This window comes from Mustela nivalis, assembly GCF_964662115.1.
Source record: "Mustela nivalis genome assembly, chromosome: 7".
Classification (NCBI taxonomy): domain Eukaryota; kingdom Metazoa; phylum Chordata; class Mammalia; order Carnivora; family Mustelidae; genus Mustela; species Mustela nivalis.
Window position 1 is genome coordinate 42,778,778 of NC_139026.1, and position 288,358 is coordinate 43,067,135.

The window sequence follows — 288,358 nt, forward strand, 5'->3', positions numbered from 1 at the left end:
TATGCAAAGTGAATTCTTTATTCAAATTATGCCTTTATTCCATGGTATGGTTCAGTGATTCTCAATTAATCCTTTCATTATGAGGTGCTTAGTTGAAGAAAGTCTTCATGCAATTTATGCAAAGGTATCTGAATATGATAATCACTAACCAATAACTGGTTTCTAGAACTCAGTCCCAGAGTAAACTAGACAGCGAAGCCACACTCTGTATGGACTGCTAAAGATACCAAGCAAATTCCTGTTGGTCATGTCATATGTTGCCTATATGTACATTAATGGCTTGATTATATGTTTTGTGATATCTCTGATAAACTTTGAAAACATGGATTATATGAAGAAGAGGTTCACAACTTCACAGCATTTACATTTACACTCTAATGGATTCTTATACTAGGTAATTGAGAATAACAATATTATTATCACTCAGGTGCATTAGAAACAGAGAGGTTTCCTGATATGCCAACAGTTTTCAGTCCCACTCACCATTTTAAAGGCAAAACTATTAGTATACATAATCCATTAATAAAGCTTTTGGAAGATGCTTTTTCTTGTGAAGAATACTGCACTCTAAACATAGTGGCATTAATGTTACTCGAGAACTTGAAGCTTCAATATGCTCTTGGGAGCAATTAGGATTCTGTCACATAAGTACTAGACTATATCTACTTAAACTAATTTTCTATATCATGGAAAGTAAGAAGATAATTATCAAAATGGATGTAAATGAAACATGCATTTTAGAAAATAGTTGAACCAATTACTCTCAAAGAATATATAAGGGCTGGCAAATCTTTCACCTCAGGGTGGATTTACTCATCCACTCAAACTTTATTTCCAAAAGTAAGCAGAGATCATCCCATAAATATTCATTTATTAGATTTATAAAATGTGGCCAGCCCAAGCTGCAGAAAACTGTTTGAGACAGAAATCATTTGACAACTAATCTAAGGCCATTTTTAAGTATTATTTCTGCCACAGAAGTAGACTTTGGAAAAAAAATCTCTAATGATATCTTATTAGATACTATCATAACAGCAGAGAGAGTTTTTTTCAGACAAAGAATACTCACTCTGTCACAGTGCAGGGCTGGGAAAAATAAACACAGTCTCCAGACTCTCTGGAGAAAGGCAACAATATGCAAGTCCTTATTCCCATTAAAATAAGAAAATTGCATGTGTAATTATCTAGGGGCCACACGAACATGATTATTTTATATTTGACACTTGATTACTCACTTAATAGCCTCCATTTGGAGAACTGTAACAAAACATTTTGGAGGTGTAATAGCAAACAACGATGGGTATTATATTTTCTTTCCCTTGGTTTTCTCCTCTTTCTCTTTTCCCTTTTATAATCACATTACTTGCTATCATCATCATATCACCATCAGCTAAAAAGCAAAATCTGAATAAATGTATGGCTGAATATTAAAATGATGGTAAAAAGTGAAAATGATAAAGCCATGCTGCTGTGCATTTTGTTTTCAATACATTTGAGTTTTTAAGAGAGGAGTTATCATATCCATTTCTATTTATAATATCCTTGTGAAGCAAGAAAACTTAAGATGAGAGATTAGGTAACCAGCCCACAGTTAGAGGTCAATGTAGCAGCATTTGAACATATGTATGGGCTTTGGTATCTAAGTGTCATCCACTGAAATCTCAGCTGCATTAATTACTTTCTTGGTGATAGTTAGTGGGTTGGTTAATTTCTATTGTTTGAAACGTTTTGTACCAGTTCAAGTGATTTAGAGTTAAATTCTCAACTTTTCACTGATGCAAAGGTTTTCCCTCAATTAAATACAATATATAAGAAGCTCTTAGGAAAAGAGACATAGGTGTTCATGTATGTATTGCAAACAAAGGAAAAAGTGGCAGCAGCCACTGTGTTCTTTTATACATGGCCCTAGGTTAAAATATTTTTACAGTCCAGAACATTCTTCCTCAAGTGATGGATATTTTATATCACAGGGGTAGTGTCAATGGCTCCTCATAAAGTATTATTGAGCTGTGCTGGCTGACATATAATATAGCAATTAACAGAGTGAGTGCTACAAGCAATCCTAAAATTTGTATGGAAGCACAAAAGATTCCAAATAACCAAAGCAATTTTAAGAAAGAAAAGCAAAACTTGGCATCACAATTCTGGACTTCAAGTTACATTAGAAAGCTGTAGTAATTAAAAAAAGTATGGTACTGGCACAAAAATAAACACATAGATCAACAGAACAGAATAGAAATTGCAGAAATAAACCCACAATTATATGGCTAATTAATTTTTGACAAAACAGGAAAGACTATTCAATGGGACAGAAAATTGTGTTGGGAAAATAAGACAACAATATATGAAAGAATGAAACTGGGCCACTTTTTTAAACCACACCCAAAAATAAATTCATGATGTATTAATGACCTAAATGTGAGACTTGAAACCGTAAAACTCCTTAGAAGATAACACAGACAGTAACTTCTTTGACATTTGTTGTAGCAACATTTTCGAGAGATGTCTCCTGAGTCAAGGGAAATCAAAGCAATAGTTTCTATTGGAACTACATCAAAATTAAAGCCTTCTACTGAGCAAAGGAAATCACCAAAAAAACCTAAAAAACCTACTGAGTGGGAGAAGGCAATTGCAAATGATATATCCAATAAAGGGCTAGTATCCAAAATATGTAACAGACTTAAAAAACTCAACACCTAAAAAAGAAATAACCCAATTTAAAAATGGGCTGAAGACATGAAGAGACCTTTTTTCCTAAAAAAGACACCCAGATGGCCAAGAGACACATGAAAGCATGCCAATTATCACTTACCATTAGGGAAATGCAAAGCAAAACTACAATGAGATGTCATGTCACACCTGTCAGAATGGCTAAAAACAAAACCATAGGAAACAATAAGAATTGGTGAGGAATGCGTGACTGGTGGGAAGGCAAACTGGTGCAGCCACTGTAGAAAACAGTGTGGAGGTTCTTGAAAAAGTTAAAAATATAAGTACTCTACAATCTAGCAATCACACTACTGGGTATTTCCCTGAAGAATATAAAAATACTGATTCAAAGGAATGCATGTGCCCTTATACTGTATAGACAATAAACATTATGACCAACCCAGCTATCTAACCTAGAGAGAACTGTTTACACCTTGGTTTATTCATCTGTAGAATGATGCTAATAATTGTACTTACATCCTAGACTCAGTGTGAGCATTATATTAGTAATTATATGAAAAGCTCAACACTCGTTGGCAGTAGTAAATTTGGTAGTAAATGCTATATGTTACTTATTTTCATTATTGCCAGATCTCTCTTCAAAAGGTGATGGGGAGATTATGTTACCCTAAAAGCATGATTCATCAAATAAAGCTGTGCAAGAACATGGCCAGATTTCAAATTTTGCAGTAATCCTTCTCCAATCCTTCTCATTGATTATAGCTCACTACAGCAGGCTTAGTAATGATATTAACTCAGAATTGTTTGGTAGTGGGTGCGATTGATTGTATTAGCATCCTAATGACTAGGCAGAAGAGTGGGAATCTAGACTCTAGTGGCTTAATCAATTTATCTTATTTTCCTTCCAGTGTGAATAAATGTCTGAAGCTCATTTTGTGTGTTTCCTATTCAAGATTGAGTAGGACTTGAATCTTTTGGTGGAAAACAGTATTTGTCTGGGCCCTAGTGGTAGTCACTGCTGGGCTGGTCACTGTTTATTATCTATATGGTATATGTTAATTGGTACAAATTATCATGAGTTTTATATTGTTAATTCCTAATATTTCCAACTCAACTTTAGCCCTGTGGGATATTTACTTAATCTTATTAATCTTACATCCGTTCCCCCATACTTCTGCATAGAAAATCCAAGTTCTCAACATAATTAATCACTTACACTATTTCAGAACATTCACAACATTTTCAAAATGGCATTAACAACCCTATCACTAACAAAAGACTACTATAAGCAGATAAAGGTTCCCCCCCCTTCAGTTCCTTCTGTCATTTGTGTATATCCCAGAGTGATTTATAGGAAATTCTTTTCATTTAAATGTTCCTTTACAGAGTTAAATATAAAAGCAAGGTATTCTCAAAGTAGTCTGTTGTCATTCTCATTTCCTCTCCATTTCTTCTTTTTACCTATAGGCACCTATTTTGCTTTGGTGCTATTGTTTGTTTTGATATATAATAGCATAGTTCAGGGTATAAGTTTTTCTCTGTCTTGCTTCATCACTTAACAAAGCATCTTGGAGATCACTTCATAAAAACATGGAGATATGTGTGCCATTCTTTTTTTAGCAGGATAGCACTCTATTGTATGAATGTTTGAATATAACCTAGTTTATTTAACCGCAGTAAGGGACATATGTACTTTCTGTTACTATTCCTCACAATGCTGTAATTACTGGATCATGTAAATTAATTAACGGACTTGTAAATTATAAATCCCCTTCTGGGGAGGTTTTTTTTTGTGTGGTTTTTTTTTTTGTTGTTGTTGTTGTTGTTGTTCTTTTCTTTTTTTTTTTTTTTTTTTTTTTTGTGGTTGTTAATGGTGGTGTTTTGGCCAGGATGCCTTTGGAAAATATTTCTAGAAGTGACCCTACTGGGCCAAAGGATAGATGCCTAGGCATATTTGCTAGAAACCATATTTCTTTTTTTTGTTTTTAATATTTTATTTATTTATTTATTTGACAGAGATCACATGTAGGCAGAAAGGCAGGCAGAGAGAGAAGAAGAAGCAGGCTCCCCACGGAGCAGAGAGCCCAATGCAGGGCTCAATCCCAGGACCCTAGGATCATGACCTGAGCTGAAGGCAGAGGCTTTAGCCCACTGAGTCACCCAGGCACCCCTAGATACCATATTACTTTCCAAAATTTGCACTCCTATTACTGATGCATGATGACTATGTTTCCACTGAGTGTCAACAGAGTATATTGTCAAAATTTTTAATATTTGCCAAACTAACAGGTGAGATGTAACGTCCTAGTGCAGTTTGGATTTATTTTTTTTTTAGTTTATTAATATACATAGTTTAATTATAGAGCATTGAGATTAAAATTTTAGCTGAATATACTCATAATTTTATTTTATTTATTTTGTATTATATTATGACATTTCTTTTATTATGAACCAGAGTAAGATTGAATAGCATTTCTTTTTGTGTGCAAGGTATGTTCACATATCTAGTCCACTCAGCAAAGTATGTTAAATACTCAGAACATTGCTAATATTTGATATATTTTAGGACACAGACTTCTTTCACTTTACTTCTGTTTCTATACATGCAGCTCCATGAGTGTCCTAAATAACCCTCCTGACAGCTTTCTACTTTCACATTCTTTTCCCAAGAGGTTAAATCATGACTTAACATAACTGGCAAATGAGGAAAGAGAAATTGGTCATGCACAGCTGGCTTCTGCCTTGTCCTCTTCCTCTGAACCTGCTGCAGAGCATGTGCTCTTGTGAAGTTCACTTTTATGTAAACGCAGGATTAAAGACTTTTGCATAGCCTGTAAGTAGGCACAGATATTTGCCCAATATTGGTATTTGGTATGTAGGAACTCAATTGTTGCCTATAAATACAAGGAGGATGTCTTTATTCCTGGGAGACCAATGCTATAATATTTAGGAATGAAGTCTATGAAGCTTGCAACATTTTTTTTTTGAAATGGTCTAACCCTAAAAAATCTCCACTATAATAATACTTATTATTATACTTGTATTAACTTTTATCAGGGATAGAAAATGAAGAAGGTAAAGTAATAATGATGTGTAAATTTAGGTGAAGAATATATGGAAGTTCATTGGGTTACTGTTTCAATTCTTTGTTAATATAAACAGTTTCCAAATTAGTAATTAAAAAAATAAATTGGCCATAAAATAAAAGGATAAAAATAGAAGAGAAAAATCAGTCACTGAGATACAAGAGAGGACAGATGATAAATAGGCTGCTAGATTGTAGTTATGAGAGCAGTACTGCCAATAAATGTCACTGAATAAATCCTAGAATAAAAAAAACATGATGTTTGTATTAGAAGGTTTAACAAATATCACAAAGGAAAACCATTTATTTCTTTTCTTCTAACTAATAAATAGAACTACTAACTATGCAGTGAGATTAATATTCAGAACTAATAGTCAGCAGCTAAAAGTATTAATTTTTTAAAACTCCCTTTTATATTCTACTGAAGATAATATTGATGTTTCTCAGTTCTCAACCTGTAAGATTCCTTTTATTTTGTTTCAAATTCATCCAAGATCCTTATTTCATAGTCAAGCTCTGTGGACACAAACTTATCTCTGCTTTCAAGGAAATGACATGATTTGACCCTATGACTTATAACTAAATGATTTTCACTTGGTGATATACAAATGTAAATTCTTTGTTTGCAAAACTGACAGCTGGCGGTCTCTATTATTTAATGGAAACATTAGAAAGTAATAAGTGTGCATAATTTGTTTCCTTTTTTATTGTATCTGGTATAAATTATCTTTTGGGATGAAGTGCAAAATGCCAGGTGGTATCAAGTCCTAGGAACATATTGCAGCTTATCAAACACAAAATTGTAAAATGTAAAGGAATAATGATTACATAACAAATGTCCACAAATCTTGGCCTAAAAACAGGTTCTTTTTAAGAGTCTTAGTATCTTCTATTTAGTAATATATTATCCAAAAACACTTAATTTTCCTTATTATTTTACTCTTTTTTTTTTAGATTTTAAAATAGTTTGGTATTACATTATAAAGTTTTCATAATCTAAACACATACATAATGCATGGAAGAACTGTATATTTTACTTTAGTGTGAAACATAAATTTCTTAAAAAGCTCTTGAAATCTATCACTATTCTACTTGTAAATGAATCTGAAATTATTAAGAATGTAATCTGTTGAGGCACCTGGGTAGCTTAGTTACTTAAGTGTCTGCCTTTGGCTCAGGTCAAAATCTCAGAGTCCTGGGATTAAGCTCTGTTGGGCTCCCTGTTCAGTGCAGAATCTGCTTCTTCTTCTCTTTCTGTCCCTCCTCACCCCTGCCTGGGCACTAGTGCATGCTCATTCTCTCTCAAATAAATAAAATCTTAACAAAGTTGAAATCTATTGTGCAACATTAAATTCCATAGCAGACCAAAAAGTGGAAGGCTCATTCTAGCTCCAGTATCTAAATTATTTTGTTTTCTAAACTTGTGTTTTGTGGGCAGTTGCTCTGGAGCAATCCCTGTTGAACTAATCCCAGGTTGGCACCCTTCCCAGATGCTGATTGGGTTTCTTCAGTGGAAATTCAGCACCTCCTAATATAATTCTCTTTACCCTGCACCCAAGCCAGCTCAGCTTGAACCACAGTGCTGGCCTCAGACTCCTCAGTGTGAGTCAGTGACAGGCCCTTGTGTCCCTCAGCCTGCAGGAGAGTTGTGCCTAGGTCTCTGAATGGTCTCTTGAAGCCCCTCTCACTCATCTACTATGAGGAGGTTGCACATTACTCTGGCAATTCACACCAAAGGAATCTTCTCTAGGTTTCTTCCACATCCCTTTTTACAGTCTAGTACAGAGGGTAAAGCTAAGAGCAGAATAAACCAGTTTTACATCCATTTCTTAGCATGCTTTTCAAAGGTGATACAGCTCCTCAGGCTATAGGTCTATGAGGCACCTTCTGTGCTATCCTTGTCCTTTGTATATAATGCCAAAAGTCTGTTCAGAATCCATTTTAACACAGTGATAGTTTTTTTCAACTAACCAAAGTCTGTCTCTATTGTTTATGGTTGAAAGAACCTTAATTAATATAAGCAACTTCAGTGAATATATCTTGCTATGCAGCCAAGAGGCGTCTATTGGGTGCACACACATGAGACATATCTCTCTCAGTGGCATGCATCTAAGAGAGAACAGCCTTGAATTTTGCTGAACGTAAAACATGGAGTTAAGAAAAGCAACAAAACAAAACTTAAAGGAACCCTAGGACTAAAGGCTAAAGAAATTTAGATAGAGATGTGTAAAATTCTGCTACAGTAACCTAAGTTGTGATATCAAATAATGAATACACATGACTGTGATTTGGGTGCCATACTTCAGGGAACTGAAGGTTTCCTGAATACCTAGACTAAAAGTCAGATGCTTGTTTTATCTATCTATTTACCTATCTGTCTATCATCTATTTATATTAACATATAATGTATTATTTGTATTAACAGATACTGTATTATTTATGAATCACAGGTCTATGATTCCTCAGTCTTACACAGTTTACAGCACTCACCATAGCACATACCTTCTTCAACGTCCATCACCCAGTCACTTCATCCCTCTCACTTCCCCCTTCCCTCCAGCAATCCTCAGTTTTTTTCCTGAGATTAAGAGTCTCTTATGGTTTGTCTCCCTCTCTGTTTTTATCTTCTTTCATTGTTCCTTCCCTTCTCCTATGATCCTCTGTCTTGTTTCTCAAATTCCTTATATCAGGGAGATCATATGATAATTATCTTTCTCTGGCTGACTTATTTTGCTTAGCATAATGCCGCTGGTTCCATCCACATCGTTGCAAATGGCAAGATTTTGTTTTGTTTTGTTTTTCATGGCTAAGATGCTTTTTTCTTTAAAGATTTATTTCTTTTATTTTGAGAGGGAATAAGAGAGAGGAAGGACAGAGGGAGAAGAAGAGAATCCCATATGGACACAACACAGATGTGGATCCTGAAGCAGGGCCAAATCCCATGACACTGAGATCATGACCTGAGCCAAAATCAAAAGTCATGTCACTTAATTGGCTGCATCACCCAGGAGCCCCTAAAAGTCAGATGCTTGTTGATTCTCAGTAACCAGTTATCTTACGAGGTCTGACGCTTCAGTTACAAAATGAGCAAGGGGGATGAGTGGCAACTATAATTACATTTGGTTGAAACATTCTAAACATTTTAGTATTTTGTGACTTATTTTAAGATGTATTCATATTGTAGTCTTGGGTTTAAGTGCCTAGTTTAACTAGATAACTGTTTATAATTTAATTAATTCATTCAGTAATATGATTTTGAACATTCAGTATGTGGCAGGCCTTTTTCTGGAAACTTGGGACACATTAGGTAGGTATATCAAATAGGTAATCTAGCCCTATCCAATAGACAATAAACAATAAATAGAATCAAAAATAAATTTCTAGTAAGCTAGAATGTGCTGAGGGCTATGCAAGACAACACAGAGTAGGATACAGGGGCTCAGGAGTGGAAGTAGGTTGGGAAGTTATGGTTTAAATAAGATTGTCAGAGTAATTTTCTTGAGAAAGTGACATTGCGGACAAAGCAGACTTGAAAATGAGCTGCTGAAATACGGTAAAAGGCAAAGGTTTTTCTGACATAACATTCCAAGTTCAAAGGCCTGAGGTGAGGTACTCTAGCCTATCCTTATAGGCTGAATTATAGGGCTGAATAATAAGGATACATGGCTAGAGCCTAGGAGAATGAGAACAGCAGATACCAAAGTCAGAGAGATAAAGGTGGGGATAGAAACAAGTGAGGGCTCAGTATAATCCACAGCTTTGTGGGCAGAAAGAGCAAAAGATACACAATTCTGAAAATGCCTCCAAGGCTTACTTTTGACCTTGTTCAGAGAGTTCTTTCAAGGAACAAGTACACTCATAAAATAACATGATATGCAGAGATCATGTGCCTGGTAATTGTTTCTGCTCAGCCCATATTTGTCCCACAGAAGCTAAAATGTAGAAGAAAGGTAAAGGATAAAATACTGGTAAAAAGTATTCATGCAAATGAAAATTTCCTTTAGTATCAAGAACATTTAGAAAATTGACTACCTATCTTTTTTTTTTGAAGTTATTGTCTCAGTTTTCTCTATTTTCTTTCATTTTTCTTTATTTTAGAGAAATTAATGTTCCCAAATCATATTTTTGATAAATTATCAGTTATTATAATTATAAAGTTGACAATTTTAATGAGCTTCAATGACAACCATTAAAATAAAAGAACCAAGACTGCCAGTATGACCTCTTCACCTGCTAACCTATCCAGGTGACAAAGTGATGCTCAAATCCTAATGGATCATTAGTTCTGATATACTACATAGCTAATTTTTTTAAAGGATTTCTAAAAATCTCAGGTAGGTTGTTTTTCAGAAGTTAGGCGATGGATATTTTATTTATAAGTTGCATCTTATTCCTTAGGATATAGTGCTATTGGAAAACAGCAGAGAAATTTGTGTTTCTCATTGCAGAGGATGTGAGAAGTGGGGATAAGAAGCATGTCTTGTTCCATTTAGGGAAAAAAGAGCAGTTAAACTAGCTTCTTATTCCTTACAAAGAGGATTCTTCCCATCTTTCTTTGAAGATAGAATTATTATGCTTTTCAGTAAGACAATAAATATAGAGCTCTTTGTTTAAAAATAATGTTTTGTTTCACTTTGGTGGAAACTAATAAACAAACACAATAAATGAAATAATGGAGTAATCATTATATGCAACATACTGGGCTCTGTTTTACAGATACAGAAAATGAAATAGAAATTTCAGAAATGGAAATTAATCTTCATTTATTGGTTGGTATGAAGTGGTTGTGGAATAGGGCTTTATACTAAGCATCTGAACCAAAGAGAATTTCTTTCCTTACTTTATCACAGTTAGCCTCTGATAATTTAAGATGATTTATTAATTATTTGTCTACAATGCACAACTGAAGATGTTTATTAGTCTTAGAATAATTTTGTGAAATGCAGATTTTTGTCAACTTTCAAAGGAAATTTTAAGAAAATATTATTAAAATTCATATAAACTTTTCAGTCTTATTAAATAGTAAAATGTCTAGAGCAAAAGTGTTACTTAAAATGTGATATACCTAAATTTGACATAATATTTTGACTTAGAAAAAAGAAATAAAACTTAATGAAAATCTGCTTTAATGCTTCAATTATTCTAGTTAAGTTTTTATTGCCTTTGCTGCAGAGGACACATATTTTCGTTAGAGGGAAACTATTTTCCATTTAAAAATTATCAATAAAAACTACAGCATGGCCATTGCTTTACTATATCCGTGTTACAGAATTTTAAATCTCTGAATTATCCAACCACATTTTTCTGGATTCTGAATGAGATTTTGTTAACTTCATAGCATGGTTCTAATACATGTGCAGATACCAGTCAATTAATAAACAGGGAACCAGAGGAAAAGGCTCCTGAATTTTGGGCAGCACTGTACTGCATAAGAACAAGGCATTTATCAAACTGCCTTATAGACATCCTGTTAATCTAAATGTGTCTGGGGAAAAAAAAAAAAAAAAAACTAATGATGTCCTATATGTTGGCTAATTGAACATAATAAAAATAAATAAATAAAAATAAATGTGTCTGGATTAAAGTACCAGCAATTTATTTCACCATTTCATCACTTGTGAAGTTTGCAGTTTATTTTAAATGCATAATTATTATCCTTGCTCCATGCTTTCTCACAGGACCTCTGAAGGACAGTAAAGTATTACAATCATGTTTTTGGTACCAATTTTTTTCTCCCAATCATTCCCACAGCTGAAAATATACCATATGCAGTATATGAGAGTGCATGCAAGAGGAGGAGATCAGTTCTGAGTATTTAGATTAAATGCTTCTGTTTTATTAATATTTGCAATTAACTTCATTGGAAGTTTTCCTTTCACCTCTTTTAGAATTTATACCATTTCTGGTTGTGTCTTGAAGCAACATTGAGCACCTCAAGGCATGTATATCAGTGCAAACTCTGCCCTTTTCTCCCAGTATAATCCATGTAACAACTTATAACATATAGGCAAAGATTAACCTTTTAGAACTGCTCTGTATTTTAAATGAGTACCTTGCTAAGTCATTAAATAATATTAAATATCGCTTTAGTTATATAGACAATATAGTAGTCCTTAAATACTTGTTTAATACACTTAAGAGAACAAACACATTGCCCACTTCTATGCTATCTTAAACATTCATTTTTTTTTAAACCTGGGGGCTAGTTATCTCTTACAATTACAACTATGAATGAAAAGGAAAAGATCACCACTAACACCAAGGAAATAAAAACAATCATCAGAAATTATTATCAACAGTTATATGCCAGTAAGTTAAGCAAACAGAGACAAAATGGATACATTCCTGGAAACCTATAAATTTCCAAAACTGAATCAGGAAGAAATTGACAACCTGAATAGACTAATATCTAGTAACGAGATTAAAGTAATGACCAAAAACCTCCCAAAAAAACAAGAGCCCAGGACCTGACAGATTCCCTGAAGAATTCTACCAAACATTCAAAGTAGAAATAATACCTATTCTCCTGAAGCTGTTTCAAAAAATAGACACAGAAGGAAAACTTCCAGACTCTTTTTATAAAGCCAACATTACCCTGATCCCCAAACCAGGAAAATACCTGCCAAAAAAAAGAATTTCAGACCAATATTTCTGATGAATATGGATGCCACGATTCTCAACAAGATCCTAGTTAATAGGATCCAACAGTACATTAAAAACATTATCCACCATGACCATGTGGGATTTATCCATGGGATGCAGGGGTGGTTCAACATTCACAAATCAATCAATGTGATAGAACAAATCAATAAGAGAAGAGAAGAATCACATGGTCCTCTCAATTGATGCAGAAAAAGCATCTGACAAGATACAACATCTGTTCCAATTAAAATGATTCAATGTATAGGGATAGAGGAAACATTCCTCAACTTCCTATCTATGAAAACCCACAACAAATATCATCCTCAATGGGAAAGCTAACAACCTTCCTTTTGAGATCAGGAACATGACAAGAATGTCCACTCTCTCCACTCTTGTTCAACATAGTACTGGAAGTCCTAGCAAAAGCAATCAGACAACAAAAAGAAATAAAAGGTATTCAAACTGGCAATGAAGAAGTCAAATTTCTCTCTTAACAGATAACATGATATTTTATAAGGAAAACACAAAGACTGCACCCCAAAACTACTGAAACTCATACAGCAATTCAGTAATGTGGCAGGATACAAAATCAATGTACAGAAATCAGTTGCTTTCTTATACACTAACAATGAAAATACAGGAAGGGAAATTAGAGAATCAAATCCATTTACTACAGCACCAAGAAGCATAAGATATCTGGGAATAAACCTAACCCAAGAGGTAAAGGATCTATACTCGAGGAACTACAGAACACTATGAAAGAAACTGAAGAAGGCACAAAAAGATGGAAGACCTTTCCATGCTCATAGACTGGAAGAATAAACACTGTTAAAATGTCAATACTGCCTAGAACAATCTATACTTTCAACGTCGTCCCAATCAAAATCCCACTGGCATTTTTCAAAGAGCTAGAACAAATAATCCTAAAACTTGTATGGAACCAGGAGAGATCCCGAATTGCTAGGGAGATGTTGAAAAAGAAAAGCAAAATTGGGGGCATCATGTTGCCTGATTTCCAGCTGAGATCACCAAGACAGCATGGTACTGGCACAAAAACTGACATATAGACCAGTGGAACAGAGTGGAGAACCCAGATATGGACCCTCAACTCTATGGTCAAATAATCTTTGACAATGCAGGAAAAAATATACAGTGGAAAAAAGACGGTCTCTTCAAAAAATGGTGCTGGGAAAATTGGACAGCTATTTGAAATCCTAGTTAAAAAAAAAATCCACTAAATTAAATTGATGCCTTGAATCAATTGGTTTCATCTTTATTTTTAAAAACATGTATGTATAAAATCCCTACTAACATCAGCAGATTAAAAACACTATAAAATAGCTCAGAAGGAACGACTTATTAGTTTTCTTGTGATATCTAACCTTATTTATATTTTCTGTCTCTATATTGCCTAAGATTTATAGTATATACTTTAGAATGTCCTTTTCACATTATTTGTCCCAGGTCAATGTTAAGAGAAGGTTTGTTTTAATTGTGGTTTATATCCCTTTAGGAAAATGCCATATTCTTATTTGCACAGGGAGGGAGAATTACAAAACCAACCAAATAACTTAGGTTAGTATAAAAGAAGCTTTTAACAAAAATTAAATTAGATGAGCTCTTGTGTGGGGTAAAAGGCATTGATTCATCTTTTGCTTTTTGCTTCCAAACTAAGAATGTCCCTCATAAGTAACCCACTTCTCAACATTCAATATCCCTAATATAGTCCCTTTGTATTCATAATGACTTGTCTAATATCAAAGGAAAGGGAGAAAATTAAAGATGTCTCTTTTATGTATCTGTATTATAAAAGTGTGTATTACTGAAGGTTGAAATGGAAAAAAAGGCAAAAAATGCAACTATCACATATCTGTTAGTATAAAATCTGTATTTCTGAAAATGTCTTATTGAGATATGACTTTATTTATTTATCCTTAGACAACATATGGATATATTGAGAAGCTATGGTATCAGGCATTGTTCTAGATTCTAGAAAGTAAAACTGATAAAGTTCCTGGCTCACAGAGTTTGCTTTTCAGTGGGGGCAGATGCTGTGATACACATGGTTCCATCCTCCAGGTGCTCACCTCCACTTCCATTCTGAAGGCACACATTCCCTAGTCCTCCATCAGTAGCTCTCTTCCCCCTACTTCACATTACATACTGACCAATCTCAATAGTAACTATGTTTAAAACATAGTTTTTAAACCTACAATTAACATCTGCACCACTCTGATATGCCTTATTTGATCATTTACTGAACAGTCGATTTGAATTTCCCATACGTATTGTAAGCACAAAGTACAAAATAAGAACTCAATATGTTTCTCCCCTACACCTTCTCCTCTCATGTTAACCTGACTTTGTCACTATCTTTAAAATACATGCACTTAATAAATCAACTGGTCTCTGAGTCTACCTACTCATCTTTTTTTCACCACCCTTGCTCTAGTTTTGGCCATGTCAACCAACAAAGCTAGTATAACATATAAAAAATAATAATATCATAATGTAAAAATAATATATGATACAATATAATACAATGCAATAAATGGGCTTAACTCTAATCTCACTATAGCCTCCCACACTAAAACTAGTCTCATCCTGATTACTGAAATAATTATCAATTGAAAATGTCTATACCATAATAGTACTTATCTGCTTAAATCTTCCCATGGCTTCTGGTAAAAAGCTATATTGTTTAGCATGGCATAAAAGGCACTTCATATCTATCATCTACTTGTGTCATATTCTGCCACCTTCCTGTTTCCCTAGAAGGATACCAACAGTTTAATTTTATAGCTCTTCCATTTTCCTCATCTCTCACCTTGTTTGTCTAGAATTTTATTTCTGCATTTCTCTGAACATATTTTGTGTGTGTGTGCATGTGTGTTTAGTTACTTGACTCTTTAAACAGCAATATGCTTTATAAAATTAATCATTTTTACTTTTCTTATTTTCTACAATATTTTCCTGATATATTTATTTTCTCATTCCTCCAAGAGTGTTGTTCTCAATGTGAGTGTATAATTTTCTGGGCTCTCATATACCTACCACTTAAATTAAATGCAGCTGAATATATAATTCTAGGTTCAAAGTTATTTTCCATCAACCACCTTAAAATTATTACTCATTTTTTTTTATATATCTGGTATTGCTATTGAGAATTCTGATGCCAGTCTGAGTCTTACTACCATGTAAGAGCTTTTCTGGAAGCTTTTATTTCATTTTGAGGTTATAAGGGTATATTAGTTTTTCTTTATGTAAAATGCATTGTACTCTATGAGTCATTTCCACCTGAGGTATTCAATCCTGCTTTAATTATCTGAAATTCATTGTCATTTTCTCAAATATCTCCTCCTATGAGTATGTATTTAAGCATATACCTGTGTCTGTATTTATTTTCTTTCTCTTCTTCAGTAACTTATGTTCTCTGTCTATTGCCCTCTACTTACTTTTTCTTCTATTATATATATCTCTTATGCTTTATTTTTATATCATATATTTTTTGCCTTCTTGGAGAGTAATCCACAATGATCATCCTGCTTGCTAATTTTTCTTCTATCACATCTTTTGTTATTTTTCAATCATTATAATGTATATAACTCACATTTTACTTGCATCTTTGAATGACTTCTTGTTCCTGTTTTGCTTTATGAGTATCCTCTCTTGTCATTTTGAGAATATTTATTATAGTAAATACATTTATCAACGTGTTCCAATAATTTTGCCTCATGCTTTATGTGTCATTCGGATAATTCTCTTTCTTTTAATGCATTTAAACTCTTATCCTGGGCCTTGCATCCTCAGATAAAAACTATTCTGGCGGCACCTGGATGGCTCAGTTGGTTAAGCATCCAACTCTTGGTCTCAGGGTCGTGAGTTTCAAGTCCTGAGTTGGGCTCCATGCCTGGTGTTAGGCTTACTGAAAAAACAGAACAAAAGAAAACAAAACAATTGTTCTTTATTTTATTTTATTTTATTTCTTTTCAGCGCTCCAGCATTCATTGTTTATACACTACACCCAGTGCTCCATGCAATATGTGCCTTCCAAAATAGTCACCATCAGGCTCACCCAACCTCCCATCCCTCTCCCCTCCAAAACCCTCAGTTTGTTTCGCAGAGTCCACAGTCTCTCATGGTTTGCCTCCCCCTCCAATTTCAATTGTTTTTCCTTATAAGGGGTTACTGGGGAGACTACTGGGAATGCAGTGGCAAAAGAGAGATCCTCTGCTTGTATGGAACTTAAATCGTTTCTTTAAAAAAACATTTTATTGAGGAATGATAAACATATAAAATGTATACACATTTAATGTATACAATTAAATGATGGAAGTAAATTTATATCTGTGATACCATCACCACAATCAATGCCATAAACATATAATTTGTCCTCAGAGAATGTAACCTTCAGAGAAAATTCAGAGTTTCATGCACTAGAAGTTCTGTGAGAAGGGAATGTACAAACCTAGAAGTAATATATGAAAATAATTTTCTAGTGAGATTATATGGTGGATGACACAAATGTTACTTAGTTGTAATAAATTATTTAAATTTTAGAGACACATTTTGCAGGTAAAAATAACTAGATTCAATTATAGGTAATGTTAGGTCGTGAACATTTAGGATATTTTTGTTAAATTTTTACAAATCATATTATTCATTTCCTGGGGATTTTCAATCTCTAGTCAGTGGGAAAAGTTTTTATATAATTTTAATATATTCAGTCTGCACAAAAACCTTAATAAGAGGAATTTAGTTTATTTATTTTTCACCCTGTGTAAAACTGGGATTTTGCATGAACCTGTTAGCTTGTCACCAGACATTATTTTGATTCTTTATGGAGACTGCTTTTGAAATGGTTTGCTATTTCTAGCTGAAAATCAAACAAGGTTTAAAATGCAAGACCGAGTTAGGCAAATCTTAATAACTTCTGATGAAAAAGGATTACACCAATCTGGTAGAAAACATGCTCCTCCGCTGCTCCAGTTATAGTGAGAATTTTACTAAAGGAGGTTGTAAATGTCCCTATGGGATAAAGCTGTGAGAATAACAACACCATTATTGTACAAAGCCTGCTTGGATTTTAGTCCCTTGAGAAGGTTTTGATTCTGTGTTGCAGAAGCAGGCATACAGAAAAAGATGTATCTGTCTTTTTAACAGGGAAGGCTAGGACATTGGAATACACAGGTCTCTCTCTTTCTCTCTCTCTCTCTCTCTCTCTCACACACACACACACACACACACACACACACACACACACAACTAGATGTGGTGGAAATTTTTGGGTGCTGTCCAGATCCTCCAGCTGCTAGAATGTAGGCATCCAAAGGCTTTTAGCTGAATCCCTTCCTGCAATTGGGAACAGCTTCGTCCAAGGTCATAACTCTTCTCTAGGAGTAGCCCACATACTATGATTGGTCCATGCTGGGGTATGAAATTGCCACCCCTTCTCTCTATTCATTACATTTCCACTGGGAACCCTTTCTGTTTCAGTGTACCCAAGGGATTGCGTGAGACTTCTGTCTCAGTTGTATCAGCGGTACAATTTCTCCATCTGCTCAATTCTTTTTCTTCTCTCCTTTCCAGGCGGTGTTCCTGAGAGCACATCCCTCCAAATTCCTGCATTCAGATTTGCATCTCATCAATTTATTTTGGAAAAACCTGACCTATATAGCACACTAAGTGATATTTCCCACTGGAATTGTGTTTCTGCCATTGGAAATCTTAGGCTTTCTTCTGTGGTTCAATATTTCTTAGCCCTCATATCCTTCTGCAGTACCAAAGGTTATTGAAATTTATCTAACAGACAATGAGAATTACCTTCTATTACAGGAGAAAGATTACCCAGATATGTGGAATAATTTTTTAGGACTCTCCTCTCTTGATGTTTGTATTTATTACTTATTGTTGTATATACTTTTCAATTTGTAACACAAATATTTCTTCTGGCTAGAGGGATCTGTTGAACAATAATTTCACTGATTATATGGAAATTTATAGATCAATGCTCTGATACTAAAAAAGGGTTTAAGAGGCCTCTGTGTGTGTGTGTGTGTGTATAAAGTGTAGTATTGCACATGTATGGTGAGATTGGTTCTTTCTCTTCATTCATTCATCTATTTTAGGACAGATTCCCTAGAAGTAGAATCAGACATGAGGAATTCTTGTACAAACAATTTATTTTGAGGGTGCTCTCTGGAAAAGGAAAGTAGGGAATCAGGTCAAAACAGGGAGAAATCTAAGCATGGTTGTAGCTGTCCTGGAGACTCACTTCAGTTTGATCCATGAGGGATATTCTATAGCACAAACTGCACCATAGAATTAATCTTACCTTGGGGCAATTATTGCATACCTGTCAATCACTGGCCAAAGTCTGAGATTTGAAGGGCGTAGAAACAAATCAACAATTCTCAAGAGAAAGGGTAGCTATGAAATGTTATCTGGGCCAACACTTTCAACAGTGTGAAATGGAAGCACTGTGGCATATCTTGTAAAGGAAGGCACAAAGGGCAATCACAACATCCATGGCATCATCAATCTATCATCTAGCATCCATTCATTTATCCATCCAAAAGATGTATTGAGTATATATCTTGCAAGGTTCTGGGAATAAAAAAATGGGCCCTCGATCTGAAAGAACACACAGTATAGTAGAGGAGATAGATTAAAAGGCAATTAAAACTCAGAAAAATATGTTCTTTTATAGAAGTCTAACCAGGAGCTCTGTGCAAATTTGTCACTCCTTCTAATTTTTCTTGTATAAATGGGGTTATTGAAAGTTTCCTAAAAGATGTGGTTGTTAATAGTAATGACAAAAGGAGTTCATTAGTTACTAATAAGGATGAAGGAAGGTATAATGATTGGCAGAACAGAAGTTAGGTTATTCCTGCTCATTCTTGACAGGGGGAAGCCTAATCAAATAAAGTCTTTCTTTGGGCCTATTTTGTTATTTGGTGAGGAAGGGAAGTGTATGGTATTTGTGAAGGAGTTGATTCTAGATCAGAGGGTCCTTTTGTGTTCTCTTGGCTTAGAATTACTTGGTTAGACTTAAAGCTATATCTTGAGGAAAAGGAGCATCAGAGTTTAAAGAGAGCTATTATGATGAGATTCTCTCCTTAGTCCCTTGACTTAGTGATGTTTAACAGGTTTCCTAATATTTTTCCTATTAAACCCCCCAAAGTCTTAGATTTGACATACCGATGTTGCATTGGAAATTAATAGTGATCACTGAAAATGATATTTAGGTTGATTAGCCAAGTAGGGGAAAAAAATAAACCCACATTTATTTGAAACCTAAATTCACTTTGTTAGACAAGACTTTGGGTGAAAATAATGTTGAGACTCTGTCATAAGAGGACTTACATGTCATTGTGTATGTTAAAAATAACACTGATATGATCTATCTCTCTTTTATTATAGCTCTGCATGAGGAGAGGATATAATAATATGAGGAGAGGATATTATTTAACTGTCCATTTCATTTCCATGACTAAACTCAAAATGATTCAGTTACCTTTCTATTTACAAATGGGGAGAGCAAAGTTGTTATTGCTCTGCCATCAATGGGTTTATTTATGGTTTTTTTTTTTTTTTTTTTCTGTAGTGGACTCAAGTTAGTTTTGTCTTTCTATATTCCCTTTTGCTGATTAAAAAAAAAAAAAAACACCACCCCCCCCCCCCCCCCAAAAAAAAACACCTCAATTCTTTTCTCTGGGTATTCACTACTCCTTCATTCTAAATTCATGTATTGATGGTTTGGCTTGCAGGTCTGGTCAATTAGATTAGATTCTCAGTAACTGATTCAGGGATGTATGTGTGATCTGTTCCAAGCCAAGAATAATTAGCCTCAGGAATTTTGCAAGGCACTATCAGAAAAGAAAGATGTTCTTTTTCTCTGAGTTTAACCAATCATAAAATGAAAGTCTTTATTTGATATTGACTATCTTTGATACTTTGTCAGGGACAGCCTTCTCAGATTCAAGCCAATATGGAAGGAAACAGATGATGGGGAGATGTTATTTCTTAAAGACTTAACTTTACAATCTCAATAGAGCCATGTCTAAAGTCTATCTAGTTATAGAGTTTCTAGTATATGAAAATTCCTTTTGGTAAATAAGCCAGACTGAGTTGTGTTTCAGTTTCTTGGACTCAAAAGAGCTCTGATCCATAAACTTACTTTCCAGTCAAAGCTCCAGACTGCCACACATGTCTGTCCACACTTCTCTCAGAACATCATTGGCTTCTCATCTCTTCATTAGTAATTTTTCTTGTTTGGATGTAGTAGTACTATTTTGGGTTGATTACTTCAGCCCAAATCTGGAACTATTCGTGAGAAGTTGCACCATACAAAGTTCCATCATACAAAGCTCCGATCTTACAAAGCCATTTGAGGAATTGTCCAATTGTCTTGCAAATTCCACATCCTTCTCCAAGCTTCATTCTTGTATGAAGATGCAAAATTAGAGGAAACTCACAGCAAGTTCGGTCATTAACTGATGAAGGCATGAACACAGATGATTTGAGAGTTCTTTAAGAGGCCACTGAATATTGGAAATTAAGGACAAGAGCAGAATTTATAATGACTTTGGCCTTCTTTGGTACTTAGGTAAATAACAGCGCCATTAGGAAAAAATCTTAGGGAAAGATAATATAATTCTGGATGTATGTCTTTTTGTCTCAACTATCAAAAAACCAGTTTAATTTACCTCTCCATGTTTTATTACAATAATCTCATTGCTGGTTTCCTCACATCTACTCTTGTTCCCTGCCATCTAAAGGGCAGGGTGAATTTTCAAAATCCAGGTCTGGATATATAATCTGTTTTGCTTAACATGCTTTAAAGACTTTCAACACTTTCAAGGAGAAGCAAAAAAGAATCCTTAACATGAACTTCAGTTTCTAGGGAAATGCTGTTAACACTGTTCTAAAGGCACTACAGAGTTCACCATCATCAAAGAAATAAATTTAGTGACATCAAGGAAATTATGTAAATAGCAACTACCAGCACAATCTGGCACCTTCTTGCCTGTCAGCATCGGTCAGCCTACACTTTCTTCCTCTCCTAACTCACTGCTCCCAGGCAATCCCAGGTCCTCAGCACACCCAACTCCCTCCATTCCTGGGCTTCTAAGCATGCCATCACTCTGCTGGAGAAACCCAGTCTCCCACATCTCATTTCCCAAGTTAATTTTACTTAGTTTCCTGACATCCCTCACTAGAGCAAATCCTCCTCTGAAACTGACTTTGTAATTTTTTACTAGATCTGCAGTTCTATGATGATTCATGTGATTATTTGATTATTAAATGCCTTTCTCACTGAACTGTGTGCTCCATGAAGGTAGAGACCATATAAGTTTTAGTTTGCCATTATATTCAGTGTCTTGTTAATGTCTGGCTCATTATAAATCCCTCTTGTGTATTTATTTCTTAAAGAAATGAGTATTTTTTGAGAGGATATATATTTCTGTTAAAAACTGTTCTTCTTGCTTGCCTTTGCATGTTTGAGTCCTTACAGCTCAACATTTAAAAAAATATATATTCTTCTCCCTCCTACAGCTCTGCCTTAGTTTCATTTTTATATATCACTGAGATGAATCCCTTCCTTTCTCCTTTGACAAGAAATGCTTATGCCAAATATTAGTTGGTAGGATTTTGAATCCTAAACATATTATGTAATGTTTATGTGTAGTTCCATAGATGACATTGCTCTCAATTTAGGCAAGATTATCGATAACATTCTTTTGATAAAGAATTAATTTTTCTCACTGCAATTTATTTACCCTGGAAATATCAGAAAACTCACTGTTCAGAGGTTTCTTAATCTCTTTCCATTTAAAACGACAATTTATGTGGTAGGAATGGTGGCACAAAGGAATGTCATTTATTTCTGCAAGGTTTATGTAATGGACAGAGTGCAGACAGCAGATAAAGCTGAATATTTGTGCCTGGGATAGAGAATATTTTAATTGCAAATTCACCAGTAGAGGAATTCTTGTCACTACCTTAGAGGAGAATAAATAGATGATCTCCCTCTTACTTCCACATGCATACTTATGAACTTTATCGGAGAAATCAGGCTAGACATGACTGTGCTCTGTTTAACTATTTCTATCCCTGTAAGTGTTTTAGCTAACTTATTAGCTACAAAATATCTACTTTGAGGAGATCTCTGTAGAATTTGCTATTGATGACAGCTTTGCTAAACCAGGTTGCCCAGTTTGCACTACTGGGAAGTGATTTGAACAGAGAAAATAAACAGTGCATAAGATTATAAACACAAGCATTTCTCATGTTTTTGCTAATTGGATTTACAGGTATTCATGTAAGATTTTTAATTTTCTAGATTATAGTGCTTATGACATTTTAGGTACTATTCCATACAAAATTAACTTAACAAATGGCCATGAATTATTAGACATTATCATAACCCCTCAGAAAATGAAACTGAGACATAGGAAAGAGAACTTGCTTAAGGTCCAACAGCTAGTGAGTGCTGGCACCAGGACTGGATCTCAGACATCTGGTGTCAGAGCCCAGGCCTTTCACCATCACCTAGCATTGCTTCTTGTTTATCATAGATTCATGTGTTTAGTTTTGCACTGATACCTAAAATTCATGTTGGCTTCAATTCAGATTGAGAACAAAAGCCTGAAGAAAAGTACAATCCAGTTAATGTTCATTTTATCTGCATACATTTACTTTAAAAAACTACTTGAAAGTGCACTGCTTATTTCCTCTCTCTTTCTTCGTAAATCAGGCAGAGTGTATCCTCTAAAATAGTTGTAACTTGCTCTCCTTTTTCATGCGTTCTTCATCCAATAGGATGTTGACAGTTTCTCCACGAGAATAAGTCTGATGTTGTCTCCCTTTGAGTCTGTGCTTTGGACATGTGCTTATAGTGAAAGCAACCAAAAAGAGGTCTTTAAAGATGATGTAACTTCTGCCTGTTATCCAGAGATGCCCGATCTTGGAGCCTTCACTATGTTGTGATAAAGCCCAGACCACAGGAAGAGGACGCATGCCATTGTTCTGGTCTTCAACATCAGATGAGATCTCAGTCAACAGATAGCATCAGCCACCAGACATGTAGGTGAATTCTACTACATAGGATTCCTGTCCCCAGTTTTTCAGTCTTTCCAGTTGAGACCTCAGCCATTGCTGGTCAGAAACAAATTATCCCTCTTGTTCTCTATCTGACTTCTTGACTTAATAGGTGTGGAGGATATTAAAGTTAATCATTTATGCCACTAATGTTTTAGGTTGGTTTGTTCCTCAACAATAAATAACTGGAATAATAAAATAGGGCTAATACCACTCACCTAATATAAGGCATATAACTAATTAATATTTGAATTAGTGTAATTAGAATTTTTCATTATAGTCAAATCCTAGATTAAGTAAAAATTGCTTTAGATCAAGAGCATCTAATTTTTTAAAAAAGTCAGAGTGAGAATTTAGATTTGACTTTTAGGGATAGGTTTTTTGCTTTAGCTGTATTGATTACTTGGTGTTTTTTGTATTAACTCTTCTTAAATGTTTTGTGTCTCATTATTTTTCTCTTTAAAATTCTTTGCTAAAGTCATGGTGTTTTTTATTATGATGATTACTCATAAACTTCTGCAAAGAACACTTGCTTGCATGGACAATCAAGTATATTTGAATGGTGAAGGCTTCACCCTATGCTCTGATATGGCTACCAAACTCTAGTATGAAGAGGTAGATTCAAGGTCACTGGGAGCTAAGATTGAAACTAATTTTATTTCAAATATTATCACTGGAAATAGCCCTTCAATGAAGTATTTTTTCCCAGCAATTTGGAGTATTCAATGGTAAATGTTCTGGGAATGTGGAAGAGCAATAGTGCCAAAAGCAATTATCTGAGAGATTTTCATCTAAAAAAATCATGACAATAATGTGTGTGTGTGTATGTGTGTTTTGAGAGTGAATCTTCTTAAACAGAGTATCTAAATCTAAGGTTGTCCATGATTTAAAAAAATGAAATAATTCAAGCTTACTTGAGCTAAGTTTTAGTGCAATTTGTAAGGTTTTACTTGATTTATGTTAAGTACCTGATTAAGATACATGAATATTTTATTTTGATATTCTTTAAGGATGTTAAAGTTTTTCAGTGTGTTGACAATTTATGTGTTATATTCATATGCATTAATCTCTTAAATATATAAATCTCTTGACATTTTTAAAAATGTGAGATTTAAAAAAGAAAACAATCACAATATATATTTAAATAACTGTAATAATTTTTCTTCAATTCATCACTACAAAGTGGCAGATATCAAATATTCTAAACAAAAGCTAGCAAGAGAAAGGAAAGTGGAAGTGAGAAATGGTAAAACAGTAGGAAAAAAAAAACTTCATTAGTGGATATGTTCAGGTAGATTTCAAAATAAATGGTATATTAATTAAAAACCAACAACAATATAAAACAAGTAGTAATAGTTTTAAGAGAAGTAGAAAATAGTATGTTTTCAGGACTTTGGTTAAACAAAGGGTACTAAATACTTACTTTGAAACAGTGATTGAGATAAACTTTGGGGACTCAAAGAGACCCTTGCCCTCAAAAAATTGAAGTTCTGGAGCACCTGGGTGGCTCAGAGGGTTAAGCCACTGCCTTCAGCTCAGGTCATGATCTCAGGGTCCTGGGACTGAGTCTCGCATGGGGCTCTCTGTTCAGCAGGGAGCCTGCTCCCCACCGCCCCCCACCTGCCTCTCTGCCTACTTATGATCCGTCTCTCTGTCAAATAAATAAATAAATAATCTTTAAAATAAATTTGAAATTCTGGAGAGGGATACATTTGACACAAATGTAAGAACAACAATGATAATGACATAATGATACAATGACAATGTAATGTGTAAGTTCACAGGTATTAACTACCATGGTGGGCACAAGTGTCCATAGACACAAAGATTCTCTGAATGGGGATCTCCCAAACAATTCTCGAGGAAGAAGATCCTTCATGAAAATATTGAAGGTTTAATTAGAAGAGGATGGAAAAAAGAACATTCCAGAAAGAAGAAGCAGCCATATGAAATATAGTACTGACAGAATTACTTATGGAGAGATTAGAAACAATTTAGTCTGTTTGGAGCATAAAATATGAATCAGGCTGCATTAAGTGATAGTTTTGAGCCATATCAAGGATGATCTTGTATACCATAAGGAGCTATGTCTTCTCAGACAGCATGGGGAATGAAGAGATGAGGAGAGTTCATGAGAAGGCAAGTGGTAGGATCAGATATTATTCAACAGTTCTAGGTAGGTCACTGAAGCTTTGTAGAAACTGATTATAAATGAGAGATTTCTTTCAGTAAGCAAAGGCAGAGACCAAGCATCTAACTAGAGCAAGGAAGGCCAGAGGAGATCACATGCTCAATAAATTTTGATTTGGTAAAGATATTATTGTTTGGTTAAAAACCTAGCAGATGGGGGATGAAATAGAAGTAAAGAATAGCTTTCTGTTGTAAAACTTACATAAATGAAGCACACAGCAGGCTTGACTGAATGATGAAACTGAAGCCATTTAAGACAAGGTCTCATGTACCATGTAAACTATAAAACTTAAATTGCTTTTCAATGATGGCACTCACTGAGGCAGAGAACTTAGGATGATCAATTTTGGTAAACAATTTTGTTGTTAGCAATGATAAATTAACAATTGTAAGATCAAATTTTGAGCCTCTTAGCAAGGCTCTTGTGTAAACAAAATGCAAAGTCAGAAATGCACCGAAGTTCAGGAAAGAAGAAATCAGGAATGGACATTCCAATATTTGGAAGAGTCAACATGAAAATTTTAGTAAAAGTCATTAGACTACTCATAGAAAGTGAATACAAAGAGAAAAGAAATTGTACAAATAGTAACTTTAGAGAATTCTAAAAGTTTAACTCACTGATGTACTGGTAAATGTTTAACAGACTCTCTTAAAAAATGTGTCTATAAGTATATAAGGTTATTCTAAAATTTACAAAAAAGGATGTGTAACAGAGCTTTTAAATAATGATAAGATACACATTACTCATTATTAAAAATTATAGTCAACTCATTCTCACAGAATGCTTTTGTTGATTTTTGCTGAACTCTTTGTATCCATAGCTAATTCTTTTTTTTTTTTTTTTTTTTTTTTAAGATTTTATTTATTTATTTGTCAGGGATAGAGGGAGAGAGAGTGAGCACAGGCAGACTATTCACAATGTGATGGCTATAGACACACACACTTTTAAATTTAATATTATTAACATTTTCTCTAACACTTTTGAGTGTCTAGAAAATAAGGGCGCCTGGGTGGCTCAGTGGGTTAAGCCACTGCCTTCGGCTCAGGTCATGATCTCAGGGTCCTGGGATCGAGTCCCGCATCGGGCTCTCTGCTTGGCAGGGAGCCTGCTTCCCTCTCTCTCTCTCTCTGCCTGCCTCTCCATCTACTTGTGATTTTTCTGTCAAATAAATAAATAAAATCTTAAAAAAAAAGTCTAGAAAATAAGCAAAGCAAATAATCAAGACTTAATTTATAGTGGTTGCTGATTTCCACAGTTTAAGTACTCATATCATGGCCAGTTTCAAGAATCCCAACATACTGCCAATTAATGCAGAGCTTGGGAAAGATATGCAGTAGCACATTTTAAACATACAGATAAAATGCATGTAAATAACGCATAGAGCAAAATGTAGTAAAATAATTAGGAAGTAATGAATTGTGAGAACTTACTACATTTGTTTTTAATGTTGAAACATCCAACTGAGAAGTTAGAGGAAAGAATTCACAGAAGTCCACCTTCACCTCTGACACTAATTTTAAGTTTGAGAGGTTGAATTATTTGCAAGAACGACTCACAGAACTCACTAAAGGCTGGTATGCTTGCAGTTAAGGTTTATGAGAGGGAACAGATACAGATTAAGTCAGCTAAGAGAAGAAATGCATAAGGCAGCATTTGGAAGAACAGCATATGTGGAACTTCCAGTTGTCCTCTTCTCATGGGAGTCAGGACAGCCTTCTCTCAGCATTGATGTATGAGAATACATGGGGAGTAGGGTCAAACACGAAATTTCTACTGAGCTTGGATATCCAGGGTCTTTGTAAGGGTTCTATCTAGAAGAAACAGTTAACTGCAGAAGAAACTGATCCTAATTTTCAGCCCCTCAAGGAGATCAAGATGGGTGATCCAAAGCACTCACTGTCATCACATTATTGGTGTGACTCAGAACATACAGGTTAAATCACATTGGTGTGACTCAGAGCCCCCACCCTAAGTCATACTGCCCCAAGGCAAACAAAGACATTCCCATCAGGCATGACATTCCAAGGGCTTAGTTACCTTCCAGAAGCAAAAGGCAAAGACCAGATCTTCTTGAATAAAGTTAAATTCTTTACTACTAAATAAATATAATTTATTTAATTGTAAGTTTATGTGACTTAATCTTTGATAATGACTATGTTTAACATTTGGTGTGCAAAGTTCCTGAAAATTTTACAACAGCTCTTGTGAACTGGTATAAAGTGCTTCCAGAATGGCACTAGTTAAAATGCAAACAGAAAAGAGATTCATGAAAGGAACAGAGATATAAAACAATACTAATGCAGGAAAAAAAAATATATTTGCAGGAAAAAAAAATTTAGAAGAGGAGATGTGATGCTTAAAAAGAACAAAATGGGTACCTGGGTGGCTCAGTCAGTTAAACATCTGGAACCAGATCATGATCCCAGGGTCCTGGAAACTAGCCCAGCATTGGGCTCTCTGCTCAGCAGAGAGCCTGCTTCTTCTCCCTCTTCCTGCCTCTCTGCCTACTTGTGCTCTCTTTCTCTGTCATATAAATAAATAAAATCTTTATAAAAAAAGAACAAAATGATCAATAATTAAGTCCAAAAAATAAGGTCTCAAAACTGTATTTTCTTCACAAATAATATGTTTTGTTGATCAAAGGACAAAATGTTCATGCAACATTGTTATGGTAAAGGAGTGGTAGGAATAAGCTGGACATAAATGTTGCCTGTTTTTGTTTAATTTTCATAGGAAAAGTTTAATAACTTGGGCATAAGATGTATAAGAAAATCTAATGTAAATCTGACAGATGAAATGTATTGAAATTATGATTTTAAGAACTGCCCCAATGTAACTTTATAAGGATCATAGGTTACCAAATGGAGATAGTCATATTTAACTCCTTACATAAAGACATATTAAGTGATAAACTATATAATTTAAGGGGCCCAAACAGGTGCCAATGCCAATATCTCTTGTCCTCCAAGGTGAGAAATTCTTCTCTTAGGTGTTTATTCTTCTAGCATGTTTTTCTTTTTAAAGTAAGTCCTTTTCATGGGACTAACACAAGCTTTATAATGCTGACCCACAGAAGTAGAAACTATAGAAAATGAATAAAAGGAATAAAAGGAAATAGTGCCCCTGAAGGAAAAGAGAGAAAGGGACACTAAAATCAAAGTGTACTAAATGTTCTGATAAAGGATGATGGAAGTCTTCATTTGCACACCATTTTGTATACATGAAATTATTATTTTCATCATACATAAAATCAATGTGTCATACATAAGACTTTTCCCTCCATTGATTCTTGTCAAAAACCAATTAAGTCATATGCTTTTCATGTTTTGGTCTTGCTTTTACTTCATATTTTTGAACAAAATGAGTTGTTAAATAATTTGACAATTAAAAGTGCCATTTGTATTATTTATTGACAGAAATATGACCTATGAAGCCATGGAGACTAGGGTTAACAAGAGATTAAGCTTGAACTGGTGAATTATTTGATTTTGGTTATTGGATACTTCAACATACAATGAAGATATTAGGATTTACATTATATCACTCAATATAATAATGCATATGAAAGCATTTTAACATTATTTTGATAGATACATGGCAGGTATGTGAATACATTAATGTAGAATATTATCTAGTTTTTCTATAATAATTCATTTTGTTTTCTCTGTTAGTGATTCTTCCTTCTTTGTTGATATGACAATTGAGGCACAGCTTTTTTCTATATAATTATCAAGGAATATCTGCATGTCTACAAGTACAAACTTAGCTAAAACCACATATGGTAGGATCAGTAAAACCTCCTTTTGTAGAGTGTAGTAGGGGGTCTTGTACATTTGGATATGTCCAAAGGTTTTCTTGGTAGCAATTCTTCAAATTATTTCTACTGTGAATTGATATTTAAGAGTGGAGTATGTTCATTGAAGATAATGACACTACTGTATATCCTATATACAGCCCCAGCATTGTCTAATATATATTTAAGCATTTGGTTATCAATTAATATTTGATTTATTAAGATTAGATAGTATTTTGTAATCAGAATTTGGGGGTAAAATATATTCTATTCTATTTCTAAATTGCATGGCATGTGGCATAATGATGAATGAGGCCTCAAGTCCAGCTTGTCCCTTTAGTAGCCATAGGACATGATCTACTTACTCAGACTCTCTGGGTCACTGTTTCCTTATCTTTAGAATAGCAATAATACCTATTTCATGCAGCTATAAAGACTTATAAGAAGTTGTACATAAAAAGCTTAGCACAACTCCTGACTTAAAGTTAGCTCTCAATAAATATTAATTCTCTCCTGGCCCATCATTCTTTAGAAGTTGAATTATATGCATTCACTATAAGCGAAGTAATTAATAGCTAGTGCTGCTAACATCTTAAAAGTGTTAGTTACAGGGACGTCTTATATTCTATAAATGCCAGAGGATAACAACAGCATCTTTAAGGCAAATATGCTCAAATAACTTGTGACAGCAATCTTACTACCAGCAAATAAATTATAATAGTAGTAATTTCCCTATGAAATTGGAAACCTTTTCATAAGAGAACAGTTCTTTTATCTTTAACTTCATAAATCACAGTATATAATGTGCTCTCAACTTGAAAATAAAGATGTACTTTTGTAGACGTTGAAATTTATAACATTGTTACTTGCAGCACTAGAAAAAAATTCCACTTTAAGGAAATATGACTGCAGTTTTTTCAGTGGGACTAACTACTTTTGCCTACATTAAAAAAATGTGAAAATTATGTTGTGAAATCTCTCTGGTATTTGGTTTTCAAGGAACTTTCTGACCTCAGCTGATCATGTTGATGCCAATAGTGTTTTACTGTCTGTACATGGCATGCTTCTAAATAATTGAATAGTCCTTATGCTGTTCTTTTCATACCATTATTTCAAATGACTAGATCCCATACATGTCATTGATGCCAGAAACTCTGTTCTGAGAATAAAATGTGCCATTGCATTCCACAGATTAAAAGGACTCTTTATTCTGGACAGGTCTCTGATAGACTGCTTATAATACTGGTCATGAATAGTGGTTTTTATTTTATTTTTTTAAAAGATTTTATTTATTCAAGAGAAGGAGAGAGAACAAGCAGGGAAGTGGCAGAGGGAGAGAGAGAGGGAATTCCAAGCAGACTCCGAGCTGAGCAGGGAGCCTGATGCAGGTCTTGATCTCCATACACCGAGATGGGGCGCCTGGGTGGCTCAGTTGGTTAAGCCACTGCCTTCAGCTCAGGTCATGATCCTGGAGTCCTGGGATTGAGTCTCGCATCAGACTCTTGCTCAGCAGGGAATCTGCTTCTCCCTCTGACCCTGCCCCCTCTTGTGCTTTCTTACTCTCTCTCTTTCATATAAGTAAATACATAAATCTGAAAAAAAAAATAAGACCCTGAGATAATGACTTAAGCCAAAGTCAGATACTTAATTAACTGAACCATCCAGGCACCCCATGAATAGGGATTTTTAAATGATGATTTTGGAAAATATATACAACTTGAATATATTTTGAATTTCATATTTTTTTCTATTTTACATTTTTTGGGATAACTTGAAAATGATGTTATTTGCTTGAAAGTATATTCATGAACATTTTTTTTAATTTGGTAGTAGTATCTTTCATATTTTAGATTATTCTATACAGTTTTGTGTCCTTATTATATATTTGTTTATAAAGTTGTCCCTATTAAAACATCTCTCTTCTTATTTAACAACTTTATAAGAGAATTAAGTTATTTATTTACAATGAATATTATAGAATCTAATTTTTTTTCTGATCTTAAATACAGGGCCTTTAGTCAGTGGTATACAAGTGCCCTCGTATATAATTTTTTTCTCAGAATAGACTTTTGTTGTACAACTGGGAAACTCTGAGCCATATATCAAATTCAATTTAATTCTATTTCTCCAAAAGAAAAGTATTTTCTGAATATACAAATAAAGGTGCAGCCATGGAAGTACATTGCTCAGATCTCCTGTAATGGAAACTGATGTAGTGAACTTGGGTGGAATGATAGTCAGCTTCTGCCCCTTTAGAACCACTACTGCATTTACACAGAAACCATGTTTCCCCAGGCTGCTCCTAGCCAATAACTGAGCATACTACCAGTGTTGAACGATTCTTAATGTAGTATCTCTCAAATGCGCAATTTTACTAGGAGTTCTGGCTGAGACTTTTGTTTTTTTAAGTATACTACAGTTTAAGGCTCTTCTTACCCATTTATTATTTCCCTCTTTATTTTTATATCTCTCAGATCTGAGTCATGGTATAAAGACTCTGACTACTCCACCTCCCAACTGTTTATTCTTCATAAGTCTTTGCCCCAGTAAATTTCTTGTATCTTAGCATCCATTTTTCAGAGGACCCAAATAGATACAGGCCAGGAGTGGTCCAAGGAAATAGGCACTAAGACAATTGTTCTTGGTTCAAGGTGGTAGCCCACCTATTGAAAATTTCACCAGTGGTAAACTTGTTAAATAATCTGTTAGAGAGATAAACCACCCTAAGGCAAAAGGAGTTCCCTGAAGTGCTGTGCCTCTCCTGGTTGCTAGGCCATTGGTAACATTAAACTTCAGCATATACCAGAGGGGGACCTCCTGGGACTAATGAGGAAATATAGAAATTATGCATCAAGATATGTGCAAGAATTATATAGCATATACCATCAGGAGCCAGAGGACTATTCCTGGGATTGGATTTTGAGGGTGCTTGGTCAGAACACAAGATTGGAAAAGTATAAATGTGTTCAATCACGAGAACTTTCTTAGAACACAGAATTTAACATTCCATCAAGGACTTCAGGGATTCAGGCAAACTATTGTTAAGATATAGCCTATGTTGAGTTAGTTGCACTGAGCAACTAAAAAGACAAAACAACTCAACCAGTTGACTTTAGCCAGTGTTCTTAATAGGCCACTCTGGATCTTGCATCATGAGCACATGAATGAAGTGGCCAATGATGGCTGATAAAGAGGTCACACAAAGATTCAATATAACAGACTCCCATTCACCAAAGTCAATCAAGGCATAAATGACTAAAGGTACAATTTGCTAGCAATGGAGGTTAATGCTGAAACCCCTGGGTACTTTTCCATGAGGCAATAAATGAACTCCTCTGTCACAATTCTGCCACTTCCATCATAGAATACCAGTGGTTTGTCCTGATAGAAATATATACCTAGTATGAATTTGACTTTTCCTGCCTACAGGGTCTTAGCCAGCATCACAGTCTGGGAGATTACAAAATACCTTATTTATAGACATGGAATGCCTCTGCCTATTATATTGTCTGGGGACTCATTTTACAGTGAAAGGATTGTTTAAGAGTGCAACCTATGACCTGTGATAATGGAGTATGTTGGTGCTATCACAAATCACACTATGCAGAAGCAGTCAATCTCATAGATTACTGGAACAACACAGCTGAAACATTATTGTGGAGGCAATATGAAGGGGTGCCAGACTTCAGGAGGTAGGACATGTACTAAATCATGAACCTTTGAATGTGTTGGTGGCCTTATTTAAAAGAATTTGTAGGTCCTGGAGTCAAAGGATGCACTATGGTCTAAATTTTTGTGTCTACCAACATTCATAAGTTGAAATCTTGAGCTTGTATCTTGTCTGTATCCCTACTGGACAAGGGGGTTCTAAGCTATCTGGTAATTAGTAATTGGCCTAACATAAAATCTAACATATATTATGTGAATAATACATGTTTGTTGAATAGAGTTTTATTAAATTTATGTTCTTCACATGGCATGTCTATGTGAAATTTAGCATTTACCATACTGTACAATTATTGATAAGCCTCTTTCCAATCACACTATTAAGCTGTTAGCCATTTAGAGTAAAGATAATTCTCATTCATCTTTGTATTTCCAGAATATAAAGCCACACAGCAGAAACTAAACACTTTAAAAAGATAATTTCACTTACTTTAAGTGATAATAGCCCAAATGAAATAATATAAAATAACAGCATAAATTAATAATAAAGTGAGTATTTTATAATACTTGGGTATATATTAAATATAAAAGCAAATAAAAAACCCAAAATAACCCAAATAACCCAACTTAAAAATGGGCAGAAGACAGGAACAGACATTTCTCCAAAGACATACAAATGGACAACAGACACATGAGAAGATGCTCAACATCATTCATCATCAGGGAAGTGCAAATCAAAACTATAATATCACCTCACAACATAAAATCAAAAGCACAAGAAATAATGGGTATTGGCAAGGATGTGGAGAAAATAAACCCTGGGAATGCAAACTGGTTCAGCCACTGTGGAAAACAGTATGAAGGGTCCCCAAGAAGTTACAAATAGAACTACCATATGATCCAAGAATCATGCTATTGAGTATGTAATTGGGTATTGGTAATTCAAAAGGATACATTCACCCCTGTTTTTACATTACATTATTTACATTATAATAATTACATTATTTACATTTATACTTACATTATTTACAATTGCCAAACTATGGAAGCAGCCCAAGTGTCCGTTGATACATGAATAGATAAAGAAGATGTGGTATATATAGATACACAATGAAATATTATTACTAAGCCATAAAAAAGAATGAAATTTTGCCATTTGCCAACAGAGATGGAGCTAGACAGTATAATGGTAAGCAAAACAAGTCAGTCAGAGAGATAAGTATCATATGATTTCACTCATATGTGGAGTTTATGAAACAAGAAATGAACAAAGGAAAAAGAGAGAGCGAGAAACAAACCAAGAAACAGATCCTTAAATGTAGAGAACAAACTGATGGTTACCAGAGGAGAGGTGGGTGGGGATGGGTTAAATAGGTGCTGGGGATTAAGAGTATACTTATTATCATGAGCACTGAGCAATGTATAGAATTGTTGAATCAATGTATTATACACCTGAAACTAATACAACACTGTATGTTAACTGTGCTGGAATTAAACTTAATTAAAAAACACAAGTTTTTAGAGCTTATTAAGTTGCATCTCCTGACATTTTAGGAAAAAGAAAATCGTGAGAAGATAAAAAACAAGAATCCTTAATTGACTGAAATAAGAATAAAAGAACCAAAAAAAAAACATGGTTCATAAAAAAAATGGTGGTTCTTAAAAGGTTACCTATGTTCACTGGATGCCCTTGAGGGATGCTTTAGGTAAAAGAAATCATTTCTTTCTTGATTTAATTCATTCATCATATCCATATTGAGTATCTCCTAAATGCTAACCACTAAATTAAACACCATAATATATTCTAACAGTAGAACATAATTATTTATAATGGGTCACATTTAAACATTTATTTCTTTATTGATACTTCTTAATTTATTATATATTATTATTGAGGCTTCTTTATCATTATTTATTAATATATAGACACATATTTTGAAAAGACAATCTTTAGATGTTAACTTTACATATTAATATTTATTTTCTCTCTTTCTCTATTGGTTTCTTTTCTCATACAAACACAAAAAGCAACAACAATAGAACAAAGAAACTAAAAAATAAAAAGGTCATAGCTCCTTTAAACAAGGACAAAGTATTTTCTTTGATTTCTTTCTAACAAATTAACACCTTATTGCTCTCCTTGCTGTCACAATTAAGCTTTTTTACCTTACTGGCCTTAACTTTTCATAACTCTTTATTGATAAACTATTAATCGGACAGCCATAATTCCACTGAAGTTGTTCTTTCAAAGATCAAAAACAGCTGCAGGGGGTAACTGGGTGGCTCAGTTGGTTAAAGGACTGCCTTCAGCTCAGGTCATGATCCTGGAGTCCCAGGATGGAGTCTGCATTGGGCTCCCTGCTCAGTGGGAACTCTGCTTCTCCCTCTGACCCTCCCCCACCCAACATACGCTTTCTCTCTTTTTTTCTGTCTCTCAAATAAATAAAATCTTAAAGCAAAAGCAAAAACAAAAACAGCTGCTGGTAATTCCCAAAGAGTGTTTAGAATTTCCCAACATGAGACTGTGACTCAGGAACATGTGATCTATGAAGTGGGAGGAGGGAATATAATTGACTAGAGAATGTCTCAAAAAGAAGTCAAACATGTGAGAATAAAATAGACCAGGTTAAAGAAGGTAGAAAGTGAAAAAATAAGCTAAAAATGATTAAATTAGAGGATGTGACAATAGAAGCTAAGCTCTAACATCAGTATGGTAAACCCAATCCAGCTCTTACTAGACATCAATTTGAATAAATAAATAAATAGAAAACATTTTTAAAAAGCGCCATCTTTGTGAGCAGAGTGTATTTAGCAGCAGTGTATAGAAACAACAAAAGTACCAGGTGTTATCCAAATACTACCTTTTCACTTCCTAGATTTGAAATGTCTCAGCTTTGTCTTTTGTCATTTTCATCACCCCTGATTAAATTCAATACCTTTTGTGGGACATAGTTTGTTACCTTCCTAACCAGCCTTTTTGCTTCCAGATTTTTCCTCATCTAATACATTTTCAACCATGTCATACAAGCTGACTTTCTAAATCTGATTATATTATTCCTCCTCTCAAAAATGTTCAAGTCAGTGTTTTGTTTTGTTTTTGTTTTTTTCCTTTGGGATAAAAATATCCAAATTCCTTAATACAGCTCTCAAGAATTGTATAATTCATTTTCAACCTGCATTTTCATCTTGACATCAGGTCATGTTTCTCAGAATTTTACATGCTGAGCTTGCTGTTTCTTTCCCAAATGCTCATTAATTCCTTCTCACTGTGGCTTAATCTATTCCATCTATCTGAACTCTCCTTCTTTTTCTTTGATTGTTTAGTGATCCATTACTTATCCTTCAACCACAGCAGTTCCTCTGTGAAGACTCTCCTTTTTCTTTGATTGTTTAGTGATCCATTACTTATCCTTCAACCACAGCAGTTCCTCTGTGAAGACTATCTAGATTGACAGTATAACAGTATAACTAACTGGACTCTTGTAACCCAAGTACTGGTGGATGTTCTCAGGACCCTCAGAAGATGGTTCAAACTTAGGCTAAATGGTTATGCTTGAATCCCTTTTCCTAGCTCAGTGTCTGACAGAATTAACAATCAATGAATACATATTAAATTTTATTGAATATGTAGGTCTTTGTCTCATGAGACTATCTGTGGTTATCAACATCTGAGTATAGATTAATAAAATGTATAGCTTTGATTTTGTGAAACTCAAGCTGAAGACTGGGTTAAGGGAATGGTTAGACCTACAAGAGAGGTCACACATTTCTGTGGGGTAGGCTAACATATAAATGAGGTCTCAGGGCTGAATCTAGTGGACAAGGAAGACCACGGTCACATTCTTTCTGGAAGGTTTTTGAGCAACTATGCTTTTATTTATACAAAGAAGTTGACCCAAACTTGCCACAAAGTGCCTACCGATATATACAGATTGGGAATGATAGAAACACAGATACCATGATTCTCATTAAGTTCAGAAAAAAAGGATCATCTCAAGAATCTTGGAGTCAATAAATGCATGGAATGGGATCCAGAAATAATGATTTTAGTCAGCAGTGAGGGTTGTAATAAAAAGAATGGTTTAATATAAGTATACAAAGGCTATTATCTCCTAAATCATATAGGATTTAGTCAGGGAAAAAAAAGTCTTAACTGCATCTGTCCTGTATTCTCTAGGGTTTTATGTGTCCATTTGTCCATTGGGATTACTTAAGGGACACATGACAAATTCTAATGAAACACACGTAACGAAAACTAAGAAAACATTATATATATTTGAAATAAGAGCTTTCTTCCTTTCTCCTGACCAGAAAAGTTAACCATTTCCAAAAACTTTAAATGATTAACATGATTTTTCTAAATGATTTTTATTTACTATTTATAAAAATAGTACAATCAACTTTTTCTTAAAGATAAAAGGTTAATGAACACAATATAAACTCATATAATTTTAGAGAACAGAGTAACTTTAGAAATGGTTAAGTTTAACCCTCTCATTTTATAGTTATGAAAATTTTGCTAACTAGGGAAGATATTTTCCCTGGGCAGCTAGTGTCAGAGATGGGTCTGGAACCCATGCCTTTTGTTCTCTTTCCATAACATAATTACATCAATTTTAATACCTTTTATTACTATCTAATGCAGGGGTTGGCAAGCTATAGACCATGAGCCAAATCTGGCTTGCTGCCTGATTTGGTAAAGTTTACTGGAACAAAGCTATGCTCATGTGTTTACATATTGTCTGTGGGTATTTCCATGTGATGACACAATTAAATGGTAACACAGAGACCATATCGCCCTGGGAACCTAAAATATTTATTTTCTGGCTCTTTACCGAGAAAATTTGCCAACCTCTGATCTAAACCATTAGCCCTTTTGTGAGAACCTTACCTACTTTCCTCATTCCTCTCCCAGTTTATTTTCCTTGCAACTACCCACTCTCCAGCAGCATCCGCACTCTGTTATGGGACATGCACATGGGAAGGAAAGAAAGACCTTTATACTCCAGCAAAGATTGCCCACTTTTTAACCCAAACTAAATTTTCCTAAAGGAGATCGTTTTCAATACCTTGTTAATATTATTAATAAACATGATATACATTCTAAGTTGGACAATGGGTAGACATTGTAGACATCATTGCTATTGGCCCTAGTAGACACAAGTGGTGGCAAGGATAATTGATAATTTGTGGTCTGCTGCAAGAACTGGCTTTAAAGATTTTGTTAAAGGTCTGCAAACTAATGCATACATATTTAAGATTAGATAATTTTTTTGAATAATTTTGTACGGATATCTTTTTGAATTATTTTTGGAATGACCATTTACAACCACAATTCTCTTGTGATGAGAATTCTGCTTCAGAGTCCTTTCTTGAAGATCCATTCACCATCTGAGTTGATAATGGTGAACACATTGGCTAAGACCAAAACAATGGCTTCACTGACCACCACCTTCCCCCAATCCCCCCCACCACCCAGAAATAATGCTTGAATAGTACTTTGAAAGAAGAGAGTAATACTTGGTAGTGAACATTCAACTGGATAAGGAATGGGAGACTAAAATGAAATATGATGTTCAGATAGCAAGAAATGGGGTAAGGAAGAAGGTAAGCTTCTTAAATTGTAGAGATAAAGATGATGGTAAGGAAAAGAGAAATAACATGGGAAAGACTAACCAGAATTATATGATAGCAGGAACTGAAAAAGATCATATTTATCTGAACCTCAAACCCTGTTGACAGTAGACAGAAAATGGTGAATTCAACCATAGCCCTGAGAGTGGGGAAAGCACTTGATGCTCACTAGTGCTCTCTACTGTTCACCTGTTATTGAGGATATTACTGGCAATTCATGCTGCGCTCTTTTTAAAGCTACTGAGATTGAGGAATAGAAGAATATCAAGGTGTATGTGCACCTACAAGGAAATTATTCCTGAGAGCCTGAACTTTGACCATAGTATAAGAGGCTCACAGGTGCTTCCTCTTAATATTTTTTCAATAAGTGATTCAGTAGAGCAGGACGAAAGATCATTCACAGGACTATGGTCAAGAAATGCCATTGGGCTCCTGGGTGGCTCAGTCAGTTAAGTATCTGCCTTTGGCTCAGGTCATGATCCCAAGGTCCTAGGATCAAGCCCTGCATTGGGCTCCCTGCTTAGTAAGAACCTGCTTCTCCCTCTTCCTCTGGCCCTCTGTTCATGCTCACACTCTCTCTCTCTCTCTCTCAAATAAATAAATAAAATCTTGAAAAAAAAAAAAAAAAGAAAGAAAGAAATGCCACAAAATTCTTTCAGCTGACAAAAGGCCAGTGATAGCAATACATTTTATCAAGAATATCCAAATTGTTGGAGCTGGGAATCTAGACAAGTTCCACCAAGTTACTGCTCAAAGTCAGTGAAAGGTTTCTCAGAATCAGCACTGTAAAAAAGGCCCAGGTGATTCTGACTGATCAGCCAAGGTCTGTGAATCACTGAACACAGAGTTTAGATCAGTGAAAAATTCCAGGTTTTAGAGCTCTTAAATAATCTACAACTTATTTGATATGTCCAAGAAATGGCTTTTTATATTTTATTTTATTTTATGTTAAAATTAACATGCTATTTGAATTCAGTTAGAAATAACATCTTATCTAGACCCTTATATACAATGTTCTGAAGCCTGGATTGGATCCAGCATGTCTCTGCATTAAGCTTCCCTTTTTTTATTCATACAGTGGGGACCGGCACATCTGGATCGCTTCATACTTTCAGAAAGCATTTCTTTTCTTTCACGAAAAGCTACAGATGTTTTCCTTGTTCCTCCTCATTTATTTCCTAAAATGATTTAAGAAGTTTCAACCCCTCTGTTCATGATCCTAACACAAGCTCACAAAGAGATTTTTGCAAGGTTACTGTCTCCTGGATTTATTTTTCTGCTTAGTTTCTATATTAATACAATTATCATTTTAAATTTAGATAAATGAGTTTATATCTAAGCACATTTGAGTAACTTATCAGTCTATATATAGTTTGGAACAAAGAAATTAAGGGTAAAATAAAATGATAAAGTGGAAACAGCAAGGAACTAATGCAGGAGTTCATCTTTTCTGAATGTTCCAAATAGGAAGGCACACTTGCTTTAAAAACTCTATTACATTGCCAATGGAAAGCGAATCTTATATCTGATTAATAATATACAATGTAAAAACAAAGAGCTTTAAGTTCTTAAAAAATATTATAGAAGCATTTAGTATTTAACCCCCTGCCTTTTAGTTATACAGTGAAGTGGTTTTCTATCAACTAAATTTAAGTTGTGAGTGCTTCTTTTGGAACTCAGGTTTTTGTGGCTATTGCAACATGTGGTGTAGTGAACCTCTAGCTCCATAAGGTGGCATCATCCTACCAGAGTGAGCAAGGACATCACAGATCATATTTCAGGTGACCTTGGACCTTCAGCTTGCATTTTTTCCTAAAGTTGTTTTATTCAAAGGAGAAATTCAAGATATTTTAAAAGGTTCCTTCTGATCTATTATCCATTGACTTACAAAAAGAAAATCTCAAATGAATCCAAATTTGTGTTCGTCTTAAGAGCCTAAAGTTCAAGTGTACAGTTGAAGCTTATCTCAATCTCCAGTCTTCCCCAACTGGCATACTTGGGCTTGAAATCCTCCAGGAACTCTCTGCTTCTGGGATTTCTGTCATTTCAACTTTTGGGTTATAGTCAAACATATAGTCACACGTACCATGTAGATGATTTTCTTAGTTATCTAATGCAGCAAGGAAATGTGGGATAGAGAAACATGTAAGATAGTTAGGATTTGATTTTTTTTTTTTTTTTTTTTGCTTTTTACGGATTGAACTAAATCGTATTTGAAAATAAAAATAAATGGTGTTCTTTGAATTGCTTCTGTAGCAGTATAAATGACTCAAAAATACAGAATTAAAATAATAAAAAAAATGCAATTGGAAAAATTAAAAAAAATGCAATTGGGCTGCATAATCCTCATGTGATAAAGGAGAGGATATAAACTAGCTTACTTATGATAAATGAAAGGGAGAAAGAAAAAAATACATTTGCTTCAACAATTGCTTATTAGTGAATGCTAATATTGTAATTTATTGTTGAACATTAACCAGCTCACATAACTAGAAAAACAAGTGATTATATTCCATATATCATTAAAATACCATGCACTACATTATGCCAATACAAATGCATTTACATACCCAGTTATTTCTAAAGGTCATTTTAGAGAACATTGTTAACAATTAAATATGAAGAAACCTGTTTACTTTTCAACTTCTAGTACCAGTTATCTCTGAAGAGGTTCTTATAATATGAAAAATAAGGACCTAATATTGCAATAAGGGCAAGCCCTAAGCAGTTTTCTCAACTCTGCTTTTTACCAGTTTGGTGACATATAAGTCATTTAATCTCCCTACATGTAGATTCAGAACTGACTCCCCGTTCTTACTTTACAGCAATGTTAGGAGGATTAATTGGATAATGAATCTAAAGGCTCTAGGCTCAGTAAAGGGAGACACAAATGCAATGTATTATTTGCCAGTGAAAGAAGACAATGAGGAAGCACTTTCCTTACTAATCAAAAGTATTCCTGAGAAGAGAGTGAAAGTTAGCAAGTAAATTAAGACTATTTTTGATAGAGTTTCTAGTCTTAGATATCCTAGGGCAGCAAGCAGGGAGAGCAAACATGGCTCTCAGATAATTTAAATATATTTCTTCTATTAAGAAAATGGGGCCACTTCAAAGACAATAGAAAAGATTTCATAAAGCCATCAAAGCACAAACTTTGTGATAGTTGGACTAGACCTAAATAAAAGCCATATGTTCAATAAATAAAAATAAACAGTAATTCAAATGAAGATGTTTTCTTGTATTATTTTCCTGCTGTCTTCTTAGAACAAAGACCACACCATGATGAATGATTTAAAAAATTAAGTAATAAAAATCAATCCTCTATGGTAGCAGCACAAAATATTATTCCCAGAATTCATGATAAATGTGAATACTGTTGAGTGTCTGTAAGAATTCAGATGTCAAGGAGTTGTTTAACTAGAACTGGATTGGGAATAAGATTACCAAGATTACCAAGATTACTGCCCTTTTTTGATGCTGTCTCCTTAGGATATTTTGCCCTTAAATTAAATTTTTGCAGTGAGAAGTCTGCATTATATCTAAGTTATTTTCCAGCTGAAAGATAAAGTAGTTACAAGTTTCATCTGTGTTTAAATCTCAGTAAGAGTTATTTTCCTGACTAATAAAAATAAAAGCAACTGATTTTGGTCCAGGTGTGGAATCTCCCAGCATGCCAGGTTTCCCTAAATTGAGAATGATGAGGATTAATAAATCCACCACTATATCAGAGTCATATCCCACTCAGACTTGGTTTGAATAGCCATCTTCAGGTATGAAAACAGATTTGTGGCAGTATTTCTGATATTTGTTCTATGAAACCAAAAACTTATCTGGACAATCTTTTCACAATAGTTTGCGAAAATGGCTAGTGCATACAGAGAAGAGTTCTTAATACCCAATGCTATCTAACATTATCTTCAAATAGATCACCTAGTTTATGAATTTGAAGTGTTAGCAATCGTTTGTCAACTTCCTTCCATCAGTATGATCGATGACATTGTGGTTACCCTGTGTTCTTGTTTTGTTATTGGATTGTAGCAATTATCTTGGTCTTTTAATTATAAGTCCCAATCAAAAGATCTCATTTCTTCTGAGGAAACTCAAAGCCTTTTCTTAGACCAGTAATTAATTTAGTTTTAGAACATACTAGATATACACTCAGAAAGCTGATGAACTGTGGTTATTAAGACAAAAAAAAAATGAACATACATATTGCAAATACTCTAATAAATTGTGTTATTTTCAACTAATAAATCTATATGAATAGTAATCAAATTAGCTAATAAACCAACCATGTATCATGTAGTTCATTATAATTGTGTATTAAAAAAAAAAAAACTAATGATGTACTATATGTTGGCTAATTGAACATAATAAAAAAAGGAAATGGAAAAAAAAATTAAAAAAATTAAAAAACTGATGGTGAACTGTAATTTGTCTTACAATACATGCAATTTCTTATTATATTAATAGTTGTTCAGCAGCTATATCTAATTTAAAGTTTTCAGAAAGTAACCAATGAAACAGAGAAAGGTTTTGAATTAATTTCATGATATCACATACATTTTTGGGGGATTGAGATAATACTTTCCTTATTTTTTCCCAAGTTTAAGGTGTCAACCTATTTGTGGAAATAATAGGAAAAAACGATTTATCATAAATGCTAATTTTAATTAAGATGATATTTTTTAGATCTCTACTGAACTCACTGCAAATTTATCTGTTTTTCATATGTAAATTATTATTCTTAAGAAGGTGGGAAACCCATTAATTCTTTGAAGACTGAATTTTGTTACTTTGAAAAAGCTACCACAAGGTGGCAAGCCAAGAGAAGTTTTAAAACTGTAATCTTGGAACATAACTTGTGGGGTGAGAGCTCCAAGTCAGGTTCATTTGAGGAGTCACCATACACCTGACATGTCAGTAGCCAAATCAGTACATAAAAGTTGAGGTACGCTCCAATTAAAAAAGCATGGTTATCCATAAAGGAAAGGCAGCAGGCTATGAAGCCAAATGCTCTGGCATTGAGCCAGAGATCTTAGCTCTATCTTGGCTCTAACAGTGTAAGGCCTGGCAATCACATTAACTCTTTGTGTCAAGAAATTTTATTTCTTCGTGCCAATCTAGCAGTGATTTTGTATATAGTAATGAAAAATAGCTGTCTGTAGCTTTTCAGCTCCAGCTACCTCCAGGAGTCTAGGGGAATAACCAGTGCTAAAAGGAGCTTTCAGTTTAAAGCAATTCAATTCAATTAACCTCACCTAAACTCCACTCTCAGAGATCAGCCTGATAAGAACGTTGTGCTGGATACACTGAGGTATACACAGATAAACAAAATGCACATCTTTGGTCTCACGGAAACAAACAAAAGCACAGAATGCAAGGGAAAGCAATTTACAGAAATTTCATCACTAATAAAATTGAAAATGTACACACATAAATACATAGAAATATCCAAATCTATTAGACTAGTTAATAAGTAACCTTTAACATTCATATATCTTGCATTTAATACAGACAAATTTAGTTTGGTAATAATTTATTAAAAAGTCCATAATATTGATATATTATCTATCATCTTTATTATAGCTTCCTCATTCAATGAAAACAGGACAGTATATATTTCTTTCTTTTACAGTTAGGGTTTTTTTTTTTTTTTTTTTAATACTAAAGCCAATCTCAAAATTTTTGCTTGGAAAGTAAATTAATCCAGAACTAAACTTTAGACTCTGGTCTTAAACATACTGAAGGACAATGGTTTATTTGAAAACAAAGGTCACTTCTTCCATGTATGTATGTATGTATGTATGTATGTATATATTTCCAGTGTCCTGGAAATAGTGGGGGCCTGCTCAATGTTGCTTTTTATGCTTATGTCCTCTAGAGGGATTTAGTAATATGGATCAATAACTGGACAACTAGAGCACAGCTTTATGAGTTATTTCTAGTACTTTAGGTGATTTCTGTTACTAATTTAGTAAGCCTCATTGCATTTTCTCAAGGAATAATTTAAAAAATATACATCTGAAATTCTCATTTGTAAGTTAAATGAAAGGCTGGAAGCAACAAATGCCAAATTTGTAATCAGATTAATAGCTAAGAACTTTGCTTGTTTTATGTGTGCTAGAAACTGCAGTAGGGGCGCCTGGGTGGCTTTGTTGGGTAAGTGTCTGCCTTAGGCTCAGGTCATGATCCCAGGATCCTGGCATTGAGTCCTGTGTCAAACTCCTTGCTCAGTGGGGAGCCTGCTTCTCCCTCTCCCTCTCCTTGCTACTCCGCCTGCTTGTGCTCTCTCTCTCTCTGTCAAATAAATAAAAATTCTTAAAAAAGAAAAAGAAACTGCAGTAAATGTATTTCAACATTTACTCAAACAACATCTCTTGTATCTGATAAATTCGTTTTTTTTTTTTTTGCATACTCAAGTTACCCTTTTGTTATCTCTTTATCTCCTTTCTCATTTATAATTTATAATTGATCAAATGGACCCTATTTTGAAATCAGTTTTTATAGTAATGCAGACTTTCTTAGCTGTGGTTTGGTGATGTTACCTTTAGAAATTCTTAAGCAGGGACAATTTTGCAATGCAGGAGACATTCAGCAATGTCTGGAGACATTTTTATTGTCATTGTAGGGGAGGGAATTGCTCCTAGCATTTAGTAAATAGAGGCTGGAATGCTACAAAAAAAAAAAAAAAAATCCTACAATACACTAGACAGCCCCACACAACAAAGAATGTCAACAGTATTGAAGTTGAGAGATCCTGTCATTTTAAACCTTACAGTCAAAGTTGATATATGTACATGTACTTGCACTCTTTAAATGAAGAAAATCTATGGCTTTCGTCTATTATTAGAAGGATTCCTGAGATCAAAAACTACATTGAAAAGTTACACATGATTTTACTATGCAATTTATATTCTATTCAGTTTAGTTTTAAAATTGGCATTTATTGAGTCTCTTTGCTTAGCAATTAATAAGTCAAAATTTTTGCACTGAGTTAATAAACAAGAAAAAATATAACAAAAATGGCACAATAAAGCAATATATTAATGATAATGGCAACTTTATACAAGAGGAGTGGGGGCATAAAGAGCTCTATATTTTCTGCTCATTTCTGTATATTGAAAACTGCTCTAAAAAAAGTCTACTAATTAAAAAAATGCAATGTGATATATGCAATAATAGGAATGAGACAAGCAAGGACAAAACAGGAGGTGACCCCTGAGCACTTGAGCAGGCACAATTTGAAAGAGAGGCACTTCCAGACAGAGAAAAAAGATCACAAACATGTTCTGTAATATAAATTATTCCTGTGAAATGGAACATTTTCTGGGGATTTTTCAACTGGTATAATTAATAGATACTAATTTTTAACAGATACTTAAATTTTTAAGTCTGAGGCTTCTGGGTACTCACACACCCTGTTTTCCTTTCCAATTTCTGCCGCTGGATGGATCTTACATTCCTTTTCCTATGCATATTTGTGGTTCCTATACTGCCTTACTAGATATCCTTTCCTTTGACAACAAACTCATCATTCTTTTTAAAAAATTTTTTGTTATTCTAACAAGACTTCCTACTTCTCTTGTTTCTTCCACCGCCAACTCCATTTATAAGTTGGTTTGGAATATTCTCATTCCAGGAGTGGATAAAGGAGAATTTCAAAGGACCTATAAAAATCCAGTTACATTCTTCTCTCACTTCAAGAAATTTTTTAAAAATATTGGAATCATTCTTTGAATGATCTTCTTACTTTATAATACTCAAGATAGGCCCAGAACAAGAAATTTAAATCTGGCTTTAGCTTCTAGCCATTGCTCTTGTAGACTTGTATATCTTCTTTTCATTGTTGTTGATGTATTTAGGATTAACTTTTTTCTATTAATGAAGTAAAAACATTTATGATTGTGGCTTTGGGTTTCCAGAAGAAAAGCAAGCAAAACAGGCTTTGGCCTGTATTTATTCTTATCAATTCACCCTTTTACTCTAGAAAAAAGTAGTCCTACTTATACCCAGGTTCACTCCATGGATTTTAACACTGGAGTTTGGGGAGAAGTCTCAGATAGGGATGCAAGCCATCCTTGCCTTGCATTTCCTCCTAAAGATATTGTTGGAAACATAGAATTAAAACAAAAACTCCCAAACCAGAAAAACTCTCCACAAAGGTAGAAGAGAAAAAAAAAATTACTGAATAGGAATTCAAGCAGATGCAATGCACATCACAGACAATCTGTTAAAGAAATTTGAAATACAGAAAGAAATCTTATTTTTTACATAGCCAAGCAAATACAATTCATTGAAACATATTTTCAAAATAATCAATAAACAAATAAACTAGTCTTCAAGTAAGGGAATTGACATCACCTTTTGTCATATGTAGTTCAACCTAAATTCATTTCTTAATTGGGGCAGCCTCCTCTGTTTCCGAATTGCCTATATTTAAAAAATCTTATATCCTTACCATCCCAGAGTTAAGTTACCAATTTGGAGCCAAGACCTGGCTGAAGTCAGGCCTCCACACCCTCTGAAAAGTGGGAGATAAGGGTGCTTCCTTCCTTGATTACATTTCAAAGAGATGGTTTCAATCCTCAGGAAATATTCCTGGTTTGCAAAACTGGCAAAAAGCTTATTAGCCTTTAAAAACATTTATATAGGAGCACCTAGGTGGCTCAAGGGTTAAAGCCTCTGCCTTTGGTTCAGGTCATAATCCCAGGGTCCTGGAATGGAGCCCCACATGGGGCTCTCTGCTCAGCAGGGAGCCTGCCTCCTTCCTCTCTCTCTGCCTGCCTCTCTGCCTACTTGTGATCTCTGTCAAATAAATAAATAAAATTAAAAAAAAAAAAAAGAAAATGGTGTATGCCTGTGTGTGTATGCGGGGGGTGGGGGGGGAGTGTGTGTGTCTCTTTTGCACCAAGGAAAATTAAACTTTTTCTATTTCGATTTGTACTTGCCTTACAGCCTATGAATCACCTCTGATTTGAAAGTATACAGTATTCTATTGTGGGATTAACAGCTGATTCAAATTTTATTTTAGTATACAAATATGTGCTCATACATTTATGTTTATTTGTAATTATTAATCATGTCCAAATTTGATAAGTCTTACACCTGTTTATAAAAATTTCTGTAAGTTTTGTTATGTTTCTTAACTTCACATACTATAAAGAACCATTACCTACATGTTTGTAATAAAATTTATGTTAAACTCTCCGGATAGAGGGGCACCTGGGTGGCTCAGTGGGTTAAGGCCTCTGCTTTCGGCTCAGGTCATGATCCCAGGGTCCTGGGATGGAGCCCCACATCGGGCTCTCTGCTCAGCATGGAGCCTGCTTCCCCCCCTCCCGCCTGTCTCTCTGCCTACTTGTGATCTCTCTCTGTCAAATAAATAAATAAAATCTTAAAAAACAAAAAAAAACCTCTCCAGATAGAAAAAACCCCCACTAAATTGTATTTCTTAAACTGAAAAATTAAAGAAGGGAAGAGTCAAAACAGATTTAAATGAAAAATTATATCTTGCTTCCATACATAAATTGTTTTAAATGTATTTTTTTTTTCTTGTGTTGGTATTGCCTGGAATACTGATGTTAGAATGAGAATCGCAGCATCTACTCCTAGTGTACTGATTCTAAATATAATTTTTAACAGGATTTCTACTTATACTTAAAAGTCCAAATCAAAAAGAAAAGAAAAAAGAAAGAAAAATCATGTCTGTTCCCTACATAATGTATTTAATCCCATGAAAATCCACCCTACAGCTATGTATGATGGAAATCCAGTACTGAGAGTCCCAAAGTATCATTAAATTGTTGTTTCAAATCTCTGGGTGATATTCATTTCTCTTATTTAATCATCTCATTTTCATATTCCATAATGTATAAATTACATTTTAATACTAATTACTAACTCCTTATATAAAACAGAAGGGATAAGTAAAGGAAGAAGATAGCTAATATTAAGTATGCACACAAGTATGTGTGCATACACAGGAAAGAATAAGAAAGAAAGGTAAGTATATAATATCCTCTTTTTTGAATTAATTAGAAGGCCGTGGGTCTTATTTATAATTTCCTTCCTTCAGTACTCCTTCCACGTTCACTTTATTCCCATTCAGCATCTCAGATGGATGCTATTCTTTTCTTGAAATGATTCAAATTTTAATTCCTGGAGATTCTAACCCGTTGGTGATCCTGATCTTAGCCACATTCTTTTTCTGTAGTGTTTCATTAAATTTACCACCAGATATAATAATACTCTGAAGTGCTCCAGAGGATCTTCTGGGACCCAGGGATACAGGGGAACATCTATCTGCCTCCACTATTTAACAGCAAACCTATTTCTCTTACCAGCTGGGATTATTTGCCACAATCATTTTGCTCTTGGTAAAGTAGCAATAAGAAGTCTTAAGTGATGAGATGGCAATGCAAATTCTTATTTAGTGAATAAAGACTAGGAGCATTCCTTTTTAAGAAATAAAGACTTCCACACCAGAAGAAACTAAAGAAATGGGACTTGGAAACTAGATTATTCTCAAGTAGGTCCCTTGTTTCCTAGACCCCTGTATCCCGGTTAGAAGAGAAACAACACTATAGGTTGGCCACTGTTCCAAAGATATATCATGTGCTATAAGGCAATATCCTAATGTCCTAAGGTATCATTTACAAGCTAGTGCTGTAACTAAATTCTCTTTGTTTTTCTAAATGCAAAAACTAAGTTTTCAATAAGCCATTATAAAATTGTGCCTAGGCTGAAGTGTACATCTCAAGCACAATGAATCCAACAAATCCTCATTTGTTTTTCTATAAAGTTCATTTTTTTGGACAAGATGTAATGTGTAAAATATAGGATGTTAAATTAAGCACGAGTAACTCCAAGAAATTCCAATTCTTAAAGAAGTATTATATTCAGGAAAGACAAATTTCAATCACTCTTTGAAATCACAACCCACTCCTTATTAGTAGGATGAGACTATTTTAATGAACTAAGCATCAGGTAACAAGAGCTAATCTTCATGATGGGCACTTTGGATACACAACAGTGACTACAGCCAGGTCTTCCCTGGAGAAGTAAAGTTTATCATTTCGAGACATTTGTTAATAATTTTCCCTATAAACACGGCTTTTTTCTCTGTGAGTCTCTTCCTTAATCTTAATATATGCCATGTCCAATTTCCTTTTGACTTCAGCTCTGCTCAAATAATGTTACTTCAAACTGATAATGGGGTGTTACTGCACATTGCTCAGCCTATGGCTGGAAAAATCAATAAATACCTGATTCATAAGTAGTTAAGATCTTGTAGTGACTGATGTCCCACTGAGCGGTGCCTCTGACCAAGACCCAGTAACAACCCTGGGTTTGCTGTTGAAAAGAAGAGTTCATTTTAATGGTGGATATGGAGGTACTCAAATTCTAGGGGCCTACTCTGTGATTCTCTGATTGCGTTATTATAGGCAAAAGAAAACTCAAAGTAAAGGGAAAGTCAGAATTTTTTTGATTCTAAAAATTAATGCTGAAGATATGTATACAAAGATAAATGCTCATGAGGACATATACCCTAAGACTTCCTTTGTGTTCATTACCCTCCCACCATCCTGTTTTTAACCACTACTAAATTATCTATCATGTCAGGATGTAATAATTTCTTATTTTTTTCCTGTATGTAGCACTATACTTGGAGGGCAAAGATTATATCTTTATCTTCTTAAACCATTAGTGTCCAGCTGAGTGGTTGACAAATAGCATGTAATGACTAAATGAATTAATGAGTCACTTCTCACTCTATACCCCTGAAGAAACTCCAGGAAAAAAAGGATTAAAAAAGAATTGAGGTGGTCCCTTGTAATCTTGGACAATTTTCTCAATCCTGGAGTTTATATCTGGAATTTAGTCTTCGATAGAAAACAATTCTTTGATGAATTTTACACACACTGTCTTCATACCTCACATGATTTTCCATCTTTCCATGTTTAAGTCATCTGAAATAGCAAACAAACAAAGAAAAAACAAACAAACAAAAACCCCAAAACCCAAACCTTCAGATTTGTGTGAATTTAGAGAATCCCAGGATGTAGCCACTTATCAAATTCTCTGGATGTCTGGAGATTTGGGTATCATTCTGACGACCAACTTTGTAAAGTTTTTTTTTTTTTTAGGTGCAAATGGTGTTTTTTTTTTAATTTTTTATTTTTTATAAACATATATTTTTATCCCCAGGGGTACAGGTCTGTGAATCACCAGGTTTACACACTTCACAGCACTCACCAAAGCACATACCCTCCCCAATGTTCATAATCCCACCCCCTTCTCCCAAACCCCCTCCCCCCAGCAACCCTCAGTTTGTTTTGTGAGATTAAGAGTCACTTATGGTTTGTCTCCCTCCCAATCCCATCTTGTTTCATTGATTCTTCTCCTACCCACTTAAGCCTCCATGTTGCATCACCACTTTTTCATATCAGGGAGATCATATGATAGTTGTCTTTCTCTGCTTGACTTATTTCGCTAAGCATGATACGCTCTAGTTCCATCCATGTTGTCGCAAATGGCAAGATTTCATTTCTTTTGATGGCTGCATAGTATTCCATTGTGTATATATACCACATCTTCTTGATCCATTCATCTGTTGATGGACATCTAGGTTCTTTCCATAGTTTGGCTATTGTGGACATTGCTGCTATAAACATTCGGGTGCATGTGCCCCTTTGGATCACTACATTTGTATCTTTAGGGTAAATACCCAATAGTGCAATTGCTGGGTCATAGGGCAGTTCTATTTTCAACATTTTGAGGAACCTCCATGCTGTTTTCCAGAGTGGCTGCACCAGCTTGCATTCCCACCAGCAGTGTAGGAGGGTTCCCCTTTCTCCACATCCTCGCCAGCATCTGTCATTTCCTGACTTGTTGATTTTAGCCATTCTGACTGGTGTGAGGTGATATCTCATTGTGGTTTTGATTTGTATTTCCCTGATGCCGAGTGATATGGAGCACTTTTTCATGTGTCTCCAACTTTGTAAAGTTTTGAGATTGTTTTTTTTTTCTAAAATCTCAAAAAAGGTGAGTGAGCTCATGAGATTATGAGCTTTTGTAATTGTCAAAGAATAAGAAGTATTTATTTTTTCCTGGTGATAAGAGGTAGTCCAGCTAAAATTTTTCATCTCAGATTCAAATGGGTATTTGAAAGCTTTATGTTTACATTTCTAGCAAACTCCTTGCATCACAATGTATGGTCTATTTAAAAAATACTCTTTTCAAATGTAGAAACAAATATTTCTCTTTTGCTGCTTTCATTTTTTTTTTTTTTCAAAAAAGTCTCAGGAAAGAAGTTTCAATAGGTTATAAAATTTCAGTCTCAACTAGGATCAAATTTGAGGCCATTATATTAGGATTCTACTTGACAAATGTTCAGGCGTCATCATGGTATGAAATGGATGACCATATTTTTTTGTTTGTTTATTTGTTTTTTTTAAAAGATTTTATTTATTTATTTGATACAGAGAGAGACATCATACGTAGGCAGAGAGGCAGGCAGAGAGAGATCGGGAAGCAGGCTCCCCGCTGAGCAGAGAGCCCGGTGCGGGGCTCGATCCCAGGATCCTGAGATCATGACCTGAGTCGAAGGCAGAGGCTTAACCCACTGAGCCACCCAGACACCCTGGATGACCATATTTGAACCATATTGGAGAAGCTGGTATTTTTGGACATCACTCCCTATAAGTAAATGTAAATTAAATCATTTGTTTCATATTAAATCAGTTAAAATACTTCACTGATGTAGGGAAAACTACATGAGTATATTTTTCATAAAATTTATAAATATAAATTTAGACTTCTGTTTAAGCAGGTTACCACTGTTTACTTGCCCAACTCTTAGATCTATGCACATTTGAAAGATTCTCTTTAGATTAAAAAATACTGTGCCTATTCCTATAAAACTTCATCATACAGATTAAGTGAAGGCTTCTTTTTAAAAGTTCACTATATAAAGTATAACCTGAACATCTATTATAGGGTATTAGGTCTACTATAAATTTTGGCATCAATTTAGATTTCAAAATTCAATCAAATCTAATAATTCAGAAATTCCATTTCTGTAGTGAGGTATGAAAATCCCTCATTACATACCACTTCTCTGTATGTGATAATTTGAGAAATTGGCCTCAACTTTTCACTGTTCCTTCTCATACTGTTTGCCATGTGACATTGTATTCCTTTCAGGAAGTGGGGCAGAATATATTTTCCTACTACTTTCCTTTGGGTTCTGACATATATTTCACATGGGCCAATATCAGGAAATAGAAGTGACAAGTACCAATTCCCTTAAGAGACCATGTGTATTTCCACTTGTTACCTTGCACTCCTGCCACCACCATAAGAGGAACTTCCCCGGTAGCTACTATTTCCTCTGGCTTGATCCTAGAATAAATAGATAGAAGAGACATGACACTAAATCTCAGTGAGGAGAGTAGCCATGCTCAAATAAACCCATAGCTTGAAGCAAAGCTATCCCCCAGTTAAATGCTACCAAGATCAGCTTGCTTCCAAAGCTGAGCTAATTAAATGCTTATTGTTGTATGCCACTGACATTGTATAGCAATTGTATATGCAATATTACTCCTCCATGTACAGTTGAATATGTTTTATGATCTGAAATTACATATATCTTCATCTATTTCAGACTGGAACTATATCATTTTATTTGTCAACAACTGAATCAGAAATTAGGACTCGTAGTCCATAAAACTGACATTGTCTCCTTTCTTCAAGCTGCACTGATACAAGATGACATGGGTTTTAATAGGAAGGGAGTCTTTTGATAATCAACATCAAAGGAGACTTGTACATAGTTCCTAGATGAGTGATGGCTTTATAGTTGAAGGTGTGAAGTAGTGGCAAATAAGTCACCTTTTACTAGAAAGAAAAAGTATGGTACCACCACAAGATCAGTGTTTATATTTTAATTCAGTACAACATTGTCTGTAAAATGTAATGTAAAACAAAGTTCAGAATGATTAAAAAATTCAAGTGATTTGTTTGTGTTTATGTGTGTGTACTGCTGAGGGGTAGGGAAGAAGATGAAAAAGTAGGAAATAGCTTCTTTGTAACCTCAAAATTCTATTCCTCTGGTACCACTTTCAGTGCCAGAATCTGTATTAGTCTGGTTTCTCTAGAGAAATAAAACTAATAGAATATATAAATAGATAGATTAAAAGAGATTATGATGGATTGGCTCACATGATTATGAAGACTAAGAAGTATGTGCTTTCTGTAACCTGGAGGCTCAGGGAAACCAGCAGTGTAATTCTAGTCCACACTCAAAGGCCTAAGAAGCCGGGAAGGCTTGAGGACATTAAAAGATGGATGTCCAGTTTAAGCAGAGAGAGTAAATTTGCCTTTCTACTGTCCTTTTTGTTCTCCCCATCCAAGGTTTACTGAGATATAATTGACCTATAATATTGTCTAAGATTAAAAAATCTAATGTGAGAACATTCAACATCTATTCTCTTAGCAACATTTAAGTATATAAAAAAGTATTGTTAACTATAGTCATCTTGCTGTATGTTAGATCCCTAGTCAGTGAACAGCTTTCCATTTTTTTCAGATCAGTCATTGGAGCTTTATAGTTTCCTTTGGTGATATACTTGTTTATTCATGATTCTTGTGGCCCTGCATTGGTTTCTGTGCCGTAGAAACTTTCTGAAGTTGTAGGCACATTTTCTAGACATTGTAGATTGGCTTTGGCAGGGGGAGCCCTTTAGCCATCAGCAGAAAGGGTTTACACGCACCCTGCCATTGACAACCACTCTCTAATCTGAATGGAAACATAGGTATAAAACAATGGGAAAAAATCATATTTAGAACTTACTTAAGATATTCAGTGGTAATTAAATTGAAAATGTCACATCTTGCACACTGAAAACAAAGATGATGGTGATTAGGTTGGCAAATAATCCAAAAGATAAGAAAAAAGCTAGTGCCAGGATATTCATGGGATTATCATGTTTCCTTTTTTTCTAAGAGAGAATTAAATTGATCAGGTGGGGAATTTTGTCTTTAGAAAAGTACAATGCTCTAAAATTATCATGTTGATTTCAGAAGAATAGTCTTGGAACTTTAAAAACTACATACTCTTCAGTAAATTCAATTGTTGTTGTTGTTGTTTTTTTAAGATTTTATTTATTTGACAGACAGAGCTCACAAGTAGACAGAGAGGCAGGCAGAGAGAGAGGAGGAAGCAGGCTCCCTTCGAAGCAGAGAGCCCGATGTGGGGCCCAATCCCAGGACCCTGGGATCATGACCTGAGCCGAAGGCAGAGGCTTAACCCACTGAGCCATTCAGGGGCCCCTAAATTCAATTGTTTTACTGGAAAAATAAGCTCTACTTTATATGTGCTAAGGCATGTAAATCTAAGACACCATAGTAAACATTCAGTAAATATTAATTGAGTAAAACTATTAGTATTAATTATGCCAATTCTAAAGAATATTACAGTGTGCAATATTGAGCATGTGTTTCCAAACTGTGCTAGAATTATTAAATGATAATATAATGTGTATAATTTTTAAGCTTTAAAAATAAAATTTTTCATGCAATTAGGAATTACATGGTTTCAACAGTTTTAGCTACAGGAGTGAAGAGGCTGTATCTTTCAAAGAGCATTTATTAGTAATAAAAGAAAAAGCTTGTAAGATTACATGAACAGCAAATTCTAATATTACAAGAATATCAATGTAATGGATGATTTTCCATATTTTTTAAATTTTATATTTAAAATAAAGACCCTTTTCACTTTCCTTTCTAAATGAAGAAGAATCTTAGGCCACCTCCCACTCTGGGCAACTCAAACACAATTTCCGAAGAAGGGACCAGTAATCCCTTAGTAACAAGATAGAAACTGAGTTGGGTATCCAGGGGGCTTGTGAAGTAGAGAAAATTAGCTAGCTTCAAACTGACTCTTTTGTGATAAATTTCTGGATAGGAGAGGGTATTGGGAATTGTGATACCATTTTGATAAGAGAAAATATGTTTACTGAGTTGAAAATATTTTTTCAAAAATTTATGTTTCTTACCCAGATTTGGTCAAGTTTAACCTTAAGAGTACAAAACTATTATGGGTTGAGGGAGATTTTATTAAAGATGGAGCAAAATAGTTATGTATGCAGTTATACTCTTAAAAATTATGTATTAAACTTCTGTAATTTTTGTTTTCATACATTTTAAACAGGCATAATAGGGCTAGGTAGGTTAGGAACTTTAATCAATAAACTAGATAGAAAACTGAGAATTAAAATTAAGTATAATTAGATATATTAGAATAAAAGGAGTTATTTACTGGTGGTGCTAATTTGAATGAGAAAAATATTTTTATCACTAAAATAATTACTGAGATTTAAATTTTGGAAATAATAGTATTTGCACTCAAATAGTAATGAAGGAATTTAAACAATATTATTAAAATGAAAAGATTGTTTTTATCTAATTATCTGTATTTTCTATGAAAATGTATATGATTTTGTTAAGGGTAACAGGATATTTATAGGAAAGCTATTGGTGAGTATCTGATATATTGAAATTTAACTGGACTATGTTTTCCTCATTCAATCAGTAAATAGGAGAATATAATATCTATATTTCTGATGTTCTTATATAATGGCTTTTTTAGCTTGACTTTAGCTATCATTTATGGTCTTTCAGGTTCAAGATAATATGTAGTCTGAAGGATATATGGACTTGAAGAGATTAAGCTTTAACTATTTGGGTAAGTAAAGTCCAACTGCAATTATCTTAATTCTTTCTTTTGAAATTTTAAATTACCTATATAAAAAATTAAATTCAGAGGTAAGACTTTAATGGAAATTTTATTAGAAATTTGCTAGGGACATTCTAAAACTCTATTACAGTTTTTATCTAGGCTACTTTATCATCTCACAAAAACAAGAACTTTGGTCTGAGGCTGTCAGGATTGAGGACATACTTTTTTATAGTTGAGAAAAACTGGGTAAACCTTTGGTATAGGGAAAGGACCACAGGGTAAAACAGTCACAGACAAATTCAGATACGAAAAAAGGATGTGAATGGGGCATGTTTAGAAGATGGTAGGATAAAGGGAAATGAGAAAGATGATAAATAGTGAGATTGCAAAGAAGTAGTGGAACATTTTGGCTGATGTGGAAAGAGAAGTGCTGGTACAGAATTTTCAATATTCTAAAACTATTATCTCTGGTTTCCTTTAAAAAAGTTGATCTATACCGAATACATGGGGGCTTCAAGATGTGATGATGCTGGGAGTTTCACATATGTGTTCCACAATAGCTTTTCTCCACATTAAAAAAAAAAAAGATGCACTTGCACTTGCTTTGTTAATTTGACTTTTGCTTTCTGGCTGTAAGTGTTTTTACATCTGTATAGCGTTATAAGTGGGATCACCAATCTTGAATATGATGCAATTAGTTTTTAAGTATTTGTGGCAGGGTTAAAAGAAAAAAAAGAATATAAAATCACCATTCTGTTCTAATGCTTATGAATACTGTATACTTTATTTTTAGATAATTGTGAATCATGTTAGCCTCCCCTGACACTATACTAGGTTGGTAAGAAATAATACAGGTTGGGGATTTTGGAGGTTTCAACATAAAAAACACCAGACTTATGAGAGAAAAGAAATATTTTTATATATGAAACCAAAATACTTAATCTCTTCATTTTGGCAGTTACCTAACTAACAAAAATGACTAAATGAGTTAATGAATAAAGAATGAGGAGTTGTTAAAGGAGATTGGAGGAATTGAAAGTGAATGAATCAAACATAAAACAACACAATGGATGACCACAAAACTCCAAGAAGAAAGGGCAAGTGGTAAGCTCCTCAGCATCAGTGTTGGCAATGGTTTTTAAATTTGACATCAAAAGCAAAGGTAAAAAAAGTGAAAATAAGCAAGTGGGACTACATCAAACTAAAAAGCTTCTGCATGGCAAAGGAAACCATCAACAAAATGAGAAAACAACCCATAGAATGGGAGAAAATATTTACAAAACATATATAAGGAGTTAATATCCAAAATATTTAAGAATTCATACAACCTGATAACAAACAAAGAGCCCCCACAACAATCTGAGGATTGTTGGGTAGAGGATCTGAATAGAAATTTTTCCAAAGAAGACATACAGATAGCTAATAGGTACACGAAAAATGCTTAACATCACTAATTACCAGGGAAATGCAAATCGAAACCACAATGACATATCACCTCACACCTGTTGATTGACTATTATCAAAGAGAAAGAACAAGTGTTGGTGACGATGTAGAGAAAAGGGAACCCTTGTTTACTGCTGGTGGAAATATAAAATGGCAGAGCTACTATGGAAAACAATATGAAGGTTTCTCAAAAAATTAAAAATAGAATTACCATATGATCCAGCAACTCTAATTCTGGTTATTTATGCAAAGAAATCAAAGGTACTAACTCAAAAAAATATATTCATCCCACTTTGTTGAAGTATTTACAATAGCCAAAATATGGGAACAACCTACCTGTCCAGTGAATGAATGAATGGATAAGGAAAATGTGCGAAATACATAATGGAATATTATTTAGCCATTAAAAAAGAATGAAGTCTTGTCATTTGCTACAACCTGGATGGACCCTGAGGGCATTATGCCAAATGAAATAGGGCCAGACAGAGAAAGACAAATACTGTATGAATTCACTTATATATAGAATCCATTAAAAAAAAAAAAAAAGCCAAAGCCACAGTTACAGAGAGAAATTGGTGGTTGGCAGAATGGGGGCAGTTGGGGTGGGTGTGGGGGGTAAAATGGGTGAAAGGAGTCAGAAGGTTCAAACTTTGAGTTATAAAATAAATAACAGAGTTGTAATGCATAGGATGGTAAGTATAGTTTATGATACTGTAATACATATTTGAAAGCTATTAGGAGAGTAAATCATAAAAATTCTCATAATAAGAAAAAATTCTGTAACTGTATGGTGACAGATGTTAACTAGACATGCTGTGGTGATCCTTTTGTTATATATACAAATATTGAATGTTGTATACCTGAAACTAATATGATTGTATGTCAATTATACCTCAGTTAAAAAAAGAGGACAATTTTAAAAAGTTTTTTTTTTTTTTTACTTTCTCCCATTTTTAGAAGAAGTAACTCCAATTTTCAGCTAAGAGCAAAATACCAAGTAATGAAATTGTTGAACTATAAATTTACTAAAATAATTCTAATTACATGGCTTGGTTCTAACTTTACATATGGTGTAAGATATTAAATAATGATATTATTAAATTATAAGTTTATAAAAAATATATCTAGATGATTTGGGTTTTTTACCTTCTTTTGTGAATTTCTAAAATGACTAAAACACCAGGACAAATACTGTCTACACATGTTGGTTATTGCTGTATTCATTTACAGTGAGACTGAACCAAGTAACTTGTTTAAGATAATATCTCAGGTAGGTGGATGGCTAAATTCAAGGATTATAGGACCCCAAACCACTGTTTTTTCCTATGCTACAATGGTATCCTAGAGTTCAGTCAGGGAGGAGAGCTATGCTTGAAACATGCACACTACATTTATTTTATTACTGAACAAGAGGATGGGAGTATAGAAGTGATATCGTTAGGTATTGTATTTGAGGGTGATTAGGGAGAGCCCTCTTGGATGAAGTAATGATGTAAGAGATCTAAGATAAATAAACCTTCCCTGAATATAAAGAGGGTAAAGAGGGGAACATTACCGCAGAAAGAAGAAATATAAATGTCTTAAAGTGGAGGCTTGCTTGGTATGCCCAACTACATGCAAGGAGGTCATTGTGGATGGATCTCAGTTATCAAGTATCCATGCCTGTATAAAACCAAGTGACAGTAGTTCAGGAAAAGGTTGGGCTGAGAAAATATTTTAAGGTATCAACATATCAATAATATTCAAAGGTATGGGAAAAGAGTAGATCACTAAAAAAGTAAGGTAGCTGACAAGTGAGGAGGTCCAAAGACTGTACTTTGGAGCACTCCAAAATTTAAAAGTACAAAATAAGAATAGGGTCTGGAAAAAGAGTCTGAAAGGGGAAAAGCATAAAAACAAAACAAAACAAAACAAAAAACAAAATGAAACAGCAGGAAGTGTGTTGTTCCAGAGGAAAAGAGAAAAATATTACAAAAAAGGAGTGATCAGTTCTGTCCAATGCTGGTATTATAAGATGTTGGATAATTATTGATCATTGAGTTCGGCAATATAGAGCTCTCAGTGATAGAATGAAATTTGAATACAGTAGTGGAGATTGAAAATCTGTTTAGAGTGGATTTAGAAGAAAAATGAGGCAGTAGTATTACAGAGCAACGGAAAATCATTTTAGGTGCTTTGCAGAAAAGGAGAGTAGAGGTAAAGGTTACAGTTGCAGGAGGAATGTGTTACTATGTTGCATGATATATATCATATGTATTTATATTTATGTGTGTGTGTGTGTGTGTGTGTGTGTGTGTGTGTGTGTGTTTAAGTCCACAAGAGAAAAATTCTGGTGAAGTAAAAGGGGGAAGTAAAGAATATTCTGAGCAAGCTCCTCAGTCAGGTGAGAGGGCTGCTATTCAGTGCACGTGTATAGTTCTTTTAATTTGCTTTCTCCTTAAAGGAGAGCAAAGACAAAAGTTGACTCTATATAGTTTATTTAGATGTTTCCTGTAAGCAAAAGTAAGTCAATAAACAGAACAGAATGGGAAAAAGGAAAAGCCAATAAAGGTTGCATTATTGCAGATTTCAGAGAGACCTCAGAGAAGAATACAGAATCCATGTAGAACTTCCTCTTCATTTTAGTCTACTATGTTCACAAATCCCACTCTAGAGGGTTATCCTCAGGGACATTCATGATGATGATGATAACGGTATTTTTATACATAGAGTTGGACACAGCCTAGACTTGTAACTGATGAATTAATTCAATCACTGATGTAAAATAAATTTTCCTTCCGAAAGTCCTATGCAATTACCATGACATTGGCAACTCCATCCAGTTGCTGAGAATATTGAGCAGGATAGAAGAAGAGACATTTTTGTTTGGATGGAGGTACCCATAGGGGCTCCATATATTTAGCAATTAAAAGAAACTTTTACTTCTGTGCACCTCTCTTGAAAATGACTTAAAATTAGGCTAGCCTGTCTCTGGATATACTTTACAAGAATGAAAAAGCCTACATATTTCTATATCTAATAGGAGTAATTTCAAATTGTTAGTGTATGAAGTATATTTATGGCCCTGTGTGTGGGCTCTTTAATAATGCCCATTATCTTTGGTAGAGGCACACAGATATTGACTCATTCTGAATTAGTTAGCACCATTAGTCATAGAATCCCACAGTATGTCTATAGATTTGCTTTTGTCCTCACTTTTACTGAAGTACAAGGAGGTTAAGTGACTTGCCAATGAGCATCAAACATGTTGGTAAAGAAGCCAAGAATAGAACCTTAAGATGCTGACTCCAAGTTATTTATGTCACTGTATTTATTGACTTTACCTTCTGCTTATCTTTTCTCTCATTTCTTGGGCACATTTACGATAAATATAATGAAAAGTGACATTCCAATGTTTTAAATAGAGGCTGTACTTTACACCCATGGCAGGATGGAAACAGAGTAAGTCTGTGAGACTTGTGCAGTGGGTTTTTTTTTTTCAAGTCTCATAATAACCCATTGGACCATCCATTTAATTTCCTAAGGCTGTAGTTTCCACAGTTTCCATATCTGTAATATTGATATAGTTCTTTCTTAAGTTCTTTTTAAGTCCCACATTCTATTTTTCTAGGAAATAATAATGGAGGATTTGGTCATTTTAACTTCATCTGTATGTTGAGTGACTTTACCATGTAAGATTCCTTAGTCTTCCTGATCTATTTTCAAGAATCCTTAAAGTACAATTCTTAGGGATTTTGCCATTACAAGACTCCACTGAGCAGTCCATAGTTAGCCATGTCTTTTTTTTTTTTAGGATGTTAGCGATTTTAATTTCTTTTTTTTAAATTTTTTTAAACATTTTAATTTATTTATTTGACAGACAGCACAAGCAGGCAGAGAGGCAGGCAGAGAGAGAGAGAGGAGGAATCAGGCTCCCTGCCAAGTAGACAGCCCGATGCGGGGCTCGATCCCAGGACTCTGGGATCATGACCTGAGCCGAAGGCAGAGGCTTTAACCCACTGAGCCACCCAGGCACCCCGCCAATTTTAATTTCTTAACATAGAATCAAAATAGTAGCTTCCCATTACTTCTGGAAAAAAAAAAAAAGGAAAGAAAACATATGCCTGCTAGTTGACATGTGTCTACATATCTATCACATGCTCTCTGAGAATTAAATCTCATAAAAATCCTATCTGTTTTGCTCCCTACTATATTTATCTATAGCTCCTGAGATAGTGTTTAGCACAAAGTAACTCAATAAAGACTTGTTTTAAAAATGAATTTATTAGGTAAGAAAAGCTAGAATTCTGCCTCACAAAGTCTTAGAAATACCACTGACATAATGCCCATGGTAAAATTATAAAGCAAATTAATAGTTATTAGGTGACAACAAATATTTCTCATTGTACTACTTTCACGTCAAGTCCCAATCTTCAGGGTTTTTTTTTTGTTGTTGTTATTTATTTATTTATTTTTTTAGTTCCTATGAATTTTACAATTCTAATTAAAATGCATTGACTTCTTATTTTTGATGTCAGTTTCTATGCTTTGAAAAATTGGAAAATTGGTTCACTTACACTAGTTTGTACAACTGTATACTTTTTAGTTTTTTATGACACTAAATTTTTAAATTTTTTTCTATGCTTATTTCCATTTATTCTTAAATTTTGATTTCTTGTTATTCCAAATTTAAATAGCTTTTTTTCCTTATCTTTGTTTCCTAAAATGAGGAAATTAATAACCTAATACTGCCCTTTGGCCCTTCTTGTTCTCTACACCCAGAGTTTTCTTAGCTATGTCATTCATTATAAAATATCCAGGTATGCAAGTTCTTTGTTGTGACTCAGCTCCACTTCTACACTCCTGAATATTTCTTTTATTAAAGTGAGATTCTAGTTATATTCTGCAATTGGAGGCAATTAATGGAAGGAGGAAGCAGTAAGATGTATTTTTCTACTTCTGGTAGTCTGCATGGTATATATTTTTTCAAAGTGAGCCTGATGTGAGGCTCAATCCCAGGACCCCAGAGTCATGACCTGAGCCGAAGACAGATGCTTAACAACTGAGCCACCCATGTGTCCCTTTTGTGGATATTTTCTTTTTCTACATCTTCATATATAGTGGACTTCTATTCTGTGCTACCTAATCTGATGTTGAGTCCATTCAGTGGATCTTTGCTTGAGATTCCGTAATTTCCATGTCTGGAATTCCATTTAGGTCTTTTTATAACTTCCATTTTTTACTCAGCTTGTTCATGTTTTCCTTTAAATAACTGTACTTAGTGATAAATCTTTTAATCCTTGGCTCTCAATTCTATCGTCCCTCTCCTTTCTAGGTCTGTTTTTTTGACAATTTTTTCTTTGTCACATTTTTCTCCTCCTTGTTATAGATAGCATTCTTTTAAATCATGTGCTAAAGATTATGACTCTGTGTCTGCACTTTGTTTTCTTTAAAGAATTTTGGACTTTAAACATGTAGGCAATTAAATTACTAGTGATTCCATTTGCTACTTTGAGACTTGTTTTTAAAGTAGTTAGTGGTAGTGGTATTAGTAGTAGTGGTGGACTTTTGGTAGCCTTTACTATGTAAACAATTTAGTCCCATTACTAAGGTGTGTTCTTTCTGTGGTCCCTACTGAATATCCCTAGTGGTCAATAAAGACTGTCCTCTCTGGTTGATTGGAATTTGAGTACTTCCATGTGTGGACTCTGGTTCAGCTCACAGTCCTTTGGTTGGTTCTTAACCTTGTGGAGTTTCACCCATGCATATGCACTTAAGTAGTTGTGATGGTTAAGCTAATGGTTAAGTTATTTATTTATTTACTCATTATTAATTTATTTATTTATGCAGCACTAATTTAAATTTTGCTGTGAAAGTATTTTGTAGATGCAGGTAATATCTACAATCAGTTGACTTTAAGTAAAAACAAAAACAAAAACAAAAACCTATAATTGATTACATAGGTGGGCCTCACCCAACTAAGTAGAGGCCTTAAGACCAAAGACCAAGTCTTCTGGAGAAGAAGAAATTCTGCCTCAGGACAATAGCATCAACTCCTGCTTTAGATTACAACCTACAGTCTACCTTACAGTTTTCAGATTTGCCAGCCCCCAGAATTATGTGAGCTCATTCTTGTAGTGTCTGTTTATCTTTATCTATCATCTATATATCTATATATCTATCATCTATTTATCTATCATCTATCTATCTATCATCTATCATCATCTATTTCCTATTGATTATGCCTCTCTGGAGACCCCTGACTAATAGAGTAAACAATAAAGACTCAAGGGGCTGGGGCATGGGAATTTCTGGAACTTTTTTCATATACAACTCTCTCATCTCTGGAATTCAGGCCTGAAATTTATAGCTTCCTCAGCACCCATGAAATCCAACCTCTGGATTTTCAATTAATTAAGATAGCATGTTCTGCTTGCATTCTCTCTGTTCCTCAGTGTGTCCAGACAGAATTCTGGGGCAATCATAAAGTTCACTTCATTTATTTCTCTTCTTCCAGTGATCATGGTCCTGCTCTACAAGTTGTCCAGTGACTGAAAAATGTTTCACACACTTTGTCCATTTTTCTGTTTGTTTCCAATAAGGAGGTTAAATCCAGTCTTTCTCATTCCATAGTGGCCAGAGCTTGTCCCTTGACCTTCTATATTAGTAAGGTAAGAATTCAATCAATTAGGAATTTCCATTTAAAAATTATATTGGAAGAAATTTATATTCATAAGGAAATATACATTCATTGTTCTGTTTTCAGTGAACTAGAAATACAGAAGTTTCATACATAGGCACTCTTCTTAGATGTTTGCATTGCAATTTATTTTCACACTGAGGTAGACTTCCATTTTGATCTCAGCAAGTGTATAATCAATCTTTTTCCTGTTTGAATACTGTTCTCATATGGAGTCTGAATAAATCATGGGTCCACTGAAAGGTCACAATAGGTTATTTGTTTAATATGTTATTTTATTTTTGTTTAGAATCATGATCTTTGGGAATTCTTGACAGATATAATAGACCTCTCTGCACTATGACTATGACTAGTCAGCTACCTCTTTTATAGATTTCTTTTATTGCTTTAGGGTATCAAGTTGCTATAAGAGTGAAAAAAAAATCCCATCTCTGAGCCTAGCAGTATAATTTCCATTCCCTCCTTTTCTTACCACTTTTCTGGGCTAATGAGTTTATTCAGAACTTTTCCTCCTGTGTTCACATACTGCTGCTTCTTTTCTTCCTTTATTGATTCATTTCAGGTCTGGTATAACTGGAAAATTACTCCTTTTACAGCATTAAATTTCTGTATTATTTTTTCCATTCCAGTAAAAATATGATGGATATAAGACTTAGTTTCCTTTCATATGTAATAATGATTGAGTTGCATATAACGGACAGATAGAAAATGTTTTATATAAAATGGCCTAATGGAAGCACTTTTCCTTGTTTAAAAAACACAGTATCTTCCATTTTTATGTCTATTTGAAGCTATTTCTCAACTCTCAATTTAGCTTTCCCTGGTGGGAGTCATCATTACTTGCTCTTGGCAAGCAGAAAGATTGCAACAAAGTCATTTAGTTTTTCCCATTTCCTTTATCCCATATTTTTTAAGTCGCCCCTGTAATGAGGTGGTTTTAAAGCTATTTTGTTTGCATTCTTTGAATATGTTTTTTTTCTTTTTCTGAAGTACTATCCTATGTACCTTATACTCCATTTGAATCCCAGGTTAAAACTCTGTGTGTGTGTGTGTATGTGTGTGTGTGTGTGTGTGTGTGTGTGTGTTAGCCTTATGTACTCTCTGTCAGTCATGACTAGCACAGTTATATTTTGACTAATATTTATGGATCTTGAAGAATGTGGTTATTGTGACCATAATTTTTGTGACATTAATAATTTTGATAATTATGTTAATATTCCTACAGCATAAATAAACTAATCCATGGGATTGGATGTCATTATTATCTAATGACATTATTATCTATTGTTTACTTTTTACTTTTAGTTTTGTGGTTATCTTATTAGACAACAGAAAATGTTTGTCCTTTTGTTCCTTTGTAGTATTAACAATCAGTATTAGCAATCAATGAGATCATTTAAAACATTTTTAATAGTACGTTGGAAATAGTTTGTTGTGATTTTAGCATACCATCATATTAACTAATAAATATTTTATAGTTAGAATTGTGCCATCCTCATTTTTTTCTCCTTTATAACCTATTTTACTTGGCTGACATTCTTTTTTTACACAAAATGTGGGACCATTTCTCTCTGAAACTTTTCAACAGTAAATCTAGGAGTTTTACATATATTGCCTAAAATAAATACCTCACTTTTATAGGTATGTTCATTTTAATATGTGAGTTTGATTTTGAATCTTTTTGGTTTAAATCTTGCAATGTTTGTATCATTTTAATAATATTTCAAATTATTTGGTAAAGAAATAATTGATTTTGATATTATTTACATAGCAGTATCTGAAATTACTGTTTAAACAGTTAAAATTCCCATTTTCTTCTTAATGCTGATTTTATAAGCATTTTTCTTCTGTGTTAAAAACTTCCTATAACCCTTTTCTGTTTTCCAAAGATGAAGAAAGCAAGGGCAGATAAGGAAGTGAGATCTGAAAAGATAAAATATCTAAAGAATGTCACCTTAGTCAAAGTTTTAAGAGAAATTTTCATATTATATTCTTCACCTTAAAAATATATTGAAATAGGGAGCCTCCATTAGCTTTTGATAAGCTATGATTATTCCACACCTGTTATCTCATCTCTCACTTCCATAATTTCATATAAATCATACTTACTAAAAATCAAGAACAAATGCAGATATCAGTGGACCTTTGGAATTAATAATAAAACCACAATCTGAAGTGCCATCTTTGACTCAATAGAATTAACTATTATGTATATCATATAAATGTAAATATTTGTAGCTGGGTTTGAAAAATTTCTGAAATCTGAAGAACAAAATGCAAATTAATACACTGCTTTCTGTTTATTTTTGAAACATTTATTATATCAGTGTAAATATTAATTTCTATGTTAGTTTGTACTGTCAATATATAAAAACACTGATATATATCACTGTTGTGAAATGCAAAAGTGGAAATGCCATTTACTTTACTTTGTTAATTCCCCTGGGCAAAATATTTCAAAACAAAACAGATTCAAGTGGAACATTTTGGCCATCTTCCCTACCTCATTTTACATTTTTTTGTCTTTCCTTATATGTTCCTATTGCTTATTTATCTTATGAATAACTGTTTATACTACTACTATTGCTACTGTTGCTAACAATACGTATCATTAAGCACTTACATCCCAGTGCATTTTTAAAGAAACTTTAGGAAGTGGGTCTTGGTGTACTATTATTAACCTTTTTTATATATGAGGGAAGTGAAAAACAGGGGAGATTATGTGATTTCACCAAGATCTTGCAGCCAGTAGAGGCAGCACTGGTTTATAAACAGTAATATGGTTGCAGAGCCCATGTTCTCTAGCATAATTTTGTAATTCTCAGACCACTATAACTCTAACTATACTATCATCTGTTCCAGTCTCACTTGTAGAATCAGTCCTAACAGAGCTTTAGCAATGACTGTGCTCTGTACAAAAGCAAGAGCACTTGACCTGGATTTCGACATATCTATGAGCAAAGTACAAATCCATCCTCCCCTCTGTGTCTTCAGGAGACCAGTGAGCTTGTCTGAGACTTACTCTCCCCATGTGACCAAAGGAAATAATAAAATCAAATCTATCTAGGCCACAGCCTTAACTCAAGAGAAGAATGAGATAATTAATATGTTTTTGTAAATCAGTATATAAATTTAAGCAAGTATAAGGTATCTCATCTGCAATAACATTTGCTGTTATAATGCAAAGGAAGAGCTGGGCTAAATACAAGCTGGAGACAATTTATAACCTTGTGACCACTGGTTATCTTCTCAATTTCAATTTCATCAGGTGTAAAATGGAAATAAAAATTACTAACTTAAAAAACTTCTAACTTTATAAGTTAAAGTATTTTAGGTATTATGAGAGGACATATGTATGGTGGGAGGCATATGTTAATTCTTCAATAAATGTGAATTCTCTCATGACTTTCTTAACTGCCCTAAGTAGAATTCAGTAACCCAAGACATGACTTTTGGCTGCTTTTTCCTGTTTATTTTTCCCAATTCTTTTCTTTTTTTTTTTTTTTAGGCCCTGGATCCTGGATCTTTTGGCCAAGTTACAGTTTCTCTTTACCAATTTTGGTATAAATAAACTGGACTGATTTTTTACATGGTTCTTACTACTTTGCTCTTCCTGATTACATAGCCCAGCTTTATCAGTTGTCTTTTGGGATATGATTCAACCCTGAATCTTTGCCCATTTCCTAGGGGCTCTGCATGCTCCTTTGCTTGCATGTATGTATGCCAATTTTAAATAGATGTTTATTTTTTTAGGACATGAATTTTACTTATTTTTAGCTTGCATGTAGTGCTGATCGAGTACATTTATGCCGTTGCTCTCCATTTACATAGTTTAAATATTCAGAGTACTACCAAATATCATTTTCCAAAATTGCCACTAACCTTGGCTTGTTTGCTTATTAAGCTCTTTCAACAATGGCTAGAAAGTGGTCGCTACCTTTTTCATTTATTCTTCCATCATTGCAATATTAGTTCCAGAAGAAACAAACTTGGGTGAAGATGAGCCATTTCCTGGGAGAGCATGGCATATTCGCCAATGCATGCCCTTTTCAATCTGGCATAGCTTTAGGGTATTGATGTTGCAGAGCTTCTCCAATTCTGCTGATGAAAACATTTTCTTTTTTAGGAATATGATTTGTCACCTACCTAATTACTTTATTGGAATGGCCAAGAATTTCTTTTGTCCTCTTTGTTGACCAAGACTTGAAGTTTCTCATATTCCTCTGTATACTTTGCTGTGAAGGCACAGGATTTCAGGCAAAGGTGATTTGTGACTCTCTGCATGTCTGTTTGTCTCTTCCATTTGGGGACAGCAGTTTGTCATGTTATCTGAATACTATCATGAAACTTGTTGATTTTCACCTTATTCAGCATTTTTTCTTATTGTGAGGATGGGCATGATAACTTCCAAGCCCCATGTACTCCAGAAAGACAGTTTATTCCATTTCACTGGTAACTAGAATTCTGTGGTATAGATATACCACATCCTATTCAGCCATTCACCAGTTGAATGACATCTGGGCTGTTTCTTGTTTGGGGCTATTATAAATAAACATGCTATAAATATTCATGCACAGGTTTTTGTGTGAATATAAGTTTTCATTTCTCTGGGACAAATGCCCAAGGAATGCAATTACTGGGTATTACTGTAGTTGCATATTTAATATTATAAACAAAAACAGCAAAAATTAAAAAAAAAATCCCTGCATACCATTTCTAAGAATAGTTGTGCTATTTTACATCTTTATCAGCAAAGTATGAGTGATTCAGTCTCTCCATATCCTCACCAATATTTTTTGTTTTCACTATATTTTTTTTTTAGCCATTCTGCAAGATGTTTAGGGATACTGTAGTGTGGCTTTGATTTGCATTTTTCTAATGGCTAATGATATTAACATATTTTAATGTATTGATCTTTCATCTGTATAATCTCTTCAATGAAATGTTCTTCATGTCTTTAGCCCATTTGGTCATTATATTGCTTGTTTTTACATTGTTTACTTTGAAAGTTCTTTATATACTGTAGATACTAGTTCTTTGTCAAATATATGTTTGCAAATCTCATTTGTATCTCTTTTATTTTTTAATTTTTTAAAATTTATTTGACACAGAGAAAGACAACAAGATCAGAAACATAAGCAGGGGGAATGGGAGAGGGAGAAACAGGCTTACCACCAAGCAGGGAGCATGATCTGGGGTTAGATCCCAGGACCCCGGGACCATGATCTGATCTGAAGGCAGACACTTAACTACTGAGACACCCAGGCTCCCTGTACCTTGTCTTTTCATCCTCTTGACAGGGTCTTTGCAGAGCAAAAGCTTTCAATTATGAGAAAGTCCAATTCATCAATTGTCTTCCATTGGATTGTGCTTTTATTGTCAGGTCTCTGAACACTTTGCCTAGACCAAACCTCCCAAATTTTCTATTTCTGAGTTCTCAGTTCTTATCTATTGACATGCATCTATCCCTCTGTTGTATTGTAGTGACTTGATTACTTAAGCTATATAGTAAGACTTGGTATCAGGTAGAGTGATTCTGTCTACTTTATTCTTCTTTTGTCAAGATTGCTTATAATCTTTTTTTCAGTTACAAAAGTCACATTATGAAGGCACACTTGTAAAATTTTTTAAATGACATGTGTTTCATGTGTTTCTCAAAAGTATATTTTGGTAACTTTTGGAGAAAAATCTCCCTTTTCAATCGCAGAGGTTATTGGTTTCCCAAATGTGCATTCTTCCTGATGGGCTTAAGACTAATGCTTCTAGCTATACATAATGGCTCAAAGGTCTAATGCTTTATGTCTTTTAGCAAAATATGGCCCTGGGTGAATTCTCACAATGTAGTGGTAGATATTGATAGGATCATGTTGCTTTGCTTTCATCACAGCAACTCAAGATGGCTGGAGGCCTAATCTTTTGTGTGGTATGACTAGAGAGAAGCTTGGAGCAATTTTGAAAAAGCAGCCTTGTATGCAATGTTATTCCCAGAGAGTTAGAGAGAGGATTAGCCTTATCCCCATATGCTTGGTTTCCCTGGTGTCAGAAAGGCTCATTTTAAGCTGATGTTGTCCACACAAATTTGGAGATAAAGTGATTAAGCAGAAATGTCTATGAGCTATTACTTCCAGAACTACATCAAATTATTCTACACAGGAAATTCCTGGTGCTAGGAAATAGGGCATCTGTCTCGAGCTGATTTCAAGCTGGAAGTATGTCTTACTGCCTAAAGGGGATTAAAATGACCCTCTTCTGGTTCATATTCAGAACGTTTTGGCAGGAGGATTGCTTTAAGAGGTCTTGCATCCTAGAGTAGGGATCATTTTGTATAGTGGATGTTGGAGGAAAGCAGTGCCTTCTATGATAGTAATTGGGCAGATTTTGTCAAAAAATACTGTTTTAGTAAAAATCCAAATATATTTTCTCTGTTACATCATTTGGCTTGACAAATAGCATATGGAAAGACAAGAAAATACCTATTAGAGTAGAAAGTGATGTAAAGGTAACATCAAAAGACTTAAATGTTAATTTTTTCTGCTATGTAATCTGTAGATAGAAAGAGGCTTGAGGAAGTTTGACTCCTGTTATCCAAAGTGGAATATTAGTGGAAAGATACCAATAGAATAGAATATAATTAACTTTATCATTTTGCTACCCTAAAATCCTTCTTTCACCACCCATTTCATTTAGGAGGATACTTCTCCCCTCATTCAAATCATGGAGTTCTGGTGAGGCTGATCACAATGCTCTTTCCCTTTATAGGTGCCATGTGATCCACTTAGGCCAACCACAGATTTTAAGCGCCTAGCCATAGCAATTGTTTCTATTATGGGCACATGTTCCAAACTAGTTTGATCAGATTTATTTTCTAGAATTTCTAGCTGACACTGATAGATGTCTGACAGGTAAGCATGAATACTTGGAGTCAGTATGTTAGGTTCTAAGGGAATGTAAGCTTGAAAAAATGGTGAACAGAAATGAGATTTTTTGGACCCATTTTCCCCTGAGTTCAGTCATAACTTGTTTTTTCTTCAGTTTGGTTAGTTGAGCTAATAAATGTTTACAAATATGCTTGTGTCTTTATCTTTTTTTTTTTTCATTCTTTAAAAGTTTTGAGTTTACAACAAAATTGAGAGGAAGCTACAAAGATTTCTCATATACTCCTTGGCCCCACACATTTCCCCCACTATCAACATTATTCACCAGAATGGTACATTTTCTCTAAGGATAAACTTACATTGACACATCTTAACAACCCAAAGTCCATAATTTACCTTAGGGTTCAATCCTGGTGTTGTATGTTCTAAGGGCTTGGGCAAACGTATAATGACATATATTAGTTATAATATTGCACTGAGTATTTTCACTGCCCTAATAATCCTCTGTGCTTTGCCTAATCATCCCCCTCCCATCCTGTAATGACTGATTTTTTTTTTTTTTTAATTATCTCCAGGTTTTGCGCTTTCTGGAATGTCAAATAGTTGGAATTAGCAATATGCATTTAAGTTTCCTCCATGTCTTCTCATAGCTCAATAGCTGATTTATTCTTAGTGCTGGAAAATATCCCCTTAGTTTTTTTGTACCACAGTGTATATAACCATTCACTTGCTGAAGAACATCTTGTTTGCTTCCAAGTTTTGGGAATTATACATAAAACAGCTATAACTAAGTATGTAAGTCTTTGTTTGCACTTAAGTTTTTAACTCTTATGGGTAAATACCAAGAAGTTTAGTTTTGTAAGAAATTGTCAAACTGTCTTCCAAAGTGGTTATAGAATTTTCTGTTCCCACCAGCAATGTATGAGTAGCTCTTGTTATTTCATGTCCTCACGAGGATTGGTGTTCTCAGTGTTCCAGATTTTGGACACCCTAGTAGGTGTGTAGTGGCATCTCATTGTTCTATTTCCCAGATGACATACAATATATAGCTCTTTTTCATGTTGCTATTTTCCATCTGTGTATATTCTTTGGTGCGGTGTCTGGAATCTTTCACCCAATTTTTCATGGATTGTATTTGTAAGGTTGAGTTTGAAGAGTTCTTTGGATATTTGGGGAATTCTGTTGTTAACCAGACATGTCTTTTGAAAATATTTTCTTCTAGTCTGAGTTTGTCCTCAAATTATTTTGAACATTGTTTTGCACAGAGAAGAAGTTTTTAATTTTAATGAATTCCAGCTTATCAATTATTTCTTTCATTCATCATGACTTTGGTGTTGTATCTAAAATGTCATCTAAGTTTTCTCTTATATTATTTTCTAGGAGTTTTATAGTTTTGCCTTTTGTACTTACATCTATTATCCATTTTGAGTTAATTTTGGTGAAGAGTATAAGGTCTGTGTCTAGATTAAGTTTTTGTGTGTGGATGTTTAGTTGTTCCAGCACCATTTTTTTGAAGAGACAATCTTTCCTCTGCTGCACTACATTTGCTCCTTTGTCAAAGATCAGTTGATTATATTTATGGGGGTATATTTCTTGGCTCCTTATTCTATTCTATTTATCTGTCTCTTCTTTCACCAATACCACAGTGTCTTAATTACTGTAGCCTTACAGTGAGTCTTGAAATCAGGTATTATCAGTCTTCTAAATTTGTTCTTCTTGAATACTGTTTGGTTATTCTGGCCTTTTGGCCCTTCATATGAATTTTAGAATCAGTTTATTGATATTCATATAATAAGTTACTGGAATTTTTATTGAGATTGTATCAAATTTGTAGATAAAGTTGAGAAGAACTGGCATCTTAACAATAGTGAGTCTTCCTCTCCATGAACATGGAATATATATTATTTAGTTCTCCTTTGATTTCATTCATCAAAGCTTTGTAGTTTTCTTCATATAGATCTTATAAATATTTTTATGAGATTTCTACCTAAATGTTTCTCTTTGGGGGTGCTAATGAAAATGGTACTGTATTTCTAATTTCAAATTCTCTTTGTTCACCATGGAAAGCAATGGACTTCTGTCTATTATCCAAGTAACCTTGTAACCTTGCTATAGTCACATATTAGTGACAGCAATTTTTTTTTTTTAATTCTTTGGATTTTCTACATAGATGATAAATCATGTGTGAACAAAGAAAGCTTTATGAATTTCTTTCCAATCTGTTTTTTAATTGCATTTTATTTCTTTTTTCTTTTTTCTTTTTTTTTTTTTGCTTTTATGCAGTAGCAAGGACTCCCCAGTATGATGTTGAAAAAGAGCAGTGAGAGAAGACACCCATGCATGTACACCATGATCTTAGTAGGAAAGTTTTGGGTTCCTCACTATTAAGTATGATGTTTTCTGCAGGTTTTTCTAAATAAATAGTCTTTATCAAGTTGAGATATTTCCCTCCTATTCCTAATTTTACTGATAGTTCTTAATCATGAATGGATGTTGGACTGTATCAAAAGTTTTTTTGTGTGTCAATTGATGTGACCTTTCATTTGGCATTTTATTTTAAATCTATTATAATAAATTACATTAGTTAATTTTCAAATGTAGAATCAGCCTTGCATACTGGGATAAATTTCATTTAATCATTGTGTATATTTCATTTTATACATTTTTGGATTTGGTTTGCTAATACTGTGTTGAGGATTTTAGCATCTATGTTCATAAAAGATATTAGTCTCTAGTTTTCTTATAATGTCTTTGTCTAGTTTTGGTATTAGGGTAATGTTGACCTCATATAATGAGATAGGAAGTATTCCCCTTACTAACTTCTTCTGAAAGAGATCATAAAGAATTGGTATAATTTCTTAAATGTTTGGTAGAAATCGCCATTGAATCAATCTGGGTCTGATGCTCTCTGTTTGGAAATTTATTAATTATTGATTCAACTTCTTTAGTAGATACCGACTTATTCAGACCATTTCTTCTACTACAAGTTCAGGCAGGTTGTCTTTCAAGGAATTGGTCCATTTCATTTAAGTTATCAAATTTGTAGGCATAGTATTTCCTACAAAGATCCTGTTTATTCATAGTATTTTCATATACACTGTTAATTTCTATGGCATCTGTAGTGATGCTTCTCTTTCATTTTTAGTGTTGGTAATTTGTGTCCACTCTCTTTTTTCTTAGTTAGCTGGCTAGAGATTCATAAATTTTATTGATCTTTCAAAGAGTCAGCTTTTGCTGATTTTCTGTATTTATTTTCTGATTTAATTTCATTGGTTTCTACTGTAATTCTTATTATTTCTCTTTTATATGCTTAATTGAACTTACTTTGCTGTTCCATTTCATTTCCTAAGGTGACTAGAGCAAACCAATTCATAGTACCTGACATATTTCTTGGACTAAGACAAGTTAAACATTGAAAGAGCAAGAAATTATTACAAATATAAAGGACAAAAGAAATGACATACCCATATGTGCATGTGTATGTACATACACATTTAGTGACTATTGAAAGATTTCCATTCCAAAATCGAAACTATTTTCTGTTCTCCTTTGAAATGAGAATGTAAGAAATTCATGGAAGTATTTTTTAAAAGGGGGGAATTACTGGCAAAAAAAACCAAAAAACAAAACAAAACAAAAAAGAGGTGGGGGTTGGTGGTGGGATTTCTGATTGCTCCCTTTAGTCCAGACATCCTTGTTTAAAATTTGTCTAACCATATCTATTCTCAACTTCTGGTTTTCTTCTAATAGACAGATGTTGGAATTTTCAAGTCTGTTAACCAAGTGCTACTTTTATCATTCTATTATTATTTAGCACACTACTTTGAAATAATGCCTACATTGGATTTCACAGCCATTTAACTCACTACTCAAAAGAGTAGTATACAAAATTCATTTAATCTATTAATATTTTTATTATGATTATTATTATTATTAATAGTTAATAGTTTTGTTTTATTTTTAGCTATCAAGCTTTACAATTCTATAAAGTTACCTTATTTATATACTCTTTCATATCTTTAAAAATATAAATTATGCTTATTCATTTTACTGACTTTTCCACATATTTTTGTCATTTCTTGTAGGTATGCTTGCATTGTTCACACCATTTCCGGTATTTGAAAGGACCAGTCTCCACAAAGTGTGTTCTCATAGACTTTTTTTTCCCCCATAAGCTTTTACTTAAAGATAAAAAATAAAGTAGAGTGAGTAAAAGAGAATGGCAGGTAGGTATCTGAGATCAAAGAGACATTCCATAAATCCCTTTTTTAATACATGCATGGACCATGCTGAGTTTCTGGCCTGAACTGCAAATTCTTGTTTTAAGGAGTGCTCCTCAAAAAACTCTCACAATCCCTTTAAATAATCAAGCCACACTTGTCAAACAGGTTGGGCTTGTTGCTAACTCCCTGTCAAGACTGATCCTGTGGGTCACCAGGGAATTTTCAGATTTAAACATCACATCATAAATCCCACTACTCTCAACTCTCCACAAGTCAAAAACCAGACATCCAGGAGTCCCAAGATATAAAGGCTGAACTTTCTCAGTCCAGCTGTTAATCAACTCTGGTTACACATCACTAATATTTTATTTTGAAAGGTTTTATCCAGTCTGTGCCTGTCATATCATTTTATGACAAACTATCTCTAGATCTTATAGAGAAAATGTGGAATGGACTACTGGACAGTGGATTTCAGTGTTAATTTTCTGGGTATAAGACTTCCAATTTGTTTTCTCTTCCTTGACATTTAGAGCACTGTTCAGCATCTTAAATCTAGTAATCCACCTATACTATTTTACGTGGAAGTAGACAATATTTGTCTGTGGTCAGTATTTGTCTCAAGAAGCAGGGAACCAGGCTAGAGATGACAGTGATTGACATTGGGACAAAGTTTATCTACCAAGCAGATATTAGTGTAACTTTACTGCCATGTTTTTTGCTCCTTATGCCAGCACATCAAGGTTCATAAACTTTATAACCTGAAATTTCCCAACTTTATATCAGCTCTTTCATGAACAGATCTTAAAATACATTTTCTTTCTCTGGATTTGTCTCTGTCTTCATTGTTCCTCAGAATCCTTGGTCCAACTTGGTAACATTTTTGTTTACCATTCTTTTTCCTACTTTGGGATTTTTTTTTCTTTTACAAATACATATTTGGAGTTCCAAAAGGTAAAAAATGAAGGGAGGAAAGACAGTAATTCAAGAATTTTCTATTTTCTAGGATGGATTTTTTTTAACGAAATATGATTGACATACAATGTTCTGTTAGTTTCAGATGTTCAACACAGTTAACAGTGCTATATATTACTCTATGCTCACCACAAGTGTAGTTACTATCTGTCACCATATAACATTATTACAGTATTATTCAGGATGTTCCATATGCTATGCTTTTGTATCCACATGACTTATTTGATAATTGAAAATTTGTATCTTGATCCTATTTTGCTCATCCCCCCATCTCTCCCCTCTGGCAACAACCAGTTTGTTCTCTGTATTTATGGTTTCGATAGTTTGCTGTTATTGTTTTTTAGATTCCACATATAAGTGAAATCATATTTGTCTTTCTATATCTAACTTATTTCATTTAGTATAATACTATGTCCATTCATGTTTTTGTGAATGGCAAAATCTTATTCTTTTTTATGGCCAAATAATATTCATATACATATATGTGTGTGTGTGTGTGTGTGTGTGTGTGTGTGTGTATGTAATATTCTTTACCCATTCATGTATTGATGGACACTTAAGTTGCTTCCATCCCTTTGCTATTGTAAATAATGCTGCAATAAACAGGGGTGCATATAGCTTTTTGAATTAGTTTTTTTTTTTTTTTCCATTTTCTCTGGGTAAATAGCCAGTAGTGGAACTACAGAATCATACAGTATTTTTATTTTTAATTTTTCTCCAAATTCTTTCCACTACCTCCTGTTTCTTTTCTTTTTTGATACTAGTCATTCTGATAAGTGTAAGGTGTAATATCTCATTGTGGTTTTGATTTGCTTTTCCTTGATGATTAGTGATGTTAAGTATTTTTCATGTGTCTGTGGCTGTTTGTATGTCTTTTTGGAATACCTATTTTGGAAAAATGTCTAGTCAAGGTCTTCTGCCCATTTTCAAATCAGATTATTTATTCTTCTCATGTTGAATTGTGCATTGTGTATAAGTTCTTCAAATATTTTGGATATTATCCCCTTACTAGATATACCATTTGCAAATATCCTGCCCATTCACAGGTTGCTTTTTCATTTTGCTGATCATTTCCTTTGTTGTGCAAAGGCTTTTTTATTTTGGTGTAGTCAATGCTTTGGGATTTTATATTTCTTATTATCTTTACCTTGGGTATGTCTTTTTAGATTTATCATTTTAACCTAGCTATGGCCTTATAGTTATTCACATCTTCCGGGGAAATCTTCCCTGATTCTTCACTCTGTGTTGGCTTACTTTTTTTTATTATCATATAGAACCTGAACTTAGCCTTCAAGAGTTAAAAAATTTCTTTCTCCTATAGAGGATTTGTAGAGGAATCCCTAATTCAATGTATTATATCTGGTTTGGAAAATTCTCCAGTTTACCTCAAATATAGCTTTTGTCCCTCTTTCAATTTGGAGAGATTCCAGTTACACATATATTTTCATATTTTTTTCAATTGCCTCTTGCATTCTTTTTCTTTATTTTGCCTCTCTTTTCCAATATGCACTTCAATATTAATATTTCATACTCAAATTTCCAATTATGTCTGTTTTTTTATTGTGTCCAATATGCCACTGTTCATTATCCCAGAGACTTACCTCTAGGATTGTGTGCATTTTTAAAAATTGTTTTATTACATTCTAGTACTGCAAAATGCTGTAGACTCATCTTGTATATTTCTTGTGCCTGTCCTACAAATGGCCACTCTGGTTAATGGTATTAGACACCAAAAATTGGGTGGGAGGTGTGCTTATTGCTATGGAGGTCATAGACATCAGGAAAGAGATTGTTGCTCCCAAAGGATATAAGTCTTAATGGAAAGGCCAATATGTTAACATTTCAGATATGTTGCATTATAAGGTATCAGTTGGGAAGTAATGTTTTAAAAACATGTAGTCAATCAATAGGGAAGAAAAAAATTAATTTGCTTTCTGGCTTCTTGATGAAATGATTCTAAGCGATGAGACATTGAAGGACATGTGGTATTTGGGCTTATGGGACCAATTACAGGAAATTTCCCCAATTGTTTACTTTTGTTGTGATCTGAAAGGAGCATCAGTTTTTGTTCCCATTTGGCTTTTCTACTTCTATAGATTCTCTAAATTATCCATGAATAGTTCTCAATCAGTTTGGGGCTACAGTGTGTTAATTTTGAATTGCCTGATCTGTGAAATCTGATAATTTTGAGGCAGCACAGACTCTCATTGGAGCGTTCTAGTTTTTGTGTTGAAACTGTACCTTAAAAACCTTGGAATATACAATCTTTTAAAGTTGAGTTTCACTTTACTTATTAAGAACAATAAAAAAGGTTATCTAACTTGTGATGTTGAAATTTAACAGAAGACTTATATAACATATTTCAGAAGGAAATTAATTGTTTTAGTTTTATCTTTTCAAAGAAATATATAAATGGAAAATCTAGAGATACCTGAATAGCTCAGTCAGTTAAGTATCTGCCTTCGGCTCAGGTCATGATCCCAGGGTCCTGAGATTGAGTCCCATGTTGGGCCCTCTGCTCAGCGGGGAGCCTGTTTCTCCCTCTCCCTCTGCTGTTTGCCCTGCTTGTGCATACGCTCCTTCTGGCAAATAAATAAATAATCTTAAAAAAAAGTAAATTAAAAAAAAAAGCAATCAAACAAAATCTGAACGCTTGGATACAAAGGATGGAGTGGTGGTTGCCAGAGGTAGGGGAAGGAAAAAAAGAAAGTGGGCAAAATGGGTGAAGTGAGTTAAAAAGCAAAAGCATCCAGTTATAAAATAAATAAGTTATAGAATGTTATGTACAACATGGTGACTATAGTTAGTAATACTGTATTGCATATTTGCAAGCTTCAGCACAAGAAAAAAATGTATGTAATTGTGTATGGTAATGGATGTTAACTAGAATTGTTGTGATCCTTCAAAAATACATATACATATCAAATAATATGCTGTGCTCTTGAAACTAATATAATGCCATGTCAATTACAGTTAAATTTTTGAAAATAGATAAAATAAAAATTAAAATGGGCTAAATCAAAGTTGATAGAACAAGGAGATATATTACTATATACTTACTTGTATATATACACAAATGTAACTATAGTCTTTTATTTGTAACCGTCTATGTATATTAATCAAAATGAGTTCTTACTAATGACTCTGACTCTTCAGTCATTACCACATGGATCATTCTTGCCTCCTTCCATTGCCTATGTAAACTCTCCAAACCAGTAGAAAGAATTCCAGCTATCAACATATGCAATAATTTACTTAATTGTTCAATTTCAGTGTTCAAACATCCTGGTTTCAGAATTTTTAACCATACCCCTGTGAAAAGTACTTTATCAACAACAGTACAGTGCTTATACAGTTTCTTTTGCTGCTATTCTTAACAAATTCCACTCAATTTCAGATTTAGTCAGCACCTTGTTTCCCATCCACTGAGAAATTTTCTTTCACGAATTTTTAGTGTGCTTAGATTCTTTATCACTTTCTGGATTTCATCCTGGGATCTTCTAAGCCCTAAATAATGTTTGATAAATTTTCACACGTTAAGTTAACCCTTTTTGCTGTAAGCATGAGTTCTGTGAAATGCTTAACATCTAATATTTAACATTACCATATCCTACAGAATAGTTTAACCTTCCTAAGAAGTCTCTGGTGTTTCAGGTACTCAGCATCACCCTCCCTGAACCCTTCCTTTGTTTTCTGTCTTTAAATAACTATGTTTTTTCTAGAATGTCATATAATTGCAATCATATAGAATGTAGTTATTTTTGACTGGCTTCTTTCAATTAACGATAGGCATTTAAGATTCATCTTTGTTGTTTTGTGGTTTGACGCAGCTCATCCTTTTTTGCTCACAAATACATTCCATCATATGGATATACTGCAGCTTATTTTATCCATTCTATTGATAAACAGAGACTATTGGAACAGTCTCATTGCTTCTAGTTTTGGGCAATTATGAATGAAGGTGCTATAAACATTCACATATGAATGATTTGTGTGGACATTTATTTTTAAATCAATTGGGCCAGTACATGATTGCTGGATCTAATGGCAAAATTATGTTTAGTTTTGGAATAAACTACCAAAGTGTCTTACAAAGTGGCTTTACCATTTTGAATTGCAACTAGCAATGGATTAAAGCTCCTGTTGTTCTGTACCTTTGTCAACAGTTGGTACTGTCATGATTTTTTCTTTGTTTGGCTTTGGTTTTGGTTTTTTAGTGGTTATATCGTGATATCTTATTGTGTGAATTTAAAATATTTTAATAACTCAAATGTTATTTGAGTTGAGCAAAGCCACCTGTACATCCTTTCTGGTGAAACATGTGTTCAGATATTTTGCCTCTTTTAAATTGATCACTTTGTTCTCTTATTGCTATTTTAAAAGTTCTTTGTATATTTGGAACATAAGAATCTCTTCATTAGATAATGTGTTCTGCAAACTTTTTTTCCCCCAAGTCTGTGGCTTATCTTCTCATATTCTTAGGAGTCTCTTTTGCAGAGCAGAAGTTTTAATAAAGTTAATAAATTTCAGTTAACTGGTTTTTTCTTTCCTGAACTGTGCTATCAGTGTTGTATTCAGAAACTCATCATAAACCCTCATCATATATTTTCTGTTTTCTTCAGAAGTTTTATAGTTCGTATTTCACATTTAGTCCTGTTGTCAGTTCTGACTCAATTTTATGAAAGGTACAAGGGTTGTGTTTAAGTTAATTTTTTGTATATAAGCATCCAATTGTTCTGGCAGCATTTGCTGTAAAGATTTCAATTTCTCTATTGAATTGCCTTTTCTCCTTTTTCAAAGATAAGTTGACTATACCGGTTTGTGTGTATTTCTAGGCTCTCTTCTGTTCTCTTGATCTGTGTGTGCATTCTTGCCCTCATAACACAACTGTTTTGATTACTGTAATCTTACAACAAGTTTTAAAGTTAGGTAGTATTAGTGCTCTAACTTTTCTTCTTTACTATTGCATTGTATATAGGTCTTTTGTCTTTTTATATCAACTTTAAAATTAGTTTGTTCATATCCACAAAATAACTTGCTGAAATTTTGATGGGGATTGCACTGAATCTATATGGGAAGAGTTCCTGTATTAACAATTTTGAGTTTTCTAATCTGTAGATACAGACTTTCCATTTACTTGGATCTTCTTTGATTTCTTTCATCATTGTAATATAGTTTTCTTTCATCAGTGTAATATAGTTTTGCTCTAGTAATCCCTCACGTTTTGTCAGATTTATATCTTTCTTTCCTTTTTTTCTCCTCCCCCCCTCCTTCCTTCCTTTCTTCCTGCTGCCTTCCTTCCTTCCCTTCTGCCTTCCTTGTTTGCATTGTTCATGGTATTGCTTTTCTGTATATTTCTAATTTCAGTTGTAAATCATTGGCATATAAAGAAACGACTGACTTTTATATGTTAACCTTGTGTCAGTGACTCTGCTATAATTGTTTACCAATTGTAGGATTTTGTTATTGAAATTCTCTACCATCATGTGATATGTGTATAGAGATAGTCTTATTCCTTCTCCTCTCAATTTATATATCTGTACTTAATATCCTTGTATTGTAGTAATTCAAGTAAAACATTGAATAGGATTGGTGAGAAAGACCATCCTTGCCTTGTTCCTGACTCAAGGGCAAAGACGTCTACTTCCTCATTATTAAGTATGATGTTTACTATTTTTTTTTCATGGTGTTTTCTGTCAAGATGAGGAAGTTTCTCTCTATACTTAGTTTCCTGAGTTTTCATCATCAACGAGGATTTGATTTTGTCAAATGCTTTTTCTGCATCTATTGATATGGTCACATAACCTTTCTTTAGCTTGTTGGAATAGTGGATTGCAATTATTAATTTTTCAAGCATTGAAAATGTAGTTTTCTCTTTCTGTAATATCTTTATCTGGTATTGATGTTAGGGTAATTCTGGTAATTCTAGTTAGGAAGTATTCTGTCTGTCTCTATTTTTTTTTTTAGATGAGATTGTGGAGAACTGTGGCCATTTCTTTCTTACATGTCTGCCACAGTTTACTAGTTAATTCATCTGAGCCTAGTAAGCTTTACTTAATGTTATTAATTACTCATTCAAATTCTTTAATATTTAAAAATCTTTTCTAATGATCTCTTTCTCCTTATTTGAGTTTTGACAGTTTGTTTCTTTTAAGGAATCAGTCAATTTCATCTAAATTATTTTATCATGGTACTTAGTGTTATTATTTCTTTAATGCCCATGGGATAAGCAGTGATGAGCCCTTCTTCAATTTTAACATTTGCAGTTTTTCTTTTCTTTCCTGTTACCATAGTTAGACTTGTAAAGTCTATTAATCTGTTGATCTTTTTAAAGAATCAGCATTTGTTTCATTGATTTTTCTCTATTGTTTTTCTGTTTTCAGTTCATTAACTTGTGATGTAATTTTTGTTATTTCCTTTGTTCTGCTTCTTTTAGGCTTAAATTGTTCCTCTTCCTATAGTTTCCTTAAGATATTGATTTTCATCCTTTTTTTGTTCTAATAGATGCATTTCATGTGTACATTTCTCTCAAAATACTGTTTTTGCTTTATTCCACAATTTTTGATAACGTGTTTTCGCTTCATTAAATACACAATGTTTTTTTACTTTGGAACTTCTTCGATTCTAATGGTATTTAGTGTTTGTTATTTTATTTCTAAAATTTATAGGTTTTCAGTTATCTTTTTGTTAGTTGTTTTCTAGCTTAATTCTGTTGTGATCTAAGAACATATTTTGTATGAGTTCTGTTCTAAATTTTGTGAGATATATTTTCTGGCCATAGTGCAGTCTGTCCTGGGGAACAATTTCAAGGAAGTTTGAGAAGAATGTTAATTCTGGTGTTGCTGGATAGAGTATTCTGAAAATGTCAATCAACCCAGTGATGGATAGTGTTGTTAAGGTCATCATATTCTTACTGAGTTTTCTCCTTACTTGATCTATCAACTACTAATGGAAGGGATTAAATGTTCAACCACAATAGTAGACTTGTCTATTTCTCTTCTGAGGTATATCAGTTTTTGCCTCATACATTTTGATGTGCAGTTGTTAAGGGCATACATATTTAGTTTTATTGTGTTTTATAGGAGAATTTTTACTTTACTAGTATATAGTGCCTCTACATCCCTGATAATTTTCATTTAAAAGTCAACTTTATTTAAGATTAATATAACTATTCACCCTTCTTTTGACTAGTGTTTATATGGCTTATCTTTACACATCCCTTTACTTTTAATCTATCTGTCGTTAAACATAAAATAAATTTCTTATAGACAACATATGTTATGGGACTTTTTAAAAATCTACTCTGACAATCTTTCTTTTATTTTGTGCATTTTGACCACTCACATGTAGTGATTATTGATTCAGTTCGATTAATATCTGCAATGTTTATAACTGTTTATCCTTTCAATTCATTCTTTGTAATTTTTAATCTTCTTCTTCTGCTGTTTATGGTTTTAACTGAGCATTTTATGATTCCATTTCCTCTCCTCTCTTAGCATGGCAATTGTACTTCTGTTTTAAAAATTTTAGTGGCTGTTCTAGAATTTGCAGTACACATTTATAACTTGTCTAAATGCACTTTCAAATAACACTGCACTGCTTCATACATAGCATAGTTACTGTATAGCAAAGTATTCCCTGTTTTTTCCTCTAATCTCTTATGAGTTGTCTGTCATTCATTTTACCTATCTATATATGCTGTAATAACCCAGTTCATACTAACTACTATTAAAGTTATCTTTTATATTAAAGAAGAGTAATAGCAATAAAATATTTTGTTTAACTTTCATTTATTCCTTCTCTGCTGCTCCTATTTAAAACAGATCCATATTCTGACCTATATAATTTTTTCTTCTTCCTTTAAAACTTTTGAAATTTCTTGCATGGTAGGTCTGCTGACAACAAATACCTTGAGTTATTGCTTGTCTGAAAAGGTCTTTATTTGTTCACTTTGGAAATAAACTTTGGTGGGTATTTAATCCAAGGTTGATGTTTATTTTTTCCTTTCAAACTTTATTTTACTCCACTCTCTTCCTACATGAATGATTTCTCACAAGAAGACTACTATAATTCTTACTCTAATTCCCCTATAGGTAAGATGGTTACTTCCTTGACTGCTTTCAAGATTTTGTCTTAATCTGTGTTTATACATGATATGCCTAGATATATTTTATTTTGTTCTATGTTGTTTGGATGTTTATCCTAACATTAGAGCCCTTAATCACAGTTTTAAATTCCTTGTTTAAATTCCTAGATTTGTGGCGTTTCAGTCTGCTTCTGATGTTTGCTTTATGTCTTCAGACTTTTTTGTTTTGTTTTGTTTTGCTTCACTTTGCCTTTTTGTACTTTTATGTCACTTTTTTGTTGTTGTTGCTGAAACCTGGACATTTGTCAGGTGACAAAGTTGAGGTAAATAGGCCTTGTGAGATTTTGTTAATGTGGCTCAGAGTTGGTCTGTGTTTAATATTTTCATAACTGCATTTGTGTGAGGTTTCAAATTACTTTAGTGTCCTTATTTGTGTATCCCCTTTGACTTTGGGTTTCTTTAAGTACTCCACCTAGGAAAAATTCTAAATCTTGTGAGTCTTTCAGCTGTAATCCACTATTAACCATAACTAAGCCCTGCTGGTATGGTAGAAAGGTGTGAGAAGGGGAAGTATTCTATAATCTTTTGATTAAATCTCTGTATTTTTGTGAGCTTGTGCCTCTGGGTTTTGACCTTCATAAGTGTTTCTCTAGTGTTATAGCTTTTTTATCTCCCTTCAATGAGATAGGCTACTTAGAGGAGAGTGGAGTCTGAGTAAGTCACTCCCAGCAGCTGGGATAAGGGTATGATAATATTTTTTTTCCTTTCCTTCTGAGAACAGGCAGTACTTATGAAGAAAATTCTGGAAGTATTTGACAATAATTACACTTCCCCTTTACCTTTAAGAGGCACAACAGGATCATTCTAAAATATTTATCCTGAAAACAGTGGACTTGAAAAACATGGGGCTCTTTCTAAGACTACAGTCACCAGGGTTTTCTTTTTGTCATGCTAGTCCACACTGAGCTTCCAGCAATTCATCAAAATCACCATATAAGTATTCTTACACATTTATGGTTCCTGTGGCTCCTGCTCCAAGCAAGCAGTTCTTGACGGTGACTCTCTTGATTTGCCTGTCTCTCTGAATTTCAGGGTGGCAATTTGCCCTGTAATCTCAGTTATCTGATGGATTCAATAAAAGCCATTGATTTTCTTTTTGTTCTGCTTTTCCTTGTTTTAAGGATAAGAGTGACAACTTTAAAGCTCTTCTATACATGTTTCAGCTGAAATCAGAAGTAGCAGCCATTGGGTTTTTAACACCTAGAATGTTAACCTGACTTCTTTTAAGAATTTGATGTTTATACTAATATTCTTCATTTTTTTCTATTCTTAGCAACACATTAACAATATTTATTTTAAAGTTACTATCTGATTACTGTAGTATCTAAATAATCTATTTTTTCTTGTTTTTTTTGGTCATTGTTTTTGTTAAAGCATGCCTTTTAATTTTTAAATTTAATGCTAGATATTGTGTATGAAAAGTAAGAGAAGCTCTGAATGATGTCTTCTTCCTCTAAGGTGATTAAATACTTTTTTTCTCAAGGGCAAATAGAGGATAGGGTGATTTCCTTGATTCCATGGGGAATTCATTTTAGTCTTTTTTTTTTTTTTCTTTCAAGCAGAACATGTTTGACTGTGGCTTTACTTCTAGATCATAGCCCTTATCTGTTGGCCGTGTTCCTCTGTGTTCTAACTATAACCTAGCAGTGTCTGCTAGTGTCCTTCATCTTGGCAGGTCTTGAACTCCCAATTCTGTCTCTAGTACTACACTGCTGATGAACTCTCTCAGCAGCTCTTTAGCTTCCCAGCTGCTAATTTCTGTATAAATCATTGCAGTAGCTCTCTGAGCATGTTCATCTGAGAAGCTCACAAATATCTTAAGGGAAATGGCATACTTGGGTTTACTTTTTGTGGTTCTCTCTTCCCTGAGATTTTTTTTTTTTTTAAGATTTTTATTTATTTATTTGACAGAGAGAGGGAGAGAGATCACAAGTAGGCAGAGAGGCAGGCAGAGAGAGAGAGGGGGAAGTAGGCTCCTTGCTGAGCAGAGAGCCTGAGGTGGGGCTTGATCCTAGGACCCTGGGATTACAACTGGAGCCAAAGGCAACCCACTGAGCCACCCAGGCAACCCTTCTCTGAGATTTTGTCCAACAAGTCCAATCACTTTGAAATTTACACAATCCAATCTCTGAATTATAAATATCAATTCCATTAACTAGAGTCCTAAATGTCTCCATTATTTTTCATTGTCCTGAACTATATCAGTATACATCTATATTTTGAAATATATTCAACCAAATTGAGTAATTTTGGGGGGGGGGGTTAAAAAACTTCATATCCAGGATGTTGAAAGTATAATTCAGTCTACACAAAAGTAAACAAGAGAAATATTTGTTTTCAAGTTTTATAATTTTTGAAGCATTTAAAATAAGAAATAAAGGATATCATCATTTATAAATAAATCCAACGACCTCATGCTCTGTATTAATTAGGATTTACTTCAATCTTATACTATTTTGAGGATTTAATTTTTTTTTAATTTTTTATTTGTTATAAACATATATTTTTATCCCCAGGGGTACAGGTCTGTGAATCACCAGGTTTAAACACTTCACAGCACTCACCAAAGCACATACCCTCCCCAATGTCCATAATCCCACCCCCTTCTCCCAAACCCCCTCCCCCCAGCAACACCCAGTTTGTTTTGTGAGATTAAGAGTCACTTATGGTTTGTCTCCCTCCCAATCCCATCTTGTTTCATTTATTCTTCTCCTACCCACTTAAGCCCCCATGTTGCATCACCACTTCCTCATATCAGGGAGATCATATGATAGTTGTCTTTCTCTGCTTGACTTATTTCGCTAAGCAAGATACGCTCTAGTTCCATCCATGTCGTCGCAAATGGCAAGATTTCATTTCATTTGATGGCTGCATAGTATTCCATTGTGTATATATACCACATCTTCATGATCCATTCATCTGTTGATGGACATCTAGGTTCTTTCCATAATTTGGCTATTGTGGACATTGCTGCTATAAACATTTGGGTGCATGTGCCCCTTTGGATCACTACGTTTGTATCTTTAGGGTAAATACCCAATAGTGCAATTGCTGGGTCATAGGGCAGTTCTATTTTGAGGAACCTCCATGCTGTTTTCCAGAGTGGCTGCACCAGCTTGCATTCCCACCAACAGTGTAGGAGGGTTCCCCTTTCTCCACATCCTCGCCAGCATCTGTCATTTCCTAACTTGTTGATTTTAGCCATTCTGACTGGTGTGAGGTGATATCTCATTGTGGTTTTGATTTGTATTTCCCTGATGGCGAGTGATATGGAGCATGTTTTCATGTGTCTGTTGGCCATCTGGATGTCTTCTGTTCAGAAATGTCTGTTCATGTCTTCTGCCCATTTCTTGATTGGATTATTTGTTCTTTGGGTGTTGAGTTTGCTAAGTTCTTTATAGATTCTGGACACTAGTCCTTTATCTGATATGTCGTTTACAAATATCTTCTCCCATTCTGTCAGTTGTCTTTTGATTTTGTTAACTATTTCCTTTGCTGTGCAAAAGCTTTTGATCTTGATGAAATCCCAATAGTTCATTTTTGCCCTTGCTTCCCTTGCCTTTGGCATAGTTCCTAGGAAGATGTTGCTGCAGCTGAGGTCGAAGAGGTTGCTGCCTGTGTTCTCCTCAAGGATTTTGATGGATTCCTTTCACACATTGAGGTCCTTCATCCATTTTGAGTCTATTTTTGTGTGTGGTGTAAGGAAATGGTCCAATTTCATTTTTCTGCATGTGGCTGTCCAATTTTCCCAGCACCATTTATTGAAGAGGCTGTCTTTTTTCCATTGGACATTCTTTCCTGCTTTGTCGAAGATCAGTTGACCATAGAGTTGAGGGTCTATTTCTGGGCTCTCTATTCTGTTCCATTGATCTCTGTGTCTGTTCTTGTGCCAGTACCATGCTGTCTTGATGATGACAGCTTTGTAATAGAGCTTGAAGTCCGGAATTGTGATGCCACCAACTTTGGCTTTCTTTTTCAATATCTCTTTGGCTATTCGAGGTCTTTTCTGGTTCCATATAAATTTTAGAATTATTTGTTCCACTTCTTTGAAAAAGATGGATGGTACTTTGATAGGAATTGCATTGAATGTGTAGATTGCTTTAGGTAGCATAGACATTTTCACAATATTTATCCTTCCAATCCAGGAGCATGGAACATTTTTCCATTTCTTTGTGTCTTCCTCAATTTCTTTCATGAGTACTTTATAGTTTTCTGAGTATAGATTCTGTGTCTCTTTGGTTAGGTTTATTCCTAGGTATCTTATGGTTTGGGGTGCAATTGTAAATGGGATTGACTCCTTAATTTCTCTTTCTTCTGTCTTGTTGTTGGTGTAGAGAAATGCAACTGATTTCTGTGCATTGATTTTATATCCTGACACTTTACTGAAGTCCTGTACAAGATCTAGCAGTTTTGGAGTGGAGACTTTTGGGTTTTCCACATATAGTATCATATCATCTGCGAAGAGTGATAATTTCACTTCTTCTTTGCCAATTTCGATCCCTTTAATTTCCTTTTGTTGTCTGATTGCTGAGGCTAGGACTTTTAGTACTATGTTGAATAGCAGTGGTGATAATGGACATCCCTGCCGTGTTCCTGACCTTAGCGGAAAAGCCTTCAGGTTTTCTCCATTGAGAATGATATTTGCGGTGGGTTTTTCATAGATGGCTTTGATGATATTGACGTATGTGCCCTCTATCCCTACACTTTGAAGAGTTTTGATCAGGAAGGGATCCTGTACTTTGTCAAATGCTTTTTCAGGATCTATTGAGAGGATCATATGGTTCTTGTTCTTTCTTTTATTGATGTGTTGTATCACACTGACTGATTTGCGGTTGTTGAACCAAACTTGCAGCCCTGGAATAAATCCCACTTGGTCGTGGTGAATAATCCTTTTAATGTACTGTTGAATCCTATTGGTTAGTATTTTGTTGAGTATTTTCGCATCTGTGTTCATCAATGCTATTGGTCTATAGCTCTCTTTTTTGATGGGATCCTTGTCTGGTTTTGGGATCAAGGTGATGCTGGCCTCACAAATTGAGTTTGGAAGTTTTCCTTCCATTTCTATTTTTTTGGAACAGTTTCAGGAGAATAGGAATTAGTTCTTCTTTAAATGTTTGGTAGAATTCCTCCGGGAAGCCGTCTGGCCCTGGGCTTTTGTTTGTTTGGAGATTTTTAATGACTGTTTCAATCTCCTTACTGGTTATGTGTCTGTTCAGGCTTTCTATTTCTTCCTGGTTCAGTTGTGGTAGTTTATATGCTTCTAGGATTGCATCCATTTCTTCCAGATTGTCAAATTTGTTGGCCTAGAGTTGCTCATAGTATATTCTTATAATAGTTTGTATTTCTTTGGTGTTATTTGTGATCTCTCCTCTTTCATTCATGATTACATTTATTTGGGTCCTTTCTCTTTTCTTTTTGATAAGTCCTGTCAGGGGTTTATCAATTTTATTAATTCTTTCAAAGAACCAGCTCCTAGTTTCATTGATTTGTTCTATTGTGTTTTTTTTGTTTGTTTGTTTCTATTTCATTGATTTCTGCTCTGATCTTTATGATTTCTCTTCTCCTGCTGGGCTTAGGGTTTCTTTCTTGTTCTTTCTCCAGCTCCTTTAGGTGTAGGGTTAGGTTGTGTACCTGAGACCTTTCTTGTTTCTTGAGAAAGGCTTGTACCGCTTTATATTTTCCTCTCAGGACTGCCTTTGTTGTGTCCCACAGATTTTGAACCATTGTATTTTCATTATCATTTGTTTCCGTGATTTTTTTCCATTCTTCTTTAATTTCCTGGTTGACCCATTCATTCTTTAGAAGGATGCTGTTTAGTCTCCATGTATTTGGGTTCTTTCCAAACTTCCTCTTGTGGTTGAGTTCTAGCTCTAGAGCATTATGGTCTGAAAATATGCTGGGAATGATCCCAATCTCTTGATACCGGTTGAGTCCTGATTTAGGACCGAGGATGTGATCTATTCTGGAGAATGTTCCATGTGCACTAGAGAAGAATGTGTATTCTGTTGCTTTGGGATGAAATGTTCTGAATATATCTGTGATGTCCATCTGGTCCAGTGTGTCGTTTAAGGCCTTTATTTCCTTGCTGATCTTTTGCTTGGATGATCTGTCCATTTCAGTGAGGGGAGTGTTAAAGTCCCCTACTATTATTGTACTATTGTTTATGTGTGTCTTTGATTTTGTTATTAATTGGTTTATATAGTTGTCTGCTCCCACGTTGGGGGCATAGATATTTAAAATTGTTAGATCTTCTTGTTGGACAGACCCTTTGAGTATGATATAGTGTCCTTCCTCATCTCTTATTATAGTCTTTGGCTTAAAATCTAATTGATCTGATATAAGGATTGCTACTCCTGCTTTCTTCTGATGTGCATTAGCATGGTAAATTCTTTTCCACCCTCTCACTTTAAATCTGGAGGTGTCTTCGGGCTTAAAATGAGTTTCTTGGAGGCAACATATAGATGGGTTTTGTTTTTTTATCCATTCTGATACCCTGTCTTTTGAGAGGGGCATTTAGCCCATTAACATTCAGGGTAACTATTGAGAGATATGAATTTAGTGCCATTGTATTGCCTGTAAGGTGACTGTTACTGAATATGGTCTCTGTTCCTTTCTGATCTACCACTTGTAGGCTCTCTCTTTGCTTAGATGACCCCTTTCAATATTTCCTGTAGAGCTGGTTTGGTGTTTGCAAATTATTTCAGTTTTTGTTTGTCCTGGAAGCTTTTAATCTCTCCTTCTATTTTCAATGATAGCCTAGCTGGATATAGTATTCTTGGCTGCATGTTTTTCTCGTTTAGTGCTCTAAAAATATCATGCGAGCTCTTTCTGGCCTGCCAGGTCTCTGTGGATAAGTCAGCTGCCAATCTAATATTTTTACCATTGTATGTTACAGACTTCTTTTCCTGGGCTGCTTTCTGGATTTTCTCTTTGTCACTGAGACTTGTAAATTTTACTATTAGGTGACGGGGTGTGGGCCTATTCTTATTGATTTTGAGGGGTGTTCTCTGAACCTCCTGAATTTTGATGCTCGTTCCCTTTGCCATATTGGGGAAATTCTCCCCAATAATTCTCTCCAGTATACCTTCTGCTCCCCTCTCTCTTTCTTCTTCTTCTGGAATCCCAATTATTCTAATGTTGTTTCGTCTTATGGTGTCACTTATCTCTCAAATTCTCCCCTCGTGGTCCAGTAGCTGTTTGTCCCTCTTTTGCTCAGCTTCTTTATTCTCTGTCATTTGGTCTTCTATATCACTAATTCTTTCTTCTGCCTCATTTATCCTAGCAGCGAGAGCCTCCATTTTTGATTGCACCTCATTAATAGCTTTTTTGATTTCAACTTGGTTAGATTTTAGTTCTTTTATTTCTCCAGAAAGGGCTTTTATATCTCCCGAGAGGGTTTCTCTAATATCTTCCATGCCTTTTTCGAGCCTGGCTAGAACCTTGAGAATTGTCATTCTGAACTCTAGATCTGACATATTACCAATGTCTGTATTGATTAGATCCCTAGCCTTCGGTACTGCCTCTTGTTCTTTTTTATGTGTTGAATTTTTCTGTCTTGTCATTTTGTCCAGATAAGAGTATATGAAGGAGCAAGGAAAATACTAAAAGGGTGGCAACAACCCCAGGAAAATATGCTTTAACCAAATTAGAAGAGATCCCAAATCGTGAGGGGGTAGAAAGGGGATAAAAAGAGGTTCAAAAAGGAAGAAAGAAAAAAAAAGAAAAAAGAAAAAAAAAAAGAAAAGAAAAGAATTAAAAAAAGAAAACAAATAAGAAAATTATAAAAAAGAAAAAATATATATATTGGATAAACTAGTTAAACAACGTTAAAAAAGGAAAAGGTAGAAGTTAAAAAAAAAATTACCAGAATGTGCGAAAAAAAACGAAAAATGAAAAAGAAAAAAATCAAATTAACTGCAAGACTAAAAAAAATCACAGGGAAAAAGCCATGAGTTCCATGCTTTGCTTTCTCCTCCTCTGGAATTCTGCTGCTCTCCTTGGTATTGAAACCGCACTCCTTGGTATGTGAACTTGGTCTTGGCTAGATTTCTTGTTGATCTTCTGGGGGAGGGGCCTGTTTTAGTGATTCTCAAGTGTCTTTGCCCCAGGCGGAATTGCACCACCCTTAACAGGGGCCCGGGGTGAGTAATCCGCTCGGGTTTGCTTTCAGGAGCTTTTGTTCCCTGAGCGCTTTCCGTAGATTTCCGGAGGATGGGAATACAAATATCGGCCTCCTGGTCTCCGGCCCAGGGGATCCTCTGGCCCAGGGCCCCACTGCTCAGTGCGCTCTCAGAGAACAGCGCCCAGTTACTCCCATCTGCCTGACCTCCGCCGCGCTCCGAGCTCACCGAGCCTGCGACCGGTTCAAGGTAACACTGAGCTTTGATCTTACTGTCTGTCGGCTCTGTCTCTGTAGCCGGCTTTCCCATTCCAATACCCGCAAGCTCTGCAACACTCAGACACCCCCGATCCTTCTGTGACCCTGCGGGACCCTGAGGCCACGCTGACCCCGCGTGGGCTTCGCCCCGGTTTAGCCTCTGGAGCGATGTCCCTCAGCAGAACAGACTTTTAAAAGTCCTGATTTTGTGCGCGGTTGCTCCGCCGCTTGCCGGGAGCCGGCCCCTCCCCCCGGAGTCTATCTTCCCGTCGCTTTGGATTCACTTCTCCGCCGGTCCTACCTTTCAGAAAGTGGTTGTTTTTCTGTTTCCAGAATTGCTGTTCTTCTTCTCTTCGATCTGCCGATGGATTTTCAGGTGTTTGCAATCTTTAGATAAGCTATCTAGCTGATCTCCGGCTAGCTGAAGTAGTCTCAGCCTGCTACTTCTCCGCCATCTTGACTCCGCCTCCCTATTTTGAGGATTTAATTTTTTTTAAATGTAGTCATGGTAAACTGAGAAAATTGCCCTAAAAATATTGTAGGTATAGCAGCTATGAAATATAGACTATAAATCGAGAATTTTAAAACACTAATTTGCTTTACCATTTCTCATGTGAGATTATACAGTTAAGTGTAGTGAAATGGCATACAATATGAAGGTAGCTGAGTGAAGAACAATGATAGTGCAACATTACTGATAATTATGTAGTTGTTCACATATTAAATGCATTTTCTTTCATTTAAATCCCCCAAAAGAAAAAAAAAAAGCAGAATACATGAATCTGTTTTATATTTGGTTAACATTACATATTAAGCTTAATTTAGAACCCAATTTAAATTGTATCTCTAGTAATAAGACAAATTTAATTGAGAAAGAATACAATTATTTCAATGGTTATCTAGTTTATTATAAATATATGAGTAGGGAGGAATGGAGGAAGGGGAAGAGAAGGCCAGGAGAGATAGAGAGAGAGAAGGAGAATGCATTTAGAAAGTGTGATTTAGCCACAACAACATGGCTAAAAAAAAATCTGTTTTACTTAAAATAAATTCTTAGATTATATCTTCTCCATGGATAAAGTAAATTAAATCTCTTAAAATTTAGTGCTTGGAACCTGATTAATCTTTTCCTTAATTTCAAGATTTTATCTGCAAAAGTTATAGTACTGTTTATATACCTTATGTTGCCATGAAATTTAAACCAAATCACTTATTGAAAGCACCGGAGTCTAATAATCAGAAACAAAAAAGTCTTTACACATCCATGGTCAATTTGTCCAGATATTTATTTTAAATAAATGCTAGGCTAAATTTCTGATTTTATAGGTCTACAATGATTAGCTAATCCAAAAAACTGCTACAATTTATTATTGAATGTTTTTACATACACAAAAGCACTCATGTGGACACACACATGCATAGACTTGAATTACTGCTTTTTTTTTTTTTTTTTTGGTAACTGGGACACTTTCTGAAACAAAGAAGGCCAATCATTTGCCATATTTAGACTTTGTGAAGAGGAGTCTTAGATTTTTGCAATTTTAGCAGGCATGCTTTTTTGTTTCTTACTAGTTAATTGGAGATAATTGAAGAAAACAAAGAAATGTCCCTGGTGAGTGTTTTTGGTAGTACTGCTTTGTGAGAACTAAACTATAACTAGGGCAACATGAAACCTGCAAAAGAACAATGGTAAAAAATTAAAGAATATTCTTTAGGAGTTCTAAGTGGAAACTAAAACGGCTAGAAACTAACACTCTGACGTGTCAGGAAATATTTCTTAGCTCACTTTGGTAATAACAAACTTAAAAAGAAGCTTAATTAAGGGCTTATCAGAGGTATTCTCTCTCTTTTTTCTTTTATTATAATTATTATTTTCTCTGTCTTTTTAAAGTACTATATTCCAAAGCATAAAATTTACAAATAGAAAACTGACTTGACAGTGAGGGATTTTCACACAGACCTAAACACACACATATGCACACAGAAAAATACAATGGACATCTTTGTACTCACCAACCAGAACCAACAACTTTATCATTATCATATTTGGTTCTTATGATATTTTTGCCTTGTTTTACTTAAAAATATAAAACATTCTACATGGTTAATTCTATTTGAATAATGTCTCCATTAAATGTATCTTAGGTACTATTTTGCTCCTAACTCCCTACAGGCAATAGATAACATGAACCTAGTATTTGTTTTCAATCTAATTTTGTTAATTTTTTTAAAATGATAGATTAGATTTCTATGTTCGATTTTTTGTAAATATAACAGAGTGTATCATTCCTCAGTTTATTATTTTACCAGACAATATATTTTTGAGATCTACCTGTATTCAGAGAGGGAATGAGAAAGAGAGAAAGAAAGATAGAGAGGCAGACAGAGTTCTCTCTAGTTTTTCTGGTTATATAGTTTCTACTTTTATATTTCTAATCTACATTTATTATTTTGTGTTCTACGGATCCTGCTTTAACAGAATACAGCTGGAATTTATTTCATTAAAAATTTTGACTTAACAGGTTTTAGTTGGTGAGTAAATACGGTTTGCAAGATTACTTATTTCTTTCTTTTTAAATTTCCATGCTATCTGAGTTTTGGTTACAACATATTTCTTTTTGTTCATTTTCTTTTTCTACCTTTTAGCAAATTGGTTAAGTATGCTTTAGTTCATTTATTTTCTCTCTGTATTAGGAGCTAATTTATTCTATGCTTTCTCATTAAAGGCCTATGATGAAATATGTAATGTGCATTTTATACATGCATATATATATTTTTAAGTTAATTAATATTTAGCCTCTTTCTGGACACTTCAGGGACTTTACTATTGCCTAAATTTTCTAAAACTGTCTTCTACATTTTTATTAATCTCTTTTAGTTCTGTTTCTAAATTTAAAAATAAAAAGTTATTATTATGTATTCTACTCTGGCTACAATTATTTACTTACTTCTTTGCTCATCATTACAATTTGAATCCCAATTCCTTTCCCTAGGTACTTTTTTTCCTTGCCAAGGCCTTTATTTTCTCTGCATACTTAGACTTTAGTTTGGTATTGAATATTTGATTGACACTATTTTTAAAATACGCTTTGAAGGTATTGTTCTGTTTTCTTCATGTTATCTTATGCTTAGAAATATGCTTAATTTTGATTGTGTATACCTTTGGGTGTACTTAGATTTCTAATCTGACAGCTTTTCACTTTTCTTTAAAAACTTTGAGTTTCCACAGTTTCATAAAAAATATACTTAGTATTTAATTTTAATTTTTTAATTTTTTTTTTAAAAAAAAGATTTTATCTACTTATTTGAGAAAGACAGAGAAAGAATTTGTGAGAGAGAGCATGATCATGGGCAGGGGCAGAGGGACAAGCAGACTCCCCACTGAGCAGTGAGCTCAATGCTGGGCTTGATCCCAGGATCCTGGGATCCTGATGTGAACTGAAGGCAGATGCTTAACAGACTGAGCTACCCAGGTGCCCCTAATATTTAATTTTTAATTCTAAAGTTTTAATATTTCCTTAGTTTTGGGAAATTCTCAGCTATCATTTCATTAAATAGTGCCTCTTTCACATTCTCTCATTCTATTTTTCTGCTCCTCTATTCACTATTCTGTGAATCCAAATAGATCTATATTGGATCTTTTACATCTACCATGCTATTTACCTCTGAAAATTGATCAAGTCAGTTTACTTATTGAGGTATATTATATTATAATTTGCATTATTTTGCATTTTTTTCTTCATTTGGTTTTCTTCAAATCTGCCTTTCTTGTTTCAAAATCTTTATCCTTTTTTGCAACGCATCTCTTATTTTACCTGTTTGAACATTTGGAACATACCAAATACTCAAGTTTCTTTAAAATTTTCCACTTCCTTGGCTTACAGTTCTCCCATTGTGGATCTGCCAGCAGTCTTCTTCCTTTGGACTTCATTGTGAATCTTACAATTTCATTTTGTAGACCATCCTCGAGGGTATATATCTGGACTCCTAAGAGTTCCAAGAATTTAAAGACTACTCTTGGGACAGTTTTTTGGTACTACTACTATGTACTTATAGATTAGACCAGCTTAGGACAAATCTTACAACAGTTTACATGCTTAGGGTCCTGGCCCTGAATAGCTTGTGTAAATATAGCCTCAAACTTACCATATGCAACCTTGGACACATGTCTGTCTGTTTCTGCACAGAGTCTGCTGCAGATAGCTTAAGTCTTACAGTAATGTGAAGCAAGCAGGTAAAAATATTTTGTTGCCATACTAAATATTAGTGACTCTATATGTGGAGTCCAGGTGGCTCCTTTCTATCCTTACAGAAAGCTCCTTTCTATCAAGTACAAATTCTTCCACCACCAAATCCATGATTTATATCCCTTCAACTCCTTTTGGTGCCAAAACCTATGGATAATTAGTTACATATGTCTGAACTGAAAGGAAGAATCATTATCAACCCAACCTGACAATTAAACAGAAGGTTCATAAAAATTTACTTTTTATATATTTTTTAAATATTTTATTTATTTATTTGAGAGAGAAAGAGGAATAGTGAGCACAAGTTGGGGAGTGAAGTTGGGGAGTAGAGCGGGAGACTCAGCAGGCAGTTTGACATGGGGCTCCATCCTGGGACTCTGGGATAATGACCTGAACAGACACTTAACTGACTGAGCCACCAGATGGCCCTACGTTTTATGTTTTCATTTGAACTAAATCTTTAGATTAAAAAAATTGCTTGGAAATATTTCTGTTCACAATGAACATATGTATTTCAGTTATATTTCAATCTCTGTATATATTATATAGATGCACTTTCAGAAGGTATTTTGGTAAAGAAAACTTATTTTTCCTTGAAATTCATATAGCATAAAAATAAATGTGGAAAGAAACTTAATGAGGACCTATGTTGAAAACCAAATTTACTCGTTTACTTATAACTTAGTATTTTAGATTTATTTCTATAATCAATGAGATAAAAAATGTTACTGTTATTTGAAAACTGGTTCTTGGATTAATAAGCCCATTTAAACCATGGAAACTAACTCTGTTTGCTTCAGGGTCAGCCACATACATAATCTATCTTTGAACCAAAAGAAATATTGACTTTCTCATAGTAGTTATGATGAGAAGGATCATACTAAGCTCATTATTATCATGACATAGATGAAAAATCAGAGAAATCAATTCATTATATCTGTCCATAAATTAAATTTTAGTCAATTTTCACTATATAAAAGTATACATACTATGCCATTTGTTCATACCATTTCCCAATGTAAACTTAATCAATAGACTAAAAAGGTAAATTTAATTAATTTTGTCTTTCAACATCATATTGAAAAGAGGAGAAAACCAAGTTTGAAAAAGTATTTTGTTGTTAATATAGCTCACTTTGAACAGACCCTTTTTGAATTTTCAAATTTAGTTTCATGATTCACTGTAATGACCTTAAGGCATTGGTTCTGAAATAAACTACATATCATTTTTTTTTGTAACAGTTGGGCAATTAGCATAGCTTAAGGATAAAAATAATCATGAAACATAATTCACACCGTAAGAATGCAGGAGATAAATGCATTTTCTATGTCCAAAACTTTTAAGAGTTAACAACTTTAAAGAATGTGTTGTTTTATACTATATTAACTTCATACATTTAAAACATTATACTTCCCCCGTGTATATTAAATAAGTGATAAGATACTAATTACATATTATTTTGAATTCTCTTAAATACTTAAGGATTGAATTAAAAAGGTTAAACCAATCAGGGCAGTAGACAAATATTTTTTGAGGAACTAGGATGTATGAGGTATATGTTATTAATTAGATATATAAATTTTTAAGACATAATTCCTACCATCAATGAAATTAAACCTACTAGAAAGGAGCTCTCTGAGGAAGTATTAATAAATATGTATCATAATTACTAGAATAAAATGAAGATATAAAAATACTAATAATGAGATGACATGGGAAATGTGACTGTACAGGGGCATATGGATTGAGGAGGAATGAAGAAAAGGGAAAGAAGTATATATATATAGTTTAAGTTAAATTTTAGGTAGTGATCATACAGTGAAATATTGGTTTCTGGAGTAGAACTCAGTGATTCATTACTTCCATACTACACCAAGTGCTCATGATAACAAGTGCCCTCCTTAATAACTATTGCCCTTCTAGACCATCTTCCACCAACGTCCCTCCAACAAGCATCAGTTTGTTCTCTATTGTTAAGAGTCTCTTATAGCTTGGGAAAAGAAATATATAATTAAGAAAATGGGAAATGAAGCTAAATAAAATAGAAATGAGACAAGGCACAGGGTAATAAAAAACAAATGAACAAACAATAAAAAGGAAGAAAATGAGCCAGGCTTTTGGAACAGTCATTTATTCATTGATTTTTTTATTTTATTTATAATCTGAAGAATCCTAATATGAGGATATCCTTAGCAAATTCATAAAGTACATTTTACTAATATTTTGGTAGAAAGAAATCATTATTATTTTGCAATACAACAATGCATTTAGCATTGAGAATATTTGATGTACTATACTTTTATAGACGGGGTGCCTGGGTGGCTCAGTGGGTTAAGCCGCTGCCTTCGGCTCAGGTCATGATCTCAGGGTCCTGGGATCGAGACCCGCATCGGGATCTCTGCTCAACAGGGAGCCTGCTTCTCTCTCTCTCTCTGCCTGCCTCTCTGTCTACTGAGAACTCTCTCTGTCAAATAAATAAATAAAATCTTTATACTTTTATAGACGTAAAACTCTTGACAAACAGTACTATTTCTTTTGTCTTTCATAAAGGTTTTAATTCATAGTTGTAATTTGGGAGTAGCATATATATATTTTAAAAAAGCCATCTTTACATAAAAGCCTCCCCAAAAAAACCAAAACCAAAACCAAAACAAAACAAAACAAAAAAAAACAACCAAAGAAAGTTAAGATATCTCAACAATCTGAGTTATGGGTTGGTTTTTGTTTTTGTTTTTTTGGAATCTGATAAAAATTATCAATCACAAACTTTTATTTCCTATGATAAAATAATATAGAACAATTTTCTCAAATATTTTCTTCAAGACAATATTAAAGAATGAATAAAATATCTGATAAAAAGCCACTGAAGAGAAAACATCTTAAAATATCAAAGAACTATCAAGACAGTGAATAAATTAAGTCCAAATTTAAGAGATGCTATGTAAGACTACAGAGAAGAGGTCCAGAACTCAAAATGCTTTCTCTAAAACATAAAAGTTTCTGATTTTTTTTTACATACCATGTGCAGCAAGTGGTCAAAAATAAGAGCAAACAAGAAAAGACTAAGATAGCAAAACCAGGACAGAATTAGAAACAGATCTACAAAGACCTCAGTTTTAGATTTATCATCTACAGAGTAAACACACACACACACACACACACACACACACACATTTTATCATACTCTTGGAGACTGAAAAAGATTTAAAGATTTAACAGGAAACCAGAAACTATAAAATGTGTCACAGATTTGTATATGAGCCAAAGAGAAATTCTTGAAAAAAAAAAAAATCTATACATTAACCAGTAGTAAGAGCAAAAAGAAGATACTGCTAAGTAGTTTCCAAAAGCAGATTTTCTATCTAAGAGCAGGTTAGAAATACCTGGAGAACCAGCCAACTGGAAAATAGATCTGAAAAAGCACTTAAAATACAGCATTGAGAGATAAGAAGACTCAAATTAGAGAATAGGGGATAAGAAAACAGCAAATACAGTGAGACATTCTAAAATCCATATCACTAGAGTCTCAGAGGAAGTGGAGAGAAGGAATAGTTCAAAAGCAATATTTGAAGATAATGGTTGAGGATTTTCCAGAACTAATGAAGTCAACAGTCCAGAGAGTCAAGAAGCCCAGTAAACCATTAACATGAAAAATAAGATAAATACACTGGGAAAACTGTTTAGTATCTTCTCAAACTGAACATAAGCGTACTCTATGGCCTACTGATTTTGTTACTAGTTTATACCACAAACATAAATGTATATGCATATAAAAAATGTATAAAATATCTACATAAAATATGTATCAACCTTATTTATATTAGCCTTAAATTAGAAACAAACCAAATGTCTATCACAGGATAAGATAAGCATTGTATAGTTTTCAATGAATGGAAAATAGAAAATTATGCAGTGATGAGAAGGAACAAATTGCTGCTACCAGCAATAGCATAGGTATTATCTCATATAATGTTCTATAAGAGATGATGATCAGATGGGGTTATACACTGCAAGATTCCATTTACACAAATTTTAAAACCAGGAAAAAGAAAAAAAATGTGTTAGAAGTCAGAATAATTATGTTTTGGGAATGTTGAGAGGGAAGATACGAGAAATTTCTAGTGTGTCTAAGTTTTGATCTGGGCGATTAGATAGATAAACTTGTTTGGAAGATTTTATAAAGCTATATACTAAACATTTGTCCATTCTGTTACAAGTATGCTGTATTTCATCAAATAAACCTTCTTAAAAAATGTTAAAGCTAGGGGCGTCTGGGTGGCTCAGTGGGTTAAGCTGCTGCCATCCGCTCAGGTCATGATCTCAGGGTCCTGGGATCGAGCCTCGCATCAGGCTCTCTGTTCAGCAGGAGCCTGCTTCCCTCTCTGTCTCTCTCTGCCTGCCTCTCCATCTATTTGTGATTTCTCTCTGTAAAATAAATAAATAAATTCTTTAAAAAAAAATGTTAAACTTAGGGGGCCTGGGTGGCTCAGTGGGTTAAGCCGCTGCCTTCGGCTGGGGTCATGATCTGAGGGTTCTGGGATCAAGCCCCACATCGGGTCTCTGCTCCGTGTGGAGCCTGCTTCTTCCTCTCTCTCTGCCTGTCTCTCTGCCTACTTGTGATCTCTGTCTGTCAAATAAATAAATTTTAAAAAAAATGTTAAAGCTACTGAGAAGAGGAAAAAGATAATATGTAACATCTTCATCAAGAGTGTGAATATGAAAAGTTTCTTTCTTTTTTTTTATTAGAATTTTATTTAATTTTTTTTCAGTGTTCCAGAATTCATTGTTTATGCACCATACCCAGTGCTCCATGCAATACATGCCCTCCATAATACCCACCACCAGGCTCACCCAACCCTCCCAACATCCTATCCTCCAAAACCCTCCGTTTGTTTCTCAGAGCCTGAGTTATGGAAAGGTTTCTTAAGAGACATTAAGTACTAGGGTGCCTGGGTGGCTCAGTCAGTTAAGCAGCCGACTCTTGATTTCAGCTCAGGTCATGATCTCAAGGTCCTGGTATCAAGCCATGAGTAGGGCTTCCTGCTCAGTGGGAGTCTGCTTATCCCTTTGCCCCTCCCATCACTAATGCACTCTCTCTCACTCAAATAAATTAAAATCTTAAAAAAAAAAAAAAAAGAAATGTGAACACTTATGATGTAGAAAGAAACTGATAAACTGATAAATAAGTAGGGAGCTTCTTTTCATCCAAAGTGATTGGTGAGCAATTCATATCCAGAATATATAAAATTCTACTTATCAATAAAGAAAAAATACCCAAGAACTCATTGAAAAAATTGGCAAAACTCTTGAATCAGAACTTCAAAACAAGAAAAAAATACAAATGACAATATCAGCATCATACAGAAAGGTGGGAAACATCTTTAATAACCATACAGAAAATCTAGCTACTCCATGTGTTGGAAAATTTATGGAACAATGGCAGTTTCCATACACTACTGGTTTGTGTATAAATTCTGATGTCATTTTGTAAAGATGGAATTATCTGTTGTAGTTAAAAATACACACAACCAATGAACAAACAATTCTACTCTTGGAAGAACTGCAAGAGGCACACCAGGGCCCATGCATAGAGATGCTTGCAGCAGCTTTGCTCATAATTGTCCTAAACTAGAAATGACTAGTCATTTCTAAATTAATTGTGTTGTATTTTAAAAATGTAACACTCCCGATCAAAGAAGCTAAAGAAACTAAGCTAAATCCAACACCACTGGTAAATCTTAAAAGAACAAAACAAAACCCAATATTGAGCAAAATAAGCACACTAAATAATATGTTCAGGATGATTTTATTGCTAGAAGCTACATAAACAGGACAGACTGTTCTGCTGTGATGCATACATAAGAGGTAAAACTAGAAAGAAAATAATGGAAGTGATTATCATTAAAGTCGAGATAATATTAACCTCAAGTGCGGAGAGAGGAAATGTAATTGTCCAGAGACAGATGGAGTTGATAGAAATGTTCCCTATATTAACCCAGATGCTCGTTACATTGGTGGTCATCTTATGATTATTCTATATCTGTATATTTATGTAGTTTTGCATATCTGACATTTTTCTCTTTCATAATAAAGTAAAAAGACCACAAACTCATATACATAATCAGTGACTGCAACTATCTGATGAACATTTGTACTGCCTAATTAATAAACTAAACCCAGTGGACAAAAGCTAAATTCTGTGTCATTATAACAACTGCCTCAACCTGACTATAGTAGTGAATCTAATTGTGCTGTTAATCCAGAAACATTTTGATTCTAAAATCATTTGACATAAACAAAAGCTGATTCAATTTCTTTGGTAAGATTTCAAAGTGCAGGCATGAAAAGAAAAGTCTTTCCAATTTAATTAGGTAAAGATTATGATTCTTGTGCTAAATATAAATATATACATTTTATTTGAAAAAGAAAAGCTACACACACAAAGCAGAATTAATTCAGAGAGAAAATACTCATTTCAGTCTCATTTTCTCTAAATTATTTACTTTAAACTCTGTTTCTAATTTTTTAACTACCCAAAATCTCTAATTAGGTTTACATTAAAAAAAGGCCTTCACCATTTGCAATATCAAGAATTTCTTCATTATATACACCCTGAATCTCTACCCTATGAACACTTCGGTATCTGTATTATTTTTTTTAGGATTTTATTTATTTATTTGAGAGAATAACAGTAAGAGAGAGGAGGTCTCTGGGATCATGATCTGAACCGAAGGTAGACGCTTAACCAACTGAGCCACCCAGGTGCCCCACATAGTTTTGACGTTATCAGTCGTCTGGAGGAGTTTGGGAATAACCTGAGGGCCATCAAACCATATTCTGATAACCACTGTAGTATAATAATAGCTCTTTTGAAATGAATATCCTCATTCTCCTCTGATTTTTATATTCTTCAAGCAATAAAGATTTAAAATGTGGAAATATGAGAGAAATTTTTAGGATTATGAGAATATTCTAAAACTGAATTATGGTGATGATTCCACAACTGTAAATTTACCAAAAATTCATTCAATTAAAAACCTACACTCGGTTAATGTTACAGTATGTAGATTATGCCTTAATAAGCCTGTAAAAATTGTGGAATATAATCTCATCTTTCCTTTGTAAAATCATCATGCAGTGATCTTGCTTTGTGATTTCATATTTATTGTAACTTGTGACTTATTTAAATGTTTTATTTTAGAAGAGGCAGGACAGTGTAGGGATTATAAAAACATGCTCTTGCTTGACCTTGAATTCACAGATTTAATTCCAAATACCTCTCTAGGTATTTTGTTTGTTTTCTTTTATTCTAAGTATTAACTGAGATAATGTGTCTAGATGAATATAGAGTAGGGTCATTACCTGGTAATCACTATATAAGTGTTAGCGATTATGCTATATGCTAAATTAAGGAGCCATTTAAATGGTGAAATTAAAAATACAGAAGTAAAATAATAAAACTGATAGAGAAAATAGGAGAGAAGGGAAATAAAAAGGAATGTGTTAATCCTCTTAAAGTAAATAAAGCTTATCCTTGAGACAACACATAAGTAAGCAATGATTAAATTAATTCAAGTGTATTTGTAAGTGGTGGACTGCTGAATGATGATGTCAATAATTAGCAAGATGAAAGAAATTCAATTATTTTGGCTATATCTGTTATTGTTTTATAGTAAGTAAAATAATTTTAAGGAAAAGATGACCTGAAGTAATAAAGGTTGAAGAGTTTGAGATTATTAAAGACTTGCATAGGTACTGATAAGAAATGGAGACAGATGCTAAATAAGAATACCTAAAAGCAAAACCAAATGTAATTGGAATCTAGCTGAAGTTGTAGACTGTAACTTTAGAAAAAAAATTTTTTTTAAAGATCTCATTTTTAAGTAATCTCTGCATCCAATGTGGGCTCGAACTTATAGCCTCGAAATCAAGGGTCATGTGCTTTACCAACTGGGTCAGCCAGGTGCCCCTAATTTTTTTCAATGTTAATGGCTGCATATTACTTTTACAATCTCAAGAGACAAAATGATGAAAGTACTTTACTAAAACTGATCCCCTTCTAAGTATTAAAATCAATTTTTAGAGTGTACAATAACCATTATGATTAATAGTCATCTATTCTCTGTGAAATAATTGTTCTAAGTCAACCATGATAATTTCTTCAACCTTGCCAGTGTTTAGTTTAGAGATGGCCAAGTTTAACAACATTAGGAAATGAAATGCAAATGAATGTTCACTTTGGACTTTTAAGGAACTGAATTCAGCCTTTGCTGTGGGATATGAAAAAAGATACTTGTTTACCAGTTCTTGTTAGCAAACATTTTATGTTCATAAGAACCATCCTCAAGATGAATCTAGTTTGTGGTAGTAGAGCAGAGACAAAGAAATAACCTTGAGGTCTTTATAAAATCTGGTAAAAAACACATGAAATATCTCAGAAGACTGGCCTAAATCTAGATTGCCTATTATGTAAGTTCACATATTTTCTCATTTCTAAATACAATTTAAGTTGTGGTTTCCATTACTTAAAGTGAAATAATTCAACCTAATACAAAAGAGGTATTTGGAAATACTCTTCAGACATTCATCATAAAGTATAATTAAGAAGGAAACTAAGAAGAAAAAGATGCTATTTAATTAAAATAGGATTAATATTGTATTTACATATGTAATTGAATTTACATTTAATCATCATTGTGTAATCATTTTATCTGGAAATCATGGTTTCCTCCCAAACTGAATATCCCAAAGGAGCTACTTAGATATTAAACCTGTGGAATTCAAGCAACTGAGAAAAAATCAATTGTACAAGTTCATGTTTGACCAAAAGTAGTTCTTAGCATGTATATAGATCATAAAAGTGATGTAACTGAAACAATCTTACAAATAAAGGAATTAAAAATTTAGAAAGTATATTTGATAATGTGATAAGAAATTTGTATTTGTTTCTGTCCTATTTTTAGCATTGTTATCTTATAGAAATCCACCAAATAAAGCATTCAATTTGACTGTATTAGTATGAATTGTTGCAATGATATTATAAATGGCTTACAAATTACAGGAGAAGGTTTACATTCTCTTAACTGCATTTTATTTCTTTTATTTTTCTCTTGACTTATAGGCAATCTTCTTAGCATACTTCATTACATTATTCTCAGAGTACATTAATCTCACTACTTTTAAAAAATAAACACAGGCCAGACTTCTCACATTGATTGTACCTGAAGTAACTCTGCTGAAATTGTCCCTTTAAACATTTATTCTTGGGTATAATTAGAAGAAAGAAAAAGTGAACGTAAAGCTAAATTCAGTTCTTATATTTTAATATGACAATCTCCAAGTACTCTAACATAAGTGTCCTTTAATTTCTTCTTAAATAAGTGATAAGAACTATACTAGAGCATATCAAATCTTTGCCAGCCAAATATTTCATCCTCCCCTAAATATGTGCATGGGCTAGAAACATATTTATTAAATTCAGAACCCATCATAATGTTATTCCCTTAGAGAATGGAAAGGTGAAGTCTCACTCAGCACAGTTTTACTAAGCTAAAAAAAGAGAAAAAAAAAAACATTAAATGCAATTTCTTCCAAAATCATATGATGCTCTTTCATTCTAGGAAATCATTCAGGCTTGACAGCAAGAAAACACTTCTAAATTGGAAAAGCCTTTAGTTTTCAAACTTTTGCTCTGGTTCTTATTTCCCTTTTACATTCTGAGGTCAGTAATGTTCTACTCAAGTACACTCCTCAGAGTTTTTGCACACCATTCTCCAGTGCTTATTTCCCACTTGAGTGCCATCTAGAAGGAACTGTTAATCTATCTCTACTTAAAAAAAATAAAATTTCCCCCTGATTGATACAAATTATTAGATTGAACTACATGAAATTGTCAACATTCATCCATTTTGATTTACAAAAACAGTATTTTCAGATGGACCAAACTAATATAATCAAAACATTGAGAATTTCAACACATCAGAAAAAGGTGATCTAATGCAATCAATAATAGAAGTTAATTTTCTTTCTAATTTGTAATGTTTCTGTAATTTTAACTTCCCAAGATTTAGACTTCTCTGCTGTATAGGATGAAGACTCATTACTTTGCACTCATATTGTTTCCCTCTTTGCTCATTTCAGGGACTATTTTAATCTGAATTTGGTTATGAAAATAGTACTATGAGGAGAGGAGTTTTAATATGAGGATTTAAGCTTATATATTTCTGACAGAAACTGGGGGAGTAAAAATAGATAAACCTAGAGCAAGAGCACTGGAAAAATTTATTAATGATGTTGGCTGAAGCATAGGCTAAGGAGGATGGGAAAGAAACCAAGGACCACAGGGACTTTTGACAAGCTTTCTTCTGTTTTCCCCAGAACTGCGAGTCAGAAAGGTGCTACTTTATGTCTGCACCTGTACCCATTATGTCTGACCTGTACTATGTTAGTGACAGTCACTTCACTTCTACTTTCCTAATTTTACTCAACTTCCTCTTAATGAGAAACACTGACTTATGCTAAAACAGTGAAGCATGTCTTAGCTTAGAAGGTAGCCATAGTAATTCCAAGATGCGACTAACGATAATTTACCACAGACGTAGAGGCCTCAGATTCATGTAAGTGATCACTCAAAGATTTTCATCTCCAGGGGACTACTACTTTTCCCTGGGGAAAAAAAAAAAAACAAAACCTAATAATATAAACTTACCACTGTGATAATATGATATCCACAATATCTCTTTCCTTCTTTCTCTCCCTCTCCTTACTCCCACCCCCCGAACTCAAAGATTTTTCCAATAAATTAAGTGGAAATGCTTTTCCAAGATCTTTAGAACATATTGACCCTTTTTGGCTCACAGCCATAATTAGTTATCCATAGGAGCTAAAGCATATGGCAGGCTTAATAATAGAACATCTCTTGCACTCTGAAAGAAAGTTGGTCTACCTGATCAGCTTCTACATGAGTAATACATCTCTTATCCCTCTGTTCATTTGTGAGGCCCTCTACCCTTATTAGAAGATTAGTGAAGTATCCATGCATTAAATCTGTCCTCCATTAGAAAAGTCACCTAATCACCATTAATGTAAGTAAATACAAATGACTACAGAGTTTAAAAAAAAGTTTTTTTTTTTTTTTCCAATGGAAACGTTCTTTCCAAAGAGACAAGATCTTGTTTACAAAGTGGTTGACTATAATTTTTATACCAATTAGTTCTTATCACTTATAGAAAACTGGCTATTTGGGAAATGCATGAGAAATGTGTGAAATAAAAGTGTTCCTTATTGCAATTTCAAATATTTAAGGATAATAGTTTATTTCTTTAGAATTTTGTTTAAAAATAAGCTTGTCACCAATTTTTATATACCACGTATTATTTTCCTAGTGGATATCTTTTTTCTATATTTCACAACCTTCAGCAATAATTGTAGCTAATGGTAATCAGGGTTAAAGTGAAAGAATTGTGAATCTTGTAAATGTACCATCACTTGAGAAACAGGAAACCACAATACAGTAGAGAACTAATAGTGCCCATGAATGTAGTACTCATTCTAAATGTTAAAGATGTCTAACATTTTAATGTTACTGCAATATTACATGAAAAACATGAGAAAATGAGTTTGAGAAAAAGAGTAATTATCACCAGGCTGTGAGGGATGAGAATGATATTCAGATAGACAACAGAGATTGGGCAGGTAAGAAGATGGTATTGGAGGTAAAGGAAGGATCTTAGAACCTTGAAAATTGGCAAATAAATACAAAGTCCTAGTTATTAAAGAAGGAAATGAGTTGATGGCTTTGAGGAACAGAGTCAAAGTTAAAGATAAAAACTTGTTTTTGCAATTCTACCTCAAACCCTTTTCATGTGTTTTTTCTGAGTACCTTTGTTTGCTAAAGTAGAAATAGTAGAAAAAGAATACTTTGTCTATTTTATATTTTTCATGTGAGAAAACTTGTTGGCTTCCTTGAAATTTAAATTAACAAGATTTATTCCATAATGACTAATTTTGATTTTATAATTCTAACCAGAGACGGGTGTCCTTATAATAAGGAATTTCATCAGTTCTTAATAGGAGAATATATAATTTTTCATTTTCATTAAAATGGACTTACTTTAAAATATCTCAAGGTACTTTGATCTAAATGACAGTTTCTGTCAGTCTTGAAATAGAGAACTAGGTAGCTTACACTGTATTTAAAATTATAAATACCTGTACTTGAACATTTTTATTTTAGAATAGATTTAGATTTACAGAAAAGTTGCAGAGCTAATAAGTTGCTATATATTCTATACTGTTTCTCTTATAATTACTATTATATATTCATATATTTGTCATAATTAATAAACTGATGAGGATATATTACTATTAAATGGAGTCTATACTTTATTCATACTTTATTCCTATTGCGTTGACCTAATCTTTTTCTTTTCCAGGATCCCATCTGAAATACTACATTACACTGAGTCATCATGTCTACCTAGGCTCCACTTGGCTTGTCACAGTTTCTTAGATGTTCTTTGTTTTTGATCGCATTGAAAGTTTTAAAGATTACTGGTCAGGTATTTTGTAGAATGTCCTTTAGTTTGGAATTGTTTGATGTTTTTCTCATGCAAAGACTAGGGTAGCATGTACTTGAATATTATACAGAAATAAATTTTAAAATTATCACTTGAAAATCATTATAATCTAGGAAATAAATGTAAATGTGTAGAGAAAGGAATGGAAAATTATATATATCAATATATACTATATAATAAATATCCAGTATCAAAATGTAGAGTCCAAAGAGCAGATTTTCAAACTTTTTGAAACCTTAATCCATAATACATATACTTTACTTTGTGCCTCAGGAAATATACACACACATAAAGTTTTAAAAAAAAAGGTCATATAGGTCATATAGTCATATTTTATTGTAATCCATTAAAATAATTATATAATCCACCAGTATACTATGACTTGTAGTTTAATAGATTGAGGAAATCAAATAGGGCCTTCTTTCTCATCTTTCTCCTTCCTAGCTTTAGAAAGCATTTGACTGAATGCTACCAAAGACAGAGGGAAAAAATGAGAAAAAAAAATATTAGAGAGATGATATAACATCTAACAATATAAAGTTCCCTAAAGAATTTCTTTACATATGTTGGTAACACAAAAAGGTAAGTGAGAAGAAAATAAATACATGTTTTGGTGATTTTCATAATGGCCATTATAGTTAAATTAGGTGAATCAAGAATAAAAAAGTTAATTGCATGGATAAAGGTTGTACAGTAAGTCAGCAGTAAAGAGGGAAATAAAAACCAGGCATCTGCTCCCTGCTGTCAGTATGACACACGTCCTGCAAACAGTTGATTTAGCAGTAGATTGCAATCTCTTTAATGCTTCTTATTACATAGGTCTGTGTTTTCACTATAAAAAAGAAAGTGAGTATAGGGAATTCAAAGCTATGTACGAATGATTTTGGTTCTCAATTTTACTTCTCTACTGAATATGAAAAAACTGCAGGAATCATGTAAAAATGTCCTGTTTCAAGTGACTTGCCCTATTGCAGTCCCCATGGCACATTCACACTCTTGAGCTAAAAGGTAATATTACAGGGATCATTTCTAAATGGGGATAAAATAAGAGAAGAATCTTTCATTCTGAGTCCCATGAGGAAGGGAGGCTCAGAAGCATGTTTTCTTACCACTTCTGTTCGCATAAAGAGGTGGATACACATCTATGCAGCATTTTCAGAAATGGCTTATGTGGCAGGGGTGCAGTTAGTGGGTGGAGGATGGTCTAGACATGTGAGGAATTCTAATACGGGTATTTGGGGAATCTTATGAATTCAATTCTTGTTTAGGAGCCAAAAGAGTAGCTTGTTAGTAACATTTTTTAATGCCAGGGTTCAGTTCCCAGTGTCAGTAGCTACTTCTTCAGGCTATTTGGCACACATCATGTAGTAGGGGTTGCCTGAAAAAAGAAAAAAAAAAAAGCAAGAGGCCAGGAAGTATGACATATTGCTCATCAACAATTCGGTTAGTCAAGAAATGATCTGCATGTTGATGGGCCCTCTGATTAGCTATTCATGATGAAATGTACTGTTATAGTGCATGTATATGCATAAGGCAATAAGGGGTAAAGTTAAATGTAGGAAATAGATGGGCACAAACGCCCTTTGTACTTGGCCATTTCTAGGTAAACAAAGGGTGATTTATCTTGTCTAAATGCAGAGAAGAAATAATTACAGTTATTTTAAGCCACTGAATTATCTACTCTCTATTTGTTTAAACAAAATAAAGTCCTAATAAAAAACAACTTGGTTTGTTGACTTTTACTTGGCTAATTTTTAAAAATGTTCTTTGGTTTAGTTATTACACTTTATTTTAAATTTACAGTGTTGGTAGCTTTAGATGTGACCTTGTATTCCTTCTAATGGTGATGACATTTCAATTTTTAAAAACATCTTGATGGTATTTTTCCACATTAAAACAAGCTTGTCAGAACAAAGTACTAGAATCTTTAAATGAGCCTTTATTATATTTATAAGCAACGTAAGAGCAAACAACAAGAGCATAAAAGGAAATTTTCAATAAAGCATGGCAGCATTCTGACCCATGACTAAAAGTGTGCTAGAGTCTGTGGTTTATAATTGTGATTTATTTATTTATTTATCTATCTATCTATTTATTTAATTAATTTTTTAAAGATTTTATTAGGCTCGCTACTAAGCAGAGAGCCTGATGTGGGACCTCAGGACCCTGAGATCATGATCTGAGCTGAAGGCAGAGGATTAACACACTGAAGCCCCCAAGCGCCCCAATATAATTGTGATTTAATAAATCCTTAAAGGAGACCTAAAGTTAAGTGCAAACTTTGACTAAATATGTATTTGTGCATTTTTTTCCTGCAGTAAAGGTACCTACTTCCTTTTATAACGTTTTTAAAGCTAAATGGATCATAACCAAAAGTAGCCAAATTTCCCCCTCCCTCCAAAGATGGTAGGTTCATGAGTCTTGCCAAACTTTTAAAAAACTAGATCATCTATATATTATGCAAATTGTTTCAGAAAATTAATATGAAGGAAACATATCCAACTTATTTAGGATGCCAATTTAAACTTGATACTATAATCAAATAAAGAGGGCATGCATGAAAAGATAATTATAGACTAGATTTCTTTAGATTCAATATCTAAAACAAAAGATCTCATCCTACAGTTCAATAGTATATAAATCAATATAATATTAACTTCTGTAATATTAGCTTCTGTAATAGATAAAACCCCAAATCTCAGTTGTGTAACAGAGATTAATTGATTAATTGACTGATTATTTAAATTTATTTCTCTGATAAAGGTAGTGGTAGTGACAGAAGGTAGAGTGGTATTCTGTACAAGCAGTCATTAAGAGCCCAGGTCCTGCTATCAATAGGTAGCTTCTTCTAATGTCCTGGTGGGTGTGACTTCCAGCCAACATAAGGTGAAAATGAGAGATTATAATTCAGTGGGGAAAGAGGGAAGTTGTTCAATGAATGATATTACAAAAATTTTTTATTAGTATGGAAAAATGAAATTCAATCCCTACAAACTACCTAAAGCAAAATCAATGATTAAGAGAATATTAGGAGTCTTTTAAATTAGATCACAGTTTCTTAACGTCTGAGTCGGGAAACTGGCACAGAAACCACTTCTACTGTATTCTATTGGTCAAGTGATCACAGAGACAAGATTCAAAAGCAAGGAGTATAGATCACTCACCTGGATGAAAGAAATGTCAGAGAATTTTGGCCCATATCTAAAAACTGCTACCAGTGTCTCCTGACATTTTGGGTTAAATTTTACTGTTTACAGGGAGGAACAGTACTTAAATGAGGGGAGACAGAAGAAAGCAACAAAAGAGTAAAGGTAAGGGTGTAGTATACAAAAAATGCAAACCTCATACTAATAACTATCTTCATCAAAACTTTTTTTGAAACTGTTTCCATATTTTACCTTTGAGAAAGATTTGAAATATTAGTCATACATAGAACAGTATTGGCAAATCAGTCTAAAGTACTTTGATAGAGTAATTTTTCACTTCTGATTGCTATGTTTTGTTTTAGATAAGTCACTTCGGCAAGAGTTCCACCAGTATGCATTCATAACAATATTTTTTTACCATTACAGATTAAATAAACAGATAATGAATTAATTTACATTTGAAACATGAAGTATATTAAACAGAGAATGTACTTTTTGTTACCCTGGGCAACATCTACCCTCTGCTTAGTTATTTATTTATATTTGACAGCTACTTCAAATCAGAAACTTGATTTGAATATACACGTGGAAGACAAAATATAGAGGAAATCTATTTCCTATTTTACCATTATATGCATGCTAAAGTAAGCATGCAAAACATTTTTAAAAAGAACAAAACAAAACAAAACAGCAGGCCACCCTTTGGTAAAACATTCTGAGCTGAAGAGATGGTCAATTTCATACTTATTCACAATGTACATAAAAATCTTAAGAATATGTAGATTCTAGTTTGCCTATAAAAATAATTTATTTTCTGATAGAAAGGGGCATTGAAAAAATTTTGATTAATGACAGTGCTGAAAGAGAATTAAGGACTATTTTTCCCCCTGAGAAGTCATCTGAGTTTTATCTGTGTTATATAGGTACTATTTTTAACTAGGTTTTATCATCTATTCAAAAACTCATATAATCATTTATTAGACTTGTAAGTTGTCTGTTGAAAGTTTATGTGAGCTTCATAAATGATCTCCCATTTTTCTCCTGTATATTGAATAGTTTGTGTACGGGTGTGTTTAAATTTTGGTAAAATTTGCCAGTGATGTCATCTCGTCATGAAATTAGCTTTGTGGGAATATTCTTAATTATTGATTCAAATTCTCTAATAATAAAAGTGTTCTGAAGTGTTTTGAAATGTTGAAGTGTTCCATGAATTTTCCCATTTCATTTCAATCTACAAATTTTTAGAAATAAAGTTGGTATAATATCTTTCATTCCTTTTTTAGTGCTTATAAAGTGTAATACCTATATGTAGCATTCATATATGGTATTGAATACTTGTGCTTTATATCTCTTTTCTCTTGATCAGCTTCACCAGATGTTTACCAATTGTCAGAGAACCACCTTCTGACAATTTTAAGACCTTTAATCTTAAATTTCTCAGTCACAAAGCAGACAGGAGGGATCAGGATAGATGTCTCTTTTAAGACTCAAAGACTCTAAATAATATGCTAAATTGGGGGTAGGCATATCTTAATCAAGTTCTATATTTTGGGTGAAATTTCCAAGATTTTTGTCCTCAATTGTACTTCAGACTTCTATTCTATTTTATTGTACACTGTTGTAGATGGATTTTCATTGTTTGGGTTCATTTCTCTAGAGTTGGATGAATCTGCCTTTTAACTGTTTTCCAAATGCCACTTTAGAACATTTTTACCCACAAAGATAATTTGTTTGGGGCAGCAGAATATGGTATCCAGAGAATATGTGACAAAAGACAGACACAGGTAAGTGGTTAGTATCCGACTTTACAAGAGGGATATCAGTGCATCACCAATAGTCAGGCCAATGGAGTGCAGTGATGAACAATATAGGAGCTGTCACTATTCAGAGATCCAGATAGATAAGCTAAAACAAAACAAACAAAAGAGCATGAAGTAGCAGGGTGACAAACATTAGGAAACTAAATGCAGTCTCCAGAAGCTGGGAGTATAGGGACTGACAAGAGAGAAAAGTGCAGTTCAGGCTTGAGGAACTGGAGAATTTCTAAGACAGTTTAAGCAGGGACATTGGCACAGGAGACCAGGGACAATCTCCTGTTACAGAGCCATTCCCAGAAACAAAGCTGAAGCATAATTTCTTGATTTGGCCTGTATGGTCAGAGCCAGATTGGTAGTAATAACAACTTGTTGCTGACCATCTGGCAGTGAATTAAATCCTTGCTGGCAAGAAAGAGTTTTGGGTTTAGAAACAAGGTCAGGGTTGAACTTAATGCCAGGAAGTCTGGCAAAAGGGAGGTAGCAAGATCCTGATACCATGGACAGTTGGACCCTTTCATACATATTTCTTTTACTTGTTTTTTTTTTTTTTTAATATTTTATTTATTTACTTGACAGAGAGAGATCACAAGTAGACAGAGAGGCAGGCAGAGAAAGAGAGAGGGAAGCAGGCTCCCTGCTGAGCAGAGAGCCCGATGCGGGCCTCGATCCCAGGACCCTGAGATCATGACCTGAGCCGAAGGCAGCGGCTTAACCCACTGAGCCACCCAGGCGCCCTCTTTTACTTGTTATTAACTCTGTTTTAAATTAGGGACATTAGAACTTTCTAATAATAGACTTCCTAATATTAAGAATAACATATTATATGTAAAATACTCTGTTCCTTATCAAGTATTATTTTTTTTTTAAAGATTTTATTTATTTATTTGACAGAGAGAAATCACAAGTAGTTGGAGAGGCAGGCAGAGAGAGAGAAGCAGGCTCCCCGCTGAGCAGAGAACCCGATGCGGGACTCGATCCCAGGACCCTGAGATCATGACCTGAGCTGAAGGCAGCAGCTTAACCCACTGAGCCACCCAGGCGCCCTCTTTTACTTGTTATTAACTCTGTTTTAAATTAGGGACATTAGAACTTTCTAATAATAGACCTCCTATTATTAAGAATAACATATTATATGTAAAATACTCTGTTCCTTATCAAGTATTATTTTTTTTTTAAAGATTTTATTTATTTATTTGACAGAGAGAAATCACAAGTAGTTGGAGAGGCAGGCAGAGAGAGAGAAGCAGGCTCCCCGCTGAGCAGAGAGCCCGATGCGGGACTCGATCCCAGGACCCTGAGATCATGACCTGAGCTGAAGGCAGCAGCTTAACCCACTGAGCCACCCAGGCGCCCCTCCTTATCAAGTATTATTAACAATAAATTAAACCTAAGGCAATTTTGATTTCTCAAAGCTTATAATGTCTACCTCACAGGAAATTGCTACTAAAATGTTTATCCTAGTCATTTCAAATTGGGGGTCATATCTTCCAAATCAAGAAACCAAATTATCTTTAAACCTTGAAATATTGCTATTACTCAAACTTCATATTTTAAAATGCTTCATTTATGGGGAAAAAAGAAACCTGTCAAAATTTGTTAAATATTATTTTCAAGAAATGTCATATTTCTCACTCCTTTACAGAGACTCTATTATTATTAAATCAGTCTGCCAAAGCACATTTTTACTTATTTTATTGTCTATTCCCAAATTAGTACAGATGTTGATGTCAACCCTTTCTTATACAACTCTATCTTCTGAGAAATTTTGGTAATTATTTCATAAATACTAATTTTAAAGTGCACACTATTCTTTTTTTATAATCCAGAATGCAAAACAGAGTGTTGGATAGGATGGGGATAGTGACCAGAATATCATTTCTATTTCTATTCCTCAAAGCTCCTATTCCAAATAAGATGCTGCTTGTCTCTTTCAGTTTTTGTATGAGCCTGTTGACTTTGCAATCTGAAAGCTCTTGATCTTTAATGATCTGTAACACATCTGTATGCATAATACTGCCTTCCAAACTCCTCAACAATACAAAAACATTAGGCACGTATCATGGAGCTCTTTTAATACATTTTCCATGCAACAGTGCTTTTCCAAAATGCAGCCCATTTTTGCATAAAAAATAAGATTTTACTGTGTGAGGATAATCAGGTAGTTATGCTGAACTAATGAGCTTTTTCTCTTTCTGACAGTCCTCAGATATAGTAATTGGGGAATTTAGTCATTCTTTAGATCCAGGAATGATGAGTTTTCTATCTTTGGCCATCATGGAAGATTTCCTTATACTAGAATATCCTGGCCAGGCATTAACAAAGCAACACTCCAATCCATTGATTGCATTATATGAAATAATAGGTTGTCTGTCTATTCATTCATATAAAATCATTTGTTAAAACTGAGTCACTTTGCATATAATGTAAATTGATTGTGCCTACTTGCTACTGTTCTTTTATTACATTACGTATCTGAAAAGATATGTTATTTTTCTTCTTTACTATATAAAGCAAAATTTAAAAATTAAAAAAGATGAACACAGGGAAGTGATGATGTATTAGATGGGATAACTTCATTTTATTTTGTTAGAGGAAATATGTTTTCTCTAATTTGGAACCATATTTTAAGAATTCTATTGTCATAATTTTTAGACATTCCATCTTTCTCTGTTTATCTCATATCCTGACTATGTTCCAGAATTCACTCTTGATGCTTCATAATCATACAAATCCCCTTTCTGCATTACGAAAGGAACCTTTCTGCATTACGAAAGGAACATTCAATTCAAAAAGAGAGGAAGGGCCTGTGAAATTCATTTAGATTAACAGCATATTTATTTAGCACCAAAGGGCAACATTCTCATTATGAAAATATGGTTTTTTTTTCCCCCAATAAGACAAACAAGCTAGTGAGAAAGTGGCAAATCTTCTATCTTTGACTATTTTTCTCTGAAGCTCTGTCCTATTTCTTACACTGTTGTGGAAATAGCCATCGCTTTCCCATTTCTTTCCCTCACTCAATTTCACTTCTTTCCATAGTTCTCTATATTCATGATCAAACAAATGAAAGCTTGAGGGTTTCCTGTGTGTACCCAACGTCAGAAATGCAAGGAAATGACTATGTCTTAAGGAGAGCATAAGCCTTGCCTTCAAATCTATATTTCTGAGATTTAAAAATTATTATTTTTAGGTATTTCTAATTCTGATAGAAGCATACTTGAAAAACAAAATAAAACACACAAAACTGTTGTGCCTTGTTTCTTATTCTCTCCATTGTCTGGCATGCTTGGTGCTCCCAGAAAATAAGATTAAACTGATAAAAAGCTTGGAGGAGGCAAGATTAACTTAAAGAGAAAAATTAACAAATGAAAACAGTGGTCTGCCTGTTTAGCAAAAGCCAACAAAAAAATCCAATGACCAAAAAAAGAAAGAAGAAAGTGTATCTAAAACATGTTTTCTGTAAGCTAAGTGTGCAAAAGGATAGCTTTTTAACAGCTATTGAATTCACTCTGGGACTGAACCATTAAATCATTCTAACCCCATCTGTCAGACAATCAGGAAATCTTTACATTTTAGCTGGATCTTTAACACAGGGATCTAGGTATTCACAGGTTGCTTTCTTGTAGTATAAAGTTTAATGTACTGTATAGCACATCGTTGAAAACTGGCCAAGACTGACACGGACTTGGCAGATACTTTCTAGGGCTCCTGGTGCCAACAAGATGTCTTTGCTAGGTGAAAACAAATAAGAACCAATTTTTTTTCCAGCCTGCAGAGATAAAAGGTTCCTGGGAATTGCTGAGTGTTATATTGCTGTCCTAAAACCCTTCATTTTGTGCTCTTGTTCTGAGTTGTGTTTTTGTTGTAATTGGCTCCCTGCCTAGGGACTTGCTGTGCCCTGCTGGCTTAACCATGATGGGCAGGTGGTATGAGGAACCACCAGTTGATCTGACAGTAGCCCAGTGGAGTTTTGCATTACCTTTACCACAAGAAGGTAGTATAAATATTTGGAAGGCAAGATGGTATTTTATCCCCCTCCCCCACTCTCTCTCCTCCACCTTGCTTCCCTGCTAAATTGATCTCTGTCTTCTCAGCCTTTCACTTCTCATCTTTCTGTACATACACATCCAAATGTAATTCTGTAAGCTTACTCTGCTGTGGCACTTTATCAGCTTCAAACATGTCAAAACAATCAACACAACCATCTTGGGCAGGGCTGTTCGCCAGAAGTTCAAGTCTTTATTGACCCTTTGGCAAACATTTAGAAAAGGTCTCCTTAAATCCCATAGATAAGGGTATGGAATGTTTTATTAGCATTCAAGAGCTATGAAATGAAGGAAAAGGGATTAGCCAAAAGTAACTATTTATTCACAAATATATGTCATTAGAATTTGCAAGGATACTGTTATTTCATTTATAAATATTCTGTTGTGGAGATTTTTATTGAATCTCCCAAGCACTAAGGGTACAGCAGTGAACCAGAGACAAAGCCCTATTGTCATGGAACTAACAGATGAGTGGGAAAGATGATAACTGAGTGAATTTATAATAGATATATATGTAATATAATTATAAATATTAAGAAGGAATATAAATCAGATTAAAGAGACATTCCGGGAAGAGGGTGGTGCTATTTAGGTAAGGTGATTAAGGCCCATCTGAATCAAATACGGAAGTGAGTTTATATAAATCGAATGGTGTCTATCCATTCATTCAACAAATACTGACTGCATAGAATAATGCAAAGCAATTGTTTTATTTAGTATCTATGCTATATTGTGCACATACTTCAGGCATTACTTGTTGCCATTCTGGCGTAACATAGAGATTAAGATTTTAGGTTACCTATGTTTCCATCTTACTGTAATATGATATGTAATGGGAAATTAACTTCTCTAAATCTCAGTTTTCTCATGTATAAAATAACATCCATCCCAGTGACTTGCTATATGTATAATTGAAAAAGCAAAAGAGAAGCACCTAGCATAGTTCTTAAAACACAACTTGTAATTATTGGATACAGTTATTAAAATTGTTAAAAGCAATGCTTGGTCATATCTTTCAAGTTAAAAATAAAATATTGATTATATAACCATGGGAGCACTTATTTTACTAAAGCCTTCTGCTTATTTTAATGGCAGCATTTTAAAAATGAATAAAGTATGATACAAGAAAAATTATAGCAGCCATTACTTTTTTACAAATGAAAACAAGTTAATTAAAAGGCCCCATTTTCAAACATTAGTTCAAAGTAACTCAATTACTTTCAGAATTCTCTCTATATACCTCTTTCTCCAGGTGACCTATGTTTAAGAGCAAGTCGGAATGCTATAGATCACCCTGCCACGAGGAAAGGGAAATTAAAATTAGCATTCTGCCATTTTTGGTCACCAAGGTTCTCAGACTGAGTCCCTCTTATCTCAGCTTTGGATACTCTTGATACTTTTGACCCCACCTTAGGCTAGACGGAAGCCTTCATCTGCTTTCCTTGCACTACCCAGGACTCTTTCCCAAACAGCTATCTTTAAATCATTCCTATCTTAAAATCACTTTTAGCTTAGACCAGTGGTTCTCAAGCATGCATTAAAATCACCTGGAGGGTTTATTAAGTCATAGATTGCAGAGTTCTATCCCTGGAGTTTCTGATTCAGTGGGTCCCAATGGAGCCTGATAACTTGCATTTCTAATAAGTTTCCAGGTGATGTTGATGTTGTTGTTCCAGGACTGTACTTGGGAAACTACTGACCCAGATGAATACTTAATTCTTTTTGGGCTAGAAGATCATCATGTTGAATTTTCCATTCTTTATGTTTTATAATATAAATTGTATTTCTCAGTCTTTCAAAATTCACCCTCAACATTTAAGGCTGAACTTTTGGGATTCTAGAAAACCTTTTTAGCTCTCATCAAAGTCTGATTCTTACAAATCAAAAGTACTTTGTCTTTCAGGACAATGGTTTTCCTTTTCCTTAGTATATTTTGTATTTATTTAAAACTAAGATTAATGAAATGAAATACCAGGAAGAAGACCAGATTTTTTCCCCTAATTTCAAATGTATTTTTCAGTGGAAAAAACAGTGAATCTGCATATTTAAACAGTATCTACTGTTTAAGTATTCTCCATTTTAGCCTTCTGATTGCTAAATATGATTGAGTCACATAACAGTCTTCCAAACTCTGGAGGTATCATACTGTTACACAATTATGTTCTGTTAAATAATGCTTATGCAGATTACAAGTACTTAGCTAAGTTAATATGAGCAACCGTTTACAATCTGTTATATTTTGCTTATGGTAATTTTTAAGAGATTACGTTGGATGCACAAATAAGCTAGCTGAACCTGCTAAATGAAAGTGCATGCACTTAATCCTTTTTCTCTTACTGAATTTAAATTAGACCGTAAGAATTGCTTTTTTAAAAGCATATCTTTTAGAGGTGAAATAAACACTTTGGCCATTGAGGAGAGTATGAATTGTAAATGCATATATACATATATACATGCACAAAGATACATATGTAAACACCTACATATTTTGGTAAACTGTGATAAGACAAAACCAAATATAGTACACAAGAGCTGGCTAATGTAATCTGAATAAAACAATGTATCATCACCTTCAATTTTTCTAGCTTTTGGACACAATTTATTGGCAAGCACTCCGTTAATGTGTTAATGTGTTAAGCTGGCTAGATGATACACTTATTCTAAATTTTTAATCATCTTTTTTTTTGAGTACCCTCAAATTAACTGTGATTTGATTACAAGGTCTCTATTTCGATTGGATTGGGCATGAAATTTGGGGTGTTAGTTTTTTGTATGTATGTGTGTGGTTGTTTTGCAGATAGACTCGCTCTATCATAAACGCATGTGCTTCCTACATGGGTATGCCCCACAATTTGCAATGTCCCTTGGTTTTAGTATGGCATTTACACCTATAAGGTATATGAAGATAGTTAATATAATTTAATATTTGAAACTATGAATATTTAATATTTGAAACTTGAATATATGAAGCTAAAAGGGCCAATACATTTTCTGAGGAAGAAATTATGAAAGCTGTCCTTTGTTTTTAGCAGGTGAGGTTGCTACTTTCAGAGTATGCCTTTGTATTTGGGGCTCTATCTCTGTCTATTAGTCTCTGTAATATAGATCTGAACAGATTTTTTTCCCCCAAATGATATCGGCCTATCTCTGTTTCCTCCCTGCCAGCTGCCTGTTCCTATTTCTGTTTATTTCAAGCAATCAACAACTCTTTTACATTTCTACAGGCTGAGTTTCTGTGGTCCAGTCTTTCTTTTGGCTGGAAAATATCCTAGCTTCATTTGACAGCAGGTCTAGCAAGCCTGGTTATAATACCAAGTGATGCATTCTGGTCCAGGATTTTGATAATTTCAACTCCATTTTGCTAATTGAAGACAACATTAACACAGTGCTTGCCAATAAATTGTGTCTAAATACTGAATAAAGGGAGTGACAGTGTTCAAGGACACTAAGCTCTGTGCATGCATTATTATTCTTAGACTCCATGTTAATCTTCATTGCCTCCCATGGGTACCATTTATACTGGAGAGCTATTATTTTCCCTGCCACAAATACTCCTTTCATTTGGTAAAAGCACCTTGCCTTTCTTTTGGAAGAGAAGTCTTTCCTCAATAGTCTTAATCCATATGATTTGAGGGAGGCCGATTCAACCTTGAACATTAGCAATACATGTGACCCAGATGTGGTCATTTAGGGCACTTCAGTTTCCTCACTAAACTCATAACGTTGGCTGGAACAGCGAGGCCTTTACATGTGGATTTTACTGTCCACAGAAAAAGAAGTATTTTGTTTATTTGTTTGTTTTCAAGAAGGTGTCTAAAGTGATAAACGATCATCTTGATATCAGTGGTTATCACTTGGCACTACTTGTGGCTGAATACAGCTCCTAAAATAAAGTCAATAAAGATAAAAGCAAAGCAGTGATGAAGAGTTACCTTTACAGAACTCTTCTTGAATACCTCATTTGAACACCTATATCAACCCAAATCTAAAGCTGTTTCCACTCTTAGACTTCTCCTTACACCAAACACTCCATTTTTTGCTTGCATCAACCAGAATTGAGTTCTACCACCGAGCACTAAACCATATTATAAAGCTCATTGATTAATAGTATCCCTAATTCCAAACACTGGCATCAAAAACAAAAATACTATAGAACCACAAAATTTAGGACAGAGCCAATGATTTATCCTATGATAAATTAGTAAGCACTCTGCTTTATTAGCATTAACACCTAACATTTCATCTATAGGGCTACCAAGAAGCCATTTGATGTGATATGTATGTGTACTCAAATTTGAGAATTGCTTGTTCTTCCCTACTTTATTTTCATTTTCGGTTCTCTCCTTCGTTTGATACCCAAGTATCATAAGGTTGCTTTGGCTTTATAATACATAGTGATACTTCCTCTTTATTTATTTATTTATTTTTAAAGGTTTTTTTAAATTTATTTTTTATTTGTCAGAGAGCGCACAAGCAGGGGGAGCACCAGGCAGAGGGAGAAACAGGCTCTCCACTGACCAGGAAACCTGATGTGGGACTCGACTACAGGACCGTGAGATCATGACCTGAGCCAAAGGCATATGCTTAATAACTGACCCACCCAGGCATACTGATATTTCCTCTTTAATTAAGCTGTCCTCTTTAATAGGGAGGTGGTATATAAACACTGTAGTGGAGACTAATGATGAACTATGGAGGGAAGAGATTACAGATTACAGTGACAGCTCTGAGCCCTGTAGGTCAGGAGAGAGTTGCTGCCAGTGTAGGATTTGTCCAGCAACTCCTTTATTTTCAGGATGATTGTCATTTCATTGTATTATATTGAGCTTTTAAACAATCCATAATTTATTGCTTGTCTTCTCAAATGTGTGCTTCCAGGGCAGAGTAAGCAATGTGGAGACTTTCCCAAACAACTTTATCAAGGTCTTCTATGTATGCCTGTGAATCCCAACAGAAGAATTTCCTTTGGTGTCCAAACTCCAGATGGTGGGCTTTTGTTTCATAAATGATCAGTGTGGAAGATGAGGGCTTGCAAGAGTCATTTTTATCTCAATAACTTTGACTTCATTAATGTACTCAGGAACTGATACTTTCGCTGACTAGAATATATCCCTAATATGTGGAGACCGTTTTTAAGATCTTAGAGTCCTCTAAATTATGATAAATGTAATTCTAAATTTGGCTCCTAGGCTTACTATCTGGGAGTCCTTGGGATTTAGTTTCCTCTCATGGAAACTAGAATAATCTTTTTGTTTTTTAAAATAGAATAATCTTAATAGATGATTTTATTGGGTGTTAGTCATTATTAAATTGGATAATGTTGATTAGTTTGAAAAATGTGATTTATTAGTACAATATGAGCATTATAGTCCAATGTAAAAATAATCATCAAAAATGAGTCCAATTCTCTGGCAAAGTTTTTTTAGTAATAATTTCTAAGATGTGTGATTCATTAAAAACATATTCTCCGACTCATACATGTTATATCATGAAATTATTTGCCTGAGGTTACCACTTGATTTATATGTTCTATCTGATCACTTCCCCTCTTTTTCCTATGTGAATACATCACAAGCAAATTACTGGCCATATGTTTCTACTTGTACTCAGTGCCCAGAGTGTGCACATACATAAAAAGGTTCCCATGAGGGAAGAAAAATAAAGACCCTTGAGATGAATGAATCTCCTAGAGCAAAGGAAAGATGCTTTTCTCTGGAATTCAACATAGTCATGGAATCAGAGCACACAAGAAGTGATCTCTCAGTACCGCCTCAAGGTCACAATTTCCAATTCAGAGAATCACCCAAGGGAGAGTTTCAGAATTAGTAAGTGCTTCTGGGACTGCAGCAGAAAGCAGTTCAGGAAGAAGCACCATTTATAAAAGTGAAGAAGCTACAGTGAATACTAATTTTTTTTTCTCCTTTCTGGGCAAATGACAGAATAGGATTACCACAGAAAATGGGAAGTGATAGCAATTATGATTTAGGAGAATCATTATTGGTGGTGATGGTGATAAACAAACAGAGTTGTTTGGGCAGGAGGGAAAGTTAAAACAAAAATTCTGAAAGAACATAAGAGAAAAAGGTGCAAAATAAACGAGTTCTTAAAGACAAATGGGAAAAAGAGAAATTAATGAAACCTAGGTGAGATAAAAGATTAAAATTTTAGTATTCAGGATTTTGGAAGACCGGTCAACTTTTATAAAAACATATTTAAGTACTCTCACTAGAACAAAGATTTCTATCTATTTGGAACATAATTTTGTTTATAAATAAATAACATTAAATAATGACACTATAATGATATGTTACTTTTATAAAAGGCTTTAGCAATATGTTACCTTTATAAAAGGCTTTTTTTTTTTTTTTAAATAAAATCCTAATGCCATCATATTAGTCAGTCTGGCAGAGAACAAGAGAGAACACAAAGCAAATGGATTAGAACTGGAACAAGAATTTATATTTTCTAAATGCTCAAAGCTTCTCCTACTATATTATACCTGCTCAAACAGGTTTTTACCAATTTCATAAACATTTAGTATGGAGACTTCCATCTCATTAGGTCTTGTTGGTACATGTAGTACTATCAATTTCCTAAATTCAGGGTATATTCCTTAAAAACCAACTAGTAATTATTTTAGTTTTTTGTCTCCTTAGGGACAAACTGATACCACATGTATTCTAAGGATAATTTCTTATTATTCTTACCTGGCAAAGCAAAAATTTTTAAAATTAGAAATAGCATGGCTTAATTTATGGTAAGAGTGTGTGATATACCCAGGAAATTAGAATCCTGTTTCATTTAGTCAAAACAGTCAGCTGTGGATCTTTGGTTTGGTAAGTTTTACTGCATCTTGAGGGCAAAACAAGAATTGCCATGTTGCTTTGAGACTGAGACTTAAAAGAAAAGTTGCAAGAGTGTGGTCAGAGAGAAAACTTTGAGATGGATAGTTGAAATTAATCTACAAGATTGGAGATATGCAGGGAATTCCATCTTTCAAACACAAAACTAACAGCTACCTCCACGCTAATTATAAATGCCAGATTTTATGTGCTAAAATTGCTACTATGTCCTGAAAGTGGCTAACTTTATAAATCTCCATTAAGCTTATAGATAGAATTTTATTGTCTAGCTAAATGGTAGTATAATGTTTCTCTCCTTTTCCAACTGTTCAACTTAGGGAACTTAGAATAAAGTTATCCCTCACTGTTGAGATACTGTTCAGTTTATCAACAAATACACTAAAATAGTATTCTCCATAATTACTTCAAATGTATCTTATCAATTTTCTCCTGCTATGTATTTTTCTTCTTCAAATGCATTATTGTATTATTCTTTCCATTAAAACTCATCTCTTTCTCATATGAATAATTTCCCCAGCTGTCCAGATCCATCTGTATTTTTGATCAAGCTGATTTATTATCTCTAGCTTCCAGCATTTTATTATTACAGATTTGGATGTGTGCTCGTTTACATTTTCCACTGACTGCTTAATGAATATGTTGAATAATACCAATGCACATTCTGATCCCCGGGGACCTTCCCTGATACTTCTAGCCTTCAATGAGGCATAAAATAAGTGAAGTTTTCTATTTGCTGAGCTAATTTGTATATTCTTATTGTACCATTATTTGCATGCAATAAAACCTTAAGTAATGAAACCCTCAATTAACTAGATTTTTTTTCAACTTAACTTTTAGAATAAAGAAGAAATTAATAGCAAAACAGTAGCTAGCAGGTATTTTTTACAAAACCACCACTTTGCAGATTCCTAGCTCAATTTTGCTTTAGAACAGTTTCTTCTATCTTCTATAGCTATAGTGAGAAAGTTTTAAATAATTAAGACTTGGGTACAGCAATACCCTCAGGCAATTTATTAAGAAAATATGCCACAGACCCAACAGTAAACTGAAGAGAACTGGACCTGCTGACTTCATGAAGAGGATGCTATTTCAGATAACATCCCATCCCCCACCTGCAGGTGTATACATGTATATAACCAGAGAGAATCTTTCAGACAAACAAAAAAATTATGGAGACCCTGATCCCCTTCTCTTTATGATCAGATAAGGTGAGTTTTCTTGCTTAACTTAAAACAAGCTAACTAATCCCCGATACATAAATTTCAGTTTTCAAATACAAATTTTTATACACATTTTTGCTGGTATATATATATATGATAGTACACATTGGCACACAGTCCTTTTCAACTTACACTTTAACAAGTTCTACCTCAATCAACTTCATGACGGTATGGCTGTGTATAATTCTTTTTTTTTTTTAATTTTTTATTTTTTATAAACATATATTTTTATCCCCAGGGGTACAGGTCTGTGAATCACCAGGTTTACACACTTCACAGCACTCACCAAAGCACATACCCTCCCCAATGTCCATAATCCCACCCCCTTCTCCCAAACCCCCTCCCCCCAGCAACCCTCAGTTTGTTTTGTGAGATTAAGAGTTGAGTCAAGCAGAGAAAGACAACTATCATATGATCTCCCTGATATGAGGCTGTGTATAATTCTAAACCTATCTTCAGAATAAAGGACTTAGCTAAAAGTGAATCTTTTGACATTATGATGGCAGGGCTCAATATCACCCTAGAGTCTTCCCTTCCTCCTCTGGTATAGAGGTTGTTGCTTCTTATGTACTACTTTACCTCCCTAAGTAAACACAAAGGCAGTGTCCCAACCTTGCAATCTCTGATCTTGGACCTTCATCTTTATTGCCTATTCCCATACAAGCTTTCTATCTTAGCTATGATTGAGGTGGGGGGGTTAGGTGAGCCTGGTGATGGGTATTAAGGAGGGCATATACTGCATGGAGCATAGGGTGTGGTGCATAAACAAAGAATCTTGGAACACAGAAAAAATAAAATTAAATTAAAAAAATTAGAATTAAATAAAAGGGAAGATGTTAAAAAGATGCCTAAAATTTCAATTATAACCTGCTCTATTATGAATTATCTTGGTCAAATCATATGAGAATCAGTTCCCTGTTATGTCATTTAAAAAATGTCAATTATAAATCTTGAATTGTTCCTAGGGTTTAAATGCAAAAGTATATATAAAATCCCTATCAAAGTGGCTTGTTCATAATAGGTAAGTTGTCCATAAATTTTAGCTACATACTCCTTCTTGTTGCAGGGGAATCCTTAGTGGCTATTTCTACAAATATTTAAATAAATTATAGCATGATATGAGGAAAGCTTGATGAGTGGACAGAGGGACATAGATTCCAAAGAACTAGAAACATAATGATTAAATCTAAAATCACCAGAGATAAAATCTATAGTATGCTAATTCATTGAACCCTGTATTAGTGTAGTAGAAACATGGTAACAGGTATCTAACAAAATCATGTTTTGCCAGTCATGGTATAACACTAGCTAATACAAGTTGCTATGGGGATATCTTACTTTTAGTTTATTTAAGAAACAACTGTTTATTTACTTATTTACTTACTTATATTTTAAGTTCTTTGAAATGTTGAGGTCTTCTAAAATTGTCATAGGCCAGGCAGTAAAAGGTTTCTTGGGCGTGGGGAATCCTGGCTGTTATTTCTGGTGCCATGATTGGATGATCATAAAATTTCAGATCAACAGAGTATTTCAGAACCTCTTGAGAAGAAAACATAGTTTCTCATTGTTAACTACAAATATTGTGTAGTCTTTTGGAAAGTTAAAGAGAGCAAAAAATTATGTCTGCAGACCATAAATAAATATCTTGGAGACAAAAGTAAAGAACTTTTTAGAGGAATTATACATCATTGTATCACCAATACTTTTAATGTCATAGGGGATGTTATTCTGAGGCAAAATAAGGAGACTGACAACTCTGAAACTCAAAAGATCCAGACTCTGAATGGAAAACTTTTTAGGAATATCTTATTCAAATTATTTTTCAAAAAATTATTTCTCTTACATTCTCTTTTTAATGTGTACATATAAGTGATACACAAAATAGTAATCTCAGTTGAGTGAAAAAGATATTTTTTCCAGGGGTGCCTGTGTGGCTCATTTAGTTAGGCATCCAATTCTAGGTTCCAGCTAGGTCATAATTTCAGGATCCTGGGGTGGAGCCCAGTATGGGCTCCATGCTCAGTGGGGAGTCTGCTTGAAATTCTTTCCTCTTACCCTCTCATTCTGCTCTGCTCCTTCCCACCCATGCACGCTCTCTCAAATAAATAAATAAATAAAATCTTAAAAAAAATAAAAAGATTTTTTCGTAAGGACAAAATTTTAAAAATTTTAATTGGTAATGTTCTTTTATTGTTCTTTCTTTATGGTGATTAACATAAAGATGTATCACAAAATTAACTATGTCTTAGATTTAATGAAATATAGTGGCTGTTCAGATGCTATAAAATAATGACCTAAAATGTATCTTAAAATGAGCATATTTATGGAAACATTATGTTTCCATAGTAGCTGTCTGCTATCCTATACCTATAGTTTAGGTATGGCAAACAGCAGAATACCACTGTGAATGCAACAGAATTACAAGTCTTAGCATTTTTTGACATAATAGGGGAAACAATAGAGAACACATTAAAAAAAAATAGGATGCAATGTAAGAGGACTCATCGTTTTACACTGGCATTTAGAGCACTTATATTACTCATAGAAGAGTAATTGTGGGATTATCCAGATCCATTTTCTTACATACATACATACATACTTAAATACTTTTGCTATTTTATTGCCATATCCCATATAGTGGTCTGCTCTGTGGAAAGCATGACTGGTTTAGGTCTATTTGTACAAATAAAAATGTACAAGTGTTCTCTTTTGTAATGTGGGAAATGCAAAGTTACCTCAAAGATGAGGATATTTTTATTTAAAAAAATACACTGTAGTAATATCACTTTTAAAAACTTCTAAAGTAATACAAATTAAGCCTGCTAGGCAAAGAGAAAGCTGAAAAAAAATCAGAAGAAAATGATTTATATGGCCAAGCATATAGATTAAGTGAAAATACAGAGATACTTATGTCCAAATTTTCTCAATTGTGGCCTCTATTTTGCACCTGCAGTGTGTGGGCACAATTCAAACAAGATAACATCTGGCATAGTGTAAATGCAGTAATCAACAATTGCAGAAGCATTTAAATTGTGGCTGCACTTATGGGAAAGAGAGAAAAGGCAATTAGGAAGATGTGAGTCTAAGATAGGTTTAAACTCACAATTTCCACAGAACTCATTCTTTAGACAAAAGACCAAAAGCAAGGCTGTACAAGATTTCAGAGGGAACGTGAGGTCACAAGCTCAAGTAGTTCAGTCATGGAGTGATGGAGGGATTTGGAGATGATTAGATCTGGTTCCTCATTCCCACCTCAGCATTTCCTAGGCTTGGGTAGTTGAAACAATTACTTAAACTCTGCATCACATGTCTCGCATTTGTAAAATTAAAATAATAGAATAGAAAGAATGTGGGTTTATAGTGAGAATTATAGTAGAATGCTGTAAAGTAGGAAGAATTATGAATGGTAGTTTGCATTCTCACCCTTCTTTTCACTTTCTCATTTCTGTCCCTCTATTTTATACATAATAATGATAACTTTTATGTATTTAACTTGACTAAGAGTGCTTCATTTTGACTTATAAATTCACCTACTTTGTACCCTGAAGACCTGAAAATCATTTATTCATTCTAAATCATGTATCAATAGCCTTTTATGCACAAATTAATATGCTAGGTGATGAAATTGTAATTGTGAGCTTGAAAAGACAAGGGCCCTTATTTCATATAATCCTACTGAATGAGACAGACATTAATCAGATGTACATGATAAATAAAGTGACATTACAATGTGATAATCACCATGAATCAAGGATATTCCTTGTAACATGAATGGGTCCAAAAGCCAAGAAAGTCAGGAAAATACTTAGTAAACTGAAGGAAGAACAACTATCTAAGCAAAAGGCAAGTGAAGAACATGCAGGCAACAACAACAAAAAACAACATGAGATAGGCATTTTTGGTAAAAAAGAGCTCTTTAATACCAACCATATTTTCTTGATTTAATACAAATTAAAGACCCGAAAAACTTATAGAGGTCTTTATCAGGTTCTGTGGAAAGACTAAGAGGGTTTTCTACAGATGATTAAAGTCATGAGTAATGTTCAAAAATGTGTTTTTGATTTTATAACAATGTAAATATTCCTTAAAATTGGCCAATTGTGCCAATGGACAACTTAAGGGCAATCAGATGAATTTAATTCACAATGACATGTCCAAGGTCTTAATTTGGGGGAGAGATAAGAACAAAGCAGGAGTAGGAGCAACTGAGTTTGGCATGACAGATGTTCACATATACACACTTCCTCCTCTTGATCATTCCCACTTTTTTTTTTTAAGATTTTATTTATTTATTTGACAGACAGAGATCACACATAGGCAGAGAGGCAGGCAGAGAGAGAGGAGGAAGCAGGCTCCCTGCTGAGCAGAGAGCCCAATGTGGGACTGGATCCCAGGACCCTGGTATCATAACCTGAGCAGAAGGCAGAGGATTTAATCCACTGAGCCACCAAGGCGCCCCGATCATTCCTACTTTTTCCTTTACTTAGAGAATAGGAAAAAAGTGTTTAAATTCTAAGCTGGATTGAACTATCATTTCTGAAGGAGTGTGCACAAATACAGTAGTACAGTTTATATATGTATATGTGTAGTTTGCGTACTTTATTCATGGTGTGTACTGATGTGAGGGAAATACAGCTATTAAGAAGCTGTCCAAAATCTGAGCTAGAGTATGGATATTTCACAAGGTTACCAATTATAAGTATAAAAGTAATTGTACCTTAGACCTCTGAGATGGACACCATAAATTAATATCCTTTATTTTTAATCTTTTATGTAATTATCCATTCACTTATCATTCATTCTATTGTTGATAGCATATCATGCATGAGAGAGTCTCTCAGTCATGAAGATGCATCAATACACAAAGTAATCACATCCTTAGACCCCACTGAGCATATAGTTTTTCATGGAACATAGACAATTATACCAGCAATTGCCTTAGTTAAGGTAGGAAGCAAAGAATGCAAGATCAGAAAGTTGGGCATAATAATCTAGTGTTGAAGGAGGAAAACAGTGAGAAAAACTTCTCAGATGCAGCAATTTTAAGTCCAGTCCTTACCAAGGAATGGGAAATGGCCAAAATTTGGAGGATAGGTAGCAGAACACAACATGAAAGGGAATAGTATGCAGAGGGGAAGCCTGTAGGCTACACAATGAAGTTCAATATGATGGAATATAAAAGTACAAGATGGATTGTGAAAAGCTATGAGGGCAGAGAGGAAAGGAAAAGCTATAAGATAGAGATTCTCATGCAGCAAATTAAGAAGTTGGATGTATCCTCAAAGCAATAGTTTGTTTTGTAATTGGGAAATGGTTCAGCAGAGGGGCATCATGATCAGAGTCACATTTTTGTTTGTATGTTTTAAAGATCCTTTTATAGAGAGATTTTATATGGATAAAATTTTAGGAAAGAAGAAACAAGGGACATAGAGATATCAGTTGGTTTTAGTGGTATTGGAGAAAACAAAATGGTCAGGAGAGATATGTTTAAGTCATTGTCTGCAAGTCAGCATAATTGATTTGGTATGGGGTTGGAAAGGATGATTTCCAAGTGTTTGACTGTAGTAACCAAGGATGATATAGTACTGATTACAGAGTAAGGGAACAATTACCAAAGAGATAATTAGGAGGAGGCATAATAAGCTTTGCGCAGTGGAGTTTGAGCTGTCTATCAGACACCAAACAGAAATTTCTAGTGACTATTTAAATATATAGGATCTGGAATTGAGGAGAAAAATCTGGTATGGAGTTAAAATATAGAGAAAAATAGCCATTACAGACATAGTGTTTGCAGCCTTTCCTCTGCAAGATGCAGCTTTGAGATGGCTTCCTAATTCTAAATCCCAGAATTAGATCAATCCTGTCTGTGGCAAATATTGCAGATTGTTTCAATGAGCTTCTCTTCCTCTAACCTAGAGGATGGAAAGGTAAAATTTCATTTCTCACACTCTTAAAGCTAAGTTTTTTAAACTGACAATCTTTCACCAAGCAGGTTCCCATGTACAGGTTGGGAACCAGGAACCAGAACTAAAATTACAGGGCAGAGGCCATGTGGCTTCTCTGTCAAGCAAAATCAGGGGAAAAAAAAAATCCCTTTTCCTTCTCTCTTTTCAATTTTCCCTTCCTCTTCACCCTCTCCTACCTTCTCTTCCATTTCTTCTACCTCTTCTTTTTCTTTGGTGGAGGGCTCACACTTTCTGATTTTATTTTATTTTTTTAATTTTTGAAATTAAATTCAATTAATTAATACAAAATGTATGTTTCAGAGGTAGAGGTCAGTGATTCATCAGTCATATATAACACCCAGTGCTCATTATATCACATGCCTTCCTTAATGCCCATCACCCATTTACCCCATTCCCCCACTTGCTTCCCCTCCAACAACCCTCAGTTTGTTTCCCATGATGAAGAGTCTCTTATGTTTGGTCTCCCTCTCTGATTTAATCTCCTCCTCCTCTTCTTCATTGTAGTCTTCTTTTTAAATAACAACTATATAAGGTCTGTGATCTCAAGCCTATGCAGGATTTCAAATGGATTATTTCTGTTGTGTGGTTGGATAGTTCTCCTACTTACAATGCTTCTGGAAGTTCAGCATATAAATTTAGTGTCTAAACAACTATCTTTAAATATATTCTTTCTTTTTTCTTTTACTTTAATTAGGAGTAGATGGTATTGTCAGCCATTAAAAATACTTTCCTAGTTAGAACTAATTAGGTTTTGCTGGAGTCATTACTGGTACATATTTTGCAAGGCCCAGTACAAAATAAAAATGTGAGACCCTTATTCAAAAAATTACAAAGAATTTCAAGATGTCAACCACAGAGCACTAAATCAAACAGCAGGAGTTTCTTAGCCCATAACCCTATGCATCTGCACAGTCCACACCCCCTTGAAATCAATCTCAACTACAATTTTAAAAAACCATTTGGGTTGATGTGGGCAGAAAGTCCATTCTAGAAGCAGGTATTCTCAGGCTCCACTACCTCAAACTTTACCAACTACAACAGTTGTTAGTTGCTGGGTCAGCAAAAAAGAGATAAGATAATTATTCATCAGCTAATCACTGGCACACCTACAAGTGTCACATGCTATTTCACCTTATATGCCATCGGTCTAAATTGGCACAGGCTCCCTCCTAACTGAAAGAGTGCTGGAAAATATCAGGAAATAATTTTAAATTCACCATGGTGGGCTTTATTGTATTTGCTATAAATCCTAATGTACACCTGCACAAGCCACAGTAAGTCCTGGAAATCCCCAGGACTCCTAAAGCCAGACTAGAGACTTCTTTCAAATTTATCACAAGGACATGCCTTCTGCCATCAGAAAGAAACCAAAAAAGTGAAGGCAGGGAGGAAAGAGTTGAGCTATGTACACCTGGAACCCTTCCTTAACTCCATAATCTGATAATTTATTCCATCTTTTAAAGGAGAGGGAGGGACATGAAGATTGAGATAGGCCTGGAATATTATTCTATGGGAAACCCATTCATATGGAAATTAAATGACACTGGAAATGAGGTTCATGTCAAAAACCCCTTCTCCTTCATGATCCTTCTATTAGACTATTCATGGAGGTATCCAAGAAAGCATGGATATCAAAATTTGTATATAGCTGATGTTCAAGTATCTTCAGTAAAATGCCTGTGTGCTCAGAACACTGAACATTCAGGAAGAGGAAGGGAGATGGGCTCCTTAACATGTTCTGGTATCTTAAATACTTTTGTTTGCAAATGCCCTTCCTGGAAAAAACCTTTCAAAACTGTTTGGCTTTTGTTTGCTCATTTTCCATGAAGAGTTGCTAGCATGGAGAAGGCTGAAATTTACCAATTACTGTAGATTTTAATTTAATATTTTACATTTTGCTTATATAATCTAAGCTCATCCTAACAGTAGTTAAAACAAGTTTAATAACAGAAAACTATTTTAGAGAAAAATATAGAATTTCAGTGTGTAACAATACCATCGATAATTCATTATTATTTGATGTTTCAGAATCTCTACACGATTCTTATCATTATGATTCATGACCACAGTCATTATGTTTATGTGAAATTATAACAAACAAATAGAATATGAAGGCTAAATCAACAGATCCAAAGTATAGAATGCCGTTAAGCATTTGTAATATTTTAAAAATATCTTTAAAATAATAATCCTTTCTATATATAATTATCTCATAATCCAGATCTATATAATCTTAATAAATAAGCATAAAAATGAGGAATGAGGTCTATCAGCAAGTATTATAATTAAAAATACCCTAATGTTCTCTAGTGCACATGGAACATTCTCCAGAATAGATCACATTCTGGGTCCTATATCAGGTCTCAACCAATATCAAAAGATTGGGATCATTCCCTGCATATTTTCAGACCACAATGCTCTGAAGCTAGAACTCAAATCACATGAGGAAATTTGGAAAGAACCCAAATACATGTAGACTAAACAGCATCCTTCTAAAGAATGAATGGGTCAACCAGGAAATTAAAGAAGAATTGAAAAAATTCATGGAAACAAATGATAATGAAAACACAACAGTTCAAAATCTGTGGGACACAACAAAGGCAGTCCTGAGAGGAAAATATATAGTGGTACAAGACTTTCCCAAGAAACAAGAAAGGTCTCAAGTACACAACTAACCCTACACCTAAAGGAGCTGGAGAAAGAACAAGAAGGAAACCCTAAACCCAGCAGGAGAAGAGAAATCATAAAGATCAGAGCAGAAATCAATGAAATAGAAACCAAAAAACAAACAAACAAACAATAGAACAAATCAATGAAACTAGGAGCTGGTTCTTTGAAAAAATAAGATTGATAACCCCCTGGCCAGACTTATCAAAAAGAAAAGAGAAAGGACCCAAATAAATTAAACCATGAATGAAAGACGAGAGATCACAACTAACACCAAAGAAATAGAAGCAATTACAAGAACCTACTATGAGCAACTCTACGCCAACAAATTTGACAATCTGGAAGAAAGGGATGCATTCCTAGAGACATATAAACTACGACAACTGAACCAGGAAGAAATAGAAAACCTGAACAGACCCATAACTAGTAAGGAGATTGAAACAGTCATCAAAAATCTCCAAACAAACAAAAGCCAGATGGCTTCCTGGGGGAATTCTACCAAACATTTAAAGAAGAACTAATTCCTATTCTCCTGAAACTGTTCCAAAAAATAGAAATGGAAGGAAAACTTCCAAACTCATTTTGTGAGGCCAGCATCACCTTGATCCCAAAACCAGACAAGGATCCCATCAAAAAAAAAAAGAGCTATAGACCAATATCTTTGAGGAACACAGATGTGAAAATTCTCACCAAAATACTAGCCAATAAGATTCAACAGTACATTAAAGAATCATTCACCACGACCAAGTGGGATTTATTCCAGGACTGCAAGGTTGGTTCAACATCCGCAAATCAATCAATGTGATACAACTCATCAATAAAAGAAAGAACAAGAACCATATGATCCTCTCAGTAGATCCTGAAAAAGCATTTGACAAAGTACAGCATCCCTTCCTGATCAAAATTCTTCAAAGTGTAGGGATAGAGGGCATATACCTCAATATTATCAAAGCCATCTATGAAAAACCCACCACAAATATCATTCTCAATGGAGAAAACCTGAAAGCTTTTCTGCTAAGGTCAGGAACACGGCAGGGATGTCCATTATCATCACTGCTATTCAACATAGTACTAGAGGTCCTAGCCTCAGCAATCAGACAACAAAAGGAAATTAAAGGCATCCAAATCGGCAAAGAAGAAGTCAAATTATCACTCTTCGCAGATGATATGATACTATATGTGGAAAATCCAAAAGACTCCACTCCAAAACTGCTAGAACTTGTACAGGACTTCAGTAAAGTGTCAGGATATAAAATCAATGCACAGAAATCAGTTGCATTTCTCTACACCAACAACAAGACAGAAGAAAGAGAAATTAAGGAGTCCATCCCATTTACAATTGCACCCCAAACCATAAGATACCTAGGAATAAACCTAACCAAAGAGGTACAGAATCTATATTCAGAAAACTATAAAGTACTCATGAAAGAAATTGAAGAAAACACAAAGAAATGGAAAAATGTTCCATGCTCCTGGATTGGAAGGATAAATATTGTGAAAATGTCTATGCTACCTAAAGCAACCTACACATTCAATGCAATTCCTATCAAAGTACCATCCATCTTTTTCAAAGAAATGGAACAAATAATTCTAAAATTTATAAGGAACCAGAAAAGACCTCGAATAGCCAAAGAGATGTTGAAAAAGAAAGCCAAAGTTGGTGGCATCACAATTCCGGACTTCAAGCTCTATTACAAAGCTGTCATCATCAAGACAGCATGGTACTGGCACAAGAACAGACACAGAGATCAATGGAACAGAATAGAGAGCCCAGAAATAGACCCTCAACTCTATGGTCAACTGATCTTCGACAAAGCAGGAAAGAATGTCCAATGGAAAAAAGACAGCCTCTTCAATAAATGGTGCTGGGAAAATTGGACAGCCACATGCAGAAAAATGAAATTGGACCATTTCCTTATACCACACACGAGAATAGACTCAAAATGGATGAAGAACCTCAATGTGCAAAAGGAATCCATCAAAATCCTTGAGGAGAACACAGGCAGCAACCTCTTCGACCTCAGCTGCAGCAACATCTTCCTAGGAACATCACCAAAGGCAAGGGAAGCAAGAGCAAAAATGAACTATTGGGATTTCATCAAGATCAAAAGCTTTTGCACAGCAAAGGAAACAGTTAACAAAATCAAAAGACAACTGACAGAATGGGAGAAGATATTTGTAAACGACATATCAGATAAAGGACTAGTGTCCAGAATCTATAAAGAACTTAGCAAACTCAACACCCAAAGAACAAATAATCCAATCAAGAAATGGGCAGAGGACATGAACAGACATTTCTGCAAAGAAGACATCCAGATGTCCAACAGACACATGAAAAAGTGCTCCATATCACTCGCCATCAGGGAAATACAAATCAAAACCACAATGAGATATCACCTCACACCAGTCAGAATGGCTAAAATCAACAAGTCAGGAAATGACAGATGCTGGCGAGGATGCGGAGAAAGGGGAACCCTCCTACACTGTTGGTGGGAATGCAAGCTGGTGCAACCACTCCGGAAAACAGCATGGAGGTTCCTCAAAATGTTGAAAATAGAACTGCCCTATGACCCAGCAATTGCACTATTGGGTATTTACCCTAAAGATACAAACGTAGTGATCCAAAGGGGCACGTGCACCCGAATGTTTATAGCAGCAATGTCCACAATCGCCAAACTATGGGAAGAACCTAGATGTCCACCAACAGATGAATGGATCAAGAAGAGGTGGTATATATACACAATGGAATACTATGCAGCCATCAAAATGAATGAAATCTTGCCATTTGCGACAACATGGATGGAACTAGAGCGTATCATGCTTAGCGAAATAAGTCAAGCAGAGAAAGACCACTATCATATGATCTCCCTGATATGAGGAAGTGGTGATGCAACATGGGGGCTTAAGTGGGTAGAAGAAGAATAAATGAAACAAGTTGGTATTGGGAGGGAGACAAACCATAATTGACTCTTAATCTCACATAACAAACTGAGGGCTGCTAGGGGGAGAGGGGTTCGGAGGAGGGGTGGGATTATGGACATTGGGGAGGGTATGTGCGTTGGTGAGTGCTGTGAAGTGTGTAAACCTGGTGATTCACAGACCTGTACCCCTGGGGATAAAAATATATGTTTATAAAAAATAAAAAATTAAAAAAAAAAAAACTTCAATGATTTTTTTTACATCTATAAAATATTTCCTTTTATTCTTTAATATTACTATATATATATTTTAAGATTTTATTTATTTATATGAGAGAGAGAGTGAGAGAGAGCAAGCATGATGGGGCTGTGGGAGGCAGGCAGAGCAAGAGAAGGGAGAGGGAAAAGCAGGCTCCATCCCAGGACCCCTGAGATCATGACCTGAGACTGAGGCAGATGTTTAACTGACTGAACCACCCAGGCACCCCATCTTACTGCATTCTTAATAAACTGTAAACCTTAAACTCTGTCTCTTTTGAGGTTTTCTCAATTTTTTCTCACTAAAGTGAATTTATTTTGACTGAATTTCTCATGATAATATATATTTGTAATGCTGGTGAGTAAGGGATAGGAAGAGCTAGGAAGGGAGAGATGCCGGCTATGGGCAGGATCTGGCTCACAAAAATCTCAAAAATGTGGAGGTGTAAGGAAACAGAAATAGACCAAACCAGACCACCCTTCCCTAGGTGTCAGAGGTGGGTCTTGTTATAACAGCTATTTGTGATCAACAAAAATTAAATAGGAAGTAAGCTATTAAAAGTGTTATCACTAAAAATAAATAAAGGTGTTATCAGTAATCTTTACACAGTGGTGCTATCAATAGAGATGTTAGCACTGAAAGCTAACAAGGGAATTTAAAACCCCTCAGGGGCCACTCTCCAACTCTCTTACTCCTGAAAGCTTTTTCTGTACTCTCACAATCGCTTTACACTCTCCTTTGTTCAAGAGATTCATTCTTTGACTCCATGAGACAAGAACCTTGCTTTCCCTGCCTCATTGGTTTTAAATAACTTTTCTGCCTCCTATATTGACAGTCAGTTTGGGGTTGATATTTTCATTCATTTGCAAAATACTGACTTGATATGCTTATCTTTAAAACAAATTTAGATGAATGGGTACAATACCAATATTGGGGGTGCCTTCTTCAGTCAGCTGTTTGCCTTATCTAGACAATGTGTATGGCATTTCAATCTGACCAGTGACCTGTCTAAAACCAGAGCAGCTGTTTAATCATTCATAGTCACCTTCTATGAACTGCCAACTGCCACCATTCCTTTAATAGTTCTGGAACATGTGATACTTTATTCTAAGTAGATTGTTGTGCAATAAGGAATACTAGTCAGGTTCTGTAACATCAACACGGAAAATGTTTGAATGTATGAACAAAAGGGCCTACCGTGTGTTTTCTTATGTTCTCATTTAAAATTTTTAGCAGCTGCTTGGGATTATTAGCCTCATTTTACAGATGTGAAAACTCAAGTTGAGAGGTTGGGAAAAACATTGCCTATCAAAGAAGCAGATAATTAAGTGCTCTCATTGGTCTGATTCTAGGTCAAACTCAAAGGTAATTGAAAGATGTAAAGTCTCTTAAATAAACAGTGAGAAGAGAGAACAACAACAACAAAAAATGTTGTCTTCACATTTCTGGGTAATAAAATCAATGGTTTCTCAACTTGTTTCCAGTATTGTAGTAAAAGATTTACTCATGATTCTCAAGCAATTTCAATGAAAACCCAACTGGTTAAAAAAAAAAAAAAAAATTTTTTTTTTTTTTTAATCCCAGAGTTAAATAACAAAAGTCCTAAAAAGCAATTTTAGAATTGGAGTGATATAGTAATGGCATCATTATGTTTACAGGGTGATAGGGTCTGAAACTAGGTATTTTTAAGGATAGCAATACTTTTCACCAATCGCATAAAACTAATCATCGGTTGTTAAGTTAACCTGGGAACTCATCCAGACATCTGCCATGTAAAAAGGAAAAAGGCACAAATCAAGGAAAAATTGGGGGTGAGTTAGTAACAGATTTATCTTTAAATTGTCTAATTTAGTTGAGTTACACCTTCACTATACTTCTCAGCAATATAGCTTTTTGAAGTGAATTTCCTCTTTGGCCAAGAAGATATAAATGAGTAGATAAATAAAGGAAAAATGAGGTACAGGAAATAAATGAAAACTTTCTCATATATCTCCCATCTACCAGGTACAGCATAGTTACTTATGTAGTTAACTATTCTCTGAATCTTTAAAGTCATGGCAGGATTTATTGTTGAATACTGAAGATGAAATAATACTTGACATTACGCAAAATATCATATATTGCAAGTATCAAATTACTGTCATTTAAATAAACTGTAAATCAGCCTTCTTAGTCCTTGGCAGAGATTTAGCTGCTGTAAATCACTAGGATCTTCCTGCTTTTCCAGCAAACCATTATTGTCTTTTATATTCTAACAATTATCATGTGACTCCTCTTTAAAATAATAAGGAACAGAGAATCACTGCTATAGAGAATATCCTTTGGGGATTTGTCACCAAAGTATTTCTATTTTTCTTTTCTCAGGCCACATAACGATTCTTCATAGCACAAGTCAGTGAGCTTTTCCTTAAATAGCTAGGTAGTGAATATTTTAGGATTTTGCCAGTCATAGGGCTCTGTTACAACTTATGAAATCCTACCACTGTAGCTGGAATGCAGCTACAAACAATAACTAAAAAATGGTATAGGTGGAACCCAATAAAATTTTATTTATAAGAACAGGACAGAATTTACCCATTGATTTGGTGACTTCTGTCATGTAGAATAGCTTCATCAAACCACTTGGCCAGAGTACCCCACTGAAAGATTTTCTCACTATCTCCAAATTTGCTGGCTGCCTGTAATTTGCCTTTGTCCTTCCTCTCCTTTTGGTATGAAATTCCTTTCTATATCCTAGCCATTCTTCAATTCCTATCTCAAATCTACCTCATCAAAGACCTCCAGTAAGCATGATATTATGTATATAACAGGATATCATGAACTATCCCATTCATTAGGCAATCTCTTCTCTTGATGACTTGTAACAGTGTTATTATTTTTGCACATAGAATCCTTTTTTTAGGAACTCAAGAAAAAAAAATCTGAATTTTTTAAATGGGCAAAGGAAGTAAATAGATATTTTTCCAAAGAAGACATACAAATGGCCAACAGGTACATGATAAGATGCTCAGTATCACTAATAATCAAGGAAATGCTGATCAAAACCATAATGAGATACCACCTCACACTTGTTAGAATGACTATTATCAAAAAAGATAAACAACAGTTATTGGCAAGGCTTTGGAGAAAAGAAAACCCTTGTGCACTGTTGACAGAAATGTGAATTGATGTAGCCATTATGGAAAACAGTATGGAATGTCCTCAAAAAAAAAAAAAAAAAAGAAAGAAAGAAAGGAAACAAAAAGCTACCATATGATCCAGGAATCCCATTTCTGTGTGTATATCTAAAGGAAATGAAATCACTATCGTGGAGAGATATCTTCATTGCAGCATTATTCACAACAGCCAAGATGTGGAAACAACCTAAGTGTGCATCAACAGAAGAACAGATAAATCTGTGATTGATATATATGCATATATGTATATGTGTGTGTATACATATACACATATACAAATACATATATATTTCAGTAATAATAAAGAAGGAAACTTTGTCTTTTTGTGACAACATGGATGAACCTAAAGGGCATTACTTTAAGTGAAATAAGTCAGATAGAGAAAGGCAAATACTATATGTTCTCACTTATATGTGGAATCTAGAAAAGCAAAACTCAAAAAGTCCCTCTATCAGTTCACTAGAAATTAATATCCATTTCTAATATTTCCAATCATAGGTAAATCACTACTGACAAGCTTCTGCTTAAAAATAAGTTAGTTTCTAAAAGGACCTTTGTGAGTCCATTTCCTATTAAACCAAAATGACACACTTAAATTCTCTGCTAATGTGTGCAGAGTTGATGAAATGGTGATCTGGTGAGAGTCTTTGTTCTTATTAATAAAAATTGTGAGTAGAAAGTAAAATGGGAAGCTTCATTACCTCTTGTGGAGATGTCTATGGTTTGGCAGGTGTAATTGTAATTTCTCATACTGCGTAAAACTATCCTTGTTATAATATTTACTCACTTGCTTTTGCTCTACATTTTACTTTCAGAGTCTTATCTCACTTTCACATGGCAAATATTCACACATTTGAGAAATACTGTCATGCATCCTCTAAGAATATTTTTTCAGATTTAACAGCACCAAAACTGTCATTTATCCATACAATACCAAGTACACGTCTAACAACTCACATGTATGTATGTCATTTTTTTTAAAGATTTTATTTATTTATTTGTCATAGAGAGAGAAGCGAGAGCGAGCACAGGCAGACAGAGGCAGAGGGAGAAGCAGGCTCCCCGCCAAGCAAGGAGCCCAATGTGGGATCCCAGGACGCTGGGATCATGACCTGAGCCGAAGGCAGCCACTTAACCAACTGAGCCACCCAGGCGTCCCTGTGTATCATTCTTAAAAAGACAGTGGTTTAAACAGTGGCAAGTGGTCTGACCAGCACAGAATACATTGAGCCTCTTGCCTTCCAGGATTTGAAAAAGCTGAAATTCTCTTAATACAGATTGATTGCATTTAAAGATACATTCCTTTGGATTAATCTGTTGGTAGTCTGCATATATTCCTTACTCTTAAATTGATTTCAGCAAGTTAAAATCAGAAATAACTCAGTTATATTTCAACAAATTCTTACATAAACAATTTCATCTTATTTCATCAATTGTGCTTTCAATAGATCCTTGAAATTCATACTATAATGTGGAATACTAAGTTTTATGACTAAACCTCATATGCTGTCACTGATAATGCTACATGATTGGAGGTCTTTGGGCTTAATTTCCTAAATCAGTGGACCACTCTTCAATAAAGAAAAATTCTTTTATGAGTGTTAAAGTCCCTGAAAAAGAAAGTTCAAAAACAAATGTTCTTTTTGAAGGCTTGACAGTAATTTTAAAAACAGGACAAAGCATTGTCCATTCAGATTTATATTTCAAGTGCTTTTGCTAGGATAAGCATTCTCTGTAAGGAACTCTTAACAGTGCTGAAGGTTGAAACTGCTCTGTGCTTATTTTTACACACAGTCATGGGCTGAATCTCACCATTTGTGATCTAAAGTTCTGAGAACAATCTCCAAGGCTGATGATCAGCAGTGAAAGAAAGCTTAAATGTATTAGTAAGTCTCTACCTGAGCTCCATCTAATTTATTACATATAAAGTCAGCATTTTGCTGAGTTTACTTAGTTTTAATCTATTTAATCTAAGTAGCTTCCTCTTTATAAATAGTATTTTTAAAATACCATTTTGAGAGAACAAAAGAAGACAATTATATGTGACAGATATATGTTTAGGCAAAATCTAAAATACAAAAACACAAAAGAACATGGGAAAATATCTCATTCTATCAATGCCACAGGACTTTCTCATCAAGCTATTTCACTGGTGATCTAAAAATAAGCATGGGGTTTTCTAAGCCTTCTAAATTAGTGTGATGCAGGCTAGAGCCTCTGCATCAAGGCTCTTATCTATAGCACCAGCAGGTTAAACTCATTTGCAAGTGTCACCTCTGCCCTCCTATACTCATCTTGAGTGGTTCATTAGATTGTTTTGAGTAGTAGCACCCAGGTGTCAACGGGATGGCTAAAGCCTCCCCCCATGAGCTTAGATTTCATAATGGATATGACTGAAGCAATGGCTGTCATTTTCATACAGTAGCAATTCTCACTCACTCCAACAATTATATAAAGTATAGAAAGACCCATAAATAAAAATTTAAAAAAATATTGGAACATAATTCCAAGACCTAACTCTGATAGTCTTTTTACTATATATATTTTATAGGGACAGTGTATTAAACATATCACGAGGTATATATGTGTGTGTGCGTGTGTGTGTGTGTGTGTGTGTGTGTAGACATATACATTTTAATGTAACTGAAACAACCCATTGTCTTTTCAGATTTAAATAAAAATTTATTGAAACCCAGTGTGTGGCAATTTTTATATAACTACAAATTCTCTGACATTGCTATCTTTGCTTTGAATATAGGCTGATCTTAATACTTCATTATGATCAATTCCATGTGTTAACTTGGGCAGGTTACTTGTTCAAACACTAATTTAGGTATCTTGTAAGTCCAAATTCAGTTGACTTTAACAAGAGATTATCAGGGCACCTGGGTGGCTCAGATGGTTAAGCATCTGCCTTGGGCTTGGGTCATGATCTCTGGGCCCTGGGATCAAGACCCACATTGAGCTCCCCGGTTGCTCAGCCAGGAGTCTGAGTCTGAGTCTCCCTTACCCTCTCCCTCTACCTCTCTCCCTGCTTGTGTACTTCTTCCATCCTCTCTCTCAGATGAATAAAATCTTAAAAACAAAACGAAACAGAAAAAAAAAAAGAAAAGAAAAAGGGAAAAGGAAATATTATCCTAGATGAACTGGGTAAACCTGATTCAATCCAATGGGAAGTTGTAAGAGCACAGCTGAGCCTTCTCAAAGTTCTGCTTATAGATAAAAGAGTTTCAGCTTGCTTTTTCTGATGGCCTGCCCTATAGTTTCCAAATTTGCCTATCCAGTTCCTAAAATTATGTAAGCCAATTCCTTTCGACTGGCACTTGCCTATTTGTCTATCTTTTCAAACATCAGTATAGTGATTTGCCATATAACCACAATATACTGATAGGTGCATGAAAATCTTTTGATATTCTGTTTTTATCTTTTTTTTCCTTCTTGTTGCAAGGTTGAGAATGACTTCCAAGCTACATTTTTAAAGTGAAACTAGAACTTTCTAAGTGCTACATCCATGTGAATGTCAGTGTTCAGGAAAATATGATCATTAGAATAGCATACATTTATTTTTTATTGTTTTCCCCTTTATATAAAAAATATGAAAACTTAAGCAAGTGGGATGCATATACATGTCTTGATTAGGGTTCTATTATTTTTAAAGAGTTGGTTCTAAATATTTGGTTATAAAATGCTAAGGAATGGATATTTCTTACAATTTCTACCTAGGCTTTACAGTATGATAAGGAGATGCAAAGGGATTGTGAAATAGGTAATCTGACCGTACTTGGAATATTTGCAGGATGCTCCATATATTCTTAGAGTCAGATAAGAGGATGAATGCCTGGCATGAACACCATAGTGACTGGCCTAGACTCTCATTTCGAGTCCCTGCTTCTATTCTTGCCAAACTAAAAAAGGATTATGAACCAGTAAATGACAATGAAGACCATTGTTAATAGCAGCTAACTTTTATTATGTGGCACAAAGATGACTTTTTTCCCCCCTGAAAAGTCTTTCCTTCCTTCCAAACTCATTGCTGTGTAGCCTAAAAAAACAGCTGAATTGCTCTGGGCATCTGTTTGAAAGCGAGGGTTAAAAGTAGAGTGTGCCTTTACTTAACAATAACAATTAGAATTTTCTTTCTCAAATAACCTCACAAACCTCTTTCTCAAATATGCCTCACAACTGGCATGCTGTGACCTAGTTTCAGTTGGTTTTATAAAAATATTCATTATAATAATGCAGTAACCAAAACTCAGCATGCTGAGCAGCTAGAAACCAATTTCTCAGACTTCTACAATTCCCATCTATCTATTTCAGGGGATTGTTGTTCTACAGGTACTCAACTACATGTAGATATTCTTACACTTTTTTATACTTATATTTTTCTTTGTTCCCTTGCTCCTTATGAAGAAAGATTTCCAAAATGAAATCTGGTGTAAAATTCAAGTGCTTATTAGCTGAGAATACATTTTCCCAACTAATTTCTTCTAGGGACATGGGGGAAAATCCTAAAGAAAGAACAATTGATTTTTAATGTATTTTCAAATCACAGATAACAGTAAAATTCTGTGGCTCTCTAAAAAGTGGATAAGTAAAAAGAATACTTCATATAGAGTGTATAATATTCCTGGAGAATGTATATCATAAATTCAAAGCAATTCTAGTTTTGTTACTATAAATATTCTACTATAATTTATGCTTTCTTAATTTCCTAAAGAAGCAAATAGCAAAAATTTCTTTGGGATAAGGTATTAAAATATAGAGTATTATATGCAACATTTCAATATCCTTATTCCATTGTCTTTATTCCTTGAAATTTCATCAATATTATCTCAAACTATATGCCTGCTTTCTCCATATACATATTCATACATATATATATATCCATATCCATAGATCTATATACATACATCCATATAACTCCTGTTACTCAGCTTTGTTTTTCCAATTCTCTAATTAGAAAATTAGCTACTCTATACCTAACTGGATACCAAAATGTCTCTAAATTTCTGCTGATGTTTTATTCATACAAAAATTTCAACTAGAAGTTATGCTTTTTACTGCTATCTTAATAAATTAAAAGTATATTTTCCATAAACTGAGATGTTTCTTGCAAGGAATATAGACAGTCATGTAACCAAAGATATTTTTGAACTGAATAAAGGATATTGGATAACCATTTTGGGAGATACTGTAGTGATCAATGAGCTTGAAGGATTACTGAGTAAGGTTTTTTTTTTTTTCCCAACAAATACATTGGCATATATATTTTTATAGATTTGTTTTATATCATAGAAACATTTATTCTGAAGGTTCTTTCACTGTTGACAAAAGTGATAGAATGTTTCTTTTGAAATTGTCCTTAGACACCATGTTCTTTTTTTTTTTCTCTTTTTTTTTATTAATTTTTTATTTTTTATAAACATATATTTTTATCCCCAGGGGTACAGGTCTGTGAATCACCAGGTTTACACACTTCACAGCACTCACCAAAGCACATACCCTCCCCAATGTCCATAATCCCACCCCCTTCTCCCAAACCCCCTCCTCCCAGCAACCCTCAGTTTGTTTTGTGAGATTAAGTCTTATGGTTTGTCTCCCTCCCAATCCCATCTTGTTTCATTGATTCTTCTCCTACCCACTTAAGCCCCCATGTTGCATCACCACTTCCTCATATCAGGGAGATCATATGATAGTGGTCTTTCTCTGCTTGACTTATTTCGCTAAGCATGATACGCTCTAGTTCCATCCATGTTGTCGCAAATGGCAAGATTTCATTCATTTTGATGGCTACATAGTATTCCATTGTGTATATATAACACATCTTCTTGATCCATTCATCTGTTGATGGACATCTAGGTTCTTTCCATAGTTTGACAATTGTGGACATTGCTGTTATAAACATTCGGGTGCATGTGCCCCTTTGGATCACTACGTTTGTATCTTTAGGGTAAATACCCAATAGTGCAATTGTTGGGTCATAGGGCAGTTCTATTTTCAACATTTTGAGGAACCTCCATGCTGTTTTCCAAAGTGGTTGCACCAGCTTGCATTCCCACCAACAGTGTAGGAGGGTTCCCCTTTCTCCGCATCCTCGCCAGCATCTGTCATTTCCTGACTTGTTGATTTTAGCCATTCTGACTGGTGTGAGGTGATATCTCATTGTGGTTTTGATTTGTATTTCCCTGATGGCGAGTGATATGGAGCACTTTTTCATGTGTCTGTTGGCCATCTGGATGTCTTCTTTGCAGAAATGTCTGTTCATGTCCTCTGCCCATTTCTTGATTGGATTATTTGTTCTTTGAGTGTTGAGTTTGCTAAGTTCTTTATAGATTCTGGACACTAGTCCTTTATCTGATATGTCGTTTGCAAATATCTTCTCCCATTCTGTCAGTTGTCTTTTGATTTTGTTAACTGTTTCCTTTGCTGTGCAAAAGCTTTTGATCTTGATGAAATCCCAATAGTTCATTTTTGCCCTTGCTTCCCTTGCCTTTGGCGTTGTTCCTAGGAAGATGTTGCTGCGGCTGAGGTCGAAGAGGTTGCTGCCTGTGTTCTCCTCACCATGTTCTATCCATTAACGTTATGGATTCTATCAGTGCTAGGCACTATTGCTAGACTCAGGAGCATCAGGTCTAGAAAGTATGCAGCTTACATTCTTCCTTTTCTTGGCCTTTGAGTCTTGATAAGAGTCAGTTTTGACCTAAAAGGCATGACCTCCCTTAATGCATCATACACTTGTTCTAAAGAATCCATTACATAAAATTACAGGGAGAATTAAATTTATGAGGGATAGTTTCCTAATGAAGCAATTTAACATTTTTGAAGTCAAAACAGGAATAAATTTTTCCTTTTTAAAAAACAGCTTTGTTAGTCATCTGTTACTCCTCTAGATCAACTGGTTACATGCTAGAATGCTTTAGAAAACAGAAAAAAAAAATCAATGCAGATGGTATGTCTTTTTTAGTTCTAAGTTAATATGGCATACATATATGGAAAAATTGTTATACGATTATTCAATCATTCAACAAATATTCAGTGATAGCCTACAATGCACTAGACACTGAGCCTTGTGCTAGATTATCTATTGTGAATATACAGATTAGTAGTTCTATAAGGGTGTCCTGTTTCTCTTATGAAGTCTATTTAGTATTTCTATGAATCATAACATTTCCTGCTGTGTTGTAGGTAGAGAGGGGTGAAAATAGATTGTTGCAAAAATGTAAATATCATAGTAAGAGTAGTAAAGAATGACTAGAAATGTCAAATAGGTGTGACCAGGTAGAAAGAAGGCCCGACATTGAACTTCAAGATAATGTAGGGGTCACAGCCCCATAATTGAATTAATATCCTAAACCTGGTACTACCAATCCTACCTTGGGGGAAAGGAATGATCTGTGTGGAACCAGAATAATTTTAGTATGATACACTAAATACTGTAAAAGTGCTGAAATGATTGGTAAACTTGAGACAATGAATAGTACTTGACAGATGTGGGCGAAAAGGCAGATAGCAGGAGAGGAATTAATAATAAAGGAGAGAAGAGGCAGAGGCATTTACGGCAGATCTGCTCTTTTATCTTTGACTGTCAACCAGAATAAGAATAACCTTGAGAGGAGTCTTCTCAGATGGTAAGAAAGAAGTCTCTGGTACGTGTCTTCTGAATTGTTACTGAAAACAGTCCCTCCCTCACTTCCTTCACCAAATGTCCATTGAGCACTTCTCATATGACAAGATATTAGATATGCTCTAGGATATAGCAGATGATCCTTATAGAGCTTATATTGTTATGTAGAATTTGCTTGGGAGCTATTAATTTGGAATCTTATACATTATTTGATTTGTGATTACTGACTCGGGTTAAAGTCAGAGGGCCAGTAATTACCTACTTTAAAACTAAAGTCATTTATTTTTATAACTTGTATTATAAACAGCAATCTATCAAAACAAGTTAACTCATTTGATTACCACATATAATTAGAACAAATGATTTTAACTGGTTCCCCAGGAAGGTACTTTGCTCAAAGAAGAACATTTCCTCATTTTTTGGCTAAAGCCAATTAGATTACACTGGCTATAAAAAAATTCCTCAATAAAAATAACCATATTTATATATAATATATATGCCTATATATAGGGCAAGCTCTGTTGCTTTAATTTTTATATACACATAAAAGTACATATATTCTGTTATTACATTCATATGTATATAATGTCTATATGAATGCAATAAAGTATGGTGTAACTTAATACATGATAAAATGCCTTTAGACTATCTTATAATAAAACCAAGTTTATGGATACAGAAATTTGTGTACATAAAATATAAAAAATATTTAGATTACTCTAGCTCAAATACTTCTAAAAAAATAATTGTTTTATGTATCTAGCCAAAAATGTGTTAGTCATCTTGATCTTTTCCCTCTACTCCTCGTGTAAAAGCAAAAATTAGGCTAATGTCTGATGTAAGTAGTAAGTGAACAAAGGTTTGAAATGGACTAAGTAGATGTGATGCTCTAAGCATTTCTAATCCTGACGCAAATATGCCATTGGTAAATTCTATAATATATAAAAGGTGAGAATTTTTTCTCAGCAGGGAAAAAAATAATATGAAATAAGTTGATGTAAGCTGGTCTAATTTTCCACTCCGTTCCACATGTTGATGGTCCTCATAATTCATACTTGAGGGAAAGTACAAGCAAGGCAGAAGACGTCTGAATCCAGATAAGCCCTACTGTATAAGGGAAAGTGCCATTTAAAGAGCATGTATTATCAACAAGAAATCATGAGTGCATTAGTGCATAGTTGAGAAGGAAAATAATTTGGCTTAAGAGGATTAGAAATCCCCAGTTCCTAGTTACAGGTAATTCAACCACATAGTAAAATAAACAAATTCAATAATATTTGAAGTTTATGAACAAAGACAGTCAAAAAGGGAGAAGTGACAATATGATGATACATGCAAAGCTTTGTTCTTATTGCTTCTGAAAAATCTATGTTTCAGTAAGGTCTTACTATGAGGACAAAAACAAAGCTTGCTGTTAAATCCTTGGGGCTAAACTACAGCTTTGCATTGATTTTTATATGTTCTTTTCTCTAAAAAATCACATTATTTATTAAAATTGCAACACTGCAATAATTGATACACAGTTAAAGTGTTCTAAAAAATAAACATGCAAGAGTTATGATTCATTTATCTCTGATTTCACTGGTTTTGTTTGGGTTATTTGTACATTAATGTTCAATATGGTTTAATTTACTCTATGCCTATGTGTTATTCATAAACTGTGCTAAGTTCCACCAATGACAACAAATCTATTGAGACAAAAATAAGAAAGAAAGCTATTCATCTTTCCTCTGATGATGTGGCCTTTCCTAACGTCCCCCATGCAAAAATTAAGATAATAATTTATCTCTATTTCAAATAATTGTTCTGAAGATTGAACAATTTAAAAACAATTTAAGTGATAATGCTTTACCATTACATGGCATTTTGAAATATCCATTAGTTTTTTATTAATATAATAATTATCATTAATAAGAATGCCTTTTTCTTGGACATGTAAAAATGAAATGGGGCAATTATAGGTAAGTATGAGAAATGATGGGGGAAAAGGCTGACACAACCACCCAAGAGTTAACTAGACCTTTGTCACATTTCAGTCTCAAAAATAAATAAATAAATAAAATTAGATTTTGCTCAAGGGTCATTACTAGCCTTCAGTACCTACCAAGTAGCAAAAAAACCAGGAAGGCATCCTCAATTAACCTCTCCCCCACCCACTTATACTACATTATCATACCTTTCATTTTTTAGGACTGTGGAATGTGACTTTGTCTCAGTAATTGAGACAAAGTAATTTGTTGCTGCCACAAACTTGCAAATATGGATATGCTCTTTTCTTTCCCTGTCTCCTCCCACCAGCATGCAGGTGGGAGGAGACAGGGAAGAGGAAGAACAATTTTAAAATTCAGTAAATTTCTGACTAGTAAATAATTAAATTCAGAGTAAAGTAGATGATCCTTATATTTACACAGGATGTTCCTAAGTGGATTCTACATAGAAAATCAGAGACTAGATACTTTGGACAGACAAACCAAAATGTCACCATTTTAAATGTATGTGATCTTAAGCAAGTTTCTCAAACATACTGGCCCTCAAAATAAAATGTGAAAATAGGCAAAATACTTAGTATATTGTAGGTATACAATTGATACCAAGTAACCACATCATGATGATGATGTCAGACATCAAATATATCCTAAAAGTCATTAGTACAGTTATCTATAATTTGGAATTATTTATCCACCAATGTAAATCTTATGATTTTATAGAATATTCTCCTTTCATTTTGAAAAAAATTGGAGTTGATTAGAATGAATATCCTAATGCTAGACTTACTGAGAACAAGTCAAACTTAATAAATGGCATGTTCAAACCAGACTTTAATAAATCAAGCATTTCTTTCTTTTGTGAATTAATCAATATTTGCATATTGCATGTTTATCAATTTGAATATCAACTATTCACATGAAATGCAGTAGAGATGAATGAACATAATTAAATTATGTCAGTTAAATTTGTATTAAGCCCAGATTATTCTCAGGATTTTTAAAATAAATTTCTGTTATTAGTATTTTTGTTATTTATGAATTAATCCTAAAATTAAAAGGTAGGAAGGGGCACCTGGGTGGCTCACTCAGTTAAGCATCTAGCTCTTGATTTCGGCTCAGGTCATCATCTCCAGGTCGTAAGAGTGAACCCTGCCTTGGGCTTCTTGCTGGGTATGGAGCCTACTTGGGATTCTCCTCTCCCTCTCTCTCTGCACCCCCAATTACTTGTTAGATCACATGCATTTGCTCTCTCTCATAAAAGAAAAATTAAAATGGAGGAAAATTGTTATGGATCCAATTGATTATTGTGACCATTACTTGCTCATTATTTCATTAATCTGATAATGATATTATTATCAATAATACTTTGCCTAGTTTTTTTTTATAATTACTTTTTAAATCTTAAAATTATAAAGTGCAACATGTAGCATTTTTCTGATGGTTCCTGTAAACAAAACAAAACAAAAACATAAGAATAATATCTTGCTTTTTAAAAAAATCTTTTCACATTTCTCATGTACTTTTTTAAAAATGGCATGGAGCCCAAATGGAGCTTGAACTCATGACTCTGAGATAAAGAGAGGTGAGCTTAAGAGTCTGACACTTAACCAACTGAGTCACCGAGGTGCCCCCATATATTTTAATAGGTCCCTATATATATGGCTGAGCTATAACAAAAATATTACTAAATTAATATAAATCTTCAAATAGCTATACTTTGTTAATGTATCTTTCTAGTTCATGAAGAATACGTTACATTTCATGACTTTTAACTCTGAAAAGCAATGACTTTCTCAAAGTCAGAAATTTAAATATATCATGATTTTTTGATATGTTGTAATAGCACCAGCAAGACAAAATTTGGGGTCTCTCTCTACCTTGGGTTAATTTGCTTAATTAAATCAGAAATACTGAATTTAACAGAGTCCCTGCTACATTTGTAATGCTCAATGAATATGATTTTCATTCTATCTCTGTTGCCTTGCATTAACTTTTTAGACCCTCTCTTCAATTAGACATGCTCTTTACCTCATGTTCAAAATCATGCTTACACTGCAGGTTTTCTAAGTCCTTCTCTAACTGAATAATCTTATTTGGGTTATTACTTTTCTATGATTCATCCTAGCCCCATGTATTTAATGCATAGTTTAAACATTCATACATACTTTCATGGTTTGTCACAGTTCATGTTACTTTACTTGCCCCACTTATGTTGCTCTATTATTCAGATGCCCTAAAGATAAAAATACAACACTATACTATAAATATTGCTCATTATATATTAGTTTAATAGTTGAAATTTATATTAAGTGTTCATTTAGTTTTTAGAGTAAATAAAATTCATATTTTCATTATGTCATTTATAATGTTGATGTTAGCCAGTCATTGGAGCTGAAATTGTTTTCAGATAAGAAAAGCAAAGATATGTCATTTTAAATTGTTTGCATTTATAAAACCCATAGTTTGACATAATTATTGTACTCTAATGATGGATTAAAATCTGATAAGTACTTAAACTCCATGGATTAATCCACAGATGCAAATTTATGTAAACCAAAGTACTCAGAATTTATGCTACTTAAAAGATACTGTAATGTGATGAGCTAAAACTTCTGATAAAAATGCGGGTAAAAAGTTACTCTTAGAATTGCCATTATGACCATAGTCTATTTGTATTTGCTCCCCTCTGTGCTGAACATTTTGATCTGTGATCTATGAAAGACACTTCTGTTGCTGTCTTGAAAATGCCGTTTCTCATGAGTAATCCATTTGAGAAGTTCTTTGGTCTTGTTTTGTAAGTGAAGGACAAGTAGAGGTTGTGAATGAAGGAAAACACAAGTAGTTGGGGCCTGAGTTTGACAATAGAAGGAGTTAAAATCTTACATGGCTCTGAGAAAAACAGCTCTGTTAAGTAATAAAAAACAAAAGTTAAAACAACAACAACAAACAACAACAAAAAGCACCCAGAAAAAGGATCTTGAGATCTTTTCATGTGGTTTCAGATTTTATGTAGTATACGTCCCTCATCCAGAACACATGGGATTCTCTAAGAATTAGATATGAAGCACAACAAACATGTTGCCTTGATTCCTCCTGTTTCCCATATGACTCAAAATCTTAACTGACTTTCATAGTCCAGTGTAAATGCCACATCCATCATGAATATTTACCTAAACATTTCAACTTTTGTGATCTATTTCTTCAAATCCATAAGGCATCTATTTCTTGCATTATACAATTTGATGTTAATTACTTCTTCATAATAGTTAAGCAATATTTTAGGACTATGTATTTATATTACCTTTCCCTAATCCCTCAAAGTATTATTATATGCTCTTGTAATTCATAGACTGTGATTCACATTTCACTTTTTTTGAAAGAGAGTGTGTGACTGAGTTGGGGGGAGAGGGGCCATGGGAGAAGGAGAGAGAGAACTCTAAGCAGGCTCCATGCCCATCAGGAAGCCTGACATGGGGCTCAATTTCATAACACTGAGATTAAGACCTGAGCTGAAATCAAGTGTTGGAAGCTCAATGAATTCAGCCATCCAGGTGCCCCCACATTTCACTTTTATGTGTCTGGTACTAATATAACTGTAAACATGACAGACTTAGTTTTTTAGCTGTGAATTCAGTGTCAGAAACTTGACATTGTCACTAGCTGCATGACCTTGAGCAAGTCAACTCATATTTCTAAAACTATTTTTTACTATGAATAAGATACTCTAATAATATTGAATTCATATGGTTATAAGAATAAAATGAAACAAATAGTACTGGAACCATTAAATACTAGAAAAATTGGTTACAGTGACAAAAATTATGTCTAAATGGACATAAAGTGCTTATTTATAAAAGTGCTTATATAATTTACTTAGGACTTGGTATGAGGAAATTTGAGCAGACATACCATACTTTAATAATCATTCATCTCAACTATTTTCTACATCAAAATTAAAAACAAAATCAATTCTTCAGCATTCAGCACCTTTATTGTTAAAGATGTTGTTTCTGTTCCCCATACAGACATTACGGTTTAGTCTTTCCCCATTTCTCAAGAAAAGATGCAAAACCAGGATACATTTATCCTGACATAAAGTGCCCTAATTTCTTAGACTTGTAAGAATCTTCATGAAGAAGACTTCATGACCAAAACCCATATTCCATGCTTCTCAGTATGACTTTGATTGTTATTACTTTAATAGGGAATCTAGTGAATTACAGCTTATTTACTATATTATGTATTTACTACAGTTGATATGCAGTAAACTGAAGACTGATGGAGAAAGACATCTGCCTATGGGGCCCAAGGTATTCTGCTGGGGAAGGAACTATAAAACAGTGAAATTTCCTTTTATTTAATTAAAGGAAGGGAGGTAGCAACTTCTCCCCCTCCACACCCTAGGATGTCTTCACTTTGCAATCTCTCCTGGACTGTCTGCATACATGTAATGATATGCATAAAAAATAATTATCTAACTCTTATTTATTGATGCACATTCTTTATTTTGTCTTTAGGGGGGCACGATTTCCTATTTTCCCAACAGAACTGTATCTCAATCATTTCTAAAAGAGGTTCAGAGTTTTTTGTAATCAAGAAGATTCTAATTAGGGGGAGGAGTCAAGATGGTGGAGAAGTAGCAGGCTGAGACTACTTCAGCTAGCCGGAGATCAGCTAGATAGCTTATCTAAAGATTGCAAACACCTGCAAATCCATCAGCAGATAGAAGAGAAGAAGAACAGCAATTCTGGAAACAGAAAAACAACCACTTTCTGAAAGGTAGGACCGGCGGAGAAGTGAATCCAAAGCGACAGGAACATAGACCCCGGAGGGGAGGGGCCGGCACCCGGCAAGCGGAAGAGCAACGGAGCACAAAATCAGAACTTTTAAAAGTCTGTTCTACTGAAGGACATCACTCCAGAGGCTAAACCGGGGCGAAGCCCACGCGGGGTCAGCGTGGCCTCAGGTCCTGCAGGGTCACAGAAGGATCGGGGGTGTCTGAGTGTCGCAGAGCTTGCGGGTATTGGAACGGGAAAGCCGGCTACAGAGACAGAGCTGACAGTAAGCTCACAGCTCGGTGTTACCTTGAACCAGCCACAGGCTCCGTGAGCTCGGAGCATGGCCGGAGGTCAGGCAGACAGGAGTAACTGGGCGCTGTTCTCTGAAGGCATACTGAGGAGTGGGGCGCTGGGCTCTCGGCTCCTCCGGGCTGGAGACCAGGAGGCAGCCATTTGTATTCCCGACCTCTGGAACTCTACAGAAAACGCTCAGGAAACAAAAGCTCCTGAAGGCAAACCCGAGCGGATTACTCACCCCGGTCCCGGGTAAGGGCGGTGCAATTCCGCCTGGGGCAGACACTTGAGAATCACTACACCAGGCCCCTCCCCCAGAAGATCAACAAGAAATCCAGCCGAGACCAAGTTCACCTACCAAGGAGTGCGGTTTCAATACCAAGGAGAGCAGGAGAATTCCAGAGGATGAGAAAGCAAAGGACGGAACTCATGGCTTTTTCCCTGTGATTTTTTTTAGTCTTGCAGTTAATTTGATTTTTTTCTTTTTCATTTTTTGTTTTTTTTCATGCATTCTGGTAATTTTTTTTTAACTTCTACCTTTTCCTTTTTTAACGTTATTTAACTAGTTTATCCAATATATATATTTTTTCTTTTTTATATTTTTCTTATTTGTTTTCTTTTTTAAATTCTTTTCTTTTTTTTTCTTTTTTCTTTTTTTTTCTTTCTTCCTTTTTGAACCTCTTTTTATCCCCTTTCTACCCCCTCACGATTTGGGATCTCTTCTAATTTGGTTAAAGCATATTTTCCTGGGGTTGTTGCCACCCATTTAGTATTTTCCTTGCTCCTTCATATACTCTTATCTGGACAAAATGACAAGACGGAAAAATTCAACACAAAAAAAGAACAAGAGGCAGTACCGAAGGCTAGCGACCTAATCAATACAGACATTGGTAATATGTCAGATCTAGAGTTCAGAATGACAATTCTCAAGGTTCTAGCCGGGCTCGAAAAAGGCATGGAAGATATTAGAGAAACCCTCTCGGGATATATAAAAGCCCTTTCTGGAGAAATAAAAGAAATAAAATCTAACCAAGTTGAAATCAAAAAAGCTATTAATGAGGTGCAATCAAAAATGGAGGCTCTCACTGCTAGGATAAATGAGGCAGAAGAAAGAATTAGTGATATAGAAGACCAAATGACAGAGAATAAAGAAGCTGAGCAAAAGAGGGACAAACAGCTACTGGACCATGAGGGGAGAATTCGAGAGATAAGTGACACCATAAGACGAAACAACATTAGAATAATTGGGATTCCAGAAGAAGAAGAAAGAGAGAGGGGAGCAGAAGGTATACTGGAAAGAATTATTGGTGAGAATTTCCCCAATATGGCAAAGGGAACGAGCATCAAAATTCAGGAGGTTCAGAGAACACCCCTCAAAATCAATAAGAATAGGCCCACACCCCGTCACCTAATAGTAAAATTTACAAGTCTCAGTGACAAAGAGAAAATCCTGAAAGCAGCCCGGGAAAAGAAGTCTGTAACATACAACGGTAAAAATATTAGATTAGCAGCTGACTTATCCACAGAGACCTGGCAGGCCAGAAAGAGCTGGCATGATATTTTCAGAGCACTAAACGAGAAACACATGAAGCCAAGAATACTATATCCAGCTAGGCTATCATTGAAAATAGAAGGAGAGATTAAAAGCTTCCAGGACAAACAAAAACTGAAAGAATTTGCAAACACCAAACCAGCTCTACAGGAAATATTGAAAGGGGTCCTCTAAGCAAAGAGAGAGCCTACAAGTGGTAGATCAGAAAGGAACAGAGACCATATTCAGTAACAGTCACCTTACAGGCAATACAATGGCACTAAATTCATATCTCTCAATAGTTACCCTGAATGTTAATGGGCTAAATGCCCCTCTCAAAAGACACAGGGTATCAGAATGGATAAAAAAACAAAACCCATAATATGTTGCCTCCAAGAAACTCATTTTAAGCCCGAAGACACCTCCAGATTTAAAGTGAGGGGGTGGAAAAGAATTTACCATGCTAATGGACATCAGAAGAAAGCAGGAGTGGCAATCCTTATATCAGATCAATTAGATTTTAAGCCAAAGACTATAATAAGAGATGAGGAAGGACACTATATCATACTCAAAGGGTCTATCCAACAAGAAGATTTAGCAATTTTAAATATCTATGCCCCCAACGTGGGAGCAGCCAACTATATAAACCAATTAATAACAAAATCAAAGAAACACATCAACAATAATACAATAATAGTAGGGGACTTTAACACTCCCCTCACTGAAATGGACAGATCATCCAAGCAAAAGATCAGCAAGGAAATAAAGGCCTTAAACGACACACTGGTCTACGGCCATACCACCCTGAACATGCCCGATCTCGTCTGATCTTGGAAGCTAAGCAGGGTCGGGCCTGGTTAGTACTTGGATGGGAAACGACACACTGGACCAGATGGACATCACAGATATAGTCAGAACATTTCATCCCAAAGCAACAGAATACACATTCTTCTCTAGTGCACATGGAACACTCTCCAGAATAGATCACATCCTCGGTCCTAAATCAGGACTCAACTGGTATCAAGAGATTGGGATCATTCCCAGCATATTTTCAGACCACAATGCTCTAAAGCTAGAACTCAACCACAAAAGGAAGTTTGGAAAGAACCCAAATACATGGAGACTAAACAGCATCCTTCTAAAGAATGAATGGGTCAACCGGGAAATTAAAGAAGAATTGAAAAAAATCACGGAAACAAATGATAATGAAAATACAATGGTTCAAAATCTGTGGGACACAACAAAGGCAGTCCTGAGAGGAAAATATAAAGCGGTACAAGCCTTTCTCAAGAAACAAGAAAGGTCTCAGGTACACAACCTAACCCTACACCTAAAGGAGCTGGAGAAAGAACAAGAAAGAAACCCTAAGCCCAGCAGGAGAAGAGAAATCATAAAGATCAGAGCAGAAATCAATGAAATAGATACAAAAAAAAAAAAAAACAATAGAACAAATCAATGAAACTAGGAGCTGATTCTTTGAAAGAATTAATAAAATTGATAATTATCAAAAAGAAAAGAGAAAGGACCCAAATAAATATAATCATGAATGAAAGAGGAGAGATCACAACTAACACCAAAGAAATACAAACAATTATAAGAACATACTATGAGCAACTCTACACCAACAAATTTGACAATCTGGAAGAAATGGATGCATTCCTAGAAACATATAAACTACCACAACTGAACCAGGAAGAAATAGAAAGCCTGAACAGACCCATAACCAGTAAGGAGATTGAAACAGTCATTAAAAATCTCCAAACAAACAAAAGCCCAGGGCCAGACGGCTTCCTGGGGGAATTCTACCAAACATTTAAAGAAGAACTAATTCCTATTCTCCTGAAACTGTTCCAAAAAATAGAAATGGAAGGAAAACTTCCAAACTCATTTTGTGACGCCAACATCACCTTGATCTCAAACCAGACAAGGATCCTATCAAAAAAGAGAGCTATAGACCAATATCCTTGATGAACACAGATGCGAAAATACTCAACAAAATACTAGCCAATAGAATTCAACAGTACATTAAAAGGATTATTCACCACGACCAAGTGGGATTTATTCCAGTGCTGCAAGTTTGGTTCAACATCCGCAAATCAGTCAGTGTGATACAACACATCAATAAAAGCAAGAACAAGAACCATAAGATACTCTCAATAGATGCTGAAAAAGCATTTGACAAAGTACAGCATCCCTTCCTGATCAAAACTCTTCAAAGTGTAGGGATAGAGGGCATATACCTCAATATTATCAAAGCCATCTATGAAAAACCCACCACAAATATCATTCTCAATGGAGAAAACCTGAAAGCTTTTCCGCTAAGGTCAGGAACACGGCAGGGATGTCCATTATCACCACTGCTATTCAACATAGTACTAGAGGTCCTAGCCTCAGCAATCAGACAACAAAAGGAAATTAAAGGCATCCAAATCGGCAAAGAAGAAGTCAAATTATCACTCTTCGCAGATGATATGATACTATATGTGGAAAACCCAAAAGACTCCACTCCAAAACTGCTAGAACTTGTACAGGACTTCAGTAAAGTGTCAGGATATAAAATCAATGCACAGAAATCAGTTGCATTTCTCTACACCAACAACAAGACAGAAGAAAGAGAAATTAAGGAGTCAATCCCATTTACAATTGCACCCCAAACCATAAGATACCTAGGAATAAACCTAACCAAAGAGGTACAGAATCTATACTCAGAAAACTATAAAGTACTCATGAAAGAAATTGAGGAAGACACAAAGAAATGGAAAAATGTTCCATGCTCCTGGATTGGAAGGATAAATATTGTGAAAATGTCTATGCTACCTAAAGCAATCTACACATTCAATGTAATTCCTATCAAAGTACCATCAATCTTTTTCAAAGAAATGGAACAAATAATTCTAAAATTTATATGGAACCAGAAAAGACCTCGAATAGCCAAAGAGATATTGAAAAAGAAAGCCAAAGTTGGTGGCATCACAATTCCGGACTTCAAGCTCTATTACAAAGCTGTCATCATCAAGACAGCATGGTACTGGCACAAGAACAGACACAGAGATCAATGGAACAGAATAGAGAGCCCAAAAATAGACCCTCAACTCTATGGTCAACTGATCTTCGACAAAGCAGGAAAGAATGTCCAATGGAAAAAAGACAGCCTCTTCAATAAATGGTGCTGGGAAAATTGGACAGCCACATGCAGAAAAATGAAATTGGACCATTTCCTTACACCACACACGAGAATAGACTCAAAATGGATGAAGGACCTCAATGTGATAAAGGAATCCATCAAAATCCTTGAGGAGAACACAGGCAGCAACCTCTTCGACCTCAGCCGCAGCAACATCTTCCTAGGAACAACACCAAAGGCAAGGGAAGCAAGGGCAAAAATGAACTATTGGGATTTCATCAAGATCAAAAGCTTTTGCACAGCAAAGGAAACAGTTAACAAAATCAAAAGACAACTGACAGAATGGGAGAAGATATTTGCAAACGACATATCAGATAAAGGACTAGGGTCCAAAATCTATAAAGAACTTAGCAAACTCAACACCCAAAGAACAAATAATCCAATCAAGAAATGGGCAGAGGACATGAACAGACATTTCTGCAAAGAAGACATCCAGATGGCCAACAGACGCATGAAAAAGTGCTCCATATCACTCGGCATCCGGGAAATACAAATCAAAACCACAATGAGATATTACCTCACACCAGTCAGAATGGCTAAAATCAACAAGTCAGGAAATGACAGATGCTGGCGAGGATGCAGAGAAAGGGGAACCCTCCTACACTGTTGGTGGGAATGTAAGCTGGTGCAGCCACTCTGGAAAACAGCATGGAGGTTCCTCAAAATGTTGAAAATAGAACTGCCCTATGACCCAGCAATTGCACTATTGGGTATTTACCCTAAAGATACAAACGTAGTGATCCAAAGGGGCACGTGCACCCGAATGTTTATAGCAGCAATGCCCACAATAGCCAAACTATGGTAAGAACCTAGATGTCCATCAACAGATGAATGGATCAAGAAGATGTGGTATATATACACAATGGAATACTATGCAGCCATCAAAAGAAATGAAATCTTGCCATTTGCGACAACATGGATGGAACTAGAGGGTATCATGCTTAGCGAAATAAGTCAAGCAGAGAAAGACAACTATCATATGATCTCCCTGATATGAGGAAGTGGTGATGCAACATGGGGGCTTAAGGGGGTAGGAGAAGAATCAATGAAACAAGATGAGATTGGGAGGGAGACAAACCATAAGTGACTCTTAATCTCACAAAACAAACTGAGGGTTGCTGGGAGGAGGGGGTTTGCGTGAAGGGGGTGGGATTATGGACATTGCGGAGGGTATGTGCTTTGGTGAGTGCTGTGAAGTGTGTAAACCTGGTGATTCACCGACCTGTACCCCTGGGGATAGAAATAAATGTTTATAAAAAATAAAAAATTAAAAAAAAAAGAAGATTCTAAAGCTTAGAGGAATAGAAGGAATAAGGGCAAACTGTAAGTAGGAAAAAAGGGGTAGAAATTATTTGGTTTACACTATTTCTTGGTTCACTGTTGTAGATATCCTAATCTTAACACATTCATCAAATTCTGTGAAAAGCAGAAATCCTGCATCGTAACAGGAGTTTAGTTAGCAGTGTGACTCCAAGCTCCAGTGACTGGTCAGTAAATTGGAGAGCAGAGACTCATATTTCACTTATTACTGAGTTTGGTGGTTACCGAAGGTTGCTTTTTCTGGAGCAAGGAAATTCTGGAGATGACTGTAAAGTGTTATAGGCTCTTTGAGGGACATCTAAGTCTCCATATTTAGAGAGATGCATGCACTTACATTTTTTTTTTAAGATTTTATTTATTTTAGAGAGGGAGCTTGGGGGAGCTTGTCGGGGGGAAGGGCAGAGGAAGAGGTGGAAGCTGGCTCCCCCCTACACAGGGAGCCTCATGTGGGGCTGGATCCCAGGACCTGGGATCAGACCTGAGTCAAAGGCAGATGTTTAACCGACTGAGCCACCCAGGTGCTCCATTTACTCTTATAACAATAAGTAACAGTGCAAAGGCAAGGATATAACAGGAGAGGCACCAATGATACAAAGTTAACATACTCTTTGATCTTCTGATCCTGTGCAGGATTAAGAGTTGGAATGGTAAGAATATGACTTTATCATTTTGTCCAAACAGGAAGCCCTATTTCATATACTTTATCCAATTATAATTAATTAAACATAATAATCACTTGAAAACTTCCTATTTTTATTAACTTTTTTTTTTTTAAGATTTATTTGATGGAGAGAGCACAAGCAGGCAGAGCAGCAGGCAGAGGGAGAGGAAGAAGAAGCAGGCTCTCTGCTGAGCAGGGAGCCCAACACAGGGCTTGATGTCAGGACCCTGGTATCATGACCTGAGACAAAGGCAGACACCCAACCGACTAAGCCACCTAGGTGCCCCCAAAACTTCCTATTTTTAAGGGAAACATTTTTTTATATTTGTTAGTTAAAACAATGTTTGGTAATTTGTAAGGACTGTGATTCTTACATTGCTGGACTAAACTATAAATCTTATACCACAAGAAATTTCTCATTTAATGCTCATCAAATTCTTATACATTTTTCACTTGTGCATTATTCATATTTACTAATCAAGTAATGCTATGGAAATTATATAATAAGGAAGAAAAATTGCTTCCAGATCCTAAAGGTAGATGTCTTAATGGTTCTTATTAATTCATACTTTAACTAAATAATGAAGTAATTAAGAATTTGCTACTATAAAACTCTATTAAATATAAATTACTTTAAAGTTATAAAGATATAAAGTTAATTATCACTTAATATCTTCTTTTTTGAAGAAATCATGACATTTTAATGTATGGAATAAGTTCACAGGAGAGAAAAATACAGTGAATCATTAAAATGTATTTCCTGTTTTCTATTTCTATATGGCTTCTATTAAGTATTAGCAAATTACATAACAGAAAAATATTTATAAACCAATTTGTCTAACACATTATTTTCAAGGTATTTACTGTTCTTTGTAATGGTACATGGGATATTTAAAAGGGTTCTGAAATGGTTTCCCGGCTTGCAAAGCAAAAATCACTAGGTGAGTTTTCATCTGCCAGTAGATGTATTTGAAGTAGCCAAAGACAAGATTTTAAAATAAAGCTTTAAACTTACAAGCTCCATCATGAATAAAATTAAAAGGCTTTATTGCCTTCATTAGTTTTCTTTACCCCAAATCTCAAGAATTTGCTTTCAATATCATCCATCAGAATCATCTGTGGAGGAAAGGTCACAGATCTAATTTTTCATTCAGGCACAGAGGACATTACCATCTAATATACAATGTGAGATATCATATATAATAATTAGGATGTAATTACTTTCATATATTTCCTCATAGATGTCTTTAGGCACTAGCTGTTCTTCTACTTCAAGAAATCACAGTGGATGCTGTTCCTATGGTTACCAAGAGGGGTACATTTATGGAGATAGCTCAAGACCATAAAAGGAGTGAGAAACTAAGCTGCAACTGCCAGAGAGTCTGATGAAATCACTCTGCCCATCAGTATTTCTCAGTTACATTGATATTAAGAATGTGCTCTTTACTAAGAACAAAGCAATAAATGAAATATTTCATATGAAAAAACCAACTTAATTAATTTTTGGTCATTTATTGCTGCAGCTCTAGATTCCTGATAAAATTTGTAAAAAAAAAAAAATGGGGGAAAAGAAAGAGGTCTATCATTTTAGAGGACATGGCATTTTCAAAGAAGCATTCTCTCAAATATTACTGAAGTGATCACTGGAATAGTCGTCTAATACTGAAAATAATAATCCATGGGAAATAGCAATGTTCTGTACACAATTGTTAAGTTTATTTAATTGAATATTAGCCTCATCTTTTTTGTTATTTTTGTTTTGTTTTTATAATTGTCTGAAGTAAAACTTCCCTATTTTGACAAGATGTTTGCTAAAAGAAGAAGAAAGAGATAAGGAAATTACAGCATCACAGGCTCTAAAAGGAAGTAAAGTAGAATTAGGAAGTGAAATGAAGATGGTAGTAAATTATTAATCTTCTTTAGAGGAAAGTGCCATTTTTCATAAGAAATCTTTCATCTTTCGCTTTTCTTGTCCATCTATTTGCATAAGAACAATACATTGGGTAAAGTACCTAAACAGTCTTACTTTTAAGATGAAAAACAACAATCTTCATTGTGCTAAAGTTTGCAAGAATATAGATATTTATACCTATACATATATATTCCCTTTTATGTTCCCTTATCCAATCAAAGGTAAAATATTTAATCATTTTTATTTAGTTCATGATATTATTTGCTTTTAAAATCCAGGTTAAAAAAAAATCCCAGTTGAAGCCTATGAAAAGTACCATAATTTTTTCCAACTCTGTATTTTTGCATGTTTCTGACATTAAACATCTTAGAGAAAGCAGTGTTCATCAGTTCAGCAAGCTTGGCTGTCTGACTGCCAGAGCTGAGAAAGACTAAAAAAAAAAGAAGGGGGAAAAAAGCAATTTATGTGAATTTTCTAATTAAGCAAAGGGAATCCAAAGGTATTAACTTGAACCTACCATTGAGTATCCTGACATATTTTTAAACTGAATAAGATATAATTATTTGTGTATGTCAGCAAATACCCAGTGGCACATTTGAGAGCAACATCTATTAAAGAGCAGATACCCCCGTTTTCCTGGGAAGATTCCGAAATAATTAAGTTAGTAAATCATCACCTAGTCAGGACATCAAACTCCCACAGCTACTCTCCTTGATCTTCACCTTAATTATGTACCTGTCTTGATCCCTGACTATAAAATGTACTGACATGCATATGCCTCTGACTGCTCTATTCTGGAGATACTTCACAAGCTATTCATGATTTAATGTTTTTATTCTAACTCCCCATGTTTCTTTGACATATGTATCCAGAGAGAGGTGTCTTCCATAACTTGTAAAGTCCTATGGGGTAAGCTACTTACAATCAATTCCCATTGTTCAGTAGCCGCCAGAGTGACATCTGCAATCAGACAGTTCTCCAGTGCTTAATGTCATGATGAGAATGATTATGATAATTTTTTATTTTGATTGGAGTATAAATACATATAAAGAAGACAAAGTTAATAACATCTGTTTCAAATGTACATGTACATAACCCCCCCACATACACAAATAAGGTAAAATATGTTTCTAAAGACCTTCCTTATCTATAAAATCTGTCAAGATCACAATTATGCTTTGAACAATTAAAGAGAATGTAATAAGATAAATTAATACCACCAACAAAAAGGAATGTAATGTTGATTATCTATTATGGTGATATAGTATTATAATTGTATTTTGGAAATATATCTTAGTTTTATTTCTTCTATATGTTATTTTGACTTTCCAGTATCATTAATATATATATATATATATATATATATATATATATATATATATATGTATAAATCTGTGATTTTCTGTTAGAAAAAAATAAAACATAGTAATGTGTGCCTATTATTCAGTTAGAAGATAGATAAGATGAAATATTAGAAGTGAATATTCTGCCAGGGAAGTATGAATTATTCTCTATAGCGCACCTATAATATTCTCTTCAGGGAAGTGATACTGTCTATTTCAGAACCAAGAAAGAACAGGTTAATGAGAAACTAATATTATTAGAGTACTTACTACTGGATTTCCTTAAGGGATAATCAGAGGGAGGGAGCATAATATCACAGCTTCCAAGTCTGTGGAGTGAATGGATGAGGACATTATTCAAATAAGAAATAAGTGGCATTCCTAATCTCTGCACCATACTCATCTTTTTATTTTTTTTAAGATTTTATTTATTTATTTGACATATAGAGATCCCAAGTAAACAGAGAGGCAGGCAGAGAGAGAGGAGGAAGCAGGCCCCTGCCGAGCAAAATGCTCCATCCCAGCACCCTGGGATCATGGCCAGAACTGAAGGCAGAGGCTTTAACCCACTGAGCCACCCAGGCACCCCCCATACTCATCTTTGAAAGAAGTTGTCTGTGTCCTCAAGGCTTATCTTATAAAGATATTAACATTTTTTTTTAAGATTTTATTTATTTATTTGACAGACAGAGATCCCAAGTAGGCAGAGAGGCAGGCAGAGAGAGAGAGAGGAAGAAGCAGGCTCCCCGCGGAGCAGAGAGCCTGACGTGGGGCTCGATCCAAGGACCCTGGGATCATGACCCGAGCCGAAAGCAGGGGCTTTAACCCACTGAGCCACCCAGGCACCCCAAGATATTAACATTTTGAAAAATACAAAGACAAAAGATAGCAAGAAAAAAAATAAGCCTCAAACTTTGACTAGTGATTGAATTTTTTTCACCTGCTATTTATTACTATTTAATCCATACATGGGGAAAAAAATCAGCTGAGCTGTCCAGAAACATCTGGATGCTATGGCACCCAACAAATATAACAGCCACAGCTAATGAACCTAAAGATAGGAAGAGTATTACCTGGTTGCTGTTTCAGCCTTCAGCCAATGAATATAAATAGGCTTTCTTTGATCTTTTGTCCTACTAAAATGTAACCCAGTTTATTGAACTGGTGAATTACATTAACCATTTTGGCATCATTTCTTTATAAACCTACCATGATGCCCTTGTTCTGTTCTTCCTCTCTCTGTATTAGAGAAACCATATAAAATATGATTTAAGCTCAGTGATTCTAATGATTGAAAAATAACATGCATAAGAAATGCTAAAAGTATATAAGTGGCCATATCTATAGTCATGCAAGATGAAAAAAAAAAAGTAGAACTTCAACTTTCACACTTATTGTTATTTCTTCATACAAAATGGTCTGCTTCAGTTTTGTCCCTGTATAATGAAAATAATGATGGGATCTGCTTTATAGGGTTTTGTAAAGATAAAATTAAGTAATGTATATAAAGTGCTCAACACAGAGCAAGTGCTGAGGAAATGTATTCATTGATATTATTACTCTTGTGGCTATTAGCATTTTATCAGAACCTCAAATCTAGAGCTGCGTTTTATGACGACAAATTCATTCACAATTAGGAAGGAAGGCTACATAAGATCAGAAAGTGTACCCAGTTTAAGTAAAGGGCTTATGAAGGTAAATGTGAAAAAACTGGCTCCTTTTTAGTCTGTCATTAAAGTCTAGATTTTTTCCTAAGGAGAAATGTCTCCAATGAGTACCCTGATTATTCCCCTGCCTCAACTGGCAGTCATTACTTTATATATAATTATAGATTCAAAGGTTATGTCCTGTGATCTCAGTTGCATTTTTTTCTTGGGCATCACATATGTACTATGGCCATTCTCATGAAATCTTTAACTTTTGCACTTCCACTGATCCAAATATGGGGAAAAGAAGACTAGTGATGCTAGAAAATTGTTTTGGGCTATGTGGAAATATGCAGGAATTGATACCAGGTTTTTAACAAGGGAAACTAGAAGTAATAAAAATATAATTTTAAGACAAGGAATTAACAATGGATCTAAAACTACAGTTTTCATTTAGCAGAATTACAAAACATAAAATGTTTTATTATTTAAAAACTACTATATTAAAAATATTTTTATATAACATTCAAGACCAATCAGTGACCTATCTAAAGAAAACATTCTTTTTTCTTTCTTTCCTTTTTTTTTTTTTTTAAACAGATAAGAAAACTAATTATGACAAGTCAAGTGGTTTACTAGATCTCATGTATATGTAAACAGGAGAGTTGAGGCAGGGAGTAATATCTTTACCCTCTAAACAAAATTTCTTAATATTTATATATTTCATCTTAAATATTCATTAATAAAGCAAACATTTATAAGTAAAGTTCTAGCAACTCATTTTATTATAAATATACACCAAATTTCTCTCTTACAAAATCAACATTAGTGATTTTTTTATACAGGCTTAATGACTTCAAAGAAATAGCTTTGGACATCTACTCTGTTTTCATTGAAGGATACTCCATAGCTAATGGAATTATACCGAAAGTTATAAAGACACAAAGTGATCGAGAAAGCTTCCAGGCAACTGGCTTAAACAACTGGGTGGTCTGTGCTATTTGCTGAGAAAGAGAAGATGTGATCAAGGTAGAATTTGGGGGAGGGGAAGGGAGAGAATCAAGAATTCTATTTTTCACACATTTTATGTGAAGGTGCAGCTCAACATGAAAGTTCCAACATCAAGGAGACAGTTTGGTCATACAAGATTAGAGCTCAGGGGATCTAACAGAAGCTGTAAATGGCTGTGTCGTCAGCATACAGAAATGGATGCATGCATGAATCCACTTAGACATAGGACAGAAATTAAGAGTTTGGTTCTTGAAACACTCCAACATTTAGAAACTGGGTGGGAAAGAGAAGCCAGCAAAAGAGAATAAGGCAAAACTGGTCTGTAAGACAAAAATCCTTAGAAAGTGACTATAAACAAGAGAATGTTTCAAATATGCTGAATTAAAAGAAAAAAAAAGCATGGCATAAGTGGTTTCTGAAACTTCTTTTTTGGTTTGGCAGAAATAAAACTAATTTTTGGAAGGATTTCTACCAGTCTGGATATGATAAGAAAAACAGAACCAATAAGTAAATAATTTATTTTAGGATTTGGGAACTCATTATGCTCTTCCTGTGTGGAGCTGTTGCAGGAAGTCAGAAGAGTGGGCAGACTGACACTGATGGGAAAAAGCAACTCATAGGATCACTGGGAGACAAAATAATAATGGTATCCACTCATAGGTCATTGGAAAGACTCAGTAAGTTAATATTGGAATTCATGGAGAACTTATGGGTACTTAGTAAGTGCTGTGTTATTATTTAAATATTTGAATGCCTAAAGAATATAATTTAAAGAAATCTTTTTGGTTAACATACTAATGTTATAATTTCTATTATTTAAATTCTTTACAAATATTGTTTTATTACCCCATAATATTCCAGCATGCAGAATGTAATAAAATGTAAGTAACTTTTAATTTTTCCATGATGGACATTCAGGATAACCAACTGTGCATTTAGAAAACTTCTAATTTCAAAGACATTATTTTTTCCTTGCTTTACATAATGCTGTGGTGAACATCTGTGAACATAAGGATATCTCTATTTACATTATTTCTGTAGAATAAACTACTAGAAATGGAATCAATGAGTCAATGATTCCCAGCATTCTTGATGTTCTTCTTTTGAATAATAAATGAAAGTAAGTCTAAAAATTAAGTTTTGACTTTGTTTTTTAAAAAATATTATCTTAAGACTTAAAATTTCAGAGGTGCCTGGCTAGCTCCTGCACTTCACTGATTGATTGTCAATTACATTTTGATAGTATGATTTGTTACACTTCACAATTAAAACATATGGATAATTCCTTTGTATAGTAATTGTATTTCATATTTTAATAAGGAGTGGCAAAACTGCTAAGATAATATTCTTATCTGTCTCTGGCAATCTAAGAGTCTTCTTTGCATTACTAATTTGACCAAAGTTGGTATCTTCCAATAAGGTTCTCCTATGAGTATATTTGTTAATGACCATAACTATGTCTTTATTTCATGACTTTATAATCATGACTTTATAAACTATATTTATGACAAATGTCCTTAAAAATCTTCCGCCTATAATTTGCAAATTTTCCCTTGGTGACCGAAAGATTATATTGTGAATAAAATAGAAGAATATATGCCTACGTGAGGAAAGAAAGGATTTTACCCTATTTAAGAGAGTTCACAAATAATGCCATAATTACTTTTATTAGGAGCTGCCTCATTTTCTTTGCGATCATCTGTCTTTGGAGTGCAAAGACAGGCTGTTCCCGAGAGACGGAGGCTAAATAAAATGCATCCCATTTTTTATTTCCACCATTAACCTAGTGTTAACATCCATAAGAAAATGGAAAAGTACATTTCTAAATATTGCACTCTCATGGTTTCCTTGACATTGCACTCTCCTTATACCTTCTAATATTTTCTTCTCTTTCTCCTTATATCATCATAGTTACTACCAATTAGGTGTTTAAAATTTTAGAAATCACTTGTGCATACTCCAAATGCCCTCTCTCCTTTACTTTCTGAATAACATTGTTGGGTAAGTATATTATTGTAGAGAGGAAACCAACCTGCCACAAAATAACAATGCTAGTAAGAAGAGAAACAGAGAAGCATATTAAATCCAGAAGGTGTGATGACTCAACTCGAGCATTCAAACCATTATTTAAGTTCCACCTCCTGACCCCGACATCACCGGCTCCTTTCATCCACACAATCACTTAAGCGGCAGCAGGACCCAAGTTTCTGTTTACTGTCATCCATTCTCTCACTTTAAACACTTTACTTCAGTGACTTCTTTCTCAGGATTTAAGATTCTACTGCAGGTTGGGGCTTCCACAGTTTGTTCACAACCTTAGACAACCTTAGAATCTACTTCTGAGCTAAAGAGTCTTATTTATCTGCCTTGGGGACTCCTGGAACCAAGGTGTTCCACAAGAAACTGTCTCATATATCTATAATTAATTACATAATTTCCCTGGCTTCATTCCTTCCCTGCCAATTGGTCTTTATCTTGAATTTTCTATCTCTGTGAATGCTCAAATATTCATGAGATCCTTAAGAAGTCCCCTTAAGAATTCACAGGTCCTTAAGAGTCTTTAAGAAATCTCTTCCCGATTCTACATTTCAATCAATCAACCAAGTCCAACTCATTCCAATTATTATAAATATGAATTCATCTTCATTGTGTTTCCTTACTGCCAGTAGCACACTATTTCTCTCCTTCATTTTCTTTATAACAGAATAACTTGTCTTTCTCTTCCATCTTAAATACACCCTTCAGGTGAGCTAAAAGTGATCTTTTAAAAATGCAATCCCTATCAAAATACCACCAACTTTTTCCAAAGAAATGGAGCAAATAATCCTAAAATTTATATGGAACCAGAAAAGACCCCAGGTAGCCAGAGGAATGTTGAAAAAGAAAACCAAAGTTGGTGACATCACAAATCCAGACTTCAAGCTCTATTACAAAGCTGTAATCATCGAGACAGTATGGTAATGACACCAAAACAGACATATAGATCAATGGAACAGAATAGAGAGCCCAGAAATGGACCCTCAATCCTATGGTCCACTAATCTTTGACAAAGCAGGAAAGATTGTCCAATGCTAAACAATCTCTTCAACCAGTGGTCTTGGGAAAATTGGTCAGCCACATGCAGAGGAATGAAACTGGACCATTTCCTTACACCACATACAAAATTCAACTCAAAATGGGTGAAAGACCTCAGTGGGAGACAGAAATCCATCCAAATCCTTGAGGAGAACACAGGCAGCAACCACTTTTACCTCAGCCTCAGGAACTTCTTCCTAGAAACATTGACACAGGCAAGGGAAGCAAGGGCAAAAATGAACTATTGAGACTTCATCAAGATTTCCTTTGTACAGCAAAGGAAACAGTCAACAAAACCAAAAGACAACTGACAGAATGGGAGAAGATATTTGCAAATGATCTATCAGATAAAGGGCTAGTATCCAAAATCTATAAAGAACTTATCAAACACAACACCCAAAGAATAAATAATCCAATCAAGAAATGGGCAGAAGATATGAACAGACATTTCTGCAAAGAAGACATCCAGATAGCCAACAGATGCATGAATAAGTGCTCAACATCACTGAGCATCACAGAAATACAAATCAAAACCAGAGTGAGATACCACCTCACACCCATCAGAATGGCTAAAATCAATAATATAAGAAACAATAGGTGCTGGTAAGGATGTGGGAAAAAGAGAATGTTCTTGCACTGTTGCTGAGAATGCAAAGTGGTGTAGCCACTCTGGAAGACAGTTTGGAGGTTACTCAAAAAGTTAAAATAGAATTACCATATGATCCAGCAAATGCACTACTGGATATTTACCCAAGGAATACAAAAATACTAATTCAAAGGGATACACGTACCCTGATGTTTATAGCAGCATTATCTATAATAGCCAAGTTATGGAAATAGCCCAAGTGTCCATAGGCTGATGGATGGATAAAGAAGATGTGATATATGTGTTATAGAAAGGGTATATGTGGTATATATGTGTATATACAATGGAATATTAGTCATAAAAAAGAATGAAATCTTGTCATTTGCAAGGATATGGATGGAGCCAGAGAGCATTATGATGAGCAAAATAAGTCAAAGACAAATACCATACAATTTCACTCATATGTGGAATTTAAGGAAAAAAAAAAAAAGAAAGAAAACAAGCACAGAAAGGAAAAATAAAACAAGGATGTTAACTAAGAAACAGACTCTTACCTCTAGAGAATGGTTACCAGAGGGGAGGTAACTAGGAGGATGGGTAAAATAGGTGGTGGGGCTTATGCAGTGCATGTCTAGTGATGGCACCAGGTGCTACATGGAAATGTTGAGTTACTATACTGCACACCTGAAACTAATATTACATTGTATGTCAACTAACTTGAATGTAAATGAACTTTTTTTTTTTTTTTTTTTTTTTAAAGAACCAAACACAGAATGACTTTGTCCTGATTTTGATCCCAACTGATTTTGAAAGTCTTTCACGAACTTTGCTTACTTCACCATCAGTAGCCTGGTGACATTGTGAATAAGCTGCCCTAAGTATCTTTTATTCTGTCTTGCTTCCATGACATCATCCTAGTTTGTCTTCATTTATACTTTTTCACTATTAAATTAAATACTTTTTTCACAGTAATAAAGTTAGAGCCATAATTCTCCCACTTTTAGAAACTACAGCATCCCATCAGTAAATATACTTGAAATTTAACTGAATTCAGAAATTTTTACTGAAATAAGAAAAAGTGCTTCTATCATAATCTTTAAAATATCCCTTTGTAGAATTTGTAACATTTACATTTTATAGAACGTTTTGTTGAGTGTTGTATGACAAACTTTTCAGGAAATTATGTTAATTAACTTAATCTTGGAACATTTTGGAAATACACTGTCTATTGACTATTACAGATATTATTTAGTTAAATTGATTCTCTAACTAGTGATTTGCTAAATAATATATACACATTACAACAACATAAAGTAAAAATAAAAAGAATAATGTAAGTGCTATATCCGAGTGTTTGTATTCCTCTGTTAATTCACATATTGGAATCATAACATGGAGTATAATTGTTCTAGGAGGTGGGGCCATTGGAAGGCAATTGGCTCATGAGGACAGGGCCCTCTTCAATGAGATTATCACACTTATAAAAGGGATTCCAAGGCTCCTTAGCTCTTTCCAGCAAGTGATGATACAGAGAGAAGTCTGTGACTGGGAAGAGGGCTCTTACTTGATCATGCTGAACCCTGATCTTGGACTTCCAGCCTCCAGAACTATGAGAATAAATGTTTGTTGTTTACAAGCTCTCCAGTCCATGGTATTTTTGTTATAACAGCCTGAAAAGACTAAGGTTAACATTTTTATTAATCTTTGATTTATTCTAGGTATTATATCTGGCACTGTAGGTAGTATTTACTTCCTACCTCCTAGCAAGGAGATATATCCTTACAATAGCTTCTTCTAAACATAGGAAAAATAAGGCTTACAGTGTATATGTGTCTTGCTCAAAGTCCAAGTGTTGTAGCTGGAATTTAAAGTCAAGAGTTCTGATGTTAAGACTCAATTCATAATTATTAAGACAAAAAATTGTCATGTACAAAGTAACAATTTATAAAAATACTGGTTAATACTGTTGTGGAATCTTTTGTTTCCTGAAATTCATCAGACCTCTCTTAGATAACATTTGTGCACCATGTAAATTTCAAAGGAAGACTGACATCTAAAATGCATGACTATTCCCATCAGCAGTTTTCAAGAACTATATTAGTAAATCATCTGGGAAACATGGTGTATTAATGGTTATTTATCATGAGTCACTCTCATCTTTCACATCTGCTGAAAGATGTGAGTTTTAATTTACTACAGTGGCTACATGAACTACCACAAGATAATGACCAAAAAGAAAGAAAAAGAAAGAAATCCTAGATGGAGAAAAAGTATGATATATATTAGCATGAAGCTCTGTGTAAGGTCTGTTTCTTTTAAAATCTCTTTCTTTTTCAGACTATATGTTTTCCCCTGTAACCGATATGACATCCTTTATGGCCCTATATATTTTAAGGACTTACAACTATGCTGACTAATATGACATAAAATCATTCACTTTGACTTCGAATAAAAATTCTGAAATATTGTTTTTCAAGTCTGCTAACTGATGCTTTTACAAACACGAAATAGCTGAGCTTCTCATAATTTTCTCAAATGGCAACTGTGATTTTGGAGACCTCTGGAAACTCTAATTCTATATTTGCTTTCTTGCTCTTAGAATAGAAAAATAATTCACAAAAATGTGATGAATTCACAAAATTCGACCTAACACTAAAATAAAGAAAAGGAAAAAAAAAAAAAAAACAGAAAAAAAAAAACCCAAACAAAAAACAGCTGTATGTTCTGACAGCTGTCTTTGCCAATTGCCACCTTTATTTGCCAGCGACTTAAGTTATGAAGCTAAAGAACACGTCATTAAAAATGTATAGGGAATACATCTGGTATGCTTGAAATCAGATAATTAGCCAGCACTTGTTATTCTAACCTCTTATTTAATGGCATTTTTTATAGAATATGAGGGATTTATGTAGTACATATGAATGTGACAATGATAGCACAATATTGAATCTGCTCTGTAAACTGTCAAAATCAAGAACAACTATTTTATCTTTTAAAATATTTATTTATTTATTTTAGGGTGTGTGTGTGATTGGGGCGAGGGGCAGAGGGAGTGGGATAGAAAGAATTCCAAGCAGATGCTCAGCTGAGTGCAAATCCTGATTGTGTGTCTCTATCCCAGGACGCTGAGATCATGACCAGAACTGAAATCAAGAGTCAGACCGTTAACTGACTGAGCCACCCATCTTATTCAAGTGCAATTATTTCATTTTTTATATATAAAATGCGAATCAAAATCAAATTCAATATAAATGATCTCTCCATACATATGTGTGTGTGTGTGTATAAAAACTATACCTAACTTGAACTTTAACAACAAAATCTGAAACTCAGAAGTAGAGGAATATTTGTGATATATCTTTTTTTAAAGATTTTATTTATTTATTTATTTATTTAATTTTTTTTTAATCTTTTTTTTTTAAATTTTTTATTTTTTATAAACATATATTTTTATCCCCAGGGGTACAGGTCTGTGAATCACCAGGTTTACACACTTCACAGCACTCACCAAAGCACATACCCTCCCCAATGTCCATAATCCCACCCCCTTCTCCCAAACCCCCTCCCCCCAGCAACCCTCAGTTTGTTTTGTGAGATTAAGAGTCACTTATGGTTTGTCTCCCTCCGAATCCCATCTTGTTTCATTGATTCTTCTCCTACCCCCTTAAGCCCCCATGTTGCATCACCACTTCCTCATATCAGGGAGATCATATGATAGTGGTCTTTCTCTGCTTGACTTATTTCGCTAAGCATGATACGCTCTAGTTCCATCCATGTTGTCGCAAATGGCAAGATTTCATTTCTTTTGATGGCTGCATAGTATTCCATTGTGTATATATACCACCTCTTCTCGATCCATTCATCTGTTGATGGACATCTAGGTTCTTTCCATAGTTTGGCTATTGTGGGCATTGCTGCTATAAACATTCAGGTGCACGTGCCCCTTTGGATCACTACGTTTGTATCTTTAGGGTAAATACCCAATAGTGCAATTGCTGGGTCATAGGGCAGTTCTATTTTCAACATTTTGAGGAACCTCCATGTTGTTTTCCAGAGTGGCTGCACCAGCTTGCATTCCCACCAACAGTGTAGGAGGGTTCCCCTTTCTCCGCATCCTCGCCAGCATCTGTCATTTCCTGACTTGTTGATTTTAGCCATTCTCACTGGTGTGAGGTGATATCTCATTGTGGTTTTGATTTGTATTTCCCTGATGCCGAGTGATATGGAGCATGTTTTCATGTGTCTGTTGGCCATCTGGATGTCTTCTTTGCAGAAATGTCTGCTCATGTCCTCTGCCCATTTCTTGATTGGATTATTTGTTCTCTGGGTGTTGAGTTTGCTAAGTTCTTTATAGATTCTGGACACTAGTCCTTTATCTGATATGTTGTTTGCAAATATCTTCTCCCATTCTGTCAGTTGTCTTTTGATTTTGTTAAGTGTTTCCTTTGCTGTGCAAAAGCTTTTGATCTTGATGAAATCCCAATAGTTCATTTTTGCCCTTGCTTCCCTTGCCTTTGGCGTTGTTCCTAGGAAGATGTTGCTGCGGCAGAGGTCGAAGAGGTTGCTGCCTGTGTTCTCCTCAAGGATTTTGATGGATTCCTTTTGCACATTGAGGTCCTTCATCCATTTTGAGTCTATTTTTGTGTGTGGTGTAAGGAAATGGTCCAATTTCATTTTTCTGCATGTGGCTGTCCAATTTTCCCAGCACCATTTATGGAAGAGGCTGTCTTTTTCATTGGACATGCTTTCCTACTTTGTCGAAGATTAGTTGACTGTAGAGTTGAGGGTCTATTTCTGGGCTCTCTATTCTGTTCCATTGATCTATGTGTCTGTTTTTGTGCCAGTACCATGCTGTCTTGATGATGACAGCTTTGTAATAGAGCTTGAAGTCCGGAATTGTAATTCCACCAACGTTGGCTTTCTTTTTCAATATCCCTTTGGCTATTCGAGGTCTTTTCTGGTTCCATATAAATTTTAGCATTATTTGTTCCATTTCTTTGAAAAAGATGGATGGTACTTTGATAGGAATTGCATTAAATGTGTAGATTGCTTTAGTTAGCATAGACATTTTCACAATATTTATTCTTCCAATCCAGGAGCATGGAACATGTTTCCATTTCTTTGTGTCTTCCTCAATTTCTTTCATGAGTACTTTATAGTTTTCTGAGTATATATTCTTTGCCTTTTTGGTTATTCTTCTGATCCAAGAGCATGGAATGGTCTTCCATCTTTTTGTGTCTTCTTCAATTTCTTTCATGAGTGTTCTGTAGTTCCTCGAATACAGATCCTTTACCTCTTTGGTTAGGTTTATTCCCAGGTATCTTATGGTTCTTGGTGCTATAGTAAATGGAATCGATTCTCTATTTTCCCTTTCTGTATTTTCATTGTTAGTGTATAAGAAAGCCACTGATTTCTGTACATTGACTTTGTATCTTGCCACGTTGCTGAATTGCTGTATGAGTTCTAGTAGTTTGGGGGTGGAGTCTTTGGGTTTTCCATATAAAGAATCATGTCATCTGCAAAGAGAGAGAGTTTGACTTCTTCATTGCCAATTTGGATACCTTTTATTTCTCTTTGTTGTCTGATTGCTGTTGCTAGGACTTCTAATACTATGTTTAAGAAGAGTGGTGAGAGTGAGCATCCTTTTCATGTTCCTGATCTCAACTGGAAGGCTGCAATCTTTTTCCCATTGAGGATGGTATTTTCTGTGGGTCTTTCATAGATAGATTTGATGAAGTTCAGGAATGTTCCCTCTATCCCTATACTTTGAAGCATTTTAATCAGGAACTGATGCTGGATTTTGTCAAATGCTTTTTCTGCATCGATTGAGAGGACCATGTGGTTCTTCTCTCTTCTCATATTAATTTGTTCTATCACATTGATTGATTTGCGAATGTTAAACCATCCTTGTAGCCCAGGGATGAATCCCACCTGGTCATGGTGGATAATCTTTTTAATGTGGTGTTGGATCCTGTTTGCTAGGATCTTGTTGAGAATCTTAGCATCCATATTCATCAGTGATATTGGTCTGAAATTCTCCTTTTTGGTAGGGTATTTGCCTGGTTTGGGGATCAGGGTAATGTTGGCTTCATAGAAAGAGTCTAGAAGTTTTCCTTCTGCTTAAATTTTTTGAAACAGCTTCAGGAGAATAGGTGTTATTTCTTCTTTGAAAGTTTGGTAGAATTCCCCAGGGTATCCATCAGGTCCTGGGCTCTTGTTTTCTGTGAGGTTTTTGATCACTGCTTCAATCTCATTAACTAGATATCGGTCTATTCAGGTTGTCAATTTCTTCCTGGTTCAATTTTGGGAGTTTATAGTTTTCCAGGAATGCATCCATTTCATCTAGGTTGCTTAGCTTATTAGCATATAACTGTTGATAATAACTTCTGATGATTATTTCTACTTCCTTGGTGTGAGTTGTGATCTCTCCCTTTTCATTCATAATTTTATGAATTTGGGCTTTCTCTCTTTTCTTTTAGATTAGTGTGGCCAATGGTTTATTGGTCTTATTGATTCTTTCAAAAGACCAGCTTCTAGTTTCATTGATACATTCTACTGTATCTCTGGTTTTTACCTCATTGATCTCAGCTCTAATCTTGATGATTTCCCTTCTTATGCGTGGAGTTGGTTTGATTTGTTGTTGATTCTCCAGTTCTTTAAGGTGTAGAGACAGCTGCTGTGTTCTGGATTTTTCAATTTTTTTGAGGGATGCTTGGATGGCTATGTATTTCCCCCTTAGGACCGCCTTTGCTGTATCCCATAGGTTTTGGACTGAAGTGTCTTCATTCTCATTGGTTTCCATGAATTGTTTTAGTTCTTCTTTGATCTCCTGGTTGATCCAAGCATTCTTAAGCAAGGTGGTCTTTAGCTTCCAGGTGTTTGAGTTCCTTCGGAACTTTTCCTTGTGATTGAGCTCCAGTTTCAAAGCATTGTGATCTGAGAATATGTAGGAAATAATCTCAGTCTTTTGGTATCAGTTGAGTCCTGATTTGTGACCCAGTATGTTGTCTATTCTTGAGAAGGTTCCATGTGCACTTGAGGAGAATGAGTATTCTGTTGTTTTAGGGTGGAATGTTCTGCATATATCTATGAGGTCCATCTGGCCCAATGTGTCATTCAATGCTCTTGTTTCTTTATTAATTTTCTACTTTGATGACCTATTTCTGAGAGAGGTGTGTTAAGATCTCCTACTATTAGTGTATTCATATCGATATGACTCTTTATCTTGATTAACAGTTTTCTTATGTAATTGGCTGCTCCCATATTGGGGGTATAGATATTTACAATTGGTAGATCATCTTGGTGGATAGTCCCTTTAAGAATTATGTAGTGCCCTTCTGTATCTCTGACTACAGTCTTTAGTTTAAAATCTAATTTATCTGATATGAGAATCGCTACTCCAGCCTTCTTTTGAGGCCCACTGGCATGAAAGATGCTTCTCCATCCCTTCACTTTCAGTCTGGGTGTATCTTTAGGTTCAAAATGGGTCTCTTTAGACAACACATGGATGGGTCTTGTTTTATCCAATCTGCAACCCTGTGCCATTTTATGGGCGCATTTAGGCCATTCACATTGAGAGTGATTATTGATAGATATGTTTTTATTGACATCGTGTTACCTTTGAAGTCTTTTCTTTCTGTAGATTGTCTCTTTATTTCTGTTCAATGCTATTTTTAGTATTTTTCTTCTTTTATAGAACCCCCCTTAATATTTCCTGCAGTGTCGGCTTGGTGGTTGCATAGTCTTTTAAGCCTTGCCGGTCTTGGAAACTCTTTATCTCTCCATCCATTTTGAATGTCAGTCTTGCTGGATAAAGTATTCTTGGCTGCATGTTCTTCTCATTTAATGCCCTGAATATATCTTGCCAGCCCTTTCTGGCTTGCCAGGTCTCTGTGGACAGGTCTGACATTATTCTGATGGGCTTTCCTCTGTAGGTAAGGAGCCTCTTTGTCCTAGTGGCTTTCAAGAGATTATACCTACAATTATGATTCCTCAATTTGACTATCAGGTGCCTTGATGTCTTTTTGGAATGCATAATCTTGGGTGGAGACCTTTTGGCCTGTAGTACATGAACGCTGGTTCCATTCGTGAGATTGGGAAAATTTTCATGAAGAACTTGTTCCACTATATCTTCTAGACTTCTTTCTTTCTCCTACCCTTCAGGGATTCCAATAATTCTGACATTGGAACGTTTCATGGCATCATTTATTTCCCTGATTCTGTTTTTGTGGTTTCTAAGCTGTTTGTTCCAGGCTTCCTCCTGATCCTTTCTCTCTATCTGTTTGTCCTCCAGATCACTAATTCTATCTTCTGTCTCAGTTACCCTAGCTTTGAGAGAATTTAGATTAGATTGGAACTCATTGAGAGCATTGTGAACCTCAGCCCTGGTAGCTTTTAACTCCACCCTAATATTTTGAACATCATCTCTGGTGGCTTTCAGCTCGGCCCTAATCAATTCTGTTTGGTCATCCATGGCTTTCTCCAACCTAGCTATTGCCTGGATAATTGTTAGCCTGAATTCTCTTTCCAACATATTGTCTATGTCGATAGCCATTAGCTCTGTTGCTGAAGGTCCATCCTCTGCATTTTTCTTCTGTTGAGCATTTCTCCTCCTAGTCATTTTGGTGAGAGGTGACTGAACAGATGTAACTGGATGTATCGACCATGGGGCAGTCAAGGTGCACCCTGGAACACTTCTGAGTAATCAGGATTCCCCACCCATATGAGAGACAAAACAAAAGAAAAACAAAAAAAGAAAAAAGAGAGAGAGAGAGACAGGAAAGAAAGGGAAATGAAAGAGAAGGTTCAGCCCAAATGGGCCCCAAGGTAAGACTTATGAAGTATACAAACAAACAGACAAAGACTGATAAAAGTATATGACAAGAGAAAAAAAATATATATATGCAAATACAGGATGAACCTCATCAAAAAGAACCCCAAGTTTAAGATTTATATATTATTGGGACAAACACAAAAACACAGAAACACTTGTGGAAGAAAAAGATGGGAGAGTGGTTATAAATTCTCAGTGTGGGAGAGGAAGGTTGTTTTAATTCTTCCTGGATATATCTTGATGTCTTTGTTAAATGACAACTTTCCTAAGATAAAGGGGGATTAAAAATTGGTTTACCTATGGGGTAGTATTGATTGGGGAAAGGAGATTACTTTAAAGTTTAACTCTATATAAATATTAGAAAACAAAAAACAAAAAGGAATAAACTAGACTAAACTAAAATTTAAAAAAAATTCAAAAAATAGAAATGCAAAAGAAAAACACAGGTGTATGTATCAAAAAGTTCAGGTTAGAAGGTTATTATGGAATTTGATGTATTGGACATCTCACTGTGATGGTAAATAGGTTAAAAATTATCTATATAAAAAAAAAATGAACCAGAATAGTGGGAACGAGTTAAAAATAAACGTCCTATGAAGTAGTGGTGGTTGTTCTCTTGTACTTTTTTTTTTTCCCCTTTCTTGGTTGGTTTTCTGGGGGAGGGGCCTGCCCCGTGGGTTTTCAGTCAATGATGTTTCCTAAGTCCCCCCACTCCCCTCAAGGGGGTGGGCTCTGAGGAAACTGTTTTTTTTCAGACTTTTGTTCTCTGGCGGTTTTTATGTTTGTTCACTTTTCTCTCACCTTGACCGCTTTTGAAGGTTTTTGTAGTTTTAGAGGAAAGCAAACTGCACCCTGACCTCCCTCTCAGAGAGAAGCCTCAGTCTGGCTGCAGAGCCCAAATGAGTTCCCCCTTGGCCGCTGGCAGAGCAGGTTCTGAGTCACGGTCCCTGGGGACGCAGAATCTTTTGCTTGTACCCAAAACCATGGCAGCGGCAGCTGTCTGGGCAGCTCCAGACCACCAGAGAGGTTCCAAGCAGTGATCACACACTGAGATTTTCCCGCTGGCCCCACTGGCCTCAGCTCCTGCTGAGCAGGGAGCTCAAAGAGGGGTTCTATTCCAGGACCCAGAGATGATAACTGAGGCTGAAGGCAGATGCTTAAGCAACTTAGCCACCAAGGTGTCATCATATAGGGTTTTCTTTAGACATTGTTTTCAATTACTTCAGGTAATTGACCAGGCTGGTAGTGCCTGGTCTTTCTGGGTCTAAGAGCGCCCGGCTTGCTCGCACCTCCTTCAGGGGAGGCTGTGGGTCGCGCACGCATTTCAGGCTCTGAGAACGGGGCGCAGGTCCGAAAGCACCAGGCTGGGCCTTCGTGCACCTCTTTCAGGGGAGAGTTTGGGGCGCGCGACTTAGGCTCTGAAACATAGGTGCGGGTCAAAGAGCGCCGTCCGGGTCTTTGTGTACCTCTTTCAGGGGAGAATGAGGGGCGCACACATCTCAGGCTGTATAGCAGGGCTCGGGCGTTCTGTCCTCTGGTGAGGCTCCCAGCCCCTCACAGGAGCCAGACCCCACGCGATCTCGGGCGTGCTGGCGGCTTAGGGACCAAGACCTGGTTTCTCCACTGCACTCTCTCTGGCTCAGCACCAGAGGAGGTTGTCCTGGGACCAGGGACTTAAGACCCTGTCCCTAGCTGCCCCGATTCCCACAATTTCCCCTCGCTATGCTTTGCTCTTTTGAAGTGCTTTCAGTCTCCAAGTTAATGCTGGTCCCCAGACGCAGGGCACTCTCACTCGTATTAGGGGTATTGCTTTCAAACCGGTTGCCTCTGGTGGCTCCCTCCCCCTTTTATCTTCCAATATCAGTTCACCGTTCCCACTCTGCTTTACCTGCCCATTGGTGTCTTCTGCCCCTGTAGAGATCCAGACATGTATAATTCTGATCTCAGGCTGATTTCATGGGTGATTGGAGTTCTTTGGTTGGTAATCAGCTCACTTTAGGGTATAGGTTTAAAAGGCGCCTCCTCCTACTTCCCCGCCATCTTGTCCTCCCCCAGTCTTAGACCTTCATAATAGGACTTTAATAATAAGAATATAGCCTTAGAAAAAATGTCTAACTAGGTTTGCATTTGATGTTTATCTCAAGTATTTGAACTACTATTTATTTATTTATTCATTAATTATTACTTTTTAAAGATTTTATTTATTTGAGAGAGAGAGAGGGAGCTAGAGGAGGAGAATGAGCACAAGTGTGGCCAAAAAGAGAGGGAGAAGCAGACTTCCTGCTGAGCAGGGAGCTCAAAGAGGGGTTCTATCCCAGTACCCAGAGAGGATAACTGAGGCTGAAGGCAGATGCTTAAGCAACTTAGCCACCCAGGTGTCAACATATAGCGTTTTTTTTAGACATTGTTTTCAATTACTTCAGGTAAATACCTAGTAGAGTAATTCCTGGGCCATATGGAAGTGTATTTTAACTTTTTAAGAAATCACTAAAGAGTTTTCCAGAGTGTTTGCCCATTTAAACTCCTAGTAAAAGTAAGGTCCAGTTGTTCCATGTCCTACCCAACATATGGTTTTGTCAGCCTTTAAAACTTAGCTATTTTAGTGGGTGATGAGTGGTATCTCAGTGGGATTTTATTTTTCTTTCCTGAAGTAAATGATGGTGGGTATCTCCTCATGTCCACTTGAATATCTTTTTGGTGAAGTGTCCGATTTTTTGTCCATTTTTTAAAAATTGGGTTTTTGTCAAAAGAGACTGTTTTATATTCTAATTATAAGACTTTTGTCACATATACTTATCGTGAGTCATTTTTCACAATTTGTGACCTGCCTTTTCATTTGTTTAGTAGTGTCTTTAAAGTAACATAATTTTTTGTTTATGAAACCTCATTTATTAGTTATCTATTGCTGTATAACTTACAGACTTTTCTTGATTTAGTAGCTTAAATCAACAACATTTATCATCTTACACAGTTGCAAGAATTAGTAATCTATGAGCAGCTAGGTAGATGTTTCAGGAGCAGGATCTCTCATGAGATTGCAGAAAAGCTATTGGTTTTTGCTGGCTCTGAAGAATGTATTTCCGTTCTCACTCACATGGCTATTGTTTCTAGTTCCTTCTATGTGGACTCTTCCGTAGGGTTGCTTATAGCAAGGCAGCTCAATTTTCTGAAATTAGGGAGAGAGATACAGAGAGAGCAAGAACAGAAAACAAAGAGGGCAAGAGTATGAAACCAAATTAGCAAGATGGAAATTATAGTATCTGATATAACTTAGTCTCAGAAAATGGCCTTTTTCTTTTGGCAGTAAGAATCCTTTATTTATTATCTTTTTAGTTTTATATTAACAGATATTATTTTTTCCCAGGAGTACAGATCTGTGAATCATCAGGCTTATACATTCCGCAGCACTCACCATAGCACATACCCTCCCCAATGTCCATAACCCAGACACCCTATCCCTAACCCCCAACCCCAGCAACCCTCCATTTGTTTCTTGAGATTAAGAGTCTTGTATGGTTTGTCTCCCTCCTGATCCCACCTTGTTTAATTTTTTCCACCCCAACCTCCCATGAACCCATGCCCTGCCTCTCAAATTCCTCATATCAGAGAGATAATATAATTTTCTTGATTGCCTTATTTAACTTAGCATAATACCCTCCAGTTCCATCCATGTCATTGCAAATGGCAAGATTTCTTTAAAAATTTTTTTGATGGCTGCATAGTATTCCACTATGCATATATACCACCTATTTTTATCCATTCATCTGTTGATGGACAACTATGTTCTTTCCATAGTTTGGCTATTGTGGACATTGTTGCTATAAACATTTGGGTGCACGTGTCCTTTCAGATTACTACCTTTGTATCTTTAGGGCTATTACCCAGTAGTGGAATTGCTGGGTCATATAGGAGCTCTATTTCCAACTTTTTGAGGAAGCTCCATACTGTTTTCCAGAGTGGCTGCACCATCTTGCATTTCTACCAACAGCATAAGAGGGTTCCCCTTTCTCTGTATCCTTGCCAACATCTGTCTTTTCCTGTCTTGTTAATTTTAGCCATTCTGAGGGGTGTGAGGTGGTATCTCACTCTGGTTTTGATTTGCATTTCCGTGATGCTCAGTGATGTTGAGCACTTATTCATGCATCTGTTGACCATCTGGATGTCTTCTTTGCAGAAATGTCTGTTCATATCTTCTGCCTATTTCTTGATTGGATTATTTATTCTTTGGGTGGTGTGTTTGATAAGTTCTTTTAGATTTTGGATACCAGCCCTTTATCTGATATATCATTTGCAAATATCTTCTCCCATTCTTTCAGTTGTCTTTTGGTTTTGTTGACTGTTTCCTTTGCTGTGCAAAAGCTTTTCATCTTGATGAAGTCCCAATAGTTTATTTTTGCCCTTGCTTCCCTTGCCTGTGTCAATGTTTCTAGGAAGAAGTTCCTGAGGCTGAGGTAAAAGTGGTTGCTGCCTATGTTCTCCTCAAGGATTTGGATGGATTTCTGTCTCCCACTGAGGTCTTTCACACATTTTGAGTTGAATTTTGTGTGTGGTGTAAGGAAATGGTCCAGTTTCATTCCTCTGCATGTGGCTGACCAATTTTCCCAAGACCACTGGTTGAAGAGATTGTTTAGCATTGGACATTCTTTCCTGCTTTGTCAAAGATTAGTGGACCATAGGGTTGAGGGTCCATTTCTGGGCTCTCTATTCTGTTCCATTGATCTATGTGTCTGTTTTGGTGTCATTACCATACTGTCTCAATGATTACAGCTTTGTAATAGAGCTTGAAGTCTGGATTTGGGATGTCACCAATTTTGGTTTTCTTTTTCAACATTCCTCTGGCTACCTGGGGTCTTTTCTGGTTCCATATAAATTTTAGGATTATTTGCTCCATTTCTTTGGAAAAAGTTGGTGGTATTTTGATAGGGATTGCATTAAATATGTAGATTGCTTTAGGTAGCATAGACATTTTCACAATATTTGTTCTTCCAATCCAGGAGCATGGAACATTTTTCCATTTCTTTGTGTCTTCCTCAGTTTCTTTCATGAGTACTTTATAGTTTTCTGAGTACAGATTCTTTGTCTCTTTGGTTAGGTTTATTCCTAGGTACCTTATGATTTTGGGTGCAGTTATAAATGGGATCAACTCCTTAATTTCTCTTTCTGTTGCCTTGCTGATGGTGTATAGAAATGCAACTGATTTATGTGCATTGATATTATATCCCGACACTTTACTGAATTCCTGTATAGTTCCAGCAGTTTTGGAGTGGAGTCGTTGGGTTTTCCACATAAAGTATTATATCATCTGCAAAGAGAGAGAGTTAAACTTCTTTACTGATTCAGATGCCTTTTATTTATTTTTGTTGTCTGACTGCTGAGGCTAGGACTTCTAGTACTATGTTGATTATAAGTGGTGATAGTAGACAGCCCTGCCATGTTCCTGACCTTAGGGGAAAAGCTCTCAGTTTTTCCCCATTGAGAATGATATTTGCTGTGGGTTTTTCATAGATGGCTTTGATGATATTGATATATGTACTCTTTATCCCTACACTTTGAAGAGTTCTGATCAAGAAGGAATGGTGTATTTTGTCAAATGCTTTTTCAGCATCTACTGAGAGTATCATATAGTTTTTTTCTTTCTTTTATTAATGTATCGTATCACACTGATCGGTTTGCAGATGTTGAGTTAACCTTGTAGCCCAGGAGTAAATTGCACTTGGTCATGATGAATAATCCTTTTAGTGTACTGCTGGATGCTATTGGCTAGTATTTTGGTGAGAATTTTCACATCCATGTTCATCAAGGATATTGGTCCGTAATTCTCCTTTTTGATGGGGTCTTTGTCTGGTTTGGGGATCAAGGTAATGCTGGCTTCATAAAATGAGTTTGGAAGTTTTCCTTCCATTTCTATTTTTTGCAACAGTTTCAGTAGAATTGGTATTAATTCTTTTTTAAATGTTTGGAAGAATTCCTCTGGGAAGCCATCTGGCCCTGGACTCCTCTTCTTTGTTGGGAGATTTTTAATGACTTCTTCAATCTCCTTACTGGTTATGGGTCTGTTCAGGTTTTCTATTTCTTCCTGGTTCAGTTTTGGTAGTAGTTTATATCTATCTATTGTCTCTAAGAATGCATCCATTTCTTCCAGATTGTCAAATTTCCCGGTGCATAATTGCTCATAATATTTTCTTATAATTTTTTGTATTTCTTTGGTATTGGTTGTGATCTCTCCTCTTTTATTCATGATTTTATTAATTTGGGTACTTTCTCTTTTCTTTTTGATAAGTCTGGCTAAGGGTTTATCAATCTTATTAATTATTTCAAAGAACCAGAAAATGACTTTTGATCGCCTCTGTCATAACCTATTGGTCTAATATATCAACATCAGTACAATATAAGAGATCTTACATAAGATTGTGACTATCAGGAAATATCAGATGATAACTAGGACTTTCTTGGACACTAGCTAGTACATATTTATAAAATTCTTATATTTTCTTTAATGGTATTTCTTTTTTATAATGACCTTTATCTATCCTAACATCATGAGGATTATCCCCTTTGATTCTTTACATAAATTTTAGGTTTTAAGCATCTGTGTTCAGGATGAATACCTATTTCAAGATAATTTTTTTGTATGGTGTGATTAAAGGGTTTATTCCATAGAGATTTTTAATAGAGATTTTTAATGGTCCTAAGAAAATATTAAAATTTCCCCATATAAATTACACTAGCACAAGTTTCAAAAATTATTTGATAAGATTTCTATTTTCATTAAAATTAAATAAACACCTAATAGTTTATGCCTTTCTGCAGTAAACATCCACTATTACATGCCTTTCCACAGATAAGAACTACAATCTTTGGAGAAAATAAAAGGAGCTGTAGGCACTGGTGAATAAATCTAAGTAAGATGATTCTGAAAGGAGAGTTAAAACATGGAAAGTGTAGGGTGATTTTCCTTTTCAACAACTTCTAGCAGGAGGATAGATTGAACTCACTTCCATGATTTCAACCATTTGATCAATACCAAACAAATTTGAGGGAATTTAAGACAATGCATAACATATGTTTAAGAGGAGTAGTGGAAGGTGAAGAGAGAAAATGAATAGAAAATATATTTCAATATGTTAAAATATAAAAACCAATTTTTTTTTTCAAAGATACAGATAGGTCTGTTGGTTTAAGAAACTCAGTGAGCCCTGAACAAGATCCATATGAAGAAAACCATGTTGGGGCTCCTGGGTGGCTCAGTGGATTAAGCCTCTGCCTTCAGCTCAGGTCATGATCTTAGGGTCCTGGGATCAAGCCCCATGTTGGGCTCTCTGCTCAGCAGGGAGCCTGCTTCCTCCTCTATCTCTGTTTGCTTCTCTGCCTAATTGTGATCTTTCTCTCTCTGTCAAATAAATAGATAAAATCTTAAAAAAAAAAAAAAAGAAAGAAAACCATGGTATGCATAAGTAATCAAAGTGACAAAAATGAAATATAAGGAGACTATCTTAAAAGCAGCCAAAAATGACAGATTTCATACAGGGGAACAATCACTTGAATGACTGCTGACTTCTTGTCAAAAAAATATGGAGGCCAGTACACTTGAAAATACTGGGAAAAAATAATCAACCTTTCCATATCCTGTGAAAACACTCTAAGAATAAAGGCAAAATAAAAACATTTTCAGACAAAATAAAGATAACAGAATTGGTCATTGGAGCACCTGAAACACAAGAGATAACAAAGAAGGTTCTCAAGGCTGAAGGAAGATGATAACAAAAATGACCTGGATCACCAGGAAAGAAGAAAAAAAAAAGCATCAAATAATAATGCGTATTAAAGAGTCAACTCAGCCAGAAGTAGTAAATGTAAATGAATGTGTAAATATGTATATGAAGCAGAATTTGAGAGAATTAAAGGAAAAATAAACAATTTTATACTCACAGTTATAGGAATTTAAACCTATCTTTCAGGATTCAATTTTAAAAATTGGTAATGACATAAATTATCTGAAAAACACTATTAACATATTGATTTAGTTGATATTTATACAATACTAGGTACTATAATTGCAGCATGAAAATTATCAAATCCACACAGTTTAACCAAGATAGACCGTATGCTAAGCCATGTAAGTCTCAACACATTTCAAAGGACTGAAATAACTTCTAAATAATACATAAGTGGAAAAGTAGAAACACCGAAGATATTTCAAACTTCATGAAATTAAAAAGAACATATTCAAATACATGGATGTTTGGAAATTCCCCAAGCATTTAAACCCTAATAAGTCAAGTCTAAATCCACAGGCCAAAATAAAAATCAAAACCTTGGAAAATATTTTGAACTGAAGTTAAAATGAAAACACATGTCAAAAACTGTGTTAGCTGTTAAAGTTATTATGTAAAGGAGGCTGAGGTGGCATTAATGTTTTGGTAGCCTTGGTAAGCAAACAGAAGGAAGCCAGAGTAAAGTCCTTTAAACACACTTGTATCCCAAAAAACAAAACTTAAGAACAAACCTCAGTGGCCAACTATTCCTTCCTTAAGCCAACCACTTAAGCTATAGCCAATCAAATAATTTCCTTGCTTTAGTTCTGCATTTGGTCTGTAAAAGCCTTGGCCCCGCTCCTGCCCAAAGAGCGCTGCTAACCACTTTCGGTTTGGTGCAGCCCCACAAACAGAAGTTCCATCAAATAAACTTCTGAAAATTTTAACGTGCCTCAGAAAATATTTTAACACAGCTAAAGCAGTACTTGGTATTTTATTTTATTTATTTTATTTTTTTTAAAGATTTTTTTTTTTAATTTATTTGACAAAGATCGCAAGTAGGCAGAGAGGCAGGCAGAGAGAAAGGAGCAAGCAGGCTCCCCGCTGAGCAGAGAGTCTGATGCAGGGCTCAATCCCAGGACCCTGGGACCATGACCTGAGCTGAAGGCAGAGGCTTTAACCCACTGAGCCACCCAGGCACACCAGTACTTGGTATTTTGTAGCATGGAATGCCTATTTAAGAAATGAAGAAAGGTCTCAAAACAAATGACTTCAGCTTTCACCTTAAACAAGCAAAAGATCAAAGTCATAAGAATTAGAATAAGTTAAATAATGAAGACTATGGTGAAATTGATGACACAGAAAATGAAAACAATAGAAACTATGAAAAGAAAAGGTGGCTCTTAGAGATGATCAATAAAATTGACAAATTCTAGCCACCATGATCCAGAAAAAGAAGACTCAAATTGACAACATCTGTAATGAGAGGGGTTACATCACCCTAGATTTTACAGATATTAAAAAGGATGTTAAAGGGATATTAATAATTATTTCAGCCAGTAAATTTGACAACTTAAATGAAATGAACAAATTTCTTTAAAGACAGAAATACCACAGCTCACTAGAGAAGTTACAGAAAATCTGAATAGCCCTGTCTTAAGGAAAGTAAATCTGTAGTGAAATTATTAACCCTCAAAGAAAACTTCCCAACTAGTTTCTTAACTATTAAATAGTATCAAATATTTGCAGAATTAATAGTGATCCTACAGAAACTCTTATACATAATTTAGGAAGAGGGAATACTTCTCAATTTATATTATAGAACCAGAATTACCCGGAAACCAAACCAGTCAAATATATTACAAATACAAACCAATCTCCTTCATGAATGTAGATCCAAAATTATATACAAACTTTTAGCCAGTGGAGTCCAACAATAAAAATAGTAAATTATTATCAGATAGGTTGTATCCCCAGAAATACAAGGTATATTTAGCATTCATAAGTCAATTGATACAATTCACCGTATAACAAATTAAAAATGAACAAAAATCAACTTAATAAACAGAAACCCTTTTAACAATATCCAAGAAACATTCCTGACAAAACCCCTCAAACCAGGAAGACAGGAATATTCACCCTATCTTATATAGAGCATTGACTCTTGTTTTTTTTCTCATCATTTTTTCCCTCTGTACAGCTATTTTACATACATATTTAATCATTTATATTTCATATTTTATACTTTAACAAGCTCTGGAAACTTACAGAACCCAGAACCTTTCTAAGAATATTAATAAACCTTGGGAACATTCCCAGGGCTCCAGAACCTTTCTGGGAACAAGATGGAAGGTAGTTTTAAATTAAGTTTGTTTGGGTCGGATAGCTGCACGCAAGGGCGCTGCGCTCAAACCCGACACACTTACCCAGGGTCCTCGGTATGACCAGATCCAAGAATTCAAAAGGGTTCAGCCGCGGGCACCTCGCGGGTCAGTCTCCTCCTCCCATTAGCAGGCAGCCTCAGATCCCATTCCTCCTGGTCAAAAACTTAAAAAAAAAAAAAAAAAAAGACTAAAAAATGCGTTTTGATGATAGAAACCAATCTTATCTAAGACTTCTGGAAGTGGACAGTCTCCCTTCAGAGACCCGCAGTAGGGGGCAGAAGGCAAGAAGCTTTTCTAGCACAATAAAGAGCAAAGAAGAGAAATTGGAAAATACTGTAAGGACTAGGGATCCACAGTCCCTTGTTTGGGGTGAGGAGGCCCGGAGCTGACTTGGCGTTGGGCGTTTGCGGATTGGCGGGCTTGGATATCCTGCCGCCGGGGCCCTGCACGACATTTGCAGAACTGAGTTCCGGTTTGTTGAGGTGGCACGCGGGCAGCCGGCACGCCAACGCACTCTTGGGCCTGCAAATTTATATTTCAACGAGTGTGAGGGAAAGGTGTGCCGCTGCCACGGCGGTGGGAGAGAAGTTTGCTGGCTTTCCTGGTCCACGGGTGCCTCTGCTTTACAAGGTAAGAGTGTGGGTATGGCAGTCAGTACTCAGTAAATAGTTGCCAAATGAATATACTGTAATAACAAATGGACAGTCCTCGATTAATGCCATAGGTATTTATGGAGAATATGTTCTCCTTCTGTGTAGACCCTAGAACGTGACCTAGGAAAATAACCTGTTTTCTATGGAGCTGAGATTCTGGTGTGGAAATAAGCCAAACCCACACGAGCAAAGTTAAGTACATTTGATGGTGGTAATGCTATGCGAGAAGGAAGGTCAAGAGGATCAGTGTTGCTATTTCAAAGAGGCTGATCTGGGAGGCATAACCAAAATGTAAATATTTGTAATAAAAACCTAAGAACAGGGAGAAAGCAAGATATTCATGTTTCTGAGGAAAGATACTTCCAGGTTGAATAAACTGTTTCTGTGTGGATGCCTAGCTAGCATGTTCACGGATTAGTAGTGAGGCTAAGTGTTTATAGACCAGTCAGCAAGGGAGGGAGGGAGAGATCCAGGGCTGTATACAGCATTGAGGGCCACTGTAAATCACTGAGATTTTACTCTGAAGGAAGTAGAAATCCACTGGTCAGTTTTAGGCAGAGATTTTTGTTTTAGAAGGAGATATCTACCTGCTTTGTTAGCACTGGACCTTTGGGTATGGAAGTAAGAACAAGGGCAGGGAACCATTGGGTTGGTAGCCAGTAGATGCAGTGGATGCAGAAGAAAACAGTTGTTGGGACAAGGAGGGTAACAGAGGTAGTGGCAAAACATGGGCAGATTCTGGTACATTTTTAATGTAAAATCAGTAAGTTTTACTGTGATATTGGATGTGGGATGTGAGGAGTTAAAAATAACGTCAAAGGTTTTGGCCTGAGCAACTGAAAGAAGGATGATATAATTTATTGAGCTTGGGAAGACTAGTGAGGTAAATTAAGAAAGAAAGGATGCATGGATTTTATTTTTCTCCTCGAGTATGGTTTCATAATTCATAGATAATTTTATGGTGTTCAAAGACATTTTAATTTTCTGATATACCTTTAGAATTAATATACCATCATGCTTAAAACAGAACTTTTATTTCTAAATCTTCCCTTTTATATGTTTGACTTTTTACAATTCATGTTGATATATTCTGTATTGTCACTCCTACACCATGTTTTGTGTGCAAGTTTGGACTTTTGTACTTTCATCATGCTGTCAGAGAGCTGAAATTGCCATTATTGCAGTGTCATCATCTTTCTATGTATAACAGTGTTTGTGATTTGTGCAATTAGTTGGATATTTTATTGAATCTTCCCTTATTTTATATAAATTACTGGAAAATGGAAAAGTGAAAGTGCTGATACTAGATATAAAAAGATGTGTCATAAACATAATGCAATTGTGACAAAGATGGAATTCATTAAGGATACTGAATGAAAGAACTCCAGTTTCAGTTCTGTGATCCTTAGGCTTAATCTGATTCTTTCTGTGTGAACTGTGAAGGGGCAAAAAACAGAATTAAAGAACATGTATGGGTTGCTAGAGAACATTGTCATACTTAAGACCTCCATAAAAGAGCACAATTAATGCAATGTCAATCTGTTGTTCAACTTTAAAAATAATATTTAACTTTCATAGCTATTTTTATAAACATTTGATGTATATAAGGGGAAACTACATATAGTGATGTCTAATCACTCCAGACTAGGCCACTCCGGATGAGGCTTCTCCGAACGAGGCCACTCGACCACGAGGCCGCTCTCCGGAATGACACCGCTCTGGTGAGGCCGGTCCTCTGTGGTGGCGAGGCTGCTGGCGGCTAGGCTGTGCTCCGCGGCGCCGCTGCCCAGGGCCAAGGTTCCAGGTGGCGAGGCTGCTGGCGTCGGGGCCGCGGGCAGTGGCTCTTACAGCTCTGACAAGAGCTCCAACAGCTCTCCTTCTTCTCTCTCCCCAATGACTCTCCTTCTTCTGCTTTCTTCTTCCTTCTTCTTCCTGGGACAGCTCTCCTTCTGCTCCCAACAGCCTTGCAGACCAATCTTTATGGGGGTGGTTGAGCCCCGCCCACACACAGGTGACCAATTGAATTTCAATTCACCCTAGTGTATATACATGTGCCCCACTGATTGGATGTCTTCATCGGCCTGCCCCGCCCCTACATCCAGGGTTTACAAGTAAGTTCCTCTGGGAGGGGCAGGCCCTTACAATCTTATGATTGATGTGTTTATATCTATGATTACGTGATTTTTAATTTCCCTGTTAATATCTAAATATTTCTGTATCTGCTCTAAGTTTATTTTGTAAGTGATACAAAATTGAAAGAATTTTGGTTTTGTTTGAATGATTTTTTTGCCATTTCATACCATACCTAAAAATAAATTTATAAAGGCTTTAATTTTAAATATAAAAATTAAAAATTAGCAAATATAAGAGAAAAGCAGAATAACTAACAGAAACAATTTAAGACAGGTTACATGGGCATGGACTGACTGTATAGGAAAATTTTTCTTTTTTTTAAGTTAAAGGCCAATCATTTGGAAGTTCTACAAAGCAAATAAAGGATACACCAAAAATATAAGGGATTCTTGAAACAGTACAATAAAGGTGAAATACTTAGTGTAAAAATGGGCAAAATATGAAAACAAATTTAACAAGATAGAATATGTCTATAAAAATCAAGCTTTAATGTGGAAACAGTCTCCATGACCATTGTCAGATGAATAGGTAAAGAAAATGTAGTATATACATATAATGGAAGTTTGTTGACCTTTAAAGAGATGGAAATTCTGCACTATGGTACACAGGAGGAAACTTGAAGACATTATGCTTAGTGAAATAAGACAAATTTTACATGATTCCACTTACATGAAGTATCTAAATCGGTCAAATTCATAGAATTGAGGAGTGGAGTGGTGTTCACCAGGTCTGGAGAAATGGGAAATGGTCAACAGCAATACTTAATACCCTTAAGAAGATAGATTTGTGTTGTGTTCTTTCCACAATAAAATTTAAAAAAAAAAATCAAGCTTTACCCTAGTAATCAAACAACAGGAAGATATCATTTAGGAAATGAGATGACCAAAAAATGCAATGGGCATGAGTCATAATGTTCTATGATGATAAGAGTTTAGGGAAATGTCTCAGTAATAGATCCCAAATATCTGGTTTTAAAATTTAAAGTTTTTCTTTGTTTTCATTTTTTTTAGCAGTAAGACTATATTACATATGTCAACAAAAAAAGAATTATGGAAAACTTAAAAGATTTATGAGAAATTTAAGTTTATAAGCAGTTGACAAATTACAGAAAATAGGAGAGAACATAAGTATAAATTGGCACAAAATTTCTAGAGGAACAATGTACTAATACATATCAAGTCCTTCCCTGCCCCCACATCATTTAGCCCTAAAATTGGACATAAAGTAAAAAAGAAAGAGAAAGAGAAATGTTTTATAATTTTTAGCTAAGGTCATTATAGCACAGTTTATAATACTTAAAAAAGAAATAGACTATCTAAAAACAATGAATTTAATTATAGTAAGATGATTGTTATAGCCATTTAATAGATTGCAGTATACATTTTAATTATCTTTTAGCTACTTATTTATTATATGTAAAAATTATTTGCTATAATGCTTAAATAAATATCATGTGACACAACAAAATATAAAAGGCCATTTTGTCTTATAAAATAAAATTATAGATATCCAGATATTTTGTATATACTGTATATTTTATAAAGTATAGATGTTTTGTAGATTGAAACCCCAGAAGCCCTTCACATTGCCAGATCTCAATCATTATCTTCGAAAAGTAAACACTATTCTACTTTTTAGGCAATTATTTCCCTGTGTATTTTTCTTTTTTCATTATCTAAATATGTATCTTGGAGTACCTGGGTGGCTCAGTTGATTAAGTGTTCGACTCTTGATTTTTGCTCATGTCATGATCTCAGTGTCTTGAGACTGAGCCCATGTTGGGTTCCACAGTGGTGTCTACACTTATGAGTCTCTCCCTCTGCCCCTCCCCCCACCCTCCTAACCTTTGAGCACATAGTCTCTCCATCTCTAAAAAAAAAAAAAAAAACTTCCCTAGACAACATAGTTTAATATTACCCTATTTCTTAAAATTTGGCATGTCATGAAACCTCTTAATTTACAAGTGAATTCTCTACCTCTTTCCCTTGCAGCAAGCCTATCAAGTTGAAAAACACAAGTCTTTTAAATTGCAAATTTCCCATTTTGGGATTTTGTTGAATACATTCATTTTGCAATTCATATTTTCCACTGCCCTGTGTATTTTCTCTAACTTGGAAGAAAGTAGACCTAGGTTAGATTTTTATTTATTTATTTTTTAAAAATTGTTTTATTTATTTTATTTATTTTTTAAAAATTTATTAGACAGAGAGAGATCATAGGTAGGCAGAGAGGCAGGAAGAGAGAGAGAGGGAAGCAGGCTCCATGCTGAGCAGAGAGCCCAATGTGGGGCTTGATCCCAGGACCCTGAGATCATGACCTGAGCCGAAGGCAGAGGCTTAACCCACTGAGCCACCCAGGGGTCCCTATTTTTTTTATTTTTTAATTTTTTTAGTTTTTGGCAAGATCACACATGAATTTGGTTATTTCTAGTTTGCCTCTTCTGTTATGCTTAATGCCTATATCCATTAATTCATTGATAATTGAATCTCAACATTTCTTTTTAAGTTATTGCCAGGGGTACTTAATGTTAGTTTTACTTTTCCTCCTCTGTTGACTATTAATAGTCTTTATTTGTTGTATTAATAAAACATTCATACTCTTACTTATCACATGACTTAAAGTATTAATAACATCAGTACTTTATGTGGAAAAAAAGATAAATGTTCAATTTTTCTTTTTTATAGATTTCCAGATAATCAATTTGTTCCCTCTCATCTCCTGAAAGTAACTAGATTATTGTCAAATTATCATTAGAAACTCATGTACTTAAGCATATTTGATGGATTTCAAACTTCTAATATAAAATCAGTCCATCTTAAAGCTCAAATCTTTAAGTATAGCCCTTCCTCATATTGAATTCCATCTCCGTCTGATGTGATCCTGGGAGTATTTGCAGTGACAAGTTACTCCAGGTTCACTGTGCATTTCCAGCCTCGGACCTGGAATCAGTCATTTCTCCAAGAAGCCCTCATGTTCTTCAGCAGGAAAAGATCTTTTCAGTTTACAACCTGGATTACAGCAGTATTAATTTTTACCTGATATTCTTCTATATAATTTTGTGGCTGCAACTTAGAGGAAAGTAAACATTAGATAGAACAATTAATTGGTCAATAGATGATCAAACGCTTAATGAGTTCATCCTGATTTCCAATTTAACTTCAGGCCTGCAGTACTATTCAACCTTTTCTACTTTATATTTCTTTTACCTTCAGAATTCTGTTTTCACGTACAGAGAGGGGTGACAAGATTAGTGTTCAGTAATTACTCATTTGCCTTATTCCAAATCACACCCGCATTGATGTCCACATAATAATGCAAATACCTCAAAACCTGAAATGATTACCAAACACACTTAAAAGATTTTGAATGTATTATTTTTTGTCCTCAGTTAGTTCTAACTTAACTCTATCTACTTTGTCCTATATATATATGTATTTGTGTGTGTGTATATATATATATGCTATATAGAATTGTTATGTATATTACATATAATATATATATTATATGCAATATAAATGCTGTATATAATTCTTTTCATTAATATTAGTTCTATATAGATAGCTATATATCCAAGACTTATATGAAAATCTGAAATTTTATAAGTTTTCTGAATTTTTGAAAGCTTGTTTCAGAATAGGTCTTCCAACTTCACAGAGCTCTCACATCTGTTTTTTTTTTTTTCAATTAGTATTTAAAAATAGATTCATCTGGCTCAGTTCTCCTCACCCACTTTAATCTAGACTTTTTCTTTTCTTCGTTTGTGTTGCTTTTGTCATAGTAAGTTTTAATTCAGTAATTTGGCTCTCAGTGCTTTTTTGTTTTTGTTTTTTGTTTTTTTTGGGGGGGGGTTTGTTTGTTTCCTCTCTCTCGGTGTGGAACTCTGTTCTGGATGGGAGCCATGCTTAATCAGTTTCAAGAATTAAAGAGGGGTTGGGCTGCAGTTGTCCAGTTTCACTGACCAGTTGTGGATTAGACAAAACGCCTGCTACTTTAGCAATTTTCAAATTGGCCCATGGCAACTATACCATCCTCAAATCTCAAGACCTATGATTGTTACCTATGTTCCCACTGTTCTAAAAACAGATAACACAGGGCATATAGCTACATGTTTCCTCACTGTATTTTGGGTTTGGGAAAATATCTTAAAACATAATTTTGTTGTAAATAAGGTCCATCAATTTTGGTTTATTATTTAATTGTTCTGTCTGTTTTTATAAGGATGTTTGAGGAGATTAAATATCATGCTACTTTCTTATTTTCCCAGAAACCCTTGTTCTTATTTTGAAACTAATATTTCATGTTGGAGGAATATGTCCTTAAATAAAAATAACTTCCCTCTCCTTTCAGTGTTCCTATTTCAACGGATTAGAAGTCTAATAACTGCATTTTGTGTGTAAAATAGAACAAATTTTGGCAGCACCTGTGCCAACCAATTAAAGTAAAAGCATAAACCAGAGCTGAACACAGTGCACCAGAAATTGTGTTAACATCAGGCAAGTATCTTTTGGCTCTTTCCACAAAAATCTGCACTGTAGATAAATTGCAATAAATGAGACTGACAGTTATTCAGTATTGGTCTGTTTAACTTCATTTGAAGAGCCAAAGCCTAAGATTTTTCTTCAACAACAAAATTAGTAGTAATAGTCAAATCCTTTTTGTTTAATGCAGTTTTGTATCAATTATTTTTTAGTATTACTAAATGTTATTTGAGAAATCAGTCTGCAGTTATCCCTGCTATCCATCCCTTTTGGCTTCACTACTTCTATCCGTGAACTCTGCCTTTGGGAATATAAACATATGGTGCATTTTGCAAAAATTTATTCCAATGCTTATAAAGTCATATTTTATTAGACTCTGTGGTTACATTTATTTACTACTGGACTATTGCATCAGAAGAATAAGTCATATATAACCTTGTATAAGCTACGATTTTATGACAACAATTAGTTGGAACAACTATGCTAGGAAAAGGTAGCTCATTTGTAAAGTGGTGGTAAAAGTGTTCTGCTCTTAATCTTCTACTTTGAAAGTTTCAACTGTTAAGCAGTTTAAAAAATTTCAGGAGTACAAAACTATTTCTGTGTACATTAAATAAGCTTTCTAGGAAGTCCTGAAGAGTTTCTTCAGTTTTTACACATGCCTAAAAATGCATCATTGTCTTTTAGATTTGAGTTTTTGAACAAAATGCAGTTGAGAGAATATACTACACAGAATAACACTCGGGTTTTGAGGATTACAGACCCAAGTCTTCACTGTGATTTTGCTATATGCTATATGACCTTGAAGAAATACATCATTATGTACCGCAACTTTCTCCTCTAAAAATTGAAACAGTAATAATATTAAATTAATGAGATTATTATGGAAATTAAAGTTTATAATAAATACAAACCAACTTTTACTCTGGTGTATAGTCGTAAAAACTTTGAACATAGAAAGCATCACAAATTTTACATGTCCAAACTATAACACTTTTTTCCGCCATCCAACATCCCTACTACAGCTTTTGATATGACTTACTGCCTTTCTTCTTTCAATTCTTTGTTCAAAGATGATAACGAATATTAAATGTTAAGGATATTATTCATTTACTTATGGTGCCACAGTAGAGTAAACCATTCTTCAGTACTCTGTAGAAGTTTTAAACATGTTTATGTCTGAATAGGTGGATACTAATTACTAAATCTGATTTTTTTTAAAAGATTAGCAATCAAAAATTGATATATCTGATTTTAGATTAGGGTCTCATTTTATAACAACTTTATTTTCAAAAAGTTCTGTTTTCTTTTATGTAAGCCATGCACTCACAAATTTATAGATTAACATGTTTTATCAACATTAGAAAATAGCTCTTTTATGAAATTTCCTATTACCTTTGGACTAAAATGTTAAATTATTCAGCTTTTTCCAATGAATAAAGTATAAATGTAGAGAAAGATTTTCTTATATTTTATCTATTTCCCATGTTTAATAAAAATAATTGTGGAGTAGTTTATACTTAAGTTAGTGGAATTAATCTTTTTCCTTTAATAAGGATATTTGTCATTTAGATATACATTTTCAAATATAAATTTGAAAACACTGGCTTTTGCTAAGATCTCTTTCATTCATCGTGACAGAGGAACCTAAATCCCATTTGTATTACACACTTTGGCATACTCTAAAAAACGAAAGAAGGTCAATGTGCTTGCAGTATAGAAAGTAAGAGGAGAATAATAGGTAATAAAATGATGTTGGGGTGCCTGTGTGGCTCAGTGGGTTAAGCCTCTGCCTTCGGCTCAGTTAATGATCTCAGGGTCCTGGGAATGAGTCCCGCATCTGGCTCTCTGCTCAGCAGGGAGCCAGCTTCCTCCTCTCTCTTTCTGCCTGCCTCTCTGCCTACTCTCTCTCTGTCAAATAAATAAAATCTTAAAAAAAAAAAAAAAGATGTTACTAGTCCACGCAGAGTTTCACATACTATTTATATACATATTTTTTGATATGTTAAAGTTTGTATGTGTGCATAAATTTTAATTGCTATAATATAACCAAAAAGATTAGGTTTACTTTTAATATTAGCATTTCCCTACTTTTGTAATTTCTGCAAAGATGTTTAGGCCTATAATCTTCTTAGTTGCAAATTTTTTTATGTTCTAACTTTAATGTTTAAATTTTAGCGCCTAAAGGAAACTTTGCCTTTGTAACCCCACCCCTCTTAGCATTAGCTTTACAAAAGCCTGTGCTTACTGAGAGAAGAAAAAATAGAGTGCTTTTAGTGGTAGTGGTAATGGTCAGATTTATTTTCTAATTTATTTTTATAAATAATGGGATATTACTTAAACACTAAGATAGTAAAGTAATATTCAGATATTACATTAAAGTAACTTAAAGCATGACTTTAAAATACAATGAAAAGGGGCACCTGGGGTGGCTCAGATGGTTAAGCATCTGCCTTAGGCTCAGGTCATGATCCCAGGGTCCTGGGATCAAGCCCCGCTTTGGCCCTGCATCAGCCCCGCATCAGTTCTGCATCAGCTCCGCATCACCCAGTTTAGACCCCTACTGGCCTCCCTGTTTGGCAGGACGCCTGCTTTCCCTCTCCCACTCCTTCTGCTTGTGTTCCTGTTCTCTGTCGCTCTCTCTGTCACATAAATGTAAAAAATAAATTAAAAAAAAATGCAATGAAAATCTAGTAAGAGGTTATGCAGGTGAGTTACATCACCTAAAGCTATTTTTAAAAGACTATTTAAGAATATTTAAATCTTCATAGGAAAAAAATTAGGATAATTAGAGAGGCTGGTTAAAAGATTATTACAGTAAAAACAACAGAAGATACATGTAATTTTTGACCATGGTCATGACAGAATTCTTATATTTAAAGTATATTTTTGATCTATGATGAAGGTAGGGAAGTGTCAAAACTGACTTCCATCTTTACATCTAGAGAGACTGAATATAGATGGTGCCACTACCCAGGACAGTAAGATCATGAAGTAATAGTGTTGGTGATTTTCTGATTTTACATGGAAAACTGTTAAGTGGGCATTTGTACGTATAAGTTAGGAGCTCAGAAATGTATCCTAGAATGAGAACTATGAGTCATGCCTTTAATTCATGGAATGATCATTTTTAAAAGCTGAATGTACAAAGTACAAGACATGGTCGCTGTATTGGTCGCTATTTAGGATACAAGAATATTACGAATTTTTCTCTAAAACATATGTTGTTTTTTTTTAAAAGATTTTATTTATTTATTTGACAGACAGAGATCACAAGTAGGGAGAGAGAGAGAGAGAGAGAGAGGGAAGTGGCTCGCTGCTAAGCTGAGAGCCTGATGCGGGGCTGGATCCCTGGACCCTGAAATCATGACCTAAACTGAAGGCAGAGGCTTTAACTCACTGAGCCACCCAGGTGACCCTCTAAAAAATATGTTAAGAGTTAGGTTTCATTAGCTTTTCTTTGGTTCTCCTGTCATATTGATCTCAACAAAAAGGATATTCTCAGATATTTGAGGGCTTTGAAAAAAATCACATCCATGACTCCTCAGTGAAAATTTAATCAAGATGTAATTTAAGTAACCAGGAGACAGGTTGAAATAAATCCAGATTTGGAAGCCATGGTGTAATAGAACCGACAGGAAAAATGACACCAGTAAAACATGAAGAGCAGTAAGGCATGCACATAAATAACTAAAACAAAATGTACAAAGTAGTGTGTCCCCTGTGAAATAATATACAAATAAAGTTCAATTTAGTATAGGAAACTGGAAATTTTTTCCATAACAGAAGATCACAGATGCCTGAGATAGGAGGTGACTGTAGAACTGGGTGTTTCAGGTAATTGGGATTTGAATAGGGAAGGATAGGAGATAAATGATTAGGTGCTTCAAAAACCAGCAAGAGCAGGTACAAGAAGCTGGACAAGATACATAGGCTCCTCCCTGTGAAAGTAGCAGGCGTAGCAAGTAGAGCACTGGGTGACTCAGCAGGACAGCTAGTTTAGACCAAACCGAGCGTGGCTTTCAATTTATATGTCATTTCACTGTCCATTAAATGGACAATCATTATTTATAGGTCCAACCCAATAATTTTTAATTATCCTAATAGAAATAAATGAAATTTTGCTTAAGGACTTCTCTTTAGGAGTTCAGTTGTAACTGACATTCAAAATAAATTGTTCATTCTGAGGTAGGATTTCTTAAGCATTAGATCTAATGTTTATGCAATATCTTATAAGAAAAGATACAGACAAGTAGGGAAATTAACAAAGCAAGAAGGAAACAAAAGTTTTCAATTTAATTTTTTCAGTATTAAAGATATCATTTAACAATATTATAAGTCATAGACTACCTGTCAATGCTGATTGACTATAAAGAACTATAATTAAAGAGAATTCTTAAAATGCTTCTGTACTTAAAAAATGTGAAAATTTGCCAAAGGAGTTTTACCTTGGTGAACAGAATGTTATTTTAGCAAACAGATTAACTTTATTTTATTTATTTATTTATTTTTTAAGATTTTATTTATTATTTGACAGATAGAGATCACAAGTAGGCAGAGAAGCAGGCAGAGAGAGAGGAGGAAGCAGGCTCCCCGCTGAGCAGAGAGCCTGATGCAGGGCTCAATCCCAGGACTCTGGGATCATGACCCGAGCTGAAGGCAGAGGCTTTAACCCACTGAGCCACCCAGGTGCCCCCAGATTGGCTTTAAAAAGTATTATTCTTCAAAATAAGATTTGATGAGTAAATTACTAGATACAAAGTTGTTCCACATATTTGCAGTATGATGTATTCTGTATATGAATGTGAGACTCTTAGAATACATATAATTTTATAAATCTTTTACTTATTTCAGGTTCATGCTTGCACCAATGTAAATATTAAATTCCTAAATACACAAAACAAGTAATTCAATAAATACTTAAAATAAGAGAAATTTTCTGTTTTTAAATCATAATTGTTTTAAACAAATAGCCTTATTGTTAGCTTATTTTCCATGAGCCTTCTATTTCCTAATGTAATCAAATACTTCCTCTTTGACCTTTTTTCCCCTTTTTTACATGTCTTAGAATGGTAACACAGACTGTAAATTATTGTAAGCACATAGAAATCTATAGAACATTTAAACAGAACTAAAGAAAATTGGGCAAAACAAAAAAAAATAAAGATTGCAGCAAAAATGATGCCTATAAAAAACTGTTTTCATTTCTCTTTCTTGTCTCATCACTATCTATACTTGGCATATTCTTTTTCCACTTTTGTTCATTGAAACTGAACTCAGATGGCATTTTCTCAATAATCTTTCTTTTCTCTTCTCCCAGAATGTGAGATAAAAGTCAGGTTATATACTTGAAATCTGTCATCAGATAAACCTAATTTGTGTCTAATCCTTGCACTCCTTACTTTGAGAATTTAAAGTTACTATTCTTTCCTAAGGAGACAGAGAGAGATAAATCCCTGTCTGAGGAATTTCTATGAGGATTTAACGAACTTCTATATGTAAAGAGCTTAGAATTATTACATGTTATATAATATTTTCATGTTGTACTGTAATTGCTTCTGCTCTCTTATCCTTATTCTCTGATTTTTCCTTGAATTCATTCTGATGTAATTCTGCATCCAAAACACTGAAAATCAATGGCTAACCACCATGACAATAAATCCAATTTTATTTCTTAATTCTCATCAAATCATAGCACTGTTGGGCTGAATCAATTGATCACTGCCTTCCCAGGAGTATATTTTAGTGTTTGACACTCAGGCCCACTCCCCACTGTTGTTTTTCCTCTTCAGTCACCAGCTAGTCCTTCTCAGTCCCATTTGCTGATTGCTCATATCCTCAGTCTCTTAAAGATGGCGAGACCCAAGTCCCGTGGCCTTTCTGCTGCATTCTCACTGCCATGATAATCTCATGCAGCCCATATGCTGAAGTCTCTTATATTTGTATCTACTATGAATGCAATATCTGTCTATACAGTAGCTTCTTAATGTCTCCATTTAGATATCTAAGAAACATCCAAACTTGATCTCCTTTGCAGTTCCCCCATCCCATCATGCTCTTGTATCAGTCTTCCACATGTCTCAGTTGATGGCAGCGCTGTCCTATTTGCATAGTCTCAAACCCAGGTGTCTTGTTTCTCTCTTTTTCTCATATTCTCTCTCATATACCACATCAAATCCATTCATTGGCTAAATATTAAAATACATAATCTATAGAATTAGACATTTTCTTACCTGTCTAGTCCTCTTTTTCTGTTCCAAGTCTAGATTATAATAATAATAATAATAATAATGATAATAAACCCTCCCTCTTTATATTATCTGTTCCTCTAGAGTATGTTTTTAATACAAAGCCTGAATGAGCCTTCATAAAACATACTTAGATCATGTTCATTCTTTTCTCAAAAAATTTGCAATGCCTCCCCATATCATTTAGCACTCACACACAAACACACACAAACAAATCCAGTGTATTTGGAGTTTCCTAAAAATTTCCACAGATTTCTTCCTTATGTCTTTCATGTCCACCAAAGCCAGTGGCTTCCTTTCTGAATGTTGAGCTTGTCAGTTAGACTTTTACTTCAAGATCCTTCCACTTACTCTTCTTTCTGCCCATGATGTTCCTTGTTCACATTTCTGAAGGCTAGCTCCCTCATCAACTTTAGCCCTTCACTCAAATACAATTTCTAAATAAAGAGGTTCCTCATGGCTGCTCTATCTTTTAACTTGCATGCAACACTCCTTATCTTCCTTCTTTGCTTAAGTTTTCCCAATAGCATATATAAATGACTTTACCTGTACTTTGTCTTACATCATTAGAAAGTCATCACTGTGGAAGTGACTACTCCTCTCCCTCCCCAATAGTTAAGTGATAAACCTAAAACCTAATAATCTAGAAAAATAGCTGGTGAATAATTGACCTGTAATAGATATTTGATTAATTTAATTGAGTTGAATTGATTCCTTTCTTTGGCTTTTGTGTTCATCTGCTTGGGCTGCCATTAACAACAACAGCAGCAGCTGCAACAATAACAAAAACATAGGCAGGCTAGCTTGATAGAAATTTATGTTCTTTAGAGTGCTGGAGGCTAGAAGTCCACACTCAAGGTTGGGGCCAATTATGTTTCTGGTGATGACTCTTTCTTGGTTGTTGACAGCCACCTTCTCACTTTGCCCTCAATGGTCTTTCCTTAGTGCATGCATTTGGAGATCGAGAGAGAGAGAGAGAGAGAGAGAGAAGTTCTCTGATGCCTCTTCTTATTAGGACACTAACCTAATAAAGGGCTCAACTTCTAGGACCTCATGTAACCATAATTACTTTTTAGAAGTTCCCATTCCCAAATCAGTCCTTTTGAGGGGAAGGGGGGCCAGGAATTCAGCATATGAATTTTGGGGGAATACACTCAGTATTTCTTACATAACAACTTTCCAATTGAGGTTGTGAACTTTTAGATACAGAGTCAATGTTGTCCATGTTTCTATGTGTAATATCCAACCAATAAAAAATATTTATTAGTTTACCTAAAGATAGGTGATATGCATTGTCAAATTTTAAAAATCTACTTAAATGTGTATAGAACATTTACTATTTTATCATAAATGTATAGAGAAATTTTTAAATTAGTCATGTTTCTTTAAAAACCACATGACTTTCCCTATTTTTTAATATTGTTGTTTTGGAAAGATTTAGAAAGCCTATAACTTGAAAATTGAATTTATACTTGCATTATTACTGAATGAGTTCTACATAATAATTCTAATAGGAATCAGTAGCAAACATAGTATTTTAGTTATATGTGCTGCCGAAGCTATCACAGTAACAAACATCATAAAAATGAGAATGCTTTGATAATGGTGAAAATATTCCCCCAATTTAAGTGCCCTTCCTTACTTGTTTCTTACACAATACTGTTTTTTCCCTGCATCTAAAGTAAAGAATTATCTTTATTCATACAATAAAAAATATTTTAATTTTTTTTTCTTTCTTGCCTCCTGAGGTATATGCCAATTTCATTTTTGGTTTTTATGTTATAAAACAAATCCCCCTGTCTTCCCAAATATGTTGTGGTTTGTTTAAATATAACACTAATAATTCATATGCAATTGTTCTTAAGTGAAATGTTTAATTAAGAATAACCTGTCTTTCAAGTTCAACAGTGTCTTCAGAAACACCTGATAAACATCAAGCAGATTGTTATGAGCTATTTATTTAAATTAAATAATAATTTCCTATTTTTTGTTAAATGTTTATGGATAATTAATGAAATAAAAATGTTTCAAGGAATTCCAGGTAATGCACAGTGTTATAGTAGGTTTTGGGGCTCAGTCAGTTCTAGGATTTAGTACCTTCACTTGTAGAATTAGGATTGTATGCTAACATACCAACTACACAGAAAGACTGACTTATAAAAATAGAAATCCTTAATCAACAGAGTGGAATAAAACAAGAAGGAAGAACATAAAAGACACGATTAACTGAAAGAATAAAAAAGGTTCTAAAACTATGCAAGTATGATACAATAAAAGCTTAGGAACAAAATTAAAAAAATGATTTTGATTTAGCCAATTTCTATAGAAAATAACTCAAATATATAGATTCCCACTTTTAGTCTAGAGTCTTTTTTTTTTTTTCCTAATTTAGAGCATTCTTAAAGTAATACCTCCAAAACAAATTGAGTAATACTCATCCTGTTTGGGAGAGACATCAAAAAATGAGGTTATTAAGTTTCTTTGACAAACATTCCACATATGTCTAATTTATTTTAATTTTGTCAGCAAATATTTTCTTATGCCATGTATCAGAAAGATATTTTTTTCTCCTGAGGAATACACACTGAATCACCATATTTATATATTTTTCATAAATAACAGCAAAAAACCTTATCTAGGAAAATCATTTTCAAACTCTTTTGGCATGACACATAACTTTGGTCTATTTATTGCTCTTCAAGAATAACATTTAATTTAAACAATTTATTCTGCAACAGTGACAAATCTAAGATTTTCTGTTAGGAAATCACATCCTATTCGCCTCCTGTAGTTTAGCTCAATGAACTCTAAAAATAAAATTTCAAATAATAGTAGATATACATTGAGTTACTCCTAAATAATACTTCAGAACACAACAGGCCTTCTAGTAAATCTGAATGTAGGAATGATTCCCTACAGATACCAGAGACCCACCATAGCCATTGTATTATTAGTTACACCAGGAAGCCTTGTCACAGTGCGTGACTGCTGAACCTGGAAATACTCTGAAATGTCACAGACCAAATATCCATTGCTATATAGAAACTACAGAGACCTATAAAGGTGTTTTAAGTTGGATTGACATTTCTGCTTCCTTAAAAACTTCAGCTTTCAAGAAGCTAATGTTATCTGGGTCTATTGTTTCCTTCTTTCTATATTGTATGCATACCATTTCTTGGTAAAACTCTTAAATAGCTATAAATTGTGTTTGATTCAAGGAGTTTATGGATTACATATAAATATAGAAGACTAAATTAGGTATTGAAGAATTTAGAGAAAAAAAATTCACATTTTTCAAGATGTTTAAATATGCACAGATCCTAAGCACTAACAACAAAAATACATTATTTATTTTATAAAATAGGTGTTTAATTTGATAATAATGAAAAAATTCATTATGTTAAACTACAGAAATAGTATTATAAATGTTTAAAAACTTTTCATTTACACATTATCAGAATCACTAATCAGGTAAAAATGTAAAATTTAATCACATTAAAAAGAAAACTAGAACTGTGCTTTAAACTTTAAAGTATGAATTAGACAATAGAGGCAATAATCTAGATAAGAAATTAAGCCAAAGAACTTTCATAATCATTTCCAAATTTTTTATTTTATTTTTTTTATTTTTTATTTTTTATAAACATATATTTTTATCCCCAGGGGTACAGGTCTGTGAATCACCAGGTTTACACACTTCACAGCACTCACCAAAGCACATACCCTCCCCAATGTCCATAATCCCACCCCTTCTCCCAAACCAAACCCCATCCCCCCAGCAACCCTCAGTTTGTTTTGTGAGATTAAGAGTCACTTATGGTTTGTCTTTCTCCCAATCCCATCTTGTTTCATTTATTCTTCTCCTACCCACTTAAGCCCCCATGTTGCATCACCAATGAGGAAGTGGTGATGCATCATTTCCAAATTTTTAAGCATTTTTTTTAAAGTAGGTTCCACATGGATCTGGTGTGGAGCCTAACATGGGGTTTGAACGCATGACCCCGAGATCAAGACCGGAGCTGAGATCAAGAGTTGGACACTTCACTGACTTAGCCACACTGGTACCCCATTTTTAATGACAAACATTTTTGCTTGATTATTGAGATAATTTTTGTAAATTCTCTACTGTGTATAGGCACAGCTTTAAAATCAGTAAGAAAATGGGGCAAAACTAGTTGTACATTTGGGAAATAATAGTTTATTAAAATCACTGATTTAATGCTTACCTGTGTTTGTAATAATGATGTCTATGTTACTTTAATGCTAAACTAATTTTTATTTGGAAAAAAATTGTTTAAGCTCTTCTATCCTGTTAGGCGTTAGTTGAACAGTTAGGCAGTCAGGAATAGGGTCCCCAAAAAGAAAATATGGAGTCAGGACAGCTAAAATAACACTGACCTCCTATTTTGCAGCTTAGGCAAGACCACACTGACTTTCTGCTTTGCAGCCTTTGCAGAAATGACTTCTGCAAAATGTCCTAAAATAAAACAATTAACCACAAGAGCACTAGTCAGTATCACAGGCAAGGGGCAGTTAAGACCTAAGCCCCCAGGTGTCGACAAAAGAATGGATTCATCAGTATATAGACATTAACCTAATAGGTAGGAAGATAATGTGACCAAAGCCCTAATTGCTTAAGATAGTTCTGCAAAAGAATTCATAAAACCCCTAAACTTAGAAACAATGGCAACCCACTCAGATCCCCCTCCCTCTCTGGGAGCTTTGTACTCTTGCTCAATAAACTTTGCTACACACCACTATTGGTCTGGTCTACCTCTTCATTCTTCAAACTGGTGTGACCAAGAATTGCAGGGACTAAGGGAACACAAAATCCTGTAATACCAAGTATATCTAGAAAACGATTTCCTTAGATTTCTAAAAGTGTTTGGAATTTTGTAGATTCTTGTTGTTTTTATTGTGTCTCAGAATTTGCACTGTGTTATAAAATGATTTCATGGAGGACCTAGCCTCTGAGGAGATCCCTTTGGAGTAGGTACAGGGAAAATGCTAATACTTGTCCATCATCAGCATTATATTTCAACTGGCATCTGAATGTTGGCTTTCTCATGGGGCATATTGTGGTCCATTTTGAAGCCACCCTCTTAAGATATACATAGTGCACAGTCCATATCCTGACTTGAGAGCAAAACTAGGTTAAAGCAGTAAAAACTTGTATACCTGGGCCTACTTCATTTTCCTCTCTCCTTACCACACTGTTCGTGGTTCCTTCAATAAACCACCAGTCTTCAAAATTCCTCAGAAAGGAAACCAACAGGAAGCTTCAAGTAGATACATAGTCCCAAGCTACGGAGGACAAATGTCAATTTCTTAAGGCTATTCCCCTCCCATGGCAGTTCTGGGCTGGATCTAAGAGTTTTTGCCGTTTTGATACATCTAACCCAAAATTATCAATGTCAGCTCTCACTTTGGTAAAAGTCCCTAGTGTTTCTGAGAATGCGCTCCCTTCAGTTACTTTAGTGAGCTATCCCTCAGCACCAACAGGCTCATTTTCTTCCTTTAAGTTCTCCATTTTCTGCCTATATGGCTGGATTGGTGGGAATTAAGGTTGAAACACTAGTTTGGATAACCTCCAAACAAGTAGGTGGAGTCCAGGGTAGGTTCAGGGTAGAATTTTGGCAGCTTCATAATTGTTTTATAATGTTAGTGGACATGTTGTTTATTGTATTCAAAATTGAAAAGAGAAAAAGACCAGTTTTACATATTGTAATATATTTCAGCTAGTCCACTGATATAACTAGAACTTTCCTGTAATACATGAATGAAAGGGGGGTGAGCTGTGAAGAAGAAACACTACAAACATTACAAAAGGGAAATAAAAATCCTTTAATGTGTATAAAGAGAATATTCTGTGAACATATAGCCATAAAGTGGTATGCTAATATTAATATAAAATTGGAGATATATTTTGTGTGATTATGAATAAACACTAAGCTTTGGTGGTCAATATATTAGCTCTGAGTAAAACCTGACTGCCTGTAATCTTTCATGAATATTTCACTTCACTTATTCTTTAGTACACTTGGGGATATGTATTATTTTTGTCTTCCATTTTCCCTGCCCTCAACCAAGCATATACCTCATATGTGTGCAATGAGGGTTAAATAAAAATTATTACATAACACAGCAGAGTAATTATTAAGAATTTAAAGTGGCAGAATAGCCTACTGAGAAATTAACTGTCTAGTTTTGTTTCATTTTTTTCTGTGATAGCACAACAAAATGGAAAAATGTTATTCTGTTCCACCCTCCTTTTGTAGCAGGGAGCTCTCTTTTTGTGTCCTTGGATTCTGAGTTTCTTTATTTCCTGAGTAAAGGTGTGGAGAGAGTTTTCTTATGTGTTAATGGGCAATGGAGAGAAGTTTTTGGGCAGAATATAAAAATAATATATATTAAAAAGTAAAATCCCCTATGTTTCCCTATACCCATTCCAATCTTTTGAGCATATTTAATTCACTTGACTGACAGGGACTGTAGCATCTGTGCACTTTGTCACTTAAAATTCTGTGGTTCTCCAAGGACTCTTGTTTCTCTAGTCTCTCTATGGATGTCTTTCATTAATTATGACAATTCCAAACTTTCTAGACATCACTTATTCCTTCTGGCATGGTCTCAGAATTTCAGGAGATATACAAAATTCTAATTCCCTCAGTAGAAACCAAAAGAAACACACACACACACACGCACACACAGACACACACACTAACATCTTTCCCTTTTTTTGTTGTTTTAACAAATCTATGAAAATGTATCTGTGTTTCCAATATGGCAGTTACCAGCCATATATTGCTTTTGAGCACTTAAAATGTGTCCAGTACACTGAAGAACTAAATTCTAACTTTCATATAATTTTAATTAGCTTAAAATTAAATTTAGTTAGTTAATGTAGCTTGTGGATACCACAAGACAGTGGGATTCTATAGGAAAAGTCATTTTATTTTGTGAAGCATTACGTGAAGAAACATTTTAGAGGAAGTATACACATTTTCATGGCAGTTACAGACATGTGGAAACTTCTGTTTTGTTTGTGAGAGCAAATTAAAAATGGGAAAATGTCAGTTAAAGCTAAAAACTTGTACTGATTGCTTAGAAAGAAACAATGAGCCACATAATTTTCTGATACAAAGAGGTTAAGGGAAAGTAAAAGATTTCATAATATGTAGATGATTAAGAGTTTTACAATACCAGTCTTTTTAGAGATGTTATAAAATTATGAAAAGAAAACCTCACTCTAACATTTGTGTCTTCATAAAACTGATCATGTGATAGTCAATGTGAGTGACTAAATTATCTTCGAATCTGAAAATTCACAAGGTGCAAGTACACTAAAAGTACATGAAATTTTCAATCTTAAATATAAGGCAGTAGGTTTTCTCTTTGAGCTGTCTGTGAAAACCCTGTGTATTCTACAAGTCAGGTAGACAGCAGAAGTCATGGAAAGGGGGATTCTGTTTTTCAGTTAGCACATAATCCGAAGCTGATAATCAGACTTCAATATTTTTATTGAGATTACAGTTTTGTTTTCCTTCAACATTATAAATTTAGCAAAGGATTATTGGAAATAAAGATAAAATCACAATGTAGCTGTTAAATTGTTCTGCTTTCTTGAAGACTTTCTGAAAATTTATATTAATATGAATACATGTAACATTTTATAATTATGCTAAGATGTGTACAGAAAAATAACCTGTGAAGTTCTCATTGATCTAGTAGGGAGTTTATACTTCTTTAGTAAAGTTACATCTATAATTTTTTTGCTTCACTTCACATTTAAGTAATTACCAATGAGTTTAAGATAGCCAAAAAAGTCAGTGTGTTTTATGTTTAAAATTATAGACATAACTATCTGAAATGAAGCTAGCTAATAGTGATATTAAGAACTTTTTTTGTTTTCTTGAAATTATCCACTAATGTTCATTTATATTAAATATAAGTTAATAAAATTTCTAGTCATGAACTTTGAAAGTTCACTAAAAGATATTGAAGATGAATAACTAAGTATTTTATCATACTTGAATATTTATGTCAGTATTTCATTTGGGAAAATGTTTTCCTGTGGAACAATGTTGTATATTTCACTATATACTATATTTGTCTCCAGGATTAGTTAGCAAGAGTTATGGAGTAAATCCTCTCTGATATAAAATATCAATTACATTTCCCTTATGCACCAGTATCTCCTTTTGTCCTTTGTTTAGATATAGTTGTCACATGCGCATGCATGTGGGTGTATCTGTGTGTTTTCATGAAAGAATAATCCATGTGAAGGCTAGTGAAGGGAATATTATGTTTTCTGTTAATTCAATGACAGTTTCAAAACTAAGCATTCATGGGGTGCCTGGTGGCTCAGTCATTTAAGTGTCTGATTCTTAATTTAGGCTCAGGTCATGATCTCATGGTTTGTGTGATCAAGCTCTGCATCAGGTTCTACACTCAGTGGCAAGTTTACTTGAAGATTCTCTCCCTCTGCCTGTCAGGCCACTTATACAAGTGTGTCTGTGCATGTTTTTGCTCTCTAAAATAAGTAAATAAATCTTAAAAAGACCAAAGTGCTAATGGAGAAATTAGGGAAAGTATAGACAGAGCCTTTTTTTTGCATTGTGTATGATATGAATAAAAATTAAATCATTCACTTTCTATTGGGTTTGTCCATCATGACATAATATATTCCAAGAAAGTCATACACAATCCTAACTAAGCCAACTTTCTGAAAAGAATATTATTTATCTCATTTGCTCTCTCGCAAATAATATTTTTGCTGTCACACGTTATTCTTTTAAAGTGTATCTTCAATGATTATTAAGAAGAGAATCATGTAGCACATAATTCTATATCAATTTAATAGTCAGTACTCTCATGCTTCTGTAGATAGTCAAAATAAACAGAACATCAAGAACAGTTACATCAGCACTGACTCCATTCTTGTCCTAATATACCACATCCTACTCTAGTAACTTTATAAAGATTATTTATTTATTTATTTGACAGAGAGAGAGAGAGACAGTGAGAGAGGTAACACAAGCAGGGGGAGTGGGAGAAGGAGAAGCAGGCCTCCTGTGGAGCAGGGAGCCAGATAAGGGGCTTGATCCCAGGACCCTGGTATCATGACCTGAGCTGAAGGCAGACACTTAATGACTGAGTACCTAGGTGCCCCTCTAGTATCATTATAAAGTGTGAAACATGCTTGTGCCGACCCTTTCATGACTTTTAAAACATTTCAATAATTTACAATCGATTCCAACCCCTGCTTAGTACTTTACTTTTATGAGGAAATTGGAATTCTTTTTTACCAGGGACCTGCCAATGTGGGCTGTGTTTGCATCAAAACTGTGAAGAAAGAGGTCCAGGTCATCATTGAGAAGTACTACACATGCCTAGGCAACAACTTACACACCAAGTGTGTGTGTGAGGAGTTTGCTGCTATTCTCAGCAAGAAACTGCAACAAGATAGCCGGCTATGTCACACATTTGAAGTGGATGCAGAAATGCCCCGTGAAAGGTATCTCAATCAATCTGTAGGAGGAGGAGAGAGAAAGGGAAGATAATTATGTTCCAGTGGTCTTAGCCCTGGATCAGGAGATCATTAAAGTAGATCCTAACACTAAGGAAATGTTGAAATTCTTGGGCTTTGTCCAACCTACAGGTCACTCAGCCTACAGTTGGGTTGAGTTTCAAAATGCCATATGGAGCCCCTTGAATCCTTCTATTGTTCTATAATTTCTTCAATAAATCTTGGAAAACAACAGCAGCAGCAGCAACAACAACAAAAGAAATTGCAATAAAGTTCCCTAGTCTAAAATCATTTCCACATTATAGGGGATTTCACTGTACATATTTCATATACATGCACATACTCCAGCTTTCAATTACATAATGGGTAATAATGCTAAATAAATTTACAAATTTCCTTTGATATTCTGTATTCTGATAATCTATTATTATGTATGTTACATAGAAAAATATCATTTTAACAATTTTCTGTGCTGAGGTTATTTCATAGCAGTGCAGTTGTCATCATTTTTCCTGTTATTTTTATCACATGCATAATTTTTAAAGATACAGTTCCTTATAATGACTTGGAAGAAATTACTGCCTTTAAGAATTCCACTATATTATTAGTATGTTACTCAATAGGCATTTTTCAGACATCCTCACTAAAATAAGCAATATCATTTCCTCTATCATTTTCCTCCATCCCTTTGTACTTGTTTCATAAGAAAATTTGAGCATGTGAATAAAATATTATAAATAGAATCTATTTTCAAATTAAGAAAGAAACAAACATATGTAAGATGATTTTCTGGGGCACCTGGGTGGTTCACTTGGTTAGGCAACTGCCTTCGTCTCAGGTCATGATCCTGGGGTCCCCACATTGGGCTCCCTGTTCAGTAGGGGATTGAGCCCTGCATTGGGCTCCCTGCTCAGTATGGGAGCCTGCTTTTCCCTCTTCCTCTGCTGTTCTGCCTGCTTGTGCTCTCTTGCTCTCTCTGTCAAATAAATAAGTAAAATCTTTAAAAAGAAAAAGATGATTTTCTAATGATTTCATAGTAAGGTTCTAACTATATTAATAACAATTGTTATAAAAGTACATATTTCTCTAATATATGTTTATAATGTATCTAGCATGTGTTTATATCATAAAGATACTATAAAATAAAATATTCAGAATGGGGGGATTTTCTGAATTTTAAAGTAATGGAAGAACTCCCAAAGAAGAATGTCAGTAGACATTCATCATAAAATACCACAACTTCTCAATATAAAAAAACTGCAATTAAAAGACAAATAGCTATGGATCAAAATATTAAAATAAACATGCTTAAATGCTTCAGACAGATAAGGAAATACTAAAGTGAAAATAAACGAGCACACTTTGAATTGACAATTCAGAAGAGAAGACTTTTTATATTTGCTATAAATATTCAAAACCCATCTGAACATGAAGCAGCTGATAAAATTACATTTTAAGAGAAAATTTTCATTACTAATTCCCTAATTCAGTCCTACAGGGAAGATATGAACTCTGGGGTTCAAGATATATATGTATACTTTTGTGGTCACATCTTAGTAGCTCTTCAAAAATTTAGCCTCTACAACATAACAAAATCTAACATTTTCTCCTCTACGTGTACCTGGTGTTCTTTTTGATCCATTCATGCTCTGCTTTTCAGTGGTGTCCTTAAGAAGGTCTTATTCTTGGATTTCAGTATAACCTTACCATCTCTGCTATTAATTAACCTTTCTTCCTCTGAACTGGTTACACATTCAGTGTGCATGTTTGTCTTTCTTTGTTCTATTTGAGCAGTCTGTGAAATGTAGAAGAGGAACCAAGGCTCTCTCAGCAAAAGGGCACCAACTTTTTTTTACAGCTACTCCTTGGTTCACGGATTCTCAGCGGTCAGTTTGAGATCATAATTGTGGTCGTGTGTCACCAAAGACTGTTCCCAGGGGCCTACCCTCAATTCCTTATTCCCTTACAGAATCCTAAATACCATTTCCAGTCCCTTTACCATTTAAGCTTTCAACTAAACAACTTCAAGATACAATTCTCAAGGGAGAACTGGAGGAGGGAAAAAAAAGCACAGTTGGAAACTAGCTTCTGTTGTGTGTGTATTCAGATAACCAGTGGCCAAACTGCAGAAATTTCTCCTAGCAAAACATATTTCTGAAAGAAGAGGAAGGTGATTCAGATAACTATCACAAGCCCAGCAAGTTTCATTGCTATAAATCTTAAGGGGGGGGTGGTTATTGTTTTTCAATCAGAGTAACCATAGTGTGGCACTTGATTATTCAGTGCATACTAAAAATGGCTTAACATTCTACAGAAAAACATCAACTCTTGTCATTTGTCTAAAAAGTACTGCTGTGTTCTGGTTTAATTTGTTTTAAAGAAAAAATCATGGTATTTAAATATAAGGAGTTTTTAGAAGTTAGTTCTATCAATGAAGTGATACTAATATTGAGTTTTCTTCTAAATATAATTTGGGTAACAGAGATAAGGGATCAGCAGTATACTATTTCATGTGACTTTGGGTCAAGTTAACTATGTCTTAACTAACTTCATTTTTAGCACTTAGTGGGAAGTACAATCATTCTGCCTTGACCAGGCAAACCCGAAATTAGGAACAGGTGAGGCAATTTTGTTAGAAGCTCCTTCTCCATCAGTTAAACATAGGGGGTCATGGAAGTTATGTTCATGGTATAATGGAAGGCAGAACAGTGGATGGGAATTTGACTCTGAAAGATCCTTTTGATATGGAAGACCTTTCACCACTCAATAAACAAAATGGTGTGGGAGCAGGTATCACACCAACTGTAGCATTAACCTTCAGACTGGATTCCTGACAGTCATTGATGATTCTCTGGTATGTGATTTCAGTCAGCATCCAAGTTCCTTGGAGGCAAAGTAGTGTGCCTTCTACCTTAAAGAGTTTGTGGAAACTCTTTGACCCATCTAGAAGAGTCTGTCACCAGAAGCTGAATTACTAAACAAGGGTTAGGAAACTTTACCTCACATTGAAAGACAGACTATAATTGAGTTGAAGATCTTGGCCTGAGTCAATCTGAGTGGTCTGGAATTTTCAAAATAATGAGAACAACAAAAACAGGCAGTCCAATTTTTTTTAAAGGAAGATTTATGAAAGTTCACCAAAAATGGACTTTGTTGAGAAGTTTTGTGCTTTTGTTTTGTTTTTCTATATGTTAGGCAAGTCTTTCTCTGCTGAGAGGATGACTAAGTGAATATACTACTCTGTTGTTTCTGTTACCTCGGACTTCTGATCTCTCAATTGCAATCCCAAGTCTGACTTTGATTTTCTGGACTACCACTTAAAAAAGAACAGAGACTGATGGAATAAACTGGCCTACAGACTTTTTCTTACTTTAGGGTTCCATCCGTTTTATTCTGAGTCACTATGTTACAGATTTTTCAAAACCAGAGTGCTGCTATTTTGCAGTGTGCTCTGGACATGCAGTTCATGGTGATCTTGATGTATGCTACAAATATACCTCAAAAAATTAGGAAATCAGGGTGAAAGTGACCATAAAGTTAAATAAATCAAGAAGGAAGGAGAATTGGGAATTGGTATCTGGGATTTCAGAGATCGCCTCAATTATATAGAGAGACATGCCTGGGAGAGATTGAGGAGTTATTTTATATGTCTTAGTAAACATGATCAACTAAGAACTCACTTATTGCCCCATCAAATACAACCAATCTCTTTCAAGGCTAGGAACCAGGGCCTCCTCCCTAGTTAAAACTGAATACTTACTGAAAGAGAAGTGGTAAAATGAGCATTCTTTTCTATTGCATTTAGAAGAGAAATGCAGCTATCTATACAGACATAAACAATAAGACATCTCAATTTCCATGTTATTTGAATTATGTGAAAGCATAAGAAAAGTTGTAAAACTTTTCAACTTATTTTAAGACAGTCATCAACTGCATAAACACATATCTAAGTTTAAAAATCCCAGTACAATAAAATCCTAAATAAAGTATTCATAAATATAATTTACTAGTGTTTCAAACAACAAATATCGTGACAAAAGTAACATTTAATCCTGAAAATGCAATATGTATTTAATATCATTAGGTTTATATTATCAGTGATGATCTTAATAGTTTTCAAAAATCTGTGACACATTGAATTAAAGCATACATTTATTTAAAAATATGTAAAATTCTCAATATGCTAGAACTAACATACCATCATTGAAGATAACTCTTTTTAGAAAACAGAATTAAGAAATTCATCAAGGAGTGACAAATGTATAAACAGTTCCATCAGAGAGTTAATTTCCCCATGGCCTGGTGGTGATTGCTCTAATTGCACAGTGCATGGTAAATAATCCAGCAAAATGTGGTATATACTCCATGTTGTAAGAAAATAGACATTTAATTGGCAGAAATTTATCAATAAGTGACAAATGTATAAATAGTTCCATCTAGGTGAGCTGTTTCATTAATTGCACAGTGTATGGTAAATAATCCAGTAAAATATAGTATATACTCCATGTTGTAAGAAAACAAACAAACATTTAATTACCCTGGGCAGACAGGATAGACATGCTTATGTATTTTTCCCTATACCTTTACCTAAGTTCAATTAAAACCCAGACATACATTATCTACAAAATGAACATTCTGAAAGGTGAAGCAAAAAAGCAGAAAGACTAAGGATCTTGAGATCTGAGGAAAGTCACACAGATGGCTTACCTATATTTTCTTTTTGTCTTATATATCCCAAACTTAGAGCTGGAGAAGACAGCAATCTAGAATAACACAGTTGCAGACAAAAATAAAAGTCCCAATAAATGCCTGCTGTTTCCAACCCAAAGACAGGAAATTGGCTGTATAGTAAGAAAGAAAATTTTATATAACAAATACTTTATTGTTAAACAAAACAAAAGAAAAAAAAAACTATATGAAAAACCATGACCACCCCTAACCCACCCAGCAAAAGCAGAGAGGGGGAATCTAGGTTTTCACTGTTTCCAAGTTGTAGCAATGTGCACCAGCTTTCTCCACTACCACAGAGAAGTGTCAGAGAAGGATAACTTGGGAGCCAATACATTCATTTCTTCTAGGTGGTAACAAGGACTCGGCGTGTTATTAATGGTGAGCATGAAGTAATAAGGCAGTGTTCCTCCTCCACTCCTCCTGGGAAAGCATTAGAGGGCTCTTAGAGAGTCAAGACTTTCATTGCCAGCAGTAACAAGGATATCCTCCCCAACGTGGTGTAAGTGGAAAGCATGTAAGATGCTGGAAAAAAAAAAAAAAAAAAAAGCAGAGCTTAGCCCTCTTAGATAGGAAGCTATTAATACAGGGATAGGAGGGATCCAGAACTACTGTCTCACAATAATAATGACTACCTCCTAATCTTGGGTATCAACACAGGCCAAGTGGGGAATTTGGACTTCTACTTTTCTGGTAATAATGATGTTGCACTTTGCCCTTTCTTTGCCAGAGGAGGGTCAGAACATTATTCACCTACCAAGAATCAGAAAGATCTCAAATGGAATAAAAAAGGCAATCAATAGATGCCAACACTAAAATAACAGAGGTGTTGGAATTATCAGACAAAGGCTTTAAAACAATCACCACAACAGTGTTTAAATGAGCACTTATGAACATATTTGAAACAAATGAAAAATAGAAAGTTACTGCAAGGATACAGAAATTCTCAGCAAAGAGACTTAAACTATAAAGAGGAACTAAATGGAAATGATGGAACTGAAAAATCTGGTATCTAAGATAACTCAGTAGATGGACTCAAGAGCAAAATGGATGGATTAAAGGAGACAATTAATGAACCTAAAGACTCAGTGATAAAAATCCAATGAGAACAATAGAGGGAAAATAAACTGGCCCCCCAAAAAAAAAAATAGGGAACAGAAACACAGGCATTGGCATGGGTGAAAGAAAAATTTCACATTGGAATAATTGGGAGTCCAAGAAGGAAATTTAAAAAAAAAAAAAAAAAAAGATAAGGCTGAAAGAGTACTTGAAGAAATAATGGCTGAAGAATCCTCTAATTTGACAAAAGAGAAATCTACAATTTTAAGGTAAGCAAATCTGAAACAAGATAAAACCAAAGATATCAACACCAAGAGACATCATACTCAAATTCTGAATACTAATGGCAAAGAAAAATCTTGGAAATTTCATTGAGAAACAACATTTTTAACTATCAGGCAAAAATAATTCTCATGACAGCAGGTTTCCCACAGAAACCATGAAGGCCAGAAAGAAAGGACTGTCAGCCCAGAATCTTATACTGAAGGAAAATATTCTTCAGTAATGAGGGGGAAATCAAGACATCCTAGAATAAAGAAATTACAGTGAATAAGAACTGATAAAAGAGAATATCCAAATCTTCAAAAATCGTATGGAACATATTCAACAGCATTTTTCAGCAGGTAAATACAAATTAACTCCTCTGTGATACACTATGTTGCACCAACCAGGATAGCTATAATTAGATAGATTTATAATATTAATTACTGATAAAGATGTGAAGGATCTAGAACTCTCATTCACTGTTGGTGGTGGTTAAACTGGCTATAAGACTTTGGAAAACTGTATTACTAAAGCTAAACATATGCCAACATTATGACTCAGCAAATCCACTGCTGCTATCTACCCAAAAGGCATGTATGTGTTTATTCTCAAAATCACATACAAAAGAATGCTTACAATAGCTTTATTCATAATACTTACAAACTAGAAAGAACTCAGAAATCTTTCTACAGGAAAATGGATGAGCTGTTCTAGTCAGATAATAAAATACTATACACCTATAAAAGGATAAAATTCTGATATGCAAAATAATATGGATTAACAGACATTATATTGAGCAAAAGAAGCAGACACAAATGAGATTGTATTCTATGAATTCATTTGTATGAATTTTAAGTACTAACAACACATCAATGATTATAAAGGTCAAAATAATTTAAAAATTCTGAAGGTATTAATTAGGAGAGTGATTGAAATTTATAGATCTGGGATCTAATATGGGGCATTATCTATGTATCTGTATCTGATATTGGTTATTGTATATGTGAATAGTCTTTGAGATCTACATTTAAGTTTTGTGTATAGGCGCAGTTGAGTTAAACTGGCTTAAGTATGCTTCCTAACTCTGAAAGTTAAGTTGCTCATTATTTGAACTTGAGGTTTTCAAATTTCAGAGTCCATCGTAATCTCCATTGTCATGTTGCCCTCCTAAGATAAATAGTGCCATCTATGGGACGCCTGGGTGGTTCAGTTGGTTAAGCAGCTGCCTTTGGCTCAGGTCATGATCCCGGCGTCCTGGGATCGAGTCCCACATTGGGCTCCTTGCTCGGCAGGGAGCCTGCTTCTCCCTATGCCTCTGCCTGCCATTCTGTCTGCCTGTGCTTGCTCTTTCCCCCTCTCTCTCTCTGATAAATAAATAAAATCTTAAAAAAAAAATAGTGCCATCTAGATCTAATTCTACAGCTCAGCGACCCTAGAAAGTAGAAGAGAATTTATCCTGATTAAGAACACTGAAGAAAGAATACTAATATAGGGGCAACAATTCAATATGATTCACTTGATATTCTGCATAGAATATCACTTTAAATGAAAGACCACTTATGATTAAAAATTGTAATTTCTCTTTTCATATTGAGTAGAAAGTAAAAGAATAGTTCTTTTGTTACCCTCATAGATGCAGATTCAATAGTAATACCAATGAACTATTCAAAAGTAGGTTTTTTTCAACAAATATATAAATTGTTTTGGTAACACTAGAAGACTAAGTTTTTAGTCTAAACTTATTTTAAAAGGTAACTATCATATATAGGGAAATAGGATATTAAAATAATATCTAATATTAATGCAGTTAGATATAATATTCCTTAGGGTCCTTTCAGATTAAGGTGTTCTCTCTGAGTCTTTCCCAACCCATTGCTCATATGGTTATCTAATCCTCTCACATTTTTAGTTATCTCCTTTATGCTGAAAATTGTCAATATTAAGGCAGCCTTCTCCTCTGCACTCCCTTTACTATTCGGACATTTAATGGATGTTTCCAGAACAAAATGTCCTATAATAAGCTCATTAACCTCTTCTGTAAACCTAATTTTGTATTCTCAGCATTATATTGCAGTGCCACAGTTAACCCACTCATCCAGCTAAGAATATTGTGTCATACTTGGTCTCTTCAATTTCATAATTGCCCACTTCCATTCCCTTTATGTTTTGGATTATATGCTCAGTAGTTCTCTACACACAACAAACTGTGATTTCTTAGCTCTCTGATTATTACTAATTTTAAATCAATTTTTTAGAAGAAACTCACCCTCGTACCCTTTCTTATACTCTGTACATATTACACTTATTTCCACTTGGCTAATTAGGTATTTAATTTACCTATCTTTTCTATTGAACTGTAACTGCATGGACTATGCATCTAATCTCTTCCCATCAAGACTATCCCATAAAGGAGAGTTCTCAGGTAAAGAAGATGGTAATAAAAGCTCTTAGTAGGGGGCCCCTCGGTGGTTCAGTGGGTTAAGGCCTCTGCCTTCGGGCTCAGATCATGGTCCCAGGGTCTTCAGATCGAGCCCCGCACTGGGCTCTCTGCTTTACAAGGGTGTCTCCTTTCCCCTCTCTCTCTGCCTGCCTTACTGCCTACTTGTGATTTTTTTTCTCTCTATCGAATAAATAAATAAAATCTTAAAAAAAAATTAGTACTATTCATTGCACACCAAAATCAGTGTACCCCTTATGAAAGCAGATTACATATCTGAATTAAGAAAGAACATGTCTACAAAATTTGAGACTTCCTTTGTTTAGAAATCAAGCTGCTAGGTTGCTTTTCTTATTTCTATATAATGAATTGAGAGAAGCCATTCTTTTCTTATTCCAAATGAGATCTGAAATTTATTACTTGAGATCACACTTATTCACAATTTCTGCTCTCAAAAATTAAGATGAGTGTCAGAACACTTCCTCAGACTGTTGGTAAGGATGACCAATTAAATTCACAGATATTTGGCTTTAGCGGTGGAAAATCCTTCTGCCAGACTCATTCTTAACTAAAGGAGCCACACTTCATTTTCTTTGTCGTAAGACCAATGGGATACTTGAAGAAGGTAGAAGCAATGGGTAACAGCTGTACCATACTTGGGAGTATATTTGGTAGAGTAAAAGGAAATAGAGTCTTTTGGTGTTTTACAATTATTTTTTAAATTTTGATGAAAGTACTATCTAGCCCATAGAGTGGCAGGAGCCCCAGTTTGACTGACGTGAACTCACAGATTTGTTTTACTTTTGGTTTTCTAAATAAAGAATATATAAATAAGAAACCAAATATAAAATGTTTATCTTTTGAATATATAACCCTTTAAATTTTCGTTCTGAAAGGGAATAGTAAACACTTGACCAAGTAACCTGAACCATGTTTTCCCAAAGTTGATTTGCTGAATCCTGATTTGAGCAGCTGCTTAATAGGATTCGAATGATAGAAAGACTTATATGATCAAACACATTTGAGAAATAAATAAGCAAAGTTAAATATGTTGCTTCTCTTTCTGAGTTAGAGCATTGGGTATGCAAATATGCCTTAAAAACTGTTAGCATATGTAGATTTTCCACATGTGTTTGAACATTGTACTTTTTTCCACGGATTCTCAGGATAAAAGAATTTTATAGAATTAATGTTTCATGAAGTATGTCTTGCAAAATACTTCCAGAAACTAACCATATCTATCTTTCCATTTCTTCCTAATATTTCTACCTTTTTATAAAAATGTTCCTTTTTCCTTCTTTTGTTCTTGTTTGTTTAGTTTTCTGACCTTACTAAGCATCCACTGAGCATGGCAAAACAGGAGGTAGAAGCTATTTATTGCTGTGACAACCTGGGTAACCTGAAAGTGTAAGGGCATAAGAAGAAATAGAAGATGTTATTCTAAAAAAAAAATCTTTTTTTTTTTTTTTCCTGGTCTGCTACATACTTTGTACACCCATTTCATTATAATATAAATGACTACATAGAATGTCAACCTAAAGTACATCTTGGCCCCAAAGCCCTTTTGGGTAGCCATATAAACTATTCAGGGATTTTATAAACCTCTAAACTGTCATAATCCACGTAGTAACATTTAGGTACTTGAGTTTAACTAAAATATAAAGTCTCTTTAAAAAAAATCACAAAAGAAGTTAAAAATGCCATGAAACTGCACTAGAGTTAATGGTAAATGGCTTCTCTCCCATCAGTATCTTTCTGTCCCACCTTTCAATGAATATCATGCTGGATTAATACTCAATGATTATGTCTTTACTTAGCTTCTTTCCATAATAAGAAAGTTCACTAGTTAGTCATAATGGATAATGATCCCGAGATGATTTATTTAAATATTCAGCCTGATATTACCTATTACTCTTTTATATCATAGAATTAATAAGTGGCATTTCCAAAATTCAGTATTTATAATAAATGAGAGTGCTCTGATATGAAATAATTTCCCATAAATTGGTTAATCATTTAAAGTAAAGCACAGCATCCTGCAATGACCTATTTCTCTCTAAACTGTGATTGTTTAAGTCAGGCTAAATCCTGCTGTGCTGTATTTTATACATATGTTCTGAGACCTACTGGGATCCTGAATCTTATCTGTTTTCTGCCCTAAGCAAAGCCCATGTGGTAGCTTTTTGTTCTTTTTGTGTGTGTATTTTATTTTATTCCCCCACACAATTAGTACAAGTCTTTGGCCTTAAACTCTTACGTAGAACGTATAGTCATGGTGTCTTGGGTAGGATGATTTTTGAGTGTAATTATTCCTTTAATGCTTGTAGCCCCAAATTGACTAGAATAATAAAAATAACTTCTTGCACTTTTTATTTGTGCTTATCTTATGTATCTCCTAGCATTTTTTTCCTGCTTTCCCCCATATCTTTAGCATATTGTTTTTTTGCTTTACTTTGTTTTGTTTTGTGACTTTGACCATTTGGCTCTTTTTTTACCTGGGAGGAGGCTCATCTGATTGGTTCATCAATGATTGCTGTCAGGCAATTGCATCATTTTCTTGTCAGAATATATTACATTTTTAAAAATCTGAGTATATAAACCTTTATAACTTCTTTTGCAAAATCATTTCAATTTTTCTTTTTTCTCAAAAAATTGAGAAAATTTTTTCTCAAAAATTAATTTTTCCAAAATAGAATTTCTTATAAGAGATTTAAAATAAGACCTCTAGTCTACTTCATACAGAGAAGAATTATCATTATTTTATAGAGTAACAGAAATCTGAAAAGTGTGATGAACTTTTCCAATGATATTTATCTAGTTTATGGAATAGACAAAATATGTTAACAATAGGCTGTATGTTAAGCTTTCATCCAGTGGTGTTAAGTTTAAGGGAAATGCATGTTCTTTGGTCTTCAAGGAGATGCCATGTCCTGGTACCATCAAAGAATTAAATCATTTGTTTTGGTTTTATTTACAGTTTGAATCTATTTGTTTTGTTCTTCATTTGTGAATGTGGATCAATTCAGGTGCATCTGAACACATTCATATCTTAATTTCTAAGTAGCTATCTGCTAAAGACCAATCAGATATCAACTCTCTTAGCTGTGGATTGAGCTGGCCTTATAGCTGAAGTCAGATTTCTCTAGTATCCTTATGCTTACTAAATGGTTATTTAGCAAACTAGGACATTTCTTTGTTTCTAGGAAATACGAAGATATCTCTGTTATCAAACTGATTTTGGAAATGTTTGCTCTTGATAAAACTTCATTTTGCCTCTGTTATTTAACATAACAGTCTGCATAGTCAGAATTACATCCAGAATTACAAACGATGTTTTTGTTGAATAGAGTAAATGGGGAAGTTTTTCTCTTAAGTCTATGCTCAATTATTAGCCATTGTTTTCAAAGGATTCTGATCTAATGAAACAAAACCATTAGTCTCTAGATCCAAGGAAAGCCTGCCATTGAGTTGCATTTAAATGGTGGATGGTGTGTATTTGAAATCCACAGAAAGAACTGGGAGATCAGAGTGCAGTATTGCCTAAAATTAAATTGTATTAACAAATATCATTGTATAACGAAAATTAAAATGGCTCTTTTCATTAACAGTCTTAACATATACTCCTCTGTCCCTTCTATATGCTAACCCGTTTACTCTAGGAAGTGGCGTTGCTCCATGAACATGAAGGTAAAGGTTAAAGGTACAGTTTGTTTATATGCAAATCTCAGTCCCAAACAGTATTCTTCTTTCCCTCACCCATGTTTCTCAGAGAGACTGCTTCCACTACCACACACTTCACATGAATCTTACAGGCTTGATAATTTCTTAACCTTCCAATGTTCAGATAAGTCTTCTTTTGTACCTCTAAATTATTTTTGTCAAGAGCTTTTGGGTTTTATTTAAATGGATTGTAAGAAATAAAAACGAAATTAGTTACAGATTAGGATTATATGCCAGAAGGGATGATATTATATTCATCATAGACTCCTGGGTATGAAAATCTCCTGATAGTCATTAAACTGAATCAGTGTAATATATTTTTACATAGTTCTTTTTAATTTTCAACTTGACTGTTTTCCACTGTATTATCCTTGAGTCTTCTAAGTACCAAAGAAACACAGTACGCAGACATTGATATTCCCATTTTACATATAATATTAGCAAATTTATATGTTTGGTATGTTCTTATTTAGTATGTATTTAGTATGTGCCTGTTCAAAGTATGTTATGTTGATAAATTCATTTAATTTTCATAACTTCAACTCTAAGGTGACATTCTATTATTATTTCCCTTTTACAATTGATGAGGAAATCGCAACATTCCACAGCTAGACTGGTAGAACTAGAATACAATCAGGCGACTGGCTCTGTAGATGTCCATTATAGTCTTTATATTATACTGACTCTCACTGCACAAATAAGGAAATTAGGACTTCGTGAAAGGGTGATTTTTTTCTACATTGTTATATAAGCATTAATATAATGAGTCTGTTGTAGAGCTCTTGTATTCTGATTCAAATTTATGAGAGATTACAAAGCTTAATAAACATGTTGCAAAGTTCTTAGTAAAAATCAGATTAGTGTTTTTCTCAGATTCAAAAAAATGTTTTAATTTCTTTTTTTTTAATATTTTATTTATTTATTTGACAGACCTCACAAGTAGGCAGAGAGGCAGGCAGAGAGAGAGGGGGAAGCAGGCTCCCTGCTGAGCAGGGAGTCCGATGCGGGGCTAGATCCCAAGACCCTGGGATCATGACCCGAGCCAAAGGCAGAGGCCTTAACCCACTGAGCTACCCAGGCTCCCCAAAATGTTTTAATTTCTAACTGGGTGTCATTCTTTTGATCAAGAAAATGCTGTTTGGGATATTAGGATACAAACAGAAGCAAATTTTTGCAATGGTAGAGTTTGTGTTTGTGGATGTAACTTATGTATAAGTAAAACTACAAAGACTAAATCCTAATTAAAAGGACTGAATTGATTCATTTATTTAACAAAGATATACTGAACAGTACTCACCAAGCACTGTCCTAAGTTATTAAGCTATGTCATTAAAAAAAAAAAAAAAACAGATCCTCCTTTGTGCAGTCTACAAATTAACTAATGGAAAGATAAACAGAACAAAACAAAGCAAAAACAAAAACAAATAAAAATAAGCCAATAGTAAATAATAAAATTATTAGCAGAAATTGTGGAAACAAGAAAGTATGAAGTGTAGTAATAAGGAATCTGAAATTCAGTGTGGTTGATGCTGGTAGAATGGCTATAGTTTTTAACAGAGTCTCCAGATTAGGTTTGACATTTGAGTAAAAATTGTAAAGATGTGAGAAATGTAGTTACTTCCAGGGGAATAACTTTCTAGGAAGTAGGAACAGCCAACACAGAGGTTTTAAGGTAGGGATGATTGGCATATTCAAGAAGTACTAAAATGGCCAGCAAGACTAATTATGTAATTTACACAATGTAAAAATGTTAAAAAATTATTAAAAGTCCAAAGATGGTGACTAGGGAGTATTAAACAAAATGGGGAGTCCATTTGAGCAAAAGGCCTTTATGATGGCATAGGTTGTACATTCATGAAACTGGTGGCAGAATGAATAAAAAAGATGAGAAAGAGGAAGGGATACCAGATCTTGTGTTGTAGTTTTGGGCATAGATGTGGTTTTGCTTTACTTGGAGCAAAACAGGGAACTACTTAATGGTTACCTTCCCTCTAATGTTACTGTTTTGAGAATAGAATATAGATTGGCAAGGGCAGAGGCAAGGAAATATTGCATTAATAAGTAATAATTGTTTGGATTGGATGATACTACTTTAAGAAACCAGATATTTCTTTGCAATGAGTTTGAATCGCTTCTCGGCCTTTTGGCTAAGATCAAGTGCAATGAATTTGATAGCTTTAACTTAGTGTGTGAATGAATGTATATCTTGTGGTATAAATGTATATTAAAGGAATGGTTCAAATGAAAAGAGAACTATTTGGCTTTATATAAACTGATTATAAAAGATAAAAAATGAAGTTAGTTATAGAAAAGGGTAAGAGAGAAGGGATGGCATTATATTTAGTATAAACTTACAGAAATGGAAATCTCATTAGATTTTAACTATGTCTGTAATGTTGAGTGTACAGTTAAAAGCATCTAATGAGTAGGGCATATGAGTCATCATTGAAAGTAGTCACAAACTTAAGATAATCACATGAAAAGATTTTTAGAGATTATATCGTTTGAAGGAATGCATGTTTTTGACTCTCAAAGGTATTTCTGAACAGAAACACTTGCCTTAGCCCCTACTTTATGCATCCTAAATGATGTGTTTATCATAACAATTACTGCTAATTTTAAACTGAACATTTTTGTATATATGTATACCTTATGGGCTTTAGAAATCAAATTAGATTTACAGGAAGTCAAATGTTAAACAAAAATTAAAAACATAACGAATTCATCCTTTAAGTATTTTTGACAATTTTATATGGCACAGAATCTTGAAATTCTATTTGTGTTATTATGAAGTGATAGAAATAGCCCAAGTTAATTACTATAATCTACACCATAAATAAAAGTTGAAGGTTATTATTCCCAAAAGCAATAAAAAGACGGCAACATACAAATAGTCCACTATCTCTACGAATTTACTATAAAAAATAGGTCAGTTTGGGATTCTGGAAAGATGAACAGAATGGTTTGATAGTTTGTGACTGTCCCCCAATTTCCTAATTAAAGAAAAAGAAAAAAAAACAGATAAGAGCAAAACGAAAAGTCCCATGAAAAATACATAAAATCAAGTGACATAATGGTTTCATGGCCTAAAAGAGAAGTGTGTCAAACCTGCAAGACCTACATGGAGTCAAAAACTGCCCAAGGGAAAGTAGAGGGGAAGCAGCTTGCCTCTGACTGCCTAGGACTTGAGAAATTCAGGTCACCAATGATACTTGCTATCACCAAAGATATTCACTGTCAAGTATCCCAGTTCAAACTGAGCAGAGCATTTAAAACTTAGAGAGAATTTTAGACCTAAACTTACGGGCAAATGAGAGGAGATCCTTAAAAAGAAAAGATAGAAATGGTATGAACTCTATGACATCTAAGAAACCAACACTCATATCAAGAAGACCCTACATTGAGGAGAAAGTGTGGGGAGTATGATAAAAAAAAAAACAGGACTGAGACTAAGGGCAGAAAAAAAAAAAAAAAAAAGAGGAGCAATATCTCAGAATACAAATGAATGCATGCCTGATCATTTTATGAACAAAAGAAGAAAATAGTTCCAGAGTAATAGAGTTAGCAACAATATGAAGGCCCATCATTACCTTCTAAAAAATACAAAAACACTAATGTCCCTTAAGAATGAGCAATCAATAAAGAATTGTGATTGACTGGGACGCCTGGGTGGCTCAGTTGGTTAAGCAGCTGCCTTCGCTCAGGTCATGATCCCAGAGTCCTGGGATCGAGTCCCACATCGGGCTCCTTGCTCGGCAGGGAGCCTGCTTCTCCCTCTGCCTCTGCCTGCCATTCTGTCTGCCTGTGCTCACTCTCTCCCCCTCTCTCTCTCTGATAAATAAATAAAATCTTTAAAAAAAAAAAAGAATTGTGATTGACTTCCGTAGAAATCAGTATAGAGATATGAAAGAATAAATAGCAGAATTACATCCCTGAAAAAGTGAATGTGTAACAGAAATATCTATTTACACACAAAAAATTAGAAATATAACCTAATATTTCTAATTGAGCTAAAATTAATCCAAAAATAATAGAAGCTCTAAAAGAACATCTTAAATCTGAAATAGACAAAAACCAAGAAATGAAGTTGAAAAAGAATGTATGAAAAATGTATGACAGGAATTAATTACAAAAATTTTAAGAAGTCATCTCAGAAATAGAATTGGAAGAAACACAACACAGAAATAATCATGAAAAATGTCATCTGAAATATGATATACTGAAAAATTGGTATTCACATTTTTTTAAATAAATGAAGAAACAAATCAAATGGATTTGAGCAATAGGACTAGATACATAGAATAAGCCAGAGCAAACCAACATAATTAAAATAGGAATCCCTGGGGTGCCTGGGTGGCTCAGTTGTTAAGCATCTGCCTTCAGCTCAGGTCATGATCCTAGGGTTCTGGGATTGAAACCCGCATCAGGCTCCTTGCTCAATGGGGAGTCTGCCTCTCCCTCTGCCTGCTTGTGCTCTGTCAAGTAAATAAATTAAAAAAAAAATTAAGATAGGAATCCCCACCTTGAAAACCAAGCAATTCAACAGAAATATAATTTAAAAATTGAAAAAACATAAACTAGAAACACAGATTTTACAGTTTATACATGAGGAAATCAACATAGGATGACCCACAGATTGACACATACTAGCAAAGTATTGGCTTTGAATAGAAAGAAAAAGAAAAATCTGTTTGGGTATTTAGGCAGACAGGTTATACAATCTATAAGAAAAAGAAAAACAGTTTGTTCATCATGCTTTTGGACAGTAATAACGTATTTAAGGTATTTGAGCAAGGAAAATTAAGCCAGTATCTTCTATTTACCCAAACTGGTCTGAGGTAACTGTTAAGATCATAGAAAAACAGGAATATTTTTGTTCCCATGAGTTCACCTTTAGAAATATAGGATGAAAAACTTCCTACAATCAATGAGGAGGTCATTTATGTATCTTAATAAGTAATGGTTTTATCGAATTGTAATAGTATTTGGATTTCTTGTATACATTTCAATAGTGCTCTAATACAGGGCTATCACAATGAAATATACATCATTTGCAATAAGTTTTTTTTTTTTTAGATTTTATTTTTTTGACAGAGATCACAAGTAGATGGAGAGGTAGGGAGAGAGAGAGAGAAGCAGGCTCCCTGCTGAGCAGAGAGCCCCATGTGGGACTCGATCCCAGGACCCTGAGATCATGACCTGAGCCGAAGGCAGCGGCTTAACCCACTGAGCCACCGAGGCGCCCTGCAATAAGTTTTAATAAAAATACTAGATGTCTTCCTTAATTTTGCAGAAGAACAAATATTTAATGATTACTTAAAGTTTTGAAAAAAAATTAAATATTTATTTATTTGTCTATTTGAGAGAGAGAATGAGAGACAGAGAGAGAGGCATGAGAAGAGGGAGGTTTAGAGGGAGAAGCAGATTCCCTGCCAAGCTGGGAGCCTAATGTGGGACTTGATCCCAGGATTCTGAAGGCAGTTGCTCAACCAACTGAGCGACCCAGGCACCCCTTGTAATTTTTTTTTTTTAAGATTTTATTTATTTGACAGACAGAGATCACAAGCAGGCAGAGAGAGAGGAGGAAGCAGGCTCCCTGCTGAGCAGAGAGCCCGATGCGGGGCTCGATCCAAGGACCCTGAGATCATGATCTGAGCCGAAGGCAGTGGCTTAACCCACTGAGCCACCCAGGCGGCCCCCCTTGTAATTTTTTAAAAATTATTTTCCTAAGTGGAAAGTGGATTAGAGTAGAGTAGTGGATTAAATAATGTCAATATGTTTAAAATTGAAGAAAGTAGTTAAACTGTAGGTTGTTTGCAGTTATCTAAGTAGAAGGCAGTGGAACCTCTGGTAGTCATGGAGAAGGATCATACTTGAGCTTATTTTAAAGAATTAGGAGGATTCAGTTACATAAAGAACATAAAAAACTTTTTTTGAAAGAAGGGTATATAAAATATGACCAAGTTTTCTAGATGAGAAATCTAGAAAGTCACTTGGAAAAACCTTACTGACAGAACTGGGTTAGCTGGAAAGCAAATATATGTTGGAGGATGATATGGAGGAGTTAAATTTTCTATATAGCAATTTAAAGTGACAATCAACAAAACATTTTATATAGACAATAAGTTAGTGGTAAAGGCTATAAGTGTGGGGTATTTTTAGATAAATGCATGATGATGATGTAAAATTAAATTTTACAGGATTCTGAAAGACTAAGTGAAGAAAATAGAGCAAATTCCTAAGATTAAATAGGTTCCTATATTTTACAGTTAGTTGCATTTTTCCCTAGTGGTAAGGATTTGCCGAAATATAGGATGATGCCAGAGGATATAGATTTAAGATATCTTCATCTTAGATTACTAAGTGTCTAAGTAAGTCATTCTAAACAAATGAAATTTTCATCATGATCGCTGTGGGCATATTCTATGAACACCCAGATCTCAATTACATTTTAACTTCTCGACTTACAATACAGTTATCATGGAGTAGATTGTGTCATGTATAAGTAGTAGGAGAGAAATGTATCCAAGTATGTAAAATACTTTATCTTTCTATGTAAAACTAAAATACTAGCTGTATTTGGTATTGCAGCATTGTCTTTTATATAAGAAAAAGTAAGAAAACAGCCTCAGGCTGTGTCAACCCAATGTCAAAACAAATCTATAAATTCAGTATGAGAACAGCAAAGTTATATGCTTATTTTAAATAATTATACTTAGATTTTCATATGTTTTTCTGATTCTTAGCTGTACTTCTAATGTGCTAACATACCTTAGTTAATAATATAAAATCTTTTCTCATTAATTCACATGTATATATCAAACATTGCAGCATTTTAAACATATTGTTCTGGGTAGGTTCTATGTTCAGTTTTTTGATTATTTGAAATATTCAGACAGTTATATGATATGACAGCCTTTTTTTTTAAGGTCTGTATGCAACTGAGTTTTAGTTATGACAATATCATCACCAGTTGGAATATTTCTATTTTTTTTAAACTAAATCATATTACTTAAGGATTTGACCAAAAAGTAGATTGCAAATTTCTAAAGCAAGTTAGTCCATAGGGTTTTATGTAGCCTGCTTTGTAGATGCTAAAATCTTCCCCTCCATAGTCAAAGTGAAATAGAATTTCAATTACTAAAAAAAGTGAAATAGAATTTCAATTACTAAAATTATTATCAGACTGAATCATTTGTAAATTATAATATATTAAAATGGGGAAATAAGAAAGAGGAACTTAGTTATACATTTTATGGGACTGATAACATTTAATTTCTTCATTTTTCATATTTTACTGGTTCAACTTTATTGTTACTTAGTAGATGGTAAGTTAAATCAAGATATCATAAACCAGGATATCAGAAAGACATGAGTTAGCATTTGCTCTAGTAACAAAAAGATGAGGAAAATTAACTTCCTTACAGAGAAAATAACATGACTTGGCTACATCAAATTTATCTATCTGTCTACCTATCTACTCTGTATCTACCTATCTACCTATTTATCTATCTAAAGTCTATTGTGCCTGTCTACTTATGTAACCAATATGACTGTGCATTAAAGGCAAAAAGAAAGAAAAAAAAAAAGCTTAAAGATTGGAAAATAAGTAACGAAATTGTCCCTAATTTTGGACATAATTGTTTTTGTGGAAAGTTCTACAAAATTTGTAAAACACTACTAAAACTTATATACAAATTAGCATAAATAATAGAAAGTGATTCAACCATCATTTGTAATTCTGTATACTAGCCAAACAATGAGAAAATTAGAAATTTTATTTTATTTTTTTTTAAAGATTTTATTTATTTGGCAGAGGGAGAGATCACAAGTAGGCAGAGAGGCAGGCAGAGAGAGAGGGGGAAGCAGACTCCCCGACGAGCAGAGAGCCCAATGTGGGGCTTGATCCCAGAACCCTGAGATCATGTCCTGAGCCTGAGCCGAAGGCATCGGCTTAATCCACTGAGCCACCCAGGCGCCCCCAAATTAGAAATTTTTAAAAAGCCGCTTGAAAACACCTAAAATAAAGTTTAAGAAGAAACTAAAACACATTGGCTGTCCACTACACCAGAAACAATGAAACTGTTGAAGGTAATGAAGACCAAAATAAAGTGCTTTACATATTCAGGAATGGGAAGATTTGATATTGTAAAGATGTCAGTTCTCAACAAATCAGTTTATAGATTCAGTGCATTTTTTCCCATTGTGGCTATATTGAAATATAATGCACATACAGTAAAATCCCTCTTTTAGTATACAGGTCTGTGGTTCTTACTGCTGGGGAAAAATAATGAGACTGGTGAGAAACCAAGAGACACTCTGAGAAGTAGGAGAACTTGGGCTTATTTTTCTCTGGTGGACCCAGATGAGCTTGCATTGAAAATTCTGGGCCCCAGGGCAGTGGGATTATAGGCCTTTTTATAGGGGAGTGCAGGAGGTCAGGTTGCAAGGGCTATGCTGACTGCTGGTAGATAGGTTTAAGCCTGGGGGAGAGAGAAGCTGCTTCAGGCAAGGAGCCTGTGGCTGGAAGCCTGTTTAAGGTAGCAGAAAGGGCTGGTTATCTCTTGAAGCCCAGTGGGGCTTCTGGTTATCTGCTGCTCTACTGATTGAGCTAGTTACTTTCTATCTACTGAGGTCTGCCTGCTTGAGCCTGCTCTGGGTAATTTTCCTCTTCATTCCTATAGTTTTAGTGTTGGCGCTATCCACACAAGGTAATTTTAGAAAAGCTTTAGTGGGGAAAGGAAACCTTACACCAAGTAGCAGCCACATCCTCCGACCCACAGGCTCTGGCAACACATAATCTACTCTCTGTCTCTATGGATTTGCCTCTTCTGGACATTTCACATAATTACAGTCATACAATATGTGGCACTTTGTAAATGCCCCCTTTCAAACTGCAAAATATTTAAAGATACACGCATGTTGTAGTATGTGTAAGTGCTCCATTCTTTTTCATTGCTAAATATCCAACTCTATGGGTATTCCACATTTTGTTTTTCCATTTATCATTCATCAGGTAATGAATATTTAGGTGTTTCTGTTTTTCAGCTACAAAGAATAATGCTGCTGTGAACTTCCATGTACCATTTCCATGTACCATCCATGTTCCACTTTTTTTTTTTTTTTCATTTCTCTTCAAAATATATCTAGAGTTTGGAATTGCTGGGTTATATGGAAACTCTATGTTTAAGATTTTGAGGAACTGCCAGTCTATTTTCCATTGTGGCTGTACCATTTAACATTCCTACCAGCAGGGAATGAAGCTTCAAATTTTCTACCTCCTCATGAACACATTATTACTGTCCTTTTTATTTTAGCATCCTGACACATGTGAAATAGTATTTTGTTGTGGTTAAAATTTGCATGTTCCTAGTTACTTATGATATTCAAAAATATTTTCATGTACTTACTGGCTATATATATACCTTCTCTTTAGAGAAATGTCTATTAAAATTCTTTTTGCAGCTCTGGGTGGCTGAGTGGGTTAAACATCTGCCTTCAGCTTAGGTCATGATCCCAGGGTCCTGGGATCAAGCCCTGCTCAGCAGGGAGTCTGCTTTTTAATCTTCCCCTCCCCCAGCACGTGTTCTCTCTCTCTCAAATAAATAAAAAAAACTTTTTAAAAAATAAATAAAATCAAACCCTTTTCAATACTTTAAGTTGGTTATTTACCTTTTCATTGTTGAACTGTGAAGGTTTTTATATACTCTGAATATGTCTCATGCAAACTATGTAGTTTGTAAATGTTTTCTCCTATTACCATTTTTTTTTCTTTTTATTATCTATTTTCTTTTTAGTGTCATTTTATTTTTTTGGTGGTATCTCTTGAAGCAGAAACGTTTTGAGTTTGATTAGTCTGATTTATCTGTTATTGTTTGTGCTTTTTGTTATTATAGCTGGGAATCCATTGCTTACTCTAAAGGTACAGAGATTTATGCCCATTTTTTCTTTTAAGACTTTTATAGTTTTAGCCATTTAGGTCTATAATACATTTAAAGTTAATTTTTTTATGTGCTGTGAGGTTGACATTCAACCTCATTCTTTTGCAAATGGTTATTCAGTTGTCCTAGCACCGTTAAGTTTCTTTCTTCAATAGTGAAATACCTGGCCCATACTATCCTCAGTATATTCAATTTGTTAAATAATAGAATATACATAAGTAATTTTTGGCTTTTTAAACCTGTATTTCTACAATAACAAGTAAACTAATTAGAATTATATTTGTTTGTAGGTTTTATTTCTTTATGTAACCATATGTAACTTTTTAGGTAAAAGTTACATATGGTAAAATGTACATAACTTTAAGATACAGTTCTGTGTCTCCCATGACCTACATACCTGTCAAAGTAAAGAACATTTCCATAATCCCAGGATGGTTCCTCAGATCCTATCTATACTTTTAGTACCGAAAGGTAACATTTGTTATAAACGTGGAAATGGAGAAGAGCACAAGTAAGCAATTTAAGTCCAGATTTCAGTTTCTGAACACCAGTTTCCACTAACAGAAACTAAGATTCCCTCAAGGGATGGATGATTCCTATGCTAGGAGAGGGAAATAGAAGTTGAGCCAGGGACATCCTGTTGTGTCAGAAAGAAGTGAAGTATCAAGAATCCTGGAGACTTGTCAGAGGTTTCAGGAATCAGCATGACAGAGTTCACACTGGCCAATCTGGAACTACTTAAGCACCAAAATAATTATTTACTGATTTATGTCTTATTAAATGGAAGAAAATAGTTATCACACTGACATAAAAATAAATGAATATGTAAATGAATAAATGCAAAAAAGGGAAGGGATTTTCTCCAAAACAGTAACAGAAAATTTATGTAGAAGAAATAAAGGGTTAGAAAATTATCAGTAGGTACTAAAAATAATAGATAAATTTTGCTGGTGATACTTCTAGTTTCATCTATGACATGTAGAAAGTTTGAAAGTTGTTATTTTCATCTTTATAACAAGAAAAACCTGAACGGGCTGAAAATAAACAATTTATATTGGATATACCAGAAAACTGACATGGCAGGACAGACTTCTACCCCCAGATCTGCAGACAGTCAGATCCAAGGAGATACAGCTAAGCTCTGCTTAATTGCAGCAGAAGCAATGATCTGGTAGGATCTCAGAAGAAATGGTATTTTTGGTAAATCGCTGGAGGCTCAGTAGGGATGAACATGAGAGTGAGAAATTCCTGGAGACTGGGGTTTTAAGGGGGACCTATCACATTCGTTGGATTTACTCACAGAAACCTCGCTAGATTCTCACCAAGAATATCCAGGAAAAATACCCTTCTGAATGTGACAAAGGGAGAGGGAGAATAATTACTGAAATAAAACCCAGAGTCTTCTCCACAACAAGGCCTAGTGTCTCAAGGATGGAGATTTAATCAGAAGACTATATAGACTACTTTCTTTTCTCTTCTTACTACCACCACCATAAGTCTCTACTATAGTAACTGGATTATTATTAGAAAAGCAGCAAGGTATTTATTCTCTCTGATGAAGATATTTAGGGAAACCTAAAATCAAAAGGAGAGATATAAACATGGACAATAGAACAATTTGAAGCCTCTAGAATCTCTAGGTGCAAAAAATATTAATGGAGCCCATTCCTGATGAGATTAACATACGTCTTCACATACCAGGTCTGTTTGCCTCAATTCCCTATCAATGGATACTTGCTTGCCTTTCAACAACAACAACAAAAAATAACAAGGTAAGTAGGCAAGGAAAAAAGCCCAGCCTGAAAAGACAAAACAGTTATCAGGAGTAAAATCAGGTATGAGACAGATTTTTGGAATTAGAGAATTTAAAATGACTGTGATTAATTTGCTTAGAGTTTTAATAGAAAAGTAATTATGTAAGAACAAATGACAAATTTAAGAAGGATCAAAATAAAACATTGGAAGTCAAAAACAATAAAAAATAACACAACAAAATAAAATAAAAATTCTTAGGATGTTATGGTAAACTTGATGCAGCTAAGAAGAGGATCAGTAAACTTGTAGACAGAGTAGATAGATCATTGGAAACTACCTAAACTGGATTACCAGGAAGGAAGCAAAGAGAAAAAAATAGCAGAAAAAAATATTTGAAGTAATAATAGTCAAGAACTTTTCAAAATTAATGACAGATACCAAACCACAAATCTAGGATGCTCAGAGAATACCAAGTAGGACAAATACTGCCTTCCCTCACTAACCCACCCAAAATATCTTGGCTTATATTATTCAAACAAAAGAAAACCAAAAAATAGAGAAAATCTTGAATGAAGCCAGAGATGAGAGGAAACAAGTATAGAGGACATTAGATAAAAATAATAGTGGACTTGTCAGAAACCACATAAGAAGAAAGTGTAGTAAAATAAAATGTTGAAAGAAAAGCAAGCACCCACATAAAATGTTTTATATACCATTAAAGCAAATGAGGAAAATATAAACAATAGGAAGCTCTGAGTAAAGAGTTTATGAGAGTTCTTTGTATTATTTTTGTACCTTTTGACACAAAATTATATCACAGAATTTAAAACTAAATACAAAGTGTTACCTCAGAATAAAACCATCTTTCCAACTCACAACCCTGTAGAATTAGGCAAAAAGGAATGGAGAGATCTAACTTTTTTCAGGAGATTTCCTTGAAGTAAGGAATTAAAAAATGTGAGTTAAATAATAATGCATGGTGAAGGCACTGTGGAGGTGAGAAGCACCTTGGTCAGAATTATGGAAAGGTGGAAAAGAGGTGCAATATGTTTGATGCTGGCCTATCTTTTTCTTGCTACTGATAGTCTTGATGTTTAGAAATATCCCAGAATATTGTAGGAACAAAATCAGAGTAGTGCTTTATTTAAAATTCATATCATTCTATTCTGACAAAAAAAGGGGAAAATGTGAAGTGTTAGTAAAGAAATTAGGTAGTTTCTCTGACTACAAGTTCACTCAGCATAACATAAAGGACTAATATAGGATTAACCTGCATATCTGAGCAAAAAATATTAGTAAATTTACATTTCACAAGGGGTAAGAAATTAATTTGCCTATTTCATAAGCACATAATAAGGAGTAAATGTTTAATCTAAAAATAAAATGCGAATTATATTACCATATTTAGTTTAGATAACTATTTTTATGCATGGTCAAAATCCAAGTAATCCAAGAGTGTTTTTCAGGCAAAAATAAGTTTTAAACTTGTGAACATTTTAAAAGTTTTTCATGGAAAAAACTTCCTGTAAGTGACAATTCCTATTTTCAACTCATTTTGTAACTGGTTACATAATCATAAAACCTGTTGATGCGAGCCAGAGGAATAGTTTATTCATGCAATATAAATTATTTCTAAGCCACTCCATGCTTCTTCCTCTGCCATCCCTATTAGAGATAATTGATGTAATTCATGTATAACTGGGAATCCTATGAGCCTACAAATAACATTGCAATTATCACTTCACATTTCAAAAAAACTTATCAACTCTGACAACCTCCCACAACTCTGATTCTAACTATAGGTTGATCATCTTTATTGTGATCGGAAAGGAGAATATGGTTTACTGTAAGACTATGATTCGTTCATTAATTTCTTATTATTTTTCTCAAATCAATGGTCTTTACATATATGGTTAGTAAGGAATATCAGCTGGAGATATCAATGTCTCTCCAAGCAGATATCTAGGATCACCTCTATGAAGAAAGCTAGCATGCTGTTTATTTATGGAGTAGTAGTACATTGATGAACATGATTATATCATTTTTCCCTCAAGAAATCTTCATACTGGACTATGACCTTTACCAAAAGAGGAATGATTTTTTAAAAATTCATCTTTGTATTTCCTGCATTTAGTACAATGTTTGGTGTAGCACAGTGTACCTTGTGGACAACATAATGAAAGGACAGAAGAGATAAGAAAAAGGAATGGGAAAAGGAGGAAGGGAAGTTGCTTAGATGGGAGGGTAGGTCTTCCGAAGACAGGTAAACTAAATCTCATTTTTGTGGTAGTATTTTGAATGGGAATAGTGTAAATATTCCCAGGAATACTTAAGTAGAATTCTTTAACTGAGGATAAAACCAAGAAACTTGGTGACCTGGCGGCTTTATCATAGTTTAAATCAGTTGAGCAAAATATTTATTTTGTTTTTGCAGTTTAATATTAAATTTAAAGTATGTCTGGTATAAAAGGTACAGGAGCTCCAGGAAATCTGGAGAGAGGGGTTCTCATTGTTTTCCTTTGTACAATTTTTGTCTGTTCTTGGGAGGTATTAAAGTATAGAGGTCAAGAGTGTGAGTTTGTGAAACAGCCCATTTTCATCCATTCCCTGACACTTGTCATTGTGAGGTAAGATCTTAATGCCTCTGTTTCAGCATGTATAGAATGAAAGTAATCCATTTTCACACCCAAATCATTTGTGGGTCAAAGCTTTTAAAATGTTTTGCTGATCTGTTTGATTTTTCACAATACCTCCTTGAGATTTTCATTTGTATTTAGCTGAAGTCAATGAGATGAAGTATATTTTTCTTTCATTACTGAAATTTAAGTTTCATTCTTTATTAAGCTTCCATTAAGGTCTTTTGCCTTTTTCATGTAGCTTTATTTTTCTGTTTGTTGTTGTTGTTGTTTGTTTGTTTGTTTTTTGTTTTAATATTTTATTTATTTGAGAGAGAAAGAGAATGTGAGTTGGGGGGAAGAGCTGAGGGAGAGAGACAATCTGAAGCCAGCTCCACACTGAGCATGGATCCTGATGTGGAGCTTGATCTCATGATCCTGAGCTCGTAATCTGAGCTGAAATGGAGTCGGATGCTTAACTGACTGAACCACCAGGTGCCCCCTTTTTAAATTTCAATTTAAATTGATTATCTGCTTTTTTAAAAAAATTTGGGGTTCTAAAGTTGACCACTTAGCTAAGTTATATTCAAACTTTTATTTTTTTCTTAAAAAATAAATATGAATTACTTTTAGAGTACCATTATTACAAATAATTTAATTGTACTCAAGTTTTTTTTGTTTGTTTGTTTTGTTTTGTTTTGTTTAAGATTCTATTTATTTGACACAGCAAGAGAGGGAACACAAGCAGGTGGAGTGGGAGAGGGAGAAGCAGGCTTCCCATGGAGCACAGAACCTGACGCGGAGCTCTATTCCAGGACCTGGGTCCTAACCTGAATGGAAGGTAGATGCTTAATGACTGAGCCACCCAGGTTGCCCCTGCACTTAAGGTCTAAATGATTTTCAGTTTCCATAATAATTCCTTGATGAACTTATTTAATATTTAGGTAGTTTTCAAATATTTTGGAATACAGTCTTGATGGTCTTAATGATCTGAGTTTTTGACCTATATCCTTTTTCTTCTTTCTTGAAAGGCAAGCTTACTAGCCATAAATTCCCTCAATTTTTTTTTTCATAAATTCCTTCTATTTTTGTTTGTATGGGAAAGTATTTCTCCTTCACTTTTGAAGGATACTTTGGTAGGGTACAGAATTCTAGATTTTGGTCTTGTCACTCAACACTTTAAATACTTCAGGCCATTCTCTTCATGTTTGTGTGGTTTCTGAAAAAAAGGTCAGATGTAGTTCTTATCTTTGTTCCTCCATAGATAAGTTCCTATTTTATTTTTTCTCTCTGACTTCTTTCAAGATCTTTTCTTTATTTTTTATTTTCTGCAGTTTAAATATAATATGCCCAGTTTTGCATATAAAATGCCTATTTTTATTTTGGCACTTATTTTAGTAAGTGTTCTGAGCTTTCAGGAAATGTGATTTGGTTTGTGGCACTAATTTGAAGAAATTTTCAGCTATTCTTATTTCAAATATTTGTTATATTCTTTTCTCTCTTTCTTCTAATATTTCCATTACACATATGTTTCATGTTTTGTAATTGTGCCAAAGTTCTTGGATAGTCTGTGTCTTTTTTCCCTTTTTTTTTTCCAGTCCCCTCCCTCCCCTCCCTCCCTTCCTTCCTTCTTGAATTTGATTTATTTATTTGACACAGAGGAAGAGAGAGCTAGAGAGCACAAGCAGGGGGGAGGGCAGAGGGAGACGGAGAAGCAGACTTTCTGTTGAGCAGGGAGCCTGATGCAGTGCTTGATCCGAAGACCCTGGAATCATGATCTGAGCCAAAGGCAGATGCTTAACTGACCACGCCACCTCGGTGTCTGTCCTTCTTTCTTTACTTGTTTTATTTTGAATATTTGTATTGACATATCCTCAATCTCAGAGACTTTTTTCCCTCAGTGGATTCAATCTACTAATGAGCCCATCAAAGACATTCTTCATTTCTGTTATAATTTTTTTTTTTTTTTTTTTTTTTTTTTTTACTTCTAGCATTTATGTTTTATTTTTTTCTTAGAATTTCCTCTCTCTTTTTACATCTGTTCTTGCATGGTGTTTACTTTACCCACTAGGGCCTTTAGCATACTTGTTTTAAATTCCTGGTTTGAGAATTCCAACATCCTTGCCATTGGTACTTGCTATGTCTCTTCAAATTGTGTTTTTGCCATTTGGTATGCCTTGTAATTTTTTTCCTGATAGCTGAACGTGGGGGTTGGGTAAAAAGAACTGTAGGAAATCAAGCTTTAGTAATGTGATAAGGTGTGAAGGAAGGGGATTGTTCTTTAGTCCTATGATTTGGTCTCAGTCTTCAGTTAGCCTCTGCTGCTGGACTGTGAACTTCAGAAGTGCTTCTCTGTCCCCTGCTATGCCTCACTTGAGTGGGACAGGATGGCTAGACATGGCCAGAGTTGGGTATTTGCCTGTGCCTTCTCCCATATGCTGAAGCTGGCTGAAATTGGATAGTTATCTTCCTTCGGGTTAATTACCCTTAAAAAAATTTTTTTTTTCTCTTGAGGTCAGATCTTGTTAAGAACAGAATACTCTGATGTATTTCAAAATAGTTACCTTCCCCTCTCTCTTCTGGAATGGTGATGGCATTTTTGTGTGACCTTCACTGTAAGAATGTGGTCCAACTCTTGCAGGCAAAACATGAAATTGCACAACCACTCTTATGATTAGTTTCCCCTGGAGTTTTAAACTCTCAGACTTGTCCACACTGAGCCCTCAACTGTTTGTCAGTTACAGGTTAGGTTTTCCTACCCCTGCATTGGTTCCAACAGGTTTCTGAGCACTTGTTTATGCTCCAGTAAATTGTGATTCCTTTTATTCACCTTTCTCTCCAATCTTGGGAGCAGTTGTTTGCCCAGTGAATTCACATCTTTGTCAGATCCAGGAAGAGTTGTTGATGCTCAGATTTTTTTTTTAGTTGTTAGTATGGAGCAAGGACTTACAAGCTCCTTACATTCCAAACCAGAAATGAGAAATCTTTCTTTAAAAATCTTAGTAGAATTACCATTTGTATTCTTTCATTTGTTCTCCAAATGCATATTGTACATTGGTTGTGTTCCAGGTGCTATGTTAAGTGTAATAGAGGAAGCCATAAATGCATGTGGCTCTTAACCTCTCTTATTATCTTTTATATAAATATATTTTGGTAAAATACATTATCTTTTAACAGATGTTTTGAAGAATAATATCACAGGTTACTAAAAAGTTTTGAAATGGTTTCTATGCCACCTTTAAAAATTTGAAGTACGTATAGTTGATCAAGTAAATTAAAGATGTAACAGAGTTATGTTCTTTTTAAAGATTTTATTTATTTATTTGACAGACAGAGGTCATAAGTAGGCAGAGGCAGGCAGAGAGAGAGGGGAGGACACAGGCTCCCAGCGGAGCAGAGAGCCCAACATGGGGCTCGATCCCAGGACCCTGGGACCATGACCTGAGCTGAAGACAGAGGCTTTAACCCACTGAGCCACCCAGGTGCCCCATTATGTTCATTTGATATATAGAAAGTATAACTGTCACTTTGATATCCTAATTTTGGATATACATACATGTAAATAATGGTATGATTTTATATATATATATATATGTGTGTGTGTGTGTATACACACATATATATGTATAATGTATATACACATTGTTATCACTGTGTATACGTTATTGTGTATTTTATAGCATATATATACTTCTACATATGCATATATGCTTTTATCCCTTTATAAAAAATTTTATTTTATTTTTTCAATGTTCCAAGATTCATTGTTTATGTACCAGACCCAGCGCTCCATGCAATGTGTGCCCTTTTTAATACCCACCACCAGACTCATATATTCTTATAATTAAAGTTTTATACAATTTTTAAAGACTTTATTTATCGTGAGAGAGAGTGAGCATGAGCAAGAGGGAGAGAGAATCTCAGGTAGACCCTTTGCTGAGCATGATCTGAGCTGAAACCAAGAGTTGGATGCTCAACTTAGGTGCCCCAGTTTCATGCAATCCCAGAAACTATAACTCATATTTGATCTAACAACATTCTGTCTAATTTGTTAATATCATAATGCATAAAGTTCATGGCATTCATAAAAATTGCAGTTACTCACTCATAAATTTGATACTCCTTGCTTATGATAGCCTTGATAGCTTCAAATTCTGGAATTCTTCATGGACTAGAGATTTCTTTGAAAATCAGAGAGAAAATGAAAACAAAAAAGAGGGAATAAATTTTGGTGTTTTGCAAGCCCCAGGAATCCCTAAGGCAATTTTAGTTAAGATATTATATATTGTATTAACTGTTACAAATTTTTGCTGTTTTTTAAAATAGATTTATGTTACTTACTAATAGATAATAACTTTTATTTAAGTCCTCATATGACTCTGTTTTTCTCTATTTAAAGAGATGTACTTAATTAGAATTTATATAATACTGACAATTATTGCTTTAAAATATGGTATGTTTAAGAACCATTTTCTCCTTTTTTTAATAGGATCTTTTTTCAGTCCCAATGCACAACCATCTTGCCTGGCACATGTCATTTTATACCTATTACAGAGATACAGCAGAAGTTTGTGTGAGTTCTGTTTTAAAAAATTCCTTCAAATAAATGTATATCCCTAAATAAAGAAATGAGAGACTTGTGTCTCACATCTTGACAAATTTGCTATATCATTTATTTTCATTGTCTCATGATGAAGTGGTCATTTTAGAACTTGATACATTTTTCTCTTTGAAGGCGAAGTGTCTCTTTTTGAATTATTCTTTCAGTAGAATATATGTATATATACTTAATTATTTCCGTTTATCAGTCTTTGATAGTAATCTATGAGAGAGGAAAAAATTGGAATATCTGAAAGTGGTATGTCACAAGTGAATTTTCTAAATTAGGATATTCTCCCAATAGACACACCACATTCCTTTTTTTTTTTTTTTTTTCTGCTCTAGATTATTGTGGGAAATGCATGGTTGATTTCTTTTATCATTGCAGTTTCTGTTCTTTTCTATAATTTTAAGTCTGACAGGTAAGATTGGAAAAGTAGAAAATACCAGCCTGAAAAATGGCTAGATGTCTCGAAAAGACAAAAGCATTATAAACATTTTAAATGATACAAAGATGAGTTGGGGTGAAAATAAATACCGATTAGAAAATTTGACATATTTATTTTTAGGTATAGTAATTGTTGGCTGTAAGTATTAATGAAATATATATAGTGCAAGAGTGGAAAACGCTGCATTTTATGAACTAATATAGAATAGACTGCAAAGCTAAGGCCAATTACTACCAATTTAAATGTATTTTTACCTTTTCTATTGTTTGTAACTTCAGTTCAGAGAACTCGAAATTACCTTTGGAGCTTATAACAAGTACTTTGCTATGAGACATAGATGACACCAGTGGACTGCATCACATATACTGAAAATATATTATGCATCCAACTTTTAAAAATTTGTTATTTTGTTTTTGTGTAATTCTCGTTTCCTATTCTTAGTAATCGACAAATAAATACTAAGCCTTGAAATATGTCTATGAAGTTAATAAACTACAATTACTTAGGTAGCATTTGTTTTTAATTTAAAATATTCATCCTTTAATTCCTGCCAGTTCTGCAGTTAATGGCAAGCAATTGAAAGTCTGATGTTAAGTTTAGCTGTTCCAGATGTAAGTAAATTCAACACAATCCACATAGAACACAGTTTGAATAAAGGTTACTAGTCTTATGATTGAAACACAAGCAGTAGGATACATAAGCAGTATGGGTTAATTCTGTACTCCCAATCCCTGAATATTGTTCTGTTTTATAAAGCTTGGAGAGGAAAGAAAGATTTGTGAGGAGATGATTTCTGTTTTTCAAAAGATACCATGTGTCATGTTAATATTCAGGACTCTTCAAATGATTTTTATTTTTCCTTCAAAATTTTATTAACTGCCTGATACATTCAAAATATAGTCTAGATTCTGAGGATATTGAATGGGCAAATTTTGGTCCATATTCTCAAGGAATTAAGAGACTAGTAATGGAAAAAGAGTAATCACAAAATAATTTCTAAATGCTGAAAGATTCCAAATACAAAGTGGAGGAAGGACAAAAAAGTGATCAGGTTGACCTAGGTAGATTTGGGGTTGAAAGAAAGATGTTACCAGAGATCATTATAGAACCAGAGATATAGCATATTACCATGAAGTACAGTTTTTTTGTTTTGTTTTGTTTTTATTTTGTTTTGGAGAGATTGTATATTTAAGGGTAAAAATCTTTTTCATTAGATTTCAGCGTTCTGTTCTTACTGCCTTTAGAGAAGCACAGATTATACTAGTAGTTACTAGTAGTTACACAAGACACACAAAAAAATACATAAAAATCATTCCCTACCATTTCATTTCCACAGTGAAACTACTTAGCAGATGACATGCTAATGTTTGGAAAGCCACGTATCAATAAAATCTCCCTGAAAAGAGAAATGGTGATTACTAATTGGCTGGCTACACTTTGTTTTCTTGTTCATTGATACAGAAGGTTTAGAATGAGCATAAGCACTACAAAGTTTGTTTATTTCAGTGTGTAAACTCTTCCTTTAGTGGTGTATGTAGCAAAGGTGGCAGTATACTCATCAATAATGTTTGATTTTAAGGCATCAGACATCTGAATGTTTTAAAGGTAGATTCTGCTAATGCGTACTATTCTTTGTTCTAGATAGGTTAATTGAATTTCAAAGACTGTTTCCTAAACTGATTAGATTATAAATTTTATGCTCAGTTTTGCTGAATAATATTTTTTCAGTGAATTAATTCCCTAGGAACTAATTGAAGCAGTAGCGATATTTTGGATAGCATCTTTACTTCCTTGATTGCATATTTTTATGTGAGTAAATTGCTTGTGAAACTGGACATTTCTATTTCCAAAACCATAAAAAAAAAACAGGGTAATTTCCATTGTTCGATAGAGTAAGATATTATCTATATCTCACTTTTAAAAATTAAGCCCATAAAGGTTTACTAATTAATATATTTGTATATGTTTTGTAAAATTCTTTGGAAGATTAAATTACTGTTTTATATATTTTTCTAATCTAGTGAACTTTCCTAAACTAAAAGAAAATTTTTTCCATGAAGTAATTTATTAATCAGTTATAATTTGGAGATTAGGAAAATGGCAAGCCTTGTTGACATGGATTTTGAGGCACAGTCAGAACTTGGGTTGGGAGTAGGGGCAGAAATGGGATTGGTATAATTAAATAGCAATGCCATTTATTCAAAAAAGAGTATAGGCACGTATTATGCTATATATTTGCATTTGTGGACTGAAGTGATGTACAAATTGAGTTCCATAACAAGTAAGGTTATCTTGTTGTTTCAGCAAGACATTTGAGCCTTTTTTTTCCGGTAGAAATGTCTGCCATCTAGCTCTAAGACACTTGAAGTCAGTAGTAATTACTAAATAACTTCAAATTCTTGGCCCAATTGTTCTCTCTGTAGAAAGAAAATCAATTAATACTATTTAAATGAGGGGCGCCTGGGTGGCTCAGTGGGTTAAGGCCGCTGCCTTCAGCTCAGGTCATGATCTCAGGGTCCTGGGATCGAGCCCCGCATCGGGCTCTCTGCTCGACGGGGAGCCTGCTTCCTCCTCTCTCTCTGCCTGCCTCTCTGCCTGCTTGTGATCTCTCTCTGTCAAATAGATAAATAAAATCTTTAAAAAAAAATACTACTTAAATGATAACTATTACTACTCAGATAATTGTTCTTTATCCATATAATTTTCATTTCTTATTTTTTGTCACATTAGGGTTTATTTAGCTGGGACTAGTTTAAAAACATAAAATTTGAAACTGAAGGTGCCTTTGAATTCTCTTTTCATAATGTGTTGCCTCTGTCACTTATCAAGGTCAGTATACACTAGTAGTTCTTAAGCTTTATTGTGTACAATAATTACCGTCAGACTTGTTATGTGTGACTAAGTCTTGTGCTTCATTCATAATTACTGATTGGAATCATAAGGCATTGTCTAGGAATCCACTTTGTAATTCCATAGGAAATTCCAATTCAGGTTATTGGGAAAGCACCCCAGTCTTATTTGTACTTTCAGTTGAAATCTAACATCACCCCATTTGTACTTTTAGTTGAAATCTACCCATTTAGAAGTATCATAAATCACACAAAGAAAAAATATATATCTTTAGTATGAATCATCATGTGCATTAAACATTTTAAATTTATATCTTTGTCCTTTCCTATTGTGATCCCAGTAAACTGTAGTCACTTCCATCGTCTATTTTCTAGCTAACATCTGTGTGAAAATCTGCTTCCCACTCTAGCAGCTTGTATGCCAGCCAGTCACAGAACTACCAAGTTTGGAGTGCTATTCTTATGTAATTGCTGCCTGTGGAAGATAGTACCGCTGTGCAGAATGCTAGTTCATTAGTTATGGGTTAGATGGAACTTGGGAATCGAAACAAGAAACTCTTCATTTCCTTCAATTCAACCAGAGCCTCCACTGCTCTTCTTATATAGGGGGCTGATTCCAATTGCAAAATCAGGTGAGCACACCCACACAGAGTGCATCATTCACTAGCAGCAGGTCATCTCCTTTTCTCCCTCCAGCTTAGCTCCATGGGACTGCCAGCTGCAGAGCAAATGTAGTATAGCCCCCTTGCATAGAAAACTGATTTCTACTGAGTGGGAAATTGATGAAGATTGTGTGATTCTAGTCAATTTCACTCACAATGGGTAAGAAGCGCCTGTGCACAAGCTGGTGTGACACTTCCAGAGCAGCTGCTGCCCTTTACCTGAGCCTAGGAAAGATGCAGGAAAGAAAATGGAGCAGATAAAGAAACAAGGAGACAAAGAGGCAAGCCTATCATATTTTCTGGCTTTTCACATTTAGCATTTCACATTTGGTCATAGTTTTACCTGAAGTAAACATCCACATAGTTCGTAAAGTTTCAAACAACACAGGATTTACTTACAGTGTACTACACAAGACGACACAAAATTATTTATTTTTTACTATTTTTAAAAATTTGTTTTCAGAATGACAGACTACCAATGAATCATGAACTTTTGTAAAGATTGTACATAAAAGTTTACTTTAGTGCAAACACTGTTAGAAATTGGCAGAGTTAAATGTCTAACTTGATGATGTCACCTCAGATTTATAAGAAAGATAATAAAATTATAAAGTATGGTTTCTGCAATTCTCTGTCAGCCCTCCATATCTTCTTTAACTAACACACTTACCTACCTACAAAGAGGGTAAATCAATTATACAAAGTCCCAGGAGAGGAAGTGTCCCTCAGGCCCCTCCCTTTTACCTAGGGATCTGCCATCTCTTCTGCATCTGTATCTTTATTAATGATACTTGCCCTTCCCCTAGAATATAAATGTGCTCAAGTCTTTTTTGTGACAATTCACATACACACAGATTCAGACTTTCCTCTCCAGCTATAGCTCGCTTGCTCACTCTCTCCATTTTGCAACTAAATTCTTTGAGAGTCTTTTGGTATAGTGTCTTAACCTATTAACATCTATATGTATCCTCCTGACTCTACTAAAATTTCTCTGGAAAAGCAATTCACTGGTAAAGTCAACATTTCTAAGAACGAACAATAGACTTATTGTACTCTGATTCACTTCATTCAATATTGTTAACCATATTTTTCTTCTTAAATAATTTTCTGATGAAAAACGTGATACTATTTATCCTGTATTCTCCATTTAGACATTTCTAAATGAGTGCTACCAAATTACTCCCTCATTTTCCTTTATTCTTCTTTTTCTATTAAATTTTGATACTTCATGGAGTTTTTACTTTTGCTTTCTTCTTTGTAATGGCTCTTATGGTTTTACTATAACTACTACCTTATGGGCTATGAATATGCTATATCAACAAATTCCCCATTTGTAGAATATAAAACTGGGCCTATCCCACCTTTTCCATTTGACCCCATTTCAAATGTGCCCCCCCCATTTTTTTAATTACTCAGAAGATATCACGACTGTCCTTTCAATCACCAAACCTAGAAATCTAACAGCAATCTTGATTTCTATCTTTCCCTCAACTACTATGTTTAATGATTAAAAATCTGCCAATTTGGTCTTAATGTTTTATTGACTCTCTTGCTCTCTCTTCCTGTTTCAGCTGTGGTCCTTTAAGCCCTGGTTATCTGTTACATTGCCTTGGTACAAACTCTTCTTTGCCTAAGAATTGGATTCATATTCCTTAGCATTTTTTTTTATTTATTTTCAGCATAACAGAATTCATTGTTTTTTGCATGTCACCCAGTGCTCCATGCAATACATGCCCTCCATAATTAATACCCATCACCTGGCTCCCACAACCTCACACGCCCCGCCCCTTCAAAACCCTCAGGTTGTTTTTCAGAGTCCATAGTCTGTCATGGTTCACCTCCCCTTCCAATTTCCCCCAACTCCCTTCTCCTCTCCATCTCCCCATGTCCTCCATGTTATTTGTTATGCTATGCAAATAAGTGAAACCATATGATAATTGACTCTCTCTGCTTGACCTATTTCCCTCAGCATAATTTCTTCTAGTCCCATCCATATTGATACAAAAGTTGGGTATTGGGCGCCTGGGTGGCTCAGTGGGTTAAGCCGCTGCCTTCGGCTCAGGTCATGATCTCAGGGTCCTGGGATCGAGTCCCGCATCAGGCTCTCTGCTCAGCAGGGAGCCTGCTTTCTCCTCTCTCTCTCTCTCTGCCTACTTGTGATCTCTCTCTGTCAAATAAATAAATAAAATCTTTAAAAAAAAAAAAAGTTGGGTATTCATCCTTTCTGATGGAGGCATAATACTCCATAATGTATATGGACCACATCTTCCTTATCCATTCGTCCATTGAAGGGCATCTTGGTTCTTTCCACAGTTTGGTGACCATGACAATTGCTGCTGTAAACATTGAAGTACAGATGGCCCTTCTTTTCATGACATCTGTATCTTTGGGGTAAATACCCAGGAGTGCAATTGCAGGGTCATAGGGAAGCTCTATTTTTAATTTCTTAAGGAATCTCCACACTGTTCTCCAAAGAGGCTGCACCAACTTGCATTCCCACCAACAGTGTAAGAGGGTTCCCCTTTCTCCACATCCTCTCCAACACACATTGTTTCCTGTCTTGCTAATTTTGGCCATTCTAACTGGTGTAAGGTGGTATCTCAATGTGGTTTTAATTTGAATCTCCCTGATGGCTAGTGATGATGAACATTTTTTCTTGTGTTTGATAGCCATTTGTATGTCTTCATTGGAGAAGTGTTTGTTCATATCTTCTGCCCATTTTTTGATATGATTATGTTTTGTCTGTGTTGCGTTTGAGTTCTTATAGATCCTGGATATCAACCTTTTGTCTGTACTGTCATTTGCAAATATCTTCTCCCATTCCGTGGGTTGCATTTTTCTTAAAGCTTTCATGACAGATCCCTGACTATACTCTTTTCCTGCCTGTCTAACAATTTCATACTCTCATTGGAAGAAATCTTTTGTTGTTTTTAGGAAACATCATGTTTTTTCTTGCTTTTAAAGTATATCCATTTTTCTTTTTCCTTCTTCGGTGGTAAAGCATTCTTTCCACATAGAGTATCATTAGTCTTTTTTAGTTAGTTATTCCCAGCTTTTTAGCTGTTCATCTGCAGGAAAATTCCCTGAATCCTAAGCTAGATTCTGGAATTCTTACTTTGTGACTAACAAAGATGGATAACATTATGGATCTTTTTGCCCAAGAAACTCAAAGTGCTTTACAAAAATAATCATAGTTTGACTAAACATGTAAAGTCATGTAACAGTCATCTATGTTCATCTTCTGTGGACTGGGATGGGGCTATGGATCTGGAAGAAAAAAATAAGCTACATGAGTCTGTTTTCCAACAACTGAAACAACTTAGTAAAAGATCTGCAGCATATGACCATTTCACTTATAACAACCATTAGAGAAGCAGGATTCATTGCTCAATTGACTATTGTTAAATTAAGAAAATAATTTTGTCTATTTAAAAAAAATCTTTGTACATCAGAGTATTTTCAATGAAGTATTTGATAACCACTAAATGGGGTTTTTTTTTTCACTATGATCCATAACCACAATATGATTCCATAAATTGGAAAATTGAAAACTCTATAAAGGAGACTTCTAGTATTAGATCTTATATGTAAAGAACTTGACAGTCATGATTCCTGTCCTTATAACGAGAAGAGGGACAAACTTAGAATCAATGAATCCACTTGGGCCCACCAGAGACCAAACTACCACACCAAAATCCATAGAGGTGTGCTCATCCAAAGACACATGGTCAAGATTTGCTTACCTGGAAAAAAAAGCTGGAACAATAAGCTGATGAGAAAAATTTAAAGAAAGCATGTCTTAAAAGGAATAAGTGAAGTTAAATTCTTATCTTTTATCTGTAAGATATTGCTTAGTATAATGACAGTAAAAATATATTTAATAATAGCATATGGGTAAATGAGATGAATAACAATAATATAATAAAGGTATGAAAAAGATTTGGAAACACTCTGTATTAAGTACCTGTCCTACATATGAAGCAATATAGGGTAATTTGAAGCTGGACTTAGATTAATTAAAATATGTAATAAATTTTAAGGTAATAACAAAAAAAAAACAGTTTTAAAAACTATAGATTCTGGTCTCATCTCTAATATGTAAAGAGATTGGAAGTTATGATTCATCCTTGCAACAAGAAAAACTGAACAAATCAGAAATTAATGAACAAATTGGAAATAAATTAAGAGACAAAGTTCTGTTAAAAGGATCAGAAAATTGGAATCACAGAACAAAATCTCCATCCCCATAATCTAGAAATACATAGGAAAATCAGAGTTGCTAGTTAGACCTGCTAACCTGCTAACCTGGAGCATATACCCATGGAGCCAAATACTGGTAAGAACATTGAAAAGGTTATACTGATTACTTGCGAAAAGATGAATGTGGAGTAGTGTGAGTGAGAATCTCTTGGGGGCCACAGTATTATAGGGATCCCTAAAATTATACCTCAGAAAATGCCTCTAGGTTCTCATAGTGAAGAGCTGAGAAAGATCTTTTTGTGTCACTGATAGGGGGATAGAAACAGTAATCATTGTGAAATATACTCAAAGCCTTCTTCATAGCAAAGGCTTTATCTCTAGGGAAGGGCTTTCCTAGAGATTTATCCTAGCCTGGGGAATAATCCTTCTACTTGAGTGCCCTCTAACCTTTGAGTTTACCTAAAGGTGAAGAGAAATGCTATTGTATTTGCAAAACACTTTTAAGGGTCACAACTAAAGACAACGGTCAGCCAATAAATCAGAGTTTTAGTCTTAAGATTCCAGCCTCTTCACATGTATCTATAGTTACCTAGATGGCTCCAGAATAGAAAGAGTGGATCACAATAGCAAGAGCCATAAATCAGTCTCTTTCTTCCAAAGTCAGAGTAAAGAGAGGAGCTGAAAGCAAGGACACTGAAAGAAGTTTGAAGCTTCTCGTACTTTTAGGTAGAGCAAACATTCTGCAGAATCCAGCTCATAGCCAGAATCACATAAATCCTCACACTAAAGATCTATTTAATTCAGTTCCCATATGCTTAATACTACATGTCCAAAGTAGAAGAAATCTCTGAAATAAGAGTGTTTGAAAATTTTTCCAAATGAATGAAAGAAACTCACAGATTAAGGAAGTTCACTGAGCATCAAGCAGGATAAATACAAGTAAATGCCAATAAAAAAGAGAAGAGAAATGTATTTAAACAGCAAGAAATCAAAAACAAAGGGAAGATATTGAAAGAGTAGTGGAGGGAAACCTTATCTAAGGAGGAACAAGGATAAGAAAGTAGATTTCACACAAGCAAAAAGAGACTGAAGTGAAATTTTTGAAGTATTGGAAGAAAGGCTAGCAATCTAGATGTCTATACCAGAGAAATTTGCATTTTAAAATGAAGGAGAAAAAAAACTTTTCTGACCAAGAAAAACTGATGATATTCATCTCCAGAAGTCTTGACTTACCAAAAAAAAAATATTAAAAGAAGTTCTTTAGGTAGAGGGAAAATATGTCAGCTACATCAATCCATATAAAGAAAAAATCATTGTATAAAGAATGTATGAAATAAAAAATATTTTAATTTTTATTCTTAAGGAGTGTGAAGATTAACTGAATATTTGAAACAATGACAGTAATGATGTGTTGGACATTTAAAGCATAGAGATAAGTGAGCCAAATGACAAGAGTGTCACAAGGAATGGGAGAGTGGAATCAAGAATGGTCTGTTATAAGGTATCTGTACTATCCACAAACTATTATAATGTTGTTTGAAGGTTGATTGTGTTAGTTTTAATGTTTAATAGAAATTCTAGGGCAACCACTAAAATATTTTTTAAAAATTATGGAATAATATAATAATATATAAAATTCTCAGTTAAACCCAGAGCAGGGAACTATGGCAAAATAAAAGAAACAAAAAATAAGTGCAAACTAGAGAACAGTTGCAAGCATGGTAGCTATTAACTGAATTATAACACTTATCACATTAAAGGTTAGTGATCAGAGTATATCCACTAAAACACAGAGACTGACACAATGAATACAAAACGAAAGCCAAGCATATGTTGAATATAAAAAAATGCACCCAAAATATAAAGATTCAGATTGGTTCAATTGTGAATATATGGAGAGAAGTATACCATGCTAACAACAATCAAAGGACTTGTAATACTATATTAAATTAAGAAAGAAGCATAATTCATATCATAAAAATTGTCAGAGATAAGAAGGGCATTACATAATTAGATAGGACTCTGTTTTTTAAGAAATCTTAACAGTCCAAAGGTATCTGCACATAACAAAAGTATCTAAGCATACAACACCCAAATTAATGGAACTGAAAAGAAAAACAAATAAATGGTTATATTACATATAATGTATTTATAAAACATATATTAAAATATATAATTGGTGACGTCAATGCCCTATTTCAGTAAGTTATAGATTAAACAAGAAAATATCTAGTAAGGATGTAGAACTGAATATGCCAATAATTAATTTGGCCTAATTGACCTTTATGCAACACTGTTTCACAACAGAATACATTCTCTACAAGTTAACATGGAACATTTGCTAAAATATACTAAACTCTGGCCTATAAAACACACTAAAAATTTTAAATGGGGGCGCCTGGGTGGTGCAGCTGGTTAATCATCCAACTCTTGGTTTCAGTTCAGGTCAATATCTCAGGGTCCTGAGACTGATCCCCACGTCAGGCTCTGTGATCAGCATGGAGTCTGCTTAAGTTTCTCTCTCCTCTCCCTCTGCTCCTCCCTCCACCTGTCCCCCTGCTTCCCCACCTCTCTCACTCTCTCCCTATCTCTCTCTAATAAATAAATCCTTAAAGAAATGTAAATGGTTGGACATTGTACAAAGTATGTTTTAGAGCAAAATGGAATTAAACTAGAAATCAATAACAAAAAGAAACTCTCAAATATTTAGACATTAAACAATATACTTTGAACACATGGTTCAAAGATGAATTCTAAGAATAAATTAAAAAGTATTTGAACTAATTGAAGATTAAACTAGTACATACTTATCATCACTGAATTGTACACTTAAATAAAAATGATTAAAATGGTAAATTTTATGTTATGTATATATTACCACAATTTAAAAAGTCATAGGAAAATATAACTTTTTTTTTTGTTGTTGTTAACTTTTTATTTTTTATAAACATATATTTTTATCCCCAGGGGTACAGGTCTGTGAATCACCAGGTTTACACACTTCACAGCACTCACCAAAGCACATACCCTCCCCAATGTCCATAATCCCACCCCCTTCTCCCAAACCCCCTCCCCCCAGCAACCCTCAGTTTGTTTTGTGAGATTAAGAGTCACTTATGGTTTGTCTCCCTCCCAATCCCATCTTGTTTCATTGATTCTTCTCCTACCCACTTAAGCCTCCATGTTGCATCACCACTTCCTCATATCAGGGAGATCATATGATAGTTGTCTTTCTCTGCTTGACTTATTTCGCTAAGCATGATACGCTCTAGTTCCATCCATGTTGTCGCAAATGGCAAGATTTCATTTCTTTTGATGGCTGCATAGTATTCCATTGTGTATATATACCACATCTTCTTGATCCATTCATCTGTTGATGGACATCTAGGTTCTTTCCATAGTTTGGCTATTGTGGACATTGCTGCTATAAACATTCGGGTGCATGTGCCCCTTTGGATCACTACATTTGTATCTTTAGGGTAAATACTCAATAGTGCAATTGCTGGGTCATAGGGCAGTTCTATTTTCAACATTCTGAGGAAACTCCATGCTGTTTTCCAGAGTGGCTGCACCAGCTTGCATTCCCACCAACAGTGTAGGAGGGTCCCCCTTTCTCCACATCCTCGCCAGCATCTGTCATTTCCTGACTTGTTGATTTTAGCCATTCTGACTGGTGTGAGGTGATATCTCATTGTGGTTTTGATTTGTATTTCCCTGATGCCGAGTGATATGGAGCACTTTTTCATGTGTCTGTTGGCCATCTGGATGTCTTCTTTGCAGAAATGTTTGTTCATGTCCTCTGCCCATTTCTTGATTGGATTATTTGTTCTTTGGGTGTTGAGTTTGCTAAGTTCTTTATAGATTCTGGACACTAGTCCTTTATCTGATATGTCTTTGCAAATATCTTCTCCCATTCTGTCAGTTGTCTTTTGATTTTGTTAACTGTTTCCTTTGCTGTGCAAAAGCTTTTGATCTTGATGAAATCCCAATAGTTCATTTTTTCCCTTGCTTCCCTTGCCTTTTGCGTTGTTCCTAGGAAGATGTTGCTGCGGCAGAGGTCGAAGAGGTTGCTGCCTGTGTTCTCCTCAAGGATTTTGATGGATTCCTTTCGCACATTGAGGTCCTTCATCCATTTTGAGTCTATTTTTGTGTGTGGTGTAAGGAAATGGTCCAATTTCATTTTTCTACATGTGGCTGTCCAATTTTCCCAGCACCATTTATTGAAGAGGCTGTCTTTTTTCCATTGGACATTCTTTCCTGCTTTGTCGAAGATGAGTTGACCATAGAGTTGAGGGTCTATTTCTGGGCTCTCTATTCTGTTCCATTGATCTATGGGTCTGTTTTTGTGCCAGTACCATGCTGTCTTGATGATGACAGCTTTGTAATAGAGCTTGAAGTCCGGAATTGTGATGCCACCAACGTTGGCTTTCTTTTTCAATATCCCTTTGGCTATTCGAGGTCTTTTCTGGTTCCATATAAATTTTAGCATTATTTGTTCCATTTCTTTGAAAAAGATGGATGGTACTTTGATAGGAATTGCATTAAATGTGTAGATTGCTTTAGGTAGCATAGACATTTTCACAATATTTATTCTTCCAATCCAGGAGCATGGAACATTTTTCCATTTCTTTGTGTCTTCCTCAATTTCTTTCATGAGTACTTTATAGTTTTCTGAGTATAGATTCTGTGTCTCTTTGGTTAGGTTTATTCCTAGGTATCTTATGGTTTTCTCTACACCAACAGCAAGACAGAAGAAAGAGATATTAAGGAGTCAATCCCATTTACAATTGCATCCAAAACCATAAGATACCTAGGAAAATATAACTTTTAAAAAGGAGACAAAATTACTGATTAAAAAAATAGGAGTAAAGAGAAGTCCTCTATCTTGCAAAGACTCAATAGCAAATGTAATATAAACTCAATGTTCTTTTTCATACAACAAGTTGTAAAAAAGAGAAAACAATGAAAATATGTATTTACAGAACTGTATTCATGGAGGAAGTATTATGTAGTAACCACATAATTCAGAGTCACATATATTTGTGTGGATAATCTAAAAAAGCTAACATTAACTTGAATAATTAATTTTCAAAGCATAATGTTGATTGACAGAAACAAGTGGCTGAATTATGTGAACTGAAGGGTATCATTTATACATTGTATCATTAAAAATGTGCAGTGATTTTATTGATATGTCACTATAAATAAACTAAACTAAATAAAATTAAACTAAAATAAACTAAATAAACTAATAATCTAAATAAACTAATATTTAAACTAAATAAACTAATAAACTAAAACTAATAGACATCCCTGCCGTGTTCCTGACCTTAGTGGAAAAGCTTTCAGTTTTTCTCCATTGAGAATGATATTTGCGGTGGGTTTTTCATAGATGGCTTTGATGATATTGAGGTATGTGCCCTCTATCCCTACACTTTGAAGAGTTTTGATCAGGAAGGGATGCTGTACTTTGTCAAATGCTTTTTCAGCATCTATTGAAAGTATCATATGGTTCTTGTTCTTTCTTTTATTGATGTGTTGTATCACATTGACTGATTTGCGGATGTTGAACCAACCTTGCAGCCCTGGAATAAATCCCACTTGGTCGTGGTGAATAATCTAATAAACTAAATAAATTACATAAACTATATAAATAAAATAAGATGTAAAGCAAATCTAACAACAATGACTAGAAATGTGAATATAGCTTTATAAATAAAGGAGAATGGAGAGAAATATGAAATCTATTATATTCATATGTATAATGTTTTGCTTATACCTATTTTTTAAAAGGATGAATATGAATAGCAGACCATTAGAATTTGAAAGAACTGAGGGACCAGTAAATTGGTATTTGCCATATTAGATGAGCTAATCTCTATGTTTGGGACATTTCATGAAATAATAAAAATAACTTAAAAAGGAGTTGGTAGCCACAAACAGGATAACAAAATACACACAAAGAGACCAAAACCAAGCCACTGACACTACTAAAATCCATGGGAGAAATATGGCTTTTCTATTAATAAAAATTAGAATAAATTTCTGTTTTCACAAAATTAATAAATAGAATTCCAAAAATTATATTTAAATATCCCTGTTACATATATGTTACAAAAAGTTTTGTTTCCCCCAAAATGTAACTTTAACCTTGAGTAAAGAATTTGACAATATCTTAAGTTTGAACATGCTGTTTTGATAGTTTCTTAATAACAGGTTATAAGACCACAAAAATCCCTGGATAGCCAAATCAATCTTGAGTAAGAGGGACAGAAGTAGAGACATCATACTTCCTGATTTCAATCTATATTACAAAGTTATAGTACTCAAACAATATGATATTGACATAAAAATAGACAGATAGATGGAACAGAAGTAACCCCACACATTTGTGGTTAATTTACATCAAAGGAGCTAGGGAATATACAATGGCGAAAGTCTCATAAATAAACAGTGTTAGGAAAACTGGACAGCCACATGCAAAAGAATGAAGCTGGAAACCTATTTTACACCATAAACAAAAATCACCTCAAAGTGGGTCAAAAACTTGGATGTAAGTCCCCAAACCATTAAACTCCTAGAAGACAACATAGGAGGTAATCTTGACAAGGATCTTAGCAATGATTTTTCTGCATATAATTTTCAATATTGCAAAATAAATTGCACAATTTATTTTGCACAATTTATTTTGCTATAAATAAAATCAAAGGCAACAAAGGTAGAAATAAACAAGTGGAACTGTCTTGTACTAAAAACCTCTGTACAACAAAAGAAACCATCAACAAAATGAAAAGGCTACCAAATAGAAACCTACCAAATAGAAAATATTTGCAAATTATATATCTGATAAGGGATTAACATCCAAAATATATAAGAAATGCATGTAACTTAATAGCAGAAAACACATAACCCATTGGATTAAGCAATGGGCAGACGACCTGAACAGATATTTTTCTCAAATATGAGAAACAAATGGCCAGCAGGGACATATAAAAGTGTTTGATATCACCAGTCTGCAGGGAAATGAAAGTCAAAGCCACAGTGATACCACCTCATACCTGTTAGGATGCCTGCTATCAAGAAGGGAAGTGATAGGGGCGCCTGAATGGCTCAGTGGGTTAAGCCTCTGCCTTCAGCTCAGGTCATGATCCCAGGGTCCTGGGTGGCTTAGTCAGTTAAGCATCCACTTTTTGCTCAGGTCATGACCCGAGGGTCTTGGGATGGAGTTCCACATCAGGTTCCTTGCTCAGTGGGGAACCTGCTTGTGCTTTCTTTTACTCCTTATAAATAAATAAATAAATATTTAAAAAAAAAATAAAAGGGGAGTAATAACAAATGCTGGTGAGAGTGTAGAGAAAAGGGAAGTCTTATACACTATTGGTAAACCTGTAAATTGGTGTAGCCACAATACAATACAAAAATTAAAAATAAAAATAATAGGTTCATAAGCAAAAATGGAAATTTTGCATCTAGAGAGAATTATTACATCAAATGTGCCAGATGAAGTCATGATTAAAGTGATAAAAAGTGATAAAAGTAATCACTTTTTGGAAATCTAATAAAGTGATAAAAAAGTATTTTTATCCTTAAATAGGATTTCATTTAATTTTGCATAAATCTTTACACAAGTCTTTAATAAGTTGAGGAAGTGATAAACTTTTCTAAGAGTTTATTGTTTGTATATAACTTGTCAATTACAATTCTTTAGCAATTTGCTCTAAAAATAACTCTTAGTTTTCATTATGTATTAAGGATTTTTCAAATCTCTTATATAGTTTCACAATGTTTGAAATTGTTTGAATTGTTTGAAATCCTCTTAGCTCATGTTGAAATACCAATTATTTTCTTTTTTTCCCTTGTAGATATCTGCAGAAAATTAATTTGAATTATTTGCTGAGAATTAGTAACAGTTACATGAGGGTTGAATATCTTGGACAATAAAAATTCAGCCATTTGGCGATGTGCCTGGAATTTTATTATTATGGATTATTTTTTACTAAGTTATTTTGCCATTGCCCCAGATATCTTATTTAATATTTATTCATTAAGTTTTAATATTCTCATACTATGTACCATACCTGTTAATAACCATTATTATGGATTCATCTGAAAAGGTACTTTATTATCAGTATAAATTCTATTTTATTGAGAACTTTTGTGTGCATCACTTAATGGAATAAAGAGCATAAAGTTAGTAAAGTTGTTATTGCCTAGTAGGTCCTTAGTAAACAGAGGATTAAGCATGGGGGGCCTGGGTAGCTCAGTGGGTTAAAGCCTCTGCCTTCGGCTCGGGTCGTGGTCTCAGGGTCCTGGGATTGAGCCCTGCATCGGGCTTTCTGCTCAGCGGGGAGCCTGCTTCCTCCTCTCTCTCTCTCTGCCTGCCTCTCTGCCTGCTTGTGATCTGTCAAATAAATAAATAAAATCTTAAAAAAATATATTATGCCAATCATTTCTCCATTTAGCAGGATATTATCTAATGTCTCCAGTTTACAAAGATGTTTCTGTGTTATTTTCTAAGCTTATTGTGGATCCAAGTATTTGAATATGGGGGATGAAAACAGTCCAACTGAGAATTCTGTTTGCAAACTTCTGAATTATGTACCAGGATAATAGGTAATTATTTAAAATGCTACAAAATGTAATTATTTAGACTGTATTTCATTGTCTTTTTTTTAAAAAAAGATTTTATTTATTTATTTGAGAGAAAGAGAGCAAGAGAGCATGAGAAGGGAGAGGTCAGAGGGAGAAGCCGACTCCCTGTTGAGCAGGGAGCCTGATGTGGGACTTGATCCCGGGACTCCAGGATCATGACCTAAGCCAAAAGCAGTTGCTTAACCAACTGAGCCACCCAGGTGCCCTCATTGTCTTTTTTTATTTGGAGACTGGAATAGAGTGAGATCTCCTATAAATTTTTAATATATTGCTTAATTTGAAATTGCTTAATTGATTAAAAATATCTATGAACTACAATTCACCACACAGAGGTTCAAAAGAAGGATGGAAAAGTCACCTGAAAGAGCCTAGGCCCTAGACCCAGGGGCTTCAGAACAGATGAAAGAACTAAATGTGAGACAGGAAACCATCAGAATCCTAGAGGAGAATACAGGCAGCAACCCCTTTGACCTTGGCCATCGCAGTGTTGAACTGGACACATCTTGGGAGGCAAGGGAAACAAAAGCAAAAAAGAACCATTGGGACATCATCAAGATAAAAATCTTCTGCACAGCAGAGGAAACACTCAACAAAACTAAAAACAGCCTATGGAATGGAAGACCTTATTTGCAAATGGTGTCTCTGATAAAAGGCTAGGATCCATAACCTATAAAAAATTTAACAAACTGAATACACAAAGAACAAATAATCCAATCAAGAAATGAGCAGAAGACAGGAACAGATTTTTTCCAAAGAAAATTTACAGATGACTAACAGACACATGAAAAGATTCTCGCCATCACTCATCGTCAGGGAAATAGAAACCAAAACCATTTTCACTCATATATGGAATTTAATAAACAAAACAGATGAACATAAGGGAAGGTGGAAAAAAGAGGGAAGCAAACCATAAGACACTCTTAACTGTAAGAAACAAACAGGGTTGCTGGAAGGGAGATTGTGGGGGTGGGCTAGGTAGGTGATGGGTATTAAGGAGGGTACTTATGAGCACTGGGTGTTAAATATTTAAGTGATGAATCACTGGATTCTACTCTTGAAAACAATATTACACTATGTTAAGTAACTAGAATTAAATGAAAACTTAAAATATCTAATTCCAAATGACATGTGAAGACACAGTCAGATACCTGCCAGTATGATATAGGCTGTGGATGGAGTTGGTTCTTCTTGCACAGGGTTTTTAGTTTTTTCTTCTTATTTAAATATTATTTAGAAGTTGGGAGGAGGCTGAATTAATTCCAAAGATGTATTTTGTTGGAATTTCAAAGAATTCTAAGACTTTTTTGTATTTTAATTTAAATTATTTGATACTGTCTGGCTCATAGGAGTCTCAGCCATACTGTGCCGTCTTATAACTGACCAGCTGAGTTATTAATCTTTTTTTGTTGCTTTAGAGGAAGATCATTCTTATAGTGAGAGAACTAAACCATTTATTTAACTTTCTTAACTCTTCTCATAATGTTCTTATCTTTGCCAAATGATTTTCCAATTCCTCCCTGCAGGAACAGTCTGTGCTGAACATGTGTACTCAGGTTTCTAGTCTCTGTAAAAGACTATTGTAAGTTATTCCCAATTTTGATTTTGCATCCCTACATAGGTATGCTTGGGTACGGAGAATTTCTTGATTTTCCAGACTTCAATTTTCCTGAAGTGGAGAATTTCTGTTCTTTTGATAGGTATATCCTGGAAATGGATGCATAGGTATTCTAGTGCAACTTTTTTTTTTTTCCCACTACCAAGGATTGTTCTTTTAGGGACAAGTCATGTCTGGGCAAGTCAAGAAAGAATACTTACCTCAGTTCTCAAAAAAGAAAGCCAGATATAAAACTTGGATACCTTAGAATGGTACTGCTACCTTGCCAGCTTTTGCAACTGTGGCATTGTTTCCTTGTTTTTATTCTTAATTTGCTATAATTTTTAATAACTTCAGGAAAGAGAACTGTTGGATATGGAAAAGGTCATTGTATCTGAAAGGTCTGCAGAGCCAAGACAGCGAATAAGATACACTCTAAATGGGCTCTTCTGCATACCTAGTCACCTCTGACTAAGGCCCATTTCTCTCTTTCTCTCTCATATATGTATATGTGTGTGTATATATATACACACACACACACACACATACACATATATGTATTCTATATAGTAAATGTAAGTGAAAACAAGAATTGTAGCTTCTATTTCTCAAGGCTGATGTTGAAATAACTGTGTTAGCAACCTCTGGTATTTAGAAAGAGTGCTATGACAAAACACATGGGATATAGGCAAAAAAAATATGGTAACTACAAATAAAAGCAGTAAACAAAATTAAATGTTTCTTCTCTTAATAATTTCTTTAGGAATGGGCCCTCTATTTTCCTGATTGTTGGTCCAGTCAAACACAATTTGGAAATCCCTGTTTTGAACGAAATGTATTTCAACCACAAGAACTTTCAGTTACTGAGTGTTGGTGAGATCAATTTTGGTTGCTTCACCAAAGGATGTAATACAGTGAACCAATGGTCCTTGTTTGTATCAAAATTATTATTGGTAGAGAGAAGTTACTTCAGTTTGATTTTAGTACAGTATAAATTCAAGCATCTTTTCTCTTGATTAAATTTCTTATATGCAGGAAAAACAGAAGATTACAAAAAAGTAAAAACATTTATGTTTTAATACTGGCTGGTTTTGAATATAAATTCTTCAGGAAAATATTTTCTATTCTGGTTAATCTTTTCTCAGCAGTACTGATGATCTTTAGTAGAAAATTATCTTACTTGCCTTACAATTAAATTTTTCACTATCAAGTGAAAAAGGGATGTACCATATAAATTAAAATAATTTTTAATTTTTATTAGAATATTGAAGAGAATTAGGAAAACTCTGATGTTTTTCACTTCCAATATGAAAGGAGGGAATTTAGGGACATAATTAACATAAGTCTGAAGAGATTCAGCAGCATTTCCCTCAACGAGATCCTCTTCTTTGACTAAGAACACACATATTTTAGTAAGGGAGATGTCAGAAGAATCAGTATTGAGCTAAGTAATCACAGAATATCTATTTTGAGAAAGATTCTGTAAAAGTAAGAATAAAAGTAAAGCTATTCATTAAGATAGTCATCAATTAAAAATATTTATTGAAAATTTTATGTAAAAGGTTATGAGCTGGGCAAATCTTGTGTTATTTAAAATTAGGATGGGGTGCCTGGGTGGTTCAGTCAGTTGAGTGTCAGACTCTAGATTTTTGTTTCAGGTCATGCACTCAGGTTCTTGGAATAGAGCCAACCTTTGTGCTCCAAGCTTAGCAGGGAGTCTGCTTGAAAATTCTCTCCCTCTGCCCCTACCCCCACTCAAGCATGCACATGCATGAATTCTCTCTCTCTAATAAATAAATAAAACCTTTAATAAATAAAATTAGGTCAAAATGTATTTTTCCATGGCAGTCTATTCAATAAACTTTTATTGAGTACCTATTTAAGTATCTTCCTAAAGTACCTTGTTATATTGAGGTTATAAATAAAGATTAGACCATTTTTAAGATCCCCAAGATTTACTCATAAGATTTTTAAAAAGACTTTATTTTTTAAAGCAGATTTAGATTTACAACAAAATTGAAAGACAGGTACAGAGATTTCACATATCCCCTGCCCATCCACATCCCCTTTCCCCATTATTAGCATCACTAAACAGAATGGTACTTTCATTTTTTCCTACCAAGAGTGAACCTACATTAACAATCATTATTACTAAAGGTCCATAGTTTAACATTACAGTTCACTTCTGGTGTTGTACACTCTATGGGTGTGGACAAATGTAAAATAATAAATATCATTGTTATAGAATCTTACAGAGCATTTTTACTGTCCTTAAAAATCTTCTGTGCTCAAAAATAAAACAAGACAATGTCAGAGAGTGAGACAAATGATAGGAGACTCTTGTTCATAGGAAACAAAATGAGGGTTGCTGGTGGGGAAGGAGGTGGGTGGTGGGGTAACTGGGTGGTGGACATTAAGGAGGGCTTGTGATGTAATGAACACTAGATATTATATCAGACTGATGAGTCACTGACCTCTACCTCTACTAATAATACATTATATGTTAGTTAATTGAATTTAAATTAAAAAGACAAATTTAAAAAATCTTCTGTGCCCTGTGTATTCATATCTCCCCACCAATCCCCATCCCACCTACGACCCTGTTCTTTTTATTGTCTTTATAGTTTAGCTTTTTTCAGAGTGCAGAATTGTTGGAATCATATAGCATTTAACATTTCCAGATTGGTTTCGTTTCTTTTCTTTTCTTTTTTTTTTTTTTTTCAAGTGGGAAGAGAGAATCTTAAGCAGGCTCCATACCCAGTGCAGAGCCAGATGCAGGGCTTAATCTTAGGACCCTAAAATCATGATCTGAGCCTAAATTAGGAGTTGGACACTTAACTGACTTAGCTATTCAGGTGCTCCAGGTTGGTTTCTTTCACTTGCTAATGTGCGTTTAAGTTTCCTACTGTTCTTTCCTGTCTCAGATTTCATTGTTTTTGTTAGCACTGAATAATATTCTGTTATCTGCATATACCACAGTATCATCATTATCTAATACCATTCTCTAATAAAATGAATCAGAGCCTCTTTGAGAAATGTCTGAATCTGTAACTAAGAAAAAAAAATTACAAAATGAGCCAGAAGCATCTTATAGCACCAGAAAATAAGAAAATGCTCAGAGGTAAAACACCAAGTAGCATATTGATGGGGTTGTGTTCAAAAGGGGTATGTGAGCCAAATGAAAGAGTTCACAGTGGCCAAATCTGGAACAATTGAAGGAACAAAATAGTACAAATCTCATGTGAAAAGGAATTCCAAATAATTGGCATAGAAATATTACTCTTGAAGAGAGGAGCATAATTTAAATTTAATCTGTGCATCATGAAATACTCAATAGTGCAGTGTGAAAAGAAGAAAAGGAAAGAATATTGATTGTGTATAACCTTAGTATGAATATGACAAAAAAAATTTTCATTTTTGTGCTCTTCCTACCAAAGGCCTATAACCTTTAAACAGACAAATTTCAAGCATCCTACAAAGAACTGATCAGTACTCCTCAAAACTCTCAAGGTCATCAAAAATAAGAATATCTTAGAAACTCTTATAGATAAAGGGGAGCTTTATTAGTTTGCTACAGCTGTCATAACAAAGTGACTCAAATTGGTGACATAAACAACAGAAATCTCTTGTCTCAGCTCTGGAGGCTAGAAGTCAAGATTAAGATGTCTGCAGGGTTGATTCCTTTGGAGGGCTAGGAAGAAAAGTCAGTTCCATGGTTCTCCCCTGGTTTCTTGACAATCTTTGGCATTCCTTGGCTTGTAGAAGTATCACCTTAATTTTTCCCTTTTTTATAAGTACAATAGTCATAATGGGCTAGGGCCCACTCTAATGAGTTCTATTTTAATTTGATTACCTCTGTAAAGACCCTAACTACAAGTAAAGTCACATTCTGAGGTAAGGGTGTTAGGATGTAATAGTCTTGGGAAGGGGGTAACATTTCATCTGACTTTAGGAAACTAAGGATAAACAGCAATTAAGGTAATAACAGTTGAGGGGGTACAATTCAACTCTTTATAGGAAACTAAGGATAAGTGACAACTAAGTTAATATAATACCCTGGATGAGATCCTGGAACATAAAATGGATGTTAGATTAAAAAAACAAAAAAAACCAAAAAAACAAAAACAAAAACCTAAAGAAATCTGTATGACTACAGAGATAACTATAGTATGTCTAGTAAGACCTCAGTAGTACATTATGTTAATTGTACATTAATTGTAACAAACATACTAATGTAAGATGTTAGTTATGGGGAAAAATCTGTATGGAACAGATGAAAACTGTACTATCTTTTCAGTTTTGGGGATATCTAAAACTCCTGGGTAAAGTATCCTTTTAAAAATATGTGAATGAGATACACAAATCCTAAGTGACCTCAATTATTCTTTTGTCTCAAATATTACAAATAAGGCTGATATTAAGTACTGATCCAGAAACTAAAGTCAAGTTCAATAGAACTGTTTGTTTAGATTAAAAATGCCTGAGCTTAATCACTGATGACTAGAATAAGACTAAAGGATTTATCTACCATTACTCCAAATTTATAGCATTTCCTAATTTAACGATGTGTTAAAAACTTGGTAAGAAATCCAATAAGAATGGGATATCTTAGGGATGCTAACCATTTTAGAGTTCTAATTTCAGAAATGACAATTTGGACCTCAAAGGACAGTTTCTTTTGATGCACTGCATGTAACAATTACAACTCATCAAGAATGTTATAAATGTACTTAGCAGAAGATAATTTCTATTTATTTTTTATAAGTCTTACATTTATGTAATAAAATGATATAAATTTTATAGTTATATGCAATTAAAATGTTATAAAATTGAGATATTACATGAATATTTTATATAATTTATATAAATATAAATAAATTCTATTTATTTTTATATGAAGATGAGTGGAAAAGAGCAAAATACTGGTAAACATTAAGGTTTAAATGAGGACTAAAGTAAGATATAAGCCAGCTAATACAGAGAATGAATTCAATGGAAATTACCTACATTTATTATATAGGTATGAGTCTCCTCATTTTGTGTTTGAGGAAGCTGAAAATTATGTTAACTTGCTTAGGAGTTTAGTACACTTTCAAGTTTCAATATTTACACTCTAATGATAATGTATGTCCTTCAAAGAGGTGATTTTAAAAAGTTCAAATAAAATGGTTTGGAAATACTCAAATCTATAAAATATTTTTAGATACAGAAAAGTAAAATAATTAAGAATATAAAACAGAACATTTAATCTGCATGACATGAGGTTTGTGATAGTTTCTATATTGACAAAATATAATGGAAAATTGGATAGTCTTTAATATTAAGTTTGGAATTGACTAAAAGGCTGTGATAGAAAAAGTAGCCCTTGACTCCTACACTAACAGTTAAGTCATGGGCATGTTGAATAGGACTATTTTTTCTGGAAACCAATGTCAAAAAAGCCACTTTGATCATGGTGAATCAGTGGACCAAAAAACAGGGCCATTTCTTAATCTTGTTTGAGTACACACAAAAACAACCATAGACAGGAACAACAGCATTGTCTAGACCACAAAAATGATTAAACATTACTCTCTCTCAGGTAGCTTGACTGACAATCAATCATTCCTATATCATTTAAAGAATTAGCACTTCTTTTTATTCCTCCTATTTCTAGATTTATATATATTATATATATATATATATATATATATATATATATAGAGAGAGAGAGAGAGAGAGAGAGAGAGAGAACACGGTTTGTAAATGGGCATGAGCCAAATACATCATTAGCTAGAAGCTCCCAACTGAAAACTCTCTCCATTATCTATAAAAACTCATTTGCATAGCAGTCTTTTGTTTGCCTTTATCTGAGGTTTTTTCTGTTACTAGGACTAGCATTTGTTTATTTCATTAAATTCTAAGTCACTCTGTGTCATTAGGAGTACTTCTCTGACATAGTTCCCAACTAGATGAATATAGGTTGTTTTTCCCCCAGCAGGTAGGAAGGAATTTTCCAAGCTCTGACCCATTCTACAAATCATGCTTAAATTCCTGAACATAGTATCTCAACTAGAAATATATTTTAGGCACATCAGAGGAGATATTTTAGAAATATAGTTGTCACATCCTCACAAACTATAATTGTGTAGATCAAGGGGAGTGCTCCCTCATTTGTACAGATCTCCACAGGATCAAGTTCCATTTCATTGAAATATGTCCATACCGATCATTAAAGTGAATATAAGTATATTTTGTAGAGTTTTATTTGCTTATAATATTGTATTCTTTGATAAAGCACTTCCACTGTCTTAGTTACTTCACAAAAGAAAGATTTTCAAGTACTATGTTTTCTGCCCCAGTGAACGAAGTCCAATTTAAGAAAAAAAAAATACTGTCCTTGAAGGGTTAAAATAGCTATTTAATAGAAAGCAACTTCTATATCTGTGTGGGTTATTAACTATCTAACAGCAACTGGAGAGACACACATTTAAAAGTATTCTTGAACACAATTTATGTAATTGAGCTATGGCTTAAATTGCATAATTTGCTTTTAGGAGGAAGTTCTTAAAATAAGAATTGCAACTGTTAACCTTTTGCAGATTTCTTTTAACATTCTTTTTTTGTCCACCTGAGTAATAATAATACATGCTAACAGAGTGACATTATTTTTTCTTGTGGTATTAGGTAATAAATAATAAATAGATTATAATTATAAAGTGCTTAGTGATACTTTGTTAAAGTATTCCTGGCACTTCTGCATTATTAATTCAGTTTAAGCTAGGAACTGTAAATTATGGTGAAGTATTTTAAGAATGTTCAGAGTGGGGGCACCTTGGTGGCTAAGTCAGTTAAGCATATGCCTTGGGCTCAGGTCATGATCCCAGGGTCCTAGGAGCAAGTCCTGCATTGGGCTCCTTGCTCAGCAGGGAGACTAGTTCTCTCTCTGCTTTCTCTGCCTGCCACTCCCTTTGCCTGTGCGTGTTCAAGCCCTCTCTCTCCCACTCTCTGACACTTAAATAAATAAAATCTTAAAAAATAATGTTCAGAGTTTTTCAGAATTTTTCATATAGGACTACTTTTTTTTTTTTTAATATTTATTTATTTAATTATGGGAGGGAGGGATAGGGAAAGGGGAGAGAGAATCTCTGTGCTGAGTGTTGAGCCTGATGCCAGGCTTGATCTCAGGACATTGAGATCACCACCCGAGCTGAAACCAAGAGTTAGTTGTTCATTTTTTAGCATGCACATGTCTAGTTGTTCTAGCACCATTTTTTTAAAGAGATTTTTATTTATTTATTGACAGAGAGAGATCACAAGTAGGCAGAGAGGCAGGCAGAGAGAGAGGAAGGGAAGCAGGCTCCCTGCTGAGCAGAGAGCCTGACTCGGGGCTAGAGCCTGACTCGGGGCTCGATTCCAGGACCCTGGGATCATGACCCAAACCGAAGGCAGAGGCTTTAACCCACTGAGTCATTCAGGTGTCCCTCTAGCACCATTTTTGAGAAGACTGTCTTTGTTCCATTGTATTGCCTGTGTTCTTTTACCCATTTGAGTTGACTTCATTTATATGAATCTACTTTTGGCTCTCTATGCTGTTTCATTAATCTGTTTGTTTATTCTTTTGCCAATGTGTTGGTTATGCAGCTTAATAGTAAATCTTGATATCTGGTAGCATCAGTCTTCCATCTTTATATTTCTCCTTCAAAACTATTGGCTATTCTGGGTCTTTTTCTCCATATACACTTTAGAATCAGTTTGTTCATATGCCAAAATAACTTGTTGGAATTTTATTGGGGATTGCATTGACTATATAGACCACGTAGGGAAGAACTCCTGTCTTCATACTATAGAGTCTTCATTCCTATCCATAAATATGGAATAGATATCTCTCCATTTCTTTACCAATTCATTGATTGGCTTTTTCAGAGCCATGTATTTTCTTTTTGCATGTAGATCTTATTCTTATTTTGTTAGATTTATACCTAAGTATTTCATTTTGGTGTTAGTATAAATGGTATCATCTTGCTAAGATGTTATTTTTAAGTAATCTCTGCACTCAACATGAGGCTTGAACCCACAACCTCAAGATCAAGAGTTGTATACTCTACTGAGCCATCCAGGCACCCTTAAATGGTATTGTGATTTTAATTTCAAATCCCACTTGTTTATGCTGGCTTAAAGGAAAGCTGTTGACTTTTGTATATTAACCTTGTATCATGAAAACTTGTTATAACTGCTTAATCCAGGAATTTTCTTGTCAATTCTTTTGGATTTTCTACATAGATGATTATGTCATCTGTGAGCAAAGTCAGTTTTACTTCCTTCACACTTCCCAATCCATATACTTTTTACATCCAGCATAGTGTTTAAAAGGATTACTGAGAAGGGATAACCTTTTTATCTCTTGTTAGTGAGAAAGCTGAAAATTTCCCAGTGCTAAGTATGATGTTAGCTATAGGTTCTTTGTAGGTATTATTTATCAAGTAGAGAAGTTCCCTTCTGTGTCTAGTTTACTGAGAATTTGTAATCATGAATAGATGTTGGATTTTGTCAAATATCTTTTTCTGCAATTATTGATATGATTGTGGTTTTAGTTGTTATTACTGTTGTTTGGGATTTTTTAGCTTTGTTGCTGTGATGGATTTTCTTTTTTCTTTTTTTTTTTAAATTTAGTTTTATTTTTTCAGTGTTCTAAGATTCATTGTTTATGCACCACACCCAGTGTTCCATGTACTACATGCCCTCCTTAATACTGACCACCAGGCTCACCCATGCCCCCACCCCCATCCCTTCCAAAACCCTCAGTTTTTTTCTCAAGGTCCACAGTCTCTCATGGTTTGTCTCCCCCTCTGATTTCCACTAATTCACTTTTTTCTTTCATTCTTCTAATGTCCTCCATGCTATCCCTTATGCTTCACAAGTAAGTGAAACCATATGATAATTGACTTTCTCTGCTTGGCTTATTTCATTCAGCATAATCTCCTCCAGTCCCATCCATGATTATACAAAAGTTGGGTATTCATCCTTTCTGTTGGAGGTGTAATATTCCATTGTATATATGGACCATATCTTCTTTTTTTTTTAATTAATTTTTTTTCAACGTAACAGTGTTCATTGTTTTTGCACCACACCCAGTGCTCCATGCAATCAGTGCCCTCGCTAATACCCACCACCTGGTTCCCCCAACCTCCCACCCCTTGCCCCTTCAAAACCCTCAGATTGTTTTTCAGAGTCCATAGTCTCTCATAGCTCACCTCCCCTTCCAATTTCCCTCAACTGCCTTATCCTCTCCATCTATTTGCAATGGACCATATCTTGTCCTCCATGCTATTTGCTATGGACCATATTTTCTTTATCCATTTGTCTGTTGAAGGACATTTTGGCTCTTTCCACAGTTTGGCAATTGTGGCCATTGCTGCTGTAAACATTGGGGTACAGATGACCTTTTTTCCCACTACATCTGTGGTGTAAATACCTAGTAGTGCAATTTCAGGGTCATAAGGTAGCTCTATTTTTAATTTCTTAAGGAATCTCCACACTGTTTTCCAAAGTGGCTGCACCAACTTGCATTCCCACCAACAGTGTAAGAGGGTTCCCCTTTCTCCACATCCTCTCCAACATTTGTTGTTTCCTGGCTTGTTAATTTTTTTCTGACTGATGTCAGTTGGTATCTCAATGTGGTTTTGATTTGAATTTCCCTGGTGGCTAATGATGATGAATATTTTTTCATGTGTCTGTTAGCCATTTGTATGTCTTTTTTGGAGAAATGTCTGTTCATGTCTTTTGCCCATTGTTTCATGTGATTATCTGTTTTTTGGGTGTTGTATTTGAGGAGTTCTTTATAGATCTTGGATATAAGCCCTTTGTCTGTAGTGTCTTTTGTGAATATCTTCTCCCATTCCGTGGGTGGCCTTTTTATTTTGTTGACTGTTTCCTTTGCTGTGCAGAAGCTTTTGATCTTGATAAAGTCCCAAAAGTTCATGTTTGCTTTTGTTTCCTTTGCCTTTGGAGACATGTCTTGAAAGAAGTTGCTGTGCCTGATGTCAAAAAAGTTACTATGTTCTTTTCTAGGATTTTGATAGATTCCTGCCTCACATTGAGGTCTTTTATCCATTTCGAGTTTAACTTTGTATATGGTGTAAGAATGGTCAAGTTCCATTCTCCTACACTTAGCTGTCCAATTTTCCCAGCACCATTTAGTGAAGATACTTTTTCCCACTGGATATTTTTTCCTGCTTTGTTGAAGATTATTTGGTCACAGAGTTGTAGGTCCATGTATGGACTCTCTACTCTGTTCCACTGGTCTATGTGTCTGTTATTGTGCCAATACCATGCTGTCTTTGTGATCACAGCTCTATACTAAAGCTTGAAAACAAGCAATGGGATGCCCCCAGCTTTTTCTTTTTCAACATTTTTTTAGCAATTCAGGGTCTCTTCTGGTTCAATACAAATTTTAGGATTGTTTGTCCCAGCACTTTGAAAAATGCCAGTGGGATTTTAATCAGGATGGCATTGAAAGTATAGATTTCTCTGGACAGTATAGACATTTTAACAATGTTTATTCTTCCAAACCATGAACATGGAATGCTTTTCCATCTTTTTGTGTCTTCTTCAATTTTTTTCACGAGTGTTCTGTAGTTCCTCAAGTACAGATCCCTTACCTCTTTGGTTAGGTTTATTCCAAGGCATCTTATTGTTCTAGGTGCTATAGTAAATGGAATAAATTCTCTAATTTCCCCTTCTATATTTTCATTTTATTTTTTAAATATTTTATTTACTTATTTGACAGACAGAGATCACAGTAGACAGAGAGGCAGGCAGAGAGAGAGAGAGGAGGAAGCAGGCTCCCTGCTGAGAAAAGAGCCTGATTCGGGGCTCGATCCCAGGACCCTGAGATCATGCCCCGAGCCGAAGGCAGAGGCTTAACCCACTGAGCCACCCAGGTGCTCCTATATTTTCATTTTTAGTGTATAAAAAAAACAACTGATTTCTGTGCATTGATTTTGTATCCTTCCATATTACTGAATTGCTGTATGAGTTCTAGAGTTTGGGGGTGGAGTCCTTAGGGTTTTCTGTATAAAGTATCATGTCATCTCCAAAGAGAGAGAGTTTGATTTCCTCTTTGCCAATTTGAATACCTTTCATTTCTTTTTTTATCTGATTGCTGTTGCTAGGACTTCTAATAGTGTGTTGAACAACAGTGATGAGAGTAGGCATCCTTGTAGTGTTCCTGATCTCAAAGGGAAGGCTGTCAGCTTTTCCCCATTGAGATTAAATGATTTTCACATGCTGAATCAGCCTTTTATAAATCTCACTTGATTTATACATTGTTGTATACATTGTTGGATTGTATTTGATAATGTCGTGTTGAGAATTTTGTATCTATGATCATGAGAGATATTAGTGTGTGGTTCTCTTGTAAGGTCTTTGATTTTGGTATTAAAGTAATTCTGGCCACATAGAACGATTTTGAAAGTATTTCCCTAGTTTTATCTCTTTGAAGAGACTATAGAGCATTGGTATAATTTCTTCCTTAAATATTTGTAGAATTTATTGTTTAAGTTATCTAGGTCTAGTGCTTTCTGTTTTTGGGGAAGTTATTATTAATTATTGATTCATTTTGTTTTAATACATATAGGCCTATTCAGATTGTCTATTGATTTTTGTATGAGTTTTGGCAGATATTCTCTTTCAAGAAATTGCCCATTTCATCTTGGTTATCAAATTCGGAGGCATAGAGTTGTTCATAATATCCTTTTGCTAACTATTAATTTTATATTTATTTTATTTACTTTATTTTATTTTATTTTATCTTAGATTTTATTTATTCATTTAACTGGGAGAGCGATTGAGCGAGAGAGAGAAAGCAAAGCAGGGAAAGGGGCAAAAGGAGAGGGAGAATCAGGATCCTGCCAAGCAGGGAGCCTGAAGAAGGAGTGGATCCCGAGTCCTGGGATCATGACCTGAGCTGAAGGCAGAAGCTCAACTGACATAAACACCCAGGCACACCCCTTCACTATGTTTTTAATGTCCATGCAATTGCAGTCATGTTCCCTCTTTCATCTATCATATTAGTAATCTCTGTACTTTCTGTTTTTTTCTTAATTAGCCTGGCTGAGGGCCTGCTGATTTTGTTAATCTTTTCAAAAACCACTTTTTAAAAGATTACTTATTTATTTATTTGACAGAGAGAGAGAGGGGGATCACAAGTAGGCAGAGAGGCAGGCAGAGAGAAAGGGGGAAGCAGGCTCCCAGTTGAGCAGACAGCCCAATGTGGGGCTCAATCCCAGGACCCTGAGACCATGACCTGAGCTGAAGGCAGAGGCTTAACCCACTGAGCCACCCAGGTGCCCCCATTTTTGGTTTTCTTGACCTTTTAACTCGAACTACTGGTTTTAATTTATTTGATTTTTAGTCTAATTTTTACTATTTCTTGTTTTAGATTTAATTTGCTCTTTTGCTTGCTTTGGATGTAATTTGGTCTTCTTTTTCTAGTTTTCCAAAGTGAAAGCTCGGGTGGTTGATTTTATATCTTTTTTTCTTCTCTAATATATGCATTTATTGTTATAAATTTTCCTCTAACAATGGTTTTACTGCATCCTACAAATTTTCATAAGGTGTGCTTTATTTTCTTTTAACTCAAAATATTTTAAAATTTTTCTTAAGATATGTTCTATGAATCATATTTTGTTTAGGAGTATGTTGTTTAATCTCCAAGTATTTTGTGATTTTCCAAATATCTTTATGTTATTAAGATCTAATTTAACTTCACTGTGGTCTAAGAGCAAACATGACATGATTCCCATTCTTTTAAATGTGTTAAGGAGTGTTTTATAGCCCAGAATGTGGTCTTTCCTGGTGACTGTTGCATTGAAAATGTGTACTCTGCTTTTTTTAGATAGAGTCACTGATAGATATCATTATATCCACTTGATTTTTATTGTTGCTAAGTTGAAGTATGTTCTTAACTGATTTTCTGCCTACTGGATCTGTTCTTTTCCAGTAGGGGAGTATTGAAGTTTCCAAGTATATTGTATTCATGTATTTCTTCTTGTAATTTTCTAAGTTTTTACCTCACATATATATGCTCTTTAATTAGGAACATGCACATTAAGAATTTTTCTTTTCTTGGAGAATTAACCCCTTTAACATTATATAATGCCCCTTTATTTTTATATTTTTTATACTTTCCTTGAATTAAGCTCTATCTGAAATTGACATATCTATTCTTACTTTTTTTTTAAATTAATACAGGTATGATATCTCTTTCTCTATCCTTTTGCTTTTAAGCTTATTTGTTTTTACATTTAACATGGGTTTCTTATAGACTATACATAGACTTCATATTAATAGTATAAGTGGCAAGAACAAATGCAAGGAAAATCAGCCTCAACTCATCTATTAATAATTTCCAGAATTTAACATCTGCTAAATAGAATTAATCATCAAAAATTGAAAATCATCAGAAGATAAAATAATCACCAGGTGTCAGCAGAGACATTAATCAGAAGAATTAGGACTGAGTATTCAGTTATAGAAATGTCCGATTTATAAAATGAACACAGTCTATTTCAGATGCTTTAAGTGATTAAAGAATTAATTGATAACACACACAATTATAAAAATGACCAAGTAGATTTTATAATAACATAAATTTAAAATCTAGATAATTAAAATATAAAAAGTTTTAAATGAATTAGTTAAATTACATATTCCACCCAGCTAAAGTAGGATTCATGACTGGAATTTGGGGAAATTACTTATAATGTTTTAAAATGAGATAAATTTTTGGAATAAAAGGTAACAAAGACAGAGACATGAGGTGGATAGAAGGAAGTATAACATAAAGATAAATCACTTCTTGGCCTTTTGACTAAGATCAAGTGAAACATAAAGATAATCAAATGATTTAATTAAGTACAAAAGGATAAAGCAAAGTAAGTAGAGAAGAGGCAATGCAATAGGAAGTAACAGCTTCGAATTTCAAAGAATTGATGACAAACATGAAATCTCACATAGCCAACAGTATAAGATCCTAAAACAAGCTAGGGATTGTTGGGTTGCTAATCTTCTTTGTTGATGAAAGAAGAGAATGAAACAGAAGAAATTAGAGCAAGACAGTTTATTACAAAAAGACCATAGAGGGGTGCCTGGGTAGTTCAGTGGGTTAAAGCCTCTGCCTTCAGCTCAGGTCATGATCCCAGGGTTCTGGGATTGAGCCCCGCATCGGGCTCTCTGCTCAGAGGGGAGCCTGATTCCCCTCCTCTCTCTCTGCCTGCCTCTCTGCCTACTTGTGATCTCTGTCTGTCATAAATAAATAAAATCTTCAAAAAAAATACCATAGAAGCTTCAGTATCTTTATAATAGTTTTGTGGCTTATAAGTACCAGTTGCGGGCTATGCAGTTAATGAATTGAACCACAGTTGAGGAACACAAGGCAAAAGGCTCAGAACTTTTGGTAGCTGATAATGAAGAGCCAAACCTCCTTCCCCATGGAGCAGAAAGTTACATAGCAGTCATCTATGGTCACCTTGATCTACTTAATTGCCTATGAAATCAGTTACAGAAATAGCTCAGCATCAGTAGACAGATAGGCCTTGAAGTTTGGACCTCTCTGCAAGGATATGCAGGATGCTCAGGGCCTGTGGATGACTGCCTCTCCCAGCATGGGAAGCCAGGGAATTGATCTAATACGAATTACTGTGCAGCAAATAATGTAATCTATAAGACAGTGGAATGGTCTATTGATACAGTAGGGGGAAAAAAAGGTGTAAGTTTAGAATTATAAACCCAGGAGAACATCTTTCAAGAATAAGAGCCAAATAACATTTTTAGATAAATTAAAATACACATGTTTCATTACTACATAATTTCATTTGGTAACATTCTAAAAGTTGAGCTCCAATGAGAATAAGTAAGCTAAGAAATATAAGAAATAGTACCAAGGAAGAAAATTAGTAGATTTTTGTTTAAGCCAAATGTATATTGATATAAAGCAACAACAATAATATACAATATTTGTGTTAAATATATGGAGTAATTATGAAATAGCAATATATAAGAAAAGGAGAATGTTTAGAATTAAAATGTGATAAAGACCTGTGTAGTTTAGAAGACAGAAAGATTTTGACTAACATTAGAATTCCAGTATATCTATTAAAATTTAAGTAAACCCCTAAAAGTATAGATTAGGGAAGGAAGAATAAAATAGTGTAAAACTAAAAAAATGCAAAAGAACATATAAAAAAAGAAAAAAAAACACAGATAAAGCACAGTAATGTAAAGTATAAGGATGATAAAGATATCTTTACTATCCATTAATCACAAAATATAATATCACAAAATATATCAGAAAATATTCTATTTAAATGGTAGAACACTATTGGATTATATTAGATTGCAAGAAGGTTATAATGTAGTACAGAAATTGAGCAATAAAAAGGCTTTATGCACAAACAATAAACAATAAAACATATGTATCTGTATTAATAGCAAACAAAATACAGTTCCAAGTCAAAACCATTATGAATATGCAATTCTCAAATACATTGCTAAAATATTTAAATCACCAGGTACATATAGCAATTTTAAAGACAAAGGAACCTGATGATATGGGCACAAAATATACAAAATCTGATTTGACAGAATTACAAGGAGTGTTTGACAAATCTTTTATCAAAAGGGTGACTTTAAACACACCTGTTTGGGGAAATTAATGAAGTAGATAGAAGTCTTGTCTGCCTAGTGTATATTAGTATTTACTGAAAAGATAGTTTTGTGTGTGTGTGTGTGTGTGTGTGTATGTGACAAAATTTACATAAATCAAGCAACTATATATGTGGAGTTTTGGGTTTAGACTTTTACTGAGGTTAATTGGTCTATTCACTAATTCTTGTACCATTCGGTAGTTACTAACTGCTCATCAATTATAGTAATTAATATACTACATTGGTGGGAAAACTGTTCATATGGAAATAAAGCAAAAGCTAACCTCTACCTCATCATACCAATGCAAATAGCACTTTCAGGTGGATTGTGAACTAAAGGTAAAAAAGAAAGTAGTGCAGTTATTAAAAAGGTAGGAAAATGATTATGGGATTTGGGTGGAAACCTATCTGATAAACAGGAAAAAATAATAAGAAATACAAAGTAACACATATAAGTATATAAACATTTTGTAACATATTCTGTTCGTTAAAACACTATTGGAAAAATAAAAGGCAAACTACAACGTAAAAGAAGATATTTGCATTGACAAATGTCTCATATTTAAATTATACAAAATACACAAAAACATCAGAAGAAAAATGGGCAAGGATTTGGATAGGAAGGAAGGAAAGAAGGAAGGAAAGAGAGAAGAAAGGAAGGACTGATAAGGAAATGGAAACTGCTGCAACCAAAGATGAAGAGGAAAATCTTGAAAAATGCAAAAGAATGAAGTTAAACCACATTCAGATAAGTCACAATTAAATGGCAACTACCTTTTTTTATCACAAACAGGAAAAAAAAACACATAAGGGAAGAAAAAAATAAGATAATATCTACAAATTGCCAAGAAAAAGCAGCAGCTTTTCAAAAATTCTATATCCATGGGAACTATTCATCAAAGTTATATGTGAAATAAAGATGTTGGGATAAACAAATACACTGTCTCAAAGAAAATACTAAAGAGTGTTCTTTAGGCAAAATGAAACTTCTCTATGATGGAAGATTAGAGATGCAAGAAATAGAGCACAATAAACATGCCAAATATACTGGTTATACTGACTATATAAAACAAAAGTAATAATGTTTGTAAGACTTAAAATGTTTATAAACATACATAAAAAATAGCATTTGGCCACACATAGCAGTAAATGTAGTTAAGATATACTAAATTCCCTAGAGTATCTGTGGCTGGGCAGCAGAGTAAAATAAGCAAATGTTAGAAGATTTTGATAAGTCAAAGTTACATGTTGTAAATTAGAATAATCACTATGAACAGTAGTATAAAATAACCACTAAAAATGATTTATTTTCAAGAACTACAGAGAGGAAATTTCTAGTAAATTATTTTAAAAATAAAAATTAAGTAAAGGAAATAGAATAAAATGAACATAAAAAGTGAGGAAAATGTGAATATATGGTAAGATATTTACCCTTGATTTTTATGCAATGATATTACTATTGCACAAATTGGATTTGACCTCATAATTAATATGTGAAGGGGTTTAATAGAAATAGACAACATATATAAACATATGGATATATAAATAGGAGAAACTCTAAGAATCCAAAAGAAATGTAGAAATAAATGAAATATACTGTAACATAAATGAAGAATGTCTTTGATGGTCTCATCAGTAGACTGGACACGGCTGAGGAAACAAACAGTGAGCTTGAAGATAATGTCCATACACATTTTTCAAGTTGAAATTCAAAGAGGAAAAATAAAACAAAAACATGAGAAACATGAGAAAAAGAGGACAGAACACCCACAAACTACGGGACGTTTGGAAATGTGAAACATATGGAATAAAAGAAAAAGAGATAATGGAGCAGAAGAAGTATTTGAAGTAATAATAGCCAAGAATTTTCCATAATTAACGAACAGATATCAAAAAAACAGTTTCAGGAAGCACAAAGAAGACCAGAAAATAAATACCAAAATCTATACCTAGGCATAACAAGGTCAAATTGCAGAAAACCAAAGACAAAGAGAACATATTGGAAGGAGCCAGAAGGGCAGTCATAGAGGAACAAAGGTAAAGAATTACTGTGGACTTTTCATTTTAAACCATCCACATTAGAAGAGAGTAGAGTGAAAATTTTCAAGCATTGAAAGCAAAAAATAATTGAACTAAAATTCTACATTCTGTAAAAATATTGTTTTGAAGTAGAGGAGAAATAAAGTCTTTCTCAGAAAAACAAAATCTGAGAAAATTTATAGACAGCTGATATGCAAAAAATGTTCCTCCTTCAGTAAGAAGGAAATGGTATTCAGAAACTTGTATTATTAAATAAAGAATGAAAAAGCATTGGAGAAGGAATAGATCAAGATAAAGTAATATCTTTTATTTAAAAAAATAATAACCTATTAGGTTAATAATAGTAATAATGTATTGGATGATTATAGTATCAGTGGAATGAATTACAGCAAATTCATAAGTGATGGAAAGGAGTGGTGAATTACCTTAGTAGGTAGCTCTACCACATATGCTGTGGTATAGTGTTGTTTGAAAGTGGTTTCAAATTAGTTGTAAATGTACAAACCTAGGGAAACCAATAAAAGCCTTTTTAAAAAATATAATTAATATATACAGGAGATAAAATGGAATAACATAAAAAGTTCAATTAAAATTTAAAAAATAGACTTTTTGTTTGTTTGTTTTAGATACAACACACACATACAATGAGAAACAAAAATGAAGACCTGACTTCATGTTGTCTTTAAGAAACCTACTAAACATATAAAACACAGATAAGTTTAAAGGACAAGGGCAAAGATAAATCATGCAAACCCTAATCAAAAGAAAAAGCTGGAGTATTAGTATTCATTTCAGAAAGAAGCAGGTAGAGAACAACAACAGAAGTATCACTGATAAAGCAAGATGTTACATTGTGATAACCTGGTCAATTCTCTAAAAAGAATTAGCATATATGCACCTAACAACAAAGCATCAAACTATATAAGTCAAAGACTAATAGATCTTCATGGAAAAGCAGACAAAAGCACTATTATAGTTGGAGACTTCATCACCCCCCTATAATTAATAGACACAGCAGAGAAAAAATCAATGAAGATATAGTTAATCTAAATACAGTTATCAAATCTCATTGACATTTATAGAACACTCCATTTAACAATAGTAGAATGTATATTCTTCTCTTCCTCACATAAACCATTCATCAGTACAGACCAGAAAAGCATACTATGACAAAAAAAAACAAATAAGCAAAAATCACCTGAAAAATGAAAGCTTATGCAATGATATTAATAGAAAAACATTACCTGAAATAGAAAAACTATAACTAGAGTTTAAAAGGATACTTTGTAACAAAAAAATTTCAGTTCACAAGAAGACAAAACAGTTTTAAATGTGTATACAGCAAACCATAGCCTCTCTCAAAATGTACAAAACCCAAATAAGTGAAATTAAAAGGAAAAGCAAATAAATCCACAATTATACTAGGGAATTTTTATACAGTTCTTTCAGCAACTGAAAGATCAATGATGTAGTATCAGTGACAATTATTTAGGGAACACAGTTAGCAGTTATCTAATTGTACATAAAACACTGCACTTAAAAAGTATACAATATATTTTTGAGAAAACAGAAACATAGGCATATTGACAATATGCTGGAATTTGGGGGAATAAAATTTGTAGGTTCAAGTACATGCTTTAGGAAACTAAGACTGAAGAGAAAGCAATATGGATACAAATAAAATAAAAGTGAAAGAAATGAAAAGCAATAGATGATTTAAAATGCTGAATTAGACAACAATTATACTACGGAAAGTCTCATGAAGACACATTTTGTTAATTTTAAAAGGCTGATAAAATTTATCAACCCCTGATCAATGATCAAGAAAAAAAGAAAATATACAAATAATTTTTAGAATGTAAAAGGAAACATTTTTGCACACTGAAAATATTAATAATGTAGCAAAAGTAACAAAGGCTTTATAAAATATATCAGGCTATATAGTGAAATGAACAAATTGTTAGAAAAGACCTTTTACTGGAGCAAAAAAAAGTAGAAAATGGAAATCTTTTATTATTTTATAAATGCTAAAATGTCAGATTTTGCTTCAAAAATACTCTATAACAAATAACTGCCTGATATCAATGACTTAAAACATCAAACATTTTATTTTTCATTCACAGTTGTGCAAGTCAGTTCTGAATCTGCTGGGTTAAATTTACACTATGTATTAGGTTTTGTTCTTCTGTGCATATATTCCCATTCTAGGACCAGTGGCTTTATGGAGCATATTGTTCAGATGAATGATGGTTCTAGTGCAAGATAGCAGTCCAAACAATGCTAGCATATTTAAAGCTCCTACTCCATCTTGTCTGCCAGCATTCCACTGTATGACTATACAATAATATATCCATTTGTGACCATGCGAGTTGATCCGTTTTTTTGAAATAAAGCTGCATTGAACATTTTTATGTGTCTTCAGTGCTGAAAAGTACCTCACAGTAAAGAAGAATTTTTTTTTGTCTTCCAGAAAACTCCACCTAATCTAGCTTATGTTGTGTGAGTGTATGTGCATACTCACATACACATATGCATTGATAGCTACATACATTCTTGGATTTTGGAACTGGTAAAAAGTACAGAAGCATATGATATAATATAAAGCAGCACACGCAAATGCAAAACAGGTGTTTATTGTTAGCATTTACTCTCATTATCATAAATCATTTATTTCTTTCTTTCTTTAAGATTTTACTTATTTATTTGACAGAGATCACAAGTAGGCTGAGAGGCACGCAGAGAGAGAGAGGAGGAAGCAGGCTCCCCGCTGAGCAGAGAACCAGATGCTTGGCTCAATCCCAGGACCCTGGGATCATGACCTGAGCTGAAGGCAGAGGCTTTAACCCATTGAGCCACCCAGGCGCCCCTATCCTAAATCATTTCAACCAGCTTTAACACTGGTTTATTACTTAAGATTCATATATAACATTCCCAACTCAACTTGGATATACAGTTGTTCAAGTTCACATTATAGCAGGGAGTTAATGTAGATTAGGCCACTTGCCTATGGGTAAGTGGCTCAGAAACTAAATTAACATGCTACAATGGATAAAAATAGAACTCTTGTTTTACTCTCAGTTAAGAGATGAAAGTCAAGAATTTGGAGACATGAAAGATGTCCTCTCAAGCCTAAAAAAAAAAAAAAAAAAAAAAAAAAGTGTCTTAGTACTGACAGATTAATAGAATGCCAACATCTCCTTTTTGTTTTAGTATCTAAAGAACAGTTGAGGGGCGGCTGGGTGGCTGTCATTAAGCAGTTGCCTTTGGCTCAGGTCATGATCTCAGGATCCTGGGATCGAGCCCCAAATTGGGCTCCCTGCTCAGCAGGAACCATGTTTCTCCCTCTCCCACTCCCCCTGCTTGTGTTCTCTCTCTCACTGTGTCTCTCCCTGTCAAATAAATAAATAAAATCTAAAAAAAAAAATAAAAGAGCAGTTGAAATCTCTTTTGGAATAGAGGGAATATTAGAAAATCAAGCTTATTATTCTTCATTGTCTTAAAAATCTTTATTAAAAACTGAATTTACTGATTTATAGTAAAATACCTTTATTATAAATCTGTATTTATGATTAGAAAGCTATAATATTTTAATTTCACTTATTACCAAATAATATATGGTCATATATATATATTTTTAAAGGGTTATCACTTGGCTCAAATTTCATTATTTTATTATCTCTATCATTTTAACTAAATGAAATTATACATTTTAATGTAATAAGTTTATTTTTATATTGAATAATGGAATAATCTATTTCAGCAGCAGTATATATTTCCAATATCATTGTCATTTAGTAATCCTATTCTATAATAGCATTGTATGTATTAGTCTATCTTTTTACACTTTCCAAAGGAAGATAAGGAAAAAAATATAATCAGCTAGAATCAGTTTTTATCATCTTCCTAGGATATAAGTAAACCATTGAGTGTCTAATAAGTGTTGGTAAAGAAATGAAAAACTCATCCTCAATTGAGTTAGTATAAAACTCCTTTTAATTTCATCTTTTGGCTATTAAGAACCTCATTTTAAGATAAACTAATTATACCAAATCTGTGGCTCTAAAAGAGTAGAATGCTTACTTATTTGTCAGTCTAGGCCCATTTGTGATTTACGGAGATAGGAGGATTAATTCATGAAATAACCCAGGGATGCAGATTTTGTATTTGACTTCCCAAGTCCAAGTTTGAACAATATAACCACCTTCATGTTACAGCCTATGTGAAGCTGGAGGGGCATTCAATAGGAACAGTCAAGTCCCTTTTAAGCATATTACTTAGAAATTGCATGAATCCTTTTCTCATTTGGCAGAACTTTGTCATCTGGTTATAATTAGTTACAAAAGAGCCTGGGACATGGGTTCTCTAGCTGTGCCATGTACAAGCTAAAAACACGAGGGACTCTATTACTAAAATGATGAAAATAAAATTTGTAGACAATTAACAATCTATGTCATGTGAACATTTTAATAATGCTTAACATAACCTGACTTTTTCTTTTTTGTTGTTTTTCATTCATAAGAAACATGAATTTTCATTGTGTATTAATTTATATTTCTTTTTTTTTTGAAAATTTCTATATTTTTACTTCCTAGGAAATGTTGCATTTGTTTACAGATTTTGACAACAGGGTAATAAGCCATTTTTTTCAAATATACTAATACTTTCATACATTTTCAATCCTTATATAATAGACATTTTAAGACCATAGTCCTATTTCAGTAAAACAGTACAGTTTGTTTTGATGTGCCCTACTGTAATCCATCATTACAAAAGCACAGTGTTGTGAAAGTAAACTCGTTTGCTGAAGAAGTTCACAAAGTTGTAAGCCTAAGGCAAATGTGAGGGGAAAAAGGAGATGAGGCTGAAAAGTCTAATGGTTAAGTATTCTGAACATCATCATATATCTCCAAACAACTATCCTGTAATTGGGAGATGAGAAATCTCCAAAAATTTTACTTCATATACTTATAAATAAAAATTATTGAGCATGTAATCCAAATATGTATATTTAGAGTACATATAATACTCTACTGATGTATTTTGTGCATTATAAGGCATACACTAAATAGACCTTAAAGAGTTAAGGAAAAAAATAAACAGTACCTTAAATATTTACTTTATGTGGTTGTCAAAAATATTTTTGCTTCAATTACAAACTTCTTCTTATGCTGGATATTCAGTTTTTACAAATTTACTGACAACATAGAAGTCATAAGAAGCCATATTTCAAGCTGCAAATGTATTCAGGGTAAAGTTCAACATTAACCTTAGTTTCACATAGTCATATATGAAATCTCTATTTCTTGTTAATGATGATATGTTCTTACTAATGATGAAAACAGAATTTCTCCCTAATGAGAGGTAATGTAAACCAGAGCTGACTGCTGACAATTCTTTAGGCTTATCACTGTAAAGCCAATCAGGGCAGGTGGAAGAATACACAACTGTAAGGCAATTATTTCTCACCTTCCTAGTTACCAGTCCCTACCTTAACGTAAGCAATCCCTCAAAAAGTTCCACTTTTCCTCATTCTGTTCTTTAAATGTTCAACAAATCCCAGAACTCTAAGCTTTCTTAAAAATTCCTAACTATGGGGCACCTGGGTGGCTCAGCTGGTTTTTTTATTATTATTATTAATTAATTAATTAATTAATTTTTTTTCAGCTGGTTTATTGATTGCCTTCAGCTAAGGTCATGATCCTGGAGTCCCAGGATGGAGTGCCACATCAGGCTCCCACCTGAGTGAGGAGTCTGCTGCTCCCTCTGCCACATACCCCACTCTAATGCTCTCTCTCATGCATTGTCTCTCAAATAAATAAATAAAATCTTTAAAAAAATTTCTACCTATGTTCAAGGATTTACTTTGATGGAAATATTGGGTGTACTAATGCACTTCTCTCTTGCTGGGCAAGAAACAAAATCTCTTTCTTTATCTCCAATATTTAAGTGGTGTGGTGGTTGCCATTCATGGAAAATTTCAAAAGTGTTTGGAATTAT

General features: G+C 34.4%; 1 long non-coding RNA gene and 1 pseudogene across 2 annotated transcripts; one reads left to right on the top strand and one right to left on the bottom strand.

Annotated features, from left to right (window-relative positions):
• Positions 1 to 40,181: 40,181 nt before the first annotated feature.
• On the bottom strand, positions 40,182 to 192,508 carry LOC309870507. The gene is made up of 5 exons (XR_014314635.1): positions 192,405 to 192,508; positions 192,113 to 192,233; positions 53,126 to 53,190; positions 50,052 to 50,139; positions 40,182 to 40,894 (listed from the first exon to the last, which is right to left on the bottom strand). It is a non-coding gene; the product is annotated as an uncharacterized lncRNA (long non-coding RNA).
• Positions 192,509 to 192,514: 6 nt separating this feature from the next.
• LOC309870220 (small ribosomal subunit protein eS17 pseudogene) lies at positions 192,515 to 215,433 on the top strand (annotated as a pseudogene). The gene is made up of 2 exons (XR_014316491.1): positions 192,515 to 192,700; positions 214,894 to 215,433. The product of XR_014316491.1 is annotated as a small ribosomal subunit protein eS17 pseudogene (transcript).
• Positions 215,434 to 288,358: the final 72,925 nt, after the last annotated feature.